We start from the raw sequence: 288358 nt of genomic DNA on the forward strand, positions 1-288358 counted from the left end.
GTGTATTTCATTTGTTCTAAACTTCACTCACTATTTTGATGTCAGGAATAATTTTAGATTGTTTCCCATGTGATATTATTGAGTTCATGTCAAGACTTTGCTGTTGTAAACATTACTCTTGATGCCCTAGAAATGTCATTTATTTTTATTTAAAAAAAAAAAAATTCTAATCCTGTTCTGAATTTATTTATTCTGAAAATGTATTTTTTCAAAAGCATTTAATATTGAAAAAGAACCTAAAAGTTTAAAAAAAAATAAAAAGATCTATTGAATTCAAATACTTAGGGGAAAAAAGTTTTCTGGGGCTTAAAATCAATATTGATTTTCCATTATATCTTTAACACTTTTGCTGGTATTGTCGTGAAGTTGGCATTAAATTTCATTCCAGGTGTTACTGAAAAGGGTCTTAAAAAAGTCTTTAAGTTTAACTTGGAGAACCTTGGAGGTACCCTACTGATGCTTCATTGACATATTGTGGGATGGTATAGCAATGAGAAATAATCCCAGTTATGACATACAGTGTTATGAAACCCTGAGGTTCGTACTGTTTATTAATTTAAATTGTCCTCTCCGTGACCTGTGCTTGTGTATGTGGGTGAAGGTAAAAGTTTTATGAATGGTGACACATTTCTTCCTCTTTGTCTCTCCCCAAGATACACCCCATCCCAGCAGGGAGTGGCTTTTAACTCAGGGGCCAAACAGAGGGTGATCCGCATGGTGGAAATGCAAAAAGATCCGATGGAGCCTCCTCGTTTTAAGTAAGTAAACATTTGTCCAAACATCAGCTTGAATCCATATGTAGAGGCTGGTTTGATTTAATGTAATAATGTTTCTAATTAACTCATTTCTATCAATTGTTTTGGACACAGTTGAGTGATGATTTTTTTTCCCCATTATATCTTAATGACTTTTTCCTGTGTGAAGAGTGTCCATTCGAAGTTTGTTAATCTGAATCGAGCATGAAGTAATAGCCAAAGAAAATCTAAGTGAGAATTAAATACTAGGAAGCAGAGGGATTTGAAAGACACATTTAAAAATTAAAACCCATTTGGAAGATTTTAGCAGCATGTGAATCATTACTTCTTCAAGCAGAGTTCTCTCTCAAGTAAAATTTCCTTGAAATTCTTGATCAATAATTCTAGTTTTAATTGCACAGTCCACCTTTGATATATTTAGATGTCTAAAGTTAGCCCCATTATATAATGATCTTACTTTTCTAATTCTTTTTTGACCAAAACGTTAAATGAAACTTGTCATAATTTGTAATGATACTATTAACAGGTTTTCTTGTGGAAACGTTTCAATGCCTGTATGTGTTTGTCTGTGTGATGAAAATGATGAAGAATTTTGATGGATGTGAATGGTGTGTTTCAGGATTAACAAGAAGATTCCTCGAGGACCTCCTTCTCCCCCTGCCCCTGTCATGCATTCCCCAAGCAGAAAGGTACAGTTTTCTAAAATGTTAGAAACAGTCTGCTTTTCAATACTTTCATGCTGTGTTTAAAAATCAAAATGACTTGCTTGCATTGACTGAAACAATACTATGTCTGACAGAGCTTCTCCCTTTTGTTGTAGATGACAGTCAAGGAGCAGCAGGAGTGGAAGATTCCTCCATGCATCTCCAACTGGAAAAACGCTAAGGTAATGTGACACCAGAATTAACTGGAACACTCTAAATGTCGGACACAATGCTGGCATGTGTGTGTGTGTTTTTTTTGTCAGGCTTTCTGTTTGGTTTTTGATTCATTGGGCAAATAGTTAATTTTTATGGACCCCAGATCTTGTCATGGAAATTCCAGTTTCATCACCCTGCTGCCTTTTTATTCTTCTCTGCTCATTTCTTTCTCTCGATGTACTCAATATCTTTCAGGGCTACACCATTCCTCTTGACAAACGTCTGGCTGCTGACGGCAGGGGGCTGCAAACAGTTCACATCAACGAAAACTTCGCCAAGCTGGCTGAGGCGCTCTACATTGCTGATAGAAAGGTACTCCACCATTGTCCACGATTGATTATGTAGTTCAGACCTGCCCCTTCACTATGCCCTTCCCTCCTAGTTATTGTTGCTGCTAGGGCCGCCACTAACAGTTATTTTCATTATTGATTAATCTCATTCTAAAATGTCTAAAATGATTTGTTTAGGTCATAAAATACCAAAACATTGTTAGAAAACTGTTGATCTGTGTTTTCCATAGCCCAACTTGAAGTTCAATCTTGTTTAAGATATTTAAGAGTAGGGATGCTTGGATAGCTCAGTTGGTCGAGCGTGCACCCCATGTACAGAGGCTGTGAGTCCCCTGCAGCGGCCATGGGTTCGACTCCCGCCCATGGACCTTCGCTGTGCGTCAGTCCCACATTTCCTGTCACATCTTCAGCTGTACTGTCATTAAAGGCATAAAATGCCCCCAAAAAAGATATTAAAGAGCAAAGAAACCAGAATATATTAAAGAAGCTAGAATCTTCTTAAAAGATTACTTGATTACCAATTAATCAATTATTAAAATAGTCAATTAATTTAGTAATCGATTAATAATTGATCAGTCGTTGCAGCTTTGCCATGTCTGTCAAGTTTTCTATTCTCACAGTGCTAATCTTTACAGTAAGTGCAATAATTGTTGATACGCTAGGTCTTCAGTTCCACAGAGACGTAAACAAACACAGTTTCTTGTTCCTAGCTGACAACTGTGGATTTTGTCTAAAATGACTCACGCTAGCAGATTTCATCAGTGTAGCTGGCTACAGCTTAAACTCTCTCTCCAGGGGACATTTCAGTGTTTCCATCTGACACATTTTAAAACAAAAACACTGTTAAAGGGTGTTAAATAACATTATGTAAAGTTATCTAATAATTGTGTAAATGATATGCTAATGCTGAAAAACTGAGCGTAAAGCATCATCACAGCAAACACCAGTCAGTGAAATCCGACACGTATGTGTATACGATAGATGACAGAAATACACTCATTAATTTTGGAAAAGGAAGTGCAGGGATTAGTTCAGTGGACCTTGAGGTGGTCACCTAGCCATACCAGCTGGATCACCATCGCCCCAGGAAGAGAGCAGGGCTAAGAGCTAAGCTAACCCAGCATAGACAGAAGAGAGCTTGATTCTGCACCAGCCCACATCCTCCTCCTCAAACTCCCCCACATAACTAATCCAAATTTAACCCCTGGTGGAAATAAGCCGTGAGTTTGACAAAGTCACTGGTGTCTAACACAAGTTTGACTGGAGGTAGTGTATACCCGAGGCGTGGCTAAGTGAGAGATCAACTAAAATATGTACCTTTTTTAACAATTTTTAAATGACATACTGACATGTTGATTGTTTTCATAGGCCAGAGAAGCGGTGGAGATGAGAGCTCAGGTAGAGAAGAAGATGGCCCAGAAGGAGAAGGAAAAGAAGGAGGAGAAACTGAGGGAATTGGCCCAAATGGCAAGAGACCGCAGGGCAGGGATCAAAAGTCACGGAGACAAAGGTGAGTCCTGGAGATAAGGATTATTTTGAATGTGTGTGTGCGTGCGTGCGTGTGTCTCTGCGTGAGTGGAGCAGACTCGGCGCTGTTGCCAGTTCCAAATGTGGAACATGAGTGGCATAAGTGATGACAACATTTTTCACCCTGCCAGTGTTGACAGGACCAGTAAGCTGTGAAATGATGTGTCTGCTCCTCTACTGATAATTTACATATATTTTGAGAAGAAAAGTCAGTGTTGCATGTCCTGTTTTTGGACATATTTTTTGAATGACCATTTAGATACATCACATCACATTTACTCAGAACGCAAAATCTGATTTCACATTTTTGTGATAAGTTCAAACGTCTGTCACTTGTGCTATTGTCTTGCAAGTTTACTGACCTCTGACAGTGGACTTCATGCAGCAACATTGTCTTAAATTACTCTCCTATTTTCTCTTCATTTTCTACTAAGAAAAAGCCTATATAAAAAAATATCTTTTATGTTAAATATTGAAGTAACAGTATTATTTCTATATGTATTTAATTTAAAGCTGCAGCTATTAATCAATTCTGAATTGTTTATTAAATTAATCATTACAATTTGTCCTCGGACCAACAGTCTGAAGCCCCTTAACTAATGGTTTTTAAATTATATAAAATATTTTTATATTGCCATAGTTTTTTTTTGTTTGTTTGTTTTTGTTTTTTTCTTGGACTGTGAATTTTTGTTGCTCTCCACTAGAGCTGCAACAACTTTTTTTTTTTTTTTTAAAAAAAGAACATTTCTGACAGTTTGTGGACCAAACAACTAAATGATTAGTTGAGACAATGATCGACAGATTAATCGCTATTGGAAATAACCATTAGTTGGAGACTCACTCTCAACTCTGTGTAAAATCTTGTCTTACCTAAAAGAAGAGCAAAAATAAGAGATGTAGCTGTATTACAGAAATCAACAAGGACTAAATAATTAAGAAGAAATTGTGGATACAAACAAAAATTAGAAAGTTTCATTAATGGCTTCCTGCATGAGGCCTGTTGTGTATCAGTCCCCTGTCTTAAAGTACATTTCTTCTGTTCATGTACCATCTATTTTTTCCTTATTATCTCTGATGTTACCCACCTTCGCTTCTTCTCACCTCTGTCTTCTCATTTCTTTCTCCATCTTTGTCCTGCTCTATCCTCATATTTCTTTTCGCTTCTGCACCATTTCACATCATCTATCCCCCACTCCTCTCCTCATCTGGGTTTTCTTTCTTTTTTTTTTTTTTAAATGTCCCTTTTCTTTCTTTGCAACCCCTTCCCCCTATTCCCCCATCCATCCATCTCCACCCATCCCACGCTGCAGGTGGCGAAGACGGCGAGGCCAGGGAGCGTGACGATATCCGCCACGAGAGAAGGAAAGAGAGACAGCACGACAGGAACATTTCCAGGGCTGCTCCTGATAAGAGGTGCTGGACACGCACTTTAAACACACTGCATGTGAACTCACCCACCCCTCCTCTCAGTATTTACACACATACACATACACATATACAGACACACATATACAGACACACACACACACACACACACACACACTGCTGAATCATTCATGGGGCCAGCAGTAATACTGAACAAACGCAGCAGGATCCAGCAGACTACTCAGGCAGTAGTCCTTGTCTGCAATGATCCACAGACTGTTTGTGCATGTGAGATGATCTGTTAAGTGTGTGTGTGTGTGTGTGCGCGCACTGTCAGGTTGTCAGTTTGATGGAATTGTGGGTCTCTGGAGAAGCGGAGGGATTGAAATTCAGAGGAGAGCTCATTACAATCACAATTCCAGCTGTCAGAAAGCAGAAACCTTGTTATCTTAAAATTACCTTCCACTTAACTTTGAGATGGCTGTTTGCTGAAGGACAGTCAAGACGTTAAAGTCACCAAGAACTTCATAAAATAAACTTTCATCATTTCCTTTTATTACAAACACATACTTCACCATAAATGAAGGCTTTAATGGCAAAATCCTAGTAGTTTTTTGGAAATATATGACTTTATGTTACACCCATAGGCACACATAAAAATCTCAATATCTTATTCTATATTGTGTAGTGTGACACCGTAAAACTACAGTCCCCTCAGGACTTCAGAGTTTTAATGTTGGAGTACTAAAAACAGTATGTTAACATAAATGTAATAATATAAACGGAACTACCTCTGAGCTCTGCTTTGTAGCAGATATCTTTTTCTGTCTTTTCATACATTTTTGTGTGTGTCATCCTTGCTAAATGTCCAACATTGCTCTCTGCCACAGGTCGAAGCTGCAGAGAGACCAGGACAGGGACATCAGCGAGCTCATCGCTCTGGGCGTGCCAAATCCTCGTTCCACCAGCGAAGCCCAGTACGACCAGAGACTCTTCAACCAGAGCAAGGTTAAAATTGATCTTCAAAAATATTAGCTGAATACCAGAGTTGTTATAGTTTTGTGTTATTCATTAGTTTTTTATTTTTGTTTCCTTTTTAAAATCTTTGTTTTCAATTCAGTTGAGTTTCCAGAGTGGGTCTCCTTGTTTCAGTTGAGTTTTTATTGTTCAAAAATCTTTTGCTTTAGTTAAGCTTTTATTAGTTTCAGTAATTGTGTTATTCATGTTTTTTAATTATGATATGATGGCCATTTGTCAAGATTTAGGAAGTTCAGAAAAAGTATTATAGGTAATATTCAATTCTATGTTATTTGTATGGCACCAAATCATAACAAAGTTATCTGAGGGCACTTTTAAAGGAGAGCATGTCTAGACTGTACTTTTAATAAACTCTACCTTTATAAATTGTCCCCACCAAGAGCGAGCACTGAGGCGACAGACACAACACTTCCTGAAGACAACAGTCATGTTGACATGTCATTCTAAACCAACATATGCTCTGATGTCTCCTCCTGCTCATTGTGTTGACAGATTTGACCAAACTGAAAAAGACTAAAACCAAAGACAAATGCTATATATTTTTATTAAGTTAGTTAAGTACCTTTTTTTTCCTAAAATGCAGGTTTTGTTTTTGTTTCAGTTTACAGTTTTTTCACACGTAGTCTTAGTGTTTAATTTATTTTAGTTAACTATAATAACCTTGTGGAATCCCCAGCTCTGCAATATGAGAAAACATTTCCAAAATAAAAGTTATAGTATGTTAAGGTAAGCGAGACCTTCAAACATCTGTTCCTGTCTCCTTTAAAAAAAGGTTAACTTTCACCTCCAGTGTTGGATGAAGTGGAACGGTCTCCAGTGGTTTTTCTCCCGGAAAGGGGACGATATTAAAAGCCTGAGTTGCGGCCTCAGAGCAAACTTTATATAGATGACTGGCGTTTCATAAAAGTAAACCAAGTAAATTGATACCCGAACACAGGAAAAATGCTGTATAATCCGCATGACAAGTTTGTTTTTCTGGGTACAAAAGGAAGCAAAAGCCAGACAAGAGATTTATTTGCAGGCAGAGAAGGCCCCTAAAAAAGATTTTGTGATTGGTTGATTGTGCACTTGTATATTTTTCTTAAAAAGGCTCTCTTTCTTTGTCTCTCCAGGGTATGGATAGTGGTTTTGCTGGCGGTGAGGACGAGACGTACAATGTGTACGACCAGCCGTTCCGTGGCGGCAGAGACATGGCTTCAAACATCTACCGACCCAGCAAGAACATCGACAAGGACGCCTACACGGATGATTTCGACACACTCATGCAAAACAACAGGTACTGTGGATTACTTTGCTTTTGTCAAATCTTGAATGACATATTTTACATTTACTATATTATTTGGGCTGTTTACAAATGTTTACATTGTTAGATCTCTGTTCACATTTTGACTTGATTCCAGTGAGGAGGATTTATTCATTAGTTACTGTTTTTCAGACAGCTACGAGAAAAATTGCACACATGGCACCAACACTAACGGCTAAAGTACAACTGAGCAGAGAAAAGACTTGAAAGCAAAATAGTTAAGACACGAACAACAGTAGGATGTGGTTCGTGTTTTTTGTTGTGGACAGCTGCCATATGGAGGCTTTCTTACTCAGGAATGTTTATTAAAAAGCTTGTGTTCACATCTTATTTCATTTCTGAGCAACCTCATGCATAATTGCATATTAACGGAGAAAATGTGATGTAAACTTTCCTAACTACTTTAGGATATAGGCTTATTGTTAAATAAAGTGTAATTAATCTCCAAAAAAGCACAATAAGGCCAGTAACTTAAAAGGAATTTATAATAATAATGCTATAACACACTTTTCCTTACATGATAAATTATCTGAATGATCTGAATTACTGACCAACTAAGCGGCTGATTATCTGGCATTTTGACACATCTGGAGGCAGCCTTGTCAGTGTGGCTGCTGTGGAATGATATTAGCTCTCCTTCATGTGAGTTGTGGGAAGATGGTTTCTCCCATTATAAATGACAGCAAATCAAATTTAAACAGTTACTGTCCAGCATTAAATATCTAGAATGTTAAAATGTATAGTATGAAGCTGTTAAATGACATCACTTCCAACAGACTGTGCCACGCTCTCCATTAAATACCAGTCATGTTCTGAAATCTGCAGCGTAACCCAATCTATTTTTATATTCCATTAATTAATAAAAATTCCATTTAAAACAATATGTTACTGGCAAAGTTAACCATGTATATTAGATTGTAATGTGCATGAAATAGTGAAGTTATACACGACTTTTCTTCATGTTGATGTCTGCATAGGCCATTTAAAAACCCATATTGGTCTACTACTAATCTGAATAGGATTTAGTGTACCTTGAAATGTATTTTGCATCCGCTTTAATGAATTGCATTAATCAAATTATTAGCTGAACTGGCTACGTTTCAATGGTGATTATCACAGGGCATCAGCCAAATTAAGCGCCTCTTCTTTCAGAGAAAAGATTTCATTTCAGAAATGGGAGCTGAAACATTATTTTCTGTTGAAATATGGCTAAATATTCCCTAAAATGATTTCACAACCCACACTGGATCCCACATTTTATCAGGCACTAACAGGGCTGCTGAAGTTTTAACCTTCTCTATTATAATTACAGAAAACAACAATAAAAGCCTGAAATCATTTTGAGGTCATTCTGCCTTTATTTTGAGGCACGAGGCAGGCGTGCACATGATGTCCCAGCAGGAGCCCTTGTCCTTGGGGCAGCAGCGCCACACTCCACTAGCCGAGCATAGCCTGTCCCATATGTTTAGTCACCAGCTTGTCATTGTCCTCTAGGAATGTTTGTCTGGCTGCAGGGTGTTACACTACTGTGCAAAAACACAGAAAAGGAAATCTTTGACTTCAGCAAATTCTCTGAGACATAAAAACATCAGTTTCAAGGATCCAGTCCTGTGTTTCTTCTCATCAAAAATGTGTTGAACATGAAGCAGTCTTGTAGCAGTTACCCTGTGGTTTTAATGCTTTTTCTTCTCCTGCTTTGAGGATACCTGAAGGACAAAAAAAACAAGCACAACAAAACATCTTTTCCTATCCACCAACAGGTTTGTTCCAGACAAAGAGTTCTCAGGTGCGGACCACGGGCAGAGGCGGGAGGGGCCCGTCCAGTTCGAGGAAGATCCCTTCGGCCTGGATAAGTTCTTGGAGGAGGCCAAGCAGCACGGCGGCTCCAAGAGGCCGTCCACCAGCAGCCGCTCAAAGGATGACTACCACGACAAGAAACGCAGGAAGGAGTGAGCGCGAGCGGGCGCAGAGTCCGTATAGGGCAGGTGCTAGCATGTTGGAGAACAGGGGGGTAGTCTGCATCCTCTCTTTGATAGACGGGTGTTTTAATATACTCAAGTCTGCCAGGAATTATTTTGGTTTTCTGTCAGCGTGAGAGAAGGTGAAAGATTATTCTCCTTTTATCACATTTCTTGGTTACTCATGTCTATTCAGAATATGTTGAGCATTCAGTGTTAATGCTAAATATGAAATGAGTGAACACTTGACATCTAACACGAGCGGAGCTAATGCATCTGAAAACCTCTCTGTACAGGGCATAATGTCCTAACAGATACCAATGGTAATATTTGGAGATATTTGGCCCTTTAAATGTGTAGATTTTAGTTATTTTATCTTTTTTTTTCTACATGTATACAAAGTAAACCCTGCAGGAACTGTTTATAATAACAATTTTCTCATTTGTCCACCCATTTCCCCCCTTTGAGTTTGTGTCAACTGTGCTTTATTTAAGCCCCTGGTGTATTTGTGAGCACAGTTCAGCTATGTACAGCAGTATAAACCTCAGTACAATGTAAAGCAAACCAGCTTTATAATTCTTGTACATTACTACCAATGGAATAAATTTCATATAGTGTGTAATTGTTATCCCACTGTGTTTCTTATTGAGCAAACAATTTTTTGTGGTATTTCCAAATTTGGAATTGAGACAAGTTTTTTTCTCAGCTATTTTCAGAGCTGCTTAATCTTAACTTTTACAACATAGTAGGAAGTCCATTACTTGTGTAATTGTTCTAGCTTGTTCATCGTAGATTTCCCTCGTTTTAATCACTTCCGAGTAATGCATCCCATTTACATAGATGATTAAATACCCAAAATGTATTTAGAGGAGCCATCTATTACAAAGTGTGTGTGTAGTGACATTTTTTTCACCAGAAATGGGCTCTGCGATTTATGCGATGATTAGAACAAAACTGGTCCCATTAATTACAATTAATTATGACTTATGCAGCCTGACAGTTTTATTTTCCCGGGCTTCGGGAAAATAATCAACGTGGCATTACACAGCCCAGCAGGCTTGCAAATCTGTGCACAGTGCCATCTTTCACTCATGCCTGAATAGGGCTCAGACAGTTGTTATATGCACATGATTTATGTTTTCCTCAATTGGTTCCTCAGTTAGTAGTTATGGCTTCTTGTATTAGTGCAGTGCTCTGGACTTACATGCTATGTTTTATAGCTGGTCTTTTACTGACATCAGAAAAATTATAGCCCTAGAACTGTGAAATAACACATTGAGGAGCTCAAAATTAAAGAATCCAAGCCAAATGAAACTGAATTGTATTGGGGTGTTTTAAAGGAACATTGGCTTGGCAATTTTCCTGAATGTGCTGATGTCAGTTATGTTCACTGTAATCTGAATCTCAAGGGGATTTTCAGTGGAGCCTGTACAAATGTGGCAGTCAACTCCTAAACATTTTATCTGAGCAGAGGTCATGAGCAACAACAATTGCTCTCTGTGAAAATTACCTTTATTTCCAATCACATCTATTGCTTGCTTTTAAAGCTATTATCCTTAAGACTTCAGTTCTGGTTGGTTTGTCCTCAGCTGTGGTTACTGGTGGTAGCAGCTAAGAGCGTCTTAATAATACTAGTCTTTGAATTCTATTCTTCTATCTGAAGTGGTCCTCTGTCAGAAGTACAAGAGAAGAAGATACAGTATTGCTGTAAATAATTTTGAGTGTATCAATTCTCTAAATCCATGGTTTTGTTCATACCTTTTTTTTATTTTGGAAGGGAAAATTATTGACTTCATTAAATCAACTGCAATTTGGAATAGAGATGTTCTGATATAATTTGTCCTCACAGATACCAATTCCAATACCTCTACTTTGCATATTGGCCAGTTATTTAACAGTTAACTCTGTTTGGATGTGACATGATTGCTATCATTTTGTATGGCCTGACTCTAGTTATACCCTTTGTAAAACATGAGCAAATACAGACAATGAATGCCATGAACTGGACTTAACTATCTCAGGAGAAAAGAAATGGCAAACAGGATGCAGTAGTAGTATTCCCATTTCAGGGTTAATAAATTATGTGATATGGGATCAGTACATAGACTCGCATACTTGCTAATACAGAAAACAGCATTATCAGAGGCATTTTCTGATACTGGTTCTGGAACAGTTTGAATTTGGAATATCAAGAAATCTATGAAGGTAGATTTACTTCAGATAAAACCGCTAACAGAATCGTTTGTATTGCAGTTCCAGTCTTGGTTTAATAATCTTTACACCCTTACTAAATATATTTGTACCACAGCAAATATGTTTTCTCTTCAAATGCCGGGCGTCTCCATTTGAAGGCCAGTCAAATCCATTAGGGGAATGGCGGACCCCGCCACTGACAATGCAGACTACAAATAAGTGTAAACACATTCAATGGCTGTAGCAGAATAAATGTCAGCCATAAATAATGTCAAAAATTGGGTTTAATGTGGGGAAAATGTTACGGATTATGACTTCAAATTCATTTTTCTCACTGTTTGAGACAAGAGCCGTCACAGCTCTCACCGCACGTCGGGTCAGAGGAGGACTACTGTGAAGCACTGCAGCCTCCCTCCGTCTGCCAGCCGAGGAACCAGGCTAAGATACATTAAACTCTCACTCAATTACACCAAAGTGGCTCTGATGTGATTTATCACTGACCTATACTCTGGTGGCAGGGAGCTGACATGCTCAGAAGTCATCCAATTCTTTACAAGTGTGGGGGAGCGGCTGTCCCCATCTCCCCTCTGCACCTGAGGAAACAGGCTGAACAACACAGCCGCAACTCTGCGACAGGAGAGGGGCTCTGATGGAATTTAAAAATGACCTTGATCATCTATTTTTCATTCCTACCCAGAGTTTTTTCCCACTGTCTGTCTGATTCTGCCTGAATGTATCTTAACATTGCTCTACAACCCCATTTCAAAAACGTTTGGATGCTGTGTAAAATATAAAACAATGTATTGAATTGCAAATCCTTTTTCACCTATATTCAATTGATTACTGTACAAAGCCAAGATTGTGAATATTAAAACTGATCAACTTCATTTAAGTTTGGGGCCAAGTAACTTGACTTTCACTGTAGTGCCCTACTTAGTACTATTTTCCTTTATTTTTTCCTTTAGTACCTTACTTAATACTTTTTACTAAAATACTGAGATAAATGTGAAAGTAGTAATGTTGGCAGAAAACACGAACAGAAGATATAGGTCACTCTCTGGGGGAGAATGCCCCCTGACCCCCTGCAGGGGTTTGGTTTACGAACTGAAAGGTACCTGCAGGTTTTGGAGCAACACATGCTGTCATCCAGACTTCACCCCTGCTTATTTCTGCAAGACGATGCCAAGACACATTCTGCATAACGTGGTTTTGTAGGAAAAGAGTTTGAACATTAAATATCTTGTCTATGCACTGTATTCAATTTAATATAGGTCAAAAATGATTTGCAAATACTTGCATTCTGTTTTTATTTTCCAGGGCTTTTTTAAATTGGGTTGTATTATCATCATGACTCTTTTACAACATAACTACTTTCATAAATTCTTGATATGTTTCTGCATGCTTTGTAGCAATAACGTGACCTGAACGTGATCAGGAGTGCGTTTCTTTCCTGTGTATGAATAAATATTGAATAAACGGATGGATGGAAAGTCAGTCTGCTACCAGTGTGAGGTGATTTAAGGACAGCGGGGGTTTATTGTGAAGGCCTGATGTGAGTGTCAGTGTGAAGAAATCAATCTGACGTGTACCAGCTTAGTGTGACTGACTCATGAGGAGAATAATCGCTGTTGTGTGTGGTTTTGGATGCACATTTCTAACCATGAATTATGTCCTTGCAACTGGCAAGATTTTAAAAATGAAAAAAATACATTAAAAAAAATAGAGAAGTTAACACAATTAATTAAGGGTTTACGATCAAGCTTGGTTTCTATCTTAAAATAAGTAACAAAGGAGACGTGCTCCCTTCAGCCTGCATTTGTGCTCGGACCATTGTCGGAGTGGTGAGGACAGCTGGATAATGGGCCTCCACTCAGAGCTTGTCCGCCTTTATGAATGTGCACAGAGGAAGATGAATGAGATTCTTATTCATGAAGGTAACAGGAAATTGGTTCCTTGGCATTGCTTTTGTGTGCTGTTTGATGTAAACGCTGAGCATATTGTGTTGGACCATAATGGAATCCTCAGGTTGCCGACAGAGACCATGATGGATCGCTCCTTATCTTTGCTCCGCAAGGAACCAAACCCAGAAATAATAAACAATATTGAGTTGTTGCGGCGCTTCTCTACACTCGTTGGAGTTGACGGAGGATAGCTTAGTTTGTTTCGTGATGTCTTTTGTGATATTTCTCTCTCCGTCATCCCCTCGGTGGCAGCAAAGCAATAAGTTTGGTGATAAATGTCCCTGCTGCTACTGTTGACCTATTGAAGTCGGTGGCCGGAGAGAGATCTTATCACACTACATGAGATTTGCTCCTCTTCTCTTCCAGTACTGAGGGCTGCCGCTGTAACAGAGACAGCCTTTTTTGTTTGGTTGAGGAGGCACACCCACATCCATGGAAAACAATGCTCCTGTTTCCTCTCTGCCAGTTCGTCTCTGTTCTTCATCCATATGTAGAGATGAGTCATTTTTACAAATAAGACTGAACCACAAGGAGGAAAAGGCTGAAATGTGAGGAATGTTGCACAGCTCGCCACACACCAAGTAGTGATGTCACAACAGGTGTTTTCCATAAGTTGTCAGAAGCAAAGTTTCATCTCTGGCATCACTAGTATGTGTGGCCAGAAATGTATTTTTCTTTTAAAAGGCCCAGTGTTAGGGATTTACAGGGATTTAAGGCAGTAAACGGTAGTAACTGAATAGAATATTTGTCTTATAAGCAGGTTTTCATTAGTGTATAATCACCTGAAAATAAGAAACGCTGTTACGTTTCTGCAGAGGGCACGGGACCTCCTCTACTGCCAAAAACTGCAGTTCCTCAAATGGCCTTTTGAGTCTGACTCCAAAAGTGAGTCCGTACCCATAGACCTCCACCTTAAAATGCCCTGCAGAAAGAAACATGTTTACAACCTGGTAGAAAAAAAAACTGTTTTGGTCTCTGTATAAGTGTACGGTGGGTGAATTTTTATATAACTCCGCTGTTTAAATTATATCAAGGCCTACAGTTATGCATAATTAAGGGCGTCCCTGCTGAAAAGTCCAGCTAGACCAAGCTTCAAACTTAAGCTAGTCAGAAACTGGTCTTGCAGGAATTGTATTTTTTTCTCTCTCTCTGTGATTTACACATTTTACTGCCTGGGCTTGCCACTCGAGGTGCAAATGTTCCACCAAGACAAGTTCCCCCTGACACTATTTTGCAGTGATACATGCCAGAACATTTTTTTCCCTATAGCTGAATGATCATGTGTGTGGCCAGACTCTTCTCCAGTGCTGAGCACCGCGGAGAGACATCCGTCTGAGTCTCACCACGACTTGTGAACCTATTTCCAGCCACAGTGATGGCATGATTCTCAACCACTATACCAAACTACAGATGTATAAAGTTAGCCTCTAGCTAGTTAAGAAAGAGGAGCATTTAGCAGCTAAGGAGTCAGACTTTTTACCTCAAGAGTTTGTAGAAACCAAAAGTGACAGTGAATACTGGACTCAAATAAATGCTGATGTTCCTCCATGTCAGCTGGATATAGACAACTGTTTGTTAACATGTTAGAAAATGACAATATGTCAGTATGTTTACAGCTTGTTTTCCTGCCCCTGAGATTAATTAATTAGATCTGCTGTAACGTGTAGTATATAAAACATTCATGTAGCTTTTAATTGCTAGAAGAAAAGAATATAGATTGAGCATTCATGCATTATTTATTTAAAATCATGGTTTACATTATGCTCCTAATTAGAACTATATAGTTTTATTATATTTATATATGCACTGTCATTCTAATTCATACTGTGAATTTATAGAATGAACACAGTGTATAAAGCCAGAGTCTGTAAATTAAATCTGTCAAACTAACATTCAGCACTAGCAGCACACTCCTGTCTTTCCCCTGTCACTCACTCTCTTTCTTATCATTAGTTCCTCATCTGTGCATATTTAGGCCACGATTCACTCATCATTATACGGGCAGTCTAGAGTCGGACAGAGTCTACTGCTCACTGGAAAATGGTCTACCTGTCAATCTGTCTGTCCTGTCTGCCTTTACCTGAATCCAGGAGAGCAGAATTCATCCTCTCCTCAGTGGCTCCCTCTGCGAATAATCTATTATGGTGGGAAGACTTAGACAGGCGTAACAATCTCTAATGGCTGTGTCAGTCAGAAAGCAGCCCACCACACACACACACAGAGCGGCGGCAGGGCCCGCCCAACCGTGGTAGGTGTGTACATCGACTGCTCAGGGATTTGCTTTGACAGGAAGTGATTGACGCCTTAGCCAATGTCTTCATCTGAGCAGAGCTGCGTTGGAGAGAGTGTGGTCTGAGTGGAAACATGTGGTGGTAGAGTGGGATATATTGCTCATATGTTGGTGCTGCAAGAAAGTATAATCTAGTGTCATACTATCTCTCCACCAGTGGCGGACTCTGGTTTTCTGAGGGGCAGGGGCGAAAAAAAGGGCAAAAGCTGTAGGCAGTGGAGCACCAGCAATAATAGTCCTAATGTAAATGGAGAAACAGTCCTAATCCCTGGATTAGATTAAAATTGTGTAACTGTGTGATCTAAAGTACAATTACTACATTTCTTCAATAACAATACACAGGGAACTATTAACTATTAAACCATTTTGAGGAACGTAGAGGCCCACTAATAATTTTCTAGCATTTAGGACAGCCTATATGGCACTGCATTTCATTTTCTCCACTGAAAGGGAGCTTAGAGGGTATGTTTTTATGTTTTGTCCACAAGGAAGGGAATCTTAGAGGGCGCTTTTTCATGTTTTGTCAACTGCAGGGGCACAACAGAGGGCACTTCTTATGTATTGGCCACTAGAAGGGCAGTCTGGAGGGCACATTTTCATGTTTTGTTCACTACAAGGGCACTAGACTGCACTTTTTCATGTTTTTGTTAACTGGAGGGGCAGCCTTGATGACACTTTTTCATGTTTTGTCGACTTGAGAGGCACCATAAAGAACACTTTTTCATGTTTTGTCCTCTGTAAGGACACCCTAGAAGGCACTGATTCATTTTTTTTTCCATTTGAAGGGCACCCAGAGGACACTATATCAAATTTGTCCATGGGAAGGGCATTTCAGAGGGCACTTTATCATGTTTTAGCCCCTGGAAGGACAGCCTAGAGGGCATTTCATCATGTTTTGTCCACTGGAAGGGCATCCTAGAAGGCACTTTATCATGATTTCATCTATCACTGGGGCAAAAAGAGGGCACTTGTGCAGCATTTTTCCAAAAACAGGGGCACCAGGATGAGCAGTCACCCCTTCTAACCCCCCTCAGAGTCCACCAGTGCTCCTCACACAACACTTGTTTTCCATGTCAGAAGCAGTGCAATGATTGACACTTTGTCCTTACATGATTATTGAAAACACTGATAGCAAGAATTATCAGAATGGATCATTGATTGGGCCGCACTTGCTCTATTTGCACATGTAACATAATTTCTGGCAATGAATGAACTCTTTTATACTCATTTATATGGTTACTTGTGCGCTATTGTGATTTCATCATTTGTTATCTACCACATTTAGACGCCAATGAAGTATGAAAAATGGCTGCTTGCCTAGACTTCCTCTCTGGCAGCACTGGGTCTTAATAGGCTGCCGGGGGAATGGGAGGAGAGATTGATCCTCCTGATGATTTCATTAGATGACATCAAAGCAGGGAAATTGCAACAGAGAGCAGGAATACATCTTCAGTGAATAGGAAATCATCTGTCACTTGAATGATACTGTAAGAACATCAGCAGTGACAAGTAACCTTGTCAGTGGAGACACAGTAATTATCATGTTTTTTCTCAATTGGGATATTTATGTTGGTACATCACATAAAGCCAGATAGCAACATTCACAGACAGTTAATATTTAGTTCATGATGCAATAGACAGGAAGGAACACAGTTAATTATAGATCCTCAGACCAAGTGAGGAATCGATATGTGGATAGTTTTTGCAGTTACAGTATGTCTGTGTAAATGCAAGTGCTGGTCATGTACAGACACTATGGTGCCCTGGGCAAAAATGTACTATTAGGCCCGCACAAAAGAAGTAAGTGGAATTTTAATTCTCCTCAATTTTTGTGTAAGTAAATGTAAACCATAATGAAGCTGCAGCTATTATGCTTATTATTATTACTGCTTTTTAAAGCACTAAGGACACATTTGTGGAGAAAGGGTGGGATTCAAGCTTGAAGTTGCTGGGCTTGAATCCTGCATGAACCCGCCCCAACTAGGGTTGTATCCTGACTTTTTTACTGGGGTTTGCCAAGTGGGGCATTGACTTATGCAGGGGTCACATGAAGTATGCAGGCGTGTATGCACGTACACATGTGCATACATATGTATGAACATTACATTCCTGTGTTTCTTTTTTTATTGAAACGATAAGTAGTCCTACCATAACACAAGACAGTGGTAGGTTGTCGCTCTTTCATGGCTCCAGTCGTGGTGAATGCAAATGACCAGACACACAAAACTCACAGCAACAGGTTGTCCTGTAACCTCAGTACCCTGAAAGCTGCACTTGAATTTGAATCATAACACAGAGAAAAAATATATCACAGTAGGGGAGTGTTCAAATCACAGATGGGACTAAGCAACAAGTAATAAGATCGCCTCCCCTGCAGGTTCAGTTCTTGTTTTGCATTGGGAACTCAAGTGACAGAAGGCCCTGCAAACTATTTTTAGTGCTCATGTTAATGAGCTTGGTTGAACTTGACTGTAACTGGCCAGCTAAGCAACACCTTGACTCTGTGCCATGTTGTGAGGAGGAATAATGGATGGGATGATTGCTCTGTTTCTGCTCAGAATATTATCAGACATGCAGTTAGCTCGCCAAGGCCAGCTCAAACACAGCACATCTCTCACGGACTGCCAAAGATTTATAATTATTACCTGCTAACGGAGCGTGCGAGTGAGCCAGTAAATATGCATGGATATATGAATTTACGGAGTTATTCATTTATATAAATTATTGAAAGTTTTGGCCAGTGGAATCACTTTCCACAAAAACTTTACAGCAGCCCGCACAGACATCGCTCCAGTCAAATCACGGTAGCAACAAACTGGCTGGTCGTTTGTGCTCTAAAGCCTATAGATCTCCTGGATAATTGATTAAATATGACTAGATATGGAATAATAAAAAATGCCACGTATAACTTTATCTCAACCTGTCTTCTTCCACATATTAAAGGGGCTTATTAGCCACATGATACATCTTTAAATCATCTCTGTTCAGCAAGGTGAGGTATCTTTGGTATCATTAGGCCTTTAGCAAGAGTCTGTGGAATAAGGGTGTTTGAACTCAGCAACACTTGTCTATCAGGCTAATTACATATTATGATTAAAGGACTGTAAGCTAGACAGTGTCCTATATTTGAATTATGTTTTTTCACACAAATACCACCATATAATGTATGTCCCTGGTGAAATGAAGGTATGAAAAAATAGATATCACCTAAACCTACACCAAGGTTATATATATTAATAATATAATATATATAATAATAATAATTCTTATCAAAAATATTTTTAATTTCATTTCCTCCTCAGTCAAATTACCCAGAGCCCTTGAAGTCGAGTGCCTGCAGTTGCCCTTTGCACTGCTGTTGATCCAGCTATGATCATGTGATATATAGCCGGTGTAAGACAAGGAAAATGATGTTCAGCTTATCTGAGTGATTATATCAATTCCTTGTCACCTCATCAGAACTCACAAAGCCTATGTGATTACTGGTGAAAAGTCTTGTACCTCCTGCTGCTCTTGTTTTCCTTCGTGCTCAGTGTTGAGTTATTATTTCATGTGGCTCTGCTGAGAACAGGAACATAATAATTGCCAGTAGGTTTTAAAAGATCACATCAAGAACATATAAATTGCTTTTGCATTTTAAATCAGTGTGATGTTCACAGTCTCATCAGAACAAATTCCAATCATTATTAAAGCTCCTTGCAGTGTCTGTATCAATGAGAGCAGATCTTCTTTCCTTTTAACCCTGCCTCTGATCCTATTAAAGCTGGATCCTTATCACCTTTATCAGGTTTGGAATGGATGGGAGCTTAACTGCCTTTGTGCACACTGGCAAGAGCTGGCCGCACTAATGTTTCATTACTTCACACTCAAGGTTACAACCTTGAGAGGAAACAAGAGGGGAAGCGCTTGGAAATTGATTAGAGAATCAAATCATCAGATGTTATCATCAGTGTCTTAATCATGGATGTCACATCCAGGAACATGGAGCTGCACACCAGTGCCACCAAACACTGAAGTATAACCACGACATCAGCATCACCTGTGACTGGAGGTCTATCAACGGACAGGACTCAACCTCTGTGTGGCCCCACAGTGCCATCTAGGAGGTGGAAAGAAGGAGTAGGTTTGTGGAACTGTAGAGCTGATATTACCTTTTCTCTGTAAAATTATTTGTTTTAACTTTAAAAATCTTAAGATTTTAAGTTGACTGAATTTCACAGACAAGGTGCAGTAATTGTATAATGATTCAAAATGAACTTTTCTTGTCAAATAAACTTGATATTAATTCAGTTGTACTTGAGAAAACATAAACTTATTAGGTTGAACCAATAACTCTTCTTATTACTGTAGAAAGAAAGTAGTGGGAACTACTTTCTTTATTTTTGATTTTGTGGTGAACTGTCCCTTAATGGTCTATAAAGGTCATTTTAAGTGTTTTAAAAGAGCGTGCCACAGAGATTTCCTATGATTTATCAGTCCAAATCTATCCTCAACCAAAGAGCACCTCAAACAAACTCAATTTGTGTAAAGGAATAGCCCCAACCCAAAACATTTTTCAAATTATTAATATTTAGCTATATTATATTATAAGAACATGTTATTATTTCTCATATGTTCTGCTGTGTTTGTGTATAAATAGTGGTGCAACAATTTTTTACAACAGTGAACTGATCTAAAATAAAACTGACAAATCAGAAGTTAGACTTGTAGCTGAGTTTGTGCTGAAAAAAAAAGGACGCCATGCATGTGGGATAAGGAAAGTTTTCAAAGCGCCAAACAGAGAAAGAAGTGAAAGCAAAAACTAACCAAAATCAACATGGACTCCAGAGGATAACTATCTACACTGGTAGTTCTCTGCCTTTACAGGACTCCATACAAGGGAAACACAGACCATACTGTAAGAAATTCATTATAAACGTGTAAGAAATTCTAGTGCCAGGTTAATAGAGGATTATGCACTTGTCAGGTGCTCTTAGAAGATTATGTTGTTTACATAGGCTGATGGTGCTGAGAGAAAAAGTCTAAATGTCCCAGGTTCCAGTTTAACATCAGGCCCACAGGCTCATCGGGGACATGCTGTGTTTGTTTTCTCTTAATTAGCAGTTAAAACAGTCCATTTTATTTACATAGCCCAATATCCAGGGTTGGGTCGTATCAGATCATCAGGATTATGTAAACAGATTACAAAAATTAAATCACTATAATCAGACCAGATTACATTTGAAAAGGAAATGTGTATGATAACAACATTTTTGATTATGTCATTAAAATATGGAAATTTCATGTGAAACTGAGAAACTTCATGCCGTATTAACTCTTGGAAAGCACACCTGACATACAGGATTTCTTAGACAAGTACTCCACTTTGTGACAAACAATGTGGAAGAATGCATTTTTATTGAAAATGTTTTGAGGGTGGCCTGGTATCCAGTTGGTGGAGTGTGTGCCCCATCTACTGAGGTTATGAGTCTTGTGCAGCAACCATTGGTTCAACTCCCTGTGGCCCTTTTGCTGCACCTGTCCTCACCTCAGCTGTCCTATGAAATAAAAGCATATATCTTTTTTTGTTTGTTTGTTTTTTGTAATACAACTAAAAAGTTCAAACTTGATGACATTCATGGAAAAGCTTATTGTGAGGTCGACTGGATGAATGTGACATCTTTTCACTATTTCACCACAAGAGGGCAGTGAAGCTTTTTCTCTTGGGCTCTTCTGCAGCAGCACTGAGGGAACAGGCACACAGACACCACGTTCAAAGAGTAGTCTCTTGCTGACGAGGAAAACCTGATGCAGATTAGGGTTACGGGAGCATCTTAACCTTCAGAAATCTTTTTTGTTTGTTCATTAATGCCTGAGTCTTCATGGATAGAAAATAAAGGTTTTGAATGCTTGCATTTTTCACTTTAATGTGTCGATTTGCAGACCAGATATTAGCAGTGAGGTGCTGATTGTAATGCATTTGTGAAGAGATAATTGTGTCTTGCTTTAAAGTATTAAGTATTATTAAATATTATAGTATTACATTTACATACATAAGCCTGAAGCAACACTATAGCCTTCATACTGTAAAGACAGTGATCACCTTTCATACCATTTGTATGATTTTTTTAGGGAAGGGGCTGTTACATGCTCCTGTGTCTGTTGGGTTGTTGCAGTGCCACAGACCATCCATCCTCCATCACCAGCTATTGTGTTCTGACTCTTTTTCTCGGTTTGTTATTGTTTTACTTTAAAGCCTTTGTTTTTGCATTGCATTGAAATAAAACTATAAACCCTGTTCTGCTGTTGTGTTGGAATATTTGAGTTGGTCAGGAGTTTAGGATGGATGGCAGAGGGTGTCATCCTCTCTGGAAAACTTTAAATAAAGCTTCAGAAATATGACAATCAACCCTTCCTAAGATGAGCAAGCTTGATACTCCTTTATAGTTTCCTGTACTTTGATATGCTATGTGCTGGGCCTGCCTGCGTATGAAAAAGAGAATCAAATTCTTTAAACGGTTAAGGATCTGATCTGTGTAGTTATTGGTTAGCTAATGTTAGCAAAACATTAACTAACTTCCTAGCTAATGGTTAATGTTGAATAGCTAGCTAGTTAGCTGGCATTTTGCTAATTTATTATTTAATCATAAAAATGCAATTATTTCATCAATTCAATTCGCTTCACATTGTTCAGAGTTCAGTACATTTAATAGTTAATGTTCACAAAATGCTAGTTAACTAGCTAGCTAATCTATATCTATAGTTATCTAACTAGTTAACTAGTATGTTGCTAGCGTTTTGTTAACATTAGCTTTCTTGCAACATAAATACATCACTTTTACAGGTCCCCCAAGGAATGTATATAAACTGTCTACAAAATGCGGTTTTCTTTTCATCATATACAAGCTGAGCACAACAGGTGCTAGGCTTAATCAGTTCTCCTAAAAATTGGGATTGGGAGTTCATACACGATGTCATGATGTTCATCATGATCATGATGATCTTAATTCTGTCAAAAAAAAGCTTTATTTTATTCCCATGATACTGTACTTCACCTCACAGTAAACAGTAACCAGTGTGCTTGTGGCTGGCTCCATGAGGATGGTGCTGCATGCACACTAAAATCATGACGGGGAAAGAAAAAGTAATTTTCTCTCAATGAAAAACTCTCCTTGAAGCTTATGACAAACTGCCGAAATGAGATGCAGGAGTCATACCACAGTAAACTAGATTTGATATGCAGTACTGCAGTGTATTATAGTGTGTTTAAATGATAGATTTCATAGTTTAATTTGTGCAGTCACTTCAAAGCATTAGCTGTTTTGAAACACTCAATGAAACGAAGATAATTGCGAAATTATACATTTCATTATTTTCTGTCCATTTGATAAATGTCAATTAAGATGGTAATCAGCATGATAAATAAGGAGAAAGAAAGAAGGGTTGTAAATAATCATCTACTTATAGTGATCAATTTGACCTGGACAGACATGATCACTATAATAGTTTTAACTATATCCCATTTGGAGGTTAGGTTTAAAGTACATTAACAGAAAGGTCTAGATATCATTGGATAATCCCTAATTCTACTCCCTCTTTAGCGGCCTGAGCAACATGACATAGTGGATACTCAGTTAGAGGGAGCTTCATTTAATGGTAAATAAACCTATCAATACCCAGATTGTGCTCAAGGCCTTCAGAGTGTTGCTGGGGCTGCAGTTCTGTTCCAGACCAGTCAGTAGGGTTACTACTAAACAATGTCTTAACTGCACACAAGAAACTTCATTGTGGCTTTATCACTCTTCCATTCCCTCTGTTTTTCCTGTGGGAGCCACCTTGGAGACAGCCTTGACCTGTGTTGTCCATCTCTCCAGGTGAGAGATAGCGTCACTGGAAAAGGGGGATTCAGCTGACGCCCGAGCAAAGGTTATTTTGGGTTATTTCCTCGGGCTGGGTTTTAGGACGTCCCACGCTGAGGGAGAGGGTGACGCCCTAGCAAAGAGTGAGGAGTAGAACAAGAGCGCTCACACTGTTCAACATTAACGCGACATAAATATTGGTAACATGTACAGTTCGTGAGGAATGTGAGGAACTGAACACATTTTATGACTGAATTCTAACTAAATAATTTAATCTTACCATGACACCATGTGTTCTGTGACACAATGTGTTTTAGTGTATCAGAAACATTTTTTGAAAATTACCACCCTCATACATATTCTATGTATATATATTTATAAGCTTAATGTGTATAGCACTTTTCACTACAACTAACAAAATCAAAATTCAACATAGACGTTTTAGAATTGCAGAAATCAGCCTTTATCTATTGTGTAAGTCTTTTCTTGTAGTTGCTAAATAAAACGCCTGGTGTCCCCTGAGAAGCTAACTAACAAGGACATGGTCTTCTGTTACCTTCCACCTTGATTGGAGTAGTGAATCGTTCTTAGTATAGACGATCTTTGTACTGGAGTAACGCCACTAGCCAATGAAACTACTGAGGGGCGTGGACTTCCGGCAGGCTCGTTCGGTCACAGTGCAGAGTGGGCGTTTAATCCGTTTTCTTTCCCAGCAGTTCATACATGACTTCACCATTAACGTTACACAAGTTTGGCAACTTTAAACCCTGAAATTCTCAGTCGAAGTCGGCCGACAAAGATGACGGAAAGCTCCGCGAACAAGCTGCTGAACGGAGACTCTTGTCACCGGACCTCAAACGGGAAGAAATCCAGTAAAAATGGCTTCGTGAAGAGCCACTGCTTATTTCAGCAGTCACAGAAGTATCGTCGCCCTAGGGAGAAGGTAAGGCCCAACCGTCAACTGCTTGACATACAAGCACGCTGCTGTCACTGTGTGTAGAAGAATATTTTCAATGAAGAAAACAATGTTAGCTAGCTAATGTTTTATCCATGTCATATTTTCCTGTTTTGCGACTAAATATTCTTGTTTCGGAGTCTGTTTCTCATTTGTGGGCACGCGGAAAGTGTGAGCTGCGGGCGGCAGCCTTACGTCACCTGACAAGTAAACTGTGTTAACATTAATGTCATTAACGCTAATGTGGCTTATTTAGTTTAGCTACGTACCGGCCTAAACGTTATGTCCTAGCGGTTTGTCTCAATGCGACATATTTCAAGCTAAGGCAGCTGTTGCTACCAGTGTTGCCTGATGATGGTCTGATGTTTTCCAGCCCAGTAATTACCCCAAATCCGCCCAAATTGATCTAAAAAATTCCCAAATATTGTAAATAACGAACGTGGAAATTAATTCATAATCAGTAACAAGAGTATTGGAGTTCGTCATATATACTTAAACAATAATTAAAGTCTTAACAAGTGCGCTTGAAAGCAGGTAGGAGGTGTTAATGCCCCTTTAAAACTATATACCATTGCTGCTTTTTGCTTTATAAATAAGGAAAAAATAAAGTGACTGTTTGAGTAATAAAAATAATCGATTTTCTCTAACGTTGTGATCAGCAACAAACCTTAAAAGTACAAATAGTGATATAATAGAGCATAGCATAGAGCCAGCATAGAGGCTTCTATTACAATGAAACTATGGATTTGCAAATACACTACATAATGAATAACAATTATAATAAACAACAATTCTGGCATATCAAAGTTGTGCTGAGAGACTGGATATGTTTAATTATACATGAAAACATTTTAAATATACATTAATATTTAATTAATGTATCATGACTAACCAGCCAAGCATATTTCAACCTACACAATGCAACCCAAAACAGCCCCAAACAGCCCAATCTTGCAACACTGGTTGCTACCAGGAATTTAGTTTCTACTACTCAATTTGTATTTGCTTATTGTAACGTTTATATAAACACAAATTTAACTTGTGACTTGTGCTATGTGCTATGAAAGATGCACTTATTTTTGCTTTTTCAACTACTTGTTTGGTGGTACATGCCACCTGATCAGGGAGGATTGTAGTGGTGACTCTTTTGGTAACCTTACACCCTGTTGTTTCTGTGTGTATGTGTGGTGAAGTTAGACCGGTCTCTGTTTACACAGACTCTAGTATGAGGAAGACCAGGGCCCTGTTTTGTTGCTACCTAGCAGAGAAGCTGTCTGTTTGTCTCCTGGGATAGGAGGACAGGCAGGCCTGCTTCCACATGACACTTTAGCGGGAGAGGAATGTCTCCAGGCTGTGATGGGTGTGGTCCCTCCTAGGGTGGAATGAAAAGCACAGAAAACACAGTTTGTGTGTAGTGGTGGAGGTGGGGCACACAAACACGCACACACACACAAGCCTTTGTTTTTTTCCCAGTTAGTTGGGTTCAACAAAGAAGAGAAACCTAAAAATGAATACTGAAAGAAATGCTATTCCTTTCGCAAATTTGAGAACATCAGATTCCAGTCTTGTGACAGCAAAAAGCTGCACGGCTGCTGATTTCAACACAGTGGATTTACACAATTAGATCCAGATGCCATGGCTGTCATATCAATTGTGTCTGTATGCATGCAATGTTTCTGTCCTCCCTGAAGTTAAGGCAGAGCTGCAGGCCATGTCACTGCTAACGATACTATCATATATGTGTTATATAGACATTATATAGATAATTGGTAACACTTGATTTTACCTTACTATTTCATATCCACGTGGCTGCTTTGAAAAAGGCCTATTCCCAGTTAAGATAGAGAATAGGCGTCAGGTTTGGAGCCACAAGACTAACAAATGTAAGGCATTTGCATTTTTATCACTGATTGGTAAAAAATGTTGACATCCTCAAGGTGATGTCCTCAAGTGTTTTGTTTTGTCCACAACCCATATATGTTCATGTTTAAGAAAGAAACCATAAAATATTCACATTTAAGAAGCTTGAATTAGATTAGAATTATGTTGTCTTTATTTTCTTAAATTACTTTAAAAGATTAATTGATTAAATAGTTTGCAATTAATTTGATGGTTGACAACTAATCCATAAATTGTTACAGCTCTAATTTGCTTGCCATTGTCTCTTTTGTCTGCCTTTGCGCAGGCAAGTAATCACAGCAACACGGGTGTACGGTTTGCTGTTTGCTGTCCTTACTTTTTGCATGTTAAAAACTGGTCGCCACTGATGTCAACTGAAGTCCAAGAATTTGTTGACAGTTTCTCAAAATGGTTGCCAATAGCAATCTGGCAACTGTTGCTGTCTAGCCCTGATATTAAATGGTATGGCAGCTACTCACAGGACAATTACAATGTTTAGACCATTTCACAGTAAGCCTGAGTCTCAGTCGTAGAGCATTCATAAATGTTTTCCTGAAAAATTGATCTTTCCTTATCGAGCTAGACTTAAAATGGTTAGAAGCAGGATTTTATGAGCAGGTAGGAATCAATGATCTCACTCACAGCTTTCAGCTGCGATGCTAGTGCCAGTAACAGCTCAGTTAAAAGGAGCCGTGGATTGAATAGGCAATTAGTGTGGAGAGGATGCACTTATTTACTTTGTTTTAGGCCTAATGAGAAACATAACACCATCTGCAAACTTATCTTAGTGTGTATACAATGTAATTTGATCATCATCTCTGGAGCTGCTGAGCAAGCTTGTGAAAGAGCAGAATCCTAGTTTGCAGTGTGGGCGCTCTTCTGGGGACACTTGCTCTCCAGCTATAAAGAAATGGCACAGGCCTACCTCTTTCCAGTCTGTGTTTGTCCACAGGTATTAAAGATTAAGCAAATATGTCAAACTGTATTTAGCTGCTGCAGTTGGTGTGTCTTTGAGCCGTGTGCAGGGATGTGAATGTGTTTTTGTGCTCACGGGGTAAGACAGTTGCCAAACCCCTGGTTTCTGGTCTGCTGGTCTTTCAATGGATTTTTTGATCTTTAGAGAAAGAGACCTGTTTGACTGGCTTTTATCACACATACACAGGGCACTGCTCTCCTGTTCCCTGGCTCAGAGGTATTTCTTGGAGAAGCATGACTAGTCACATGAGGTACAGTTGCTAAGCTGCGGGCCAGAGCCTGTAATGAGTGACCGCCCTCATTTGTTTAATGTCAGGTTTGTAGACAGACAGTCCACAGTCCGTGTTGAAACGATGCTAGTAGTTTTTATTTATTTATTATTTTATTATTTTTTCCCCCCAGTTTTTGTGGAGCTCTTTCAATGTGTGACCACATTTATATGGTGCAATAATCCAAAATCAATATTGCTGTTCATGAAACTCACTGAATTAGAACCCTGAGTTGAGCCATTTTACTGCTCACTGGTCCGTGGGGGCTAGGGCATGGATAGGTCTCCATGAATTAATATGCTTATTGTAGCTTTTATTAGGCTTCTAACCTCTTTCCAAGAAAAACACAATTTTAACAAATCAGCCCTGTTGTCGTTTAGTAAGTGCCCAGCTTATACTGGATTGGTCTGGTCTGCTTTCTATCACATTTTACTGGCCTGTCTAGTGCAGCCGATTTAATGAGTAAACAAACTTTAAGTAAAGATAAACGGTCACCTTTTAAAGGATAAACCACCAGCTGGATTGGGTCTTATTTCAGTATAAAGTGAAATAAGTTACTTAAAGTGATTACTCCTAAATCTGTGTCTCGATCTTTAGTTTATTAGAAAAAATGACTCTTATAAATGCTGTGAGAAAATTGTTTTAGTTTTAATTATAACTACAGTTTGACTTAAAAGGACATTTTTTACTTTATTTTCCCCTAGAACCAAAATGTCCCACACAACTCCAGCTTATACAAGAAGCCCTTTTTGGAATCATTTGAGGAAACTCCACTACTGGTGGCTGTGCTCACCTACATGGGCTATGGCATCCTCACCATCTTTGGCTACCTCCGGGACTTCCTTCGCCACTGGAACATTGAGAAGTGCCATGTGGCTCGGGAGAGAGAGGAGCAGAAGGTAAAGTAGTATTTACATTACACTCTTTAAGAAAGCAAAGCCTGGTTAAAAACCTATTACATTCAGTTCAACAGTAATCAGTTTCCCTCGTGCCGCAGAGCAAAGATGGCTCCTTGGAATTTTATGTACGGCCAAGACCTCACAATAAGAAATCATAGACGCTTTCCCATTTCTCCTGCAGGATTTTGTCCCCCTCTATCAGGACTTTGAGAACTTTTACACCAGGAATTTGTACATGAGGATCCGAGATAACTGGAATCGACCCATCTGCAGCGTCCCTGGTGCTAAGATGGACCTGGTGGAGAGAGTGTCCCATGACTACAATTGGACCTTTGAGTAAGTGTTTATGCTGTGTACACAGGGTTAATTTAGAACCAGGGTGTTGTCCATCAAGGTCATTACTCCCTCAGAGGTGTGTCTCTGTGCCTCTGATCCTTAGCTCAACAGGAAGTTCATTGATTGATTTGCACTTTATGTCACTGACCTTGTATTTCTGATAGTAAGAGTGACGTAAGCCATGAGTCAGGTGGTTATGTTGAAAACACTAGTTTCTGTCACATGGCAATGAACAGAAACACTAACACAAAGCAACCATAAACACAAAGTCCTCTCCCCACCAGATTATATTTTTACTACAGAGGTAATATAAATACAATGTGGTATCAATACAACTGAGACAGCCTGAAATTGAAATGAATGGCATATAACTGCCCCTTTTTAAGTCCTGCCCCTTTTTGTTTTGTTCTCAAATAATAGTTGAGCAGGCTTGGAACCTGGTGGAGCCATGGCCAACTTTTCCCTGTCCTGTTTCCTTCAGTTAACATTTTTCCTTAGGAGAGCAAAGTAATGAGCTGTCCTATTACTATTGGCTAATACTCATTGCCTTCATTGGTTTGGGTTGTTTAGGTATAGGCATGAGGGGTGAGATTATGTAGGGTTAGGGTAAGAATATCAGCGTAAGCCAGTCAGAAACCCTGGGGGAAAAAAAATCACGTCCTGTACTTACATATGTGCTAGGCTTGATTATGTTGAAAAGAAAACCACTTTTCGAAGATGGTTCATCAGATCTCGCTGGCGGTATATAAACATATGTATATGTATATATTGTTGTTGTTAAACTGATGTATGTATTGCTCGAGTTCTATGACATTTTAAGACACAATGAATTTGAATATAATGAATTTAGTCTTTTGTGAAACTGTTACAATGACTATCTCTGTAGACAAACTGCTCTGATAACGGTGAATGTTGGTTTATCTCATTGGTATGTACAGTATAATATGCATTGTGCCAGCTGGATTCCCCGATACAATAAACTATTGTACACTATCATTGTGCATGATAACTGGGACCCGTTAATGAATAACACTGAGCAGGAAATGGTTGCCAGGCAACCAGAGTAGACAGGCACACATGTTGAAGACAATTATTTCTAACAACCTAGAATAAGGTACCAATTCTCTGTCTCTGATGTTCTCTGTCCCTCTCAGGCACACAGGCAAGGTGGTGAAGGACGTCATCAACATGGGCTCATACAACTACCTTGGCTTTGCTGAGAACACCGGGGCTTGTGCCGATGCTGCTATTGAGTCCACAAAAAAGTATGGAGTTGGAGTGGGCAGCACTCGCTATGAGATGGGTAAGGGTAAAAAAAAAAGTTCTTTTGAATATAAAATCTGCAGGTTTTTAAAACATTTTAATGATTTGTCATCTAAAAGGGCTATTATTGTAAAAATTGAATTCATGATCAAATGGACTCTTATTAACTCTTATTGAGTCTTATTGACTCTTATTCAGTTGAAAACAAGGACCATGAAAAATTAGCTGAGTGATAGTCCTCTGGCCTTGTCCTGATTAGCAAAAAATGGGCCCTAAACAGCTGTTTTTTTATTGAATTGGTTCTCAAGAACCTGAGTACTTCTATATGTATGACTTAAATCATGTCAGCTACACATCTCTGGGAGAAAGGGGGAGAGGATTCCTGTTTCCTCAAAACAAGTCTTTTGGCGACAGTCGTCTGGAGCATTAGGGACTGTTGCATGGCTGTAGGAAAGCATGGAGTGGAATGTAAGCAGCCTAAGATGCCAAGGCCATCTTCCATTTTGATGGTTCTTTTACAGGCCTTTGACTAACAATTGAAAATGTTTGTGCCAAAATCCAGTAAGTGAAGGTTAAATCTTGTGCAACTTGTATTTCAAATAGTGAAGACAGTGGACAACTTTGAAGGGGATCAGTTGGTGTCTATTTTAACAAAGCAAGATTGTATTACAGACTGACTCTGAATCCATGCGGTTTCATATAATTCAATGCCCAGTTCACCTTTCCAAGATTGAAAGATTTTCACAGAAGAGGTTTTACTGTTGCAGTCTCATTTGGACCCAGGCAGCTGGAATGCATTGCATCCTTCATGAAACATTTGCAAAGCTGAGTTTATTCAAGTATTTTAAATCCAGCCTGCTTTTGCTGGTGCATTGCAACACATCTTGGTATGTGACTGCCACCTGTTGATCAGTGGAATAGTGTGAGAGCATTGGTAGGTCTGTGTATTGTGTCACCTGCCTGCATGCATGAGTGCTGGTGCGTCCTTGTGCACAAGATACACAAAACAGAGACCTGTTTATACAAAAATGGCTTTGTAGCAATACTAGAGGTCTGAAACTTCCAGACTACCCTCACCATTTGTTGAACAGGTAGAAGAAAATACTTGTGACTTAAATATTTCTCCCATGAGACAACTCTGCAGGTTACAGTTCATTGATTGGAAGTTGTTGTTAACCTGAGATTATTTCATTTCCAGGGAACCTGGACATTCATGAGGAGCTGGAACAGTTGGTTGCCAGGTTCCTGGGTGTTGAGTCATCTATGGCTTTTGGCATGGGCTTTGCAACCAACTCTATGAACATTCCTGCTCTCACTGGAAAGGTATGGAATTTCATTCACTTGCTTCCTTTTTTTGTTCTCCTTAGAACATCACACATCTTGATTTGACTACTATATTTTTGCCAGTGTTTTTATTGTTACACTGGCCCCTGTACCCAGACTGTAATTGTATGGGTGGGTTACACGAGTGCCATTAACACTTTTAATGCTAAGGGAAAGCACGGTTTCCTGTCTTACGTGAAAAAAGCTAGTTTTCAGATGTATGGCCAAGCTTGAAGAGTTCAGACTGTTCCACAACATGCTAGTTTCCGGCCAAAGCTTTCAAAACACTCTGCGTGCAGGGGGGGATTGATATTTGACCCAGCCACTGTTGTTCTAACCCGAACAAATCACACACCGGTCCTTACTTGCGTCCTTACTTGCTCTTTTCTTTTCTTGCCAATGTTGCTTGAACAGGAAGTAGAAATCTGAGCTGATAGGCGTGTGTACCTCGTGAGTCAGAACATGCTTCCTGACAGCCACATGAGTGAAAAACAGATACGCAGATGGACAAAGTGGGAGAGAGAAACTTACAGCAAGACAGTTAAGATTTGAGTCACAAGGGTTCATAAAATGTTAACTATTCTGTCACTTTTCTGCTAGCTCACATTGTTACATCATGGCATAATTGTATGTTGTGTAACAAGCTCATGTGATCATTGACGAGGGGAAATGGTGTGGCCTGTCTCATTGTTTGGAAGTGTTGACTTAGAGGTTAATAAGGTGGATAAGGTGTCAGCAATATTTATGGAATAATGAGCTACACATTCCCAGTCTAGAAACTTAAACTCTGAGTAAGAAAAATAAATTACCCAACAGGTAAAAATATTGAATTAGAATATGTGGTATCGCCCATCCCTGACATGTATGGGCATTATTGTGTTAGTAGAGTAGAGTATTGGGCCTAAAGGTTTATGTGATCAGCTTTATCTGAACAAGCCTGGATCATTTTTGTGTTCCAGACACTGAAGTTCAGTCTTTCTCATAGATGAAAGTCAGATTGCTCGACATTCTAAAACTGCAGCATGTGTGGTATTAAAATCACACAAGCACTAACGCTCCAAATAGAGCTGAATTGTGTCTGACTCTTCTGGCTAATTAGGGATGGCTCCTGTCCTGATGTGAAAACTGAAATCTCCAGCTATGAAACTTAAACTTGGCAGAATTCATTTAAAAGGATTTTTTTCCCTTTTGTTCTCTTCTTGTTTCAGGGTTGTCTTATTCTGAGTGACGAGCTGAATCATGCGTCGCTGGTGCTGGGTGCCCGCCTGTCGGGCTCCACCATTCGGGTCTTCAAACACAACAGTGGGTGACCTCCAATAATGAGCACCACACCTACGAACAGTTAGTTAGAACTGTGACTTAAGAGTACGCTCAAGAGATGCAGTCACACAGAACACATAGGATTAAAGTGTCTGAAATGGCTCTTTCAACACCATGAGACAGGATTTAGCTATAATCTGCTTTACTCAATAGGCGAAGAAATACATTTAACATGGGTGTGAGTTACAGCAGGTTGCTTCACTCAGTGCAAATTTGTCTTTCTCTTACTTGTAAAGTTTTAGATGTACACCAAACAGGCTGACTGCTAAGACCACACTCACAATGCTTCAAATGGTTGTGATCATAAAATATTGACACTCATCCATTAATTAAAGAAAGCTCTCGTATTGCTTTAGGGGAGTAAAATCTGTCATTTTCTCTGTGTTGTAGACATGCAAAGCCTGGAGAAGCTGCTGAGAGATGCTATTGTACACGGCCAGCCAAGAACCCACCGACCCTGGAAGAAAATTCTCATTGTGGTGGAGGGCATATACAGGTAGACACAATATTCTTTGTCATACATGTATAGGCTTGAAAATTACCTGAGTTAGATAATTAAGCTAACTTGGCTTATTAAGATTCTGTTTTACTGTTATTTCACTGCATTTTTATACTACTGCTGTATCACATCACACTTTGTTTACAGCCAATCACTTGACACCCACAGTTTCTTTGGTGAGGACACATTAATCTTGATTTAGCTTGACTGGTACCTTTCAGAAAAAGCATGAAAACACTTTGCAACTAATTTGTTCTTTTTTTCCGATCCTAAAATGATACTCAAAAAAGAAAAGCACTGAATGACTGACATCAAAGAACTGATTTTTTTTTTTTCACTGGTAAGGCGAATTAGAACTTGAAATTGAGCAATAGATTGCATTAGCTGTCAGTGGTTTAAAATTACTTAAATATATCAAAACACTTGCATATGTAATTCATACAATTGTTGTTTAACATTTATTAGACACCCTGCCTTGTGTTGGATTCTGTTCAAGTTAAATACATCCACACTGTTGACTGTTAACTTGGCATTTTATTTGAGACATTATGGTGTCTCACTGCAAATGTATTGATTTACTAAGAATGCCAAAGGCCTTGAAGGCTGTTTTTATGATGTGACCATGTCCCCATCTTCACTGTAGCAGCAAACTCATTTGCAGTAAAATGAAGAAGCATTTTTATAGGACAAGTGAATCAATATCTCTGTAGATTAGGGTTGAATGTAGGAACATTTCTCTGCTTAACTACATACTCAACATGCTGAACACGGACATATAGCGGTTTCACACTGTCTCATTCAAACAGTGTCTTAGTAGGGATGGGTGGATCAATTCTGCAGGATCGGTACTTTGATACTCACAAGCTATTCATTTACTCCCAGTTCTATTAAAAAATATTGGCAATAAAATTACATAAATCCAAAAGGTGTGGCTGCATGATTTTCAAACATTTTCAGTCCTTTTGTATGATGTTTGTACAAACATACAGCACTGACATATTTTAGCTTCGTAGTAAGATGAACTATTCGTGGAAAGAAAGTGCCACATAGCAGCAACAAGAGTAACTCCTTCAAACATTTAAAAACGCACCCCGAGTGTCATAAGAAGACTAAACAAGAAGGTCTCGTAAGGTCTTATCATAGTATTTCTGTAAAATACTAGACTATTTTTTACACTTACAAGCAAACATTTGAATTAATTGTATTCATATTTGCTTTTGTAAGTAATTTATCAATGGTTAGTATGTTTCATGTTATTTTCCTGTCTTTTTTTAATGAAATTGACCATTTATTTGAAAATTCAAACACCCATTTAAGAAATGATCAGTATCTATTGGCAAGATTGTAACAAAAAGAATCGGTATCATAATGAATTTAAAAAGTTTGGTGTCACCCATCCCAACGACTCAGCTGTTATGTCAACACTCCCTTATGTCATTTTGCTTAAATAGAATAGAAAATAATGGCAGCCCTGAAGTGTGCCCATTTTCCTCTAAGCATAGTGTATGCGCTGTTATTCGAAGTGGACTTACTATGAAGGTAATCAATCCTGTTGATCAATGTAGTTCTCAGAGAAACTGCCTGACATACTCAATGTCCTTTACTAATGCATGTTAATGGAGTTTCGTCTCCACTGGGATTTTCAAAGTAAACTGCTAAAATAGTCACTGCCTACATAGACATTAAGAAATACACAACTAAACAGGATAGGCAGCTGCTCACATGCTGCCTCAATAACACAGAAGCTAAGGGATTACTGTATTCTCCATAAAATAGCTTTTGCCTAAATCTTGAGTAATTAGGTTGAAGTGTGTCATTACTGTAGGTCACTTATGGGACAATTTATTGGTTTTTTTTTTTATTTTTTTTTATTTTTAACATCATGTTCTTGTCCTGCAGCATGGAGGGGTCAATTGTGCGTCTGCCCGAGGTCATTGCTCTGAAGAAGCGCTACAAGGCATATCTGTACCTGGACGAAGCCCACAGTATCGGGGCCCTGGGGCCTAACGGCAGAGGAGTGGTGGACTACTTTGGCCTGGATCCCAAAGATGTTGACATCATGATGGGAACATTCACCAAGAGTTTCGGTGCTGCTGGAGGATACATCGGAGGCAAAAAGGTGGGTGAACACTTGCACAGGTAAAACTAAAACCTTCGAGGTCAAACAATAAGGGATGCACAGTTAATCAGACAGATTACAGTCACTGAAACATTCAGTCATCCTCTTCACAGAGCTTAGCAATTTCCAGACCCAGTACATTTTATGTCATTCTTTTTTGGGATTGGTCAACAGTTTACCAGCAATGGGAAATTTAGCTTCCTGTTTTTCAGAAAGGGAACTGTTTCAGTGTATGCATTCATTTTCAGTAAGAGAAGAACTGCCAACAATGCTGCCGCAGTTGGCGATGGTAAAGAAACGTATACAAATACAGAGCCAGTGCAAACACACTGATGCAAAATGCAGCAATTAAAAACAGAAATGACTGACTGAAACACCTGTGCGCACAGTTTTTTACAGTGTGAAATACTGTACAGTTACACAGTTACATGTGATATATTACATTATATCCTACACAATACCTAATAAGTTAATGATAGTATTTTTTCAAAATTTTCTGTCTGTTTTCTTTTTTCACAGTTGTGTTTATTGAAAATGTCAAGGTATACATGGAAAATAGTTCAGTTTCTAAATTTCCCCCGACAGGTGAATATACACATCTCTATACTTTGAGAGATAAAGGGATTGTAATAGTGGTAATAAAAATATATTAAAAAAAAACTTAATAGTCTGCTTCAGTTAGTGACTTTATTCATCTGTGCTGCTACATTAAAACAAAATGTCCTGTATCGTCCTAATCCGTCTTCAGTGTTGGCACACTAATCAAATAAAATGTATTGCATTCACATTGTTGTTGGAAAATAAAAGTAATTTTAATTTGATTTCTCTGTCAGGAGCTTATCGACTATCTGAGGTGCCACTCTCACAGTGCCCTGTACGCCACCTCCATGTCCCCTCCTGTGGCCCAGCAGATCATCACCTCTATGAAGATCATCATGGGAGAGGATGGGACCAAACTGGGTAGGTGCCAGAAAATGACCCTTATCTCCTAAAAGTCCACCTCTGTTTTGGTAGCAGCATTTTATAATGAGGAGAGGGGAAAATGGCAGCTTTAATCACAATACAAGCCCAAAGATGGTAACTATTTGCAAAGGTATGCAGAGATGTTTGATGAAAGAAGCTTGATATTTGGCCAAATTGAAGCTAATGACACATGTTATGATGGACTGAAGAAACTCTTCTTGGTGAGCTTTTCTTGCAAATTACACATGTTATGATGGACTGAAGAAACTCTTCTTGGTGAGCTTTTCTTGCAAATTACACATGTTATGATGGACTGAAGAAACTCTTCTTGGTGAGCTTTTCTTGCAAATATTTTCCCTGAAACTTCCAGGATTTCCGAGTCAGTCTGATTTGAGACTACTGTCACAGAATTGGTTCAGTATTTGGAATGCCTTTCCATCAGTGGCCACAAGATGGCAGTATAAGTCTGTGGCTCAGACTTTATTCATTATTACAAACCTCAGGTCTGTAGCAGTCTGGCGGACACAAATTTGTTTCCTTTCAATTCACATGAGCCTTGCCACCTTTTGTACTTTGGCTCCTTTGTACTGACTGTGTTTGTTTACTGTGGAAAGTTTTCCCTCACAGCCAAGAGAAAGAGGTTTCTATCTGTGGCCAACTGGCAATTATTTACCAGTAAATAAAGGTGTGTTAGACAGTCTTATCAAACTGTATGCCATGTGTAAACCCATTCTAGATATAATGTAAATGCCACACAGGTCCTCGTCCTTCATACATTTCCATTTACATCATATAACTTGCAAATACAAAACTTGGTTCAAATGTCAGCATTAGTAAATTCCTGTGTAAGTGTCTTCTGATCTTATTTTTCCACATGAGTGACAGTCCTGCCTGAGTAAATCTGTATAACTTCTGAGAAACACTTTTGTAAGCTATAGAGTTGCTCTTAAAAGTTAGTTGCAGGCGATTATTTTCCCAATCTGATCATGGTAAAATAAAACCTGCAGTTTAATTGAGTGTCTTTAGCATGGTTTTGCATATTTGAAGGCCTCTATAGTCAACAGCCTTTACTCCTGTCTTTATCTTTGGGGATGTGCATTTTTAAAAACTGCTGGAAGGTCTTGAACCAGTGGTATGCTGACACTTCTACCCTCTGCCTTTATGGCTTTCAGATGTGTGTTTCTTTGTGTATGTGTGCTTCTTTGCCTTCACGCTGGGTACAAAGCAGCATGGTGCTCAGGGCCAGAGATCTGTGCAGATCAAACTCTGCTGGACTCATCTCCTACACACACAAACACATCACTAAGTCTTGTTTTTTTTGCAGGGCGGCACCCCTTTTTACTCTTTACGGGGCTTGATTGATGCTGCCCCCTTAAAATGCTGATAGAAGCTCAGGTTACCTTGCATTAGGCACACGAATAAACACCTGGAGCAACCTCTTATAGTACGACTGTTGAACATTGTCATCAACTCTTTCTCCAAACCATTGCTGAGAAGAGAAGGCCAGACCAGCTGACCATCCCACTTTTCCTTGTAGGAGAGTAACAATGACAGTCTGATTGGTTGCAGCCCTGTCACTGTTTGAAATTCAGGCCTTTCAAGATTCAGACAATGACACAAAGTCAAAATGACAGCTGAGCTGCCTGCTAACAGTTTGTTGAAGTGTTCAAGTTGCTCAGGACGGCTGCTCAAGGTTCCTGGAAAAGGCGTGCGTTAAAATGGACATTTGTTGTTTGAAGCTTGCATCAATCAAATATGTGGATGGGAAATAATAACACAAAGTTTACGCAAAGTTTTCTTCAATCTGAAAAGAATTTTAAAGGCCTCGAAAAGCAAAATGTCTGAATATCATATGCTACTGTTTGGGTTTTTTTCTCTGTTTTATCACTCTGTGCTGAGAATAACTTTGGATTCCTTGACTGTGGAAAACAAATGTCTGGATAAATATAATGTCAGACTTTGTTGTGTCTCAGGGTGCTTTGAAGCCGTGGTGTTTCTGCTCTGTTTTTCAGCACAGCCAGGCAGATGTGTGTTGCTGTTGGCGCTTGGTGCCATATGGTTATTTGTTTGGTTAAGATGCTATCTCTGGAGGCTCAGCCTGAGGATTCACTAAGGGAATACACAGTGTGCAACAGACTGACACGTGAGGATTGATGCCCGTTTAGTTTCAGCCCCTTGACCTCGACTGTAAAGAATCCTGGTTGCCTTCAAAGGCGAGTGGTGTATTGCTGTCTCCAAACAAGTGTAGGACATGATAAAAGACATGGTGTTTTGGCAGGAGTTTTACACTTATCCTATGGATTATTTTTAGGTTTTTTGCTTACATGGTTTTGTTACTGCAACACATTAATTTGGGCTTGCGCTTTCAGAATAAATTCTTGTTCTGTAATTTAAAAGCAGGCTAAATAGCATGCACTCTTGCAGTTATCCACCATGGATGATCTCTTCATTGTAAATTGTGTCTTTCCCTTGGAGATGACAATAGGCCTCTTCATTAAAGAATATCCAACTCGAGGTTGTGCTGTTGTACCGAATGTCAGCATGGCTGTGATTATCAGTTGCTTTTTTGCAAGCAAGCACCATTTAGTACTTAACAGCAGTATGTGACAATAGATTTTGATTTGTTTCTTTATTTAATCATTTATCTGGCTCAGCCAACACAAATAGTTCTGCAACTGTAGTGGTACTTACATTAATGCAGTGGAGTCTGGATGGATCATAAAACTGCCTCAAGACTGTATTCAGCTCACTTTTCTTAAAGCACTGAATGTTGATGTTTATATTTTTGAGACTCACCCTGGTGCGGACCAAACAAATGTACCAAGACTTATGCTTGAAAAGGCCTTCCGCTTCCAGCTGAACTTTGGTGCACTTTGTTTGTGGTCTGAAACAAACAAAGCAACCACAGACATTCAGAATAGCTGATGATTTTAGTATGATTTCAAAATACTAATAAATCCATCTGCTGATCATGAAATCTCTTCAGGAAGAGATTGTATAAACGATCTGTATAGGAAATGTATGTTTCATTCAGTCATTTTTGTCTCATGGTAACACACGTGGAGGTATTTTCTCTCATTAATCTGACAAAAGCTGTTAAAACGCATGTAATGAGAGTAACGCATGTACTTAAAAGTTCAAGTGCTGTTACACTGTCTGTCAGCACACATGGATTGCCTCTTGTCCAGTCAGTTTGCTAGGTCAGAAATAACTGTTGTATAAATTGATATTAAAAGGGGGAGACGCAGGTGTCGTGAGCCTAGTTAAGGTGCCATTCTATTTAATGTAGCAGAGCCTTTCCAGTGAGCCAACAAGTATAATAGTTGTGTTTGACCTGAATGGAATGGACTCTAATTCATATCACTAATAACACCTGTCTTTACACTACTATTTCATATGAAAATTTCTGTTGTGAAAAATGTCTGCTATACACTTTCATGAAGCTAAGAGGCTTATATGATAAATGAAAAGAGTGTTGTAGGGCCTGCACACCACCACAGGTGTTGTCAGTTATTGTGGCTATTTAGACCTCTGCACAGGTTTCCTGTAACTGTGTGTGGTCACCAACCTCATGTACTAATAGCAATAATAAAGGTGGAAGTTGTGCTCTCACAGGTGCAACAGGAGATTTCTCCACACAGAGCTGATGAGAAGAGGTCTAATCAGGCAAATTAAGTGAAAACACCTGTGTGGCTGCGCCATGGGTGAGAGGGGACTTTCAGTATTGATGCAAACTGGTCCAACTGGTCAGTACTCATTATCAAGGTGTTCTAATTGCAACTGAACACCAGTAGACCTTTTTCACAGCAGCCATTTTGACATGAAAAAGTAGTGTAAACACAGGTGTTACCACTGATACTAAATAAGGTCCTGTTACATTCAGGTCAGACAGAGTCAGGGTGCTGCTGTTGTGGATGTTGGCTCTCTGGAAAGGCCCTGCTACACTAAATGAAACAAGACTTTTATTAGTATCATTGGTAACATTTGTGTTTACTCTGCTATTTCATATAAATATGGTTGCCATGAAAAACATCTATTTGAAATATTGTGAAAGGTGTTGAACTCCAGTTATAGTAAAGTAAGGCAGGCATAACATCTAAAACATATTAAGTGAAATTTAAGTAGTAGTAATAATTAAACTGTCGTTTATCCAAGTGGGCCCATGTCATGAAATATCCCTTTGTTTATCTGTCCTTTCCAGGTGCTGATCGCCTCAGACAGCTATCAGAGAACACCACCTACTTCCGCAGGAAACTCCGCGAGATGGGCTTCATCATCTACGGCAACGATGACTCACCCGTCGTACCCATGATGCTCTACATGCCTGCCAAAATTGGGTGTGTGATTCTCCTCCATTTCATATTACGTGATATTTTCAATGCTTTGAACATCAAGGATAATTAGGATGGCTGATCAGAAGAATCTCACGAATGATTTCACATTTGGATAAAACATAAAGGCTCTAATTTAAATGACTTTTCTCACTGTTGTCCCTTCTCCAAATAGAATCTGACTTTGTGTGTGTGGAAAGATGTTTATGATTTCTCTTTCACACATTAAAGAGAACATCATCTAAGATGTGGTGCTGGAGAGATCAAATCATCAGTTAGATTTGCCAAATGTTGCCCTTGGTCAAATGTCGCTGTTGCTTTTCAGGGCATTTGGTCGGGAAATGTTAAGGAGAAACATCGGCACAGTGGTCGTCGGCTTCCCAGCAACACCCATCATTGAGTCAAGGGCACGTTTCTGCGTGTCGGCTGCTCATACCAGAGAGATGCTTGACACAGTAAGTCATCCAATAAATCCACTGTCTGAAACACAAAATTAAATGTATTAATAGATATGTATATTGGTTTATCGAGTAAAACAACACAAAACACTTTCCGGGGCAACTCCCCCTCAAGAAAAACACCGAAATATCAAAACAACAAAACACCTCGGCTTACTGTGACGATATGAATATAGTGCAGAGACTCTGGTGGTAGCCTGCATAATGCAGGCCATACAAATTTAACAAAAAATCCATTCTACTTAAACTGTCTTATAAGAATAGAAGAAATATTTAAAACAAAAAAAGACATAAAAAGACTTCCATGTTCAATTAAAATACAGCCCTAATTCCAAAAGTTGGGACACTGTAAAATTTAAATAGAAACAATGCAATGATTTGCATTTTCAACCTATATTCAGTCAGATACAGTACACAAACAAAAAAAATACAAAACGTTAATTGGTAACAGGTGATTGTATCATAATTGGGTATTAAAGGGGCATCCTTTTAAACCTCAGTTGTTCAATAGCAAGGACGGAGTAAGGATCGCGTAGTGAAAATCTGCTTTGGCAAATAGTCCAAAAGTTAAAGAACAATGTTTCTCATCACAAAACTTTAAGGAAATTAGGAATTTCATCTTCTAAAAGATTATCCATTTGTGAAGGCCCCATTAAAGCTCCAAGGTACATACAGGTTTTGGAGCAACATTTGCTGCCATCCAGATGTCGTCTTTTTCAGGGACATTCCTGCCTGTTTCAGCAAGACAGTGCCAAGACACATGTTACAAGAGTGTGGCTTTATAGCAAAAGAGTTTGGGTACTATGTGTGGTGCATTATGAAGCACAAAATATGACAATGGAGATGCTGGTCTGTGGAGCACCTGAAGTTGCATATCAAGCAAGAATGGGGGAAAAAAATTAATATATAATGTATATATTAAAATGTATTGTCTGTGCATGTTTTACATAAAGTCCCAACTTTTTTGCAACTGGGGTTGTACATTATCTTCAATACATACATGTCAAGTAATCAAGTGAGACATATTCAAGCATGACCATATGCCACTGTTTTAGTTACTCATTTTCCAGCAGACATATCCCTTAGATTTACAGCTTTATTTTTATTTTGAAGACTACAAGGAACTGGCTGATGATGGGTGACATAATCAGCAGTTCCTTTACATTTTCGTCCCATTTCTCTCTTCACTTTCTGATGGCAGAAGACGTCCTCAGATGTCTTGCCATAAAAATGGTGTAGGCAGTTTCCACTTGCAGTGGGAACAAAACAACTTGAAAATCAGCATGAAAATGACTTTAAAATGGTCATTGGCTTTTAGAAATGTGGGTATTTTTGTCAAAACGTCAGCACAATCATAAAAAAATGCCTCTGGGACTATTTGCATTTGCTCTACTGTCACCACTCATATGCAGCGGTAAGATGATCACCTCTGTCTGTACTGGAGGAGATGAGTAAAACAAGTTTCTTGGACACTGGACTCTATGTTTTTATTGTATACTGCCACTTCCAATATACAGCTGCTATTTAGTCTTTATTTATTGTCCAAGATGTAAAGAGAAAGACATCTGAGTCTTCACCACTGGGTCCAGTTCAAGGGATGTTGTTACAGGACTTACATCGCTGAAGACTTAATTTTATCCTCAACATGATATAAGAGTTGGTTTGGATTCACTGGTGATTATGGATTATAGCATGCTGTAGGCTTTTTTTCAGCTTGTGTGTGTGTGTGTGTCTGCAGACTTGTAGTGTGTGTGCCTGTTGAATAATAAAAGCTCCCAATATGTCCTTTATTATAAAGGAACTTGGAAGGCCAAAGCTGTCTCCAAGTATTACAGCACGGCTCAGACGGAGACTTTTATTTGAGCTGCTCTGTCTCTCCAAAGACACTTCATTCATCTTACTGAGGAGCATGTCAACACCGTTTGTAATAGTCCATTTAAAGGGCATCAGCCTGCCTTTGTAGAGCACTTCGAGGAGCCGCTTTTTCCGTCTTTGGAAAAGCCAGCCCCTCGCTATTTCTCAAAGCATGGAATCAGAAAAAAGGTCAGGAGGAAGGTAAATTGTTTCCAGGTGCCCGCAGTGTTGCAATGCTGATACAGTCTCTTGTGTAAAGAAGTGGAGGAGTTTTCTGTTCAGTTGTGGTTTACATAGGCAGCCTTCTGTCATGTTTAGTGCTTGAAAATCCAAGTGTGATTAAGCCTTATCATGTCATTTATCACCTACAACAGCGATCCTCTTTCAAGTCCTGCTACATGTGTAATCCTCAGGGTTTTTTATTATTGTCTGCCTTGTCTGTGGCTATTTTCACTTAATTCTGACAGATTTAAAGCAGAGATATGTAAAAGCCTGCGTTCAGAAATGAGAATTGCAGTCCAAAGAGTGAACTGGAGCCATAAACGGTATACTGAAAAGGTTGAATCCCTATTTATTTTATGATCTATGGCTGAAGCAAACTGTTTCCCCTGCCCCTCCTCCCCAGACTCAAAGTTGAAGCAGGTTGCAGGGACATTTAGCACAAGCACAAGACGAGTGCAAAAGTCCACCACTCTGAATATACACACTTGGAGTTGGACTTCAGTGACTGCCTGCCAGACTCCATTAACATATTGCTCAATTTAACTGTTATAAAATGTACTCTTTCTAAAAGATTATTAATGTTTTCTTATGACTCATGAACAAACCCTAACTAATTCGGCAAACATTCGGCATTAATTTGAATTCTAATAAATGTGAAATGTGTGAAATAAATAATAAAATGTGTAGAAATTTCAAAGGAGAACATGCTGGCTGTAGCGTTGTTGCAGTTTCCTTAATCTCTGGTGACATATCATGGTCATTTTATGATTTGGTACAGTAAGTTTCATATTTCTCCTTTAAACCATTTTGGATTCAGATTAATGACATTCTTGTTCTTTTGCCAGGCATTGGAGGCCATCAGTGAAGTGGGCGACCTGCTGCAGCTGAAGTACTCCAGACGTGAGGAGCCTCTTCCCTCGCTCGGGTGGATGGCCGAGGAGAGCCTGCTGCAGGACTGAGCCACATCATCCAACTCAACTATCCCTTCCCTCACTTTCCCTTTTCTCGCCTGATATGCCCTTTTCTGTCCTTCATTTTCCTCTGAGCCAGTCTGTCTGCCCCGTATCTCTTCACATCAGACTCCCACGGACTCACTCAAGAACCAAAGTCCAACACAGGTCCACCCTATTTTGAAACCTGCACACTAGCGTGGCTCATTAGCCTGTGTGCAGAGGACCAAAATCACCCTCATCTTTCTGTACCTCTGCGTTGTTATAAAGTGCGTTCAGAGCCTTTCAGTTAGTTCTAACTTGTTGTGACTACATCGTTCTAATGTCAAGTCTTATTCCTGTATGCACATTGAATGTGTGTCTCTTATTTGTGCAATAATAACAACAATGTGGAGTTTCTTTGTAATACAAACAACCTGGAGTGAAGTAGACAGATTTGTTTTTGCCATGAGTTCCTACTCATGTGCTTGCAGAAAAAGAAATCTGATCATAGCCACTGCTATGATGAACACAAGAGGAAAAAATTATATATGTAAATATTATTTATCCCGAAGTTGGTAATACTGCCTTAGGGTAGCATCCCAAACCTCAAAGAGATATACATTATTTCACAGGAGTAACATTAGCATGTTCACTCCATATGTATTTATCTTTTTTCTGATCATCTTTACTTGAACAGATTATAGAATATTGGGTTCTTCCCTAACCAAAGGATATATATGTATATGTATAGATATGTTTTCTACCTTATTCTCTTAAAATGCAAAGCAGATGTTCCAAAAGAAAACATTTAACAGGGAAAGAATCCCAGGGAGCAAGACTTAAAGGAATATTTTTTACTGCTTATTTTCTAGAAATATTTTTCAGCCTTATTTACTGTTTACACCTGCACTCAAAAACTTGAGCCCAGTGTCTTTAACATTTCTAACGAGCTACATGTGTGATTCTTTTTTTTTTGTTTTGTTTTTTTGTTTTTTGGCCAAGTCCTTCTCACTCAAGTGCTTTCATGTGAAACGGCGTCGACACCGATCTCCGAGCACGATGACACGCTGTAACTCAGATCTGTATGTATGACGATGTCGCCAATCCGATATACAGACAGCTTTATTTATTTAAAATGTCTTTGTCAAATTTCGCCTATCTTATTTTTGTTGTGAAAAATGTAACTGTTATCTGAAAGGCAGCTCCAAATGTGTCCCAGTGGAGGAGGTGTGTGTTTTTAACTGACTACTTATCACGTCTTAACTTCAGTGCTAGCACTACTGACAGGCATTGTAAATGCACAGATGACGTAGTCACTGAAATTTGCAACATTTGTTTGGTTATGCTTGTTTTTTTTTTCCTCATAATTTATCATCTGTGGTCATCTTCTGGAATGGCATTCCATATCAGTCTGCTTTCAGTGTCAAGTTTGTTTTGTTTTCCTGTTTTTGTCCGACTTTTTGTGTGAAGTCACCCCAAATATCCCGTTCGTGTGTGTGTGTTTATGTTGTTATCACTTAATTGATGTGAATCGGAGGCCGCGTCAGTGTAGCCAGCCAGAAAGCTGGCCATTGTCTGGCAATGTGACCATTCCTATACATGTTCATCAAAGTGATTATACTCAACTCAAGTTTAGGGATGCTTTTGTTGATGTTTTTTGGCATTATAACACAGCATGACAACCTTTTTGGGGTCTCTTTCAACTGTACATCCATTAGACATCAATCAGTAGCATTGTTGTCTTTGAGTGAGTCATTCCTATACTGTTTTTTGCAAAAAAAGAGGCTTGAATAGCAACTCCATGATGCGTTCGCTTTTAATAAATATACCATAAAAGGTGGAACACATGACTATGATCTGGAATTGCACTCTTCAGACATTAAAGATTTTCTTCTCATCAAAGTTTCCTCTCTAGCTGTCTGCTGCACTGTGCAGTACGTTAGGTCTCTACATTTCTGTCTATGGAGGCAAAAATGTAATTGCAAACAGGAACATGAGTGTTACTCTCAGCCAGGTTTCCCTCACTGAAACTGAGGAATTAAAGTCTGCAGAGATTATAAAAATGTTTGAGTTGCTTGGAGCTCTTTGATGTAATGTGACATGTTCCAGCCTTCCCACTACAAATACCTGCAGACTGACCTGCAGTTACCATTGGAAATGTGCTTATCGGTTGCTTTTGCCCTTGGAATTGTATTTGGGTTGAAGATAAACCACTTAGAGGAGTTTGTAAAGCCATGATGTTTGTCGACCATGTTGTTGGAAACAGTGCTGATTAAATCACGTTCTTTGTATCAAGTTCTGAAAAGGCTTTGTGTTTATTTACAGCAGGCGCACACACACAGACTGTAGTCACAACTTAAAAGCTCATGACAAACATGTTTGTAAGCCTTTTTGACTGATAAGTCACTGACATCCTGCCATTACACAGCATTCCACCCTGGCCAGTCATTCACTTCAGTCTTAAAATGGTATTTTTGTGAACCAGTATGGCAGTGGGATGAGATAATGACTTGTTTCCAGAGTTTAGAAAACACCAAAACAATCCTAAAGAAAATTACATGTGATTTAAGACTTTGTAGGAACAAAGGAAATAATTTCTCGAGGCTTTGGTGGAATATTTTAAAATTTGGTATTGACGTCCAGTGGTGGAATGTAACTCAGTACATTTACTGAAGAACTGAATTAAATTGAAGCTACTTGTGATTTGCTTTTTTCCCATTTGTCTGACAGCTTTAGTTAATAGTTCCTTTTCAGGTTACAATGTTTGATGCCTATTGAAACCCATGTATCTCCAAATCTTATGATTCTGAATTTGAATGTTGGTGATAAACTGAAGGATTAAATGTTCCTTCATGGGTTGAGAAAGTGTTCTTACTTCTTAAGATAAGGGATTAAAAAAAAACAACTCTTGGACTAGCTGGAAAGTGAGTTATCACAGAGCTGATAACAGCTGTTTAGCTGTAACCATGAAGATTCAATTACCCAACACCGGTCTATACAAAGCAGTTAAATAAAGTAGTTAAAATTAGAACAACCTTAAACATCTACAGCTGTAAAATGCAACATGCACATTCATGCAGCAGCAATATTAATCCACAAATGTCATATACAATAGCACAACACAGACAAGGGCACAGGTATAGATTTTTGGCAGGATGCGGGGGACATTATACCCTCAATAAAGGGGGGACATATTATTTGGCCCATCCTCAAAAAAAACAAACAAACAAAAAAACACGAAAATTGCAGAGGACTTTTATTTTGACAAACAACTAGAATTCAACTCATAGACACAACAGTGATTCCAGGAAAGTAGATGGTGGTGGTATGGGATGGTTGCCGTCTGTCATAAAATAGAAAGAGAAAGAAAACAGCTGAGCCGAAGGGGAAAAGGAGGACAAGGTCCAATATTAGGACATTTTTTCTCAAAAAGTCTCACAACCAAGTATGTTGTGACTTGTGCTGGTAGCTAATGAGCTACAAGGTAATGTTTTTGAGTTTACTTTTCAAAGTGTAATGTTGCCTGCCTGTAAATAAATTAAATCGTACTAAGCTAGGAGCTGAGGAGCTAATTTAGCATTAGCTGCACACCAGCTCTCAAAAGACAGTGTGGAACTGGGGTTGGGCTGATGGACGATACCATCATCCAACATGGTGGCTGACAGTCATCGACCACTGAGCCCTCTACCATTGTGACTTACAAGCCTGCTGTAGTTGAGGTTGTGTGTCCCCTCAGAGATGCCATAAAGCAGCAGTTTTGGTGAAGGATCATATTTTACATATGGGAGAAAAAAATTAACAGAAACTGGTCATTGTACTGTCTACATCTCTGTTGATTGTTTTCTTATTAAACCTACTCAGTTAAGCTAACCTAAAACACTTTGTTACATTGGTGGCAGCACTGTTATTTTCCTGTGGGCTGTTACTGTTTCCAAGAACAGTCCATCATGATGTCTCACCGTGGACATCGTCCCATGCCAATTACACAGAAATCACCCAACTCTCTGAGGGACGTTTGAATTGTTTAAATTTTGAATTTCATCCATTGGAATTAACACATAGTCCACACATCACTGCGATGGTCTTTCCTGCATAAATTTATGTAGAAAAGGCATCATTCTGTGCATAAAAATTCACCATAATGCAGAGTAGAAGTGTTTGACATTCAGAGTTTCCTAAGGGGGGACCCTCAGAGGGGGGACCCTCAGGCCCCTCGCTGAATGCCCCCCCAATGTTGAAACAAAACCTACATCCTTGGACAGGGAACATTTTACTGCACTGTTAGTACCCTTACTTTTAATATTTTACATACATTTTGCTGATAAATTAAAACTTTATTTTAATACTTGTACTTAAAGTTTTTCATGCAGGACTTGTGTATGAATATTTCTAAATGGCCTGAGTGCTTCTTCCACCTCTGTTAAGGTCTGGGTATTTGATTCAATTGACTTCTGTCCACTTCAGGTCCTGCTCGTGTAGGTTTTTGGAGGCTCTCTGTAAACCAAACCTTGTACCTTATCAAGGACCTCAGAGGCCCATCGCCCCCCCCCCCCCCGCCCCTCCACACAGCTGTGAGCAATAAGCTTCCCACCCCCAACTCCTTCAGCATCAACCCTCTGAATGCGTGCGTAAAAGGCAAGTTTACCGAAACCGGTTGGCTGGGCTCTGCCGTGCGCACACAAACACTCACACAGACAGACAGACACATCCACTGGAACGGGTCGGTGGATGAACTTCAGCTGGATAATGGATTAACGCATCAGACAGATAAACGCAAAAACGCGCAGAACAGCATGCTATGAACTCCAGATGTCAATGTATTGGAAGAAAACACCCACCCACCCACGACGGGATGACTCACAGTTTAAAGTAGTTGAATAAGCGAGCGCCGGTGCGGACGGGGAGATTGTTTCTGCGTGGGGTATTTGACTTCTTTCTGGTACTTAAAGCTCCTCCAAACCGTGGTTTTTATGGGGCAGAAGAGAAGCGTAGAGCTCGACCCGCTGCCACACGGACTGACAGAGATATGGATAACGCGCGGCGGGATACCTCTGGACACTGGTGCGCATCTTCTTCATAAAGTGCGACACTTCGACACAGACCAGGTCTAAAACTTCATCTGTCCCGAGTCAAAGTTGAAGACAAGCGGACGACGAGCTGGACATAGTCGCTTCTTCTGAACCAGCGGGCTATTTTAGGGAGAAAAGTTTGAGAAAAGTAACTTTTGCAAGCCTTCAAAGAGGAAGCTTTGAAGATGCGTCAAGAGGACGCGTGGAGATTTCAGATGCTGCTCGTGATTTGGTCCATACTTGTCTTTAGTTTGGGGACAGGGTTTCCTACCAGACACAAGAATGTCGGCCATAAGGTGAGTTTTACTCAGTTATTATCATGTTTTCTTTGAAGTCGTCAAGTTGAAGCAACAAGTTTCAAAAAGCTGCAAAGTCTTAAAATCACACCTGCTGCTGATGAAACGTTTGTCAAATTTCTCCCGACGTCATGACACTTACTGTTCTGTCTGCCTTATTACTAAATACTGTGCAACACTCTCAATTTTGTAATAACAGTGACAGTATTATACAAATATTCAGTGTTGTACAAAGTACCCAAAAGTCAAAACTGAGCAAAAATTAAAGATATCATGCTAAAATATTACTTTAGTAAAAAGTGGAAGTCAGTTCTGGTTATAAATGTCTACAGTATCAAATGTACAAGTTCAAGTAAATTATACATGTTCCTTACTGTTTATTCTATGGCCAAAATCAAATATCACAGTATTTTTGTCAAAATACAGCAATATTGATATTTATTGATATTGCAACCATATTGTAGGGATTCTATTGGTGCTTTCACAAAATATTCATATATTTTTTTGATAAATGATCAACAGTAGTGTGGAAATACTAAGTGGATAAAGACAAAAATTCAGATTTAGAAAATAACATCACATTACTGTAATGCATCATATGAAATCAGGAGAAGACAAAAATAAACTATGCATATGTACATTCAGAGTTTCATGGTTTCCACTGGACAAGAAGAGAAAGAAATGTTGTAATCTGAAATGTAACTAGTAACTAAAGCTGTCACATAAATCCTGATCTGAGTTGTGGTGGAGTTGAACTATAAAGTAGAAGCATGAAACAGAAATACTTAAGTTAAGTACAAGTAACACAATTTTGTACCTTAATACAGTACTTGAGTACGTTCCATCTCCGCAAATATGTCAGAAATAACTAAAAAATGTGTCTTTTATTGGAAAATTATTGGATTTTAATTATCTGGAAATTTTCCCACCCATTTTCTTCATTTATTTTTTTTTACAGGTTTTATCTGTGAAATTTGAATGTCACTGTTGAAGAAATGGCTTGTAAAGTTAAAAGTCTTTATTAACCATCACCTTCAGTTTTCATCAAATGATTCAATCAGTTAAATGAGCTGAAATCTTCTCATCAGTGCTTGCTGCTCTCTTTTGTTGCACTTCTCTCTCCATGTATAGTAAGGTTTGCCATCACTGGGCAATCACCCTGCTATAATAAATCCAAACTCCACACATCACACACACACACATGCTGTGCAGTGTTTGGTGTGTGTGTGTGTGTGTGTGTATGGGAATGTTTGTGTTACACACAGACATATTTGGATATCAAAGTCTGTTTGTGTGTGTTTGTGTCAGGGTTCAGTTTTTGCCTTTGAACTCTCCGTCTTGTGTGGCCTCCCATGGATGCCCTATTGGGACGCTCTCTCTCTCATCATCTGTCTGATTGATGTCAAAGAAAGAAGAGACAGAGAGGAAAAAGAGGGAGGGGAGAGGAGACGAGAAGGCAATGATTAGTGAGAAGAAGAAGAATAAAATCCAGAGGGGCTATTTGTACGCGGGCATGTGGAGGCACACGGCAGCTATTGGCTATTCACACCCGACCCTCTTATTTTAGCCTTAAAGAGCAGCAGATTCACCACCACCGTGGTGGATGAATGTGCAAGGTTTTCCTGCATGACAGTGGCATTTGAATCCTGCCCCAGAAGACTATGGTTTGACAGTAAAGTGAAATTACATGCCAATGGTATCTGTTATTTACAGCTTTTTAAAATTGTTTGGTTAGGTTGAGGCAGACACTCTTCTTGGTTAGTTTAAGGGAACAAAAATACTTGGTTAGGTTTAGACAAAAGAACTACTTGTTAGGTTTAGGCAACAAACCTTCTTGGTTAGGTTTACACAACAGAGCTACTTGCTGGGTTTAGGCAACAAAACTTCTTGGCTAGATGAAGGCAACAAAAGTATTTGGTTAGGTTATAAAAAAATGACTTGTTAGGTTTAGGTAACAACACTACTTCTTTAGATTATGAAACAAAACTCTGGTTATGTGTAGGGAAAAAAGTGCATGCATGTGTAAATAAACACATTGGCCATTTATATCCTAGGTACAAATAGCATTGTCGGCTATGGACGCTTGGGTGCTTGTCTGCGCTGTGCTCCAACATATAAAACGGGTGTAAATAGTTGCATTGGCTATTCAACCCCTGGTGCTAATAACCACAGAGGCTATTCCAAAGAAGGTGCAAATAGCATCTGGCAAAAAATTTCAGTGGGACTGCTCCTGTGATTGTTCCTTTCATTCACCAAAAGGAGTCTGCAGTTGGTGACGCTGCACCTCCGCCTGTGACCTGCTGGATGTGCGTCTGTAAGTGGTGGATGGAGAAGGGAGATTAGCAGAGGAAGAGAGAAGGAGGAGGGGAGGCTCAGTAAAGCGGGTGCCCAGTAACGAGATGCTTATGTAACCAGAATAAGGCGAGCCCTCGGCATCTCTCACACTGGAGCTCGGGTCAAGTGTCACTCATCTGATTGTTTACATTGGCTCTTTTTTTGTGTGTTAATGTGGAATTTCCTGTTTTTGGCTTTACCCCCATCTCTCAGCGACGAAGAGGAGGGGTTTGCGTTGAAGTGGCCTCTTTTCCAAATATTGGGACCTGTTTGCCCTGACTGTTTTGTATCCTCCATCTCCCGCCCCAACCTCCACAACCTCACCCCGATTCCACCAGGCATGCATTTGTTGTCCTGTTTCCATTTGCAAAAAGATGGCGATCAAAGAGCGTCCATAGTTTATTGTTCTTCTGTAATGGTTTGGAAACAGCCAAGTGCAGAGGCCTTTGATATCTGCGGGCACATAAATCAGGGCTGCCACACTGCCTGCCTTCCCAGCCTGCCCCCCAACCCCACCGGATCCCATCCCTGCCCCTCACCTCAGCCCCTGCTGCCCCCATCCAGTCTCCCGACCTCCTCTCCCTAACCTGAATGTGTGTCACCACCAGCAGCTGAAATGACAGCAGCCCAAATGGACTTTTCAGTCTAGTGAAAGGAGAATTTAAAGCTGGGGTAGGCAGTTTATTTTTGGCATCACTGGCCCAAAGATCCACAATAAGCTTTCAGCAAAATGTTATTCAAGTGGTGTGAGAGAAAACTAGACTTCTGCTCCTCCTCATGGCTCTGTTGTCAGGTTTTATAAAATCTAGCCAGTGGTCCATCCCGGTTGGTAGGATAGTTGATTAATGAGTCTCACTCCTAAAACAGTATTTCACAACTGTTGATAGTAGATTAATTATTTTGAGTCATTTTTCAAGAAAAAAAACCCAAATCCCTGATTTTAGCTTCTCAAATGTGAATATTTTATCGTATGACACTCAACTGAATATCGGTGGATTATGGACAAGGCAAGACATTTGGGGACGTCGCCTTGGCATTTGGGCAAACAGTGAAATGTTTTTCACCATTTTCTGAAATTTTTTTGCACCAAAAAACTAAGGCTGTGACAGTATGGATTTTTTCTTACTGCTGTGACAAAGCAACATCTTCCTGCAGGATGGTGTTTTACCACGACTGCCTTAATAAGTACACTTTATTGAACTTTATTGAAGCATACGGTCATAAGCATAGCATAGCTTCTTTAAGGGGTAGGACAGTACATAATGCATGTGTGGTGTATAAATGAGTGAAAGCGAGCAGCAGGCTGACAGTGAGGGTGATGAGAGATGTTAATCTGGCAGTGAATATACCTTACAGGTTACAGTGTGTCAGTTACACTGCAGCTTCCCAACACCGAGAAAAGTCTCTGAAATGCTGGAAAAGTGAAGGGGTTTATCCTCAAATTAAGCTGCCTGGGAAAGACTAAGATTAAGCTAATGCTAATGCTAACATTGTCCTTTTTACATCATCAGCTCTGGTGCATCATATCCCTTTCAGAAGTTCTGTAATCCAGTCTTGATCTGCTGCATCTTTTTTTGGACATGTGGTAAAATAAATAAATAAATAAATGGATTCTGTGATTATTTATCAGGCTTGCCATCTTTAAAACGGTTGTTGTTGTTGTTAGCATGTTGTTAGCTGCCTTGTATCGGGTCTGTCGACCAATCAGAGGCTGTGTTCCTTGTGTGGGACAGTGCAGATCCATAGATGTATCAGTTGATCCATGCACTGAATGGTAATGCATCATCAAAGGCACTGTGCAATTGAATAACACGAGGCTGACCCTTCAAAATAAAATTTGCAGCGATGACAGCAATGAGCTCAATTCCGCAATAGGCATCACATGATTGCGGAATTGCAGCAATGTGGTTGTTATCACAGCCCTACAAACAACTAATCGATTAATCGAGAAAATGATCGACAGATTAATCGATAATGACATAATTGTTAGTTGCAGCCCCAGACTCAACAGTCAACCGTCTTTGTGCTGTGAATCCAAAGTGTCTGCATTTTGACTACCTGGGAATCAAGGCTCAACAACCAACTATCTCTGTCCAGAATCAGTTACTGCACGTTTAATGTTTGTCTAAGAAGAGAGAAGTCTCCAGACCAGGCCCGAGGTCCCCCACTGCACCCAGAGAGTCTCCCTGTTAAACACGCCGCATGCCATCAACCATCAGGCCTTTGATCGGAAGAGCCCCACTAGAGAGAGGAGGAGAGCAGGATCAGAGAGAACGAGGGGGAGGAAGAAGAAAGGAGGAGGAGAGTGATATACAGGGTGAAAGAATACAGGATCCAGATGTGTAACAGGACGAGATGAGGAGGGTGTGAAAGTATGTGGCCTCTCTTGTGACTCTGGACCTTCTGTGTCTGTGTGAGTGTGTAGGTGTGAGGGCATGTGTGTGAATGTTGATGTGTATGAGTGAATGTTGTCACTGCTGGTCAGGTTCGACAGTGAGGCAGGCCGGGGTTAAGTAGCGCATCACGCTGAGGGATTTCTTTAATAAAATTTTATAGTTGACAACACATAACAAATAAAAATTAACCAGCCAACCAATAACTAATCTGTGCAGCACTTTCATGCAATTGTGAAAAATGTAGCCAAGTTTCCCACAATTCAAGCTGATGTCATGTCTTTTTTTTGTCTGACCAACAATCCAAGATCCAAAGAATCACCATTTTTAATTATAGAAATTTAGAAAAAGCAACAAATATTCACAAGTGCGAGCCTTAATCAAGGGTGTTTTTGTTATTTTGTTTGAAAATTGCTTCAACAACTAATCAATTACAGTAGTTAAGTTAATTTGACATTTTAGTTGAATATAGGGCCAAGTCAAAATGTTATCTCAAGGCACTTTTCATATAGAGCAGGTCTAGACTGTACTCTTTATAATACTACTTACAAAGACCTAATAGTTCCCACCAAGAGGAAGCACTAAGGCAACAGTTGCGTGGAAAAATGTCCTTAGAACTTAGAATCAATTAATCAACAACAAAGTTTTAGCGTGACATATATCTAGTACTGAAAACTCGATTTACATACAAAAATTAAGACTGGGCAGTTTTTGCCAGTATCCAATATTTTCCAATGGATTTTGGCTGATTCTCAATATATTTACATATTTTTTCCACCTAATTGCAGAGAATATGAAGTCTCTCCTGTAGTGGAATTAACATATTATTATGCCTACTTTTATCGTGATGTGTCACAACAGTTTTTTTCTTGCCGGTACCTGTTTCTCTTTGTTCTTCACAAAACTGATGTAATGATCGTCGTGACAGCACATAAGATAGGCAATTAAATTTGTAGTGTTGACAGAATACGATTTAGTTCCTCTTTGCACGACTGTTGCTGCGCAATCATTGCAAAAAGCAACTTTAGTATCTGTTTCAGAAAATGGTTCTGCTCGAGTTTTTCCTCACCACTGTCGCCTTGTTGCTTGCTCTTGTTGGGAACAGTTGTTTCTCTGTAAATAACGCTATAAAGAGACTTGGACCTGCTTTATATGAAAAGTGCCCTGAGATGACTTTCTTTCAGCAGTATAATTATAATTTGTCTTTTTTAATGGGATGGTGAGCCAAAAATCTGTGGTAAATATGTATAATATTTGCTTCAAGTATTTTGAGTGGATGAAATTGTAGAGAGAAAGGCTAAATATCCCAAAAAGGTTATCTACTTGTCACCACCAGTTTACAGATATCTGGGGAGGGGGCCAACTTCTCTTCATCCATCATTTATCATGCTTGACGGGCTTCTCCTCCAAACAGGCATAATGTGTTCACATGCTTGAATTTGACCGACCACATAACTTCTTTATGGGACAATCACAGGCAGTCAGTGAAAAGTACGCCCCGTTCTGGAGGCCATAACTATAAATCATCAACCGTTGGGTCATTAATTCAGACATTTCTTCTCCTCTTTAGCCCTCAAACTGCAACTGGTTTGCTCTGAGGAGACCACAAACTGGCTCGGGTCAAATCTCAAAGTCCCGTCCAGTCATATGTTTGAGCCAATTTAGCATATTCAGGATGATATAGACATGAGTGAAAGGCAGACGAGGGTTCATTAGAGGGTTTGGATTTTGGTTTTGACCAGTGTCAGCCATGAAATAGATATGAGTCCTATTAGACATGAAACAGACACACTAGCGAATCAAACCAACCAAAAATCCATTTACAGTCACCGTATTCCAGATTCAGAACATATATCTACATTTCCCCGCCATTATAATGTCACCATTAATCACCATTAATCTCAGAGATCAACATTTCCTCCTGTTCTTCTCAGTAACTGTAAAACCTGAGAGGTCAAATTAAGTGGTGGCTGTAGTGGCGGCAGCACAGCAGGTTCAGACACGCTCGCAGCAGCCCAGGGGTCCCACGCCTCCCAGGCCCTCTCATTAAAGCTAAAAGAGGATCTCTTTGGCACAGGCCCCTCTTTGTCCACGGCCTGGATGCCATGACTGTTGTGGGAAAAAAAAAAAAAGAATGAAATGAACGAAGGCTGGTTGGTCACTTGGCTGCTTGGTGGGATGCCTCAGGGGCTTTTTGGAATTGCTGACCAAGCTACGAAGTGGATGATGGTTTTAAGGTTTCTTCCTCGAAACAGAGCACTAATTGTTGTAATAGTCATGGATGAGCCGTTATATATGATATGTCCTTTTATGGTCATTTGCCCTGAAGTAGCCACTGGCTTTTGGGTGTATTCCAAATGTCTCAGTTGCTTTTGTCCTTTACGTTATGGACGGTGCTGTCTGCCCACAGTTGGCATTAATCTTTAAAAGGAATAGTCCTGATTGTTTGAAGTGTGGTTGTATGATATCAATAGTCAGTATATTAAGAGAAGCAGAGAAGTAGAGAGGAGAGCCAACATTGAAGCTAAGCAATGTGCACACTAAGAATATTTTTACCTGTCAGTCTTTTCTGACGAGAAACTGATGGCACATAAATATTGCTCTCTTCAAACCAACCAAACGCCATAGGCAAAATCAGTAATTTTACCTAAAAGAGTACAGAAGATGTTGGTCTAACGCTGCCTCAGTTGGTTCGTTAGTTTGTGTTATTGTGGGACTTTGGTAAATCTGAAATAACCTTTTAAAATACCAAAGTCACACAGTAAACCAAACTAACTAACCGATTGAGGCAGGAGTAGACCAGCAACTCCTGTGATCTGCAAGGTAAAATGACTGATTTCACATATGGAGTTTGGTTGGTTTGGAGAACATTTGGCTTGTATAACAGCAGTTTCCTATTAGAAAAGACTGTCTGACAGCAAAGTAAATCTGTGAAAATATTCTAAATGCAGCATACATGTAAACTGATGCTGATTTTCTAAGGTGGACCTTTTTTAAGTGGCCAAAATACCTTTTGATGCTGACTCTGGTTTCTGATACACTGATTATTGACAAGTAGCTCATACAGCCCCATTTCAAATAATCCAAATTATACCTTTAAATCATTCTGCTGGATTATTCTTTCAGGGCCAGTTGAACTATTTATGTTATATCTTAACTTGTACTTACAGGGTCATGGCCACCAGATACACAGTGGTGGGGTCCAATATGTCCCTGAAGCTTTGGAGCAGCAGAACCAAGTCCAGAGTCTCCTGCCTGAGCGTCACAGCCACCAGAGGAGGTGGTCCCACCCCCAGCACCGCTCGGTCGGTGTTCTTCCACAGCCGGAGCCTGAGGAGGAGACCAAACCGTTCATCCTGGATCTCAAGAACTTTCCAGATCTGGCCAACGCCGACATCAACTCGCAGAACCCCAACATACAGGTGAGTCGGGAGAGCATGTTGTCTTTGATCTTCTTAGACAGCCTTGAAGATACTGATAAGGGTATGCAAAAACAAAACAAAAACAAGCTCTTGTCACACTAAAATAAGTTTATTTTAGTTTTTCTGCTGTATTCCTACAGTAACCAATAGATGGTAAAGTATGGGTTAAACTGAAGCCATTCATGCAACGAGGACTGGGGCATTTTGTCTTTTATTGTGAAAATGATTTATTTCTTTAACATGTCACAAAATCAACCATCCCTCAGTCTAATCTTAGACACCCATCTGTGTCTTTCTGTGCTACTATTTAATGAAAGTGTAGTCGAAGAAAATGAGCTCTGTAATTATAAGTGTTAGCCATTAAGCCCTCATCATCTCCTTCTAAATTGACCTAAAAAGTTCAAAATGTTACTCTTTTTTAACTTATCTCATGGCAGTTATCCTCTCCAACTCTGGTCAGTGTAATCAGGATGTGGTTGGAAGGACATAATGATGCCGGGCCAGCCTATGTCTGCATCAAGCACAGAAAGACTGATGAAATTTCTGATGAGTTTTCATGTAGCGTACGGACCAGATGTACCGTACTCCGGCTAAAAGACTCTACAGTAAGGATATATTGAACTAAGACAAAATAAAGTATTTCCAATCATCATCTGGCTAATCTAACCTTGAAATTAACTTCACAAAAGTTAAAGTTAAAAAGATTACTCCGTAGTCTCCCTGTTGCCTGGTCTTCACATCAACTGGAGTGGGCCCTTGGAAGTACTGTAGCATCTAGGATGAGTCATATTGAGGTAATGAGAGGTAGTTATCCATAATAAATGCTCACATTCTCTCCCTGAGAGGATCGTTTGGTTGGCTGAATGTTCATGCTCACGTCTGGCTGGCTGACTTAGATCTAGGGAGCGGGCTCGCTTGCTGAAAAACTTCTCTGCACATCTGAGATAGCTGATTTCTTGATAATAGTGTGCACCTCAAGCTCAGATAAAGCTGCACGAAAGTATTGGAAGTACTTTACTTTTCTGATGACATGCTATGGAAAAGAAGAGTTAACACAGCAACAGTGGACAGTTCAGACATGTTGTGTGTCTTCTACTAAGTTTAGTTTGCCAATCTTGCCACAATTTTGAATATTTGCGAGTTGAGACTTTTAGGAGTGAGTTGTTCAGCTTCACAAATAATGAGGAAGTGTAATACCCCTTTTCCATAAACATGTGCTGGTGTGGCTTGACTCAGTTTGACTCTGCATTTCAGCTGAGCATGGCAAGACTTTGCATCTCCATTACAACAGGGCTGCCCACTTGAAGGTGTGTGTTGTAACTGAAGTCTAGCTCAGATCAAGCTGAGCAGCTGTGCAATAGTGGGAAGCAGCTAAATCAGGAAATGTTGGGTTTTCGTCAGCAGAAATTTAACACGATTCCTATACAGCTGAAAGCGCACATGAAAGAGAACGTACAAATAGTGACACAGAAGACAAACAAAACTTCAAATCACAGACTTTCAGTTAGAAACTACAAAAGTACTGAGAGCTTAACACACAGACAGTATTAGAAACTCGTCTCTCCTGCACAGACATGAGTTGAGTCTTGCAACACATGCTCGTATCTGTAACGATATTTCGTCCTTTCTGATCAGAGATTCTAACTTAACTGTTTACATGGTGGCTAAATAAAGTAATCCGCTAAGGTGTGCATTTACATGCCTATATCATTTACTTGGAATTACTTTTTTTTGACACGTAGAAAGTGGTTCAGCTTGCTGTGAAGTGTCTAATGTGCCCAAAACATGACGCCAATTGATAAAGCATGAGGTTCTTGTAAATTTGGCATATGCCTTATTGACAAAGCAATGAAATTTCGACTTTTATCAGTGGTTTACTAGCTAGAGGTGAAACTACTTCTGTGGTATTTATGCTGAACAAAGGTCTTACAGTGGTGTTCTTATGTTTGCTCTGTTGTGTCACCTAATATTTCCCCCCAGGTAGGTCAAATGTGCGCAATATATAAAATATTCATTCCAACCACAGAGAAACAATCCAATTAAGCCTTTACATGGTCATTAGACGCTAATATTTTCCTGACGAACAGATTATTAAAGCTCTAGTACACCTCTCTCAGCCCAACTGAAATTTCTTCTAATTGATCTGACCATTTTTATTGTGATGAAATATTAGGGTTCATGGAAATGCAACTAATGACACAGAACAGTGTGTTCATGGGTTACTTCAGGTTGACAGAGACCCCCTCTCTCTCTACGTAGGTAACCATCGAGGTAGTGGACGACCCCCAGATGGAGGTAGAGATGGACCTGGCCAAGGAAAAAGACTGGCTACCTTCCTCCTCCTCCTCCTCCTCCCCCTCCTCCACAGTAGATTGGCTCGGAGGCAAGAAGCTTTTCTGGCCCCTTTTCTGGAGTTACACCGACGCCGATTCCAGCGAGGACAGCAACAGCCGGTCAGGCGTGGAGGAAACTGGCGAGGAAGAGGAGGAGGAAGATTACTCCCTCGACTACGGCAGCGAGGAGCCCTTACCCAGCGGAGTGGGAGGAGACTGGGATACGCGTTGGAACGAAGGCTGGGATCCAATGCAGAGCTACTATGGTAAGGTTTGCCAAGTGGTACACTCGCTGTCTGGAAGTACAGCCACACACCTCCTTTAGACAGGACTTCAACAAACTGATTATGGCTTTTAAAAGATAACCAAAATGTATGTATTCTGCAGGTGCAAAATTGAAATTGAAAAACAATCCTTGAATTTATTATATAAAAAAAAAAAGAGATAAAGAGAATGTCAGTAAGGAGAGACAGAGAGTGACAGAGAACAATGGAGAGAGAACAATAGAGTGGCTCAGTACGGCTGCATGATAACTGTCTTCACAGTCAGAGAGAAGCAAACCATGCCAGCATGCGAGGCAGCATGAGCACTCGACCATCAGGACATTGTGGGTTATAGGCACTTTGAAGTCGACACTGGTCGTGCTGGTCGCAGAGGCCCGCCTTTTGAAGATGGGTCCGATGCGCTCGCTAATGGCAGCGTGAGGCCGGTACTGTTCCCTGGGACAAAACAGCCCTCTGCTTGTGGACAATTAGAGGGCAGATTGGGAACACAGAATGACAGGGGCCATTCGGCCGGCCCTTTCATCCTTCCCCGGGACCCCATGGGCCCCCCCAGACCCTGGCGGCCCTCACTGCCCTCCGCGGCCCGGCCTTTTGAGCCAGTTCAAGAATTTCGGGGGGCTTTCGGGGCTCTGCATAACTTTTACAGCTCTTTAATTCTGCCTTCCTCTGGTGGGAAAAAATGTTGTGTCTCAGCCTGCACAGACCACTTATTCAGTGGTAAAAATAGTAAATAATGAGAGAGACAGGGAAAGGTGTACATTGTGAATGAGAGGGAGAGAAGATGGAAAAGAAAGAAAGAAAGAAGGAGAAAAGTCTGATGGGCTGGGCGATGGGTAGGCCAATGTGTGTGAGTCCTACTGTTGATCAGAGTGCAGTTATGGGCTTACCACAGCCTAAAGCTTTCATTCTTCAGAGAAATTTCCCACAGATTCAAATCTGTGCATGATTGATCTGTTTGTTTTTCAAAGGTTTTTCAATGTTGTTGTTGCGCAAACCTCCTCTGTTGTAGTGTAATCTCAAAATGTAGCAACAGGTGTCTAAAAAAACCCCACTAGTTTTTACTCTTGACCTTTCTCCCCTCCGTTATGCCAATACATAGACTTTATCTGTTAAACCGTTGTGCATGTAGACGAGCCAGCAAAGGGCAACAATGCCTATTAAGTGGTCACATCTAAAGACTCGGTGAACATAAATCAAGGATGTCTGCCCCGGCTTCTTCTGTAATTAAGACTCTCCTGAGACCTCATTCCCGTATGGCCACATGGCGAGTTGGCAGCGCCCACAAAGTAAAATTGGGTGCTCGCTACACCCAAGCTGGTATTTCTGCACCCACCTCGCCTTTAATCAAGAATGACTTGTTTTCAGTGTTATTAACACCACAAGGAAACATGGTGCGGAGGCGGACAGCCACAGCTCAGCTTCCCTCTCTCTAATTTTACTGAAGCCTTCTGAAAAAGAATATGGGTTTGCATGGGAAAGGTTAGACCAGGAGAAAATTGTCATTTATATGGACTGAGACAGTCCAGAAACGTTGGAAATGTATTCTGGATTAGACTGCTGGAGTGCAGGATTTGCAGACTTGTGTTTGTAATCTCAATCAACCCTTTGAACCTGCTCCATATTAGCTTGTTAAAAATGTTCCTGAAAGCACGATGGAGAGCTCCTCTAACTGTAGATTTAATCCATCATTTCATTATGTATTCCCCTCATGGTCTCTCTGATAGCTTTTGCAATATGTATGTAACATTTTGCTTTAATCTTGATAGAATCTGATGAATTTTCATAATAGCACAGAGTAAGTTTTGATCCATGTGAAATGTGCTTAGGCTGAATTTGTGGCACTTTTCCTTTCCACAGAGAAGGACACTGATGAGTGGACACCCTGGTCTCCCTGTTCAGTCACATGTGGACACGGTGAGAGGAAGAGGACCAAGTCTTGCGGCTACTCCTGCACTCTGACAGAGGCCTCCAAGTGTGACCTGGAGCCTTGTCCTGGTGAGATGATATTTCCATTTTAAGCAGTAAAAATAATAATAAAAAACCAAGACCAGAGTATTGAGGTGTTCGTATTCTGCTTTCCTAGCTTGTTTTTGATCTACAGCTCATGTACACCACTCTCTTCTTTGTAGGTGATGTCAACACTGTGGTAGAGCCTTTCCCTTTCGAGATGGAGAATGGCACAGAGCCATTTGGAACAGGTGAGTTTTTCTCATGGAAAATTCTTTGCAACATTAGCTTAAAGGATCACAGTGTATTTTACCTCATTAACTGCTGGATGCAAGTATACTCATAATAATAATGCATTTTATTTGTATAGCACTTTAAAAGACACTCAGATACACTTTACATGGCAGGGGAAAACCCTTGACCAGTGGATTATGATAACATGCCAATGATATGCTGTCACAAAGGAATCTAGAACTGGCTTGCTTAATACTGTAACAACTTCTCAAACTAAAGGTCCAAACCCAAAATGGGTCAATTGACAGACCACAGCGCATATGTCATTTGTCATGGGTTCTGTGGAAACAGCAAATTTCTCTTTTTGGTCTTGAGCTGAAAAGGTTGTTGAACCCATACATGTTTGTAGAGATCAGGCACAGTGCAGACTCCACTTCCATGGACAACTGTAACACACAATTTCATGTCTTTCCAACAGATGTGGACAGCTGTGAGAAGTGGCTCAACTGTAAGAGTGAGTTCCTTCAGAGGTATCTTCACCAGGTCTTGTCTGAGCTGCCCAGCTGCCCCTGCTCCTACCCCTCTGAGGTGGCGTATACCGTGGTCAGTGTCTACGACGAGACTCATGGTCGGCAGTTCCGCTGGCGTGATGCAAGCGGCCCCAAGGAGCGCCTGGACATCTACAAGCCATCAGCGCGTAGCTGCATCCGCTCAGCACTTTCCGGCGACTCCTCCACTCTCGCAGCGCAGCACTGTTGTTATGGCGATCGCGGGCGGCTGATCACGCGGGGTAAAGGCGCGGGCACGCCTAACCTGATCAGCACTGAGTTCTCCCCTGAGCTGCACTTCAAAGTGGACGTGCTGCCATGGATCCTTTGCAAAGGAGACTGGAGTCGCTTCCATGCGGTACGGCCACCCAATAACGGACTGAGCTGCCCAGAAAACCCCCATGAAGACGTGTTCATGAATGAACTGGAAGAGGCCAGGGAGTACTGAGGGACCACAGCCAAAACTACCACTTCACTCAGAGTCAGATGGCCCAATCCTAATTTGAGAGGAGACTGCCTCCCTTAAAAGTCATGAAATATTACATCTAAACCATGCATCATGCATTAACCATGCGTTGACTCAGAGGAAATACACATTTGTGATTGGGAGGTTCGCGGGGCTTAGGAATGACGGTGAAGTGTGGCTGTCTCAAGTTAGGATTTGGCACAGAGTCCTGATATCAGGCTCGACTGAACTGAACTGAATTGCAAGAATGGAAAAAAATGCAGTGTTCTCCCATCGCTTGCCAACCTGTTCCACATCTGGCATGACATCAAGCTCTCTCTCTTCATATTAAGTTCACTCTCCTGGGTGCGTGTAAGCATGATGTCTACCTACTGGCTTTTTTGATGGTGTCCTGGAGCGCTTGTGATTGACAATAGCAACATATGGTAAACATCCTGATCACGCTTCTTGTAGGTTTTACACAAGGAAATGTATGAATGTGGGCTGGTTATACTGATGAAACAAACACATGCATGGGAAAAGTCCAACAGATGAATATCCCAACTATGCTGCTACAATATAAAATCCTTCAGGTTTTACAAAGGTATTAAGGGGAACAAGACAACAGGACACCAGTAGACCCAAAAGATGCCACATGCATTCACAGTAATGTACACTTCAGACAATCTTTTGGGACAATAAAATTAGATATTTTAGAAGAATTTGGGTTCATAAGCTAAAAAGATTTGAAACATTCTGCTGTCATTATCGAGTTCGCTAGTGAGAACTATGAGAACAGCCCTTAAGCAGTAACGGTACGGGAACAACACATTTGATTTCGAATGTTTTGTCACACAGATTGATTTCATGTGTTTCCTCACATTTTCACAGCCAGGAAGATATTATGATCTGGGTGCCAAAGAGTTAAAAATCAGACTGTTGGTGCCTGTGTAAATCCAGCCTCCTAAGTCTCTACGGTGCAAATGTAGGATAACATTAACTTCTACAGTGAGTAGATTGTGCTCATAGATGTGTCTCTACAATGTTCTCAGGGGGACTAACTGACCGTGACAAACAAATTTGTTCATTTACCTCGACAGCGGAGCACTATTGGAAGTCGTACAAAGTGTAATGGGGTAAAGATTAGCAGGAGGGTATTGGATGCGTAATCCAGATTGGAATTGATGAACAGATAATGCTTTCAGAAAGCAATTGGAACCCTTATAACTGAATAGTTGTTGATGCATCGTGTGTGGTAGAAAGATGTCATTGCTGTTTAAGCTGTTGGCTTAGGGTCTTTGGGTTTATGTACAGAACTTGATTGGATAGAAAGGACATTCCTACTCAAATAAACAACCCTGAGAGGTCATATACTCAACAAAAATATGAACCAAACACTTTTGTTTTTGCTCTCATATGTCATTAGCTGAAGTAAAAAAAATCTAGGACTTTTTTTGGACACACAAAAGGTTTATTTCTCTTAAAATCTCTCAAAATCTGGTAGTGTTTTCCTTTGCCAAAATAATCCATTCACTTGACAGGTGTGGCCGATCAAGATGCTGATTAAACAGCATGAATATTTCACAGATGTGTCTTGAACTGGTCACAATAAAAGCCCCATCCAAATTTTGCATTTTGTCTTGAAAAAAAGACATTAGACACTGAACTATGGCTTTTTCTCAAGATCAAACTGCACATTTCAGTGCAGCCTTTTATTGCGACCAGTCCAAGACACACCTGTGCAATGATCAAGCTGTTGAAGCAGTATCCTTAAATGGCAACACCTGTCAGATAGACGTATTACCTTGGCAAAGGAAAAGTGCTTGCTAACATGAGTTTTAAAAAATATGACAACAAAATCTGAGTTAAAAAAAACTTTTATGTGCATAGAAGAAGTCTTGGATTTTTTGCTGCAACTAATGGGAAATAGGAGCAAAACCAAACATTCACACCGTTGTTCAGTATAGTTGGAACCCTAATTCTGGATAATATAGAATACAATAGAAGCAAATATTAACATAAAATGTTTCAGTTATCAGTTTTCATTAGCTGTGGCACAAAGAATTAATGACTGATGTGTCTCACTCAAAAACATCTTGAATTAAGCTTAAATTTACTTAGAAAAACCTTTAAACTCCAGGAATTGCCCCTTCTATCCAGTCTAATTCTATGGATGTTTGCTCCAAACCTTTTTTTCAGGAATTCTGCTTCCAGATGTTTATTTGCAAACAGGCATTTACATTTTGGAATCACCGATTTTAAAGGAAGGCACTTTATTTAAGGTATATATATATATACAAAAAGATATATCAAAATGTACTCATGTTTGCCATTTGTTGATGATAGTGTTATTGTGAAGGGAATCTCGCCAGAAATGCTGCATTGTTCTATGAAAGTGCATATATCAAGTGTTCTGTTGAGGAAAGCATGATCTTTTTGTGATTTCTGAATCTAGTATTACATGTATGGTGTTGTACAGTATTTATTTGTCTGTTCTCTTTTTTAAGTTTGCCGAAGCTTTGAAATGTCTCTTTACTCAACATGGTGCACTAATCAGACTGAGAAATGAAGGCACCCATTATCAAAAGGGAAACCACTTGCCCTCATAACCTCATATCACTTCATACAGCAACATCAAGTGTCTGTGTTTTATTCTACTTTGTACTGCAGTGCTCTATGAATATGTTGTTGCAATTATGCTGAAGAAATATATATAAAGACCTTGCATTCATCATCTGACTTTTTAATTTGTCGTTTCTTTTTCCACATTGAAGGTACTGTGTAGTAGAGCCAAGTACAGCACAGTGCTGTAGAGAAAAATTCCTTTAACACAACTGGCTAGTTATACTCCTTATTGACTGACATACCAAACTTTTCCGTACCGTTTCACCTCCAACAAGACAGGTACAGTGCAGCAAGCATTCCTGTATAGCAAAATACATGTCAGTCATTTGGAGCAACAGGCTAAATCTTAAAGAGTCAGTTCACCGCTAAATAAAAGATATATATTTTCCCTCTTACCTCAAGTTCCATTTATCCAGCTATACTGTTTTGGCCTCAGTTTCAATATTTTTGAGATATTTTCCCTCTGCCAAACTACGCCTGCAACCCTCTTTACATCTCGATCACAAGCCTTCTTCATGAGTAGATGCCCACTTACCTCCGTGTGGTGATACAGATGGTATGGTGTCATTCAGTAGAAAGAAAAGTTTCTATGTGAAATCCTCACAGCAAGGTCTTTGGATTATCTTGAGTAACCAGATCATGATTCCTGGAAAGAGACGTTGCTGTTGAGTTTTTCAAAAGTATTTTTTGTGGGGCGCTTTAAGCAGAGAATATGAGAATAGTATCAATTTTCCTATTTCACTCTCATTAAGAATGCAAATAATGTTATTACTCAAAATGTTGAATTCCTTTGCCACTTTGACAAACTTTAAATACAAAATCAGGCAATCAAAGTCAGGTCAGGTGGTGAGTGTCATGTCCATGCAGCTGACCTGGTGGACGTTGTAATACTCAATCAAACCATGGCCCGATGACCCGTGGCCACAAAAAGTTATGGTGAAAACACACCAAATCCGGTGATGGTGGATCTTGATGTAACAGACCACCCCACACTCCAGTCAGTGGGCAGTGCAGTGTGCAGGCTGCGTCACATGTTGATTCCCTATTTACTCATTCTTCCCTCCAAGTTTACCATATAAACACTGAAGCTGATTGGACAGACTTACTATGATTTGGGTTGTGCTTGATTTTTGGCTCACATAAACATGCCAGCTGCATCACAAACTTTATCGTTTTTTAAGTTAAGGGTACAGTAAAGTATATTTCTGAAAACATTTTAGGCAACAAATGGGCAACAGCATCTCTTATGTCGTATATTTGATCAGCACTGCCTTGTTTGACAGTTTAATCAGACTTTTGTTAGTCTGTGTTGCTTTGGATGGACCTCATTTGCATAAAATAGGGGTCTAGTTGTGATTATGCAAATTTGGATATACCAAATGGTCTGTACCCATCATGCACTGTGCTCCTCTCCATAGAAAATGAATTGAATCCGTTGTCTTGACATTTGGCAATGAATTTGGTGTGTCTCCTCTATAACTCTGCGGCTGCCCGAGTTTCATCCCCATACTGTGGCCCTTCACCAACATGCTGACACGAGCACCCTAATGCCTTTGTGCCTTTTACTTCAGTATCTACAAAAGAAAACAGTACTCATCACTGGCTAGGTACTGATATGTTGGGGCTACACAAGTATGGATTTACTGATCCTGCTCAAACTGCTAATCTGATCTGTACAGAAGAACCAGATTTTTTTTTTTTTTTCAACAGATAAAAGCCGGACTTTGTCACCAAAAATGGCCCCAGAAATATAGGAGTGAATGGAGACAAGCATTTAAGTGGCTAGAATTGGACACAAAAAGGACACATTGCACAGAAGAGTGTGGCAACAGTTTCCTTTACTAGCTGAAAAGCCTACCTTGTATTTAATTGGAAACAATGCCTTCAGGAAACACAACATCTGGTGTGTCAGGTTACCAAAAATGTATTTTAGCTGCCAAATGTAGGGGCTTGGTGGCCTGTGGGCCAGTCCTTAAAAATGTTAGCGTCTATCCCTGCTAAATTGTTTAATGATCCGTAAATTCCATTTGTGGTTTTGAGTGTTAGTGTCTACCTTGATGAGAAGTAATGTGCAGCACGTGACTCTAATTATTCATTTAGACCCTTTCCACATCCAACAGATCCTGAACACAGCGATGACAGGAGTCAATTAGGTATTCCGCATGAGTTTGCTTGCTAGCACGTGTGAGCAGCTTGTCAGCAGGTGCAGTTTGAACCAGCAGCATCAAACATTTCCTCAGCTTAATCTGTTTTATCGTCTGTGTGTTCTCAATCTAACATCGGTTTTCTTTAAAAGCAGAGTTCACGACTAAAAGTCAAAAGTCGTACAAACATTTTCTGTCAGACTTCTAAACAAACAACCACAGCCTTTTTAAACTGTGCATGCTTCAGGATTTACAAATGTGTTGTGGGCATCCACAAGAGTGACACATCATTCACAAATAGGATTTTTAGTTGTGGTTTGGGGCCCAAAGTTACAAGTCAAAGCATGAGCAAGAGGGACGGCAGCGTTGGCTAGAAATTCTTGTAAATTCAGGTCCCAGAAAAGACGAGCTGGATATCAAAATCATGCAGAAGGTTCCACTCAACCACTCAGACAAAATAGCCCTGCAAATACACAAATTTAACCTCTTAAGCCGCTGCATGCCTTAACTAACAGCCACCATCGCTGTCATCTATCTCCACTGTGGTTTCTAGGTTGATCTATTCCTCCCATCATGTTGTCTGAGGCTATACTCTTTCCAGAGGATTAAATAACATTGAGATTAAAAGTTCAAAGGTCAGGGTAATGCAAAGCCATAGGCTTAGGCAATCCAAATACTCCTCTTAGATACTTTAATTCCTGCAGGTCATGATGTCTATCCTCCACTTGCTGCTCTCATTGACCCAAGAGAAAATAGAGGGGAAAAAAGCCTGGTTGTGCATTTACAATAGAACATTAGGTCAAAAGTGGGACACAATTAGCAGAGGATGTACTGATGTTCATGTGTATAACCAAGGAGATGCTTAGAATCCATCAATCTGTCCGCATGGTGAGTGTATGCTGTGGAACGGACGATAAGGAGCTTGGTAGGTCTACTATGGTCCTTCAGTGATTCCTAAGTTGACTACAGATGAGTGGTGCATGGAGGGGAGCCAGACACATGTTGACCACATTGCTGCCGCAGAATAACAGATAAATAACCGCAGATGTGTAGATGGAGGAGAAAGCAGTGAGAGGGAAAACAGAAGAGAGCGGAGAAGAGAACATAAAAGAGAGGGGAGGTTTCAAAACTCTGTGGCTAAAAGATGTTATCTAAAATATTGAATGGAGCAAGAGTTCCAGGGCGGATGTGTTTAAAAAAAACGGGTGAATACACTTCACAGCTTATGAAGGGCATGTGTGTCATGTCACTGAGGGAGTACGATGTGGTTATTACAGAAGTTCAAGCTGGCCAAAATCAGTATTTCAGATGCAAAATGTGAAAAGAATGCGTCACCATCTAAAATTCTGAATGTACGTTTTGCCATGCACCTACATTTCAGCCAATGAATGTGTGTGATGTGATTCATTCCTTTAGTTATAGCGCTGGTGGCCCAGGCCTGGTGCCAGCGCTTGGTGGTTGCAGAACTGTTTACTTTTGTAGGCTGGCAGGAACATGAGATTTCCTCTGGGTGTACTGCGGCTGGTCGACCTGCAAACAGCATGGCCCTTCAAGTCTCTTTGCCGCTCCCGTTACAGGCCCCCCTCCTCCCCCTTCTGTAGATCACTTGTGCTGAGGGTAACCCCACGCAAACAAACATACACTCACACAGAAACTGACAAGGGTTCATTGAAGTCATGAACAGCAGCCGCCATACTGCATTAATGCTAGCGAACATACTTGAGCTGCTCTACCTACATGACTTATAAGAATACCAGTGGATCTTAGGATCTTATGGATTATCTGGAGTTTGACTTTATCCCATTCCTTGACCAGCTTGACAGAGGAAAGCCTTGTTCTGAGATGATCAACAGGACTAATCTCAAAATGGAGCCTCCATTCATAAGAGGCAGAAATGCAAGGGTTATAGAGCATGAATAACACAAAAATGTGTTTTTGCAATCCTTTTTATTCAGGTCTGGTGTAGGTTGAACTTGTGAAGAAAAAGCAAGAGTACAAGCGTACAGCAGAGGTTGTCAAAGTTTTGATGACTGAATGTCAATTTAGGGAGCCAGCATGTGATTGAGACCACATATGAAAACCCATGAACTTGTTGTAGGATTGGTGATTGGTCTCGTCATGGTGTTAAAATTCTTTGAGCACCAAATTCAAATGTTTGCAGGTAAGACAGATCACTTTATTTGTCCTCCAAGGTCCAGTGAAGTAAGAGTTGATCTGTTTTTCCTGTAACCTAATTTTCTCGTTAACTATACAGCATTGTTTCTGTGGTGGCGTTACCATCTCACTTTAACATTCATCACTGACAGTGCTAGCATTGATGCTACACACACAAAGTTCTAACTATCATGCAAGCAGTAGCTTTCTACAAGTTGACATTCCTAACCTGACAGACGTTTGTTAAGGCTCATTTATGCTGATATATTTGCTCAGAGTCAAATGTTTCCCAAAGATGAAGAGCCAGAAGTTTGTGAGAACAAACATGGTGATGCTGGAGGAGGTTATAATAATGTACCTTATGAGAAAGAGGCAAAAGTGGAGGCAGTGTAGCATTGTAGATGGTGCCAGTCTGGTGGCAATTAAACACCTTGCAGTGGACATGTGGATGGACAATTCTATTCCTAAGTAACTGACAACAAATTACATTTCCAATATTTTCTGATTTTGAAAATGTCTTTCTTATGTCCTGTGGTCGTGTCTCGCTTAAGAAAACGTGCAGCAACATGGACAAAATTAACGCGGAGTAAAGACAGATGAGCCTTTCAGCAGGGGAGGGACTAGCACTATTTAGGCACAGTGGTGCTTTTAGTGTGTCAGCATGCTAAGAGCTGCTCATTAGAAAACGCAAAGCACAACTGACACTGAAGGGAATGTTTTTAGTTTTCTATGTCATAAACCAAAATACTAGTGTGGGAGCCAGTCATTTGCACTGGCAGATACCTCTGGCCCCTGTACTGTTCAGACAAATTTCCACCTGTCCTGGAGCCCGTCAGGGCCAATCACAACTGTTGACCTAATTTCTATACGATGAAGACAGTACAGAGGACCGCGACCTTATTGGCTGTTGTGTCATTGCTCTAATTGATTGTAGGTCCATCCAATTGCGTTTGGAGGCATTTTGGTCTGCACCCATTAACGTCCCTTGGAAATCAAAAATGAACCAACTTATTTGGATTTGCCAGTTTTTCTGAAGATGCCAGGGTACCAAAGCACTGGACAAATTGAAATTTTTACCTGATAATGCCCTTCATTCTAAATGGAACATGAATGTCTGTAACAAATTTCAATCAATTCACTCAAAACCACAAATGACAACATCACAGTGGTATGGGAGATTAGGTTATGAGATCACCAGAGTTGGTCAGATTCATCCTCTGGGGACCATGAATGTCTGTGGACTGGCTAAAAATGTATAAAGACTATGACTGTGTACATTATTGTCTTACACTCAGGGACTGTTACTGTACATGTAGAAGAATAATGACATTACTTTGTCTAGGATCAAAATGTTCCTCCCTCTTTAAAATGTTTCATGCTCTTCAATCTTGCAGACAGAGTACAGGCAAATTGTTTTATCAAGCAAGAACAATATTCAGCTCGATAATCCCAACACTGGACATCAATATCCTCAGAGAAGTCTGAATAACTGACATTCTTGGGATGAACCAGACTCTACAAACTTTTGTTTGTTTACTCGTGTCCAGTGGGAGTCTTAATTTTCTCCCTCTCTCTTTCTCAGTTGATAATATAATCAAAAGAGCAGCCAACACAATACCTTTGGACATGAGAGGGGCCTGCAGATCCAGTAGTACTGAGGCGGCAGCCAGCCAGCCATAACAACATCAAACAGCCCCTAGCCTCCAGCGTTTACACAGAGCCAAGACCCTTGACCAAAAATATGATTGCTCGTTCTTTTTAAGATAAGAATGCAGACAAGCTTGAAGGCTATTGCGAACAATATGTACAGGTATGAAGTGGCCGTAGTGGTAGAAGTAGATGGATCGAAACAAACCAGTAGGAGGAAAATGGTACTTTAGGTGAGATGAGAATTCTTGGATGCCTTAGATCAAAATATTCAGACATAAGATCAGAGATATTGTCTTCCAGGAATGATAAGAACAAAAATGGTCAGCATTCTCATTTCAATGTGCAATACACAGGAACAATTTGACACTGAAAATCTGTCTCATTTGAGTGGATCAGCGGGTCATGTTCTCAAAAGAAAAAACAGAGATGGGAAAGCACTTAACGTTTTAGGAAACTACCAAAGAGCACCCCCTGCTGGTCACCAGGAGTAAGTACACAAGCCTTAATGTGGACTTCACCTCCAACTATTTTGCCTGAGCTGCCTGAAATGTCAGCAGTGCTCTCAAAAATAAAAGCTTTATTCATAATCTTATTCAGAATAACATTACATCATATTAGACAAATTTCATTCATTCATTAATTTTCTGTAACCGCTTATTCCATAAGGGTCACGGGCTGCTGGAGCCTATCCCAGCTGACATTGGGCGAGAGGCGGGGTTCACCCTGGACAAGTCACCAGTTCATCGCAGGGCTGACACATAGACAGACAACCACTCACACTCACATTTATTAGACAAATTTGACAGAAGGTATTTACTTACATTTGCAAAAAGTTTTTCAGAAAGTTGCATTTAAAGTTAAGCACTTAAAAAGCTCATCTTAGCCTTCTACACATCTGTGATAGGACTGCAACAAGAGGTGTGGACTCAAATCTAATGGCTTAGACTCAAATCAGAATTATTAACTATTAATTACATGACTTCAATCAAAACAGACCTGCAACTCCACTTAGACTTCAACACCCATGACTTCACTTTGACTTGAAAATACTTGATACCTTCCTACACGCCCAAAGATGAAAAAGTATGTTATTTAAAAAACATGACATTAATTTATTAATTTCCCTTCATTTCCTGGATCAGCCAACTTTAAAGCTGCTTATTCTCAGCAAATTGACACTTAATTTCCCAAATCCACTTTGTTTGAACCACTTCAAGAGTATCCAATCAAATTGCAGGAATGAACAGGGTAGAAGTAACTAATAACAAATACTCAAGTTACTGTAATTGTGGATACTTCTACTTTTATGAGTAGATTTTCAAGTCTGTACTTTTACTTGTAGTTAAGTATTTATTACATCACATCATCTACTTAGTTACTTTCAAAATCATAATTGAGCCCTGAGTACAAATTGAATTATTATTCAAACCTTTCATCTGCATTGTTGCAGTCAAGGTGATCTGATTGCAAACAGGCCAATGAAAACCAGGACGTATGGACAAAAAACTAATGACTATTTAATCTGTAGTCCAGAAATGGCACCTCATCGCAACTCATTCAACACTGTTTTGTCTGGTGGAATCATTTGATAAATGGGGAAACTAAAACTTAAAATTAGATAAAAATGACAAAAGAATGTCCTCTACTGATAATGTATTAAACATCAGCAGTTAAAAAGTAAGGTAATGCTTCAATTTCCAGGTGGTAGGTGGTAATTACCAAGTAATATATTTGAAATTTCTTAGAAATGAACTACAAATTACCCCTAAATTACATGGTTAACTATGTGATAATTAGCATGTATCGTTTTCATGTAGTGGCTGGCAGTTACTAAGTGACATATTTGAAATTTCTCTGAATTTACCCACAAATTACCTGGAAATTTCATGGTAAGTATGTGATAATTTGTAAGTGTCATTTTTTGGAAAGTAAGTAGTAATTACTATTTCATATATTTGAACTTTCTTTGAAATTAACCGCAAATGTAATGTTAATTACCACCTATTTACCATGAAATGGTGGGACCAAAGTAACTAATACTCTGAGTAGTTTTTAAGACAAGTAGTTTGTACTTTACTCAAGTATTTTTCTAATACCAGTACTTGCACTTGAGTACAGATTTTCAGTAATGTTTCCACCAGTGTGAAAGAACCATAAAGAATTAATGTTACGTTACTGTGTTCCAGTTGGAAAAATGATACTAAAGTTAATTCTGTTCACAAAAGTAGAATTGAAGCATGCAAAATTTGTGCATCAAAAATTACAGACTGAGATGCACGTTATGACTTGTTAAGAACTTGAAACTCAAAGTTTAGGACTTTGACTTGACTTGGTATTTGCCTGTCTTTACCTGGGACTTGTTTTGAGACATGAGACTTACTTGTGACTTGCAGAACAATGACCTGGTTCCACTTCTGGCTGCCGCTGTTTTCATTATTGATAAATCGCCGATCACATTCACATTTAATTGATTAATCAGTCAATCATTACATAAAATATTAAAGGTATAATAAAGGCTAAATCATGCCCACTTTACATATGAAAATTGATATGTAAGTTTCAAACACAGTAGGCCAATCATCACTGCCCACATACTTCCATGTCTAAAATACATCTATATAAATAAATATATAAATAAATACACCTGAAACATAGCTAACTGTTGAGTCTCATTCTCTGGATATCAACGATCAGCACTTTGGGTTGGTAAAAAGTCCCAAGCACAGAAAAATAATGAGGAAACAAGAAGGTACAGGCAGAGAGCGGGATCTTTTCAAATGCAGGCAAATGCAAACACTTTGAGTTATTATTCTTTGGGAAAATCCTGTATAGTTTAAAATCTCCTGATCAACGGTTCAAAACCCAAATAGAGTTCATTTACAGTCATGGAAAACAAAGAAAACTATTTCAGAAGATGGAATCAGTGCATTTTTGCATAAAATTGATCAACTATGAAAATGGATCCAGATCAAGTTTCTGTCCATCGAATAATTGATTAATCAGCTAAATGTTTTCTCTTAAATTTGTCATCAGTTGATCTGTAGAATTAAATACGGATGAAATCACAATATACATCACTATGAACAAAAACATTTTGGTTTGTCATACAGAATCTAATTTTACTTTCAGTTCCTGTTTCGCTGCCTGGTTAAGTGGCCTGAAAAATACACTACGTGCATTTTAACACAGAATCAGTGGAGTGTAATTTGCATTCCCTCTCCTTTTCATGTTGCTAATTCCACCCCCCGTACACTGCAACACTATTAACAGCTTGGTTTACCATGTAAAAATAATCCTATAGTGTGTGTATATCACCACCCATGGGTTGAGATGGAGCTCAGATTAGCACGCTGTTCATCGCTTCCAGCTTCGTTTCAGCCTAAAGAATGTTAAGTAGATGAATGTATGAGTTGGAGAAGAGGATATGTTGAGCTTTTTTGGATTTATCGGTTAAAATAACAGCAGTGTTTGATCACTGAGAAGAATTGCACTGCTATAATTAGTCATTTCACCATATTTCCTCCGACAATTAGGATGCTATACAGGGCAATGCATGAGGGATAAAGGGGTAATTTATTGGATGCATTCAATTTATGGCTGTTCTTGATGAACATTAGATAAAAGAAACAACACTGCTGTCTCTAAATGAGATTCTGGACCTTTTGCGCTTACTTTATCACATCCGTTTAGCCCCTTTTAGCACCGCAGAATGTGTTTTATGATGAGACAATGCATTTACACAAGCAAACATAAGTGCTCATTTGATTCACAATGTCCATCTGCATCACTTAACCTATCACTTCTGTATGCATCTCTTTATTAAACCTATGTGAAACTGTGTTGACTCAAACAATTACCCTGTTATCCCACTGCTCTTGGAGATGAGTGCAATTGTATAAACCAAAGAAGAGTTTCTGAAGTGAAATCAGGCAGGAGCTGGTGTGTGAAGCGCATCTACCTACGTAGTTGTACGCTCCGATTAGTAATATTGGTCGTATTTTCAGTCATGGAGGAATTCCCCTGTCGACTGATTGGTGAGGGATGAACTCTTTTTAAAGTTTTAAAGTCGTGGAAAGTCTCTAACTCACCTCTGCGTCATGTTTATCAAGAACTTAAGCTGACGAGGTGCAGTGGGTGCATGCCACAGGCCCATTTCTGCTTCATTAAGAAAAAATAATAGCTCTGTTTTCAGGGATCTGGCAGAGACCTGTAAAGTTAGAGCTTAACTTGATTTTGTGTGTTTCATTATAATGCTTGTATGCTGGTGTGTATTTTTGTAGGACACACCTGACATGGTGTACCCTTCAATATAATCTTAAGAATTACAAGGATTAATAATATTAGGGCTTTTATTATTAATTAATCTTTTGATCATTTTCTCAGTTAATTTAATTTAATGTCAGAAAATGGTGAAAAATGTGGATCACTGTTCCCCAAAGCCCAACGTCATGCCCTCAAGTGTCTTGTTTTGTCCACAACCTAAAGAGTTTACTGTCACAGAGGATTAAAGAGACCAGACAGTATTCACATCTGAGAAGCTGATAACTGAGAATTTGGACATCTTTTTCCTTCAAAAATAGACTCAAAACAATTGATTTTCAAAATAGTTGGTGATTACACAGTTGACAACTAATTGATTAATGGCTGCAGCTCCAAATAATATGATAGAAATCCTAACTAAACTCAAGGACTAAAGAGCCAAAAAAGTCAAAATAAAGGATAAGAACTAAGTTGAAGTTGACCTTCCTTGGGTTGTCTGTATGACATGGATCACAGGTCAGTGGACATGGCTGGTTGTTCATATGAACACTTCCATAGGAATATAAAAATGAAGTTTGCTACAACATATGTAATATTCACCCTTTATAAGTGGCCAGGCAGAGATGACATGTCTGCAACTTAAGGTCTGATTAAGTCTGCATTTCCTACAAAAAAACCCCATCTATTTACCTGGATATAGGTTAATAGTCTGTATTATATTTTCTAGTATAAACTTAAGTATTATGTTCATTTAATTTGCAAGGGATGTGACTGTACTAATATTTAGGGGCATCAATTTGACACCCAGAGAAAAACTCTATTCTGCATGCATGTTTTTACAAAATGTCGTGACATTTCAGCTGTAAAAACAAGCAGATTGTAGCTGTGTCTCTATTGAAAACTAAAAACATTCACACTACAGGCCCCAGCGAGGATCGAACTCGCGACCCCTGGTTTACAAGACCAGTGCTCTAACCACTGAGCTATGGAGCCTGTTGTACAGGTGTCTTGCGTCAAATACACTTTTGAAGTGGCTTACGTGTCTCAGCTATTGCGGAAATGTTGACGCAATTACTGTACTGCAGCAGTTGACTGAACGTCACTTCACGGTGTACGGGCTAACCTGAGCAACAGCGTTAAGGTCTATGGGACCTGACTTGCCGAAATGGCAGTTTTTAGTATGATTTTGAGCTGGACTGCTCAGGCACTTATAGTGCTGCTCCTTCTGCTTTTTATTGCGTTTCTTTGCTACTGCCTGTATGTTAAACACGTTCACATGAAATATGACCACATACCTGGGCCACCGAGAGACAGGTAGGTCAACTAAACCTAACTTAACTTGGTCATTGTTAAGCTAGCTGATGCTAACGCTAACGCCACTTAGCTAACGTCAGAGAAAACCAACGTTATTGTTAACTTGTTATTAGCGCTAACTGTTAAGTAACCTGACACTTTCATTCACTTCAACAGTTTTCTCCTGGGACACTCGCCAAGGTTTTTGAGGATAATGAAAAATGGCGAAGTTATACACGACAAATTTCTAGAATGGTAAGCGCAAGAGACATGTCGTTGTTAAGTGGCAGAAAAGTCGAGGCAGTATAGCTAAACGTTTAACGATTACTGGAAAAATGTCAACTCAGGACAAACGCTACAACCAGGTCCAACAAGTAACATATACACCCCCTATTGACTGCTATAAGCAATAACTGCCGAGGTAAAAAAGAAAAAAAGAAAAAAAAAGTATAGTACGTATAATAGCAATGTAAATGAGGAACACAAACGTTATTACAAATATATTTATAAAAACTGCTTCAAAATAAGTTCAACTTCAATGTACTAAAAACAACTATACTAGCTAATTCTGCAATGCTGATATCTTCAGTTTATTTACAAGTGTACTTTTTTGTAAGTGTATTGCAAATTGTACATTTGTATGCTTTCAAAAATATACTAAACTGCATATATTTAAAGTGGTACGTTAATTTACCTTTCAAAGTGTAATCATTTTCAAGTCCTTTATAAACATTATTAATATGGTTTATTAGAGTGTACTCTAATTTCATTTCATAACAAATGTATGCTTACAAAAGTGTGCTTCAATACAAGTTTATTTATGGCTTTAATTTCATCAATCAAGCATGTATGTTAGCACATACAAAGCCATGTATGTAGATATGTATGTATGTATACTTGAAGTTGTTCCACTTCAGCACATAAAAGCTAAGTAAAACTAAATATACTTTTCACATTTTTTTACCATTTTAATCACAACTAAAATATATTCTATACTATTTAAGCACAAGAGTAGTTTTTCCTAATAGTAAACTTCAAGTTAGCTAATAATTAACACACGTGAAGTATGCTAATGATTATGTTGACTGCAAGTACACTTACATAAGCAAAAATTTTAGCACATGTATTTTTCACTAGGGTAGCTAAGTCTGTGATACATAGGTTAGTTTACTAGTTTCAATATGTGTGTATTGTTCCTCTTTAGTGCGGCTTTTATGTGCTTAAGTTGTAATTTATTCTGTGACTATTCATCTTTACATCAGTGATCACCACTGCACCTTCACTTTGGCTGCAGATTTGCATGTGGAACTGTGGATGTATTATTTGTAATTTAAATTTCTAATTAAGATGCCATTCACAGGTCTGAGATTCATGGGCATGTCTACAGGATAAATGTTCTGCATTTTGTTATGGTGTGTGTGACCTGTCCAGAGGCAACCAAGGTAAACACCACACCCTACAATTGTATTTGTGTAACGAACAGTTGCATAAGTGTTGCACAATAAACAGTGTAAAAGGGCACAGACAGTCATACAAAAAGAATATGGCCTTACACTGTCAGCTCTGGTCCTTTTTGGTTAAATGTGTAAGCTTATGTCCTGATAATATTTCCATTAAAAAATGTTGTCTTTCAATCTTGCGATGACTCTGTTTCAGGAAATCCTGATGTCCCCAAAGTACCCCAAAGACAAATTCGTATACAAGAGGCTCTTCAACCTGTTTGGTCAAAGGTAGTTTATCAGACTGTCAGATTACCTACATTCCCCAATGACACAGACACTATATCATTGTCAATCACTGTTGACGAACAATTTAGCAATGATAAGCTGAGGAAATGTAATCAGTGATACTGTCAATATGTTGAATTTCTGAACTAACATTACCAAGTAAGATAGACTCATACACTGTAATGTCAACTCTAGTATTCTAGGCACACTTGTTAGTATCACTAGTCAACTATGCCAGGTAGTGATGAATGATACTGCAAAATTTGTTAATATGGGGCTCCATATTAAATTTTTATACTTTTTATTATTGAAACCAGCTTCCAATCTTTAATGTAGGTGAGAGCAGTTTGTCATTATTTATGAGGTGAATGCATCATCAATAGGCTAAATGAAGGAACTGAATATAAGAATACTATGTCTTTCACAGTTACACTACAAGGTTATTATATTTGGCCATTTTCATATTTCAGGTTGGAGGTATAGTTTTTTTTTCAATTCCATTAAAATAATTGATTTAGACAAGAAGTTTCAGTGGGCTAAATATATGATTTGAACATAATTGACCTGCCTAAAGTAATAAACAGCTATTGATGATCAGTTGCAGTTTTTTAACATTAACCAATGCTGAAGATCCAATTTGACTAAAATATTAATTTTAATACTATATACCTGGATATTCCTTGCCTGAGCCTCTCTGAAAAGACTCTGTGTTGGGGGTTTGGATGCTGAGGCTTTTCCCTCATCCTTCTCTCTTCATTGCTGTTGCAGCTCAAAGTTTCTTGTGGTGTTTTTTATGCGTTTGAACTCATTTGTAGCAAACAGCATTCCCCTTACACAGGTTTTCATTCACAGCTGTTCAGTGGCTCCAGACGAAGCCCCTGTTTCATTCAGCTACTACTATGTGTCTGATTAATGTGGTCAGGGTGTGTGCTGCGGTGCACAGAACAAACAACAGCAGTGGAGGAGCAAAGAGCACATGCATTAATGCTAGAGATATACTTGCTTATAACTACACACTCGCACATGCGCCCCTATGCATCCCTACCCATCATGGCTGTGCCCACTAGGAGTGATGATTATGTGTGTCCTTGGAAATTAACGCTATGTGAACACAAACGTGGTTAAAAAACAAGTGTGTCCCCAACCTAAGATGCATTCACAGTGAACATTGTTTGCCCACACAGTTCTGCTCTTTGAGGAAATCTAAACAGTGGCATGTTGAAAAGAGAAACTGAAATGGATCCCTTTTTTGGTATTGATCCTATTAATGCCAAAATCATTCTTCAAAAAGAGCTGTAGTATTGGTAGTGTGGATATTTGGGGATTGATCCACCCACTCCTTGTCCCAGGAACTGTTTTGTTATGTCAAATCATTTCTAAACTCATTTTGCTATTTTGAAACCATCCATGTCTCTCCTCCAGGTTCTTAGGTAATGGCCTGGTAACAGCACAGGACCATGAACTGTGGTATAAACAGCGCCGGATCATGGACCCTGCCTTCAGCAGCTTGTGAGTTATTTAATCATCACAAAGAGACATAATGGAGTATCTGCTCAACCTTTATTTTGACTCTGTCCAGACTGTGGGTATCTTTTGCTCTGTTTTTTTGGATGACATTGTCCAGTTAACTGAATTTCTGTGGAGCTTTGCAGGTATGTCCTGGCAATGCTAGTCCACTGTCCAAAACTACCATTACTTTCAGGTATTTGAGAGGGCTTATGGGCACCTTCAATGAGAGAGCAGAGAAACTGATGGATAAACTTTCGGATTTCGCTGATAACAAAACAGAGGCCAAGATGCTCAAACTAGTCAACTGTGTCACCATGGATGTTATTGCCAAGGTAGTGTGCCATGGTCTGTTTTACAGCTTCCTCTGCAGTAGCCTTCAGCAAACAAGTTTTTTTGAATATAACAAAAGCACCACAACAGTTCATCTATCAAGGTGTAACTGTCTTAGTGTGTATGTTTATTTTCTCAGGTTGCTTTTGGTGTGGATTTAGACCTGCTGAAGAATAGTTCACCTTTTCCTAAAGCCATTGAGACATGCCTGAAAGGGATGGTGTACTATCTCAGAGACTCCTTCTTTGAGGTAAGCTTTCGCTTGTCCGTCTGTATGGAATTTGTATGGCCAAAATGTTGCAAAGTGTGTGAGACCCTAAAATCTTGCATTTGCAGTTCAATCCAAGGAACAGACCATTCATCAATGAAGTGAAGAAAGCCTGCCACTTGCTGCGCACGACTGGAGCTCGGTGGATTCATGAAAGAAAGACTGCTATGCAAAATGGCGATGATGTCCCCAAGGACATCCTCACGCAGATCATCAAAACTGCTGGCAAAGGTTATCATCCCTAAAGTTCAGATTCGATTAGATTAGATAAGAAAAATATTTTAACATCCTTGTGTTGTAATTCTCTGCTTGCACAATGTACTGAGCTATTTTTGTTTCGTAAGATGCACACCTGTTTACTTCCCATCAGCTGTCCAGTAGTGTTACCATTGCCTCTAACTTCAGTGATTTTTCATCCTAGGGCTGAGTATTTCACTTTTCACAGTTGGCTTGGTATATATTGTGAATAGTATTTAGTTAATTTATGTATATAGTCTTTCTGAGCATTTTGATAATCATCTCAGCGTCTTAACCGTTAACAATGTGACCTAGTATGTGGCAACTGATGTTGCACCAACGTAACAGTAATTTTATCATCATTGACAGAAACAAAATACAAGTCACCAAAATGTTTTGGCTCGTCTTTCCACAGCTCAGCAACAATCACCAACTCTGGTTTTACTGAGTGTTGGTTGAAATAGATGCTTAATTAACTGCATTAGATATGAAAATATCACCAGAAGTGGAGGGTGTGGCTGCAGCAGTCTCGCTCAATACTCAAAAATTGTTGCACATGTTAGATACAAAAATGTGGGAAAATAGGGCGCAGGTAACGTTACTGTACAGTTGGCAGGAAGTAAACAGACATACAGCTTTTAATAAGGATATACGTCATGTTACGTGGTGCACATAGAGAACAAGGTCATGGCAGTTACAAACAATAGTTTCGAGGTTCTAGATAAGAACCAATTATTCATTTTAAACTGTGCAAAATACCGTAACAAATTATATAAAAATACATATAAAATACAAGCATCATCATCTCAACTTGTGTATCATTAACATTTCCATATTAAAAGATTTGCAGAGCAGAAGTGCAAGGTTCACAATCAGATACAGTAGAAAGAGAATTTCATAATAACATATAAACTGTACAAACATGTAGAAACTCAGTCCAACACAGATGTTCATGTTTATTTTCTTACAAAATGATATGGAAAGATGATTATAATATTAGGTCACTTGTTCAGTTCTATTTTCTTTGTATTTCAGAGGAAAACATGACTGAAGAAGATGAAGAGTTCATGTTGGACAATTTTGTGACATTCTTCATTGCGGGTGAGTCTGTGTTATCCGTGTTTGAATGTGTGAATTGTAAAGCCCCTTTATATAATCCGAACTATGCCTTTAATATGTGTTGTGGGTTGCTGATCCACATTTGCTTTATTTGAAAGTAATATTATGATTCCTTTCGCCTCCTGTAACATTTCAGGACAGGAAACAACAGCTAATCAGCTGGCTTTTTGCATCATGGAACTTGGTAGACATCCTGATGTACTGGAGAAGTGAGTCTTAATAATGCGGTACAAAGCAGTTTCATAATGAGCTGTTGAGCGATGGTGTCTTCAGCTGCGTTTTTATTTCTCAGAGTGAAGAAAGAGGTGGATGATGTCATTGGGATGAAACAGGACATCAGTTATGACGACCTGGGACAGCTGGTTTATCTTTCACAGGTACATGTCATAAAGTTAGTAAAATAATGCTTCTACTCTTTGTAGGAGTGAAGCATGTTTTGAATCCATGTCGCAACTTCCTCAAATATTCACTCCATCATTCATTCATTCATTGGAAAAATTGATCATTTTAATTTTTAACCTCTGCCCAGGTGCTGAAAGAGACTCTGAGGATTTACCCAACAGCTCCCGGCACATCTCGTGATGTACTGGAGGACATCGTCATTGACGGTATCCACATACCTGGAGGAATCACATGTTTTGTGAGTCTTTCACTTTTGGGTGTATTCCTACCTCTAAAAAAGGAAGTTTCTGCCAGAACCAAAAAAATGCTGCATAGTGTGCTTTATATACATAAAGGGAATGGCACCTGTAACTCAAAAAAACATAACAAAGCAGGACATTTTTTAATACTGGCAAAGCATAAACAATTTCCTGCTATCAAAATGATAAATAAATTATTCTGAAATTCAGTTTAGCTCGTACGTGTGTGGGAGATTGGAGAAATTCTTCAAGGACCCTCTGACATTTGATCCAGACAGATTTCACCCAGATGCTCCCAAGTAAGTAGCTTACAGTTTTCACATGCTAATATGTTTTATTTTTTTAGTCTTACTGCATTGGAAAAGTGATGAGTATCCCAGATACAAGAAGAAAAATGCTGTGTATTAAGTGAGGGTGTCTCTTATCTGTTTCACAAGGCCTTATTACTGCTACTACCCCTTTGCCCTCGGTCCACGCTCATGCCTGGGACAGAACTTTGCTCAGGTGGGTGGTGACAGGCATAAAAAATCAACACAAACACACACAAAACTTAAAAATGCATGGAGGTAACTCAACGGGTGCTTACAGATGGAGGCTAAAGTGGTGATGGCCAAGCTGCTCCAGAGGTTTGACTTCACCCTTTTGCCGGGACAAACCTTTGACATCCAGGACACTGGAACGCTCAGGCCGAAGAGTGGAGTGGTGTGCTCTGTCAGACACAGGGACCACAAGAAATAAACGCTCACACAGGACCAGAACATAAGAGGAAATCATGTGGCCTCAGCCAAAAGCCTCTTATGCTGCAGAGTTGTTTAATTACCACTTATATGAATTTTTCTAAACCTTGTTTTAATGATATATACAGAGTATATAAAAATTAAGTGCTAATGCTTTTTATTTCCTAACGGTAATGAGGATATGGGAAAAGTAGTATCATTAGCACTTTAATCTTCTTGGAACCAACCACTTTTTTTGCCTTTAACTGTAATATAAAAATTCTGAATTTAATGGATAATTAATTACGACAGTCTGATTTTATTTTATTTCATGCTCAGTTTGTTGTGCAGTGATTTTTTTATGTACTCACCTGGCTGCGTTTTTTCTCCATTACTGTGTCCACAGGGGCACTGTGAGCTGGCAAAGAAATTTAAAAAGCACGGTTCTCTGAGAATTAACTCTCATTTATTTGGACAAGTGTTCTTTAACTCAAGTAGTCATTGTCATTCTTGCCTTACGTGTAATTTTAAACTGACATTATATGTATTTACTCAGAGTTTGCCTATATTTTCACATTTGGTATTTAGTTTTTTGCAAAAGTGTCCTTAAATGTAATTAAACTGTGGCATTAAAAAGTCTTAAATAGCATTGGACTCATTGATACATGTAGACAACCTGGTGGAGACTCACATTGTTGTCAGAGGCTGATGTCATTATAATGGGAGTTAAACAACAATCAGCAATTATAAAACACTGTTTTTCGCTTGAAAATAAACATTATCTTTAAGTAACAGTAAAATAAAACTAATAGCATATACTACTCAAAACACTTAATCATATGTATGTTTATTAATATAATAGCAAAATACTTAATAATACTAATTCTCAACCATAACGTAGTGCTCTGTCATGTTTTTTAATGATTCATTTGTTTTTGTTGCAGTCTGTGGTCCTTTTTAAAGCCTTTGGAAGCCTGATTGTATCAGAAATGTTTGTTTGAATGATATATACAGTTACAATGATGATTTTAACAATATTGAGGATATAGAACAATCAGGAAGGTCACATCATCATCAGCACTTAAATTTGAACTAACCCTTTTGTACCTTCAACAGTAATATAAAAATGCTGAATTTTTGCACAAATGAAAATAAACCGCATAAGAAAACTATCAGCCATTGCAGACATTATTTTACTGTTGCACTTAACTCATAATTAATAACAAAAATCTGATTTTATTTCATGCTCAGTTTGCTGTGCAGTGTTTTTTATGTCCTTACCCAGCTGAGATTTTGTGCATTACTGGCTGTGTACCACAGGGGGGTGCTCTGACCTTGCAAAGAAATGTCAAGCACCTGTTAAACTACCATTCTCTGTGAATACACTCTCAGGAGTTGACAATCATCTAAGCTTCATTTCGGGAGTTTGTTTTCATATCTATATGTATATATATTTACATTAGTAAAACAGTTGTTAAGTGTTGAATCCCATTGCACTGGGCCAATTAGTTATATCAGGGGTCCCCAGACTTTTCTATGCCACACCCACCCCCTTTTCTAAGGTGCCTTTAAAATCCCAACCATTTCTGAGTATGTTTCATTACTTTTAATTAATGCAATAATAATGAAATTCTACTTTATTTCATAAGATTGCTTGTTTAGCATTTCCATATATGTTACTTCGATATGCTGACCCTCCCAAAAGCATTTGTGCCTTAAAATAAACAAGCAAACTACTAATAAAAGTCAAATAGTAAAAGTTTAAGAATATTAAAAACATATACCACTCAAATGCTCAATTATACGTATGTGTATTAGTGTAATAAAATATTTATTTAAAAAATAGGGCCATAATCTAATGCCCTGTCGCTGATTTTGAAATGATTCATGTTTTTGTCAAATTCACATTTAAAGGGGCTTTACTGAAAATTAGATGTTTACACTGTCAAAGCGAGTTTGAAATTAAAACAAAAGAAATTTCCTCTTTGTGATTTTGCTAGCAATGTATAAGTCTGTACAGATAAGTAACTTAAATGAAAATAGAAATGTAATCTGTAAAAATGTAGACTTAAAAACACGTCTGTTTTGTCAGTCTTATCCCCTGAACGCGTCTCACTGTTCCTTTAAGAGGGCCGAGCCTGAGCCTCGCGAGGCTCCAGCGCACTTTTCATCTACCTGCTGCCCACTCCTCCTCTCCCACGTCTTGATTGGCCGTCTTGGCCGAAATCCTCTTGAATGATTTCAAACCGGAGTGTTTGGACAAGAAGGAGCAAGAGGAGGAGGGAGGAGGAGGGGGGAGTCCGCTGCTAATTCCGAGCAGGCTGGCTGAAGCTGAGAAGGGCTTGAATCCTCCGTCCGTCCACCGACACAGCACCTCAGTAAAGAGGCTTATCCGCGCCGAGGAGCGTTATTGACGGTAAAATAACGCGTTCAGGAGAGCACCGCCGGTAAAAAAGTGCGCTGTTTAGATGTGTCGTGACTACACGTATTTTCACTGTAGGATCTAGCTACATCATTATTTGTAATTTGCTGGGTTTTCTGTTCACCATCGTTTGAATGGAGCGATGTCCAGCGGAGACGGCGCACATTGCAATGGGACACGGGTCGTTGTTCTGACGGGACCAGGACCTGATCGAAAATCATTGGTGATCGATTTTAAAATCATGTGTTGTTGACGGAATGTGAGTACCAGTAGTTGTTTTTGCGAGATTCACAAAGGATTTTTTTTTTTACCTTTAACAGATTAGTGAGGGCATTCAGTTCATGCACGGGTTGCCATAGCATCATATTAATATTTTCCTTTTCATTATCGGCCTGTTGAAGAGAGTAGGGCTTAGCGGTACTTCCACACTCTGAACAATGTTTTTTAACACGATCCCGCAGCTGAGGCTCGGTTAGATGAGTTTTGAGAGTTAATTTCAAGTTAATTTCAAAGATCAGAGACTCACAGACGAGACAGTCATGGCTAAAAATCCGTCCGAGGGAGCGAAGGATGAGCTGAGCCAGCTGACGGACGAGGAGCTGCTGCGGTGCTCCAAAGAGGAGCTGGTCCGGAGGTTAAGGAGGGTTGACAGCGAGAAAATGAACTTGATGATCGAGCATGGCAACATGATGAAAGACATCAACCGGAGGCTGCAGGTGCACCTGCACGAAATCCGGAGCCTGAAGGAGATCAACCAGAAGCTGCAGGACGACAACCATGAGCTCCGGGAGCTCTGCTGCTTCTTGGACGACGACCGGCAGAAGGGCAAGAAGCTGTCCCGGGAGTGGCAGCGCTTCGGCCGCTACACCGCCAGCGCCATGTGGAAGGAGGTGGGCACCTACATGATGAAGCTGAAGGAGCTGGAGGCCAACCAGGACACCGTGTTGAGGGAGAACTCTGAGCTGAAGGAGATCATCCTCATGCTGGACGAGGAGAGGAACGGAGCAGGGTCCAGGAGCTCCATAGACAGTCAGTCCAGTCTGACCAACCTGAACGGTGGCACCGGCACCGTCAGGGATGTCGGGGACGGGAGTAGCACGTCCAGCACGGGTAGCGCCGGCAGCCCAGATCATCACAATCACAACCACAACCACATACACAAGCCCAGTTCAGAGAACAGTAAGATGGGCCCCACCATGAGGAGGTCCATGGATGACCTGTCAGCACCACACCATCACAGGAGCATCCCCAATGGACTTAATGGTGAGTACACACCACCTGTGGAAACACACCTGGCTGTCATAAACTGCAGGCAGACTGAACACAGGCCCCACAAGATGCACATCATTACCCCATTAACACCTGATATAAAAATGTGATCTGTATGTGGATACATTATCCAGACTGCTGTACAGATTGTGTTTACTCCTAAGATCTGAACGCAATGCAAGCCATACTACCTCCAGATGTGGTTTAGGAGATCTGATTGCACAGCATTTACACCTTTCATTAACACGTATTATTCCTTATCTGAATAACGTATCCCAACACAGATCACCAGGGGTAAATGGGGTAAAAGAGTCGAACCAATCAGGCCAGAGATAAGTTCCAAAATAAAAGCTGTTCTCCTCCATTAAACACTGGTGAATCGGACCTTTTGATCTTATTTTTAGGTCCAAAGTTACTCTCATGTGCCTTGGTGGGTGTAGAGCTGCAACAATCAATCAATTATTTGTGAACTATTAAATTAATTGCCAATGATTTTGATAATCGAATAATCAGTGTGAGTTAAGTTCTAAGACAACAAGTCAAAATTCTCCAGCTTCTTGGGGGCCTTTCACATCAATGACTTGGGCCCAGATCTCAGTACACTTGATCCCAAAGTCCAGTTGGTTTGATTAGTGTGAACACTTTGTACTATACTTGGGCACGGTTCAGTGACCCGTTCCCATGTCCACTTGAAAAGGTCGTCTCCAGTATGGTTCATGTGTATTTGGGTATGATACAAAGCAACAGTACTTAATGTGAAAACACCCTTGAATTGTTAATATTTTTGGATTTCTTTAGTCCTTTAAAGAAACCTTTAGCCCTCTTTAAGAATTAATAACAAAGTTCTCAGATTCCAGCTTTTTCATCAGGGACTTGGGCCCTGATCCGAGTGCACTTGACTGCAAAGACCAGTTGGTATTATTAGAGTGAACGCTGTGTACCATACTTGGGCGCTGTTAATTAATCAGTGCCCAGGTCTACTTGAAAAGGTTGTTTCGAGTATGGTTTATGCATACTTGTGTACAGTACAAAGCAACCGTACCTGATGTGAAAACAGCCTAAAGTGTGACATTTTCAGGCTTCTTTAGTCCAATGAGAGTAAACTAAATATCTTTGGTTTGTGGAGATTTGAGGATTTTGGATTTGGGAGACACTGATCAAAAATTTTCATAACTCTCTGACACTTTATGGACCAAAACAGGTAATCAATTAATAAAGAAAGTAATCAACACGTTAATCAACAATGAAAATAATTGTTAGTTGCAGCCTGAGATGGATGACCAAAAGTTACCCCAGACTTAAAAAGACCACCAGACAAGGGACACAAGTTGTTGCCCCTTTGTGGCCTCTTGAAATGATAGTTGTTTTCATTTTTATGTGGCTGAGCTCTCAAAAGATATGTATGCCACTGGCCTATTATTCCTGTTCTTGGTTCAGTTGCTCATAGATAATACAGTCAGGAAGTGCTGCGTGGTTAATAAGTGCGTGTGAATGCACTGACAACATATGCTGATCAAAATTGCTGTGAAGGATTATCATGGGGGGTCTTGGCTTAACCTCACTGTAAAGTCTTGATTGGGGTGATTATAACACACACACATATGCACACCCAGCATCTTTAAGTGGCCTTTTCAGTCCCTCACTGCCCCATCATGTGAATCTGCACTGATTTAGGTCAGTGCACTTGTGGTCCTCAAGGAAGAGGACTTATCTAAATAGCTTTTAGAGGGGCCTCAAGCAAATTGATTTTTTTATTTTTTCTTAGGGTCGTTCACTGATTATCATTGTCGTCTTTTGGGTTGTGGATGAGCACTCACGTCTGCTTAAGGCCCGTTTGGAAATGCATGGCATGGGACCAGAAATCAATGTCCCTGTTTTAAGACCTAAATACACGGCTGAAAGCTTCGAGCTGGGATGAAAATGCCCTGATGGAACAGGAGGACACTAAGCCTCGTTTAGCTAGCACATGGGCTGATAACTCACCATGATCTGTTTGGCAAGGGGAATAAATTCTGTTTCATGGGTGGAAAAAAAAAAATCCCTCATCCAGTTGAAACCTTATATTTTTTAAATATTACCCTGATTCACAAGGACAGGATATCAGCAGCATACAGGCACTCAAAACAAGCAGCTTCAAATCAGATCACACGTTATCCATTGGACATTCCTGGAACTGTGCACTGTAAAACCCGTGAAGACAACAAATGCTAAAGGATGGAAACATGCATGAGGGAGAGCAGAGGTAGCCCTTAATCCGGAAACACACATACACTCACATGCCAACAACACACACATTTTTGGGCGGTGTTTGGCTGTCATTACGTAACATCAATATTGTGTCTGCAGTGGCCCAGCACCTCTCTAAGCCGCTGTTTCGCTAGATGTGTGTGACATTGTGTGCCCCTGAGGCTGTGGCTCAGTGTGTTCATCATTGTCAGTGATGCACGGATACACACACAAACACACGACACAGCTAGCATGGGAAAGACCTGCTTCACTTGAGAGAAGGTTTATTATTTCATTGTTAAAACCAATGCATTGGTAATGAGGTTGATGCTATCTCATCCTGAACAAAGCTAAGCATCACAAATCTTTCTGGCTTTTCCATAATTGCAAACAACTCCATGTGGAAAGAAACAGAGCTATTATTGACACGGTGTTGTGAAATAACCCAAGATCGCAATCGATTAAAACAACAACAAAGCAATACTACATCGATCCTAATCTACTTTTACACAAGTTGGATGACAGCAGTCGGGAAAAACAAGCGTTTCACCACTCCTCGTGATGAATGCATCTCAGAAAACTTGCTTGGGTGAGAAATATAATAGCCCGCAGGTCGACACTACCTTCTACAGGCGAAAATTCTTCACCAGCACAGATTTACTCAATTGGCTGCTCTGAAATCCGAGTGGAGTGACCATGTTGTGAGGTCAGATGTGGCCGCCGTGTGAGGTCTGCAGAGTGACTTTATTTAATGCTGTCCAAATGCCAGTGGCTCCCCTGGGCATTTAGGAGACAAGCTCGAGGATTGCCGCTCAAGTGCTAAATGAACAGCATCTGTCCGGTTGCCAGACACACACACACACACACACAGATGGGAAGAAAAAGAAGAGGAGGAGGATGAATGCACTTGGTGTCCTAAGAGTTAGAGGCTTGTATTTCATATTGTTTCCGTCAAATTTTTACATTTTTGCATACTTCTACCAAACGCAAGCCTCAAAGTCCTTCTCTTTTAGAGGCAAAAAAAAGGCACTGGGAGAGGAGTGTATGAAAGGGGGGCCCAGCAAAGGGCCCTCAATAGGTCTTGATGGTGTTGGGGGAGTGGCTGAACGGCAGTAAGGGGTTGGCTGGGAAACCTGGGGGTGGAGTGGTGGGGGACCGTAGGAGGGCATATTGAGCTTAAAGGAGGTTGGGTTTTGGAGACATCCTGCTGTCTGCTTAATTGAATTTCTTGTGCGTTGACACGGCTGACAATCCCCCCTCCCCTTACTCCTCTCCCTTTGGGGATACAGGCTGTGTGTGTGTGTGCGTGTTTACTCGGACACGGTGTGTGTGAGCAATCAGTGAGGAGAGCGTTGTCCTCTGTTCCAAAGAAATAAAAAAAAAGAAAGAACAGCAGGGGCTGCACCAAGTACCACTGTGTTTCATAACCTATTATAGTGACTTCTATTTCCAGACTTCTCAACGTCTGCATTCGCTTTTGGTGGTCTGCAACCCAATTCTAGTCAAACACCGCCTGAAATATGATGCTGTCACTGAGAGCTTGCATTAGGCTCGCTGATAGTGCTGCACAGACTCAGTATAGCTGTGTGAGATTAAGACAAATTGGCCAAGCAAGACAGCAAAGTGCTGCTTCGACACTGTCCAGATGAACTGATAAAGATCCTCATCTCTGTAATAATGTTTGTTGACCTTTAACAGACCCTCACACATTCCTCTGGCCTTTTAGCTGCTAAATGGCCCTAAAGGAACAATGTTTCTAACTCAGCAGATAAAGTGACTCTAAACAGAGAGCATAGTCTGTCTGACATGGACAGAGAAAGAGAATATTGTCCAATCCAGGCTGATGTCAGCATATTTTTTCTACTTTTACAACAGTTGAAGGGACAGCGTAGCAGCTCATGCTGTGCAGAGTGCTGCATATTTCTTTAAAGGCATCAGAAAGTTGTCCATGTCTATGATGTCACCACTGTTTTTAATGACTTGCAGTCTTAACCCATGAAAGCTGATTTATTTGTATATAAGAAACAGATGCCATTTGGTTCTAGTCACTTGTCACTTGTCACAATGTAAGTTGTCATACCCTTGGTGATGTGAGTAAGGTCATTGCATGGACTGACATATGTACACTGATGCATTGAAATAAAACATGCAGGAAATAAAACATTGATTTAGTAGATGGGCTTAAGTCCAGCTGTGCAGGAACAACAGAGGCTAGGTCTACTACATTTATGCAGCCACAGCGGCTTTATCCTTCACTTGCACACAAACCAGTATGTGTGTGTTTGTTTTTCCACGTGTGCGCCAGGGCCCAGAGAGATGTTAAATAAGGCTTGACTTCTGTTGACTGGTGGAGACGGCACGCTCAAACAGTGGGCCTTCATTACTGAAAGATTTACAGTGGCCTCTCCTTCTCTACCTTTTCTCATACCTAAAGGCTTGCTCACTCCTGCATATAAAATGGCCTCATTTTGTGATGAAATAATTTCAGTTCCAATGGATTAACTTGCAGGAGTCATGTAAATCTGTGTGGATTTTTTTTTGCATTGGGCTCAACTTTGGTCAAGCCATCTTGACAGTGCTAACTTTTGAGGGAGCAGAAAGCTCATAAATAGAAGAAGCCATTGTAGCTTATTAGCAGTGTTGCAAGATTTGGTCACCTCGGCTCAAAAATGTTTTTCTTGTGGTTATGCCACCTAAAATGTCTATACTGACTTTATACAAATTCGTCACTAGATGGGTGTTTTCCCATGCCTCTACCAAAAAGGAAGATGTCTGTGCGCTTCCCTAAAATCAGAGTCAAATGTACCTAAATCAGGTGAGATTTTGTAATAATCCTCCAGCAAAAGGCGGACTTGTCAGTGCAGAGAGCGAGGCTTAGCATTGGTTGTGCCAGTTACCGACAGCTACAAGCTAACAAACAACAGCATAAACAAATAAAGAATGCTAATTACATTTACCATTATATTACCACTGTATTAAGTCACAGATTTTGGTGCAGACTCATCTGAGTCTGTGGAGGGGAACTTTAACCCTCCTCTGCTGGACTATAAACTGACCTACAGGGTGTGGTTAATTGTTTGCAGACAGGTATAAATCTATGAATTTATTATCCACTATTAACATCTGCAGTTAACAGTTGCTAACTGACAGTTAGCAAGCTCAAGCTGTGAAGTTTGAAATTTGTCTCCTTATTCTCTAAAAGAACAAAACACCAAGCTTGAGTAAACCACACTGTACAGAGGAAATGAAAGGGTTAGCTGTTATTGGTTAGCCCCCCACTCACAGTAGTTCACCAGCTAGCCCTTTGTAGTCACTACATCACCAAGCTTCTAGATACAAATAATTTGTAAAGATGCACAGATTCATTTTAGTGTGGCAGTTGTGACCAGGCCTTAATACACTGCAGCACTCATTACCATGAATCTGTCAGTCCAATCAGCGTCACATGACTCTTAGGAACCAGTCAGATTGGTTAGTGAGTCATTGGAAATCTAGACTCTGTTTCAACACAAACCATCCACTTGAATTTGATTTATATGTTGTTGGATATCAAAGCAGACTGGAATCATACATTTGTGCTCTTGTGTACAATGTGCTGTTCCTAAGAAGCTGTGCCTTCCTATGTTTAGTCACTCTGTTGAGTCACCCTGTAAACCTACCCACTTAGGTTCAAATTAGACCTAATTAACTTGCTGAGAAGTCATAAAATTGTGTGTTTAAACTGGGGTCTTTGGCACCTGGTCTTTCTTTGTGTTTGTGTGTCTGTGTGTGTCTTAATATATGAGGTGCCACAGTGATTCTGAACGCTTCCCCCTTTCTGATCTGGAGGCTTTTCTCTCTCTGCCTCACGCTCTCTTTTCAGTTTCCCTTTCTTTTACCCTTGGGGAGTGACATGACCTAAAAGCTCACAATGAAACTGTAGAACCAGTCCTCCCAGTTAGCCACCAGTGCGTGTGTGTTTCATCACACTAACACAATTCAGACATTGTCTTGATATTCATGTGTGACTGGAGCATTTGCTAATATTCTCTCTGAGTTGAACTATCAATAATAAAAGTCAGATCACACATTTAAGTCCCTTCTTGAGAGTGCAGACTTGAATAAAAGATCTATTGGGGTTAGCTTTTTATGTGACACAATCAAAGTCCCTGTTTATCTTTTTTTAAATCACAGCAAAATCTCAAAGAGTCAGCCAGGCTTTTAATATCTGTGTTTTTCTCAAGTAAACATCAATCAGTAACACCCAGCTAGTCAAAGTGTGTCTCGCCGATTCTCTGTAGGAGCTCCTTTCTTGTTTCAGAGGAAACAGGAGGATCAACGACACAATGGTGTTTTCCTTTCTGCTGTGGTTTCAAGTCATTGTGTGGCTTGTTTTGCGAGGCTGAAAAAGGGCATCTAAACAGGAATAGGATGTTTCCGTCGCTGGTATCCTGTTTGTCCACACTCATGTTCATGCCTGCGCTCCAAGAAACTGACTCGGTTTCTTGTCGCCTCACCCCAATGTTGCATTAAAAGGCAACACCTCTGAATTGCATCATCACAACTATAAAAACAGGACTTGGCAACTAAACTGAAATGACAGCGTTCAAGATAATTAGGATCTTATCGAGTCATGTTAAAACAAGCAGTGATACCCACAAAGCCGCAAAAAACTGTAAACACAACACTTATATATAATCACTTAGTAAATTATATCATGTCAAAGGTTTTAGCAAACACTTTAGCTTTATTTTTACTTAAGCACACAAAGAAAAATATTAGAATTCTGTTGGAGTTGTGTTTCTGGCAAATGTCTAAGTCTAATAGTTGCTTTCTTTTAAACTCCGTTTTGGGTCTCCACCAACCCATAAATGAAAATATCTGTCTCTTTAGCGGCTAAAGTTTTGAAGTTCCACAAAGAAATATAATTTGCTTCAGTGTTTTTCAGTTTTGTAGTTTGCAAATTACACCCAAAGTCAAACTGGACACTTTAAATTGTCGTCCATTCACTTCAGGTTTTGTTGAAATTTGAGTTTTTAAAGCTACTACAAGAAGCTTTCATATTTTGTTGATTTTGGAGGCCGCTGTGGACAAAAGCAGTAGTGTTTCCTCCAACATAACCACAAACTATGGTGTTAATAATAAAATTATCTAAATTAAAATCTTCTTTTGCCTTTTAACAGGCTAACATACTACTCACGTAACTCTACCTGGGACAATGTAAGCACAGACTTGTTTCATCTGACCTGGAGGCAGCCATCAAGAATTACCATTTATAAATAGCCGGTCTTCTCACTGATGGACTTGTTTGCTTACATAGGGCATATAGAGTCATCAGTATGAAACTGAAACTGTTTCATAACCAGTTGAAAACTCCTTGTAGTAGCTTTAAAAATTAGTTTTTTGAAATCCGTCCTCTACAGTGACTGAGTTCTTTGAGAGTTTCCCTGCAGCACAGCATGGGCTCTCCTCACACTCTCTGGCATGCGTTTCCCAGCACCCCGTCTTCCTGGGTGAGGCCTGCCTGGTCGTCTGATAACAGAGATAATGAAATAGCAACACACACACACACACACACACACACACACACACACACACACACACACACACACACACATGCATAGCTCCATACAGGAGAAACGGAGAGAAAAAGCCACAGGGTGAACTCTCAGCTGTGTACTGTCAATGAAAAGCCTGCCTGTCAGGACGTCCCACATTCCTGGATAAACAAAAGAGGAAGTAGGTCTCGCTCCTCTTAGTGACACAGCAGGAATGAGACTGCATGGAAAGAGGAACAGGAAGATGGAAAACGAAAGAGAGCGTGTGTCTCTGGGTCGCTTTTTTTGAACTTTTACCTCCCCCTCATCTTCCCATACCTGTCAGACCCCGCTTCTCCAGCCCTTCCCTCTCCCTCCATTGGCATCCATCTTTCTCTTGATTCCTGTGAACCTGCTGTCTGATCTGCTGTCCGTTCACTCCCGTCAACACAGCACTCAGCCGACAGAATGAGGTTATACAGCCAGCATGAGCCTCGCACACACACACACAGAAATGGACTCACTGGAAGATTTGATGCCAGCGCCTTTCACAAAAAATAAGTTTTTCAGCAAGTTCTGCATGCTTCGTTGTTTGTGTGGTCATCTCTGACATTTGTCAGGGACATAAATGTGTCAACAGTGTGTCATCTTACATTATTAAGAAAATTTCAGCCACTTTTCCCAGTCTCCCTTCCTCTGCGTCTCCCTCTATGTCTGCACTGATCTAAATGTATGTCCTTCTTTTCTGATCGTTTAGCAGTGGGCTGCTGGAGGGGCTGGGTTGCTCAGTCGCCTAGGCAACAGCAATGATCAGTGGGGCGAGTGGATGGCGCCCACGCCTAGCCTCAGAGTCACTGAAGCGGAGGGAAGTAAGGGATAGGGGGATGGGGATAGGTTTGGGCATGGTCGGCCTCCATGCTGGTTGACCCGTGCAGAATGATGCCAGCCAGAGTGAGGTCAGCTCTGTTTGCGTGCGTGTGTATGGTTCTCATTGTTCTGAAGTAACTTACTCATAAGAGACAAACAGGGTGTGGTCTAACATATTCAATCATTTTTAATTATAATACCTTGTAACATAATATTATAATATGGTATTAGTAGCCGGTTTTATTATCAGATGTGGAAGACGCACTTGAGCCTGGGTTATTTTAAGAATCAGGTGATTGTAGCTGATCTGATTGGTTTGGCTTTTCCAATATGCATTAACCAACTAACTGATAGGTGGTAAGCTCTCAAAGTTGGTTCTGGGGACCAACAGGGGTCCTTGAGTGGTTGTAGTGGGTGCCCAGCAATAGGATTAATATATTTTAACTTTTATGATGTTTAAACAACAATTGAAGAAATTGTGTTGGTAGTTTTGATTGGTTATTATTTAAAGTGACCCTAGTTTGACTGTTGATTTGAAAAACTTTAGTCCTCTCAAAGTGGGGGTCCGTGGTCTAATGTCCATGTATTGTGGGGTCCTTGACATGAAAAAGTTTGCTCCTGTACTTAAGATACAAAACTTTTTATATGATTTTCCTTATGACTCTTACACACTTATGTGACAAAGAGACCACTTATTTAACAAAACTCTTTTCTTATCTAAACCTTAATTCATAGATTTTTTTTAGTCACTTGCGGGCAGTGTAACAAGTTCTGAACACAACACTGAGATATTCTCACTTAAATAAATCATGCTGAAATGTCAAATAGTGGCTTTACACGGAACACAACATTAGCATTCATTCAGAGCTGTATATCAGGCAATCTGGTGAACTCCAGTCCAACAGTCACTCTCCTTTTAGCTCTGTTTTGGTGTCCTCTAACTCCTAAAAGAAAATATGTGGCTCTGTAGCAGCTCGATGTTCCACTGTGCTCATCAGGCAGGCAACATACACTGAGTTATCAGAGCTTCTTCGCTGAAAACACTGGTGCTGCTGGAAAGAGGTTGATGAGTGCATTGAAAACAGTAATGTTGCAGGGCGTAAAGCCAAAATGCTAAGTGATATTGTGTTTCCTAACTCTACTTCATCCAGCGTAGAATGACAGAGCAGACAGATTTGTAATGTTATAGTATGTTAAACTACAGGACAGAGACTGCTGGATCCCACGTGAAAATATGCACATCTGTGGAGAGTGTACATGTACACTATGCACCTGCAAGGATTCATATGATGTAAAACAAATAACACACTCCAGTTACCATTTAACTGAATGTACTCTTTATTCTTTTGCAGTACAAATCTGTTTACTCATCTTTCATAATGTTGAGAAGTAACAAATTTAAGCTGCATATATTTCCTGATGAAATAGTACATTGGCTAATTTTAAATAAACTCTAAAGAACGCCCTTTCCAGCCCAGCTTGTAGAGGGCATTCCTCTTCTACACTATAGAAGATTTATCGAAGGTACTGTCCCTCACTTGTCCTCTGTCCCAGTTATCAACCTGTCTTTAACTGACTAAAGCAGATTTTAATAAGTGGTACTGCACACCTGACAAGACTCATATTGATCTGTGTTATATGTCAAATCTAAACAACTGATTAAGATTCAAACGAGAGACATGGGCGGGGAGTCTGGAAGAGTAACAGGGCTCAGGTGGCACAATGACAAAAACCCATCTGGGGTTGCACCACAAACTCACCATCAGCAATTTGATTCTGTCTATGCAACACACCCAGTGACCTTCGACAGGGGAACAGTCCCAGGTTGCCAAAAGTCAGCAACTCCTAGACAGAACACCTCTTCATCAGCTCGATTCGAGGCCTGGGAGGAACAAGGCGTTCATCTGGATTTTCTGCCTGTCAGCTCTTTGCTTTTGGTTGCTGTGACATTGGAGACTGGAGTCAGCAGATGTCTTCACCTTGCTTGCATTTAGATAGTGCTGTCACCTCCCTGCAACATGTAGTCTAACAGTTATAGATTGTTTTTCCTCTCGTGCTCAAAATGTGGGCACGGGGCCACTTTTGCTGGGTCCCACATGGAGTGGCTCATTAGTTTTCAAATTGAGAGGCATAATTCCTGACTTGGAATTTGTGCAAATGTTTTAGCTGACTGGAAAATCGATTGCACTGTTGCAATAATGAAATATTTTAATGCTTGATTGGTTGCTTGGATGATAACTTCATAGTCATAGTTGAGACATAACTGGAGTGCCTGCAAAAAATGTGAAACTGGCAGCCAGCCTTCTAGATAGAAGAGATAATGTGGAGTTTTGACAGTCGGCTGAAGCATCTGGAATGAATTGTACAGTCAGGATGTTTTTTGGGATGGTTTCAGGTAACCTTGCGCTGCTAGTCTGGAGGCTAATTTCCTCTTGCAGGCCAATTTTAAGTGCCAAGACTGGACTGTGTAACTTGGGAAAACATATATCTGTTTTGGTTTGGGATGGGCCTTCAGACAGACATTTCTCTAGACTTGTTCTTTGAGTCTGGATTTGGTTGACAAGTGATCAGTCAAAGGTGATTATGTGACTGTTTGTGTGTGATGGATGCAGAAATTGGATCTTTTCTTTATTTTTCAAACACGTAAAGAATAAACTGATTTGGCAGCATATGAGTGGTATTGTGAAGGTTGGAGAGTTCTAGAGGTTGCGGTGTAACCACCCTCCTTTCCAATAATGCCCCACAGTCCACTCTGGCCATCTGTCAGTGTAACCTATTGTTATCCACTGAATGTTACAAAGATGGTGGGAAAAGGATCTTCCTGTCTGCCTGTCTGAATTTTTCAGAAGACTTGGTGGGGAGCTTACATGGAAGTATGTCTTTACATAGAAAAATAAAAAGCAGATACACAGTTTATGAAAGAAAAGGCGAAATAACATTTGTTCCAAGTGTCTGGACAGTTTCTTCAAAAAATGGGATGATGTTTTACTTTTACCAGATAATATTTTCCTTTGCTATTAGCCACTTTAGTGGTATGACCCTGTGAATGGCAATGTTGGTCAGTCTGTCAGTTTGTTCAGACTGAAATATCTGCAGGGCAACTATTAAAAAGCTTTGGATGGGTTGGCATGGAATTTTGTCCAGACATTGATGGTTCCTAGAATCATCTTGATGACTGTGGTAATTCCCTGGCTTTCTCTTTCCCTCTAGCACTACCAGCAGGTCATAGTTTTCATTTATCCTGTAAAATACCCCAACATCTACCAGATGGATTGACAAAAAATTGGTACATAAATTATTAATTATTCCCTGTAGGCTTGGATGATTGAATGATTATATCCACTGTCTGTGATTGGCTGAGTCTATCATCGGTTGTTGGTTTGTTGGAGATCTTTTTGCAGGATCTTTTTTTTTTTTTTCATTTTCTTTTTCAAAATTGTATGGTTTGTCTCAAAAGAACAGGGACAGACTAATTTAGTGGCACAAAAGAGGAAAGCAGCCTGTAGAGCCAGAATGTTTTCACATCTACCAGTGGTGAATTAAGGATTTATTTTGACCAAACTAGAGTTGGTGATTGTTCGTAAAGCAGAAAAGTAACTAAGACAGATCTGGTAGCTTTTATGTTGTTTTTCTGTAAAGTTTTAATGAAGCGTGTTTTACTATGACTTAACAAGGCAATTAAATACGCAAATACACTGACAATTACCAGTTGTGGGCTGAAGGTTGCTGGTTGGAAAATTGAAACATATCGTCCAACCCTAGTTCCCACATGATGAATCATACTGGCTTTGGTAATCCCCTCCCTTTTCATCTAGTGCGACCAAGAGGTTGTGGTTTTACTGGATGGATTGCCATGAAATTTATTAGAGCTGCAAAAATGATCGGAATCAAGATAGACAATGACACTAACATTCGAGCAGCCACGCCAGCCTCATAACTAAATCTCAGTGTAGTGTAACACCCAGTCCCTAGGTGTTTCCTATTGGGTCCAAAGCCTTTCACCTTGTGCTTTATGAGGTAAAATATATAAAGGGGAGATTTGACAGATGAAACGTAGGTGAGTCACATGGATAAGGTCATAGGCCAGCTTTGAAATCTCATGGCTGTGAATACATCATCAGTATTCCCCCAGCACTTTAAATATTTATTCAAAAATGATTCATCTGGTTTTCCTGCGTCGCAGTCGTGCTGCTCATGACAAATACTCAGCGACAATCTGATTGCTGTTGAAATTCCATCAGAAACGTATTAAGACCACCCCACTTAACTGGGCTTGGCCTCGGATTATAAGGGCTGATCAAAGTCATTATTTATCTGAAGTCAGCCAAGTGTAGGGCATTCGATCCCACCGATGTGACTGTCACAATCATAAAGCGCTTAGGTGAAAGCTGATAATCATCAAGGCAGTTTGTCTGGCTAAATCAATGACTGGCAGCCTTGATGGATGACAGTGAGAGGAACAAGTGCAAATGCATTTTATCCTTTCATCTATTCGCATTTATTTGACAATCATGGTACTGGGGGGTATTTGTGCTGGTATTAATATTCGTGGAATATCCATCAGGGATGTCCACACGATTATCTGAAACTCTGGAGATGTTCACGAGGCTCCCTCCGATCCTCTTTGACTCCATCAGAGCTAGCTTGGGGTTCAGCAGATGTACAGATAATGTGCGATCACAGAGGCTGCTTGGCTCTGGTTGGCCACAGTAACTGATCTTAAAAGGGGATGTGGTGGAGACTGATAGATGGAGAATGGAATAAAAGTGGGGATAGAGGGACTTTGGTTTAAGAGCGTTTTGATGGCGTGTAGAGGATAGAGATGACACTGTATTGTTTTTGTCAGGACAGCCATTATGGCTTCGTATAGAGTTGGATGGAGCCAGTTATTCTTCTTCAGAGGGGCATCACGCAGCATATTTCAAACTCATCTCACTCACATGCTGAGAGGAGATGACGCTTCTGACAGTCAATTATAGCTGGCCTGTTTCTCCTCTTCAATACTGTGGCCTCTTTAGTTCAGATCTCACACTGCTTCACTCCTCTGCTGCTGTTTTGGGAGCATTCAGCATCAGCAAATTCTGAGTCAGGCGCTTGCAAGGCAACAAAGCTTGGTTAACACTTTAAGTGTTCCAAAGCACTATAAACACATAATAACTGGAGAATGGCTGCTTTTAAACATAATTACAACATTGTTAACAGGGGTTGAGTGTCAATCACAACTGATTTATACTTTTGTTAAGCCTTGCTGGACATACAATGATTATAATTTGGGCTGGACAAATGATTATTATTGAATTACTAACATTATGGTTGTCTTACTGACTTGTATCACATTAGTTGAACCTATTGATCTGGCCAGACATCGACAGCCTTTAAGTGCTGTAAGAATCAGACCTTAACACATGTAAGAAAATATAACACAGTGAAAATATTACAAATGGATTTGGATAAGCAGTGCTTAAAGCAGAATTTCTGATCCATTCTGGGCCCCTCAAGGGGGTCAGTCAGAATGTAATCACAGGATCGCAGTCATGGGCTGATTAATCGGGGTAGTTAACTGGCATTTTATGATAATTGCCATCAGTCGCCTGTACTCACAAGGCTGTTAAACTAATCTTTCTCAAGTTTTTATACCAACATGACAGCTCTCTTGTTGGGATCATGAGAATTGTAACCACCATCACTGGTGGTAATGGAAAGTGCATTTTAATAATACCAGAGTTTTGTATGAAATGACACGTGTATCCATCACTGGAGGCAGCAAACAAATCTCGAGTGGCTGCTCTGTCTACTCGTGTATCCATTTACAGTTAAGCCAAACCAACTGTGGACTGAGGAAATTGCTTGCGTCACACTGTTTTGATAAAGAGGACAGTTAACAATATCGTCCAACACCAGTTTCTGTCTCTCACATGACATGAAATGCACCTGCTTTTGAGGTACATGTATCGTTTTCTAGAAAATCCCCTTCTGTATGGGTATGCAATTTGAGTCTGGGAATGTCCGGGAAAGGTGGACCCTGCCAGTAGCAATAAAAACTACTATATAAAGTGTCAGTTACAGAATACAAATAGATCAAATCACTATTATCAAAACAGTTGAATAAGTTGTGCATTATAACTTTAAAATGGCATCACAGGCCAGGAAAGGTTGCACTGAGTTTAGCATTATATAATACGCCTCTGATACTTACAATTGATGGAAACGCCGCTGCAGCTGTGACATTTTCAATGATGTCTGGGTGAGGTTAGAACTCAATGAACCCACCCACGCGTCGCCTCACATACAAACATATCTACATGGGAAAAAAAAATCTTTCTCAGAAACCTCACTCACTTCTTTGATGACTTCACTTTGACCTGTGGCTGTCTCCGTACTTACCCGTCACTACTCTTCATGGAATATAATATATTGATTGAGTAACAAAGCCGGCCGAGAGGGATTTCGGAAGATGTTTTACAGTGCTTTATCTCCTATATATCCTCTGTGTCTTGCTAGCTCTCCTCTCAGTCAACAAAAGATGTAAGGGGATTAAACCATTGATGTTGTAGCTCTCTGAAACATGGCAGAGGGTTTGGAGGGGAGGGTTTCTCCGTTAAAAGGATTTGGAGAGCGGGATCCAGAGCTGTATCTCTGCCCACCAGTCTTTTAAATACATGGCACGTAGCCCTGCGTATGATATGCACTGTATGAACCGAGGCGCTCTCTTAAACCCTTTAGAAGACATAACGGTGTTAAGTGGCATGCACACTTGATGAAAGTGCCCTTATTAGGGTGCAACAGGGTGTCCTGACAGTAAGTTGAAGGATAAAGGCTGGAGGGGAGGCTGAAAGTAGTCTCCTACAGTGTGCAGGTGAGGAGAACCTCTAAAAGAAAGATGCAAGGTTGAAGATCCAGGAGCAGCAGAGGACACTGCAGAGCTTCTCCTTTTGCTTGTTGCTAGGATACTATGCCCCTTTATTCAGTATTATGGGGTGTTCTTTATCGCACTTTCTCTGCACAGCAGCTACTGTACGTCTCTCACCCTGATTTTGACAAATTTCTTTTGTCAAGTTTTCATTCTTCTAAACAAGTTGAATCTTGTTGGAGAGGAATGCGTCTAGATCCAGGGATTTTCTTGCAGCTGGTGGCTTTAAATCTGTGCTCCCTCAAGGAGAAACGTGGACTGTATATACCTGTAGGGCCTTTTTGTAGCCAGCACATGTACGACTAACAAAAACAGCAGGGATTCAGTGAAAAAGCATGAAGAAGCAGCCTGTCGTCATGTGCTACTGGTTAGTTAAATCTCCAGACCCGTGCAACATATGGTGCAGTATTTATGTAACATGGAACAAGATGAAAGGTACATGTGAGCGGTTTTCATGCAGATTTTAATAATTGACTGTTGGATGAGGGAATGGTATCATAAAAGCCCGCCAAAGTCGAATGAAAGCAGAAGCATGGAACAGATTCCTATTGTGTTGTTGCTGTCTTCGCCACAGTCATGGTGGCGCGGTTCACCAATTGGGTGGAAAGGCTGACGGCGGAGGTTTTTCGAGGAGCCCACATCAGTGGCCGTCAGCTGAGGAGAAGGGGAATCTGAGAAATGAGGAGAGTTGAGAAACATGTGGAAGAGGGAGAGGTGGGATTATGAGAGATGGATGATGGTCAGGGTTATGGAGGGTGAGGGGGGGGAGAGGAAAGAACATGAAAGGGGAAGCAATGGTGAAAAAAGCAGGGATGAGGCTAAAAGAGGAGGAGGAGGAGCAGGTGAGAGGGAAGGGAAAAAAAAGAGTCAAAGTGAGGGCAGAAATAAAGAAGCGTGTAAAAGGAAGATGTCACTCATAGGAGGCACAGCTGGAAATCGGCCATCCCTGAAACCTCAGCTGCTGCTGCTGAGAGGTTATAAACACTGAAACCAGAAATATTACCGCACCTGCAGAGCACTGAAAAATGCACACTACTGAGTGCCAAACGCTGACTTTTCACACTTTTATTTTCAGAGAAGTAAATATTTCAACAGAGAAATCTGTTTTATCTCCACTCACGCAGCTGCTATCACTGTGCTTTACATTTTGACTTTCTTTTACTCTCTCAGTAAAAAAAGGCTCTCAAAGTACTGTTTTTTTTTTCTCGAGCCTTTTGGCTACACAAATAATTTATATAAGAATTTCTAAGAGTTTTTACTGAAACAACTGAATCCCGATACTTTGATCTATCAAATACTGAAAACCTAAAGAATTACAAGTTTTCATGGAATTAAACGTAGAATTATTATTATTATTATTGTTCAGGGTAATAGTGGATTTCCTGCTAGCCATTGCGAGCTAGTTGCTGTAAATTATTGTATATTTAAACAACCACCATAGCTGATGAAAATCTATCCGACATGACTCAAGCAGAAATCATGATCATGCACAAGGTAATATTAAAGTTTAATTCATGTTACTTTTAGGCACATTTGACTGATCTCTCTCCTCTCTCTCGCTCTCTCTCTGACATATCCCATGTTTTCCCATAAGTTATAGCAATGGCTAGCAGCTGACGCACTGTTGCCTTAACTAAATTCCATTTTTTATTTGAACATTGTTGGAACCACTTGGGATAATGTAAGCATACATCTAAACAAAATATATGACATATGTCTAGCTTTTTAAGACATTTTAATGCAGAAGGGTTAGATATTGATGCCAGTAGTGATAATTTGTGGCTGCTTTGTACATCACAGGAGAAATTCCTGCGCATATGCAAACAGTGTACACTCCCTCTCCACATTCCAGTCTCTATCATAATTCAACAAACACACGACTATGCAAATCACTGTTGTAGCCGTGCTTTTATAGATGTGTTTCATAACCGATGCAACTTGGAGTGTTTCCACCTGCACAAATGCTTTACTATCCTCAGATATCTCAGTGGTGGTCTGAAGTTGACTTATTTATAGTTTCACCATGAGTTATGGTCTTCAGTTTGAAACACTGAATGTGAAATTGTGATTATTGCAAGGCTGCAGATGTTAATAGCTCTTGGGTGGGAACTTGAAATATCTGGGGAATGTCAATAAGAAGAGCGTGCTGACAGGAACTTGGAGGAAAGGTAAAGTGAGTGCGGTGTATTGTTATTATGTTGTAATAAAAATAGTTGGTTATGTAAGTCAGGCGTCGGTGTCTGTGAACATGCCCTGTTGATGAACTGCCTCATGGGAAATCCACATGTGGAAAGAAAAATGTAAAAGAAAGGTCGAATTAGAGTTCATATTCCACAAGTCGAAGAGGGATAAATAGGACAGTGTTTCAGCGCTCTGTAACAGCAGTGAACAATTTATGTTATACTTCATGTAAATTAAGCCAATAATTAAGCCTGTGAAGGCAGATAAATATGCTGACATCGGCTTTCTGCCTGCAGTGTTTTAAATTTTAATAAGCCACTATTGTGTAATTAAAAAGCCAGGCTTGCATCTTCCTTTTTTAGGCACTGTGCTGACACTACAGAGATGCAATAATAAAATCAATAATCCATCCATTCTTCTCTATACCAGCTTTTATACTGCACAGAATAGCTGGAACCTTTCCCAGCACACACTGAGCGAGAGGCAGTCGAACCTGGACAGGTTCACCAGCCGTCACAATGGTGACACGCAGAGCGACAGACAAAACATTCACACATACAGGCAATTTATAGTCAGTAGTTAGCCGTGTCTGTCGAGTGTGAGAGGAAATCTGAGCACACGGAGGAAATCCACAAAAGCAGGGAGGACGGGAAAACTCTGAATGGAGAGACCTCCAGTTGAAAATGTGAATTTTAAAGGACCAATGTGTAATATAACCAGAATTCTGATTTTAAAATTTTAAAAATGAACTACCAGTATGGGGGGAAATAACTGTTATTACTTCATGTCACAGACGACTATGTATTGTGTTGCAGAGATATCTACTGAAGTTGGCTTGTCCTCGCCAGCCTTTATCTAATACATAAACAACATAAATTCGCAATATGTCAAGAAAGGATATATATTGGGTATTAACCTCTTGTCTTTAATAAACCATACACTTTCTGAATGCAAGTTTCTTACTGAACTAGGACAAGCTTTTTTTAAAAACACACTAAAGATTTATCAGAAACAAACCTTGAGTCTAAGTCCTGGTCAGAGCTGCTGTAAATCACCTTGGTACAGTACTTGCTGTCATCTTAGAGACTGTGTTCGATCCTTCAGCTATTCACTGAGAGGCTGCTGAGCCTTGTTCCATTGCAGACATAAATACTCCACCAGTGATCCAAGCCATGGGGCTAACTAAGCTAACAGCAGCTAGTGGGCTAGTTACAGCCAAAGATGGAGCAAAGAGTAGCAGCAGTTAGCAGTTACTCTGACTTACCTTTAACAGTGTGATCATATTTTACTTCTTGTTCCTTTCAGTAAATTTTTTGAGAAAGATGAGCAAGAGACTGATGTTGAGGACAAAGAGCTAGCATATGCTCCTGTTTGCTAATCTGGAGCTTTTACAGTAAGATGATTAGAGGTTTGATAAAGGCATAAAATGGCTAAAGGCTGGCAGTTTGCACTGATTAAACCTCTTTCAAACCTGTTACAAATTCAGAGTCACTTTTATTAAACTATATAATGTCATGTTTGAAATCTCCGGAAACGGCATATCGTCTTCCTCAGTTCTCCTCTCCTCCCTACTGTTGACCTCCCTCTGTTCCGCCATGGGTCTGTTAGTAAGGATGGAGTCGGAGGGACCACCTGGACACACCACTGGCTCGGTCTTATCTGTGTCACTCACGGCTAATATGAGCTGACAGAGCAGCTCCCACAGGACAGCTGGCTCCGCAGCAGACAATGGAGGCCAAGCAGCGTCTGACCCACACTGTACTGTCCAAGGCAAAGTTAAGTCTGGCTTGTGCTGTTGACTCATCTCTGGTGCCTTTTGACTGTGGCTGGAAAGGTCCCCGAGATAATGGAGGTGTGCCGGCTGACTTTTAGGAGACAAACAGCCTCACAGCAATGAAGGATTGGATGTTTACTTGGCAAAAAGGAGCAGTCAAAAATAGTACAGTTTTGAGTCATCCATGCTGTTGACGCATTTAGTTTGTAATATCACACAGCATTAGTCTATGGCCCTGTGAAGGCCTCATACAGTGTCTTGCATAATAGACCTTTTTCACAGCAGCCATTTTGACATGAAATAGTAGGGTAAAAACAGGTGTTACTAATGATACTAATTAAGGTTCCATTTCTTCAGGTCAAACAGAGTCAGGCTGCTGCTGTTGTGCATGTTGGCTCACTGGAAAGGCTCGACTACACTAAACTGAATGGGACTTTCATTAGTATCATTGGTAACTTGTGTTTACACGACTATGTTATCAACATGGCTGCAGTGAAGAAGTTCTGTATCCAGATGGTGTGTAGATATAGCTAACACAATAAAAATGTATCTATATGTATACTGTCTGAGAATAAATTTTGCTGCTAAATGATGGTGTCATGTTTTGCAGGTAATAAGTTAATATTTATAAAATTTGGTATATCTAAGCAGTGCATTAGTTTAAAGGAATTGTTCAACATTTTGAGAATTTCACTTATTAGCTTTCTTGCCAAGAGTTAGATGAGAAGATTGATACCACTCTCACTGGAGCTGCTTAGCTTAGCTTAGCTTAGCTTAGCTAAAAGACTGAAAACAGCAGGAAACAGCTAGCTTGGCTCTCTCTGAAGGTATCTGCATTTCTTAAGCTCACTAATATTTCGTTCCATTTGCCTCAGAGGTCGGAAGTTGGAGCTGGGAATGATGTTGCGCTGGAGTTGACCACATTCCAGCATAACAAGTTGGAAAATGTGGTATTTTTCGTATTCAAACATGCCATACCAACATGTCCACAGATAAAAGTTGGCCAGTACTTTGAAAGAAATCCTGATGAACAGCCTTCACTGCTGTCGATGTGTGGTGCAGCCATCTTGGATTTTGAGATTGGGCACTGGTGAGGTTTCTCAGACTTTCTGAGTCGGATATCCCACTTCATGGGCCGTTCCTGTTGAAATATCCAACTGCAAACTCAATAATTCTACTTCCCAGTTCAAATGGAACACACCATTAACACATCGCATCCTCTTTTCTTACCATACCTTTGGTTGGTTTCTCTTTCTCCTCTTTTTGCTAAGCTAACCTGTGCTAAGCTAAGGAGCTACTGGCTGTAGCGTCATAGCAAGCAGGCAACTCTAATCCAACTCTCAGGAAGAAAGTGAGTAAGTGTATTTCCCAGAACGTTAAACTCCTGCTTTAAGGTTCATATTCAGCATATTACCTAACAGCTCACCAAGCTAACTGGGTTTTGTTTACTGGAAGAGGCTAAATGTTATTTCAGTCAACATGAAGTCTGTAACCAACTGGTTAATTTTGATCCTCTTGGAGTTGCCCTTTCAGAACCAGTTTTGAAGGAATCATCAAATCAAATGTTCCTGTTTTTCCAACTGTTTACCCAGTAGCCAGAGTATTTTATTTAACCATCTCCCACAGTTTAGTGGCTTTGGAATCCAGTGGCAGCACATCGGCTTCAGCCACAGCTCTAATTTTCCAGTCACAAACAGTTTTATTTTATAGTTTGGGAACACATTTTGCTGTTTTGCATTTCATTTATGGGACCCAGACTCCAAAAAATCTTCAAAGACCGCGACTGTTAGATTGATGAGGCCGGCGCATGATTCCGCCCTGTCAGAGGATGTATCAAACCAAACTGCCTCTGTAACCACCCCGCTGTGTAAATGATAGCCATGCATCATAAAGTGAGAATGCGTGAGTTGACGACCTGACCATGGGGTGTCGGGGGGGTCTTATATAATAAAATTACTGGTTGATGAGTTTCCATTAGGCTTTATGAGGTATTTATATGTGTGTGTACGTGTGATGGAGTCCTGCTGTACTGTAGTCTTCATCAGATTGATTCAGGGCAGGTTAACCATCTGGCTATAAACCAATAGTCTCCTAATGGAATTTGTTCCTGTGATTCTCTTCTCCCCTGTGTGTGCGTGTGTGTGTGTGTGTGTGTGTGTGTGTGTGTGTGTGTGTGTGTGTGTGTGTTGCCCCCTGTACAAGCTACACTAATAAACCTAATGGCTGTAAAGTCAGAGGTGGGGTTTAGGCCTATTAAAAGGATGCAGCGCTTCAGTGCTGCAGTGGCAGTTATGGAATGGAGACCCTTATGATATACCACCGTGCAGTGTATAATGACATTTAAAACCCTCCCTATACATGCACTGGGCTACAGGATATACTGTATGTAATTCCATAATCCACTCCATCATCCGATCAAATGTAATGCCCTAAATTTTAAACCTATTTGACACAGGCAACTGCAGCAGTTGGGCATGTTGTTATTGCCTCATGGGTGAAAAAAGGTTTGATGTTTGTTACCATGATGCTTGTTCATTAGCTGCAATTAAATGTTTACTGGTGTGATTAATCCTTATCACATGCTTGGAGCTGTGTTAGGTTGGGTTGCTGCTTGTTGTATTGATTGTGTACTTTATAGAGCTCTCACACACATTCTTAGTGTTCAAGACTTGAAAATACTAGGCTGTTCTATACTTACGCCACTAAACATTACATGCTCTGTTAGATATCAATGATGCCTCTTCTTCTGCCTTAGACTTTGCTAAAAATCAAAATCAACATGTTTAAGACAAGTGTGTCACTTCATAAGGTCAGATACCTTACTTTTTTTAGTAGTTTGGTATCTAATAATCTATCTCTTATTATTTCAATTAACTGTATTAATGCAGTGGTTCCCAACCTGGAGGCTGGGACACTTTTCCTCTGATGTTTGTGTTACTTCCTGTGACTTGATCAAACGTTAGCTCTAAAAACAATCTGATGTGGTCACAGCAGACTATGACAGGAATTCACAAAGTTGCTTGGTTTTAGAGGTCAAAATGATAGGAAGCCATTAGAGTAATGTTAAGCATAGTCTAAAAAAACACAATTATTGACATGATTGGAAAGCAGCCAAAGGTGTCCTCCAGATTATTTCAAGAATAAGCGCTGAAAGATTTATGTTTTTTTTTTTTTTATTAGTTTAATAATTGAGGTCCCATTCAAATGTAGTGCTAATTTTAAGCAGCAACAGGAAGTCTGGATTAATGTGCATTTCCATCCACTACTGTTATGTGAATATTACATGTTAAGATAGTACAGTGAGGTAAATAGTTGGTGGGACTAATTCTCCGCTCATGACATGAGCACCAGTGAAACCTCAAATGATGGAAATCATGTAGAAAACCAGATGGAAATATTGCATTTGTATTTATTTCATGCATTAATTTGGAGAACATTACTCTCTTCAATGACAAGTGACGTTAAAGTCACATGCTTTGTGTATGTCATACTTTATTCCCCAAGTCTATTTAATTGACATCTCCTAAGTCCTGCCCATTTTTTCTTCAGTGCTCCAATAACAATTGAGCAAGCTTTGCAACTTGCTCAACTTTCTCCTTTCCTGTAAAACTGCAATATAGTAACATCTTAAATTAGCCATTGTTAGTACAACACCAGCTAACTAACTAGTTAACAGTTGATATATATATGTATACACGTCTCTTTTACAGGTCCCCCAGCAAAATCTTTATCCATCCTCAAGATTTTCTTTTCTTTTCAAAACAGACAAGCTTTGCACATAGCTAAGTGCAAGAAGCAGGAAAGAGGGAAATTGACTGAGGTACCAAGGTCACTCAGCTGTGAACTTAGGAAGGGTCAGTTGAACTTATTGATAAACCAGCCTTTCTGGTGAAAACCTTTGACTTGGAAATGTGCATAAAAACAGGTGGATTAACAAGCACTTAATGATAGGAGACAAGCCAAAGCTGCAAATTATCACATTGAAGAAACTGGTTGTACAAACATTTGGCGTGTTTAGTTCCAAGCTACTTAAAACAATTAAGTGGAATTGTTGTCAGTTATTCTTGTGTCAATTAATGTCAGCCCTCAGCCCAGGTATTAGAGTAAAGGCGGCATGTACACAGAGCTGTGATGAGCCAAACAGACCATTTGGGAAAGTGCTCCAGGTCATTTTAAACTGGAAACAATTAGACAAGATCAGACACCTTGGGAATGCTTGGCAGCTCTGATTAAACGTGATACGCGTTGGTGTCGTTGGTGCGGCCCGTCTCTCAGATCGGCAGACCTGATGTTTGCTTGTCAGGGCTCGTAAAGGTTTTCCTCTGAAAAGGTTGCTGGCATTTACGCTCACTTGACTCTTCCTCTCTGTGATGTTTTACACCTTTGACTCCGTCTTTCACACTCACTAACATGCGTAGATGCACATGTGCTTTCTTTCTTTCTCCGTCTGAAGTTGCTTGCCATCGGCAGTGGAAAGGCAGTGTGTGTGTGTGTGTGCAGACGCTCAGAAGATTAAAATGTTATTTTGCTGCTGCTGCTGCTTCTTGCAAGAAGATTTTATGTTGGGGGAGGGGTTAAAAATAGCCTGTTTCCGTGGATGTGTGTGTGTGTTAGCATCATGTCCCAGTCCCTGTTTGGATATGTTTCAGATGGCTCTGCCCTACAGTAGGATGAAGATGTCTGCGACTCAAAGCCAGGTACATTGGCCAGTAGGAAGTGATTTAGAGTTGAAAAATCACTCAGAAAATCACTCAAGGGATAAATTCAGCAACATGGATAATGAGTCCTGGCTAGCCTTGTTTTCTGTTGTAGTGGAGACCTGGATGAAGCTGCGCAGTCTAGCCCTGAGCCAATGCTAACCATTCATAATGGGATGTAATAGAATTCCCTTGGTCATTATGCCTGCTCCTGTCCTGTCTGCACAGTATCTCTTGTACTCCTACTGTATGTACGTCTTGCTCTCATTCTCCTGTTTCCTTTCTAATGGCCTCTTTCCTGACGACTGCCGAGTATAAGCGCCGTCGCCTTCGCTTAGTTTCACCATGTCTCAAAACACTGTTGTCAGGCCGAGTCAAAGGCTATAGAACTCCAGTCCAACATCAATCCAATTTTAGCTGTGGCTGGGATGAGATATCTGTCTATCCGGACAGCTCTTACATAAGAACTCTTTTTTTTTTTTTGTGGCCATTACTGTGCTAATAGCTCCTCGGAGATCCCTTTTATCCATCAGTGCTCGATTAACAGTCGGTAAAGCTCTGGATGACACCAGTAAACTGCTGGGGTTTTATTTTTCTCATTTGTTTCATTTGTGAGCTTTGACTCCAGCATTTGCACTTTTAGCTTAAGTTACCACAAAGGATTCTTCTTCTTATTATTATTTTTTTAACAGCTTATTTTTTGAGATTTGTTGTCACAGGTGATGTTTGTTTAGACTGATCTAATCAACTGAAACAGAGTTAGATTTTGTCAGCAACTACAGTCTTAGAAAAAAAAAAGAGTTAAATAGAACCATAAAGGGTTCTTCAGCTTGTTCCTGTTGGAGAATCTTTTTTGTTCCTTTCAGAGGGTTCTACCTGGAACCCAGCGTAAAGGGGGATACCTAGAACCATCTGTCAAAGATTTCACCTAAAACCCTCTATGAAAGGTTTGGTCAGAGAACTCTTCTTTGGTGTAATGGTTCCAATTCCAATTGTAAGGGTTCTACCAAGAAACCTTTTATATTCCAATGGTTTTACCCAGAACCCACCAAGTAGTTCTGCTGAGAACCCTTTTGGATTCCAAGTATTTTATCTAGAACCCATCCAAGGGGTCTATTGAGAGTTCTTCAAGAATCTCAACAATTCTTGAAGAACTTTCTCTTCAAAAAAAGAGTTATTTGGATGAAAAGGGTTCTCCATGGATACCCGTGTCTTACACAGAAGCGTTGATGAACTCTCTTTTAAAGAATGGGGTTCTTCAGAAGCAAATGATTCTGGGTAGAACCTCAGTCCCAGTAAGAACCCTTTTGGAACCCTTATTTCTAAGAGTGTAACTGAGCCACAAGTGGAATCTTGCCTGCTTCCTCTGTTCTCTTTGATTTGCATTAGAATGAAATCAGAGGCGGTTATTATTCATGTAAACAGTAATGAAACCACTAGATGATGTCACTGGAAAGACGAGGTTATTTTCACTGGATTGGAAGAAGCGGTGGTCCGCAGATTGCATCAGAGCCCACATGGCAGATGGGATTTTCAGAGGCCGATAATAAAGGGGTTTCAGGGTTGTACTTATTGAAAGAACAGTCTCTGTATTTACCATCTAACTGCTAGCTGTTAGACTCTGCTTACATAAGCACAACCTTTGCCAGCTCAGCAGTCAGTCAGACGGGCTGTTGAAGGAACGGGGAGGCATGCAGATTTATGTAAATGAGGTTGCCATGGGGTTTGCGGTGGTGAAACCGTGGTAACGGGGAGAGGAATGAGGTTAAAGAGGGCCATGGGCTCCGGGAGGATGTTCTCTACCCACAATGCCCTCTGGTGTTTGTTTACACTCTGCGGTGGGTTGTGGGTTGTGCGAGGTAAAGCCAGCCATCTCCTTAAGCATCTTCTGCAAAGTCTTTCATGGGCACTGCGGGGCACCATGTTGACGACATTCAGACGTTTATAGGCAACATATCTGTGTATCTGTTAAGTTAAATTGCTGTTTTAGTTGATGTTTTCCAAATATTTATGTTTAAATGGGCATGATTCAAGTAAATATTCATAATTCCTGCTAGCAAAAGACGTGTAATCCTTATAAACAAACCATCCCATTTAACTAGCTGTGTGATACTGAAAAGTCTTTAAACAAAAGGGGTTGTGCAGTTGTATGCACTGCCATTTAAAACAAATAAGGGGGAAGCACTGTAGCACAGTAATTCCACAGTGATTTGCCACCATGTTCTCCTACACAAGGAAAGGAAAATCCAACTGGTTGGCTGATCCAGAGGAATGTTGCGTGTCCCATCCCCAAATCAGTCAAGAGTTATGACCCTTGACATTCAGTGTCAAGGGCCATGAATGTCACTGGGTGTGACGCTGCGAGAAGGTTTTTACGTCTTCTTTGAATAAGGTAATACTGAGCAGAAGAGCAGCAAATATGCTCTGGACATACACTCAACAAAAATATAAACGCAACACTTTTGTTTTTGCTGCTGTTGTTCATGGTTGAAGTAAAAGATCTAATTCTAGATTTCTAATTCAGGTGTAGCATATAAAAATGATTATTAAACAGCAGAGATGTTCTGATACAACTTTTCCCTCCTGATATTGATTTCAATGCCTTAACTTTGCATATCGGCCGTCTCCGAGTACCAATCTGATACCAGTGTGTCAAAAGAAATGATTAGATGTGATGTGGTTTCTATCATTCATTCATTCATTCATTTTCTGTAACCACTTATTCCATAAGGGTCGCGGGCTACTGGAGCCTATCCCAGCTGACATTGGGCGAGAGGCGGGGTACAACCTGGACAAGACGCCAGTTCATCGCAGGGTTTCTATCATTGTTAAATGCATATGCAATGTTGCTGGAAAGTCACACTGTCACATTTCAAATTAGCCTACATGGTACTGGATTGGTACATAGACTCGCCAATAAAAATATCACCATTTTAAGCAGAAGCATTTTTTGAAACTTGTATTGAAACATCCCTTTTAAACAACATGGTTATCACACAGATGTGCCTTGGACTGGTCACAATACAGGGCCACTCTAAAATGTGCAGTATGATCTTGAAAAATTTCATTTATAATGCAATAAACTAGGAAATATGCAAACTGAACACAGGGCCACAAATTCCATGCCACTCTAAAATGTGCAATTTTATTCTGGAAAAAAAAAAAAGATATTTATTAAGGGCTGAACTATTACACACCTTACTCTGCCTGATTGGGTAGTATTTGATGCCTTCATTGGTTTGGTGGTTAGGTTTTATCTTGGAAAAAAAACATTTATTAGGGGCTGAACTATGGCTATTTCACATAGATTTACTGATACCAGATTTTTTCACCAGGGAGGCAAAGTCATGACCCACCTGACATTCTCATCCTAATCCCGATCCCAATCACTCTTCATGCCTGAATCTAGCCAGCCAACACAGGCAGCAAGTACTAGCCCATCAGAGGCAGAGTAGAGCAGGTCATGACATTTCCCTTCTGGGTAAAAATTGGAATCTGTGGCCCTGTGCTCAGTTCACATATTTCATTGTTCAGTACGTTAGAAATATCAGGATCAAACCGCACATTTTAGAGTGGCCCTGTATTGTGACCAGTCCAAGATAGACCTGTGTGATAATCACGTTGTGTAATCAGTCAGTAAATCAGTCTTTACATGCCGCACCTGCCAGTCATGTCAACTCAAATTTTATGTATACACCCCAAAATCACAAACAGTTTGCCCCAGAGAGGTTTTCAGTCTGTACAGTGTGTACAGGCTGTGTGTCCTTTAGACTCTTCAACAAGTGAGGTGGACAGATAACCTTGGCAAAGTTCACACTAACAGGGGTTTTAACAAATTTGTGAACAAAATTTAAGAGAAATACACCTTCAGTGTACGCAGAAGTCTTAATTATTTTTTTTTTGCTTCAACTCATGAAAAACGGGACCAAAAACAGAAGTGTTTTTTTTTTCAGTTTTGGTGATGACTTTATTCATGTGCTTAACACGGAGTTGACAGATGTCGAAGAAAGGTCACATGCGCCATATCGTAACATGTATGTCAGGCTTCCCGTAGACAAACAATAGCTTATAGCCAATCCATCTCCAAATGTCACTAATCTGTATTTTGTTTCACAGTGAACTGCCACCACACACATGCATTGACAGTAATTAAGGGTGTGGGCCAAATATAAGCCCACAGCTTTGATTTCAGGGGATTAAACCTAACTGGCTGCCAGATTGCCATTCTTCTAGCCTAATCAAAAGATTAAGGACATAGGGCAGTGGCCTGATCATCTACAAAACAAATGAGCCGTGGCACTGCTGTTTAATTGTTTCGTTACAGCCAAGAAATGCTATTTTTTAAACTTTTGTCAAGATTTTAAGCAACTTGTCTTTTGTCCATTAGGAGCTATTGTAGCAACTTGTCTTTCCTTTGAAACACTCCAAATATTCATCAGCCCCTACTGTACAAATAATGTCCACATAATGAGTGAGCTTGTTTTTTTTTAGATCACGCATGTCCTGAGACGTACGTAATCACAGACACACACCAACATCACACGTACATAAACACATTTCCAGCCAGCCGCACACAGCTGCAGGCGCGTGAAGGCGTCCGCTGACCCTGCGAGGGTGGTGACGACGAGCTGAGGAGACAGGGGAGGGGACGCATCACTTTGCCGGACAGGATGTGCAATAGCAGCGAGACACACGTCTGTGTTACTGTCTGCTGGAAAATACCTATAAATAAACCGTCTGTCCCTCTCTCTTTAACTCCCATGAAGGATATTTACAGGCTGATCAATAGCGAGACATGAGAGACTCATACTGCTCTTCAGTTTCCACTCAATAGACATTAGCAACCTTTGATACATTAAAGAGCCCCAGCTGACCTCGACGCAACTTTAAATGACTGAAGTGGGTGTAATTACACACAGAACATGCTGTGGTTAGGGTGTGTAATTAGATTAAGTCAATACTGATTATTCATCAACTTCACTCTGTTTCATCCAGACAGACAGATTGATTTATGTCCCGAAATATGAGAGGAAATGAACCTCAGCCTGCTTGATGCAGTAATGTGTTTACACTGAACTCTTCTGGACACATGGAGAATGTTTTGGCAGAATACAATAAAATTGCCTATGTTGGACACCCCATCCAAGTCCTTTTCCTGTCTTGTTGGAAAGCTGGACTGTCATTTGTAGTCAGGGCGCTCCAGTCAGGATTTTTGGGGCTGATCGCTGATTGCTGGAAGCAGTATGAGCCAATATTGACCACCAGTAATGGAGTTTATTTGAAGCTTTCTGTTTATTGTGTATTTTTGGTGAACTTTACTTGAAAAAAAAAAAAATCAGAAGAGTCAGAACTGTCCTGTGTTTTTGTCGTTATAGTGATGAACCAGTTAAATTTAGTTAGTCGGAGCTATGAAATATTACATCATCAATGTTTGCACAACACATGTGAGCCTTTCTTACCATCAGGTGTGCATAAACTACAGGTTATATGAACTTCATTTAAGATTATCTTATCAATGTCAGTTAAGAGAAGCAAGTAATTATCCTTTATCTGTATTGGCTAAAAAGAATCCATATCCTGCAGGACTGGCTGTATAAGAATATAGTGATAAAAGTAAGATTTCTTAATAGGATTTTCAAAATCTGATTTTAGCATCTAATTCTTATTAATTTTGTAGTGAGACAACAAGAAAGTAATAACAGAGTCTATGTTAACTTCAACAAGGAAAATGAAGTTCCTGTCCGTCTTAACCAAGGTGCCAAGCTTTTTTTAACTGCTATTGGAGCACAGAACAAAAAGGGGCGGGACTTAGGAAAGGTCCATTTCAGACCCTGCTGCTTTGTCATGTGTTTGGCTCTCCTGATTGGCTTTCATAATGAACACTGGCTGACAACTATTGGTGGCTGATCCATCGGAGCACCCCTAAGAACCTTTTGAGGAACTGTTTTGACAGAGGAAAAAATTCATTTTACTTCAACACAATAGTTCCAGGTGGCAAAAAAGTCCATGCTTTAAGCATAGTACTTACTGACTGATTAGACTGAGAGGCTTTGTCAGGCTACAACTACCTAACAATAATTTTCATTTCAGCTATCAGCTTTTTCTTAATGGATATTATTAATAAAATTGTTCCTTCTTCAGATTATTTCCCTCACTGATGCAACTTGGAACTAGATAAACCTAGAAATGCCTGCTCTGCTAAAAATCTCTGTTTTCCAAGAGTTCCCAAAATTTATATACTCAGATTGCTTTTCTTGTCTGACTAACACACACTAAAACCAACATACTCAATTTATTATTGTAAAGAAAAAAACATATTTTCCCAATTAAGAGGCAAAGCTGAAACAGCTAACTTTTTTCCATTTTTAATGGAAAAATGACTTGGACAATAGATATGATTATCAAAATTGTAGCTAATTAATTTTCTGTCAGTCAACTTTCTGTCAGTCGAATGTGTTGGTTAACTGACTAATTATTTCAGCTCGAATTAAGATTAAGTGCCTGAAAGTTTTTTTTCCTTAAGGTTCTAATTTAGAAGTTGTTTTTGAGCTAGACAGAAAAACATTTTAGCCAGAGGCAAGGCGAGGCAGAAAACACTGGTCACAACTGAAGTGTTTTTCTTTAACAATGAACACACAGCTTGTATATTCAGTATCTGTATGTGGTCAAGGTCCAAGGTCCCCTCACAGCCAGCCAATCAGCAGTCTTGTTCCTGCAGGAACTAACAGGGCTTCACAAGACTATAATACTGGTATGATACACTAAAGTGTACTAAAGTCACTCAAAACTCCTCAAGGCTAAAATTTCTTCTCACAGCGCTGTATTTGATGCAGAAGATTTCTCATATGGTCTGTTACTTCTGTTACATCAGTGGGAAGATGCATTCAGTGCTGAGTTAAATCCTGTCTGAGCTGTCCCTGGTTGTTAGTGAGCCCTGATTGGCCGTGCTGTTGACAAGCGGCAAATGATTAAAAAGCTGAAATTTCACCTGGTCAATGTTTAAGAGTTGTTGATACACACAAGCCGTCCTTTAGAAGTGTAATCCATTTGGCACTTTAACTTTCACACTAGTCGCTCAGCATGGGCCATTTCTCCTCAAGCATAAAGTAATACTGTGCTGTTTTCACACACAGACACACACACACACACTCTTAGAAACATTCACATGAAAAAACATGTCTTACTACACACACACACACACACACACACACAGCAGAGAGTGCGTGGGGAGGTGAGGCGCTCTCTCTCCCTCAGAGCGGGTGCCATGTCTTGTCAGATGGGGTTAGCTCCCTGCCGGCTGATGAGCCAGTCGAGCCTTTGAAGCCCTTCCAGGGGCCCATGGTTTATGTGCTTGGGTTGCCAGGTTCTGCCATCCCCCTCATTAATGCAGCATGGGTGCCCACTTAACTTGTTCATCTCTGTTCCTCTGGTCGGCTTGCCCTGGCGATGACCGAGCGCTGGGCAGCCAAGCAGAGGAGGGAGGCACACAAACACGCACTTTGGCATGCTGGCCAAACACATGCGTACACACGTACAGTTCATACAGACGCATTAGAAGAGTTGTGGGTACAGATAAATGTGTGTTAGATCCATGCAAACATACCACAAACCTGCCTACATGTACATATCTGTACACATTCCTCAGCTCTTCTTAGGAGTGTGTTGGAATGTGCACCCTGGTTTGAAAGCAGAAAATAAGGAAGATGGAGCTGAAACAATTAATCAATCAGTCGAAACCGCTAAACAGCAACTGACCAGTCATAAGTCCCTCCCCCTAACAGTTGCACAAACTTGATACCTCGGTCAGCTTTCTCCTTTTCCTGTAAAAGTGAGATACGAGGTCACATCATAAATCTACTACAAGGAATTTTCATATTGTGTTGATTTTAGAGACACCTGTGGATAAAAGCAGCAGTGTTTTGACAGCCGTAACCACAAACTACGTCAAAAATGAAATTCTTAAAAGAAAAATCTCCTTCTGCTTCTTTTTTGACTTACTAATGTATCTTTGCTTAGTTAAATGTAAATGTAGGCTCTTCCAGTCAACATGCCAAACATTGCTTCATTTGATTTCGTCTTCTCACTGATGGTCTTTGCTTATGCAGTTCATATGGAGGCATCAGTATTAAATTAAGACTGTTTAATAACCAGGTAAAAACTCCTGTAAGTTGGCTAATGTTAGCAAAACGCTAGCAAATGGTTGATGTAGATTAGCTAGCTAGTTAGCTAGCTTTTTGCTAACATTAAATAAGGTGTGAATATATGTCATTTTTACAGGTCCCCCACCAATGTCTTTTAACCGACTTCAAAATTTGGTTGTCTTTTCAACATAGACGAGGCTAACACATAACATATCTAAGTACAGGAAACAGGAAAAGAGAAAGCTGACTGAGGTACCAAGACAGAGTGGAAAGGGGCAGGGCTTAGGAACATGGCAAGTCTGTCTAGCTTTTGATTTCCCCATATACATGGAGGTGGTGAGCATGGAGCTGTTGTAAAAGAGATTGGCTACTGTATATCCAAAAATGATATAAAGGTGATGTCTCCTTTCATTGTCTTTCCAATGCCAAAAATGCAGGGAGTGGTTTAAACAGCTTGTTTTACTGCTCTGATGTGAGTGTTAGCATGCCGGGCTAACTAGCATACTACCTATAGTAGTAACCTGGTGTTACCTCGAAAGCAAAGAAGCACATCTTCAGCTAACTACAGTTGCAGGCAGAGTTACAAAAAGCTCCTTTCAGGGCTGACATATCAACTGTGTGGGAGCTGCTCCTGAATGCTACTGTATGAAGGCAAATGTTAGCAGCTCTGTCTTGCCTTTTATTGGCTTTTGGGGAAGTTTATACTCCAACAACCAAGCCAAACTCTTCACCCGAGACATTACATTTCCCAAACCATTGGTTAGTCCTACTTGTCTTCTCTTGTAAAAGTGAGACATGCTGTTTTACACGGTTCTCTTTTTAAAATGAGTCAGCTGGAAGCATTAGAAACTCAGCTGGAGGTGGCATTTTCAACCAGCTCACAAAGTTAGCGTTAATTAGCTTAGCTAGCTACAGCTGATAAAATCTGTTAATGGCTATAAGTTCAGCCAACAAAATGGCATTGGCAAGAACTGAGAGGCCTGCCTTGGTTTACTTTTTGCTTTGAAATCAAAGAGCTATTGTTTTAGAAGTGACTGTGAGTTTCGGGTGGTAAATCTGCCACATTGTAAACTGAATGTGCAGTGCTAGCTTGACGGGCGTAGCAACAGAAGAAGGTGCAGGGGCTTACAGTGAGTGGTCATTTGAGAGAAAATTGATAAAGGTTAAAACAATTAATAATTTAAAGGGACCTCCATATACATAGGCATACATATTTTGCCCTTGGCCTGTAGTGCTAATTAACCATCTATACTGTTTTGGTGCGAGTAGCTGAGTTTCGGACATATTGGCTGTAGAGATGTGTGTCTTCTCACCAGTATAATCAGACTAAATGGCACTCAGCTTGTGGTGCTCAAAGCACCAAAAAAATACATGTGAACATTTCAAAACCAGCATCTCTTTCCAAAAAATCATGACCCAGTTACTCAAGATAATCCACACTTTCTGCAGTACAATCTGCCAGAACTACTTTAGAATCTAATGCAACTACTTTCATTCGAAATGTATTGCCAAACATTCAGTGTTCACTGTAAAGTGAATATCTTTGGGTTTTGTATAGTTGCTCAGATAAACAGAGCAACTTGAAGCAACACCTGAGGCTCTGAGTGGCTGTGATTTTCACTATTTTACAACACTTTATAGACAATCATAAAATAATCAGGGTTACGTTAATCAATAATGAAAATAACCGTCACTTTCAAGCCTCATGTAACAGCAATCAAACTCTTTCTTTGCCTCCAACCCTGCTCGCCTGACTGGCACCAAAGTCTGACTGGAGGGAGTGGTGCCTCCCTCCTTTGTTTCTTTTTCCCTCTTTTCCCTCGCTTTTTTGTCCTACTTTTTTTTCAGATTTTAAGGAGGGCCTCAGTCAAATTCTTAGATTGTTCTTCAGGTTTTCAAAGTTGCTGCTTAATAGAGATGTTTTTGTATGATAAATTGGACTTTCTGTAGCCGGTGAGGTCGGATTTCACGGAATTCCCTGCACTTTGACTTGGGTGTTGGTGCAGAGAAAGGAGACTGTTTAGACTGTTTCTGCTCTTTCTTCAACATCTTGAGGCAATTGACCCAACCTCCAGCCTTGAGCGCACATACACACATACAGTAGAATCACAAATGGGTTTAAAAATCCCCTCTCTCGCACAAACCCTCTCGTTTGCTATCCCTCCCTGCCTCCTACACACACACACACACACACACACACACACACACACACACACACACACACACACACACACACACACAGTCGCCTTAGATATACCCATGCAACCCACATGCATTCCCTATCTTACAAGTGCTGCACATAAGCGCTCATTCATACTCTGCACACATACATACACACATTGCTGGGAGAATATCCATGTCTCTGTGCTAAAACACTGCGATACAGCTGTGAATAGGAGATGAAAGCCAGAGCCAAGCCAGGAATAATAAAAGCAGAGTGATTTCGATTCACTGCAGGCGTCTATAGGCCCTGGGATCTGACTTGAAAACATAAGGGAAGCCTGCTCCTTTTTAAGCACACAGTTCTACCACAGCTACTTTGATGTAGCAAAGACCTTGGAGTCAACAGCGTGGAGGCTGCTTTTGCTCTAATTGTAACATTTCCGTCAGCATCAGCTAAATGCCTAGTGTAAATTTGTGCACGTGTGGTCTAATTTTAGACACCCTAATTTGTGCAGCAGCACCTCTTTTACCAGCATGCCTGGCTCCATGCTTCCCGCCTGTACTTCCCTAAAAGAGTGGCCTGCCTTGACCTCCAATAAACTCACCACCCACTGTCCTTGTAGTGGGAGCTGACAGATATATAGAGAGGGCGTGACAGAGAGAAAGAACAAATGTAGAGGCGGAAAGGCACACTAGGAATGTAAGGAAGAGACTATTGAAGATCTGCACAAACATAAAAAAAAATGTTAAATATATTATCCAAAATCAAGCACTTATAAGATATGTCAGGCAAGCAGTTCACAGTTTGTTTTGGTCTTTTAGCAGAGTATGCTTCTATTCATATTAGGGCTGAATGATTTTGAAAAAGTATTGAAATGCAGTTGTTTTGAATGATATTACAATTATGATATAATCTGTATTATTTTGCAGTATCTGTACTATGGTTGTGTGATATGTTAAAATTTTCCAGCCGGCCATCATCTGCACAGCAACTGACAATTGCTCATATATTGCTGATTTGAAAATTGCACCAGTCTGTATCGTGATTTAGATAAAACTTCAATTAACTGTTCAGCCCTCATTCATGTAATAGAAAACAATGGCTGCCTGGCAGCCAAAAATGCATCAAAAAAACTAGAACTGTTCAGCATTCATTTGAAAGTGGTCAGTCAAAAGGTTATGAATGTAGTTAAGGAGCTTACACTCGAAAAGACACCAGGTCTTTAAGAAGCCTATGATGCGGATTTGACTAAACTAAACAAACTCAAAGACCACTTAGAAGCTTTTCAGGTCTTTCAAATACATCACAGTCTTCCCTGACTGGATTTCCCATTTATCACAACTGACCCCCTAATGAACACAGTGGCTCTGGAGAAAGTTTGTGGATGCAGAGTTTGGATTTTGACAAACTGCTATTTCCAAGGTCAAGAATGACCTTTCATGCTCACGATTTGGGATGCGAACCATGAACTGATGAAAACTGAGAACCGTTTCCAATTTGTCATTTTCATGGGAATTGTATGTCTCAGAGCCAGAGCTTATCAGTTTCTTCTATCAATGCCGGCTGGTTGTTCTGATAGTTGCACATTGCAAAACAATGGCGACAAATGCATGTCTGTGGTTCTAGAAACTTGCAACAAGATGAAGTCATCTTGCATTCAGATTTCGAGATAATAAAACAGTTGCACTAACCCTGAAAACCTGTGTAGGCCTACTTTTTTCTACCCACACAGAAAATTTATCAGAAATCAATAAGGCAATCGATAATGAATCCAACCAACAAGCAGAATCGATAAAGGCATTGGTATCAAAATCTTATCAATGCCCATCCCTGTTTATGATGCTAATCTTAAAAATTACTGTCCTTGCTTTTTTCCTGTAATGCATCAATAACACAACACATTCCTGCACAGTTTTACTTCTGCTGGTGTTTTATATTTGCATTTTGAAGGAGGAGAATTGTGCTTCATTCCAAGGAGCCATAAAACTGTCTCACAAACGAAGTGACGCTGAGTAACAGGACAGATGGAGTTGGGATGCTTGGAGCACAGTGGGACACAAAGAAGAACCAGTTAAGGTCATGACCTTTAGAGGATTTGACCAACTTCTGGAGAGCTTAGCTTTCATTCTGTAAAAGTAATGAGAAAACAACCTTCCCATAAAGTTTTCCAATGGGCCAGCCTCTAAAATAGCTGTGCGCTTTCTAGAAGCCGAAACTAGACAATGGACGGGCTGGTTAAAGCAGAGGGATGTAATAACAACAGTAAGAGAGAAATGGGGAGTGGAGCAGAGTTAAGGAGGGAGTGGCCGCTGCTGGAAGTGGGTCACAGCGACACTGATGTGATGCAAAGTGACGTGCAGAGAGGGGGACGGACTCGCGCCACTGTCTGCGTCACCTTTTTGTCCTGCACAGACACAAACACACACTCTCATGCTAAAGAGGTCTCACATGCACTTGATTCATTGGGTAAACAATACTTGTGCAGAGGTACAAAAAAAGGACAAGGTCTCCCCCCGTCTCTGTGTTGTCTAGCTGAACACTTCTACTTCCCTACTACTCTGCAGAGCCTTGTACTCACTTTATCAGCCCTTAAGATCACATTCAGGTTATGCATAAGTAATAATGGCCTCTCCCAGGGTGCTTGTTGTGTATGAAAGAGTGGATGCAGAGCTGAGTCTTGCAGGGTAATTATTTTGGCTTGACTACATGATCCCCGTATGATCTGTAGTTTTTTTTCCTCCAGCTTCACAGAGGAGCGGTGAGGAGATGGTGTGTGTAAAGCCAGAGGCATGGAGGGGATAAAAGGATGAAGGAGTGGCAGGAGATCCGGGGAGCCACTTTAATTGCCTGACCCCATCTCCCACCAGGATGACTCTCCGGAGCCCGGTGTTAAAGAGAGGGTGACGGCTGGATTCTCCCTGCAGATCCCTGCGGCTCTGTGTGTGTGTACAGTGTGAGAGAGTGTGTGTGTGTATGTATGGGAGGTGTCAAGGCATTCTGTGCATGTTGTAGGAGTTTCTGTGAATGTTCCCACGGCAGATTTGCACATATTTAAGCAGGACCACTTAATTATGTTGTGTGATGGTGAAGTGATGTGCTCTCAGATTTAACATAAACCTTTCCTGCAGTCAGACAGCAGTACCTCCAGAACAGCTAATATAAGAAAAAAGTGTTTGAAGTTTCCAAGCTGAGTGGGTAAACTGATAGATTGATAGGATATCAAAACTCTATCAACAAAAAAATGCGTTCTTTCAGCTTTCCACTACACTAGAGCTCAACAGTGGCCACTATTTCAACAATTCTGGCTCCAGTTCTGGTACTGAATTTCCTGCTCATTCACTCCACTGACATTTCAGAAAATCATTCAGAAAATCATTCAAAGCACAAAAAAGATTGGAAAATGGTTTTAAAAAAGTCAAAGGTACAAGTATATGTAATTATTTTCAAGAGTAAAAGAACTACTTATGTCATAAACCATTTTGAATGATACCGTTCCTTCTTAAATTTATCTTTTGTCATTATTATAGATTTTCTGTTGTTAAGAACAGTGTAATATATGCTAGTGTGTGTTGTGTATAGTCACTGCAGGATAACAGAATTATCAGCACACTAGGCAGGTGTTAGCTGCCTAGCTAGCCATCCTGCTAGCATGACTACCTGTTCTCTGCCTTTGATGCTTACGACATCATGGCTAATAATCTAAATCCAGACTATCTATTCAGAATATATATGGGATTTTTACATCCCATTTTTTAGCAGGACTAGTTTAGCTGTTTTTATTCTCTGTGGCTGGATTTAACTTTTGCTTTACTTGTGTGGGATAACAAAATTATCAGGATGTTAGTTCATCAAGATGTATTAAACAGTGAGGGGGCTTTAGTCAAGGCTAGCTCTGGCTATTTCTAGCTAGCTTTAACAGGATTTGGCTCTCTTGCTTGAGCTAGCTGTGTAGCTTTAGTTTGGTTTGTTTTTTAGCTGTGTTTTGTTTAAATTGCACATTTAATGCAGTTTAAAACGTAAAAAAAAAATTAAGTCAAGTTACGCTTTGGTCTTAAGTACTGTAAAAATGCAGTTTAGACCTGCAACTAGTGGTTATTTTCATTATTTGCATTTTGGTTTTGTAGGGCAGTAGAGCACATCAAAGGCTTAGGGATAGGAAGCATGGTATATGAATGACATTGGGATTCACTTTAGGCAAACTCTGAATTTCTCTATTCAAATAGCGTACGCCTGAGCTATACATCAATATTTATCTTTGATTGCTTATCTTGATTTTTCGTTAATTAGTTCTAAGGAGATAAAAAATAAGCCTGACAGACTCCGATGACTTTTGAGTTTATTGGATTACTGCTGGCGAGATCTCAATCTCTGTAAGTAATCTAAATATATAAACACCACTGAGGGGGGCAAAAAAAAACCCTGATGAACATTCATTTTTCCATCCTCCCCCTCTTTCTGAGGCTCCTCTCTTTGTTGTGTGAATGCGCTGGTGATGACTGAAGGCTGAGGAACCTTCGTCCTAATCGGCTTGAGATCTGGCCGCAGGTCAGGCCAGCAGATGAAGCCAGATTAGTGGGTCACAAGGCAGGAAGAGAGGATTAGCAGCTCTGACCACTGAAGCCTCCTCCTCTAGCTGTCCAAACGGTGTCTAACCGGCCAACTGACAGTACTGTCTGCACTGGCCCTCCTAAAAAGTCAAGTGGCTGGACATAGATAGGCCTGCAGGCCCTGCTGGGACTGCTGACACTCAGCCCCGTTTAGTCTCTGGTCTTTGGAGAAAGATCAGTTTTGTAAATGTGAAAAGGACTGGACTTTTTTGCCAACATGAACTGGTGAATTGTTGTACCTTAATCTAAAAGAGACATCTTGAGTCATATGGTTTCACAGGAGTACATGACATTCTCTTCAATATGGAGCATGGAAAAGTGATTTCTCCTCAAAACTTTCATGTGTGCACTACACTTGTGTTTATATGCAGCTGGTCAAGTGTGTTAATGGAGCATTTGGGCTGATGCTGAAGTGAGAGGACAGACTGCAGTGAGAGAGCTCACAGTGTGTCTCAATTTCACAGACAGTCTTCTGTTCAGCTGTGGAAACCCACTTATTTGTCCTCTACAGCAGTGGTTCTCCAGTAGGTGTCTGTGGCACTCTGCCAGGGGGTCCGTGAAAGGTTTTCAGATTCATTCACATATTTATTTCATTCAACAAATATTTTAAATCTAAAATAGTTCATTGACCAGCAATTCCCAAATTTAAGAATGCCACTGCCCAATTTGAAATCTCAAAGCTTTAATCACAGCTCTGATCACACGAGACTGATCCCAACATACTGTAACAACCGTTAAACTGGGTCAGAAAGATGAAGAACAACAAATATTTTTGATCTCATTACTTTGTTTTATTAGTTCTGGTAACTTTTTTAAATTAATCATGAATATTTAATGGTAATTTCAGACTGACAAAATTGAAAGTTAAAAATATTTTGTTAATTTATTTTTAAGGACCTCTAAAGACCCACCTGCAGTACCTTTGGGCCCACATTTAGGGAATCGCTGTCATAGATTATGTTCTAATCTAACATCTATAACAGATTCTCTTGTCTTTCTCTTTCATAAAATTAAGTAGAAGTGTAAAAAAATGGTTTATGTCAAAATGAGAACCACTGGCCTATAATATACATCAAACTTTGTTTTAGAGCCTGACCATCTGATACATCAGCCTGACAGAGGCCTATCAACAATATATTTTTAGTATTTTGTATGTGCCCAGATGAAAACTTTTTTTTTTCTTTTTAGAGAACATATAATGCAAAAAAAATTGTTTGGGATGATTGTGATTTAACAAAATGGGGAACATTTCTGAGGACAAAAGGATTCTCGCTGGCAGATGTAAATACAAGAAGCTGCTTCTTGTTTTGCAACCTGCACCTAACATGCTAAATGAAATATATAGTATTCTTAAATAAAGTTATGTGTTTAAGAAAACAGCATTCTGAGTGCCTTTCCAGCTATATCAGGTTTTACTTTGTATTTAACTGTTTTGGACTGCTTTTAAAACTGCTTTTAGAACACCAGCTGAGCGTATTTACAGCCCAATACATCATTCTCAAGCAGAAATCCAGCTGCATATGTTAACCTAGTTTCTCTGATCTTTTATCCTGTTGGAGGAAAATGAGTCTTTTTTCACGTGATGTTTAAGAAATCAGAGTCTTGCAGAAAACTAACCATAACCTGCCATGTTAAATGTATATAAACACACTGTATGTTCACCTATTTGTGACAGGAGTGTAGCGCTGGAGTGTAGTGGCAGTGCAGCCACTGAGTGTGTGTGCTTTTAATGGTGGATCTCTACAGAACAGCGCCCCCTGGTTGCAAAGTGCTGTTCAACCAGGTTACATGAACAACACAGGCTGGTGAGACTTGTTAGGCTCAGTTAAGTATTAAACAAACTGAGGTCAGAGTTACCTCACTGATGCAACAAGCTGTGATTTTATGTGTGTGTGTGTGTGTGTGTGTGTGCAGTACCCTACAGCAGTGACTTCTCATCTGCATCTCAACTCAACCCAGCATTTTCATCAGCAACCTCCCCATCGTCCTTGTTATATCTCCCATCAGCCTCTCCTCTCTGTCTCTCTGTACTAACACTTAGAAAACAAAATAAAGTAAAGCTGTGCGCGCGGTGTTCTGCTCCCGACTCGTTGCCGGAGCGTTCTTCCTGCGTGTACCTCGGCTTTGATCTCACTGTAAATTAAACATGCCTTTTTAGATAACAGGCTCAGTGCCACCTACTGAGTCAAACTGCACCTCCACTCTTCACACGGCTCCCGTCCCTAGTTTGAACTCGGCACAGTTGATTCACATTGACGCGTAACGCTGCTTTATCAGGATCAACAACAGCTGAGGGATCCTCTGCAGAGCAATTAGGCCTCAGATATACGACTGTTTGTCAGGTGTATACAGTGTAGAGACAGTTTTGGGGCAAATATCATCAAATATCTGTCTCTGAATGAACGAGTGGTGCGGAAGAATGTGGGCCAAAGTGGGAAATGGCCCCAGTCAAGTTATGAGGTCAAAAGTTAGGTCAAGCACTGCTAATCTGGGTGGGAATGCTCAGTGCTTGACCCCTGACATCAGGCTATAACTATTTTTTTTAGCACATGAGAGCTTTGTACAAGGCACGATATATGACAGATGGATTTGCACAGTAACACTCATAGTAGTTAATAGTTTTCCTAAAAGCCAATAGACAGAAAATTAATGATTAAAAAATTGTAAGGATAAATACTTATTATTTTCTATTATTTAGCTTCTCAAAATGTGAGAAAAATGTAAGTTTTTAGTCTTGTTCACTATTTTTTTTTTACTTAGATAAGTAAATAGTTGTAAAGTGACAGATAAATCAATAATGGAACAGTTAACTGCAATCTTTTTTAAAAGCACAGTTTACTCCCAAATCAAAATTACATATTTTTCCCCTGTCCTGTGAGTTGCAAAATTTTGGAGATATTGGCTGGAGATTATGACTGAGGTGTCACCAGAAACTATATTTGAAAAGTTCAGAACCAGTATCTTTCCAAAGGTCATGCTTTGCTTTGCTTACCACAAGCTGAGTGTCATTTTGTCCCTTTTTATTGGAGTGAAGGCAGACATCTCTGCGTCTGATAAAAACTCTGTAACTCACACCAAAAAGACTACCATTAGACTACAAATGTAAACATGTTGTCCAGTATGGTAATTCATAACAAGCAGTCTGCACAACAAACAGGAATATCAGACCTCTTTGTATTGTTTTTGGGGTGCAAAAGTATCATTTATAGTCCAAGTCAAAGACTTAAACTGTGATGTGAAACCCTTCATTTGTAGACTGAGTTTTTGGTCTCTCAAACTGCACAGCAACCTTCTGATCTCTATGTGGTCCTTTTGCTCCAGTGGCCATGTCTGCCTGTTTTCCGTTTGAGGTCTTTGAAATGCTAATCGCTTCTCCTTCCCTTCTTTTCTTCTCCGTCTCTCCTCCAGATTCCTCCTCCAACTACATCAGGCAGCTGGAGACTAAAGTGCGGATCCTGGAGGACGATAACAATAAGCTTCTCTCACAGGTGAGGTATACGGACAAACTCTGTACATATTGTACGTGAAAATCTTGTAATGCAGCCCAGTCCAGCGCTATTTGAAGTCACCCCCTCGCACAAAACATGTGATCGGCAGCTGTGATGAGATAAAGTGGTTGCCTGATGCCTCCGTGAAGCCACCCCCTCACAACAGCCTGCCTGTTAGTTGGAGAATATGTTTATCCATGTTTAATTCATGGGGAGTCAGTAAGCTTCAGTAGCAAGCAGTGATGTTAGCCCCCGAGGCGAGCTGTGGGAGTGGAGAGATGAGAGGAGGGAAGAGTGAGGGGAACGAGGCATTAAGTGACGGTGACAGAGCAAAGCATTTCTCCCCAAGTTGACCTTGCTCTGACTTCTCCCAAATTTGGAGGATGGTGGGCTGAGGGAGTGTGAGAAGGAAGGGAGGGTGGATTTCTGGTGTGGTTCACCGAAAGGTCACATGTCAGTCTGCAGAGGTGTATTTTACATACGCATGACCACAGACAGTGGACTGGTGGCGAAATTTATTACCGAAACCTATTAAAAACTTATAGCTCATTAATTATTAGTAAATATTCATACATTGCAGTGTTTTATATGTCATTTGTTCTGTTTTCTGATGTGTTTCAGTTCATTTGAATGCGAGTCAGGCTGCAGACAGACAGAGTTGGAATTTCACAGTTTAAATGGCTTTTTGATTCGAAGCCTTTATTCTTTTTTTTAAAGTGATTTCTCTCCTTGCCCCAATTATCTCCCAGAGGATTCATATGTAGGCAGAGAGTGTAGGCTGGAATCACTGATACGAAACCTAAATGATCCTCATAATTAGCCCTTAACTGCTACAATTAGGTGCTACACATTGTCTCACAGCAGTCAAGACTTATAATATGACCCTGTTTCTGAAAGTCCAATAATAGCCCCTGTTCACATTTGAAGAGATGTTTTTTTCCTTTAGATTTGAAGTGATAAAACTTAGTAGCAGTCATAGAATAACACTTTTTAATTGAATACTGCAAAATATAAGACAGTTGTGTTGCCATTAATGAGAAAATTCCTTCATAAAAGTTTAAAATCTTTTGTTTTTACTGCATCTTCATTTTATGTGGGGCCCATGAAGAATACATTTGCTACCGTTGCTGTTCATAATGGCTCCCAGTGGGCAGGATTCAAATAATGAACCAGTACACTGTTATGTTTTTCTCTCCCTAGGCTTATAGCCGATATAGTTTATCACAGATACAGACGAAAAAGGTAACTTTCTGAAATATCACTGTTTGTTACCTTCTCTGCTGGTTGAGCCTCCTTTGCCTTTTTCACTCTTTTGTCTGTTTGGTGGTGGGACTTTTTCACAACTTTGAGCTTGTTGCTTTCTCAAATGCGGAAGGTGGACACAATAAAAGCAACACCTGTACAATGCAATGCACCAAGTGCCAGTAAAGTTGAGTTGTTGAGTTTGAGATAATGTTGAGTTTATGTTGATGCTGAATCAACTCTATGGTAATGTTCATAGGAATATTATATGTAATATTTCTGCATTAAAATGTGTAAAAAAGGATAGACATTTATTTATTTTGTTGAGTCCTGTACTTACACTATGCCAAATGTTTCGAACAATGGACAAACCCAGGCAAATACATAATTTATTCAAGATAACCGTGTGTTTCCTGCTAACGGCTAGTTGCTAGAACTTCCAGGAAAACACAGGATGCATTGAATAAGTCAGAAAGTGAGAAAGGAAGTAGGCAAACACGACTAAATGTAATGTGAATAAAACTTAACATGTGGCCTCATCCTCAAGCATAATGTCTGCCTTGGTCATGTCAAATAGATTATCATCTGCATGGTGATTTTTTTAACAGTGAAGACAACAACTCCCATGATCCCACGGCACTTCAAATGCCATTAAAAAACAATGTTTTTTGTTATTGTTTTATTGTGAAAGACCCTTAATGGCAGAACTGGCATGCATTTAAATGAAAGGATTGAGGCCACATTCATGTCTGTATGCTAAATAGGTAGCTACAGCCAGCAGCCGGTTAGCTTAGCACAAAAGCTGAAAACAGTGGGAAACAGTAAGCCTGGCTCTGTCCCAAGGTAAAAGAGTCCTTACCAGCACTTCTGCATTTCATAAATTAAGACTTAATATCTTGTTTGTTTAATTCATATGAAAACGGAAATGTGCAAGCAACACAATTTGGTATAGCCTCTGCTGGTCGCCTGGCAACAGGGCTCCAGGAAGTCACTGAACCCGACCAAGAAATATCTTGCACATAACCCCCCTAAAAAAACCAAAATTTCTTGTTTTTGCACTTTTCGCATTATATGCTGGTAGGTCTATTTTGTTATTTTTGGACAGAGCCGTTTCAAGTCTTTATGCTAAGCTAAGCAGCTGCTAGCCATAGCATCATATTAATTGTACAGGCATGAGAGTGGCATTAATCTACTCATCTAACTTCCATCAAGTGAATGAGCGTATTTCTCAAAATGCATAAGACCATATTCAGGTACTTGTATTACTTGTAGCCCCAGTACTATAGTCTGTCAAAATACAGTCTGACGCATCAAAGTGCAGACTCAAACATTACCATAGAGCTGTCAGTGTTACAAGCCTAAAGGAGTTAGATTGCATTACCTTGTAAAGATGTTGCTTCTGTGTCCAGACTCTGTTATGCACTGCTAGCATGCTATGCTAATGACTGAGCACAGGTGGCCCTGCTTGTATGTGGCCTATCTTGGCAGGAAAGCCTTTCTCTGTCCTTGGAGCTGTTCTGCTCGGCACAGTCCGTGTTTGGTACGAGGTACCCTAGGTGAATGAACACTACATTGTGCTTTGGTGCATAAATGACACACGCTTGTCCTGGCTTGTCGGGACGTCTGGTGGGCTGAATAATTGAAGCTGCAGGGGGAACACAGGTAGATCCAGGTATCTATAATGCATGGCCGACAACTGGTGTGTGAGTGCAACCAAAGAATGAAGTAATGTCTGTCTGGAGTTCAGAAATACTATGAATAAACTTTGCTCTCTAAATTGTACAATGGGTCATGAAAACACGAGCGTACTCCAGTAAATAATGGAAAAAAATGAGCTTGTTTGCTTTTTAATTTGTCCCTTATGCAATAACCTAGCAGGTGGAATTGTTACAGTGGATTAGTTGCCTCAATGGACACATTGCCTAACTTCCTGTGTTATGAAACTGGCCCAGTGGAGTTTGTGTCGAGCCTGAAGGAAACAATAGCCTCTTATCGCTGGAATGCTGACCCTCGAAACCAGCTTGGCTGAAGGATTTCACTGTACTAAAGGGAGAAGGGTGAGAGTTAACAGCATGGTCCCACGGTGAATATTAGCACGGGCCTACGCAGCACAGGTGTGAACACAATGAGAAAAACAGGTGTGTGCTCATGTGCACACCCATTGTCACACACAGACATGCCCAGTCACAGGCGTGTACACGATTTACTCCAACTTTTCTCCCACGTCTTTCAACTGTTATCTCGATTAACTCGGTGAAGTGTGAGCCACTCTGAGGCTATCCCGCCACTTTATCATGAACATGTAAAGTGCTCAGTGTGACTCTGAGAATTTAATGATTTATATGACACATTCAGATGACACTCCATCCGTTAACTGCAGGCTAATTGAGCTCATTTTGTGAGAGTAGACTGCAGTGGGGTCCAGTGGGCTTGAATGATGTAGGGGGTTAATGAAGTTACAGTACGACTGATTTATTGACTGAGAAATCAGAACAGGCTAAAAGAAGATGGATTGGGACATGGTTTAGTTACTGTCGCTACGCTACTCAAGCTTTCTATTCTTGCACGTCACATAATAGACCTTTTTCACAGCAGTGATTTTGATATGAAATGGTAGGGGAAACAAAGTGAGTAGTAATTACGGTTCCATTCCATTTAGGTCAAACAGAGACAGGGTGCTGCTCTGCTACACTAAATGGAATAGAACCTTAATTAGTGTCATTAGTAACGCCTCTGTTTACCTACTATTTCATATAACTATGGCTGCTGTGAAAAAAGTGCTGCAGGAATGAGTTAGTTTTTTATACCACTGGTTTAGGGTTGGGCGATGGGACAAATATATCGGCGGTTGGTTGTTTTTGGAGATTTTTTGTTGCTGTTCATTTTTGTCCTTCTATTTTGCAAATTTAAATGTCTGAAAAAAAATAGTCTGCTGTTAACACAAGCCAAAGAGATTTTCATGATGTCTTAAAAAAGGCGGTTGCAAACAAGTGGCTAAATGAGACCACAGAGGTTGTCCGGGCCGTTAATGTCATCACGCCAAACACTAGTCACTTAGTGGTGGTGATGTGGAAATCATGCGGTCCTGATGTAGTTGTTTTATAGTCTTAACATTAGCTTTTTACTTCCGGCAATTGCTTTTACGTTTCAGAGATCTAAACGTGGTATTCATTTGTGAAGGTTATCCTGCTAAGCAAAACATGTAAGTATCTTATCTTACTTTTTGTCGAGGGGATTTGAGACAGAGGCAGACAAAAGCAGGTCTCTCATTTCTGTTGATGGCTATCAGGTCTACTGTAGCCAGCTTGCTAATTAAGATAACATTTTCTACATGAGTTAGTTGAAAACATCATCTCTAGCTGACTTTTTAATGTTTTTACCTGACTTTTAAAAAACATGAACATTGTAAAAGGGTTTTAAACAGGTTTCTGTTGGCTACAGACATCATACTCTGCTAATGCTGCAGTCCCAGGCAAAAACGTAGTCTTAACCCCACTAGTCTGTGATTCATATAAAGGACACACACTGATAAATAAAAAAAAGCTGTTGTTGCATTGCACTGTAGCACTTCTGTTCTGTATGCCGTTGAATTACGCCTCTCGAGGAGCACGCTGCTATCTTCCCTACCCGTTTGTCAAGGTGGCATCAACCCCTGCCCCTCATAACTCAAACAGGAAATGATGCGTGACGTCCACAGCTTCTCCCTGTCAGCGCCAAGAACACTGTGATGGATGGATAGACGGAGGGACCTGAGTTTTAGCCAAGAAGACTTCGGAGGGTCAACTGTCCCTGGCTGTCTCGCAAACAAATAGCTCTGTTGGTCTCGGTGGTGAAGGTCAGCTCAGGAAGGAAATAAAAAGTTGGAGTCAGACAGTGTGTTGATTTGCAGAGCTCGACTTTTCCACGATGGAACCCTTGTCAGAAAACAATTTCTGATCATATATTCAGTTGACAGATGTGTTCATCTCATGGATTGTGTGGTTGTGTCAGTCCTCCAGATGTGACATTTAGGGCACAGCTTGCTGACAGACACAAAGCCTGCAGAAATGACACAGAGATGTAAGCAAAGGTACAGAATCGAGGGCATGAATATGGAAACCCCGCGGATACAAAGTGCCATGGGAAGGATTGTGAAAGGTTAGAGGAACACTAGCAGGATACTAAGCTGTGAGAGGAGAGATGAGGAGAGGAGGGGGATATCAAAGGACAGAGAAGACAAGGGGAATGCATGATTGTAGCTTTGTGTGTGTGTGTGTGTGTGTGTGGCTGTGCACCTGTGTGTGTGTGACATAGAGAGGGAGATAATAGAGAGGCAGACAACACAGCAGCATGTCCACAGACGCACACCCACTGCTCATTGGGCTATTTATTGCCCGAGCGCTCGCAGGCATCACGTGTGTTCACACGCCGAGCCTCGCGCGGAGGGAACACTAGTGCGTGACATGAGAAATGTCATAAGGAACAGTGGTGCTGCCGTGTTCCTGCCTGCAGAGAGGAGCCAGGCTGGTTACCGCCCCCAGGAACCAGTGGTCTTTGGTTGCTAATGAGGACAAATCTTAGGAACTCTGTCCCTGCATAATGGCCCCCCCATGATGACACAATGTGATACAGCCATGCGCACTGAAGACTCAACAAATAAAAAACCAGCTTTGCAAATGAAGAGCTCGAAGAAATGGCGTCTCAGTGATGATGAGAGTGCAGGTGCAAGTGTAGGAGGACAGAACCACCCATGTACCGTCAGTGATGGCCTGATCAATGTATGAACATATTTGTTATCTGATGATAGCTGGTTATTAAAGATATATCAATATTAATGAGATTCTTGTAGGATATTGATTTGTATTGGTTAAATTCAAGTCTTGATGATTCTTGGGAAATTGAATTTCTTGTATATTTATTAAGTGATAAGCACTGCATGGTTCAAGGTTAGTGTTTTCGTTTACTTGTCCGGTCAGGACAGTGGGCTTGAAGTCAACTTTTACTTGTCCCTGTTCATATTGTGTCATTTATTATCAGTTATTAAATAACAACAAAGTTAACTGCTATGTTTAATCTAGGACTGAAATGGTAATTTTTCATTATGGACATTTTGTAAAGTTCAGGGTGATGTCTTTAAATGTCTCTCTCTGTCAGTCTAAAACCCAAAGATATTCTGTTCAATATGATATAAAGAGAAAAGTAGGAAATCTCCATATTTGAGAGACTAAATTACTGTAACCATTACGCTGCTTAATTATCAAAATAGTTTAATAGTTTAATTCTGAGTGACTTGCTAGATTTTCTAACCCGACATGGCGTTTTATTGACCCTGGGAAAGTGGGCAGTCCCTATAGTTGAGCCCTGAACTGTTGTTTTCTTGAATGTAAAATTGTCTAAAGTGCACATTTTAAGCTAAATAGAAACATTTCTCAGTTACGAACACCTATGTATTTTTAAGCCTACATCGGCAAAAAAGTTGAGGAAGAATAATTAAAGACCGCACTTTTCAATGGTGTCATTATTATGGATATTTTAAATAATAAATGTAATCCTATACAGTTACGCATGGACAGTCAGTTACAGAGGCTTGAACTAATTACAACCCATCCACTTTAATCATCACTTTGAGCACAGACGGCAGAAATGGAAAGAAACTGACTCAGGGCAGCTAATTTAGTCATCATCTACATTACTTCTTAACCTTAAACAACCTTTCTGTGCACGTGGGAATAACTTGTTTTCCACAAAATAGATTTTTACACATCATGCAACCCTAAATGAACCACTGAGCGTCACTGCCTACACATTCAGCTAGCTTTAGGACATATTAGGTTAGTTTACAGCTGCACATTCTTCAGTAGTTGTGATATAGGCTTGAGAATGCTTGTGTGTGATGAAGGTGTATGAACAAACGCCAATAGATTGATGGGGTCACATTAAAAATGGAAAAATGAACATTTTTAAAAGAAGTAAAAGCAGACTAGTTTAAAAATCATCATCTCATTTTGGGTTCTGGATTAATAATTTGGATTAATTTGCACGTAGTAAAGGAATGCCCAACATATTTTTGTTTGACATGGCACTGAAGCCTTATATCTCTGTTTTTTTTGTGTGTGTTTGTTTTGTGGTCATTTGTGCTCAGCAGTGTAACCCAGGTGACCTTCGTGCCCTGAGGAAGGGAATGACCCTCTACCACTCAGAGTCCCAGCTGTCCTCACTGCCCCAGCGCCAGGACGCCATGCACATGGTCAGTACCCAGGAGGCTAACACACAGACACACAGAACCACACAGGAAGGGTACACACTAGGGATTAATATTTTAACCAAAAAAAAAGAGACATTTTCTATCTCAGGAACAGAAGCACATTATGTCTGGATCCCGGGAACTTTAAGGTAAAACCTCAGCTACTGTTAAAACACGTTGGCCAAATTTCAGGCAACACTATTTGTAGGAAGGAGAAATGTGTTCCCCTGAATATTTCAGTGTGTTATCTGGTGGTATTAATAATTACAGAGGCAGACGAACACCATTTCAACATTAATCAACATTATAATGAACATACAAACTGCAAATGCCGTGTTCAGCTTGACCTTCCCTACAGCTGCGAGGACGAAATGTCAAGTTTATTGCCTGTAATCTGTCACTGTCTGACTGAACAGCATTATTTTTTTTTTATCTCCAAGACTGTTCCGCCTAGTCCTGCCCTACTGAGCAGTGATTGGCTGTAACTACTGTGCTCTGATTGGCTGTGTGGACTGGCAGTTGGGGAAAGTTTTCCAAGGATGTTGTTGTGGATGAATGGATCAAACACAGGATTCTCACACACAGGAAATTGGGCTTTCTGGTCCTGTGTGAAGCTAAATGTCACTGTTAACTTTTCTTTGGACTTATTATTTAAAAAAAACCAGTTTATAGTTGGTTAGGTTTAAGCAAGAAAACTATTTGGGTAGTTTTAGGATACGATTATGGTTATGTCAATCATATGGACGTGTTGTTGAGAACTAGCCAATCACAGCTCAGTCCTAGTAGCCAGTCACAGCCAGTAGGGCTGGACTAGATGGAACAGTCGTGAGGAAAAAAATAAAGTGGTGGAGCAGCCTTGTGGTGGTGATATTTTACCATTCTTCATATTCTAAACAATTGAAATTTGTTAAAACAAATCATCTGGTGTTTTCAAAGTCATGATATGAAGATGAGACAGATTCTATATTCTGTTGGCGTTCAGAGGCAGCTGCTGCGAAGGCTGGCACATGTGCTGTAGTGCTAAACACAGTTGACCTACTAAAGTCAGTGATCGCTCAAAGTTAAAAAGCAAAGCTTTGAAAAAACTCACTTGGTTTGAGATTTCAGATGGATTCTTTGGAAGATTTCGTCTTTCTTCTGTGAGGGTTTCATTTTGCCACAGCCAGCTGTTGAGGGTTAATCCATATGCCATGGATTTGCAGCCATCTCTGCCAGTATTTCACCCAGAGGTGTTTTGTATAAAGTATGAATCCAGTGTTCATGCAGGCTTTGGACTTTCACTCTGAATGTTGTCAGCTCATTGAACCTCAGTCCAACGCATTTGACTCATTTACAGAGTGCAGCGCACACTTTCCATCTTTGTTGTTCAGTCTTTTGTATTTGTATTTTTATTTCCACACAAAGCTGCCAATAGAAGTCATGTTGTGTTATCCTCATTCAGATGGTAGAGCCACACATTGCATTAATGCTCACAAGTATTTTAATTCATAGCACTTTGTGCTTATTATTCAGTTAATTAAAGCACTTGGTGTGCTCCATCAGCGCACAAACACAGCTGTTGAATGTGTTTTCAGTAAACCAGGGAAAAATAGACAGAAAGATATGTCCGCACACTGTTAAGCTCCAAATGGACAACTTTTATTTTCTGTTACAAGGCAGCATTTCTATCAACAAGAGAAAAACCGTCTTTTCTAACAGAGGAGAAAAGTAAACTGGGCCCACATATTTTCTAACTTTGTTCTCATATGTTCTGAACACTTTAAAAATTTCTTTCCTGTTTTATTTTCCAGGGAAAGGGACATTGTTTTGAAGTGCATTTGGCATATGGTGATATGATTCGTATCACTATACAGGGGTTCTGATTCAGTACATTGCGGTATATTTTAATACTGTACAAAAGGTGATATATTGCTATATCATTTATTACATTTTAGGAAAACTGTCATAATGTGAAGAACAGACCACCATATGCATAAATCTGAGTTAAAATTTTACATTCTTATGCAATTGAGATAAATAACAACATTGTTAAATAAACTAATGCCATGAATCATTGCATGTAGCACGACTGTTAGCATGAGTGTTTCTGAGAATTGATATAGTAGTTTAAAACATAACATCACAGTATTTAGAATATCAATATTTTCTTACACACCTAATTCCTGGGAACTGACTCACACTGACACACAGAGATGGATACCCACTCATATATAACCACTTAAATGGTCATAGTCAAAGATCAACACTGCTTATACAAATGTGGTTACATAGAGAGCCAGGGTTTAATTACAGACACACACACACACACACACACACACACACACACACACACACACACACACACACAATTGTAGGGGAGACTGTGCCGGTGCCTCCACAGTCAAGTCAGCTTTAATTCACTTTACTTCTGACTCTCCAATTACACCTCCACAGGCAGCCTCACTCTCTCTTACATATGAGCGGAAGTGAAACACACACACACACACAGAAGAAAGAGTGAGAGGGAGTAAAAGGAGGGAGTTAGGGTATGAGGGGGATGAGACAGACGGGAGAAAGAAAGGAGGAAGACTAAGACGGAGAAACAAGGTTTGAATATTAAGAGGAGTCAGCCTCCCCGTCTCTTCCTCCAGATCCTCTCCCTTCAGCTCCCTTCCTCCTCCCCGTAGCCTGTTTGAACTGAATCCCACTATGAAAGTAATAATCCTCCACAATCCAGCGCCACCCCTGACCCTGCCAGTGTCTGGGGAGGACAAGAGGCTGGGTAATTGTTTTCTGACTGCTTAATGAAGGTCAGAGCGGGGCTATGCCACTAACCAGAGGACTAAACCTTCCTCATGTAAAAAAAAAAAATCAATATTGTGTTTTAGTCACAGGCACAGTGTGAGGCACAGGCCGATGGCGTTCAGAGCCAGCTCGCACCTTTTAAGCGTGTGGGTCAAACCCGCCTCCTCGTGGAGGTTGGTGGTGCCATTCAATAATGTCCATGAACCTTGACCCCGAGGAGAGGTCTGTCCCTGCAGGAGGAAGGATAAACTGCAAATTATCTTGATGGTTGTCCCCCCGCATTTCATTTCACAGCACGGGTTCACGAGAAACAAGGTCATGATGTTGATCTGAGGTGTGAATTTTGGCTCCTTGCCGGCATGACATTTCACATCATTCTGACTCAGACTGGCAAGTGTGAAGTGGATTTGTGTGACATCATTTAGTTCCATTCAGTCAGGAGCTGAGTTCAAGTTTAGCCTTGTGACCTAATCTGAATGTTCACAAAGTGGAGTTTTATGACCTTTTTTAAAGTTATTATATGTAATATTTCTGCATTAAACTGTCTAAAAAAGCTAGACATATATTTTACATTATCCTAAATGTTTTCAACAATGTTCAAACACAGAGGAATCCAAAATTTATTTCCGGATTTATTCAAGGCAACTCTGCAGTTCTGCATGCCGTTGCTTGCTAACTTCTGGGAAAACACAAGATACTTTAGATATGTCAAAGAGTGAAGTCGTGACGTGATGTGTCCATGAACATGATTCCTGCCTGATTCCTGAGTCATGTCAGATGGATTTTCATCATCTGTGGTTGCTTAAAATTAAAGAAAGCAAGACCCATAATCCCACGCTGCTTCACAGCATCATCAAACAATATCTTTTGTTATTGTTTTAATGTGAGAGACTCCTCGCGACAGAATTTCCATATGGTGCGTTTAAGGAAAGAAGCCTGACCAGGGACAGAGGTCACAAAGATAGCTGAACTATTGTTAGCTTGCTAACATATGTCCTGCTCAGACTGAGCGGTAATGTGGACTATGTTCAAGACATCTCACAGGACACTGGATTGCCATTCTGCTTTGAGGTATAAACTAGGAATATTTAAAATTACTTTGTACAAAAATGATGCTAAATACCTCAGTATTTGAAGCAAAATGCTAATAATGTCAAGTTAGGCTAAATGACCAAAAAAGGCTAGTTTGGTGGCATAATAGAATTTGTCTCTCACTCTAAATTGCTTGAATGTTTCTAACGCTGAAACATGTGTGTCTTTATGTCAAGGATGACATGTTTATGTGACTTGCATCACAACATGCTACCCTCAGTTGTTTGGATTATGCTAACTAGATTTTGTTTTTAGCATGCCACTAAGAACTTAGCATAAAGAAGCTGACATATTCACCATGTACATTAAGGTCAAGCAAGCTTATGATATAATACTGGAAAATCAGTTGCATGCAGCACAGAATAGCTTATTCTTTTGATTCATGACTTCTTCCTTTGATGGCTTTGTTGTCGTGACAACTCCGCAGAGATGTTCTCATGTTGAGCTGTATGGTGATCGATTGCCCGCCCTCTAACGTGGCCCGAGTTCATCCACGTGTGAGCGAAAGCCCTCGTTGGAAGATGGAGGGGGAGAGAAAGAGTGAAAGATGAGAGATGTGGGGACATGGACTATAGGAACCTGCGTTAACTGGACTCCTGGTTGTGTGTACCCATCCTTATCTATCAGCTCATCCTTTATGTTTTAGTCCTTTGTCTCGTTCAGGCCCAGTTTCAGGTCAGTGAGTGTGCGTGAGATTGTCAAATAGAAAACGAGGTAGAAAGAAGAAAAGAAAAGATGGATAAAGAAAGGAAGCGGGCCAGCCTGCGCGGTTTTCACAAACACTCAACAGTCGGCTCTGATTCTGTACGCTCAGGCTACAAACCATTGATTCTGACAGCGTTTGCTTTCCCCTCTCATCTTGCGAGGGCTAAATCAGGCCTGTTTATGCAGGCGAGTCATCTCCAAACGTACATCCATATGAACAGTAAACATTGCCCGGAGCTGGCTGTGTTTTTGCGCTGTCCAAATCCGTTTCTTTACTGCGTGGCTCCAAATCAAAATAAACAGAAAAACCTGGCCCCGGTGCTCGCAGGAAGTGTTTACACATTTCAAACAATAGCTTTAACCCAGAGAAGAGAGCATCAAAAGGAGGCAACAGTGATTTTCATGCTTTTTCTTGTAGTTGACTTCAAAGTCGGCTGCGGAGGAGCTGCACAGAAAATTGCTGCTGTGACCTTAAACAAGAAGAAACACACTTTACTCTGAGGAAATGTGTTTCTATTTAACAAGAGGATTGTTGTATATCATTTACTTAAAAATGTGGACTCAACCTTGGTGATGCATTTAATAATGAGAGGGTTTCACACAGTAAACATCTACCACCCAGCCCTATTTTTAAGGACCTTTCCAGTGTTTTTTCATGTTTCATCCTACAAAATAAAAGTCCTGCTGAGCTTTTAGAGTAACACCCAACCTTCCTGTCAGCCACTTATTTTAACCCCAATAGTATTTACAATCTATTTTACACACTGAAATGTACAGGTAGCACCAGTGGCTGAAAATGTATTCAGATCTTTTATGTATGTAAATTAGCAATAATGAAATGTAAAAAGTCCTGTATTCCAACATTTTCATGTGGATGTCAAGGTAGGGTTTATGCTAAACGTGGCATTAGAATCTGTTGTTCTTCCTGCATCCAGTGATGTCAGTGAGCTCTATCCCCCTCCTCCGGTTAGCCAGGGTACGTGTTAGATGAATATTTTTGTCGCCTATTTCTATTTTCTAGCCAATGAAGTAATAGCTATAGGTGAAGGTGGTGTTTTTTTTGACAGTCCACATGAAAAGAGCCAAATTTTACTTTTAAGTGAAAGTGCACACATTGAACAGCAAACTGCACTTAAATGATCAAAAATGAAAAGTACTCATTGTGCAGCAGAATACCCACTGTCAGTCTTAAAGTGTTATAAAATTGTCTTATTACTGATTAATTATTTTATATATGGTTCGGTAGTTAAATATATAACAATCTGTCACACTTGATAAACTGATCACGTTTAAAAATTAACAATAACCAAGTTGTAAGGATGGAGTGTTGTGAAAACTTGCAGGTGCATTCAGAGGACACTCCGAGACTTTTGAGCGTGCTCCTGTCAAACAGCAACCTTTTTAATACAAAAAAAACAACAACAAAAAAAAGCACATATTAACCTTTTCATTTTGTTCAGGATTTTCTGATATTAAAGCTCATGAATGAAATCTCTTATGACAGGCGACCCTCATCTCCATGCTATCAGGGCATGTTTGCTTTTTTAATACAATAACCATGAGTGGATAACATCAACTTTTACATAGAAAAAAGGCAAGACCTCTGTGCAAGTTTCTTTTTCACCCACACAGGAAGTAAATGTCATGAAATCATCCCTGTGCATTCAGCTGCAAACAGTTGTTATTCTTGCAGTTTTCAGTGGTTTTCAGGTGAGCAGTCAGTCCATAATCTGCAGGTACATTGAAAAATCTATTTTTCATGTGGCTGATTTAACATGAATAGACTGTTGGGCAGTTTCCTTCTTGGCTGCAGTGGGATTATTATTTTATCTCTTTGTTATTAGGCTGTGTGGGCTCGTTCTGGCACCTAAATGGGGCCAGCGGGTGCGGAGGGAGCTGACAAACCCATCGCTAGTTGGCGGAGAATTGAACCCGGGCTAACAGAGCCACGGAGCTGTGTCTAATGCAGGGCCCTGATGCCAGGTTACAGTGAATGGTGCCATTGTGTGTCCCAGAGATCTCGGTGTCCCTCTAACAGAGAGCCACTGTCTGGAACTAACCGGGGGGTAGGATGAGTCAGGCAAAGCCCTGGTCCTCTTCCTGGCTGGCTGCTCCCATCACAGCAGGTTAAATCACAGTGTGCAGGTAGCAGACCTGGCCCAGAGTTGAATACGTGCTGAATGCAAAGAAGGGGAAGAAAAACACAAGAGGAGGAGAGGTGATCTGAGTCGGGATGAAAGGGATGGCATTTTCACTGCTGCAGTACAAGAAATCTCTCCTGTTAAATCAGAACCAAACGCCCTCTGATAAATAATGAGAGATGGGTTTATTTTTGAGTGAAGTATCTCAGACGGAGCTCCGTGAGGTGGTGCTCACTTGACTCCTGGGTTAAACTTTGTGTGACAGCAGACGTGACGAGGTGGGAGTTTGACAGGCTGCAGAGAATTTTCATCAGGAGGATCTTTCCCTTTATCACAGGTCACCCCTTCTCTCACATCTTTGCTCTTCGACTGCAGAAAAAAAATTGCACAAAACCTTCAACTGTTTTCTTCCTCTTCCTCTCCCAGGGTACTGGCCGTCTCCCAACCAGTGAGTCCTCTCCTGCCACAGGCTACCTGTCCTGCGTCCAGAAGCCTGAGGCCGTGGTGCACGCCATGAAGGTACTACGCTATATAGACTTGTTAACTAGATTACAGGAGAATTGTAGTGTTAAAAACAGTTGTTTTTTCTGATCCTCAACACACTAGTTGAAATTAGGGCTGCTAAATTAATTGAAATATCACTGACATCTCAATATGGCCAAGTGCAACATCCAAATCACAGAAATTATGAAACGGCACAATGATGAAGTAGTGCAGTGTTGTATAGATGCCCTGGCCGACAAATGTTGTTCTCCAGATGTAAGAAAACATGTTTGTTTGGTACAGACCCCAACAAATGTCACATCATCATGATTTTAATAGTGTGATGAGCCCAATAGTTCAGTTTTAAGTATTTCAGTAAGCTGACTTACAGTAGGAGGACTGCTTGTCTTATCTGGGAAACATGCATCAACACCAGACCTGTAGACCAAGTCTGAGAGTTCAGGTTCAGACTTCTGAAACTGCATCCAGATTTTAAAAGATATTATTGTCAAAAGTTTTATATGTTGTTGGAAAGTTCTGAATGAGCTTTTTCTGTTAAAAAATCATTTGTTCATTTTAACTTTTCATTTTCAACATATAATATGTAACATTTCTGCATTAAAATGTCTAAAAACAACTAGACCTGTGTTTTATATTTTGTTGAGTTGTATATGTGCATTATCTTAAATGTTTCCAACCATTAACCATATTCAAACCCAGAGAAATCTGTTATTTTATACAGTGGATTTAATTTAGTCGCCTGTTGCTATAACTTCTACAGTAGTTCAAGAAGGAGGTTGTAGAACGTGGCTCTATATATAATGTTTATCAAAAACCGTGTCAGATAGATTTTCCATCAGCAAAGGCTGTTGTTTAAGAATGAAGACAACACATTACCTCATTGTTTTGATGTGACAGAGACCCCTAACGGCAGAAATTTCCACATAAAACGTGATATGCCCATCTTTAGTGCAACAAATGTAACTGGTCACCTCAGAGCATTCAAACACACACTCATCACTTTGTCTGCCATCAGGTGCTGGAGGTCCATGAGAACTTGGACAAGCAGGCCCCTGAGGACTACGAGGACGATCTCAGTGAGAAAGAGAAGGCCATTGTGCGAGAGATGTGCAACGTAAGTGCGAGACTTGACCCCGATCCTTCACAATTTGACACTTGGTCAACTTTGTGCTCTCCTGTTTCCTGTACTTAAATCATACATGTATTATAACAAATTAGATAGGGCATTTTCGCCTAGCTTTGATGTCAGTTTTTCCCAGTGGCCACTTGTGTTGTTGCAGCAAAAATATTTCCCTACATCCCAAAAGAGACTTCTGTCAAACTGTTGACGGGACACCTCGGACTGCATACAAGGACTCTTTCTGTTATGAATTTTTGATACATTGGGTTTTGAAATTTGTCAAACCTAACTAGAACCGAGAAAGGTGATTTAAAAATGTGTGACATCATCACAATGTAACGTCTATGGGCTGAGCGACAACTCTTTACATGCTTACGATCTAGTTCATAAAGATCCATTAAGAGTTTGATATGCTATGTCCTAGGCTCGTCCATGTTGAAAAGAGAACCACATTGTGAAGACGCTGGAGGACCTGCGAAATCAACACATTTATAGTAACATCATAAGTTAGCCAATGTAAAATGCTAGCTAACGATTGATGTTGGCTAGCTAGTTAGCTAGTGTTTTACTCACATATCAGATGTAACTAGCTAGCTAATGTTTGATGGAGGCTAAATATATCTCTTTTATAGGTCCCTCTGCAACATATTTTCGCCATCTTCAAAACATGGTTTTCTTTTCAACACAGACGCTAGCACAAAGTATTTCTAAATACAGGAAAGGAGGAAGCTGACTGAGGTGCCAAAAGTGATGGGTATTCCTGAACATGATGACTTTTTATTCCAGGTCCCTATATGTTGTAATGAGTATGGGAAGACCGGTTTGTGTGGCATAAATGCATTAGAACTTACTACCTAAGATGATGTAAGAAAAGCATTAAGTGTGATCAGTAAAGCATGTCTGTCTTTTATCTGTACTACATGCTTATCATTGCTGTAAACAAAGCAGCCTCATTCCCATAATGCCCCTGTTTGTTCAGTCTGATGGTCAGTTTTTTCGTTCTCTTCCACTGAGTGCAAATCAGGTCACTTTTTGAGCTGCTTTCACTAATGAGGAAGCCTCATTTAGACTCATTTGGTCTGGAATGACACTTGCAGCAGTGTCCCGGGCACAGCGCTCCCTCTTGCTTTCTTTCTCTCTTTCTCTCTATCCTCCCCCTCCACCCCCCACCCCGCTCCACAGCCAACTCCATACTGGAAGCCCTAAGTAGAGGCTCGTAGTTGAGCTGTCAGAGCAATTAAACTGGAGCGGCAGGGAAAAGAGCACTCCCTCCGCCCCTCCATTCTTCCTCTCCTCCGTCCGTCCTCCTCCCCCCTCATCTCCCTCCATCTTTCTGTGTCGGTGCTGAAAGGCCCGGTGCAGGATAAAAGGTCCGCTGATTAGAGCGAGAGCGAGAGCCAGGCTATCTAGGCTCTGCAGAGGTATGTGACAGGCCAGGAATCTGGGGAACACTACAATAGTACTTCTGTAATATCACTGGGGTCCCCCGGGGGCCCCCTCTCACTCACAGAGAGATCTCAGCAGCCTCGCAGTGACAGAGGACACAGATTCAGAGATGGCTCCACCATAACGTGCGTGTGTGTGTGGAGTCTTTGCGGCTCAAAGTCAAACTGAGCATTTGAAGTTTTCACTCTTGAAGAAGAAAGTCTTTTTTTTTTTTTCCTTTCAGTCTCTGCGTCTGCCTGTCTCTTTCTGTATGTGTCTCCTCTTCCTCTTCCCCTCTCAACTTCTCCGTCTCTCTGCTCCTGTTTGCAGGTGGTGTGGAGAAAGCTGGGTGATGCAGCAGGATCAAAGCTGTCCATCAGACAGCACCTCTCTGGGAACCAGTTCAAAGGGCCGCTGTAGCATGGCAACCAGAGAGAAAGACAGAGAGAGATCAGGATTTACAGTACCTACACTCACCTGAAAACACCTCTTACTACCTGCGCCTACACTACCCATCATGCCGTGCTCCATACTGCCTACAGCACCCAGCATTCCTTCAGCTGACACTCTCTTAAGACTGGCTCAGATAGCTACTGAATGGACCTGTTAGTCTGTCATTCACATGTACAAACATGTTTTTATCTCAGAGCTTATGAAGCGTTGACAACTGGCAGCTAGTTTCACTGATTCGCCACTTTTCTTCGTTGATTTGGAGGCTTCCAGCTACACAACGATCTCTCTCTGTAAAAGCTATAAACACACACCATTTTTAGTCCTTTATAGCATAGCTGTGCTACACTAAGCCAGTGGTTCTCAACCTGAGGGTCAGGACCCCCTAGATACTTTGTGGGGGTTGCCAGATGGCTGTGGAGAGAAAGAATAAAATATTGTGGCAGGCAGGAAAGAATGAGAGCCAAGAAACAGCTCTCAGTGACAGCAGCTCCTTAAAGACATTCAATATAAGCACTCAAAATATATAATAATGTGTAAAATATAACATCACTAATAGTTAAAACTATAAACCAGCACAAAAATACCAGTAATTAACATAAAGCACCATGTTGGAGCGACATACGATGCCATCCAGGTGATGTCTTTTTCAGGGATGCCCCTGCTTATTTCAGCAAGACAATGCTACGCCACTTTTTGCATGTCTTACAACAGTGTAAGAGTTTGAATTTCGTAACACAGAATAGCAAACTGAAACTACTCAGTGAAGCAGGGGGCATGATGGGAAATGAGATCCGTATTTCAGACAGCGGGGATGGTTTTTACATTGCATTGCCTGTACTTGTGATATAATTTGCCTTAGAATAGATTTTAAAAAGTTTATTTGCGAGCATTAGAGCAATGGTCCTCGTGTCAGGGTGAGGGTGGCGAACGCCAACCTGATTGTTCTGGGGGGGGGGGGGGGGGTCCCGACTTGAAAAGGTTGTGAACCGCTGCGTTACAAGCTAGCGATACGACATGGTTTCAAGCACAGACCTGATGAGGCCACAGGAGCATGAATCTCTCTGTGAAGGCAGCATTGTGGCGGTATCGTCAGATAAGTTTTTGATAGTACCTCCCATAGAGACCCTAGCTCCTGTCACATGTATCGCCCCCTAGTGGTCAACGAGTATAACTAGCATTAGCGTTCTAAAGTGTTAACTAATGTGAAACCCACTGTGACCTAGCGCCTTTTGCTCATAAGACAAGTCTATGGATAATAAAGTCTAGAGATCACTGTTAACTTGTGTATATTATGTATAAAACCATAGCACTACTTCATTGTTATTGTTGATTTTACTTTTATCTATTTTGTATTCTAGCGTGGCCATGTGACCAATTATTTAGTTTGAAAAAGCACACACAACCGGACCTTAAACAGGGTTTGCTTTTGGTAAAAAAAAAATGTAATCTTTTTTTCTTGTTTTTTTTATTCTTTTCCAGATTAACTGCTATTATTCCTTCTCTCTGTAACCTCTGAAAATGTATCAAGGCCATTCTGAATCAAACCATCTCCATGGGCTAATGGATAGATAATTTTCTTACTTTGTGAAATTAACTAAAAATTGTATGCTGTGTGCATGCTTGACAATCATTTTCTCAGGTTGGGAGGGCTACAGCTTTACCTTTGCCCATCTGTGACGGTGTGTGTGTGTGTTGGCGACGTGCATGTGTGTGTGGATGGAGGAGCGAATGGTTCTCTTGCAGCTGTAGCATCTGCCTGTGAATCCTCTTTTTCTCTATTGAACCCTGGTTACAACTCGGTTGAAGACTGCTGAAGGCATTTGCTGAATCCATACGAAAAGTCTCATCCCACGAATAAAACTTTGAAGGCCAAATACTAAACCCTGAGTTCAGTTTGGATTGCTCCTGATTCCTTGTTTATCATTTTATATCTGAGTAGATGAAGCTTTTCTTGAGCTCAGTCCTTTTCTGTTGCCATGGATTCAGCAGGTGTGTTTATGCAGCGCATGTTTCTTAAAGTTGAATCTTTTTTTTTTCTTAGAACATGAGAGATAAGTCTTCCCTTATAGATGTCTCCTGAAAACACTAACACTTATAAAAACAAGTATTTCTTGATGTCAGAGTGAACAAACGCTGTTTGTCAAAGTATTTATTGCCAGGTGTCAGATAGAGATGGGAGAGCTATCAGTAACTGGACAGTCATATTTAAAATTTATCAGATTTTACTCAAACTGTAAAGTTATTTGATAGATAAAGTTTAGTGACTGACAGCTCAGGCTCTCCCATCTCTAGTGTTATTTGTTCCAAATTAGAACATTTCCGAGGCTGCCTGCCATGCACCTCTGATCTCCTAAATAATGGGTCAAAAATAAATCAAAGTATGGTTTTTTAAAAGTGTCCTTTTTTCTAGGAACTGATTTGAAGCCATGATACAATTTTGAATACTTTATATATGGCATTTGATTTGAAAATGTGCCACATTTTTTCTGCATGGTGTTTTGATTTGGAACCCAACTGTCTTTTTTTAAACATTTAGTGTTTCTTTTTTTCTGCCTATATGCTAAAAACCACAGTACAGAATCCTAGAATCTACAGAGTAAATGTCAATTGCTGTAGTAACTAGCATGGCTGTAACTTCTTTTCATGATTTCACTGATGAGATAAATCTTTGGCAGGTGAAAAGAAAACATGAAATAGGCCACTTTTAGAAAAATTTGGGAGAAAATAAACAAAGTTGGTTAATGATACTGTGATGTGCTGTGTTTATTTGATGGGAGCAAATATTTCTGCAGGCATGTTGTCCTCTTCAGTGGAACAGTAAGACTGCCCTCTGGTGGTGTAACTCTGGTAAAGTAGAAGTTTTGTACATGAATGATTCCCAGCCACAGGGATTTTGAGTGGAAGGCTCAAATAATAAACTTAGCTCAACTGAAAAATTATTAACTGATTTGATTTAAAAAAACAACAACATATTATTCATTGTTTTGAGGAATATAAACACTCAAATAGGCTTACAAACTGGTGTAATCTTTAGTATGCACAATAACCTAAGGTAACCTGGCCATCAATCATAGACAGTTGTAGCACATTAACACCAACTGCAAGTGTGTGCATTGAAAAAGTTTGAGAAAATGAAATTGTTTTTAAAAAGTCAAGAATAAATGGTTATATACAAAAAAAAGAGTTGAAAATTAGTTTTAGGTAATGGATAAGCAGCTGAAACAAATAGCTAAAAGTAAATCTAGTGTATCAGCTGTTGAAATAGCTGAACAATGTAACGGATAAACAGCTAAAAGGGATGTGTGCGTATATCTGAAATACTGAACTAAATGTAATGGATAAACAGTTGACATGGTTAGCAAAGGTAATGATAAACAGCCATAGGCTAATTAGATAAACATAATGGATAAACGGCTAAAAGCAATAGGTAAACAGTTGAAATAAAAGTTGCACCTAAACAGTTAGCTTAAAGTTCTTGATAAACCGAGTTTAAATAGTTAGCTTAAAGTGATGAATGAACACTTAAAAGTGATGGATAACTAGCTAAAGTAGTAGATGAGCAGCTGAAATAGTTAGCTAAAAGTATAGGAATAATAGCTGAAATAATTAGCTATAGGTAATGGCTGAACAGTTAATTGTTATTGATAAACAGTTTAAATATTAAGCTTAAAGTCATGGATAAACAGTTGAAAGTAACAGAAACAGTTGAAATAATGTGCTAGAAGAAATAGCTAAAAGTGTTGACTAAACAGTTGAAATAGTTTACCATCACTATCAGTAATGGACAAATGCTACAAGTAATAGATACACAGTTTACATAGTTTTCTAAAAGTAATAAATACATGGTTATATGTTGGTGACATGCAGAAAATATTGTAACTATACCTTCTATATAATGAATTCATAGGACGAGTGGTTCAGATGAAATGGTACTTGACAAAAACATCAGACAAAAATGTTGAGAACCACTTCTGTACATAATGAATCCAGCTACAACTAAGCACTTACATAGCTAGACTTATACAGATTGAAAATACACTACTCAGTTCAAAGTAGGAAAAGCAGGTCTTTATTTTCCTAAGTGCCACTCAGACACAAAACCAAAGCTGCGTGCAGGATACAGAAAAGAGAAGCCTGACTAAGGCACATATGGATAGAGACTCTCAAATAAAAGCCTAAATGTAAAGATCAGATATGTACAAATATACCCTCAGACTGTCCAGTGTTAGACATGGTTGGTGTGACAAATGTAATACTGTTTGAAGAGCAGACTCACTAAAAATAATGGGGCAGGAAATGAGATCTAAGAGTCTAATGGCAAGAGAAACATCTCACAACATGACCTCAGTGTTTTCACAGATTAGAAAGCAACTTGACAAAACGTACTGTATATTCACATCTTTCAGTGTGAGTGTCCTTTTTATATCTGACTACTGTATGTTCAATCATCTCAAGTTTTATTATGCTCTGTTTTTCTCAGCAAAGTATTGGGAATGTGGAGAAAAGGAAAAACAGAAAGAGAAAAGGACAATGGTATGAGAGGAAATTCAGGAAAACAATCACTCAGGGTGCTAGAATAAAGAAGGAAATATACGACTCGACCTTTAAATCTACTTAAAAGGTTAAAGTAAAAGTGGTGCATTTCATCCATTCATTCATTAGTGAATGAGTATGTGTGACCAAACAAAAAACAAAACAAAAAATTCATGGTGCTGACACCGCTTCCTAACACTGAGTGAGCAAACTTGAGGAAAGGAAGGTAAAAAACTCTCCAGATAAACTATGAGCGACACAGCGGTGGTACAGTTGTGATTTGTCCCTCTGCAGATGAGTAATTTAAGTGTCTATAGTATTTATTCATAACTAACTAATGTGACTTTCTGCCAGCCTAGGGTGCTGCAGGAATGACTCCTAAAACTTGGAAATGAGTTAGCATGTTAGCACTTCCAGGTCCCTCGTCTCGTTTATAGCCTAACGTTAGCTTTCTACTTCTGGTGATTGCATTACACTTCAAAAATAATAAATGTGGTGTTCATTTGTGAAGATACTCTTGCTGAACAAAACGTATCAGGATCATAAACTCTTGTTTGCTACAGAGCTTATTTTCTGCACTAATCCAACGGAAAAATCCCACTGGCTTATTGTGAAGGGAACCAGAATACTAACAAACCTTGTCCTTTTTAAGGATATCCCTATAAAAAGGGTTCTATAGATCATATAACATGTTCTCTCTGTTGACTGCTGAGTGGAGGGGGAATAAGAAACGGCAAGGACTTCAGCGTAGATTTTGACCAAAGAAAATGGGTTGGAAGTGAAGGAGGTGTGTGAAACTGCAAAAATAGAACCAGGGACAACCAAGCAACATGCTGCTTCGCCTGTTTGTTGACACAGAGCAGGTTAGGACATCTGAAAATCTGAAAAAAAATCTGTTTGCTCATTCCTTTCACTTGAAGTTAGGAAGCGGTGTAACATTTCCTGGTGTATTTCCAGAACTATAACAATGAGTGGACAGTGGTTGTTCTAAGATCCTGGAACTAGACACATTAAGTAGCATCCTCGACATTTTTAAGACATTGATTTCAAAATATTTCAGGATTCTCGCTTCAGTCCTTCAGTGCCAGTTCAGGTTTTTCTAACAACACTGTCCAAATCTCACTTTTCCTTTCAGGTCTATTTGTTGTAAAGTCTCTGTCTCTGAAGCAGCTTCCCCTCAGTTTGTACCAGTATAACCAGTTCCTGGTTGTTCTCCATCTCCAGCTGTGGCTCTGCACAGATTCAGTTCATCGACTGTCGTCACGCTCTCATCTCATCCACCCGCCACGGTTCAGGGGCATTCCAGGAGGAGGGGGCAGGGGCACTTGTGACTGTCCTGGGGGCACAGGGGGTGGAGGAGGGTACCCAGCAGGCGGGAGCCCTATAACTGGAGGGGGTACATGACCCGGCGGCATGCGTGGAGGGGGTGGTGGAGGGTAGCTGTTAAAGCCCGGTGGCGGATACGCCGGTGGCAAGCTGGGTGGTGGGTAGGTGGAGGGAGGAGGGGGAGGACCTGGAGGTGGTGCCGCAGGTGGCGGATAGACATGGGGGTGATACGGCGGGATTGGGGGTGCATAGCTGGGCGGCATGGGGGCGTAGGAGGGACCTTCTGTCTTCATCATCGACTGCAGGCTCTGGAAACCTTCGCCGGACATGTAGGAGCTGGAGGTGGACATGATGTAGTTGGAGGGAGGGGGTGGAGGCGGGCGATGGGGTAAGGGAGGGGGCTGATGTGGAGGTGGAGCATGAGGGGGAGGAGGAGCGGCTTCACTTCCCGGTTCTGCTTCCGTGGGCGGGGCTGGAGCTGGGGCTTTGCGGTCTAGTACAGAGAGAAAACAGCTTGTTAAAAGGACAGTTCACCCAAAATCACAAATGCATATTTTTCCCTCGTCAATTCTGCTCAATCTTCATAGCTGCCTGTTAGTTCCACCGATCATAGCAGTCCTCTGCGCAAACCTCACACATGTATGTCTCTATGAACTGACATAATGTCTGGCATAAGGTTTGTCATCGTTAGTGACATTTATCAATAATCTGGGCACTTTAATATTTTATGTTGTGCTTTCTCTTTTGATTGAATTTGACCTCCAATAATAAAGTGCAAAATACAACAACAGGGACCTCAGACTGTTGAGCACCTGAAGTTGTAGCAAGAATGAGAAAGAATTTTACTTTCAAGACTTCAACAATTAGTGTCCTCAGTTCCCCAACTCTTACTGAGTGCTGTTAAAAGAGAAGGTGAGGTAACCCAGTGGTGAACATGCTCATGTCCAATTTTTTTTGGGAATGTGTTGCAGGCATCAAATTCAGAATGAGTGCATATTTACAAAAAACAATACAATTAATCAGTTTGAACATAAAATATCTAGCATAGGTCAAAAAGTTTTCGAAATCATTGCATTCAGTTTTTATTTACATTTTACACAACATCCCAACTTTTCTAAAATTAAGGTGATAGATGGATTAGCAGCATGAAAAGCCAAATGAAAAGAAATGTTTTTGACTTTGGGGCAAAATGTTCCTTTAAAAATGTCATCTTTCCTGTAAAAACCACGAGGCTACTCATCCCCCTCGCCCACGATCTCAAATAACCTCTCCATTCCCAGACAGTGAGCGCACAGCCAGACCACGACAGCCAGGCTTCAGCCACATAGGAGGTCTCATTATCAGGCTCAAGCACTAATCAGATTGGTCTGGGAGAGGTTAGGAGTATGCGTGTGTTGGAAAACATAACGTCCAGACGAGTTGCTGGTTATGTAAGCAGCAGACTGAGAGGACTAAAGACTTTGGGGTTGCTTTCTAAGCTCGACTGCCAGGCAGGGGGTCCTGGCTGCTCATTATTGGACTATTTGGTGGCACACGCAAATAGACAGCGGGGTGTTGAGAGGACGCCAGCACGTACCTGTGCTCTAATCTAACTCTAAATCATCGACTTCCTCACAAATTAGACTGGTAGACAACAAAACAGTCTCTCCTTACCTGGGGGAGGCTGCAGTGAAGGCATGGGGCTCTCCAGTCTGGGAATCTTTGATCCAACTTGCTCTGTAAATAAAAACAGACCAGTCAGTAAGATGCAAAAGCTATTTAAAACCAGCGAACACATTAAGGAACTTTGCTGTGGGCTTGAACATTCATAAAGTCTTAAAACCTGCCAGGAAAATACTAATCCCAGCCACTTAGAACCTATGGTATCTATCTGTGATTTTGCCAAGACCTCATCTTAATTGAGAGGTCATGCCAATTAGCAAACTTTTCTTGGAGGTATTTCAGTAGATGAACAGATGTTAACAAAATCTCAACTGCTTTAAAGAGCCTAATCAGAAGAATTTCGCCTGCTTAGCTTGCACAAGCTTAAACAGTCTTACCTGGAGCCTTTGGTTCATCTTTAGGGGATGTCTGGGAAAAAAAAGAGAAATGTATTCAAATAGTCTTTACTTTGAAGAAGCTTGAGTGTTGATGTATGAATCAAATAGCCAAGCTGTAGGATCTGTTCTAGACGTCTAAAAAGGGATGGTTTGGATTATTTGAAGTGAGGTTATATGAGGTATTTATCGAAAGTAAGTAGGCTTGAGTGAATCTATAATTCATACCTTCCTTACATTTCACTGGGGTATATGGTATTAGGATGGGATTTGTGTAAAACTTGTGTAAAACAGCTCAACTCGACCTCTACTCCTCTGCAGACAGAACTCCCTGAACACAGGCCGCGCCCATCGTCATAGCGACACTATTCCCCACAGTTGGGAAACAACACATGCTTTGAGTAGCTGCAGCCTTTATTCACTGCCAAACTCAAAGAGGAGAACCAGCACGGAAACTAAGCAGTGTACTGCTGTGAACAGAGTCGGCAACAAAAGGCACTTTAGCCACTTCAAAGGCTCACTTAAACAAAAGAAATCAGTATCAGTTGAAGTGTACACTGTATTCAGAATATTTTCACTACTCTTCCATCAGACAACATTTTCCAACGAGAAACAGCTGTTCTATAAGCCAAATATTGCTCTCTCTCAAGCTCAATCAGACTCTATTCGCAAAGTCAGTCATTTTACCTCGCAGGACACAGGAGTTGTTGGTCTACCAGTGCCTCCATCTGTTTGTTTGTGCTGTTGTGTGACTTCAGTGTTTTAAAAGGTTAGCTCAGATTCACCAAATTCACACAAGGGCACAAAGAAACTAACAGACTGAGGCGGCAATAGCCAGCAACCCCAGTGTTCAATGAGGAAAAATTATTAATTAATTAATTAATTGATTAATTAAAATGGTTTGGAAAGGGTGATATTTGACTTATACAACAGCGGTTTGCTGTGGGAAATAGCTGTCTGACGGCAAGGTAAAGCACTGAAAATATTCTAAACACACTTAAACTGATATAGATTCATTTCCAGGTGGGCCTTTTTAGGTGGGTAAAATACCTTTCGTTGTTCACCCTGTCCACAGCAGTACATTGCTTAGCTTCCTATACTGAGACTCCTGGCTTCCCCAGACTGGGGGCTGTGTTGACCACCGTGTATTGTTGATAAACTAACTATTTATAAGTACCTCATACAGCTCCACTTTAAGTAGTGCAAACTATCCTTTGAAGTAAATAACTGCCAAACTTTAAATCAGAAAAAAAAACTTTTCCATTGGCCATGGTTTTAGGTCAAACACAACACAATTTTGGCACACACTCACATGTGAGCGTTTGAGCTGGCGTGAGGGGCTGCCTCCCTGAGGGGAAGTCTTCTTTGGTGGTGGGGGAGGAGGGTTGGTGACTGGTGGTTGTCCCTGTGGGGCTGGAGGAGCCGGGGCCGGAGGTGCGGGTGCCCGCTCCTTCTCCTGCATCTGCTGAGGGATGGGCTTGTTTCCCTGGGAGTACAGGTCCAGGATCTGGTGGCAAATGTCTGCAAGACAAGGGTGTGTTTTTGGTTGAGAAAAGTGTGATAGGAGATGAAAGAAAAATCATACAGAAGCATCTTGGTTTCATGAAGAATACCTTCAAGCAGCTCAACTGGGACATCCTGGACAAATTGCTCCCACCAGCGGCGTGATGACTGCTTGGCGGTCCATTCCTGGATGTCAAACTTACAGAGGCGGCCAGCCAGGTACATGACGGCTACAGCAATGATCTCTGGTTCCCACTGCAGGGACAGCATGGTGCACAGGCTGCCGGAAACACAGGAAACATTTTTCTCTCAATTTTGTCAACTATGAAGAAAATGCTTTTCAAATGAAGCTCTGGAACCTTAAAATCCAATGACTATTTTCTATTTCCATCCATATTCCATATGGTTCTTTTTTACTTTGTGGCATTTGTATTTTGACCCTTTGAGCTCAATGCTCTGCAAAGAGCTGCATATTATATTCTGACAGATATTTGATCTTGATTAGTGGTAATGATTATTTCTGCATCACAATTATCATTTTCACTGAAAACAAACCATTAAAATCATGATGTTGCGACATTTGTTGGGGTCTGTACCAAGTAAGGCGGGAAAACACGATTTGAAGGCCAGGACATCTCTGCAGAGCTACAATTCATTATAATGTGGCTTTATCACACATCTGTCCTTTATCAAAAAAAAATGCAGCATCTGCTGTTTGGATATTGCACTTCGCACATATTGCAAATATTAATAATATAAATAATTTTTCGATTAGTTGTGCAGCCCTGACTGCAACAACCAAATGCAGAAATGTGTTCCAAATACAGGAAACACAACCAAGCAGCACAAACAGCAAAGGAAACTGTTTCTACCAAAAATAAAAGCACAGCCAGGACGTATTTGTTGTCCAGTCAAATAAAAAACAAACATTTTAGCTAATTTTCCAACACCACAGTATGGACTGCAGACTTCAATAACTGTTCAAATCATGACAACAACAAGCGTATCAGAGCTGGCTTCATCACTTTTTAGGGTCCTCTGGGGACAATTTATGTCGCAATCTGTCACTTGCAATGTTTCACCAATTTGATTGTGTTTTCTCATATGAGCACATGTTGTCAAACTGGTGAAGAAGTTTTCTTAATTTGCTTTGTTTTGTCAATATGCACGTGCTTTCTTAAGTCAGAGTGCACTGAGCTATCAGGACCCTCATACATCTGCCTTTATTTGCTAGAGATACAGACACAGACAGGAAATGTGTAGGGGGGGTAGTGAGACAAAAGATGACGACATACAACAAAGGGCCCTGGCTGGATTTGATTTGGGGATGCTGCGGTTATGTGGTAAGCATCTTAAACCACTGGACTACTTTTTAAAAACAGACGCCTCCAGACTCCAGACTGTGAAGCCTGTCAGCCAGCAGGCTAAGTGAGTTAAGTGCATCCTACACATGGCAGATTACACTATAAAAAAAAGTAATCTGCAATACGAAGAGTTTAAGAGTTCAGCTGCTCACCTGTCATTTACAAAGGTCCACGCCATCTGTAGCACTTTGCACACTTTATTCTTCTCACCTGAGAACAGAAGAAAAAGATCCATAAACTTTCCAGATTCCTAGAACCATAAAGTATCAGACTCCAGTGTCATACTTTTTCAATCTCACCTTTGAGTTGCTTGACATAGCGCAGCAGGAACATGTAAGGGTGCTCCACCTGCAGATCAAATTTGATTGTCTGGAGCAAAATTCTCTCCAACACCATCACCTCTTCCTGTTGAAAGAAACAGAAATATCCCTGTTAGTGGGAACACAGCCTCTTACACACTGACATACTGGGGGCATAAAAGCAGAGCCTTCAATACTTTAAAAGGTGCAACACTGCATCTTGCATCGTATATGTGTTGAGATAGTACCAGATAAAATGACTGTCTTTCTAGTAGGTGAGATCTTATTTAGCAATGTTATTTCTACTTAGTTCTCCACTTTATTTTACTTAGTACTTTTATCTGTATATCTTGCTTTTCTACTCAGTTCTTTTCTCCAAACATGCACACACACCAGGGCTCACCAGTTTACAAAAAATATATATAAATAAAAAAAAACAACTCGCATTTTGGATTTTGCATTGACTAAATAGTTATTACACCTTATACCTATCCATCACAGAAAGACAGAAATGATGGCTGCTTCCTGACTTTATGTTCACATGACAAAAAATATGCAGTTGCCTAGGAACAGGGACTGGGTCAACTAATCCACCGACTCATCTTACGCCACTCTCCACTATCTAAGAAATTCAAAATATGTACTGTATTATTATCATTCCTTTATCTATGAGCACACAGGGTCAGCAGTGAGAAGCTGTTTTTGTGTGATCACTTTAAACAGGCTATTGCAGTGCAGTATGAAATCATGCTCAACCATGGCGTCATGCGTAATGACATCATCACAGAATCACCACATCACAGAACCTCATATGCACCCCAGTCGTGCAGCACAGTAGAATGTCTAACATTCTCCACGAGAGGATGAAGACTGGAAACAACTAAAGCCAATAACACTGAGAAAGTGCAGGCGGAGGTTACGCACTGTAGCAGTCCAGCAAAGAGCAGAGTAGGAAAAATGCAGCTTTCCTTGCACCAACAGAAAGGAGAGAGCGGAGCGCACAAACCAATAACCTGATATCACAAAACACTGTGTGAATCACAAAAAGACGGAGACATCCTACAGATAAAAGCTCATGAAAGAGCGGGAGAAGACCAAGAAGCCGCCATCTTTCTTCCGTGCAAAACTGGGGAAGATTAAGTTATTTTACAGACAAGGCAAAGTAGCACTCTGCACAAAGGTGTAACAAACAAACAAACACTCAGTCTACTTTCCAAGTTACAGTAACACATTACCTAGTAAAGCCTTCCCAACACTGTAATTTACACAGTTTACCAGCAAAGACTTTTAAAATCAAATCAAATTTAAGTTCAACATTGGTTAAAAATGACAGAAGTCCACTGGCAGTAACTCTTGTCAGCGTTTTCTTTGAAGATGCTGCCTTGTTATTCTCTATGCAGGAAAAACCCTGTTCAACCAAACAAGACCTGGTGATTGTAAGAAGAATGGACAGTCTACAAAGACCATTTTGGTGACTTCTGCATGCTTTTCTGTCGAGTTTGAATGAAGTGTGTTTCACGAAGAGTAAATGAGCCAGTTAAGCTCATCTTAGTTCAGTAAAAGAGAGAAACCTGAATTCAGCAGGTGTGCAGTTGTATTTCTCTGTTTAAATAGGACAATAGGTATGAGAATATTTAATTACTTGACACAATGAATTAATTTTGTTTACTGGATGGAACATGCGCAGTGTACATAATTTAGTGAATTCAGCACTTGCACACATCTGCCAGCTGAAGGACAGGAAGAAGTGGGAAGGGGATGAATCACCAATCACCGATGGATGTACTGATGATAGCCAGTTGGAAAATTTTAACATAGCACCCAACCCTAACAGGAATCTACTTAAGTCACAACATGAACTAAGTAATCCTGTGCAATCACTACATGAAAAGTCCCATGTAACCAGTCAGTCAAGAGGTAAAATCCTACTACATAAGATTCCGGCTGTTGATGGAACAGTTTTGAGGGTGAGTAGATAATAACTGAATTTTCATTTTTGGGTGAACTATCCCTTTAAAACAATTAGGCTGCAGCCAGTTTTCCTTCATGTTTTGTTAGTTCTTTCAAAAGCTACATGATATTATGTCAGTGCTCTGTAAAGCTGGTTTAAAGCATTTTAGGTTAAGGCTCTATTCTCAAGACAATAGAGAAAGAATTAAAGAAACTGCACCTTTGGATCATCTCCAAACTGGGCAAACTGCACGTCATTCAGTAAGCTGCGAGCTGTTTTGATGATGTCTTTGCACTTCTTTGGGGTTTCCTCCACTTTCCCCGCCAGGAAAAGACAGCAAGCACCTGTCACCTGTTGAGAGACAGATCACACCATTAATCCCACAAAAATTAGGTCACTTCCAGGAATAGGGAAAAATAAAAAAAATCATAAACTGAACTTACATATCTGGGGAACTGCTTGAAGGAGTGAAACATGTAGAAGCGATGGAAATATATGATGCCAGTTGCCAGTGTGTCATAATGTCTGATGAACAGTCAAGGCAATCATGGAAACCAATTACAGTTGTTTGCAAATCAACTGCTGTGTAAAATTCATTCCACCAAAAGATGTTTAACTTTGACTGTGCTGCTATGATGATTATATATAATAACTCACTGCGGCTTCCTGCTTATAAGCAAAAAAATATTAATTTGACACTTGTAAGAATATGTAAATTAAAAAAAAAACAAAAAACAGCTTAACAGGATACAGTGTTTCATCCAGATAAATTCATCATGCTGTTATGTCTTTTGTTTTTGTGTTGTATTGCCTTTGTAATCAGGGACAACCTAAAAATTAAAATGTCACTGATTTATGGTCTCATGCTTTTTCCTGTAATCAAACAAACAAGGATACAGGCCAAGTCTAGTCCCCACATCGAAAATGAAGCGGGCTCCCTCTCTCCGATACCGGGCCTCTGTGCCAGGGTCCAGGCCCTCCGACTGAGAAGGGGTATGGGCTAAATCCTTCTTGTCCCAGTACCAGCATGGCTTGATGTGGTCCAGAATCCCTTGGCCAGACATGGACAAGCTCTCCTTGGGTTCCTTCATTGGCTGAGGAGAAGCGACGGTGGATGGACCCGCTGCACTGGACTACAAAGTTTCAAAGCACAAACATCGACTGCAGTTATAAACACCACTTACTGGCACTTGGAGTGCAGTGTGTCCTGAATACTAGCAGTGCTGGTGTATTGAGCAAATTGTCTTCAACCATTTCTACATGGTCCAAATATCTGAATCGTGGAGGAGAGATGGGTCACATTTAGCCAAACTAATATCTAACTGGCTTCTGTAAAGCAGTGACACTAATCTAATCTAATCTAATACTAATCTTACGCCCGGAAGTTATAGAGATTACGAAGCTCCCTGTTTACAACAGAGTGGTGCCAGGTGATTATTTTCTAATTCACAATGAAGATAAATGGATTCACACTGGGATTTTTATATTTGTTTATACCAGCTAGTAAATGTTCAACAATGTCCCTTTGCTATTGCTTGGGATGTTGCATATTAGCATACACACAAAAAATAGTTTAAATTGTGCACATTTAATCAAAATATTATCAAAATTGCAGTATGGCCAAGTGTAATATCCAAATGGCAGAAGCTGTAACATACTGATCAAGGACAAATGTGTGACAAAAAGCACTAGAATGAAATACTGCAGTGCTACAGAGATGCTATTGCCTACAAATCTTGCTCTCCAGATGGTTCAGACCCCAACAAATATCACAGATTTTGATAGTTGTTCCCCTATCATGCAGGCCTTGTTTATGAATCATTGCATCTTTTCAGTGATTGCATGGTAGAAGAGGTTCCAGCTATGGTCACTGTTGTATAAGTATACATGAATTGTACATGTAACCAAAGCATTTACAACTAAAATGCAGCTGCAGCTCCTAAACGCAGTAAAACATCTGAATAATCTATCATATGGGCAAAATGTAAATCCTTGTACCAAGTTAATTTAATCTGAAAATAAATATTTCAAACAAAACTCGGTTATGGGCCTTTTACTGTTAATTCAATTTATCCAATAAATACCATTTATGTGTGTTTATTAGCTGGGCCTCCTGTCATTTTGCAAAAGTAGGCCCAGGCTAAAACAAGTTGAGTATCTCTGCTGTACAGTTTACTAACTCCCTGCTGACAGACTGAAAATACTTCAAATTAAATTCAGTTAGTGAAGAACATCGATATGCTTCTGAGGGGAAACAACTGTAACTTGGGTTTGACATGGCATCTCCCATCCCATTCATTCATAAATTACGGCTATCGCTAAACATGCATACTAACATTAGCTACTTAGAAGCTACCTTGGCATGTGACATAATTAACACGTTGTCAAAAACAACGAAGAAGACGTATTTTTTCCAAAGTAACATAACGAAACTATTTACCCGCTAGCTTTCAGTAATGTTAGCCAAGCTAACGATAATGAGAACTTTAAGTTGGCGTCGTGGAGCTAAAGCTACCACCAATGCGTGAACATTAGTCGATTAAATACAGGTCAAGAGGTACGAGGGTGGGCTAAGTTCAATGCACTGACAGTCTAAAGTGAATTGAACGTTGCTAAATGCTATTAAAGTTGAGAACTAGCTAGTTTACCAGTTGATACTCTTCGTTAGCAGCCGCGGCTAGCAAACTTGCTCCACTCGAGGTCTGAATACCGCTGAGGCTGTGAGTCCAAACTAGTTATATTCACCTCCATTATCACCCGGGGGTTTGAAATTAAATTCCACTCTTACCTTTAACATGTAGCCGCCGGAGTAAATCACCCTAAACAGACAGCTGTGTGGATATTCCGCGGTTACTCACAGTAAGTTAGCTAACAAGTGATCAACAACAGACCCCATTGTAACAAGGGCACCGCCATTATGGATGGAGTACGCCAGAGAGACGTGCTGACATCATTACGCAGGACATCTCACACACGTGTGTGGTTGTTAGATTTCTCTTTTATCTTTCCTCTGCTAAATTATTTTTTCTTCAATGCTTTAGTTATTTTACTTACAACTAGAAATGGCCTACTGTGATACCTGTGTTTTTTCCACGTCCTTTCATTGTAAATGAACTTTATTTAGCACAGAGAAAATGTAGAAGGCAAACACAGGAAACAAATAAACAGAAATGATGGGCAAAATTCAATCGATGCTGCAGCAAAGCCAAATACAATCAGCCTACAATAAAGGAATAATTTTATGTTATTTACTTAAGAATTCATGTCCATTGTATCTATGGTGAAAATGTTATTCCTAATATTTTCCAATAGAGGGAGACAAAGAATTATTTTTGGTCTCAGGCAACCAGGACTTCATTTTTAATAGTCCATGGTTTGACCAGATAGCTCACTACAGTACTACGATGTCCATAAAAAACAACAACTTCTGAAAAACGTTCATGTCAGCAGAAAGGAAACATACACAAACATTTTAACATATTCTATGAGTAGTTTTAGTTAATAATTTTAATGCTCACTTCACTGGGTTTTGTCATATATATACCTGTTTATAAAAGACTGTGGGTTTGTTTGCTCAGGCTGTAAGGTTGTATTGTACCCACATGGTTTGAGCAGGAAGGTCTACAAATTCATTGAAATTTTCCCCTGAATATATAGAAAACGATAATTATTACTACAGTCATATGCATTGGTGCAACATTATGTGGAAGGATGTAAAAATGCGAGTAAGTGGGAGTGGGATTAGAGAGTGATATGTTACACAAGCAGCAACACTGAGAAAAAAAAAATAATACAAAAATGCATATCCATTATAGAGAGGTCTATTTCTTTAAAGGCCGATGTTATTAGTATCCAGGTCTCAGAAGCCAACAATGTTATTTTCACCTGCATGGCAAAAGCAAAAGAAAAAGTCTTACTCTTAAACCTAACCAAGTAGTTTTGTTGAATGAAACAAACTGCAACTTAAAATATTTATTAAAAATACGTTGAAATGTCAACAAGGTCTAAAAATTAAAACTGAACACTGACTTATAGTTTCACATAAGAGCCAAACCCTGGTTTCCTGGAGAGAGGCTTGTGTTTAACCCATTCATGCACCACATCCTCCCCTCTACAGAGACTTTGTCACTAAACATGGAGGCCAGACAAATTGCTGCCGTGTGACTATTCTGATGTAGCTATTAGACACACCAGATATAATTAAAGAAGCCATGTGAAGCCTGTTTGAATAAAAATAAAAAATAAGAATTTGACTAACAGGTAAACATAAAAGGAATGCCACAAAACTTCACCCTGTTTCAGAAGTTACAGATGACATATTACAACTGTGAACTTTGATTTGCTTAAAAAGGAATAAATCAGTATCTTTATCCAAACATCAAGTCAGAATCATTGTTGTCCTTTATAAACAGATAAGCTATTTTTTTGCAGAGCAGTGTAGAAATGCGGTGAAATAATCTTACAAAATATGGATTTTAATGGACAGTTCATCCCAAAATTAAAATACATATTTCCCCCCTGGACTGTAGTGCTATTTATCCGTCTATATTTCATTGGTTTGAGTTGCAGAGTTTTGGAGATCTCGGCCTTAGAGATGCCTGCCTTCTTTCCGATATCCATAATTCCTGTGTTGCTCTTACCCTGTGAGGCAGCTGGATTCAAGAGATTGCAAGATCATGCAAGAATACATCTTGCCAGGCTTCTAGTTGTCCGTTTATGTCTGCACCAAAAGTGGTGCAGACAATCAGCATCCTGGGAGGGACTACTGCCACCCACAGGTTTGGTTTTAAGTGTGATGACAGCGAGAAGCGTTCATGGATACAACTCATATGGAAAAAAAAAAAAACAGTGTCTCCTGAAGAAGTTAGCATAGTTATATCAGACCTGGAGAGTATTTCCTCACTGAAAGAAGAGCAAAGAACATCACTGAAGGCTTTTCTTGATGGAAAAGTTTGATCTGATTGGTTGAAGTTAGGCCACGTTAGATGTGGGAGATGTGATGGTTCATACAATCACTTGCAAAGTTTTTTTAAGTGCCTGCCCTTTTCCAAACAGTTTCTACGGACGACTTTTCAGATGGTTCTGTGTCTGGCGTTTCAGGTTACTGTTACTCTAAAAAAATACTTTTGAAAAACTCTTTCCAGAAATCATCACCCAATTGCTCAAGACAATCTGTAGACATTATTGTGGGTGGTTTCATGTAGGAACTATTTTATTTATAGTAGAAAATAAAGTAGCAGTAGTTTGAGCAATGATTAAGCATGATTTTTTGGAAAGAGACACTGGTTTAGAATTTTTGAAATATATATATTTTTTGGTGCTTGGAGCAACACAAGACTTGTTCCATTTAGTATTATTATATTTGAGAGAAGGCAGACATATATCTGGCTGATATCTCCAAATTAGGCAACTCACATCAAAACAGTATAGATGAATTAAAAAGCACTACAGGCCAGAAAAAACTGACTCTGGGGTGAACTGTCCCTTTAATTATTTTTATTTATGGTAAATAAGAACAACACTATTGTTTTTTCACTCTTCACTCACTTCACTCTTTCAATCTTGATATGAACCGTGGCAGTCATCATCACCTTTGTCTGCTTTAACTGTTCCAGGCTAAGAGCAGACTACAAGTAACATCTTGTGGCCTCTCCGTCTCCCCCGCCACCATCACTTCTGAGAAAAGCCGGCATTGAATCATTTACTTCGTCCAAATTAAAATTTGGAATCTGCATGCATTATATATTCACCCGTGCTCGGACAAATCCTCTTAACTGTGGGAGAAATTGTCAGGATGTGTCCTGTAGAAAAGGAAGAGCCTTGTCTGGTTGTATTGCCAGTAGCAAGGGAGCATCTCAATCTGTCACTCAAGTCCACACACACACACACACACACACACACACACACACACACACGAACCACAGTAAATCAGCTTATGAATAATATATACTTGTACTTTCTTTATTAATATTAAACATTGCATAATGAAGCACCGACTATAAGCAAATCCCAGAGCAATATTCATATTACCATGAGCTGTCCTGGAGTGGACCTTTCATTGTTTATGTCAGTCCTGTTGTGGTTAAACGCATCAAAATGTCTATGTTGACCGCTTTTTACACTTACCCTTGAGTGCACAAAATGCTTTTTTTGTTCTTAAAAAACTGTATTATGTTTTTTGGCCTCATATATGTAGATCTATTTTAAGATATTAATGCTATTTTACTATTCTTCAGAGAGTAAACAGATGGGAAGACACATGAAAAATGGAAGATAAAAGGATGTGACGAAGGTTGTGACCCAGAATCTGAGCCAGTTAAGCTGCATGTTCTTTTGTCCAGTGATGTGAAAGAGGCTCTCTGTTTAAACACTATCCTCAAGCTCATTTTTATGATTTAACATAAATTATAAGTGCCATGAATCTGCTTAAATCCTGGGTCATTTTGAGCTATAATGTCAACATAACATCTCTCGTTACTTGGACGAAATTTTCATCTCAGCACCTCCTCCTCTATCTCTTCTGTACACTCTTAGAAATAAGGGCTCCAAAAGGGTTCTTCCAGAAGGGCGGAGGTTCTACCCTGAACGATTTGCTTCTGAAAAAAACTTTTTTGAAGAAAGGGTTTGTCAAGGATTTTTGAAATCATGAGTGTAACAGTTTTCTCAGTTTAAACAATGGTAATTGAAACATAGATTGTTAAAATGCAGGATGACACAATATACAGTCAATAACAGAACCCTGTGACGACAACTGGGTTACAGGTGGAACCCCAATAAAATATATTTTTACTAGGTTCCAAACAGTTCTAGACTTAACAATTTGATGGATTCTCCATGAAACACTTGAAATATAAAATGGTTCTCGGTAGAAACCCCTGGGTTGGTTCTAGATGAAACTTTTGCAATAAAAAATGGTTCTGAGTAGAAGATCCTGGGTGGGTTCTCCATGAATCCCATGGAATATAAAAGGGTCTTTGGTAGAACCACTTGTGTGGGTTCTCCATGAAACCCATGGATTATAAAAGGGTTCTTAGTGGAACCCCCTGAGTGGGTTCTTGTCAGCACCCTTAGAAGTTGGGAAGGTTCTGGATAGAACCACTACAGACGGTTCTGGGTGGTATAATTTACACCATAGAAGGGTTCTCTGTAGAACCACTTATATGGGGGCTTGGGTGGAACCTTTCACAGATAGTTCTAGGTATAACCCTTTCTGTCGGGTTCTTGATAGAACCCTCTGAAAAGGTTCCAAGTGGAACTTTTTTGGGATTGTTGTGACCTAACATGGCCGATTTCACAGCTTTTCCAAAAATGCTTCAATGTTTTTAAGGTTAGTCAAATGAAATTGTAGGAAAAAGTGAAATTTCAACAAAATAGAAGTATTTTTTTTTTTCCACTTTTTGTGTAATTTGTTAGAAATGCAAGACAACTTGTTCCATGGAGAATAAAACCACACTGACTCACTGAAATGAAATATATCCTGGGGGGTATTCCACAAATAAACAATATTTTTTTGGAGCTCAACTCAGTCACAACAGCAAGAGCGAAAATGACAAAATCTAAAAGTGCACAGAGGATTCATAAATGTCAATAGTAATGACACTGTGCTCTTTTCAATGTCCATGACAAAATTAAAAAAATAAAAATACAAAAAATAAATAAAATACTGAGTCAATTCAGTGTGATGTACATGTATGACGTTTGCGCAGGGTACTTCTATGATTGGTGGAACTTGCGGGAAGCAATGATGATTGATAAAATTTCTGAAAAAGTTGCAGTGATTGGGCAAATTTGTTGTGCAGAATTCACAGGGATTGGTTGAATCTGCATTAATTGTTGGATTTGCAACTTTGCATCTTCTTGGGGAGACTGATAAAAGGTTCTACAAGGAATCAAAAAGGGGTTCACCTACGGTGACAAGCTGAAGATGGATATGGTTCTGGTTATCACTTTTATTTCTAAGAGTGTAGGTATTGCCCTGCGGTGTGTTCGGGTACCTCCATGCCAGCGATGGCACTTACCATGCGAGATGCATGTCTCCTCAGAGGCAACACTTTGGACTTAAAACCTTTCCTGTGTCCACAAGCAGGGTATTTGTGGTATATTGGCCCTGTGCAACCCAGCTTAAACTGCCTTTGCCCGGAGCCTGCAGATACAAGCTATAATGGAGACATTGATGTATTATTGAGAAACCCATGGGTAAGGATCAAGGAGCTGTTCGCAAAGCCAGCAGGGATAGCATGGAAGAGTGTGTGTGTGAACTCAGGATAATGTTTTCCTTCAGCATCCAGTATGTCCACGACTGCTGTTGCTCTCTTGGCCCGATGCAAAAAAAAGAAAAAAGAAAAAAACATTTCATGTAATATCACATCCCGAATTTATGCGCTCCAGTCAAAGCAATATGCTCGACAACATGCTCGGCCTATCTGTGAAAGATAGCTGTTGTGCTGTAGTGTTTCCATGTGGAGTCTGCTGAGGTTATGTCTACTTGAGCCAGAGCTGAGATGACATTTCATTTATATAAATAATTACTGTCCTGAAAGTCCCCTAGGCCTGCCCTGAAGCAATCAAACTTCTAATGCTCTTAAAATTGCCCACCATGTTTTATTAATGGCAGACTATAAAATGCATTGCTATAGCTGCACACTTCTCTGCTGATCCGCGAGGAAATAGTGTCAACTTTAAACGGCCGTGTTAGACTCTATATTTTTACTCAACAATGTATTTCAACTTTGAATTGTGTGGTAAGGTGGGAAAAAAAGACAAACTTGAGTGTGTTCTTAGCTGAGCTGTATTAGCCTGTACAAAGCACTCACAGTGATTTAAATGAATACAGTGAATTATGTGCGGAATGATTGCCCATTAGTGCCATTAATTGCCTCTGAGTGAACCTGATCTGCTCTTCAAGGACTCTCTCAGATTGTGAATTGTATAAATGGCAAATTAAGGAGGCTTCATTCTAAAAATAAGAATAAAGTAAAGCTGTGTTAAGGTATCAGCCCCCTCTAAACAGGTTTACAATGTCTCCTGACTGTGCCAACAGAGGGTACTGTTGCCTCACAACATGTTTAAATTATCCCCACAACAAAGATGCAGCCTGCTGGTCTCTCCCCCCCTCTCATTCATTGTGAGGACATACAGTAGGTGTGCTTTACATTTACAGTGTCAGGCACCATTATTTGGTCATTTACAAAGCCTGGAATGCCACAATAACATAAAAGTATCAATTATCTAAATTAAAGGTGATCCTTGAACCCTGATTGTCTGACATGATTTAATCAGATCTAGGTGTGGGTGGTCCCTAAATTCCAGACATTTTAAAACAGTTTCCTTGTGGTACGAGTGCGAAATTTAAGCTGGCATTATTTGAAAGGAAAACAATCAGTGAACTGATGAAAACATACAGGAAAAGGCGGTGTGGAAAAAGAGAAAACATGAGAGGGGAGACTGGGGACGGTGATAACACTTTTTTGTTTGAGCGTCAGTATAATGCTAGATCTCTCAAACTTTGATACACAATACCCATAAAATTCATTTGGATGTCTACCACACAGTCACAGATTATGTGAATTAATGTCAAATGCAAAGATACACAGAGGTCTGTTGTTACATCCTACCCCACGACTGGGGACAGATGTAACAATGAGAGGTAATTTGCTCCAATTTATGACAGAACTTTGTTGAGGAATAAAGAATAAACAGTTTTGAATAAAGTGAACAATTTAAAGTGACAAAAAAAAAAAAAAACAATAATTAAAAAATACTTCAGTCACCGTCACAGTTGTGGCAAATGTAGACGGCTTCCTCTGGCTTTGTGGGCGCAGACACTTGACCCACACTTGTCTTTGCTTTGAGTTTGCAAAGTGTTGCATGCACATAATGTAGATATTCTCATCAATTTAATGAACTGTTACATCTATCCCCACCTCAAGCAACCATTACACAACAAAACTGTTTTAGCATGTGGGCTTGAAGGTAGCATGAATGCAAAATATCAAATAAAACTAAAGGAACTGCTACTTTATGTTATGTAAGTCAAATCACTCTATGTTTAATAAAGTGGTTCCCTAACGGTGTGCCATGCTGCGAGGCAAGTCCAGATGAAATTTTGTGACCATACACTATTATTGCAATATAAAACTATACAAAAAGTTATAAATAAACTACAGTTAATTGTATCAGCTCTTTGTACACACTCATTTCCCATATGGAGTCAAATTTTATTCCCTGAAAAACATTCCTTTAAAAACCTTCAAAGTTTACCCCAGTTTTCAGTGTTTGTGCAGTTGCCATCTGGTTGGAATTATTTAGAGTTATTGATTGACGCCTTATTTTTTTCCTCACACCAGCATTACCTCTGATTGGCTAGAACTCATTGCCTCCAATGGTTGGTTTGGTTGTAGAGGCTATTTTGAATGGATATAAATACAGATGTGCTTTGAGACTTTGGTTCAACTAACCCATTGTTACAACACTCCCTGGTCTCCCCTATTAATTATTGAAAATAAAGATGACCTTTTGCACCCATACTGAGACATATATGGTTTGTTAAATCGTTTATTGAATCCCGACTAAGTGTGGACGGTCCTGAAATTTCAACCATTTTAAAACAGTTTCCTTAGGGTATGACGGCAAGCTGGCATTATTTGAAGAGAAAAAGAGTTGTAACAGTCAGTAAACAGTTAGGAAATAGGAAGTGTAAAAGAAAAAGTAAAAAAAAAAAAGATAAGAATCATCAGGATCTTTTGGAAAGAATGACCATTCGAGCCCATAAATGTGAAGTTAAGAAAATAAGTTTTGGTTGGTGTGACCGTGCCTTTGAAATAAGAAACGACTGGTGAGTGATAATTACTTTTGTGTGGAGCGCAGCAGCGCTCAGCTCCGGGGAGTCGCCGCTAGTTGCCTCCAGTGTCCGTGTGCCGTCCACCGCCTTCACATGCTGTTGTGTTTGACGCGCAAACGTCACGGACGCACTTGAACTTGAATCCCATCCCACTCCACGGAGGCAACCCCAACCCCAACCCCCCCCCCCCCCCCCCCCCACACACACACACACACACACACAAACACAGGCTGCATATAGCCTGCACACACTCACACACACAAACACCGGGTCTTCCCAAAACAGACAGAGCCTCTTTCTTTCTTTCATCGTGTGAGTCAACCAGAAGTAGCCTCGACACAGGAGGAAACTGGGAAACATTGGACCTCTGCTTGTTGGACGAGGAGGAGGAGGAGGAGGAGGTGTCTTGTCTGCCCGCCTGCTCCCTCTCTCTCCCTCCCTCTCTCCCTCTCTCTCTCTCTCTCTCTCTCTCTCTCTCTCTGGCTGCTGCCATCAGAGCCAAGAGTTGCCGTTCCGCGCGTCGATGCCAAAACGCGCAGGAGGAGTCAGTGCCAAAGGGTCATTTTAGCGCACCACTACTGAAATGGAAGGACTGTAGGGAATCCTAGAATAAACAGCAGCCTGTTTGACCCCAGATGATATACTCATACCATTAAAATTAAGACAAAAGGAGAAAGGGAATCAGAGCCAGTGCCCATCCATCCCCGGTGGAGTGCTCCGTGCTTCATCCGTCGCTTCAGAGGTGGGCACTCCAGGATTTTTATCTGCAAAAAGGTCAAAACATAACCTGCCTGCGCACATAGCAGCTCGCCAGCCAACTGCTTCCTAAAAACCACACTTTGGCTTCCTCAAACCAGGTGTTGCTTCCTCCGAAAAGACGCTGCTGCAGGACATTTGTGGACAAACTGCTCTTCCATCCCTTGTTGCGCTCCTGTCCTGTCCGGCTCCTCCTCACCTTGCTGCGAGCGCGCATCAAAGTTGCAGCCGAAGAAGACTGTCTGTGAATAGTAAAGGAGGGATTAGGAGGAGGAGAGGAGAGGGGGGAAAAGTTGCTCACCTGCGACCCAGAGAGGACCGACACCACGGTCCAAGCCGACTCCAAGTGCCGTTCACCGGGCGATGCCAGAGTAAATGCCGGGGCAATGTCCCGCCGCAAGCAGGTGAACCCGCAGCACTTATCGTTGACGCACAGGGAGACAATACAAGGTGAGTCTAACTCTCACTTCATATCCGATTAAGTTTAAATGATTTGTAGTTTATCTTTATTTTTAACTCTTATTTTCAAATTTGAAGCATTTGCGTTGTTGAAAATTCGCCGAACAAGGAAGCCAATTACCGACAATAACTGATTTGTGAAAATACATTTACAATGTGCTAACAGTTGTGAACACAAAACAAAACACTGTTTTAAAAAAAAGATACTAATTAGCCCGAACTGGAGCAAATTTAAGGATTAATAATTGTTGTTTTACAGCTTTCAGAATTATCAACGCAATTCAATGATATTTCCGCCTTTTGCAGCTTCATAATGACTTTACTATGATCTTATGACAACTACACTGGGACTGTCTGGCAAAGTGTGTGTGAGTGTGTGTGTGTGTGTCTGCATGTGCACACACGTGCGTAACGCGTGTATGAGCGTGTAATCCAACATTTCATCACAACAATTTTGCATTTTTTTCCAGCTTCTTGCAGCGTGTGGCAACGTGTGTATTTATGTGTACCGTGTTAAATATTTCACCTGTTTTAAATACGCTTTATTTATTTTGGGATGTTGCACTGTGGCTAACGTGTATCTGAATTTAAACGTATTTTTAATTCATAGAGGCAACTCTTTTTTTCTTTCTTTCTCACTTTTTCTATAACACACACATACACACTCAAAATATTTTTTTTCTTGCTACATAAAGGCCTGTTTGCACTTGAAAGTAACAAAAAATAAAATTGTGCCCACTGTGAATTCAGAAAAGAAAAAAGAAAACGCCACACACACATGGCAGCAACATTGTGAACTTTATTAACACGATATTTTAAAACGAACTTGTTTTTTTAGAGCTGCAACCAAAATTTGTGATTAATTCGCGCAGATTAAATCTGAGGCAGGATTTTGTTTTATTATTTTGTGTGTGTGGGCATATGATTAAAAAGTCGCCTAATCCAATTTCAAATCAATTATATCAATCTAACCTTCATCTCCCAGCGCTCTGCTGTGCCTAAATCCAATTTCATAGAGGCCTAATCTGGGTAATTCATTGCAGAAGTTCATGATGTAATCTTTGGCCAATCTGTTTTGTGTTGAAAAGGGGTTAGGACGCATTCCGTCCCACCCGACACATTTAGCATTTAGACTAATCATTTATCCCATTCACTTCTGACTTTCCCCCGACAGAGTGTTCGAGCTGAAATAATTACCGTAATTTCAATCTAGAATCTAAATGTTTTTCTATAAGACCACTGTTTTTATTTTCTAATTGAGAAAATGTGCTGCGTCCTGCAGATTTTTGATTATTGATCCAGCTTGAATATCGATCTGACAGTTTATTCACTCTGCTGTCACTGTCTGTAAGTCAAATTAAAGTGCAGTTGTTCCCCCTTGCAAGACATTTTCGTCTGTGCAAAAAAGAAAGAAAAAAAAAAGAAATTCAGTTTCACCTCAGGCTGCAAGCATGTGTGTGTTTAACATTTACCTGCTTGAATTATGACAAATAATCGCAACGTTTTGCATATATGTTTTTTCAAAATGCCTTCAGGGAAGTGCTGGCACAAATTTGGGCTAACTGTTAAATATTTGCCTCCTCTCCTTCCAGCCATACATGGGTCACTTTTTTTTTTGTTTGACATCTTTTAGTTACACAAGCACCTGCTGTACACTCAGCAAATTCTTCACACTGAACCCTGCATAATTAGACTGATAATTAGTTGTCACAGATTGGCTTTAAATTTCTTAATTTCCTAGTCCTGAGCTGAAGCTGCGTTCAAGTGTCTCCAGGGTGCCTGATGCTTTTAAAGGCTGCTTTCAGAGATGCTTTTAATCACCGCTGACCTGTCTGCACATACTCACAAATGTCAACTTTAAGTTGAGATATTTGCTGACAAATGTTTGATGTTCGGCTCCATCCTGCAGAGGTCAACGCGTCTATTAGAGCAAGTACAGTAGGATGCCAGAAAGCTGGGCCACCTGGGCCTCAATCTGGTCCTACCTGTTCTTTCACATGATATACACACTCACTGTCTCCTGTTTGATGAACTGTGGCCTCGAGCAGTGACAGTGACCTGAGATGGTCAAGTGCAAGATTAAGGAGGAACTAGAGCTGCAGGAATTTTGTTTGTTTCTTTAAGAAATCATCAGTAAGGTCAAATGCACCAAAACTGAGGCTAAAATGATTAAAATTTGATTATTCTCCCTCTGCAAGAACAATGTCTGTCTGTTTGCGAGCATATTTGCATAAAGTGCTTAAGCTATGTTTACCATACATACAGGATACATCTTAATAACGATACCACACATCTGTGATGGATGGATGGGGAGGCTTTTAATGTACCTATCATTCAGTGTCCAGAGGGTGCGTGCACGTCGCTCTGGGCTGTTTCATTAAGCTGGGTGGGTCTGGGGAGAGGACCAGGATCACACCTCAGGCTGGAGGATCTGAGCTGAGGAGCGCTGTGGGGAAACCAAACTGTAATTTGATTGAGTCAACATATCATGAGAAACTTTGCATAGGGAACATTTCACAACTTTTAAATGATTGTTTATTGTTTTTAAAGGTGGAATCAGCAGGAATTGTCCGAGATGTTCCTGAAAGCACCAGAGAGACAGTTTATTGTCGAATTTAATTTTCAGGACGTCAAATACAGATGTTTTTGGGGTTGGAAAAGTGTCCTGGACACAGCAAAATAAGGTAATAGAGGGAGAGGGAAGGCTCATAAGTGATGAATGAAAGAGATTCTGTTTATATGAGTCTCTTCTTAGGAAAATGTTGCATTATACCTTTGATATTTTTTAATATGATCTTGTTGATAAGTTGGTTTGATCTCAACTCAGTTGTGCAACATTTCAGCTGTCAAGAGCAGTAAGAAGGTATCATACTTACACAAGTGACAATATGAAGTTTCTGTAAGGTGCAAACATACATCAAGCACATGTCAGATCATCAGGGGTTATTCGGTGTAACTGAATGCAGCCTGGTGCCCTGCAGCCATGGGCTCACAGGTCACACTGTACCTGAGAGTGCACAGAACCTGAATATCAGCATATTTCTGGACAGGCGTTTAGTGTAAGACTATGCACTGAAACTCTACTTGAGGAGGGACGTACAAGTTCACAATGCAGACACACACATTCAGCACGTACTGTAAAAACAGCACAAACTATATACGTTCACACACATGTAACACGCTGTTCTGTTAAACTTGACCTTCAGTTTACAGTTTAGTCTTTGTTTTATTAAGGCAAACAACCGCTCCAGGCTTTCTCAGGTTCTTTCAGTCAGTGATTCAGCTTGGAGTCACATCCACGACAAAGAAATGTATCACAGGAATGTCCTCTTGAGTTACTCACACATTAATGTGGTGTATCACAGGCCCTCCTTGCTCAGAGTTTGGGATTTTTAGCAATCTAATATCAATAGTCTTCCTGATCCAGCCATGGAAACGCCTCATGATAAGTGTTTACTCTCAGAATTGGCATGCTACTTGTGAAACAGTTAATGTTTTCGTCTTCATTTGCACCATATGGCTGTCAAAAACGCTGGGGGAGAAACCCACCGTACGCACTGCAACACCACAGTAAATATTCACACACACACATTGTGGTAACCGGATGATAATCTCACAGGAGATGACTGGTGAGCGATTTATGATTTACTGCGAGGCGTCGCAGTTTGTTCTCAGATTTTCTTTCTACATTTCAATATCATCGAACACATTTAATCAATTTTGCAACGCCGTAAAGCTTCTTTATTATTCTTATTATATCTCTTAAAATTGTTTGGCAAATGTGATTTATATCTCTGAATGTCATGCCTCGTGGCTTGCAAGTCATTTATAGCAATTTAGTGACAAGTCACAGTCAGCTGCGGAGCCGTATTTTGCTCACTTTCAGGCTGATAATCTAAGATTTATGATAAGGAATGAGACTGCTACAGATTAAATGGTGATAAGATAATGAAACGCACAGGCCTGGCCCTTACACAACACACACTGTTGCAGCTCTGCTTGGCAATCGCAACCGAGAAAAAGGGATAGGCTAAGCGGGGCCGCTTGTTGTTTGAATTTTTGATTGCAACCATCTGCAACGTTGCTGGTGTCATTTATTTTCAATGACAGCGTGAATCTTACCCGACTTTCCCTGTGGGGTTTACACACACACGTGTGTGTGTGTGTGTGTGTGTGTGTGTGTGTGTGAATGGAAGGGGAAAACAAAGAAGAAGAGGAGGGAGACAGGTCTGAACCCATACAGTATGGTCGACTGTCATAAGAGTGCCCCTGGCCTTCTCCTCTGCCTTTTACCAGCAGAACAGAACAGAACAGACTGTGCAGCTGGTATTAAAATGTTGTGTAAGGTCAGGACTCTCAACGGAAAATACTTTCTGTTTAACGCCGCTCAGAAGGAATCTCATCAAATTCACATCATTAAATAAAAACAAATGTTTCGAATCCATCAAAAATTGCATTTTCTCAGTTTCTTGCAGGATTTTCATGGCAGAACAGAATTTGTCAAACGCTGCTGTAAATCTTTCTTTGCCTTCACCTTCAAGAAAAGAGTCATCAGATTTATACGAGCATATAAAGACAAAGATTATAATTAGAGATTAGTGTGATTTATAGTGTCAGAGGACCTCATATATGCGCTTTGGCATGCTTCACCCATCTTGCTTGTTTTACCTGACAACAAGGATGTCAAATTCAGTGTATCATACACCAAATTTGACAGCAAAATTACAATACAACTTACAGTCTTGCGTGCTCTGCTAATTATACAGTGTTGCTGCTCCTGTTTCAATGTATTTCGTGTGTATTCTATGTGTCTTTGTAGCTATCATTATTGTTTTAATGTATTTGTACGTGTCTTTGTCGCTGTCATTACAAAATCAGTTTAATTTGTCAAAACGGTTTGTAAATGCACCAGAAACTTAACAGGATGTCAGATACTAACATTTTGGGTTGGTGAAGCATCCCACACTAAAATAATAAGAACAATAAGGAAATACAGGCAGAGGGCAAATAATAAGTAATGAGTGAAAGGGATTATTTATACATGAGTCTATACATAGTTTTTTTGGGAAAATGTTGCATATTATATCTTTAATGTGCACCGCCCCTGCGTCTTTAAACCGTACAAATAAGTGCAACTTTAAACGAATTTTAATATTTGCAATTAAAAAGCTGCAAATGAAACAATCCCTCACTTCTGACAACACTGTTTCTTCATCATTAAATCCTTTTTTGGCCCGACATTTGAATCTATTTTTCCACCTTTTTTTTTTTTTTACACAAATGGAAATATTGGTGAAAGAGGTCCATTGTCTTCAGCTGTGTCTCCCATCTGGTACATATTGTGCAGTGGCAGTGTGTGCAGCGGCAGCAGGCAGCAGGCAGCAGCAGTGGAGTGACTGACTGACTCTCTCCTCGTCAAGCTGATAGGGGGTGCTCTAAGGCTGCCTGACTTAACTCACACTTGATAAGGCAGAGTAGCAGGACTGTCATTTGGTGAATGTAGCTCCGTGTGTGTGTGTGTGTGTGTGTGTGTGTGTGTTTGTGTGTGTCAGGGAAGAGACCAAGAGTGAGAAATGAAGTATGTGTGGTATCATGTTAGACAGCTGGGTTTCATTGCTATCATCACGCCTTCTCAACGATGGCATGTTTGACAGTACGTCTGCTCTGCTCCCTTACCTATCAAGCATGTTCCTCTCACATAGGAGTTTATACAGAGGAATTAGACACTGTCTGTCACCACGATAGCCTACATTACACTGTTATTCTTTCCATTTCAGCGTGTTTGTGTCCACACTTGATTTTCTTACCTGTGAGCATTCCATGCTCAGTCCCTTCTTGCACCTGTGTTTTTCTCACACACTCACAGGTGAGCCTCGGGATAGATGAGAGAGCGGGTTTGAGAGAGAGGGGTGCGGTTTTTAGAAGATGTCCGACTGATATTTGAGTGTCGCACTGTAGTGTCAGTGCCAACGCCTGCTGCTAATTTACCGCCTTCTGCCCCCAGGCCGTGTTACTCAACCATAGGTTAACAAACAGGCCCTGCTTTACCTATCAGCGAGTGTTTTTCTCGTTGAAAATATGTTTAAAAAAATTAATATGTGAAAAGACGTTCAGAATTTGTTCAAAAGCGAAAGTTTTTTCACCTACTGACTAATTTGACTCGATGATTGAATGTTCACGTTTTGACCATATTTCACTGGAGGATTATTTTCATTATCAGTTGTTCTGCTGATAATTGTCATGATTCATTTTAATCAGAATTTGGTTAAATACACTTGATATTAACTCAGTTTTACTCGAGAAAACACCCTTTCTGTGTGAAAACAAGCAACAAGTGTTTTCATCATGTATGTTTTCAAAAGAAAGGTCTCAGGAGAGTTTCAACTGTAAGGCAATGCATGCTGGGAAGTCTGCTTATATCATGTTTTCTTAGAAATTATTTTAATGATTTGATTGAACTCTGCACAGTACATTCATTCAACTCATCATTTTTTTTTTAAGTCAAAAGACTTAAAGTTAGAAGAACTCATATTTATAAGTTCTAAGTTTTAAGCTTAATTAACTTTAAGCTTAATTAACAACAAATAAAAGGTGTATATTTATGTTAAATTAATGGGAAAAAATCAGTTAACTGCATTTTTTACAGTGTGTGTTGAGAATATTTTCACCACTTTACTTTGATGTTAGATGGGAAACCACCGTTACATCAGCCAGATGCCGCTCACTGCAAACCAACCAGACTCCAAAATGATTCTTATTTTCAGGTGATTTAACACTAATGAAAACATACTTATGAATATTATTCTCAATTTCTGCTATTTTCTGCCTGTAAATCTTGCACACTGGACCTTTAATTTTCACTGCTTAAAGATGTATTTGTTGACTGGATATGGATCTGATAATAATAGTCGTAGTGGCTCCTGAATTAATCAGTAATTGATCATGAAGTCTATGAAATGCCAGAAAATTGTGAAAAATGCTCATCATAATTTCCCAGAGCCCAAAGAGACATTCAGAGACGTCCTCATATTGCTTCTTTCGTCCAACCAACAGTCCAAAACCCAAACACATTTATCATCATAAACGACAAAGACAAGCAGCAAATCCTTACATTTCAGAAGCTGGTACCAGGATGTGTTTGATATTTTTGCTTGAAAACAGACTGAAACAATTAATCTATAATCAAATTAGTAAAACTTTTCATCCTCTGCAATGTGAAACAGTAGATTTAAGAATGAACTGGACCCATCTTGTTGTTAACACACCCCACTGAGCATTTTTCTATTGAAAAGATATTTTAAAAAGTAACTGTAGTTCAGAATAGGTATTTGAAGACACCGATTAACATTTAGACCATATTTTACCTGGATTTGCAACAGTGACATTTTTCTGTCTCTACAATGAGCAAATAACAGATTAAAAATAATCTGGATCTTTACTACATCCAAATTGATCAGTTGAAAGACAGAAAAAAAATCCCCATGCAGGACTCAAACACTAGCTGCCTGGATAAAAGGCCTGTGTGAAGGGGACAGTTCTCCCCTAAATAAAAAAAACAACATTTTTTTCTCTTACATGTAGTGCTATGTATCCACCTAGATTGTTTTGGTGTGAGCTGCAGAGTTTTGGAGATACTGGAGAGACGTCTGCCTTCTCTCAAATGTAATGGAACTTGATGGCTTGGTTGTGACGCTCAAAGCAACAAAAAAATAAATTTGGAAAAAACCCTCAGCAATGTCTCTTTGCAGAAATCAGGATCTATTTTCTCAAGATAATCCACAGACCTTGTTGTGAGCAGTTCGATATAGGAACTACTTTCTTTCTGGAGTAGAATCCACTGGAACTACTTTCTGTCTAATCAAAGAAAGTAGCTCCTTCTATCTCGTTCTATTATATTCAAGAGACAGACAGAGGCAGACATCTGCAAAACACTGCAACTTAGACTTCACAATGGATAAGTAGCACTTCAAGCCAGAATAAAACTGCATATTTTTGATTTTGGGGTTTAAATGCATTGAAATTACATCTTTGTGTGGACCAGATTTCTCCAACTTTGATGACTTTGGGAGAAATACCATTACACTAATCAACATTGTCTCTCTTTCTCCCTACAGCTTGAACAAATTATCAAAATGATTAAAGGCATAATATGCAACATTTTCCTAAAAAAAATGTATAGACTCATATAAACATAATCCCTTTCCATGTCTGTATCTGCAGAGATCCTGCCTTCTGCTTGTAATTCCTTATTTTCTCATTATTTTGGTGTGGACACTTTACCAACCCAAAATGTCGTTTTTTTGGCGTCCTGGGATGTTCTGGTGCATTTTTGACAGTTTCAAACAAATCCTTCTGTTTCTACCTGTAAACAAATGTGTTGTGACACATGAACCGCATTTTAGCTAGTTGAAAAAAAGGCGAAAAGAAATCTTAGAATTTCAGGCCGAATATCAACCAGTTTCAAAGTTGAAATCCCGGTTGGTGCTCGCTGGGATTTGTCTTGCAGGAGGCGTGTCGTCCCGCTGACTTGATGCGACACACGAAGATCTAGATCTTTTGCCACCTGTCTCATTTTCGACGTCAGAAACGAGAGCACGCCATATTGTTAGCAGAGCTTTCCTTTGCGGTCCTACTTATTATATGCGTTGCACATATGCACGCATGCATGCATGCGCACGGTTACACGGCGTTGTGTGAACGCTCTGGAACGCTGCTTCATGTGAATTATGGTCACAAGCTGTGAACTGTAGGTAAATATGTGTTTGTGTTCCTTCTTTGCCGCCAAAGATTATGAGATGGAAATTATTTGGCAGGCGTCCAGGAACCCATCTCCATTTAGAGAAAAGATATTTGGCATCGGATCATCACTCCAGGGCGAAGTGAGTGGACTGGAACGCGCGTGTGTGTGCGTGTGTGTGTGGGTGGAGGGTGGTTGGGTGGCTGAGTAGAGGGGGGGTGATTCACAGTTGCAAAGAAATATTTGAAATAATAAAAAATTGGGTACAAATGTGTCACTCTGAGCCGAGTTTAATGGTTATGACTGGGAATTTAGAGGAGCAACGCCTCCCTGACAGTTTGAGATGGGTGATAAGAGAGTTTAGGATCTCTGCTCTGATAACTGCACACACACACCAGCACACACCCTCTTTGTCTAATCTTTGCAATTATTAGGGTGTCATGTTTGGAGAAAAAGAGAGAAGAAAGGCAAATGGGAGGGGGTGGGTGCTGGAAGAGACAGGCAGGTGCTGCTATGCTCCTCTCCCAGGCATTAACACCTCTCCCTGGGTACCCGCTCAAGCAGACGCCCCGAGAGTCTCTGGAGCTTCAGGTTCTCTTCCGCAAGACACATCTTCATACTGGTACATCAGGGTAGTGTTTAAAAAAAAAGGAGGTTGTCCATGAGGGATTTATGTTAAGCTGAGGGACTCAGTCTCTGCCATAGGGGACGAGGAGGGGAAGAATGTGTAATGGTTATTAATGACCGTGTCGGATCTGTGAAGAATGAGATTTACTCTCTTAACAGGACCCCGGGTTTGGCTTTATAGATTTTCTGTCTGTGGAGAATACAGTGTTCGAACTCACCTGCTCCAAACACACTTAGACATATTTTTTTTTTCCCTCTCTTTCTCATTTTTCTCTTCCATGTCTTATTCTGTGATACACACAAACACAAACACGCACATACACACGCATTTCTGGTGGATGTGGCCTCCGCTACGCTACACTTTGTTCTGCACAAGCCGGGGCTCCCATGTGGTGAAGGCAGCCGTCTAGCTATGACAGCTCAGTGCAGCGAAGGCCCTCACCGGAAACCCAGCCTGCACTGTGAGATGAATAGCTTCCTGGCCACACACACACACACACACACACAAATAGAAGACACACACATATACATACAGTGTATGTGCTGGGTCCCACCCACGCAGATCTCTCACGGATAAGCTGCGCAGGTGTTTGTCTAGGCGAAGTAGCATTACAGGGGTGTTGTTTTATGCCATGAAAGTGACACAACTGTGAACGTAATGATCATCTCGTGTGGGAGGGGGAGATGGCTTTTTTCAGGTAATGTTATAAGGAATAACTCGACCTCACTTTGTGTTACTCTTACTTTTACTCTTCCTGTGTCTTTCTTTAAAGGTGCTGTATACAACATTTACTGCCTCTAGAGGTCGGAGAAGGGTAACGTTTAGCTGTGAGACGATACATGTCTTAACGAGGCGGCTGCCATTTTGGCTCTGGTTTCCAATGGAGACTCGTGAAACTCAGATCAAACTGTGAATCTACGTAGACAGTGGTGATCAACACTGTGTTACTACATTGCTCATTTCTAACTTAAAATATTTTCAGAAACATATTTTCATGTACTGTTCAACTGTTATATGAGAAATATTGTAACCGGGGTGTCACCATTTTGGCTCTGGTTTTCAACAGACTCCCGAAACTCAGATTAAACTGTGAAACTAAGCAGTGCTGGTTAAATATGGATCAGTGTTATATTACTACATTGCTTATTTCTTGCTTAAAATGTTATCAGAAACATATTTTAGTTTCTTGTTTAGTTGTAATACAGGATATATTGTAACCAGGTTGCTGCCATTTTGGCTCTGGTTTCCAGCGAAGACTCTCGAAACTCAGGTGAAACTGTCAAACTAGGCAGTGCTGATCAAATATTCTTCAAGATTATGTTACTTTATCTTCTATTTCTCGCTTGAAATGTTTTGAGAAACATATTTTGGTGTACTGTTTAGCTGTAATATGAGAAAGATTATGACAAGCTGGCTGCCATTTTGGCTCTGGTTTTCAACAGAGACTCCCGAAACTCAGATCAAACTGTCAAAGTAGGCAATGTTGATCAAAGATGGTTCAAGATTATGTTACCATATTGCTTATTTCTCGCCTAAAATGTCTTCAAAAACATATTTTAGTGTACTGTTTCGGTATAATATGAAAAAATTACTCATCAGGCCACCATGTTGAAAATGGACACGTGGAAGACAGAGAGGGATAGGCATGCATGAACAAGCATGGGCCACTGTCCCAGATAAAAAGAGAAGCTTGGATAACAACACATATACAGTGTGACTTCATTCTCTGCTCAGGATGCCATAACTCCACTATCTTTACATCGCAAATAGCTGTTTCCTGACACCTGTCGAGATGAACATTGCATACTGCACCTTTAACTCTTTCAAACAAAAAGAAATACAACTGATTTACATTTGTCACCCTCCTCTTCCCTTCTCTGCAGCAGAGGCCAATCATGACTCAGGGGCGGGTTCTCCGTCTCCGGAACCGTCCACTCCCAGCCCTCGGAGGTCGGGATCCGGGGAGCATGATCTGCTGACCTGCGGCCAGTGCCAGACCAACTTCCCTCTAGGTGATATCCTGGTTTTCATCGAGCACAAGCGCCGTCTGTGCCGGGGTCCCGGAAGCAGACCGGGGTCTTTCTCCAAGCCTGGGGAGACTGGCGGGGTCACGGGCATTACCATCTCTCCCAGGGCCAGGTCACTGGAGCTGGGGAGAGGTTCCATTCCGGTGGAGGTGGGCGTCCAGGTGACCCCCGGTGGAGAGGAGGACGTGGCGAGGAGGCTGACGCCGGCCAAGGGGATCTGCCCCAAACAGGAGAGAGGAGGTATGGAGACTGGAACACACTATATACATTTAAAGGAGGTTTTAAGGAGGGAGCTGGGAGTTCTCTTGTCAGAATAGGTGTACTTAAAAGGATAGTTTGGATTATTTGAAGTGGAGCTGCATGAAGTGCTTATCGGTAGTCAGTATATTACCTACAGTAGATGACGGTCGTCATGTGCCCAGTTTTTGAGAAGCAGAGAGGAGTACAAGCACAGAAGCTAAGAAATGAATTGCTGAGCAAAAAAAGGTCACCTAAAAAACTCAGCATCAGTTTAAGTATATGCTATAGCCTTTTCTGGCCAGGAACCATCGTAAATATCAGCCAAATAGCTCTCTCCCAAACCTAACCAAACTCCATTGGCAAAATCAGTAATTTAACTGTGCAGACAAAAGGTGTTGCTGGTTTACCGCTGCCTTGATCTGTTTCTTTTTGTGTTATTGTGTGACTATGATGTTTTTAAAGGATAGTTCAGATTCCCATAAGTCACACAGTAACACAAACAAACTAACAGCTCAAGGCAGCAGTAAACCAGTAACTCCTGTGTTGTGTAGGGCAAAATTGCTCATTTTGCCTATGGAATTTGGTTGGTTTAAAAGAGCCATATTTGGCTTGTATAACTGTGGTTTCCTGTCAGAAAATGCTGTCTGACAGTAAAGTAAGGTGGTGAAAATATTCTAAATATAACATATACTTAAACCGATATTGATTTTTTTTTACATGGACCTTTTTTAACTGGCTAAAATGCCTTTTGTTGCTGACCCTGTCCACAGCGGTACACTGCTTTGCTTCCATGCTGCAACTCCTCTCTGCTTCTGACGTTCGATAAGTACCTCATACAACCCTACATCAAATAATCCCAACTATGCCTTTAAATGTCTTAAATACACACATAGGTGCAAAACACATACGCACATGCACACATCCCTCACCTGTCCAAGACAGATAGCTCTCTTTAAAGAATCCCAGCTGCTTGTTATTTTGACAGTGGCCTTCAGGAGGGATTAATGTAGTCTGGGATGATTTCATTAGAGTGAGTGAGAGCTGCACTGTATGTCTATTCTGCTCAGTAAAAGTAAAACATCACACACAAAAATCACACACACACCAAACAAACACACACTGGCAGGCCTGAAGGACTTCTTCAGCTGAAACCAATTGTGAAAGGCGAGGAAGAAGGTGATAGAGGAGCCGCCCCTAGTGTGTGTATGTGTGTGTGTTTGTGTTTTTTTTTTTTTTTTGGCTTGTGTGAGTGCACGTCACGTGTCTGAGCGTTTGTGAAGAAATCCTGCAGCATATAAAAAAAAGAGGTTAAGGAAGCTGATTAAAATTCATCTGTGTGCGTGGTGAGGAGAAGGGGATTAATAAAGCAGCAAGGCCGTTCATCTGGCTATGGGTGAGGGGTGTGTGAGGGGGGTGGGAGGCCTGTAGACTGCCAGCGCTGCAGGGAAACCAGTTCAAAGTTATCAGAGGAGACAGTCACCATCACACCCAAGAGCTGGGAAGGCTATCCAGGATTACACCGACTCCAGTAGACTAAGAGAGACTTGGTTAGAGGAGGGAGACGGCTGTATTGTGGAAGTTAGCAGCCAAGAATTGCATGCAAAAAGATTACACAGTTCACACAGAAACTGGTCACCACAGTGTCTTAAACCAGTATGTTATGGAAAGGCTGGGTTGCACTAAACAAAGATTAATTTAATCAGAGTTTAGAAGAGTCATATTGTTAACTCAATTGGAATGAGTCTTCCTCTTAACTTCGAGGAACTTATTTTTCTCAATCTATCTCAAAAAGGCCATTTTTGAAAGTTTTGAAAACTACGATTTAATCAGGTTTAAAAATTTATACTTGTTGGTGCTACTATTTTGATAGTTAATCAGTTGAAGTACTTTCCTCAGAAAAAGAAGGTCAAAATTCTCTGATCACAGCCTCTTGAACGTGAATATTTTCTGGTTTCTCTGGTCCTCTATGACGTTTAAATTAACATCTTTGGTTTGTGGACAAAACAAGACATTTGAGTGCATCATCGTGGGAAACATTTGAGAAACATTTTCTGACATCTTATGGACAAAAAAAAAAAAGATTAATCGAGAAGATAATCCAAAGATTAATTGACACTGAAAATAATTATTAGTTGGAACCCTACACAACTGTCAACACACATTCAAATATTCAAATACTGAGTGGTTATACTGGTTTATAATATATTTACACAAGCAAATGTGGACGAGGAGATTAAAAGATGGAAATGCAGATTTAGTGTAGATGTCCTGCCAGCAAGCTGCAGTTGTTCCTGTTCACTGCAGGTGCAGATTTTATTTGTATTATTACATTTGAGCTGTAAAAATCCATAGTTCATACAAAAATGGTGTATTATGAGAGTGTTTAGATTTAGATCTGTACACATATGCATTAAGCTTTTACTGCTGGATTCTTCAAGATTAAGCTGGTCTGGGAAATACTGCAAAATGCAATAAGTTTCTTGGCCACGGATTGCAGATTTGCACATTTTGTTGATTTCAGAATCAAAGCTGGAGGGGGAGACATCTTTTGTCATCACTGCAGAGATCGTGTGCACACATGCACAGTTCCTGTGTGTGGCCAGCAGCTGTGTGTGGTCACCATCTTTTGCAAGTGGGAAAAATTTATTGAATCACAAACAACATGTGACAGCACAGTTTTAGATGTCACAGCTAATAAAAAATAAACAATGCAACTATGTAGAAATTCTTGCTTAAAAATAAAAATAGGTGAAAGAAAAAATGTATCTGATTTAATTAGAAAAAGTTGTGACAGCCCACTTTTTTCAAATTATTTTGGCTATTTGTCAGTTTTTTTCTGTTATGCTTTAGAAATTTAATGAGCATTAACCCCCACCTAGAAGCCCCTGCGAAAAAAAAAAACAAAAAAAACATGAACTCACGTTGGAGATGATGCAATGAAAAAGATTTTTACATGGCATCTTGTCTGTGAGGTGGTCAGAGGGAAAACATTTAGGCAGTTCAGTGAATCAGGCTGTTAGAGCAGCAGTCAGTTAGTCACTCACACAGACAGAAAGAGAGACAGACAGACAGTCTTATCACTAAGAGAACAGGACATGAAAGCACTCGAAGCCCCAAATGAAAGAGAGGAGGAGAGCTTTGTTCAACACATTAGATTGCCACTCAAGGCAGTCTCAAGTTTCAACCAAATTAGATTACATTATTAGGTCTAATTAAGTCCAATGTGTTCGCAGCACACACGCTCAGACACACACACACACACACACACACACACACACACACACACACACACACACACACACACACACACACACACAGGGGAATATCATCGCATTTGCTTCCACGTAGTATTGAGGAATGTGCAGTTGAATTACTTGCAGCACAGGTGTTGAAAAAAGAAAATGAGAAAATGTACCAAACTTAAAGGACCAATATGTAAAACCCTTGCCTTCAAAATTGAGTACTGCAGTTTAAATAGCAAGTTGGAGCAACAGATTTTATATTAGATAATTTAATATATAATCTACGGTTGAAGCGAGTTGTTTCCCCCACAGCTCCTCTTTCCAAGACTCGAAGCTCAGGCAAGTTGCCTGCAGGGACACTGAACTTACACAAGCTCAACACGAATGCAACATTATACTGTGACAATGACAAGTGACAACAAGTCCTACACTGGAAGCTGATCAACTATCAACTGTCTGTTATCCTAAAAGCAGAAGTCCACTTCTCTGAAAATACTCACACTGGAGTAGTAGGTCAGTGACTGCCTGCCAGACTCCATTAAGATACTACTCATTTTAAACCATTATAAAGACCTGCTGCTTCTAAAAGATTATTAATGATTTCCTACGACTCGTAAACAGACACTAACTCTTTCAGCATTAATTTTAACTCTAATAAGCATGAAATGAGCAGACTTAAACAGATGTTCCAGACTTATATGGAAGATTCGAAGGAGAACGTACTGACAATACCTGCAAGATGATCAGCTTTTTATAACTGTCAGTTGTCTGTCGATGTAAAGTTCAGCTTGTTATCCTGAAAACAGAAGCCCACTGCTCTGAAAATACACACTCTGGAGTTCGAATTCAGTGACTGCCAGCTTTACTGCCTGCCAGACCCCATAAATACTATACTCAATTTAATCGTCATAAATATCTTCTCCATCTAAAAGATTATTAATGATTTCTTCTGACTCATAAACAGACGCTAACTCATACGGCGAACATTCGGCATTAATTGTAATTTTAATAAACGTGAAACAGGCAAACTTAAACAATCATTACGGACCGGAGTGGAAATGTCATGCTGGCTGTAGCATTGTTGTCAGAGAAAACAGTATTTCTACTTAGTATGTTTCCTTAACCTCTGATGGCAGTTTTATGATTTACAGCAAATATATTACATATTTCTCCTTTAAAACAAACCTGCACACACACGAGTACAGAAACGTACGTACCCATAATGTTTTCTTGCGTGCATGAAATACCTGTGTGCATAACTCTTAACCCTCTCCTCTCCTGGATTGTTGTTTTTTTTTTCACCTGGTTGTGTTTTATAACATCCTGTCTGGCCTCTTTGTCTGTCAGCTTGCCTGCTTAAACTGCAAACATGCTGCAAGGCTAGCAGATTCAACCCCAAAAGGTGCAAACACACTCACATAAACACACACATCCACATGCTCTCGTACACACACACACACACACACACATGCGGCGTAGATGAAAAATGGCCCTTCTGTGCCCTATTTTATTTTCCTTGAGTTTCTCTTGCTGATGCATGCATGCTCCGTGTGTGTGTGTGTGTGTGTGTGTGTGTGTGGGGGGTGGGGGGGGTGGGGGGGGTCTGTCAGGGTATGTTAATATGTGTGTGCGAATTTGTGTATGTGTACATGTGTGTGCAGTGTCTGTGAAGAATGATGCGTGTCACCAGGCAAGCGAGAGGTTGTCGCTAGGGGAGCGTTACCATGCTAAGACGACCCTGGCCCTGCTTTGAACCCCTCCCAGGACGGCTGCCGGGCCCCCTCGGAGCACTTAAACACATCTAGTACATAAGGGCAAAGTCGGATCATGACAACATCTCTCTCTCTCTCTCTGTCTGTCTGTCTGTCTCTTTCCTTCTCACTCACTCACAAACAAAGTGTATAGAGATCACACAGTAAATATTTCATGAGACTGTGTGAACGACAGCGACATCCTCAAACATCTCTCTCTGTTTCTCTCGCCGTCCACCTCTGAGCTCCCTGCTGCTGTCACTTTTGTGAGCATATCAAGATATTAAGATGAGACCACATTAGAGCTGTAATGATTAGTTGGTTATTGATTAGTCTATTGAAAGAAAATTAGTTGTCTAAAGGGTCAGATGTAGAAAAATACATATGTATATGTACAGATATCTTCAAGCTCCCACATGAAGATGAGGAAAGAGTAAAACATTGGATGGAAAGATCAGAAGGTGGCAATAATAAAATAAAGAGACAGTATTATTTTCAAAGCTTTCCCAATATATTTGTTTTTTCAAGCCCATCATTTTGTGGAACGTGGCCAGAAATGAATCTAAATCAGTGTGTTAAATATGACAGCCTGGTAGATAAGATGTTACCTGCTTCAGGGACGGCAAGTGGACCTGTGTGAAATAGAAACTGAAGAAAGCGACAGCTCTTTCTGCATCTGCTTGCTCTAAGACTTTGGAATTTTAGCTCTTGTAAATTTCCAACCAGCTACAACTTATATTTTTTTTAATTAGATGATCCAAAGCTTCTTAAATTTAAGGATTTGCGGCTTTTCTTTGTCATTTGTGATAGTAAAAGTCTTTGTTTGTTGGACAAAAGAAGCAAGACATCACTTTGGCCTGTAGGAAATTGTAATGAACATTTTTGTACATCTTTTTTTTTTTTTTACATTTTATGGCTTATACGATTAATCGATCATGAAAATAATTATTAGTTGAAGCTCTAGAACAGTGGTTTTCAACTTTATCAAGTCACGACCCTCCAGAATAATCAGGTTGGTGATCACGACCTCGTTAAAATCTATTCTGAGGTAAATTATATCACAAGTACAGCCGATGTCAAAACAATTAAAAAATGTGGCTATCATTTCCCATCATGCCTTGACTGAGTGGTTTGTCATTTCATGTTACAGAATAGTATTTTTGTAGTTTAGGTTGGTAATTGTTTTTTTTTTTTGCTTGTTAAAAGTTTTAACTCTTTGTGAGGTGGCTGTTAATTTCATGTTGCATTTTGTATATTTTTGAGTGTCTGAACCTTACATTTGAACATTTGAATGTCTTTAAGGGGCTGACATCGCTGAGAGATGCTTCTGGGCTCTCATTCCGTGCTGTTGGCCACAATGTGTCATTTGTGTTTTTTTTGGTTTTTTCTCCGCAGCCATCTGGCGATCCCCAGACATTAACTTGCGACCCCCTTGGGGGGTCCTGACCCCTTGGTTGAGAAACACTTCCCCAGACCATATAAGATTTTGCACCAGTTCATCGTTTCTCTTTCTTTTTCTCCCCTTTTTTTTGGGGTGAGAAGCTGCGTGCAAGATCAATGAGATACCGATACTGCTGCTCTTAACTGAACCTAAATGGACTTAATTTAAATGAGACATCCGCCACTTTAGAACGGTCACACCTGCACATGCAACATTTTTGTGGGTGTGAAAGTGTGTGAAAGTTTGCAGGAACCAATCTGTTTTTTTGTTTTTTTTGCCTGAAATGACTAATTGTGGTTTCTGGATGAAAATCTGAGGTGGAACCTGCAAAGCGTACTAAAAGTGACAATGACCTTTGTGCCTGAAGAGGTCAAATATGCACTGTTCAACACTTGTTTCACCACTGTTCCTAAATAACTGTGACATTCCAGTTCTCCACACTTCACCACCGGTGTGGATTTGAAGGTGTCTTCTCTTCTTCCCTCTCTCCATTTCTCCCCCAATCTTTTTTTTTTTTTCTTTTTGCCCCACCACCCAATGCTCCTTTAATCACCTGGCTTGCTCTCATTTCCATATTAAATAGGCTTTAATCATGAAAAGCAATCAGGCTTTTGCATATTCATACCTTCCCCTGTACGCCGGCTTCCCTGTCTCGCTCCAGTGCCAAGCAGCCAGTAATCAGTAGGCAGGCGGCGTAATGCCATAGCCCCGGCCCATCGCATGAAAACACACACACTGTGTGAGTTAGAAATAACTTCACATGCTACTTACGCATTATCTCTACTCCGAGAGGGAGGGAAGGAGAGATAGAGGGAGAGGGAGAAGGGTAAGAGATAAAAAAAGAAAGATGGCGAGACTGATCCCTGATTTGAGCTGCGAATATTTGTACAGAGGCTCAAGGAAAAGTCGATTTGCATAATGACTTTGTAGTTTTGCATTAATCACATTTGCATATGAAAATGCGTTAATTACTCCTGATGATTTTTTTTAAAACTTGCTTCATTTGATGTCCAAGCTCTGGGGTTGTGATTAGGGGTTACATGGTGGCAGTTGTGTAGGTGGTGTGTGTGCGCACTCATGTGTGTGTTCATGCTTTTGCATTTCTGCTGCAGCCTGTGTGTGTTTATGTGCTCTTACATGAGTGTTTTGAATGCTTGCCAGGGAATTTATCTTGTGTCTGCTGTCGGGCATGTGTGTCTCTTTTCATTTTCTCATTTGTGTGTGTGTGTGTGTGTGTGTGTGTGTGTGCGTGTCTCCCAGTTTCTGTGAGTGGCAAATATTTCCTTATTCCACTGTGGGAAAAAAGAGTACACCCCTTCCTCCATTTAAATACACAACATTTTTTGAATAACATGAACACACACGTGTCATGATACAGTATCTCACTCTCATGTGTTACCTTTTTGCACTTTCACGCTGCAAGAAAGGAAAAGAAAAACAGAAAGTGAGAGGAAGATGAAATGATGTGAGAGGTATTTAAGATAAGAATATGTTTCATAATGTCAACATTATACAGATTATTGGACTTTATAGACCAGGCCTACCCAATTAACTTTTTAGAAGGGCCAGATTACAAAAAAGGAAAGTGCCAAGGGACCAGATGTTTACATTTCCCATGTCTGACCTGTAAAGTTAGGAATTTAAATATGTAAAGTATTTTTCCTCCACTCTATTAGTTTTCACAATTGGAAAAAACCATTATGTACAAAGGTACAGGAAAAAACAATGCACCTTTGTAATGCTTTGTAATAAAGTAGCTTGTTGTTTTAATAAACACAAAGTGTCTCTGTGCTTAACAACAGACATAACCACTGAACTGGCTCATTAGCCCACTAATAAAATGATGATCTTCTAATAAACAACATAAACACCCATAAACTTAGAATGCTAGCAGGTTATTTAAATAAAAACATGATGACATGATTTTTAAAAATATTTAAAAATGATCAAAGGGCCAGATTGAGGTTGTTAAAAGACAGTATTTGGCCCACGTGCCGCCAGTTGAATAACCTTGTTACAGACAATACCACTGTAATTTAACAGATGATGCTCCTTTTAGACATTTGTATTTTAATGCTTATTCTTACAGATATGCACACAAGCCAGGCTGAATTTTGTTTTTGGAACATTTCTATGCCGTTTTGAAAAGATTATACAAAATCCAACATACATCCAGTAATCCCAGAGCAATTATTCCCTTTTTATGCATTTTAGGGGTGTTATGATATACCAGTCATGGCAATAATGGTGATTTTTAAAGAATGAAATACTGATATAATGTTAATAATACACATATGATAATACTGTTTAATAATACAGCAAATCTTCAACATGCTGTATGCTCTCATGTATCTGTTGTTTATCAGTTCATCTGGAGACCTATTCACTGCAAGTGAAGTGATAAGTGTAATCGCACTTTTGGTTCGCTTTTGTATGTTATTGTTAGAGACTACACTCATATTTTGCATGTAATTCATTTGCAAAAAAAGAGACAAAACACACAGTAAACAAAGTTAAAGATTAATTTGAATGATAGCATTGTTTTTCTCAAAATGTCCCATAGATAAAGCAATAATATTGTTATGGTGAATTGTTTTGGTCATGGTAATCGTATAGTGAAAATCTGATTTTGTGACAGCTGTAATGCATTTTCTTTTTGTGTGTTTGTATGCATATAATTGCATGTGATTTTGCAGCATGTGCTGCATGTGACACGCTCTGCATAAGCAAACATACAACACAGTCATCCCTGCACGGCCCCTCATAGCCTCTGGTTGAATCTAAAAGGGGATAACTCCATTAAAATAACTTTATTTGTCACTGTTATTTCTACACTTCAATTGAGTGGAATCAACTAATCATTTCTCATTAACTTAGCATACATGTATATACAAGTTTTATTTAGTCGAGTTAATTACTTGTAAAATTTGTAGCATTTATTTCCAGAATATATAGATGAGTTCTTCAAACTTTAAACTTTAAAGTTTTTTTGACTTGAAAATGCTTGAATGAATGTACTGTACAGAGCTCAATCAACTCATTAAATTAAGTTTTGGCATATTAGCAGACTTCCAGGCATGCATCATTTGAAAATTAAAACTCTGACCCTTTATTTTTTCATTTGAAGAAAATTTGGTCCAAATTTGGCTTGCTTTTACAATAAGTAAAGTGTGACTAAGAGTTATTGATTTAACCTAACATCTTGAGCTTACTGAACATGGTATTTCAAGTACAACTGTGTCATTATCAGGTTTAATTGACCACAGACACGAGTTTCTTTTGAATCATTTCAGCAAAAGAAAGATTTTGCCTTAGCTTAAATTAAAATGAAAATAATTTAATAATTTCCATTTGCAGTCATTAAGTCACCATTTGCATGTGCACCTTTGTGTTCACGTAGACATCTGTGTGTGTGTGTGTGTGTGTGTGTGTGTGTGTGTGTGTGTGTGTGTGTGTGTACAATTACAGTATACGTGTTCCTGCCTGTGTATGGGCCCCGAGAGTTGTTGGCTCATAACACTGCGCCTCAGACAGGACCACCCCAGGGGCCGTCTGACTCTGCTTGTGTGTGTCTGTCTGCTACATCCAGCAGGGTCAACTAGGTCTATAAGAGAGCTGCTAAAATGGCACAGCTGCACGTGCACTCTGCCACCTGACACACACACACACGCACACACACACACACACACACACACACACACACACACACATGCACACACACCAACAGATAGAAATGAACATTCAAACATTTATGCAGAAAAACTGCAAGATAAGAACCACACACATGAAACATGTGTGCATGCAGGAATGCATACAATGACTCCCATCTCACATTAAGGCCTGCATCTCCCACCAAACACTCATGCACACACCGACACACGCACTCACACACACACACGCACAGCTTAAAGGCTCCCACATGAAGGCATCAAACGCTCCACAGCCAGCTTTATGGCACTCATATGGCAGCAGATTTGATATTTTCCTACCACAGCGGGGGAATAAAACTCGCCACTAATTTGGACTGCGAGCGCCACCGCTAACTTTCAGCATGTGCCGACTGACTGTGTCTTCCAGATGTGTGGACTCTTTGCTCCTTAACAGCCTTACTTAAGAGGCATTAGAAACCTCACACCCCGTCCCTGCTACGCATGGAGAGTGATGATGGCGCTTTGGTATTCAACACAAACACGCTGCTGCTTTGTGTGGAGCTCTGAGTGAAGTGCTGATGTGAACTTCATGGTCTCGCTGCTACGGGCCATAAGTTGTCTTGTGTCAGTGGGAATCTGCGAATGTGTTTATGTTCTTTGCATAAATAGCTATAATCAAGGTAATTTGACAGCTGCACTGTAGTTATTCAAGCTGACTTTTGATAACAGGTGTGCTTTCATCACTGCTGAGTAATGTTGTAAAATTTATAAAGAACCTACTATAATTACAGTATAAGTACACATGTGTATGTACACTTTCAAATACACACACATGTGAGACCCTAAAGGGGAAACTCTAAAAAAACATTTGTTTTTTAAAAAAGTTCAATAAAAAAGTTAAGCTGACTGAATTTGATAGGACAGGTTAAGGTAATTTGTAATGATTAAAAGCAAATAAACTTTTCCAGTCAAATAAAGTTGATTTTAATTCACTTGTAATTGAGAAAACATGTACAATATGCTTGAGATGTTTAAGTCCAATTAACAACTGTTCCACCAGATTGATGAACATTACAAATAAATTTGATTTCTTTTTACATTTTCTCCATTTGAAGCTTCAAACTATAAAAAGAAGAGCCTCAGGGGAGTTATAACTCTCAAACAATGCATACTGGGAAGTTTGCTCATAAGCTGATCATGTTTCTTAAGAAACATAATTTAATGAGTTGATTTAACTCTGAACAATACATTCATTCAACTTATAATTTTAAGTCAAAAGGCTTGAAGTAAGAAGGACTAATAAGTTCTGAAATAAATGTTGGAGATTTTATGTTTAATCAATCTGAATGAATAAATCAATGAATAAAATTAGCATATTTACATTATTGTTATATTTACACTAATCATCATTTTAATAAAGAAACATATGTGCACTAGTACAACTGATATATTTTCACTTATAAGAACAGGACTTTAATATTTGATTTAATGATTGAAGCCTGAGTCTTATGATGGCTCCTTTGGTGGGTATAATTCTAGCAGTGGTTGGTGCAACTGTAACAGTGGAAAAAAAAAAAAAGGTTGCATTAACCAGCCTTTTTCTATATTTGCATAAGACAAGGCAACTATTCCAGTGTTAACTCAATTTTAATTATTTGAACTGAGTTCAAGTAAAAATTATTTGGATTTAGTAAAAGCAATTTTATGTTTAAATTTCAGAAAATATGTTCATTTTCAAAAAAGCGTGTCATCTCAAACAAACAAGCTGCACTGGGCCATTTGACTGACCTGATCTTGCAGCCATGATAAAATCTCATATGCTATCTAGCAACTCTTAATTTTAACCAAAAACTAACTTCCATACCTCAAAATCATTATTTTGTTGGAAAGTTCTGTCGAGTTAAAATGATCTGGCTCCTGATCCACAGACAGAAAGAAAATCCTTCTGAGCATGTGCAGAATAAGTGTCATCGCTCTAGCTCGTTTCTCCTGTTACAGTTGTCCCCGGTCTCCCCTATACCTTTCTCCCGCTTTGGAAACACTCCATAGAGAAATCTTGAAATCCTCATGATGGACATGCAGATAAAATGTGTGTGTGTGTGTGTTCAGCTATTGTGCGGTCTGCCAGACATTAGTGCATAACATATAATATGTGCCTTTCAGGAGTAAATGGGCAGATTTTCTGACCGGGGCGTTCACTTGCGCTTTTCTATTGAAAAGTAGCGTAGTTTTTTGCTTTCCGGAGGAAAAGGGCTACCATTAGTATTTGCTGAAAAGGAAAAGAGATGGCGCTTGTTAGCCAGTCAGACAGGGGTAATCCTACTTGCTACACTGTTGTTGTTCCTTTCCTCTTATCTTATTAGCGTTCCACTCTGATTGGGCGGGATTGTGGGAGAAGAAAATGAGGAGACAGCGTTTATGGCCGTATTTTCCTTTTACAGGCTGCTTCAACCACAAGAGATATTGAAAGCCTTTCATGGTACACTTACGATTCCCCTTATTTCATCCACTTATTTGTCTCGAGCAATTACTCTGAGAGAGAACACTGGACGCAGACAAACACATGATGAACGTAAGCTGTCTTTATGTTGGTTTGTCACTTAAACATAAATCTGTGGTGTGTCAGGACCAATATCTAGTGCACACAGCATACTGCATATTGATACAACACTGATAAACAATATAGTATTCTCATCCACAGTAGCTATTACCTGTAAGCAGTAAATGTGTAATAAATTAGAAAAAGGCCTAAAGAAACGTTGAATTTATTTCCAATGTCATGTTGAAGGGTCTCATTTGATGGTTTGCCTTGTCTGGTGGAGGCATCTGTAAAATAAACATGAACGTAGAATTAGTAAGAAATCAGAAAAAAACAATGAGAAAAATTTTAAAGATATTCTTTCAGTACTGTGAGTAATATATGCAAAGGTAGAGGCAGAAATATCAGACAAATGTATTAAAACTTGGGTAAATGAAACCAAAAGTATTTGTGCAGTTAGATTTTGGGTGAACAGACATCTTAAAACCGTTCTTCTGGCTTTATTCTCTATAAATGCAAATATGTTTTTTTTTTAATTACTTGTATTGCTTTCACTTCAGCTCATAAAAGCTGGACCGCCATCTATGAAAAAAAAAGGGAGAAACATCTGCTCTGCTCTGTTTCTTGGATGAAAGAGGGCTTGCACTGTCATGTCCATAGATGGCATTGCAGACAGGGGAGTTAACTGCTCAAGGTTAAGGGGCTACACTCTCCCTGTATACTGGCGTAATTCATACTTTTCCAGAAAGCCCTCTTCTCTGTGTCTGTCTTCCCCTGAGCAGAACAGAGCAAGCCAAAATGAAATAAAGCCTAAGATGTTATCAGGGTGATTGGTGCCAGCGGAGCTTGTCTGGGCCTGTGGTCTGGCGGGGCAGCGCTGGCCTGTACCAGCGTTTGTATGTGTGTGAGCGAGTGTGGGTGTGAGTGTGTTTGTGTGTGTGTGTGTGTGTGTGTGTGTGTGTGTGTGTGTGTGTCCTAAAGGCACTGGATAGATGAAAGCTTTCTTTAACCATAAGCTATGCAGGAGCCGTGCCAGAAGCAGGAAATGTATCAGCGTGATAACAGCCAGAAAGGCAGAGAGAAAACGAAAAAGAGAAAGAAAGAAATGACAGAGAGACAGAGGGAGAGGCCACACGGAGCCCACAGGGGGAGGCCTGAGGCCAATGTCGGCCCCATCACACACACACACACACACACACACACACACACACACACACACACACTGTCACTTCATAAATATGTGTTGGGTGTGTATGTTGAGAGGTGCATCTCTGTACATGTCTGCATTTATGTGTGTGTATGGGCGTGTGGAGTATTAGAGATCGGATGTTTGAGACAGTTTGACACACCTGAGTATGTACAGGACCCATAACACAGAGGGAACAGAATTCACCCGGAGACATGACCGTTGCAACACAAATAATGTTGTGCCGCTGGCCTTCACTGGATCAGGACAGGACCTTATAGATGAGAGAGAGATGAAAAACACAAAGAGGATCTCATGTTGCCTTGTTGCACGTAAAAGCTGAAACTGATTATCTTGTATACGATGTGATCATTTTAGATTTTAGAAGAGAAAGTAAATGACAGTAAACAAATCTTCATCTACATCTTGTTTAAAAATGGTCATAAATAGTTTGAGGATCTCACATTTTGCATTGCATTAAAGTGGAACTTGAGCCTTAGCCTACTGTTGAAATGAAAGTTTTATTTAAACTAAAGCTTATTCACCTTCTGACCAAAAGCTAGATGAGAACATTGAGACATCCTAATGTGTGTACACTAATTATGAATCTACAGCCAGCAGTTGGCTATCTTAGCTTAGCACAAAGACTGGAAACTCATTTACTTACTTATTTGTACTGTACAAGTCAGCAAGAGGCCATGTATGCACTTCAGTTCTTGTATGGATTAAAAAAAGTGATATAAACTGTTAATTGACCTTTCCTTTTTGTTCTTTGCTCCAGTAAGTGTGGAGCCTTTCTCCCAAAAAAAACCAAACATTTTTTGAAGATGCTTAAAATATGTTTTGGGGACCTTTAAAAGCAAGCAATACACTAGCTAATTAGCTAACAGCAGCTAGCTAGCTAGCTTGTTGGATAGTGTTTTGCTAACATTAGCTAACTTCAATGTAGTATAGCGTATATGTCACTTTTACAAGTCCCCTAGCAACATCTTTTGCCCACCTTCAAAATTTGGTTTAATTTTCAACACAAGCAGACAGCATATCTAAGTAGCTATTGGAAACTTAGGAAGGGTGAATTAGCGAGCTTTAGCGTCACAGCCAGGTAGATTTTGTTACCTTTGGACAGAGCCAGGCTTGCTGTTTCCTTGTTTCCAGTCTTTGTGCTAAACTACACTAAGTTAACCAGCTCCTGGCTGTAGCCTCATATTTAACAAATATGGGAGTGGTATTGATCTTCTCATCAAACTTACTCACATGAAAGCGATGTATTCACATTCTTCCCAAAATGTTGAATCACTGGTTCAAGAGTCACAAGAATATCACATACCCACGTCCTGCTTTTCAACATGGGCTCCGAAACCTCTTTTTCAAGATGGTGCAGAGCACTTAAACAAAGAGAGCTAAACATCTCTGGTCCATTTTTATTTTTAACACTCTTCCCTTTTGTTACCTCCTTTTAGTAAGCTAACACTAATTAGATAGCTTGCAAATTGGCCTCAAATGATGCAACACTTCTGTGCTCTCTCCTATGATGCTCACAGCCTTTTGCTTTGTGTTCGAGCTTGAGGAAAAAGCACTGTATCCATTCTCTCACAGTCTTAAGTGGCCTGAAGTAATTGTGGAGTAATAGTGAATTAGATCATGAACGTTCAGGCTCTGTTTCCCAATCGCTGGAATGGACTGTACGCCATGTCTGAAGCATGTGAGGGGCAAATTTTATAGTGGGCTGATTGGGTTGGAAAGGCCTGTGTGCTTCATTCAGGGCCATGGTGGTATTTTCCTGTGGGCTGCTAGTTAAGTGGGACTGGCTGCTTGGCTCCAGTGGGCAAAAGCCAGCTGGGGACCATTATTACTGCAGAAAGAATATAGCACCCTGTCACAGGATGGTAGCCCGACATACTGAGTATGTATGTATGTATTCAAACACATGCATACATCACATACAGGGGCACAAAAGTACAATGTTTTCCCAGTTTTCTCTTGCTTCTGTTTTCTTATTCTCTGCCTCTTTGACAGTCACACACACACACACAGAGGTGAGGCGAACGTTTTTACAGAAGATGTAACATGTGACATATCACTGGAGAAGGTGCAGCCTTGCAGGAATTTGCACCTGCTTATCACAGGCTGAGATGAGCACTGTATCTCTATGTACAACTCTATGCTCTTGTTTAATTTAATTTAGATTCAAGAAAAAAAACCCTGTGAAATAATAACACAATATATTATATGCACTGTTTGTATAAAATGATTGATCCAATGAAAAATTTAATAAACCCACAAAACAGAATTCGCGTGTCACTCACATGTCAAAGTCAATTTCCTATTCACTGCCAGTGAATAGGAAATTGACTTTCTGGACAAAGTGAGAGTCCCCGAGGGGTATGACTGGAGCTCATTTGGATGTAAAACCTCGAACAAACATTGTGTGAGTCCACAAAGTCAGTCTCCCTTTCATTGTCAAAGCAGCTTGAGCTTTTTTGTCTTTTGATGCCATCACCTATCCAAACATTTTGGGTGTTTTCTTTCTTGTCTCTCCCGTCAGCAGGGATGTTTTTCACTGAAATATTTCGCTTTGTATTTATTCTATTTACAAATGGTGGTTTTATCCTTTAATTCAGTATGCTTGCCTTGCACCCCTAAACACTTAGGACATTAAGGAATTTAGTGGAATCAACTAATCTTTTCTCATTCATTTAATATAAATTTACTATTATTATTATTATTATTATTATTATTATTATTATTATTATTATTCAAGTTAATCAAACTTAACATTTCTAGTATTTTCTGTCAGAACTTATAAACACAAGTTCTTCTACCTTGAAATCTTTTCACTTGAAATGATGAGTTTAATGAATTTATTGTAGAGAGTTCAATCAACTCATTAAATTAAGTTGGTAAAGAAACATAATCAGCAGACAGCATGCGTTGTTTGAGAGTTAAAACTCTCCTGGGACCCTTCTTTTTCATAATAAAAAAAATGTGTGATTAAATTAGCTATGTGTCTGTAATATACTTAATGATAAGACATGGTTGCTTGTTTGTACATTAATAAAAACACTGCAAGCGTGTTTTATTAAGTACAACTTAACTAGTGTCATGTGTATTTGACTAGAAAAGTTAATTTGTTTGTTACTGTTTAAAAAAAAATCATCAACTCCTCTTTTCAAATTCAGTGAACTTTTAAGGCAGCGTATTTCAAGTAATTTGTGAATCATTAAGGAAAATGTAAAAATTGTTACAACTGCCCTCAGTCTCCCTAAATGTTGCTGAGCAGGTTCAGTATAAATGTGAACATGCATATTTTTTTTTATAAAATAAAGTTTATTTGACTAGAAAAATTGTTTCAAAATTGTTTCAACTTATGATTCCAAATTTAGTCCACTTAAAAATTTAAGGCAGCTTGGACCCTAATTTTTACAGTTTAGTTCTACCTAGAGATGACGCTTTTGGAGCCTTTTTTTTTCATTGTATGGTATTGTCTGAGTTCTCTGCTCTTGTGTCATGGTAACATACGTAGGCAATGGAATGAGAGATTAAAGTGGTTGTAATTCTAAATGAAAACGCAGGTGATAAAGAAAAAAGTGCAGTTCTTCCCATGTTTCCCATACTGTCTGTGATTCTCTTTTTCCTTACCCTTGCTGTCTTTTCCTTCCCTTTTTATTTTCCTTTTCTCTCACCACCCTCCCTCTCCTCCTTTCATTTCACCCCCATCTTGCTCCTCTATCTTCTCGCAACCACGAGCACGATTGAGTGTCATCCATTTGTCAGCGTCACATGATAGACAGCAGACCCCACAAGTGTGTGTGCACATACACCCCCAAAACACACACAAATACAGGCGCTGGGACCAGTTAGGAGCTGATGGCGATGAGTCAGGCTTAGAGAAATGCCACAGAGAGCTTAGCTAATGCACTTTATGGAGCTCCCTTTTTCTTTTCATTCTCTCTCCCTTTTTTTTTTTAGGTCTATAGCGCTCCCTCTTTCCCCCCCTTTCTTTGTCCTAGAAGCTGAGCCAAAAGTCATAGCTCTTTACTGACAGAGAGGTCTTTCCAGTTATTTTTCACAGCGCGTCCCCTGTGCCCTAGCTGGGATAGCTTGCCTCATGGCGGTAACGTGCTCCCTCAGTTGGGTCGTGCTACATGAGAGCCTCCTGCACTCATGCATTGTTGTACAGCTGCTCTCACTCAATGTGTGTGTGTGCGTGCCTGTGATCAAGTTGTTGGAGATACCTGATCCCTTTTATTGTTCATTTGACCCGCATCCCAGGAGGCATGAGGGTCAGGGTGGAGTACCCAGATACCTTGTACAGGTGCTTAGTGTGTACGTGAAAGAAAAGAAAGACAGGGAGAGAGAATATGCACTGGAACCAGATTTGTTCTACCAGCTTAAAAGAAATACTTCAATTGGTAACACACAAATCAATCACATTTTTTCAACAAGTTTCCAACAAGTTAGATAAACACAACTGCTTTAAGTGAGATGTACTTAAACTTAATAATCTGATCAAATCAACTCAAGTTAACTTTCAATTTTCCAACTCAAATATTTCCTTAGCAACCTAACTATGGTTTTACACATCTTAAGCTAGCTAATGCTGTTTTGCTGACAGATAACTTAAGATGTGACCCCATATCCTGCTTTTTAGAGTTAAAGAAGAAAGTTGGCCAAGGTTCCAAGTTTGCTCAACTGTTAGTGGAGCACAGAACAAAAGGGGTGGGACTTAGGAAGGGTTAATTGCTAACATTTGCATGACTTACTAGCAGCTGTTTTTTCAGTGAGTTTACAAAAACTTAAATGAAACAAATTCAGGTCAACCACAAATCTATACATAATACATTATTTGATCACAAAATATAATTTTGTCTCACATTATGGTGGATCAACTGCAGGGGAAAAAATTTGGAAGAAAAAACTAACTTTAAAGCTTTTCTGAAATAAGCTTAGCAGGTTAAAGGAACAAGGTGTAATTTCATGCTGTTATAATCCACAAAAGTAGACGAGAGAAAGCTGAATGAGACTCATTCAAAACATCAATAACCTCAACTACTAATGAAAAACACTTTTTACAGTGTAATGTTAATAGTTTTCCAGCAAACACATTAAGGAGCACTGTGTCTTTAAATCCTCTCTTGGGCTGTCAGGCATTTCAGCTGGTCATATTGGCTGCAGACACACACACACACACGCACACACACACTCACACAGATGTATATGGTTAGCAGGCCGAACCTGGTTCGAGTTAGCATGGAGCCAGTCACACTGTGTGAGAGCCTTACCCCCTGCCTGCTACTGCCACCCTCCACAGTCTCTCTCTTTCTTTCTGTCTCTCCATCCGTCCCTTTCTTTCACTAAACATGTGTGACAGTCAGCCCCTGCTCGCCGGGGCCGTAGTTTGCTGTCCGAGCTCCCAACGCCCAGCAAAACACCCCCGCAGACATGCGAGCTTGATCTGCGTGGCCTCCTGATTAGCCCCCTGCAAGACAAACAAGCCATCAGAGCAGAGGGGACTGGAGCGCCGATGAAGGAGGAGGAGGAGGAGGAGAAGGAGGGACGGATGGGAGATGTGAAGAGGAGGAGAGGAGCAGCAGAGGTGTAAGGGGTGGGGGGCAAGCGGGTGAGGTGAGGACCCCTGGGGACCCCTAGATCACAGCCATGCTAATGAGGAGCTGCTTTGCCAGCAGCAGAGGTGTCAGCTAACCCCTGACAGGTGCACACACGCATACTCCCAGGGCTTGTGCCTGCGCGTGCATGTGTGTGTGTGTGTTGTGAGGGAGCGTGTGGGAGGGGCTGCAGGGGCAGGTTTGTGTCCCAGTGGTCTAGCCTGCGGGCGGCTTTGTTCAGTATGCAAATCTGTCGCCGTGGCGTTCTGTCGTCCTTGATGGAATGCTGGAGCAGTACAGCGAACCTGAACCCCAGGAATGCTGCAGTGCACACACACGTACACTGTAGTTACACACACATCATCTGCTTGTTAACAACCTGCACTGTCTCATGTTTCTGCAGTAAAGCAACATTATTCCACACACTCCAAAACTTTGCTCCCTGGATGTAATGCGTTTCACCCTGTCTACTGTGGAGCTGTCCATGCCAAATGAATGCAGCACAGCGGAGAAGTTGGCGGGCTAGCGTTCAAATGCTACTTATTTTCAATTATGATTTTTTTCCCTGAGCTTTGTGAGAGTTAATTTGGCATCAGTGAGCATTCATTACCATCCACTCACTGTTCACTGTCAGCTGAGGAGCTCCAGTTTGCCCATCTTGTCCAAGGCTGAGCCTGTGGATTTTTGTTATTCTTCTGTGGTCTTATTATAAGTCCCTCTGGATTAGAGCATCTGATAAAAAGCCCCCAAAATATAAGTGTAATGTAAATGGAGGGAGCTCCGAAAGTTTAAATCAAACTCAGGCTGGAGCGATGGCATATGTGAATTCCTAAATTAAACACAAATCCACATGTCTGCACCATACGCCTGGTGTCTACTTCAACCGCGCCAAGCTCACACCAACTTTCCTTCGCTGGCCATATGCAAACAGTCAATACCATGGCTCCCCTTCATTCACTGGCATTTTGTTTGTACTTTTTAAGGCAAAATAATGGCTATAAAAGGCAATCTGGAAGGAATAAAATCTGATGTAAAGCTCAGATCTCAGTCCCTGAAGACTGGGTTAATTGGCCCGGTGGTTTAGTAAAAAAACCAACCCAGGAGAGAAGGAGAGCATTATTACTGGCCCACCTCAGCTCCACGCATGTGCCAATGTTTTAATAACTTCCTCCAGGCCTCCTGGCCCTTAGCCCTTGTTTTGTTGCACAGGACAAAGAGCTGCCCTCCTAAGCTGGTCTCAGATGTGTATTGTGTTTGTCTTTTTCATGGGAAAACCTGCCTGGGTGGACACCAGGGACCATATTACAAAAACTTCCCATCTTAAGTCTTAAATTAAGATAGGAACAGTTTGAGATTAGATTTTCCCAATTTGGTGTCACAGAAGCAAATCCTAACTTTAGGAATCCTATTTTACTTCATCCTAACATAGCTCAGGTTAGGAAGTCCTATGTACGCGATCCGACAACACTTATCAACTTTTATGTCTGTTACCTAGTAAGCGACTTTTCTCATCTTGCCACGCTAACCTACTTTGTACTTTGCTTTTTAAATGTACTAAAACATACATCTCAGAAACAACAATGAGCACTTAACTTAATGACAGATTAGCTAGAGGTGTTCTTTTGTAAACTGACAACAATGCCAACTTGGGAGATAAAAGAAAGAGAGTAAATTAAGCTAGCAGGCACAGCCTCCACATTGAAAAAAAGAGCAATCACATCGCAGGCATATGGATTAAACAAGTGAGCTAAACTTACATCAGCTACTGTTAGTGAACAGAACTGTTGGCTACCATTAGCTTCATGACAGATGACTGCCTGCGTTAGTAACATCTGTAGAGAAATCCAAAGATATTTGTTTGACAACGCTAACTTGGGAGATAAAAGAAATAGAGTGGGCTAAGCTAGGAGATGCAGTCGTCGGCATGTCTGGAATCCATTGTTTAAGAGCAATAAAAGAGCAACTACCACTATTAGCTAACACTGCCGCTAGCTACTGTTAGCAAACACTACTGTTAGTTACTGCTAACAAACACTACTGTTAGCTATGTTAGCTAGTTAGCAAGTAAGCATACAGATGAAAAAAGTGAAAATTGGGACAGCTTAACAGTTATCCTATTGTTCCGAGAGTCTATTTAAAATTTTGGGAATTTAGGATGGTTGTATAGCACATATTTCCTATCTTAAGTTAGGATAGGTACATTGATTTAGAAATTGTTTATCTGTAGTAATTTTTACCCCCCCTAAATCTAACTCTAATTATCATGGCTAAGTGAGAGTTAAGATAGGATCTGCAAGCTCTCTGGGCAGAAATATAACTGAAAGGTCATTTGCAAGCAATTCTACTGTAATAAAATGACAAAAACGAGCAAAATCCAGCTCATAATGCAACACCACATTACGGAATCCTGCTGTGACTCCATTTCACTTAACCTTTCATCTCAGTCACATTCACTGAACAATGTGTGTGTATCAGTATGTGTGTGTGTGTCTGTGTGCATATGGTGTGCCAGAGTAAATTGGGCGATTAGGTCCGGCATCAGTGACTGCGTGGAGAGGAGATTGTAACTATTCTAACTGGTAGTTGACCTTGGCGGTCAGCAGTGGAAGGGTCCCCGCTTGCGTGTCAGGCAGACGACTGTAATTACTACAAACTGAAGCATGACACGTCCCACCGTGATTCTCTAATGAAGGCTTTTATTGGCTGGAGCACTAAGCAGCGACAACATTCACACTCTCCCAGCGTGTGTGCAAGTGTGTGTGTGTGTGTGTGTGTGTGAGAGAGTGGAGTGAGGATGACTGTGACTTAATGTGTGTGTATATATTCTTGTGCATCATATATGTGTGTGCATGATATTGTCAAAGAGAAACGTGTTGATAGTATTTATTTGTCACATGCATGCTCTGAGCAATGAAATTATTATCACATGGCAAGCAGCAACTATTCTGTATATGGGTATGAGAAAAACAACCGATTTTTAAGATCACAAAAGGACAAAAATAACAAGAATATATACACACAGAACACTGTAAAAAATCATGCAGGACTTAAGTTAAATCAAATACTTTTTGCTTATTAACTTAACATAAATATACAAGTTCCCTTTGTTAATTAAACTTAAAATTTCTAGTATTTATCTTTAGAACTCTTCAGAACTTATGCACATGGGCTCATCTAAATTTAAGTCTTTTGACTTGAAATGATGAATTGAATGAATTTGCTGGAGAGAGCTCAGTCAGTTCTTGTCAGTTGTAAATTCAGTAAACTTAAAATTTTAAGGCAGTGTGGACACTAGCAGCAAGAAAACAAGCATAACAGGTCTGCAATAAATATGCAATAAATATATATATGAAACTATTTGTTTTAACTTTAAAACCCTCATGTGCAGGTTGCCTTCAAAAGACAAGCTGAGGTAGTCTATCTATCTATCTATCTATCTATCTATCTATCTATCTATCTATCTATCTATCTATCTATGATTTTGTTTTGATATTTGTCATTCCAGTCTCTTTTCTTCTCTTCTCTCTGTTGTCCTCCCCTCCCCCTGCTTGCTTGCTTGCTTGTTTGGGAAGTTGATGAAATTTGTCTTTGGCCGTCATTAGGCAGCAGCCATCAGCTGCCAGTCTATTAGCTGCCACGCTTCCTTTAACAGCATATGGCACAGCTGTGTAAGATATGACAAGATGCAAATGTGTTGCTGTAGTGGTGGTGGTGGTGGAGGGATGGAAGGTTGTGGGGGTGGTGGTGGTATATGATTGGGTAGCTTGTACTGGGGCCATGTGCGCAGACCAAAATACAGATAAAAGAAAAGAGAAAACACTATTTGATTAATCGAGAGAGATCATCAATCCCGCTCCCAATCTCACATCTTCATTTCATATTGATCCTTGTGTGTTGATGAGATTACACAGCTCCCAAGTCTATAGACCCCTCTTTGTCCCTGGGGGCATGTAAATACCCTCTATGTGTGTGTCGCCAATAGTGTGTGTGTGTGCGTGTGTGTGTGTGTGTGTGCCGAAGCACGTCTGGCCCTTAAAGTCCCTCCACCTCTCTTCTTACCCCCTCTCCTCCTCCTCTTCCCTTCCCTCTTGCGCTCTCTTCTCCCCGTCCAAGCTGTTAAGCTGTCCAGCTCTCTGCTGCCAAGCGGCCGTGTGAAGCCTCGCCAAACTAAACACGGGCAGGCAGCCCGCCACTCGCCCCACACATACACACACACACACACACACACACACACACACACACACTCACACATACACAGACATACAAGCACAAAAATACATACATGTCCACACACACGCACACACACGCACATACGCTCGTAGCTTCACACACGTTGGTAGCAGGAGTCAGGTCATGTCCCACCCCACACAAACAGTGAGAGTGACGGCTACACCAGAGCCCCACTAATAGCAGAGAAAAACAGACAGAATCAGTAAATGAGCCCCTCATTAACTTTTTCTGACCCCGTCTCCCCTGGGGAAAGCCAAACCAATCACACCGCCAAATCAGCTTCCTGTACTAGACACGGATCCAACATCAGCTTTCGCTCATCTGTTCTGCACGGAACAAGTGTGTGTGTGTTAGTGTACTGAGGTGTGCTGTGAGGAGACAGAAAATGAAAATGTACAGAAAATACTGCTGCGCATGTATCTATCAGAGATGGAAAGTACCAAAGTAGAAATACTATGTTAATTAAAGGTATAATAGGCAATATTTTCCTGAAAAAACTATGTTTATTCTTATAATATAATCACTCTCAATCACCACTTGTAATGCACTACAAGTTTGTGGTGGCGGTAGTATCTGCAGAGACCCTGCCCTCTGCCTGTATTTCCTTACTTTTCTCATTATTTTGCAGCATTCAGGATGCTTTAACAACCCAAAATATCAGTATTTCACATTCTGGTATCTCTCTGGTGCGTTAACAGCTTCCTCACTTTTTCGTCACAACTTTTCCGAGGGCTGGGGGCTTTCTCAAGACACAATAAGATGTAAATGATAAATGACAAAAACAATGCAAAAGATGTAACAAAAACAACGTACAAAAAACACGAGTAGATGCAGCAAGACAAAAACAACATACAAGACATAACAAGACAAAAAGGAGGCAAAAGATGTAACAAGACAGAGACGATGTAAAAAGACCAAAACACTGTAAAAGGTGTAACAAGGTGAAACAGACAGAGATGGAGACTTGCAGAGAAATGGTTAAGTTAGCTTTGCACAGCTGTTACTTGTTCTCTTTAACTTAAATAAAGATGTTGAATCTTGAGTCTTTTTTTACATATGTCTGTACTTCAACTTGAATGAAAAATCCACCTCTGGTATCTGCGTTTGCATGTGTGTTTTACATTCCATGACAATGGGTGGCTTCTTTGAGCCAGTCGGCCATCTTAAGGGCTCCCTTCTTGATCACATAAGACTTTTGGCCAAAAGTAACTTCTCTCTCAGTCTTTGTTTTCTCCCCCCGGGCTCCACGCTATGGGACCACCGTACCAACTTGACTCGCGGTAGCCGCTGATGATAAAGTAGATGCAGATGCCTTGCAAGCAAACACAAGACTGTGGAAATGCCTCTTCGATGCTAGCCTGTGTTGAATTAGATGAATCCCAACTCCCTTTTTATGACTCACCAGCAGGCTGACAGGGCCATGCCACAGTGACTGATAGATTCATTTGGCATTATTAAGTCATGCCATTTAAAGGGACAATTTGTCACACTGTTTTGTGCGTGTGTGTATGTGCATGCAGCCACTACAAATCACTTTACTGTACTTGTTATTACACCAGTGACGTAGAGCTTTATTTAATGTGGATGCTGCGTTAAGACCGGAGGGGTCTTTAATGTTTACCAACATCTCCATCACTTTGCCTTGTCGTCTCTTCTTTTGTGTCTCTCTTTCTTTCTCTCTAATGCCACATCTCACCCCCCTCCCTCCCTCCCTCCCTTCCTCCCTCCCTTCCCCTCTGCCATATTTCCTTTTCTCCCCATTGGTGTTTTTTTTTTTTTTTTCCATCGCTGCCTCCCCTGTCTCCATATGGAAATGACAGAGTAGACGAGATGGATCTGTATATTAAAGCCTAGCTGACATTAGAATTAACATAATGTGTCGTGGCCTTAGGGCAGTACCTGCCATCTGCATTAGCCTGTAGACACACACACACTCAAAAATTCATACACACACAGACAAAGGCCATGGAAGACCCTCACACAAACAGAAAGTTGTATGAACCATATCTAGTACCATAAATGTCTCTCCAAACACATTCACACAAGTTTTTAAAGGTATAGTTTAGATTATTTGATGTAGGGTTGTGCGAGGTACTTATCAATAGTCAGTATATTACCTACAGTAGATGCTGGTTGGTGCACCCCCAGTTTGAAGAAGCAGGGAGGGGTGTCAGCACAGAAGCTAAGCAGCTGCTGTGGACAGGCTTAACAACAAAAGGTATTTTAGCCACTTAAAAAAGGTCCACCTTAAAAATAAGTATCAGCGTACACTATATTTAGAATGCTTTCACAGCTTTACTTTGCTGTCAGGCTGTCCGTAATTTTAATTTGCAGCACACAGGAGATGCTGGTCTTCGTTGCATCGGTCTGTTAGTTTGTTTGTGTTGTTGTGTGACTTTGGTGAATCCAAACTATCCTTTTTAAAACAGTGGAGTCACAAAACAACCTTTTTAAAGTGGCTAAAATAGTTTTTTCTGTTGACACAGTAAATTGCTTAGCTCCCACACTGATACTCCCCTCTGCTTCTCCAAACTGGGGGCTTGCTGACCAGCATCTACGGTAGATAATACACTTACTATTGATAAGTACCTCATACAACACCACTTGAAATAATCTGAACTATTCCTCTGATAAACTTGAAGTAACTGTAAAGGTTTATGTTTGTTTAAATAATTTAATAAAAATAGTCTTTTCGTTTTACAGCACTAACAGTGATTCTCTTTCTCTTGGCCCACAGATAAAGATGAGCCATCCAGCTACATCTGCACTACCTGTAAGCAGACCTTCACCAGCGCCTGGTTCCTGCTTCAGCATGCCCAGCACACTCACGGCATCCGCATCTACCTGGACAACCACCCAGCCAACTGTTCCCTCACTCCCCGCATGGCTCTGCCTCCACCCCCGTGCGCTGATGCCCTGCCCCGCTCCCCTCTGCCCACTTTCCTCGGTGACACCAACAACCCATTCCACCTCCTCCGCATGGCTGCGCCCCTGCTCAGGGAACACCCACCTGCCCCGGGGTATTTGGAGACCCGGCTGCCTGCGACTCCACCCTTCGTCAGCCCTCCACCGCCCCCTAGACCGCCTCTAGAGCGGCTTGGCCCAGAGGAGATGGGGCTGCTGTCCCAGCACCCCAGTGCCTTTGAGAGGGTGATGCGGATGAACCCCATGGAGCCTCCGTCCATGGACTTCTCTCGACGTCTGAGGGAACTGGCGGGCAACACGACCAATAACGGCGGTCCCACGCCTCCTCTCTCACCCAACCGCGTGCCGCCCATGCACCGTCTGCTGAGTCCAACACTTTTCCAGCCTGGCGCCAAGCCTCCAGCCTTCCTCACCTACGCCCCACAGCCACCCACCACTCAGGGGGGGCACGGCACTTCTAGCCCTACTGACAGCCAGGGACAAAACCAGACGCCGGGGAAAGCTAAATCCTGTGAGTTCTGCGGCAAGATCTTCAAATTCCAGAGCAACCTGATTGTCCACAGACGCAGTCACACGGGAGAGCGGCCGTACAAGTGTCACCTGTGTGATCATGCTTGTTCGCAGGCTAGCAAGCTCAAGAGGCACATGAAGACACATATGCACAACAAGTCTGGATCCATGAGCGGTTCCCCGGAGCAGGGAAACAGAGGAGAGGGCGGAGAGGGAGAAGACAAGAGTAGAGAGGGCGAGTCAAGAGTCATGGAGATGGACAATGAGGAGGAGGAGGATGAAGAGGAGGAAGAAGAAGAGGAGGAAGAGGAAGAGGAGGAGGAACTGAGGAATGGAAGTCGGCCAGATTCCAACTTGAGTGAGGATTCTCAGGAGTTCAACCAGAACAGAGAGAATGGCCCCAGAGAGTCTCCAGAGGAGAAGCCCCTGAGCGGGGACAGAGTAAGTGACAGTGGTGGGGTGGGCATCATGCACCCATACAACCACCTGGACAATCATCTTAGACTTAACCCTAACAAGAGGAGCCTGGAGAGACAACCGAACGGGGAAGGTGGAGAGAGGAATGAAGCAGAGAGAGAAAGAGACATAGAGGAACAACAGAAAGAGCAGGACAGAGAAAGGGATGAACAGGATGAACACAGGCCTATTATGAACGGCAGGATCAGTGTATCTGAGGCGGTCTCCTTCCCTGGGCTGTTCCAGCGTCGGCCCACCCCGATCACCAGCCCGAGCCACTCCAATAACAAGAGGATCAAGATCGAGAAGGAACAGCTGGAGCTTCCCCCAACCATTCCTCTTATCTCCCCGGAGAACGTCTACTCCCAGCTCCTGGCTGGCTACGCCGCTTCACGTCACTTCATCAGAGAGCCCTTTCTGGGATTCACAGATTCCCGTCAGTCGCCGTTCGCCACCTCCTCTGAGCACTCCTCCTCAGAGACGGGAAGCCTCCGCTTCTCCACCCCGCCCGGGGAGCTGATGGAAGGGGGGAGCGCCTCAGGCCGCAGTGGCAGCAGCACTCCTCACCTCCTGCGGGGGCCCGGACCCGGCAGGCCGCCGAGCTCTAAGGAGAGGAGGAACGACACCTGCGAGTACTGTGGCAAGGTGTTCAAGAACTGCAGCAACCTGACGGTGCACCGGCGCAGCCACACAGGGGAACGGCCCTACAAGTGCGACCTGTGCAGCTACGCCTGCGCCCAGAGCTCCAAGCTGACTCGCCACATGAAGACCCACGGGCAGTTTGGGAAGGAGGTGTACCGCTGCGACATCTGCCACATGCCCTTCAGCGTCTACAGCACGCTGGAGAAACACATGAAGAAGTGGCACGGCGAACATTTGATGGCCAGCGAGGTCAAACTGGAGCAGGCGGACAGAGGTTAAAGCCAGCAACTATTAGTGTACACACAAACACTCACACACACATACACATACACACACATATGCACACACAAAATCCCTATAACCACTCCTTCAGCTGTGGGGCTTGGCTGGATAATCTCTCTCTTAAAAAAAATTTGAGACTGATTGATGTTCATCTTTTTTTCTTGTCACAGAAACTGCCACCTGAGAATATAAACAAAGGGAAACTTTAATGAGAACTTGTCTGGAATGCCCAACTTGGTGTTTCTTGGCAAACTGTCTGAGGATTTTATCAGTTAGGAATCCATGGAGCCTTTCTACTGTGCAATAATTTCTGTATTTATTGGATTTTTGTAATGATATTTGGCATGTGCAGGTACATCTTTGTGGGATTTCATATGGAGTTAGTTTTGAAATGTGCTAAAACATTTTTTTTTCTAAAATGCGATAACTGGAAAGAAGTCACCCTTATAATACAAAATTTCCTTTTCTTTTTGTTCCTTTAAGGAAGCTTATTATCATGTGAGAGTAAAAATTGTGTGAAGCAGTTAGCTTTTAAAAGTAAAAAATAATTGTTTTCTATATTGAACTGCAGCAGCGGACTACAATCCATTCCCTCACACAGGCCTAAAGAAGCACTGAATGTCAGCCTGACAATAAAAACATCATGCTGGATTTGAAAAATCCAACATTATCTTAGAGACCCAATGAGTTGCTTTTAATTTATTCAGGGAATTTGTCCTTTTTAAATATTGGCATGTGAATAATTTCCAAATGCAGTTACTGAATTGCTGTCCTCGCCTCAGTCAGGACGTAAATAAAGGTTGCACTTAATGGAGATACCCTTAAACTGATGCTCAGTACATTCCCAATGTAGGATTAAACCACCATATTTAATATGTTGAATGAATAAGTTAAGACTACTTGTGATTAATGTGAGAAGGAGAACAGTCCTGTTTATTGTTTGTAAATATATTCTTTTTTATATGTTAAAGTAGCCCCGATTGTACGTGAAAGATGGCCTAAAACTAAACAATCAAAAGACCAGCTGCTTGCCTCATCCATAGTATATGCTAAATGTAACTACCATTCATTATTGCTTTATCAGACCCACTTGATTATCCATTAACCCCATGTGGACTCACTCAAAGACGATTTTTTAAAGGAGAAATCTGTAATATATTTACTGTAATGAATCATAAAATGACCATGAATTGTCATCGGAGTTTAAGAAAACATGCTAATGCTACAGCCACGGTGTCCTCCTTTGAAATTTCTATTCTGGCCTTTTTGTTATTATTTGCCCATTTTACATTAATTACAGTTCAAATTAATGCAGAATATTTGTCAAATGAGTGTTAAAGTGTCTATTTATAAGTCGTCAAAAAATCATTCATAATTGTTCCGAAAGACCAACGCTTAAATTGAGAATATGTTAATGGAATTGGGCGGAGAATAAGGCATGCATTCACTGAACTCCATCTCCAGAGTGTGTATTTTCACAGTGGGCTTTTGTGTTTGGGGATACATTGACAGACAACTGACAGTTATAAACTCATCAACTTACAGTGTAGGACCCATCATCACTTGTTGTTTTTAAATGACAATGTCCTGCAGTGTTCCTGCCTGCCTGAGCTTCCTCAAGTCTTGGGAGGAGGGGGCGTGGGCAACCTACTCACTCCACCCATAGATTGTATATTAAAGAGGATTTCAACCTCTTTAATATGCGCTCTATGGCTCCAGCTCTCTATTTAAGACTTGTTTTTGGACGTGCAGTTTGTTACATATTGCTCCTTTAAACTACTAGCTACTTCAACAGTTGTAACACCTTCTGAATCATCTTCTATCTCCCTCTTGTGTCTGGCATGGCGTCTCTTCTCTGACCCGGGTTGACTCGTTGTGTCCCCGCAAAACGGTTCCAAATGAAATTCATATCAACGTGTGTGTGTTAGCGTGTGTGTTCTCCTCTCCGCAGTGTGTGCTCTAAGCCTCTCTCCGACGGCGTCTTTTCACAGTTCACTAGCTCAGATTCATGCATTAGAGCGGCTTTTAAAAGGGAAGCCTGTTCATTCGCCTCACAAAGTGATATGGGTTTAACTCCCAGTAACAGATTTTGAGACAGTGTGCATGTTCGTGACTTTTGGGGATTACATTTTTTTATTTTCTGCATCGTTCATCCTGAAATGAATCTTGGTAGGGGGAAAAAAATATGAGTTATGATAATTTTGAGCACAGCTGCAATGGGAGGATGGCCGGGCGACCTTGAGTAGGGGCTATTCTCATTGGAGAAATGAAAGATTGGAACTGAGAAATGAAGAAATGTGAGAAAGAAATGGAGGGAGAGGGAGAGCAGGACCTTGACCAGGGAGAAGAGTCATTCAAATGAAATTGGAAGCATATGAAAAGTGTGTTTTCTTGCTACCCAAATGCACATCTACAGCACTGGCCACATCTTATAATGGACCATCAGAGTGAGACAGAACAGCGTGAGAGGGAGGGAGACAGCAAAGCCACATGAAAGGCGACTGAGAGAACATCTTTCATTTTGCAATTCTCAATCTTCAAAATCTTCACTTGAAAGTACGACCTTTTATTTTTTTGGCCCATTGTCAGGTTTTATCTGCGCCATTTTGTTTCAAAAAGGGATTATGCTGTATCTCAAATGTAATTTTGTTTTTGTTTTTTTTTTAGAGAGGAAATGATGTTCAGCTCTCCATAAGCTATTCGGTTCAATATTTTTTAACGATATAACACGAAAAGTGAGATCTTGCTTACACATGTTGATGCATGAGTGCAAAAATCCAGATCCTGTTGTAAACGCACAGTGTATTCATTCCAAGAAAACTCAGAAATAGCTCAGAGTTAGGCCAAAATGAACCATATACAACTGTGAAATAATAGATCACATTCAAACGCTGAACCATGGAACCCTGACAGAGATCTAAATCACACATGGACATTCAGTCTTTCAATATGTTTACAGTGTTGAAGTATGCCATTAATGAAATACTCCGTGTAAGTGTTTAAAAATGATAATAAAGTATTGTTTTCTCCAATGTTCTTTCAAATGTTTTTGAATGCCATAGCAGTTTTTTGTATGATTATCCTGGTGGAGGGATTTTATCTTCATGAATATGTTTCTGTATGATTACTTGTTCACTGTATGGGAAAGACTTTTTTTGAAATGTAATATTGCAGAATCATGCCAGATTATTATTTTTTTCTAACAAGAATGGTGCCATTATTGACTTTTTGGTCTCTTCAATCTTTTTTTAATTTAATTTTTTTTTTAATGAATTTCCTGTTGTTGGTTTGGTGAAGCTATCCTTCGTGGATATAAAACAAAACGATTAAAAAAAAAAAAAAGATCCTAAAGGAAGAACCTTCGGCAGGGGAATACAGCGCTTTGTGCGGGAACGCTTTTCCAAATCAACTTTATGAGACATTCATGAACATTTCGTTTTTTTTCCTCATGGTTGGTTGAAGGTCTTGTGATGGCACTTACAACTGTAATTTTAAATACATTTTCATATTTCACTTTTCACAACTTTCACTTACACTCTTTGTACAAAAATAGTTTCCTTGGTCTTTTTTCGGGGGGGGGGGGAGTGCATCATTGTGAAAAAAGTGATTTCAGAACAGTACACATCTGCTGTTTTGAACATATATGTATTTTTGTAATGTGTTGAAAAATCAATACAAGAAAGCCAACACTTCAATAAATGTTGCAATTGCTCTATGATTGAAGCAACTTTTCATTCTGATTATTTCATCTCCCTTTCCCTTTACCATCATGATTAAAGGCATACGATGCAGGGTTTTCAAAAAAAACAAAAAACAAAACCAGAATGTAATGGCTCATGTAATCTTTCCTCTGCTCTCTGTCTGTGAGAGCTGTTGGGAGAGATACACACACACACACACACACACACACATATATATATATGATACACGCAGGCAGAGCAGACTCAAGACTGATTCAGCTGTATTCACACAAAACGCATATTAGACCAGTTACATATACATAATAGTTTTAGTGTTCAGCTAAAACTAGAATGTCCTAATACACGACTCTAATGTGGCTACTGTACACCATAATTAAAGACCATTCCTTGTAAATTACCGCATCTTTTGAGACAGGAAGAAATATTATCAATTTCTCTATGGGGCTGAGCAAAAATAGGTACTTTAGCCAGCATGCATTAGAAACTTAGAGGACATAGCTACATCTTGACATCCCACACAAGTGAGTCATGCATTTACACGCTACCAACAATGCTACAATTCAAAGCGTCAGAAACAGCTGGCAATAATTAAAGTGTGACTCCTAATCTGATGCTGGCTTTAGGGTGTGGAACCTGCTGCCAACTGTCAGCCAACAGCGGTTGACCCAGCTCGCCAAGATTTAGAAAAACTTACACAAATTAGACAGAAACTAATATATTTCCCCTATTATTTGTATTGTATATTGTGGAATTTAGAATGTAAAAGCTTTATTTATAATAGCAGAGATAATGAAAACAACTTCAACAAGCCATAAACTGTATCCAGTTTATGAAGCAGGATAACGAACAAGAATTTGACCACTGATAATGGGCACTGTTTGAATGAATGAATGAACTATTTAATGTAATGATAAAACACAGATGACACTGCACTACAGTCATTACATATAGTACATTAAAAATCACACAGGATCAAAACTGAAGAAAGCCTTGAGGCTAATTCCAATCATGGTCGTCTAATAACACATCACTAAATAAAAGAAAACAGCAACAAGACAGCAAGTGAAGATAGTAAAATAGACATAATAAAAAGTAAGCAGAACTACATCAACATACTCTTGTTTCTTGGCCATTTAAGGGCATTCTGAGGTCATTGGCCATTTTCAAAGCAGTTCACACACACACACACACACACACACACACACACACACACACACACACACACACACACACACACACATACACTTCATAACTTCTAAATGGACCAATGATTTCAAGCAAATAATGAAAACTATAATATAAATTATTATTTTTTTCCTATTAAGCATTTTAATATGTGCAGGATCAAGATGCATATGTAGGTGACCTTTTAATATAACCCTTGTCAATTTATTTTCAGCCCTTAACAATTATTAATTTTTTACACAGTTAAATGTTAAAACAAGGCCTCACCTCCTACATGTCTGAGAATCTCTGTAATGGAGACGAGTGGACAGGCCTGATGAAATAGAAAACAAGGTTTTACTCTGCATCTTTGCTTCAGTTTAAAAGAATTATAACACAGCACATGTTGACTTAAAACCACTGCATTCACTGATGCTGTCTTTTGCCAAGTTGTGGTGGAGATGCAGTTGGTGCACCTTCAAGGCATCAAGCGTGGTGTTGCTCAACAACTTCATATTTTATTTGATATTTTTAAGGAGCAAATTAATGAAGTTTTAATCAGCACTACAAAGGCACATTTTCTAACACTCCTGAGTATTTTTCAGTCATTAGAGGAAATGCAAACTGCAGTGGATGTTTGATGGCTCGAGTGTGATGTCTAAAGGTCTCTGCGTTGATGTTTTTATGGTTGAAACTCATGAAATACCTATCATGTTGTCAGTCAGGAATCCAGCTCGCTTGCAGCTATTTGGCCAAACGTTCTCAGGGCAAGACAAGACACAGACAGATGGTAGGTACTGCATCTGGATTATTTCACATCGTGCTACTACTGTATACCAGTACATAGAATTTGAGAGATTACCACGGACACAACCTAATTCTCAGAAGACAATGCAAATGACAATGTGACTCATAGGTTTTATCTCATAAGGTGTTGATAGTCTCAGGCTTCATAAATGAGTCCTGGCATGAGTGCAGGGACTCATCATCAGGTATTTCTTGATATCGGGCCAACAGCAGTCAAGCCTGTCCTCGCTTGAGCCTCCAGGCCATTGGATAGCATAACAGAGATAGTGCATGTACAGTGTGTGTGTGTGTGTGTGTGTGTGCAAGCACAAAAAGAAAGCTCAAGGAGAGAGAAGAGACACAATAGAGTGGAGATAGAGAAGTGAAGAAAGGAAAAAAGGCTTGGTTTGTGTGTGAGAAAGTCAAATCAGGAGGAATTCCTGATTCTTGCCAGCTCTCGCCACACACGCCGACCCGTGAAGCGGGATTACGCACGATTCGATGTAAAAATATCATTAATATGTCAAAATATCCTGAAAATAATCAAACAAGCAGCTACAAATTGCTCGCATAGATGATGTTTGGAGGTTCTGGTGTCTGCAGGAGGGATCTTATTGTGACATTCCCAGCTAACTGTGTGTCTGTGTGCGTATTTGTGCCTGCAGGCTGACATCTGGGTGCCATGTTGATGATTCTGGTCTTCTGGTCAGCAGAAATGTGCATGTTGAGAAGATGTCACATTCCCACAGCTCTTATCCTTGCAATGCCATAGCTATTGACATAACAATTGGAATAGCATGACTTTCTGCAAACGGTTAGTGGCTGCACATGTTTTTAATGATTCAAAAAAAAAAAAAAAAAACGATTAAAGGGATAGTTCTGAATATTTGATGTGAGGTTGTATGAGGTAGTCAGGGTGTTACCTGCAGTAGATGACTGTCAGCACACCCCCAGGAGAAGCAGACATGACTACCAGCACAGCAGCTAAGCTATGTAAAGCTAAAATAAGTGTATTTTATATTAGTTTAATTGCACACTATATTTAGAATAGTTTTACTGCTTTACTTTGCCATCAGAAAGCCTTTTCTGAAATGAAATGGCCATTATTTGAGCCAAATATCACTCTTTCCAGACCAAGCAAACTCCACAGGAGTTGCAGGTCTGCCACTTCCTCGATTGGTTGGTTTTTTTGGGTTATTGTGTGACTTCAGTGAAGCTGAACTAACCTTTTAAAACACAGAAGTCTCGCAATAATGCAAACAAAGCAACTTTAGGTTTCTGCAAGGTAAAATGAATGATTTCAAGTATGGGTTTGTTTGGTTTGCTGAGAGCAATGTTTGACTTATATGACAGCTGTTTCCCATCAGAAAAGGCTGTCTGACAGTAACATAACAGTGGTGGAAATATTCTAAATACATCACACACTTACACTGATATTTTTTGAAGTGGCAAAAATACGTTTTGTCGCTGACCCTCTGCAGTTCATTGCTTAACTTCTCGTGCTGACTGTCGTCTACTGTAGCTAATTCACTGACTATCAATAATACCTCATACAGCCCTACGTCAAATAATGCCAACTACCTCTCTAAAGCTCATAATGTCAGATGAGCTTCTCTGCTCAGATTATTTATCACTTTTCATTTATCTATTTAAATCACATAAAGGATGCAATTTGCATGTCATGGTACATATTTTTCTTATCAAATTGACATGCAAGAGAACAAAGTTGTTTATTTGTTCTGCACAATTGCAAATCATATCATAACCTCAAGCGTCTTATTATGCGACCTATTTTGGCAGAACGTTATGCCCATACTGAACTGTCTATTTTTTTAAAGGGCTACTCTCCATATAATCAGAAGCCACACAAATGTGTGCTCACAGAGCCATTCCGGCCACTTCTCTGCCACCAGCCCATCTTGTGCAGTTCACATGTGACATGAGGTTAAAAAGCTCTCTTTTAAGCTTGTTTAGGAGCAGGCCCCCCTCCTGTGTGCCCAGCTCCATGGGAGAAAAGTGGCCTCGAGCGCCAGCGGTGAGGAGGTGCCGTATCCTCTTCACCAGAAAGCACTGGGCAGAGGCCCTATAGTCACAGACAGTGAGTCGCGGAGCGGGAGATGGGAAATCATGGTTTGGAGTAAAACCACGTCCTCGGGGAACAGGGTGTCAGCAGGGATTGCGGCTCACGTCCTGGGCCACACAGAACCACAAGGCCGCCGCACAGACCCTACTTTCCACTGGATCACAGGGCTCAGGCCCCACTGGCCTCTCTGTAGATATCCAGTTACTAATCTACCGGTCCTGACCAGTCCCCAGTCAAATGACGTTGCCCGCCCAGTGAGCAGACTGGGCTTCACCCTGCAACACAGAGACCAGAGTAAATCCAGCCCAGCTGGCTGCTCTTGGGAAAAGGGGGTAAAAAAGGAGGGAGGAATGGATGGAGGGAGAGCAGGGAGAGCAATTTAGGAGGGTGGTCAGGAGACAGAGAGCAGTGTGGTCGAGCGTGGTCACTCAACAGCTGCGGCTTGGGAAGATTCTCTCTTCTGGGAGAGTCTGACCCAGAGGAACAAAGGCTTGGTGGTCATGTCGAGCGTGTAACTAAAGGACAGGAAATGCAGACTTTTTCAGAGGGAGGAAAAACACTGAAGCCACTCAGTGGGAGGTTTTGGTCGTTTACGGCATAACCGTGTCATCAAGCATCAAAACGGCACTCATCTCAAAACAGAAATGACAACTTATGGTTGCTATAATTGCCTCCCCCTATATTCAGACAGTTCCTTAACTATAGGAAAACTAGAGTCCATTGTTTGACAATTAGACTTTATAGTTTCCTTCATTTTTTAAGACTCTTCTGCACCGCAAAGACTAGTAAGGAACAGAAAACGGAGATGACGGTGAAGACACCTGGCGTGATCCACTTTAAAGCGACAGTCTGGATCATTTAATTTTGGTGTTGTATGAGGAACGTATTGATAGTCAGTGTATCACTTACAGTAGATGCTGGCCAACACACTACCGTTGGAAGAAAGAGAGGGCCACCAGCATGGATGCTTAGAGGTTGGGTTGTCAAGCTGCCGTTCAATATGAATATTGAATAATTAGTTGTTTTTTTTCAGTTCAGTGTGCCACACTGAAGTCCAATATCAGCCTACATGAGTATGTTTTACCAGTAAGACTTTGTGTGTGACAGTGTGTGTCCTCCTATAGTGCGTTTATAAAATCCCAGCGCACCGCAGAGCTCTCTTCTGCTGGGTTGCTGACAGCACTGCAGCCGCTGTCCGACATGAATTAAGGGTTTATTTTGACCAAACCAGAGTTGGTGATTATTGGAACAGTGGAATGACGAGCCAAGACGATTTTGGTGAGCTTTATGTTTTTTTTCGGTGAGGTTTGAAATAACTTGTCAATGTTAAAATTATAGTTTTCCCCAAGAGTCTGGTTAGTTTGGCGAGAGCAATAAAACAGCTGTTTCTGGTTAAACAAAACTCATTTCACTCTTTAATAAAAGATTTTTTACTGTATAGCGATAGTTTCCATGATGCTGTCAATCTGAACCTGCTGGTCGCAAAAACAAGCGCTAGCAAACAGGGAAGCATAATCTGTGCTGCACGCTCTGTGGCACGCTGGGGTGAAGTAGCTGACAATACATCACCTGCACTCCATTTCTATCACTCTCCTCTGCTTCCAACAAAGTAAGCAATAAACAATGTACTGCTGTTCGGAAAAGGCTGTGTGACAGGAAGGTAAAGCTGTGAAAAATATCCTAAATATTACGGTCACTTAAAGTCACACAGCAGTTCATTTCTTAGCTTCCGTGCTGGGACTCCTCTCTGCTTCTCCAAACTGGAGGAGTGCCAACTGGCATCTACTGTAGGTAATACACTGACTATTGATAAGTACCTCATACAACTACACATTAAGTACTACAAACTATCTCTTTAACAGTGATCTCTCTTCAACAGAACCAGTTTTTATCACTAAAACAACACAGTGGGTCGTGACTGCACAAGCCCTCCTAAACACTGGCCGTCACCTCGCCATGGAGACACAGTCGAGCAAAAACATTTATTTATCTTTGCGCTGCGGCCACACCCTCACCGTCTGCATATTTAAGTCTGCTCCTTCTCTTTTCCTTCAATCTCTTCATCACTCGCTCTGACTGTCGTAACCTCGTTTGTATCTATTTTCATTTCTCTTTGTTCTCTGTTTCCTCTCCCTCCTGCTAGATTGATTCCTTTCCAGATAAACTTTCTTTCCTCGTGGATCCCTCCTCCTCCCCTCCCTTTTTCTTTCCCAGACAAACTCCTTTCTCCCTCTCCTTCCCTCTGTCCCACTGTCAGTCTAATTCCATTGGTGTCAGACCTCCCAGGTGGGCCCAGACGCAGGTAGATAGCTACCGCGGTGGGGAAGCTTCTCTCCTGTCGGCTTCCTGACGCCTGACCTGCCCCCCCTCCTCCACCACCGCCACCACACACACACACACACACACTCCCACACATGCACACCTTGCCTCAGGGGGGTCAGTGTCATTGTTGGCATTGGGCACATGCTTGTCGTAGTGCAATATTAAATCTTCTCATTTGATTTGGACTGTAATTATGTCGTAAAAACAAACTGGCTGTGAAGCCGTGGCCCGCCAGTGTGATCTACTTTCATCAAGTGCAGACTGGCTTAATTATAGAGTGCGCCATACACCCATCTTTCACTGGGCAGCTTTTCCTGCTGCTTCTTTAAGCCATCACATTCTTTTATTGTGCGTTAATCACAAGGCAATTGGGCCGTTTGCAATGGCTGGGGGTAGATTTTTAACACTGGTCTGTACACATCCTGGGAAAAAAAGTCAAGAGGTAAGCAGTTGTACACGGTAATGGAATCTGATGCCTCCTCTATTTCTGCGGTGTACTTAATGATATGGTTTTCATACCACAAAGGTATTCAAATGTGAGGAATCTCTGCAGACAATAAAGGATTTTCTGTTCTTTGTGCGCTTCAAATTGAGTGTGTGAGGTTAGACAGATAAATGAGCAAATTTGACAATAAATGACCAAATCTCATCAAAAGAAATCACACTGATGTGAACGACTGTAAATAAAACTTAGATCTTTCCCCCATGGGATTTTATTTCTGTTTCATTATCTTAAGAGGGAGCCGTAAAACACTTGAAGGAATAACGCTCAAGTATGAAGATCTATGAATTTTACGAGCAAATTATTTCCTCATATAGCCACGGCTTTTTATCTGGCTTTTACAGCCAGACATCTGAAATGCATGTTTGTTTAGGCCGATATTTGCCACATGGCTAAGTCAAACCAGATTCCACCTTCACATCAAGTCGCACAGGAGGACGCCAGATGCCAAATGGCAACATATGGCAATATGTATATTAATTTTTTGCTGTGCTTCATGCAATATGTTTCAGATCACTGCTTTGAAACACTCAAATGATTGAATGATTTGTATTACATGTAATATCTCTAACTGATCTTTAGTTTCTAGCCCAACCATTGTACCCAAAAGTATAGGTCAGCTTCACACAAACTGCAAAATAAACAAACTCGACAGATTTGTGTCCTCAATATGTTCTGAATGAGAGAAAAAAGTCTAAAGGAATTGTACAAAGCATTTTGAAAATTGCTTAAATCTTATCTTACCAAAATGCCTTTTTCAGCCCCAGTATTTATTGAGGAGAACTGGGTGGGACAGAAAATCTGAAAATGTTTGTTACTCATAAAAGTCTCCTTTTTAACATCAGATATTAGTCCTAAGAGATCCATGTGGTGGTAATTTAAAGGTGTTTCTTATCATTTTTTGCTTTCTAAAAATCAAGAATAGAAGGAGATTTATTTATTTATTTATTTATTTAAACAACGAGGTTGTGTAATGAGATTTTGACACAGTTCCCTCTCTTTGATTGATTTCAATTAATTAAATCAACATTACCATGTCAGTATATCTGTATACAAGACAAAAGAAATTGGCACTCATCCATATAGATATTTTTGAAAATAAGCTATTTTGATTAAAATTGATTGGCTTGGAAAATTGAAATTTCACAGGCCATGTATTGATATTCCTTTGATAACTTGAGATCAGCAATGTCAGGAGATGATCCTGACTCATTTTCAGTATGAATAACATGATGACATAAGACAACTTTGCAAAATAGGAATTGAAGTTGACATTTTTAAAGCTGAAGACCTGACGATGACCCAGATGACTTCAGAGACTTAAAAAGGCAAAAGAATTTTGAGTCTACTCCAAGCCATTTTCAAAGTAAATGCGAAAACAGAAACTTGATTGTCATAGCGCCACCTTGAGGTGAATGGGTGTAATTTTTTGCCTGAGATATGGGTAAAATTTGCAACCTCCCTGCGAATTTTGGTGAGTTTTGTCCTCATGTTTTTTGCTGCACAAACACTTTTAGTGGAGAAAAATAATAGTCAGAAGAGGAAGTGGAAGAATAATGACAACAAAAACAATAAGGATCCGCAGTGAGCAACACTCCTTAGACACCTATTGACAAAATCTAGGGTCTTGAAGCAGCCATTTGACCATAATGAAAGCCAAGGTACAATTATAATCTTGATGTCAATGCTCAGTGGCAGCCAATAAGAGAACACAGTAAGGGTTAATGTCAGAGACGAGTGTGTGAGGGAGGGATAAAGGATGGAGCTGTCTGGGGACTGACCCCTTTATGTCTTAATAGTTGAGCTGAAAAAGAGGGGAGACTATGAAAGCTGAAGGGTCACAGAGGGAGAACTCCCTCGTTTTTGTCTCTCTCCACCGGCCTTTTATGATGGGTTCATCTCTGTTGTGACAGGTGTGTGAAGTGGGCACCTTACTGGAGGTAATTGCCATTTCTCTCCTGTGGGTCATTGTTTGTCCCTATGCCTGAAAAGACCATTAGAAAGAGAGGATTTTTAGGCTGTTACAGCTAGTGGCAGGGTAAGAGACGAGGACTCTAATTCTCTTGTTCTCTCAGGCATAAATTGAATTAAAAATCACAATTATAAAATATTCAAAATATTCTGAAAACTGGAGCGGATCCATTAACAGTGTGGCGTGCTGTACATAAACACAGACAGTAAACACACCCTGCTGATGCTGCTGTTCTTTAGCTGGAACAGACTGCTGTGGCTTCACTGCAGAAACCATTATGGTGCCACTGAGGAGAGTCATAAAGGTGATTAACAGCTGCTTCTAATTAAAGATCAATGGAGAGTCTTTCTGAGGTGATTTGTTATATGAATTAGGATGCCCACTGTCCATTAATGACATCAGGCAATGTCACTGTAACAGACTGGCTATTGATTCACCCTTGTTTGAGACACAGCTCCATCTAAACTATAGATCATGACGACACAAGATGTTGGCATTTGTTTATGAATGTGCCTTTATTTAGTGTACACTGTAAAAAAAAAAAAGTTTTAACTTAGAAATGCCAGAGTCTGAGCGAGAGTCCTGCACGGGTTTGCAAACTCGTCCCTGCCTACAACCCCCAAAGCTTAGAACCAGAGTCAGTCGGTTAACCGCAATTATCTGCAAGTCAAATCCAGATCCACCCAGAACTGTGAATATAAGCCCTGTGACTGACCTGCACCCGTGATTAAACACATGTCACTCGTCTTCTTAACTGGTGCAGCACCATGTGTTCCTGCAGCTGTCCATGTGTCCATGTGTTTCCATAGTGACGGCGAGCCCTGCTTGTGGCTATCAAAAATACTTTTTATAACTTTTTACAAGCAGCAACGCCACTGATTATGTTACTCTCACAGTCATTGAACGCACCAAAATCCTCCCAAATTTCCGACCTGGCCTTCGATGATGTATCTTCCGCAATTTGGTGTCCTCCACTGTCTGTTTTTTGCCTTAATATGATCCATTTTAGCTAGCAGTTAGCCTACATCAGTGTCAGATCAAACAGTGACGTCACCACCATGGCTGTGTCATAGGCTTTCACAATAAAATCTTGGCAGTATGATCGGCTTGACATCACAGTATTAGTGGATATAAGTGTTAAAAGTACTGCACAGTCATTTTAATTCCTGATTTCTCCTGAGGACAAAAAATACGTTATTAAATTGTATGTTATATTATCATTCTCACCTGCTGCCCTCCCACAATTAATTCACTTTTACCCTGTGCTCGCAGCCGTGAATTTATGGAAATATATATTTTATACTTTATACAGTGTTGTTGTAGGTCACGTGGTAGATACCCATGTTTACCTGACCCGGTGCAGGACTCTAGTCCAGGCTGCCATAAAATTGTAATCTGACTGAATTTGAAAAGTTGAGGTAATTTTGACAAACATTACAGACAAATTAGATTTCCTTTTACATTTAATTTTGAAAGTTAGTTCTTCATGTCACACAAAGAACTTACAGTTGCAGCAGCTCCTGTTGGAGCTACTTCACTCCAGCAGTGACACAAAGATGATATGTGACATTGCTCTCAATGATTTTTTTTACATTTTTAGCGTAAATGAACATGCTGCATTGAACATTTCCATCATATATGTTTTCTTCAAATTGTACAAAAGACAGTTCTGAGGAGAGTTTTAACCCAAGCAATGCATGGTGGGAAGTCTGTTAATATGTGGATCATGTTTCTTTAGAAACTTAATTTATTGAATTGATTATACTCTGTACAGCACATTCAGTCAACTCAAAATTTTGAGTGAAATGACTTCGAGTTAGAAGAACTAAAGTTTAGAAGTTCTGAAGTGTTCTGAAAATAAATGCCAGAAATGATGTTTAATTAACTTGAACAAATAAAACTTATATATTTGCACTGAGTTAATAAGAAAAGATGAGATGATTCTACTAAATTCCCGTTTGAGTTTTTACAGTGTGGGTAAAAAAAAAATAACAGACACTCTTTAACAGCAGACCCCCCCAGATGTGTTTGAAAATGTATGGCTTTTATTTAATGTATAAATTGCATCAGAAGATGGATAAGTGGTATACGTCTTTATGTTGGAGCTGAGGTGGTGGGATTTGAAAAGCTGAAGTGCAATGCTCCCACATCCTGATTCAGTAATCAGACATCATTACAGATCAGCAATGCATCACAGGGGGTAAGAGGGCCGTGAAAGAACCAAGTTGTAGAGTTGATTTCATATGACCATTATTCTAAATACCTTCTGCAAGTAATTTTATGCACTTTAAGAGGCTTCTGAGCTTGACTACCTGTATAGACCTCTCACAGTGGAGATATTGATTTGTCGTAGCAGGAAAAGCACAGGTATAATAAATTATATGCTTTGTGTCATCGAGCCAGAATGTACAATGCCCCAGCCCTGAAGCTCCTGAATGGAGTGTAGCCATTAGAAAATATATACTCGTGTTTGATAAGTCGGTGTATCCGTTACTTTCAAATGCATATTAGGCAAATCATGGCAGATATACTTTTTATGCTTGAGAAGTGTGTAACATCTGTAAACCCAAGGTCAGTCCTTGAAAGCGCGCATTTACAATCCAGTGTGCACCAACAAATGTGGAGGATGGCATGGCCCCTCTGATTTCTGCACATTATACACATTCAATGCACAAGTCGAGTGAATTACTTTTGCTGCTTCCTGTCTCGAGAGCAGGGCTTCCTTTTTCAACTTTTTCAGCTCAAGAGGGACCCAAACTTGTAAAAATACATCATGAATCTGCATTTATAATCTATTGATAAAGGAGACAACAAACCACTTGACGGATTTTTCTACTGTGAAAACACTGTCTCTTGAAAGTCTCACATTTGCACAGGGAAAAAACTTTTGACTTGCTGCTGCTGAGAATGCTTCATTTGGAGAAGTCTGTCCAATTTGTTCACTTTTAAGTTCTCATTACTGAGAAACTCCCCACATAATACACTGAGGTATCTCATCAGCTTCTTGAATGGCTTTGGTAAGGCCAACATTTATCTCCATGTATTTTCATTTCAAAATCATGTGCACAGTTGAGAGAGAGAGAGAATCACAGAAGTCATTGAACATTCCTCAGCCAGAGAGCGTGAACATGTTCTCGCCCAGGTTTGTGAGAAAGAGGGGGGGTGCAGCCCAACACACAGCATCTGAGCTGAACAGACCATGTAAAAAGAAAGTTACTGCATGTTAACTCCAGTTCTATGCTCTATATTGTGCATATAACTAAGGGAAATCACATAGCTTTATTACTCTGCCAATAGCCAAGCTCTGAGAACATCACTTTATACTTAGTCTGGATGGCCACATTTCTGTTGTCTTTCAAAAACATAAAACACAAGAGGACATGTGAGGAATGGAATAAACTGCATCTGCTCTAATGCAAGCATACTAGCTTCAGTTGGGTCTTCAGCCAAACTTGTGTAGGCTGGTGCTGAATTAAAGTGGGCTGACAATGACACATCACTCTTAGGTCCAAGTCAGGTTAGCTTAGTTCACATCCTGGCTGTCTTCCTGGGGTGATCAGTCCAGCTAGGTGAGTTTCAAAGTTGTCTGCATTAATGTAGTCCCTGCACTCGATTCCTATGTTAATGAATATATTTGTCATTTCCCCAACTGACCACAGTTTACTGGGACACAGCTAGCTTTAGCATTATGTACACGGCTGTTATTTTAGACAGTTTCACAAGGTTCTTGTTTAAAAACGGTGAGCACAGTTTAAATCCTTCCCAGCCAAGGACCCTCTTACAAGAAATAATCCCATAAATCCAGAATAATTTGATGTCCCCCATTTTATATGTAGTTAAGTGAAGCAAAACCCAAGTGAAATTAAGTGGATGGACCATGTCACAGAATACCCATCTACATTTAATGGTGACAAGTGCTTGACTGGCAGGAAGACAAGTTCTAGATGGGAATGCAACCAACTATTTGAGTTAAATATTTGACTGAAGCCTTTTGTAGTCAAAGTAATTAGAATTTAAGTTTCAGACCCCATTTGACACCTACTCTAGAGGATTATTGCAATATATTTTGGCTATTGCCTTTAGTAACTCTAAACTGGACTACCTTGTAATTGTAAACAAAATCAGAGGAATTATAGGAGTTTAAAGTTATTTTATTGTCTTAAAACATCTGCAGGGACTCAGTGCCCAACCTGAAAGACAGGAAAAAGCAAATTTAAAAAGTAAATCTCAAACTTTTACAATATTCAGATTGCTGCATTCATCAGTACAGTACCTTGCTCAGGCCTTGTTTCACCAATAATGTCGTTCAAACACCCTGCTCACAGCTAGTGCTACCAGTTCTGCTTTACAGGTTGGCTGGGTTGCTGGACGCTCTGAGGGACTTGGCTGAGCTGCTGGACGATCTGAGAGACTTGGCTGGGCTGCTGGACGATCTGAGGGTCTTCAAAGTCAGCAGGGAAAGTCTCGACCTGCTGAATGCTTGGTCTGGCAGGATAGTAGTCTCTTTTGTAGTGAGAGTCTTGCCAGTGGTCCGTCCCCTGCTCATAGCTGCTGTTGTAGTGAGTGACTGTGCCTGGAGGATACTGGCCCGTCAAGAGCATGTAGTTATAAGGAAAACCATACTCAGGCAGCAAAATTCTGCTAGGGCCCGATGGCTGAGTTTCACTGGTAAAGTCTTGTCCACTCAAACCGTCAACACCAGTAGGCGGTGGCAGGAAGCCTTGCTCTTCAGTCTCAGATTCATAGCTGCCATGCTCAAAGAGGTTTTCATACTGGGACAGTTCACCTGCCTGGAACACAGGGCCAGGTGGACTCAAGTTGCCAGGCCCAAGTGGTTCAGGGGAACCGAACTGGTCTTGTTTCCTCATCAGGAAAAGGACTGGGTGTTGCAACTGCCCAGGCTACATCTAGGAGCAGAAGTTACAGATATTAAGCATTTTAAAATACAATTTAAAGTTAAGATTACAAGAGTAGAGTTCATTGTGTTAGTAAAGAGAGACTACCAGTTGAGAAACAAATCTGGTTTATATTCAAGTTACATTAGCATCAGTTACCTTAACTAGAGCCTGCAGAAGGGCTGCTAGCATATCCTGTACTCATAGCTACAGGTGCAGCAAAAGCACTAGGGCTTTAAGAAGCTGCTGGTTCCCTCTGAACGCTGGGTTGGGGGAAACTAGGTTGGTTTTGTGGAGGTAGACTTGAGACCACTCTATCTGGAGCACCAGACCCAGAACCTGCAGGGGCAAATCCACCAGAAGAAGGTGCATTCCAGGTAGCGCTAGCAAGAGCAGGCTTTGTACTAAATTATCTGTACTTTGTGTTTGTTATTGTGTGTTTCTTGTTCATCTGGTGTGATTTGTTTCTCTTTTTAGTGTAGAAAAATCATTTAACGTGCCTAAGCAAGATCAAAACACAATATTTTGTCATACAGCTTTCTTTTTTATGAGAAATCACCGTTAAGCCAAATATCACTTTCTCCAATCCAGAAAAACTACATGGGTAAAATCTATAACTTTACTGCGCAGAACAGCAGGAGTTGTTGCTTTATAGCTGTCACGAGCTGTTACTCTGAGTGACTCCTGTGTTTTAAAAGGATAATTTGGATTCACTGAAGTCACACAATATCAAAGTCAAACTAATAGATTGAGGCAGTGGTAGACCACTGTGAGGTAAAATTACTTATTTCACCTATGGAGCTTGTTTGGTTTGGAGAGAGTGGTATGTGGCTTATGTAGCAGCAGTTTCCCATTAGAAAAGGCTGTCTGATGGCAAAGTAAAATGATGAAAATTAGCATACACTTACACTGACATTGACTTTTTAGGTAGACTAAATTAAGTTTTGTTGCTGACCATCCACAGCATCGCTTAGCTTCTTTGCTCTTGCTCCTCTCTGCTTCTTCAAACTGGGGGTATTGTGAGCAGTATCTTCTGTACACTAGCTATACATGAGTAACTCATACAAACCCATGTTTAATAATCTGAATTATCCCTTTAAAACACAAGGAAAGATATACAGCCTATCATGTGGCTCCCTGACAGGAGAAAACAGAACTAGGAAAAGTACCAACATCACGCAATCGTCTACAGCAGTTTTTCGTTACACTATCATATTAAGACGAAAACTTTGACCCAACTCATGACCTGAAGAACACATCTGATTAAACTGCACGGCTATATGAGAAATCTAAATGCGTTTGATAGTGGCACATCCCTTCATTAAGATCTTACCCCTCTATACCCAGCTTGAGACTGTGCCAAATGTGCCGTGGTTCTGCATTGTGACAATTTCCGGCACTTCAGATGTGTATTTCCTGGCTTTCTAATCAGAATGCTATTTTGTATCTCAAAAGGGGCTCCATTCAGCCCAACATTAACAGCCCTCGTCTGTGATAATGTGGATGCTTCGGGCCATAGGCCACCAGCTGCATCCACTTGTCAGTCTTTGGTACAGATGCCCTGTCTGTCTGCTGTGGCGAATGAAACTCATGGACTAAATTGGCACTTATTGTGCAGAATGATTTTATGTACGCATTTTAATGTGCCTCATCCAATTCCTTAACATGGTTTAATTATATCTGCTGACAGTCATCTCAAATTTTAAAATGATTTAAATGGAAAGCTCCTGTCCCTCTTGTAATTTATGTCTTTGAGTGGCCAGTGGAGACCAAATGGAAAGGCTATAGATCTTTGTATCAAACCCCGAATACTCGCAGGCAATTTATCCAAATCTGCTGGATTTTTCTGTGCATCATATTAGTTTCTCATACAAATCAAATGAAGAGAACTCAATTATGATGGATCAATAATTCAGCATTCTCAATTATGCTTTAATTGTAAGAAGCAATATCATCCAATCTTATTGTGCGGATAGGTGTTGTTGCTCTGCAGAGCTTTGGCTGATTGTTTGTATGAGATTAGAGCTGTGTATCACCGCAAAAAATCAGGCAATGTCACAGAGCCTCAGATAGCCGGCAAGTGACACGTGCACAGACACACTCCCAGATACACACACACTCACACACTCTTAATGACACAAACACATAACATAAAGCCAAATGCTGCCACTAAAATTTGCATGGTGCTCAGTAATGCATTAGTGAACATCACTTGGCAATCTGTTCATACGGGCTTAATTGGATTTTAATACCGCCTCTGATCTTGTTTTCTAATTAACGGCGGTGGCTGGCAACCAAGCAGAACCATGCACCCAGCAACACCTTTGATCCCGGCCATATGGAGTTCCTCCAAGCACGCTGGGGATGTAAAAATCCCTCACCTAGACGTGGGCGAACAACAGGCCCCCGAATCAAAATGGATGGGGTGAGGAGAATGAAGGAGGGTGGAGAATGGAGGAGTGTGGGAAGGGGGGGGGGGGGGGGGGGGGGGGCAGCACAAGGTGGCGGTGGAGGGGGTGGGCAGTGGCATGTGTCATCTGCACATCCCGGCGGCATTGTTATTGATTAATTTCTCTCACGATCAGTTGTGATCACAGATACATAAAACATGAGAGGGGGGACAGAATGCCTGTACACCTTATCATCCTTGCTGCCATTTGACACCCCTTCCTTGCTACCTGGAAATGTCAATAGCTCTTCTAATCTGTTTACTTCTCCCCTTGTGGCCACTGCTTTATGCTTTTGATGAAGGGCTGCCAAAAATGTGTCCTTTTCTACCCTTGCTTTTCCTGTTTTGGCAGACAGAGTGCGGGTATTAAACTTTACATCTGCACAGTCACCCCCGGCTCTCTTGACGTTATTTAGTTATTTAAAAGGAAAACACTTTTAGATCCAGTGTCCAAAATTCAGATTGATCAATAGATATTAAGACAGCTTTGGGGCTTAATTCCTGTGTACTCAGCCAGTTTTTGGAGGCTGAATGTTTAGATGATCAGCATATTGACCAAAGCCACCCTGCAGCCTCAGCACCAAAGGTAACATATCAGAAGTGGAAGCCTCTAATTAATTGATCTTCACGATGCAATCAATGCTCGAGAAATGCTTTTGGAAATTATATATACATATATATATATAATATATATATATATAAAATGTAATGTTTTCAAATGCCATATCAAATTAAATATCCTCTATGCTTTAACTGTCCTCCTAGTGTCGACACACCTCTAGGTCATGTGCATGAATAAGTCAGACCTTAGACATATATATGTAGATGTTGCATTGGCCTTTGGATCATTTGTCAACATTGCTGCAATACTGGCCATACATGTAAAAGGGGGAGCTGTAGTTTGTCTAAATAAATAGCATGGTAATGGTGATTTCCCAAACTAATTTCCTGTCAAGAGTTAGATGCAGAGACTGATACTTCTTTAACATCTTAACAATAAAGCTGCTGTGTGTCCAGTTAGCTTAGCTTAGCATAAAGACTGGAAACTGCTGGGAGGGAGAAACTGCCAGCCTGGCTCTATCCAAACATAGCAAAATCTACCTACCTGTACCTCTAAAGCTTGCTGTTAAATGCATATGTATACTCTGCTACTATACAATGACAAAATTAAGTAGTTTTATGACATTGTGAAATAGTGTGAGATCACAGGACTTGTTTTAATTGTTAAACAGACACCATAGGTGATTAAATCTATCTCATTTGTATTCACATTGTGTTTTGTCATGTTTGCGACTTCAACTCATCCTGTGTTTTCCTGGATGTTATAGCAACTAGCGTTTAGCAGGAGACGTACTGTTACCTTCAATAAATTACAAATTCATCTGCAGTTGAACATTGTTTGAAACATTTGGGATAATGTAAGCAAAAAAGTCAACAATATACATATAACATAGGTCCTGTTTTTATATATTGTAATGTGGAAATGTTATATTATTATAGCTTTAATGTCTGTATGAAAAATCTGATATATGATATAACTTAGCACAAAGATTGGAAACAGTGAGCAACTGTTAGCCTGGCTCTGTCCGAATGCATAGCAACTGTACCTCTAAAGCTCACTCTCAAAACATTGTATCTTGTTTCTTTTATCAGTGCAAAAACCAAAGTGTAAAAACAACAGGATGCGGTTTCATCAGGGGTTATATGCTCATCTACTTTTTGGCCGCCGCAAGCAGTGGCATCCGTGAGTCTTTGTCGGTTGCATTTTAACCTCGTGGTCACAACAGGATTTCATCGTAAACAAATGAGATATGACATAGTAACTGAGCTTCAGAAGTGCTGGTGTGGATTTTGTTATCTTTGGACAGAGCCAGGCTAGTTTCCCCTTGTTTCCAGTCTTTATGCTATGCTAAGCTAAGCTAAGCTAACCAGTTGCTAACTGTACATTCATATTTATCATTGAGACTTAGCAAGAAGGCGAAAAAGTGCATTTTTAATATTTTTAGACTCAGTCTGTTTATCTTTGGTTGCTTTGTTTCCATGTGTCACCTTTTGCACACTGCTTAACAAAGTTAGAGTATGCCCTCAAGGCTATGGAAATTCCTGAGCATCTATAAGGTGTATGGTAAAACACTGTGCACTATATGTAATTGGTCAGGTCAAGTCGATGCAGCTGGATTTGTTGTGTAGTCTGGAAGACATTTAACAAGCCATCCTAGAGGCTTTAACAGTCCTACTAGGTCACCAGTATTTAACCTCTATGGGTGGCTGCAACCTTGAATTTGAGTGAGAGTAATGATGGCACACAAGACAATATGGTGATCATCCATGCATGATGAATTTTTTTAGTTGAGCAAGCTGCCATTTTACTGCTGTCTGTCAGAAAGCAGCTCATTAACTATGCATATCAATTAAAAAACCTGAGCAAATGTGACAAATTTTATATCTACAGCAGTTTGATTGACAAGCAGAAGGATGGTGTTATTAAAGGGTGTCAAATTTCCCCAGCGCTGACGGATACAGTGTTTCGGGTAAGTTTACATTAACACGCCCAGTATGAAACAATATGATTAGGTGAGGAAATGTGATTCTTATAGTAATGTATCCTTAAGTGTTGATCATAGCAGCAGCAGCTCTGATTAGAGAGTGTTTAAGTCCACACAGACACTCTCATGCTGCTGTTTGGCAAATCACTCTGTCTTTAATTCTTACTTTTGCAGAGAGGCACTCTGACATCAGATGGCCTTCTACAACAATGGCAAAGAAGAGGGAAGGCCTGAAAGTCTCCGCCAGTGATTGCACCTGAATAATGATGCCTTTTTACATGCTGGTTGTTTGTCCTTCACAGGGCAATTATTTGAACAATGTGTATATATTCTTTTGAGGAGGATTGTGACATATTGTGCCCTGGCTAATGACTAGAAATGCATTAAGACTAAAGTGGGGTTTCTAATGGAGATGGCTGACAAGGCCTGAAGGCCTTCTCTTTCTTTTATATGGAACTCTTTTCTTTTTATGAAAAGAGAAATCCTTGCCCTCGTTAAATTATCAAATTGTCCTTCGACCTCAGCATGTCACAAAGTTTCTCATCTTTCTATCAAAGACACTTTCAGGCACATTGAACGCTATGTTTACTTAAGTGGCATATTTGATTTCAGCGTCATTTCTTTTAAAACTTAATGGATGACCAAAATGGAAAGTGGCCTTAGCTTGAAACGCCTGAAACAATAACATGTTAATGACTAACTCAATTCCTGCCATGTTGTACGCTTGCCAGGTCGACATACTTAAACTCAGTAGGAAAGCTATTATAAGCATGCACAACACACCCTCTGAAAATATATCATTTTTAGACAATGCTTACAGTCTCTAGATGATCACATTTTAAATAATATACACATTATTATTTGCTTAAACCGCTGACTGTATATCAAGGTGGATGGCGTGTCTCCACTTACTCCAGCTGTACAAAAATGAAGGAAATATCACAGATACAGGCGCTGACATCTTGCATTGGTGACATCATTTGGACAGGCCATTCACACCAAAAAACGTGCGTCTTGGTCAAAAGTGCAAATAACTTTTTATGACTGATATGTCAGTTTATTGTTAAGCGGCGCTACCTAGTGTATGACAGGAGAAGTACAAGATGCGAGAAATTGTGCAATGATGTAACTTCCGTCATTTAACTTATGTAACATGGTTATTTTAACCCAAACCACAGACATTTCCTAAATGTAACTCAGAAGCTTTCTCACCTTAATCTAACCAAACTGCGACAGTTTTACAACGTAAACGATGTCTGTAATGTCACGTGAGTTATGATGTCTGTCAGTTTTGCACCATAAACAAGAGTAATTGACAGTTTACCTGTTTTGTTATTTGGGTACAAGTTTTGTATTTGGAGCCAGAGTCTATGCAGTGTCAGGGTTGAAGTCCTGGTATCAAAGTCCCGCCCCTACACTAACCAACACAACTAACAGCAAGGCTCAGCTGCCAAACCAAACTGATCAGAAAAACGAACATTTGAACAAACATTTGTGCGATAAGAACTGCCTAAAATGACAGAAACTATCTTTGGGAAAAATTTCTTCGATGTGTATTTTGATTTTTTATTTTGCCCATGTTCAATCTGATAACATGAAAGTGCCAGAGTAATCGAGATGTTTTGGTTTCACTTTTGAGGAGATGTCATGTTGTCCATCTTATATACAGTCGATCACAATATAGCTCAAACTGGTAAGCAAACCAGTGGATGATGATCTTCTTCTCAGCTGCCACAATGCTAATTGCAAGACATAATTTCATGTTTTCTTAGACACATTTATGCAGCACATCCAAATTCTTACCACTTATTTTAATACTTCCAAGTAAGCAAGTCTAGTCAATTATAGACTAAAAGTAATAAACATTTTAAAATCTTCATCTGATATTTAAAAAAGTTATCTAAAAAGGTCATTACATGATTGTTTGAAAAAGCACAGGCAGCTCATGCTATCTTACAGTGTTTTACAGTGTTTGTCCGTTCACACGTCAGCTGCCCCGTGGCACAAAAGCTGCTCCACCAGTTTGTCTGACAGAGTCACACAGGCCTGTTATTCAAACTGTTAGCACAGACAAAAGGTTATAATATATAACAACTCTTGCTATGACACTTTTAGTGGCAGATATTTTAATTGCAAAATATTGTTTGATTTAGTTGCATAGAAGAAGGAAAATTGCTTATCCACTTAACCAAAATCACACCATTTAATAAAACACAGATTATAGAACAAGTTACTTAGCCACTAATGTATATTTTATTAATACATTAAATATGTATATTTTGAAGAAGCAGACTGAACTTATATAGCACTTTTCTATCTTAGAGGTCCAGTGTGGAAGGTTTATGAGAATCAATTGTCAGAATATGGCAAAAATGTAATAAATAAGTATATATAGATGGAGCATAGTCACCTGAAAATAAGAATCATGTGTTCTTGTTACCTTAGAGTTTATATCTACATGGGGGGGGGGGGATCCTCTTCCACAATCAGCCATGTTGCACCACCGTGTTTCTACAGTCGGCTAGAACGGACGAACCAAACTAGAGACAGCCTTTCGCATTTTACATATTGTGGCCAACATAGGTTCTCGCACACTTGGAAGGGCACTGTAAGACAAAGTAATTGCAAACTGTTCAATGCTATGAAATCCTACACACTGGTCCTTTAAAGGCTCATTTATGCCCCCTTTACATATGAAAATAGATACATAACAGCCACTGCCCACATACTTCTAGGTGTCCTTTATGTTGTCATGGACATGTTAAGCAATACATCCACTAAAGGGAACCTAAAGCCGAAGAAGAAGAAGAATCCAAAGTTTTGGACAACAACAGAAACGTCAATGCTGAAGGAGGTTGTACCTCCTGAGAGAGAAAGGCAAAAGTGTATCCTGTTGGTGTATCTTGTACTATTGACTACACTACAACACTGCCACCCCACAACTACTGATGGTAGTGCTCTGTTTTGTTCGCATCTGTTAGCTTTCAAACAATGTGCACAAAAATGAGCATTAGAACAGAATGCTCTGTCTGTATCTACACCTAATATTAAGCATAAATGTACCTTAAAAGACAAAGCAAACATTCACACACTGATTGTGATGCTGCTCACATGCAAAGCGGCACTGGCTTGTTTCAGCTTCGGCCCAAGGACACTTTGACATCTGGACTTAAGGAGGCAGAGATCAAACTGCCAACCCAGAGATTGTTGGATAATACACTCTTCCTCCTGGGCTACCACCCCACTAAGCACTGATGAGCTAATCTGTATTAAAAATAACACATGGGTTGTCTCAGTTATGTGATGGCTGCAAATTATATATCCTTAAGACAGAGTCCTACAACATTGAATTCAAGTTTGGAAATGGATTGACTAAGAGGTTTGGATACAACAGACATGTCATCTGAAGGGGATCAAGGTTTTAGCCATAAAGTGCCAGGGCTACACTTAATAACAAATGGAATAAAGGTTGCGCCTTTAAGCTGACTTGGTCTCTCAACAGTAGAGCTCAGTTTGTAAATCAAGATGATAATTTGACCATAACATGATAATTGTGGGATAGTGAGATGAAACGAGAGAAGATTTAAATTGATCCTAGGCTTAATGACAAACAGAAAGACGCAGTAAAAGAAAGATGAAAACACCCACATGGGATCATTTGGCTGAAGGTAAAGTGTACAGTATGTCTGTGTACCGTATGCACACATACAACAAATATGTGTTTGGCCGGGAGTGTAAGTCATATAAGGCCTAATTATGGGTTCCACAGAATAGACAAAAAAAATACTCCTCACACACACACACACACACATATGCATCATACACATTGCAACGTCCACAGTGGTGTACACGCCCATTGTACTTAGCCCAGGGTGATTCTGGCACAGACACAGAAACCAAAAGACAAGTCATATCAGCAATACAAACTGTCCTCAGGTCAAAAGTGATGAACATCAGTGGAATACCACAGCGAGTTACACTCCGAGAAGCAGTTAGGTGAAAACGTTGGAATGAGCCACCTTGCTCAATCAGTGTTATGAAACAGACCGAATAAACATGCATTTGACTATAAGTTTGATTTATAGTAGGTGCCTTTTATTAGCTGTGTAAGTCAGGCTAGAATAGACTGTATCTCTGTAAGAGAGTTTAGCAATCCAGAGCTCTGTTCCACAATTAAAAACTAATTTCTGATTAGCAAATCAAAGTTGTGTAAATTCGCAATACTTGCAACTAGCCATTATAATGTATGTACATGTATGAATCCATGTGTGCATGCATTCACTCACACACAAACACAACTATGTATCTTTATGGGGACAGTGCAAGGTGTGGGATTAATTGACACCAATGGAAAAAGGAACTTTCTGCCAAGTCTGCTGACACCTGCCGCAAGGCTATACAATCAACAGTTCATAGGTTATGAAAGGGGCTAAAGTATGGGGGTGTGGTGAACTGCACCAGGAGGTGGAATAAGTCACTAATGAAAAACAAACTGCCAAGTGCAATGATGCCTCCTACAAGAGTCTGCGACAAACAGTTCACAAGTTTGGCTATGTTAGAAGTTATAGGCCACTCCCACTGCCCCGCCTGCTTTTAGACAGTTATTGTGAACTATTAATCAGCTGTTCTTTGGATCATGACAAACCTTTCCACAAAATCAGTAAATCCATTTAGAAGTCAGGAGTCTTTTTGCGGAAGGCCACCTCCATTGCCACGTCCCCTTTCCCCCAGTAGGCATCAACACAAACAAATGCCTTAACACACAAACACATACTTTACCTCCATGCCAAAATAAAGCTTCCCTTGGGCGAAAACTGCGGTTGCCAAAGGGTGGGGAGTTCTTGTGAATCGATTGTCTAGTTGGCCAGTGTTGTCAGATGTACCACAATTATCATGTTTGTAGCATGAATTCCATAAACCTGTGACAAAACGTTGTTTGAGAGCAACCAATCACATCAGCACTGCACTGATCAAGCAGCTGATAGTATCTCAAGTAGTACGATAATGTTATAATACAAAAATTTCAAAGCAGCAGTATGATTTTGCTACATTTTGGCTCAGCAGAGAAGCTTTAATTTCTCATTTCGTTTTCTCGAGTTGAATCGTTCTTAATTTTACGCTAGTTTTAAGGGTTGGTGCAACATAAAGATTAAACAATTATTTAATCAGAGACTCACACAGTCAAGAGGAAAATATATATATTTGACAATAGATCTCAGTCACTGATTGCATAGAAATGATAATTATGAACAACTTATGAACACTCAAAACTATAAAAGCAGCAGTCTTGTAGGAGCATCACATGTAAATGCTAGAGTGTGAAGGACAAGAATACAGGTAGTCTCCATACCAGAGGAAGGAATTTCAAAAGAACATGGTCAAGTCAGAACCCCTTTGTCACATGGCAATTCACTCCTTTTCTGCCTGCCGTCAAAGGAGGAGATTAAGTTGTCAAAATGTGGGTCTTGGTCCAGACTGGTCTTTTGAGTGGATATTCACTAGTCTGATCTCCGCCACTGCTAATAGACAGAGCTCAAAGGGGAGCAGAGAGAACAGAGGAGGGAGAGGGGTAAGAAGGCTTTAGGATCACTTTACCTGGATTCGGCAGTGTGGCGCTGGTGGATTAGTGCCCCGGGCCTCATGGCACGCTAGTCTGCAAACACCCCCATAACACTGTTCCACAGGTACAAACACACATGCACACACACGCTCATTTACAGCACGGTGGCCAGTCAACATACAAATACACGAATTAGAGGGTCATTATGATTAAGGACATGCACTGTAAATCATTTTAAGCTGCTTCAACGTTCCCCTGCTGCCTTAGAAATGTGAGTAAATTTAACAGGGGTTGAATAATTGGTTCAGAGTCGTCTTATGAGTTTTTAAAATGTTAAACAAATTCAGTCAAATGAACTTGAGATAACATTCAAGTTCAATATTAAGATATTAAGTTGAATCAGCTAACTGCATGAGGGCAGAGACTGAATTCAATAAAATGTTTTAAAGAGACACAGCAAGTTTCCATACCGTATGTTTTCTTTACAAAACAGAGGGGGTTGTAGAGAGAAACTATGCATGTGGGGAATTCTGCAATAAGCTGATCATGTTTTCTTCAGAAACTTAATTTAATAAGTTAAGTAAACTCACAGAAATACATTAAATTAACTGAAAAGGCTTCAAGTCAGAGCAACTCATATTTGTAAGTTCTTAAGTGATTAAACTAATTAATTCAGTTAAATGAACTGACAAGTTCAATAAGCTTAAAATATTTAATTAATAATTAAGTTGCATTAACTAAGTGAATGGGGTGAGGACTGAATTTGATACCAACCTTAATCATGGCTAGCATCTTTTTTATTATTATGAAAAGAAACAATCATTATTCATCTTGATATTTATTAAAAAAACAAACAGCAAATTTCCAAACAATGCACGCTGGGAAGTCTGCAACTTGCTCATGATCATGTTTCTTTAGAAACACAATTGAGTTAAGTGAACCTGAGAAAGCACTCAAGTTCAACAAGTCTAAGATATTAAGTAGAAACAATTAACTGTATGGAGATGGGCACTGAATTTTAATGTTTTGGGGTGTTTATGCTTTTAATTAATAGGACAGCTAAAGATATAACAGGAAATGGGTAAACGGGCTGGAGTCAAGCACACTAATTTAATACTAAACTTAATCATGGTTAACACTGTGTCCACTGAAAAGGCTTCAAGTCAGATAAACATTCTGAAGTGGTTTGAAAATAAAACCTAGAAATTTTAAATTCATTTAACATTTATATTCTAAAACATATATACTTGTGTTAAGTTAAAAATGATGAGTTGATTTCACTTAAGTCCTGTATGATGTTTTACAGTGTGTGGTTTAGTCTTACATCCAAACACCCTGATAGTTTTAAATATATTCTCAGGCCAACACATACGTGTAAATTACACACAACCAAATGCCCAGCGATCTCTATAGTTTCACAACATCTCAGGTCTATGCAGCCGCAGCACCAGATAAAACAAGCACTCTTAATTCCACTGGCTTTTAAAACTTCTGCACTGATTTCTGGCTCCTGCACAGTTGGGATGCCTCACACAAACTTTCTTCGACATCCTCGAAGCTTTTAGAAGTCTGTTCCTGGTCTGATACCACTCAGTAAGGTCAGTCACTCATCCAGAACTGCAAAACCATAACCCATAAAGGAGAAAATACAGGTTGTTCTTGGCAGGGAGGAGAGAAACCCACCGAAGCTTCATCCCTCTCTGCCGCCTCTGCCTGCTCTCCCCCCAGTCACTACCTGATGACTTCTCCATCCGTTTTAATTGGTAATTATTTTGCGGGGTTTAATGCCTTTATTCAGACTGTCAGTGTGGAGTCAGGAGAGGAGGATTAGGTGCCCCAGGGGGACGAGACACTGGCACGGCCAGGACAGCTCATTTTTACACGGGCAGGGGAGGAGGACAGCTCATCTTTGATCCGGTTGGGGCTTCGCAGGCCAGAGGGGTGACAGCTGCACTTTCTTTAGCCCACATTTGAATTTGAATTCTATCTTAGGATGCAGCGCGCCGCGGACTTGGCAGGGCAGTGGGGTAATCTGCTCGGCACAAACGCCCGGGCCTTTTCTTCCTGTGTGCCCTCGCAGAGATTGGAGTAATTAAAGTTAAATGGAATGCATTAAAAACTCACTTGTGCCGAGGCTGTGGCGGCCGTGCCAACAGTGAATGGGCTGGGGCTGTCCTTTTACGCTACTCTAATCCTGCGGAATATATGTGTGCCCCGTGACTTTGATGCTACGCTACCAAAGCATCGGAAACGGCTACCAGTGGAGCTACAACTGACTGCTGGCTTTCACCTCAGAAGAACATCTTGGAGAGCAAATTCAGCTGGATTCTGACATTGGCAGGGAGGTTGGATGGAATCAGCTCGGGAAGGCTATTAGCACTTTCCAGACTCACATGTCACTCTCAAATTGCTGCGCTTTGATGTACGCTCTATTTAAATACCACACACTGCCTTTCCCCCTGACCTGTGGTAATATTTAGAGTGAATCCTGACTAGCTGTCCACAACACATAAAGAACTTGTACTGTCAATTGTTCTGCAAAAGATTGGCCTATACATGAAGAACTACTTTCCATGCCAACAAATGTTGGCGCTAAACCAAGGCAACTTTACAGAAAAGATGGGCGCTCCCAGTTCGTCAGCCATCTTGACGTGGACAGTAATTGCAGCAAAAGACAAACGTTCACCTATATAGCCATAGGCTGGGAACCAGACCTGCTCTTCAAAGTGGATGTCAACAGACTTGAGGCATCAGACACTCAGGTAATTGTTGCCGTCTTTCATTTTAGAGGAATGTGGACAGAGACAAAAGGGGGCAGGCTACAAAACTATCATCATAATCTCTCCCTGGCTTTGTGTGTGATCCTCGAGCCCTTCTAATGAGAGGAGATAGGACGGGGAGAAACACAGGGATGTGGGAGGAGTGAAAGGCAGGGAGTTTCACAAAAAAAAGTGTTCTGAGAAGTGGAAAAAACAGGACAGAGCAAGTGAGAAAGGACGATACTAACATGCAAATTAGGATGGACTGATGTTACCTTACAGGGTTACCATCTTACCTAACAAACACAAATCAATAAATCAATCAGTCAGTTCTACTCTATAGACAAACAACTTACCTAGAAAATGTGAAAAGAATGACTTGATCCAGCAAACAGTCATCACACACATTTTCCAGTTTCACAGTAAATGCCTGGAGCCAAAAGCAAGCACAAATATGTCTGATAGTGCCACATGTTGCACCACATATTTCCCTTCAGGCCCATAAGGGACCAGTTCTATGAACTGGGTGGCTACGTACACTATGACCCGATTATGACCCTATTTAACAGTTTACATTATATGATTACTTTTTCATACCAGACAATATTTTGTTCAAAACACACCAAACAAGACAGCCCAAATGTCTTAGCAAGTCAGATTTGGTCTGTGTTGCATTCTTGGAAAGTCTAAATGACATTGACTTCTGCAGTTTTAAAGTTTTGTTTCCGTGTTTGAAAATCCATTTCCTTACCACACGTTCTCATTATGCCTCGCCTGGTGACATTTCCTGCTCTTTCACTATTCTTCTTCGTGTTTCCTGTTACAAAACCTGATAGCCTAAGCAAATGGTCAAAATACCATTACTGCGCATATGATTAATTTGGATCTGAGCATCTTTCCAGCCCAGTATTCCTAGGAATTACATTACTATTGAATGATTCAGCACCTCCCGATTTACCGTAACTGACATCTTTTAACTTAACTTAAGTGTATTTGTTGCCTGAGTGGAACCTTAAAAAAACAAATTAAAATTTTGGGAAACACTCTTCCATCACCAAATGTTGTTTGGCCAAATGGATCAACTCCTGATATTGAAATCAGCCATTTGTGGCACTCAAAGCAATCCACTGATTTACAGAGGCTTCTTTCACAATGTAAGCTTATGGGAAACTGGCTTTATGGTTTGCTGTGCATCCCATGATGTTGGAACATGGTTTGGCCACTACGTCAGATTGGCTTTAAAGGCTTGCGTACATCCTGGGGGATTGGGGTCTTCTTCAGTGGAAGCTGACACGTTGCACTACTATGTTTCTATAGTAGCCCAAAACGGACAAATTAAACAGTAGGTTTAGGTAAGGCCTATCATGTTTTTCACAGCCACTGCAGGTTCTCCAGCACACTTGGAAGGGGATAATGCTAGAGGCTGCTAAATCCTTTAACTCTCAATGAGAACACAATTAAGTATTTTTCTTCAAATATTGAGGTTTACTTTCTACCATAGTTTATTTGCCATGACTACTATCTTCCCATAATCTTAATCCTGTTGTAGTTGCTGTGCAGAGATATTGTGGAAGAATGTTGAAACCTCTGACGCTGACCATATCCTGGGGTTTTGTGGAATTGTCTTATCTAACACGCATGTTTCATTAGGTCTCCCTATAGTTTGGTCCACAATGGAAAATTCTCTAAGATTCCAAAACATATTCTCACATTCTTTCAAATATTAAAGACTATGAAGCAAGAAATTCTGCAGTATAAATATTTTACATGATGAGTATGTCTTCTTTTTTGTTGTCTGGAATATTTTGTATCAAACACCTAAATTGGATTTTGAAGACAGCTGATGTGACAGAGTCTTCAGGCAGATTAGATGAAAGACCCGCAAAGAATGGGGAGACGGACGGGATGAACCCACAAACAGACAGAAGTACACTGGCAGACAGGCAACAGTAGATTCATGGAAAAACCACACAGACAACTGTCCCTGCCATGCACTGTCCTTTGGTACCGAGGCATCCGGACATTTCATCTGCAGGTCACAATTCAAGTATATCTGCAATGCATACATCCTCTCTTTAATGCGAAAAATCAGGGGAAAGTGCTGTGATTACAATCACACTACTATTGTCTGTAATAAACAGGCAAGCTGGTGCTTCTGTAGAGGGGGGATTCAAGTGCTTGTTCACTTAAAAGTGAAAAGAATCCCTGAATAACTAATTAAAAAGCATCTGAATACCAGTGTAAGACCTTGGTTTATACTTTTGCGGATTTGATTAGTGGTGATTTGTCTATTCGCTGACAGACGCTTGATGTTGGCGAGATAAGGGAAAAAAAGCCAAAGCTTTTGGCTGGGAAGCCCTATTATTCATGGGCAGCAGTTTGAGTGTGTATTTCCATTAGATGTGTGAAGGCCTCTAAGGTCTAAGAATGCACTTTAATAGATACCTGTCAAATGTAATTAACTATGTTTTTCCTATATCATACGCTTTCCCATCGCCTGCAGCCAGAGGCTCCACGGTGTGTTTGTGTGTGTGTATACAAGTACACATGCGCATGTATGTGTGTCTGTGTGTGAGAGAGACAAGAGTCTGTCTCAGCGCCTTTTGCCACCCAGCGATTGGAGACAGTTTTAATTGCAGCATGACAACCACAAGAAAGGACCAGAAGCCCCATAAAAGCCAAAGCAAGCTGGCAGCCGTCCCACAGTGGAAAGCTAGCCATGCCATAATTACAGGTAAAAAGACCTCTAGCACTGTAGCTCAGCACCACGTTTATTTGACACCAATCATGCAACTATGCAGGTATCCCAACAATAACGTGCTCTGTCCTGACAGGACTGAGGTGTCTCTGGGAAGGACTTGGACATTGGCGGTAATCAAGGAATGTCTGGTGGTGTGGAGACTGAACCCTTGTCAGAACATGAAAGCGAGCAGTGAGACCTTGATTTTTAAAGAGCTCGGATGAATTCACCAGCGCAAGTTACATTGTTCCCAGTCAGAGAGGAGCCCCGCACGGCATCAATAATTCATTTTACAAGACTCACTCGTGCCTCCAGTGAGCAGGTCGATTTAAACGTTTTGATATCCACATCCAAGGGTGTAACGGGGCTACATTAAAGACACATTAGCAAAGTTAGTGACACCTCCCCTGCAAGAAGGAATATATTCTTCTCTCACCTAAAGCGGAGATGAGCACCTGTGCTCCTTCTAGCAGCGGGTTTGAGATGCGCCGACTTCTCTTCTTTGTAGTTGTAGAATATTTGGTTCTGTATGAGCAGAGGAATGTTTAATGACTCTATGCTTGATAGCACACACATTCAGCCTGGCCTATGGGAGGAGCAGGGTTGTCTCTCAAAATGACAATGGGGGCAGAAAAATGGCTCCTGGGTGATGAAAACTGCTTGTGTTTAAAGAAATGTGTGTGAACTGGGGACCCTCAATAAGATTTTAAATCTGCAGTTTTAATCAATCACAGTGGTACCTGCCACTGGTGGAATGTAACTAAGTGCTACGTGAAAGAAACTGCATGTGAAATTTTTCTGTGTATTGCTAATGTGTGAACTGTAACATAACTTAAAAAAAAATAAACTTTCTCAGTTGCCTGTAACAGCAAGTTGACTGATGTGTGACTTTTGTCATTTGACACATGTAATGTCATGTTACTTTTTTTCCCCCCAAGACTGTTCCACCACAGTCTGCCCTACTGAGCTCTGATTGGCTACTACTACTGAGCTCTGATTGGCTGCGACAACTGTGAACTTAGGAAAAGTTTAGTGAAGTGGTTGTAGTAGATAAATGAATCAAAAACAGGATTTTCACCAAGGAGATTGTTCTTTGTGTCCCATGTGAAGCTGAATTTCATTTTTAACTTTTTTGGCTATAGGTTCAGGCAAGAAAACTATGTGGTCAGATTAAGGCAAGAACAGTACTTAGTTACAGTATATTTAAGCATGAAAACTACTTGGGTAGGTTTAAAAACAAAAGCTGATGAAGAGCTGTGGCCTGAAACATGACATGTAGCGATACTATTAAATATGATTAAGAGGAGCAGTTTCTGGTGTTTCTGGTGCTTATTGCCTTTGTATGTGCATGTTGTTTTTTGAGTCTTTATCCTAAACCTAACCAAGGTTTTTTGTGCCTAAACTTACCCAAACTGTGACCATTTCACACCACTAACCACATGTTAAAATCACTTTTCTGGCTGCGTCAGATACATCCACTAAATGTTACCTTGTGCTTCAGTATCAAACGCAGAGGGACGGTGACAAATCATTAATATGTGACAAAGTGGGATGAGAACAGGTTGTCACTACATCTCAGAGGCAAATATCATTTTTACTCTCAAGAAAACAGTATCTCCAACACCGGTGATTTTTAAATAAATGTTTCCGATAAACTGAAGGAGTAAGTGCACTTTTCAGACAGGCAGGTTTACTGTAATGCTGCTTCAGAGGAGGACAGACTTTATTTTTTGTGTGTGCTACATTAAACTGAGAACGAGGTTGATTTTTTATTTTGCTGTCCTGTCTATGAGGACATAAGAGATGTACTTTTTAGTAAAATGTCCTCAGTTTATGTTGATTTCTTTTCACTAGATGATTACGAAAACTTGGGTTGTGCTTCAGGAGAGGAGCCTTTTTTGTAGCAGATTTTATTTTCCAAGTTTGGGAGAGAAGGCAGAATATTTTGTTTCAGACCAAGCTGGAAAATTGTTAACTTGTAATTCTGTAATTAAATGAATTTTTTTGACCACTGCAACTGCACTTTTGGTGTCTAGTAAAAACATGAGGTTTGGGAACTTTGTGTGCATGACAGTAAAATAAAAGAAAATTAATCATATCAATCACAAGCTAAAGCTAACACTATATAAAATAACTAAAATTAGCTAAACCTTAAACATAGCAGTAAAATGCAGCATCTATATAAATGCATGAGGAATATTGATCTAAAAACATAATAAATGTCTCACAGTGGCCAATTTTCTATTTTTTCTAGAACTTTTGATACATGTGATACTAGAGCATTTTGCTGATAACAGCCACATACTTTTACTTAAGTAAGCTTTTAGATGCAGCCCTTTCACTTGAGTATATTTTCACAGTCTGGTATTAGTACTTTTATGCTTATGTACTTATACTTAGTGCACTCAAGTAAAGGATCTGAATGGTTCTTCCAATAATCACACCAATACATTGGCAGTGTAAATCAGAAACATTTTAGTGACAGCATCGGTCTCTATTTGGAAATCCAGACCCTCGCACATAAATCTCACCTCTGTAAGTACTTTACGAGAGCACAATGTGTGTTTTATGTGTTCTTTATGAGTGTGGAAAGGCCACATCTTGAATGACACTCGCTGCCAGAGCCATGGGGGGAAAAAAAAATACAAAAACGTTTTACAGGCTCATTTTCTATAACATATGCTCACTTTCCGCTAAGTAGGAGTCTGTGTAAAAATGCAGGGCAACATGTTTCCTCTCACCTCTTTTTTTCAGTTATTCCTTCGCTGACAGTGTTATTTACTTGTATACATGTCGTGGTGATTTACTAGTTAGGTAATGACTGTCAAGGCAATTGGCTGCTAAAGTGGTGAACCGGGGCTCAAGTGAAGGGCAGTGTTTATCACGGTATTGACTTTCTGACGAGGGTGCCACAGACTCTTTTGTCACTAAGGCTGGGCCACTCGAAGAGCTGGCAGAGGTCACATGACCTGCAAGCTCGTACTATCCCTGTTTTATTGAGTGCTGCAGGGATGACGTATTTTTGTAGACCAACCTGGAAGTTAGCATCGCTCTGGTTCCCTTAAAAAAAAAGCCAATGGGATTTTTCCATTGCAGTTTGGATTAGTGCAAAAAGTAAGCTGTGTCAAACAAAAGTTTACGATACTGACACATTTTGTTCGGCTAGAAAATATTCACAAATTACTTTAATGACACCTCTTTTATGACATTCCTGTGTCACTTTATTCTTTACTGTGGTTCTTTGTTTTCTATTTTTTTTTTTTCACAATTTTTCATTTTGTTGAAGCATTTAGATGAGAGCCAACAAAATGATGACCCATGCACAGTACTGCAACAAAGACAGAAGACAACAGTTTTTTTTTGACAAAGAGTTTCATATTTGCTTCCTTGCATAAAGTTAAATAAGTAGATTGATATCACTCTCATGTCCGTTTGCTAACTATGGAGCTGTCTATGGCTATAGCTATGGAGCAATTAGCTTAGCTTAGCATCATGACTAGAAGCAGCTAAAACAGCTACTCTCTTTAAATCTCAAGAATATGACAACAATCACCTGAAGTTTTCACTGGTTGCTTGAAACCACATGGTGAAAACATGCCAGGAAGTCACCAGAAGTCACTGTCACAACATAAATAGTTACAAAACCTCATTCATCGTCCATAACCACTTATCCTTGAAGGGTCGTGGGGAGGCTGGAGCCTATCCCAGTTGACAGTGGGCGAGAGGTGGGGAACACCTCGGATAACCAACCAGCCAACCACTCACACTCATGGACAATTTACAATGACCAGTTAAGCTATTTAGTGCATGTCTTTGGACTGTGGGAGAAAGCTGAAGTACCCAGAGAGAACCCACTCAAACACGAGGAGAACCCTGTCTCTGTCCCCCAGCCAGCAGGGGGATTTGAACTCAGGACCTTGCTGCATGGCAGCAGTGCTAACCACTGCGCCACCATGCTGCCTGTTAAAAAAAAAAATTACCTGTAAAAGCAGGACTTTTAAAGTTTTGTTTGTGTGTGCATTAAAGAAATAAGATCTGAAAAATTTACAGGTGTTGGTAGCTATATATTTTTTTTTTAGCTTAATATGAATAGAGCCAGACAAGCCTGATTTATTGCTAAGTTAATCACTTTCTCACTGTATTTAGGAATATGAGTCTATTATCAGTCTTCTCCTTTAATTCTTGCCAAGAGAGCAAATAAGCGTAGCTCTTAAAATAATTCTTTCTGTTAGAGGGCCAGTGTGTAGGATGTAGTGCCATCTAGTGGTGAGCTTGCAAATTGCAAAAACATTTCACTTTATCCTTCCTAGTATTTAGGATGACCTACGGTGGCCAGGAAACTAGTGAAAGGCTGTATCACGAGGCAGTTTTTCTTAATTTGTCCGCTCTGAGATACTGTAGAAGCATTGGCTTTGCCAGATGACGACCTCCAAGAGGAGAAGCCACATCCTCTGTCAGCTCATTCTCAGGTAACAAAAACACAACAACTCTTATTTTCAAGTGTTTATACACTGATAAAACATACTTATGAATATTATATTCTATTTCTGCCACATTCTGACAACAAATCCCCATAAATCTTCCATGCTACCATAATTTCTGATCTACCTAGTCATACTACAGGTGACATAGCAAGGTGAGTAGCAAGTTTTTGAGAGAAACAGACCAAATATTTCAGGCCATAACTTAGTAGCAACACCAAACCTGGGCCATCCAATCAGGTGAATAGGTTGATACTGCATAAATAACATTTTTTACTGTAAATACTATTGTATTTGTGTCAGTGTCATTTGTTTTTTATGAAAACTTCACCAAGATTGTGGTTTATATTTCCAGAGATGTATTAAGATCATTATGTTGAACTCCAAATTAAGAAGTTATGAGAAACATATTTGACAGCAGGAGAGAATGGGAGAAAATTTAGGTGTAAAATTTGATTACCAAAAGCCAAATCTGAAATTGATTCACTTCAGAGTCCACCGTAAGATTTATTAGACGCCACATTTGTCAATATGAAGTTAATTTCAAATAAAAGTTTTGATCTGTGTTCCCAGGGGACTCTTGGCACTTAAAAACATATGGTGTCCATCTGTCTGTCATTTTCCAATGATGTAAATGATCCTCTGTCAAATTTAATAGTAAAATATATTCTTCTGCGACTCACTCTACTGTTACTTCATGATGATTCAGTGCAGTTAAATCAGTGCCTCAGAAGTTGTTGGCGAGCTTGAGAGAAGTGAAGATATGAATTGGATGGATGGATACCAGTGTGTAAGCTTCATGGTGGAAGGGAGTTACAATGCGTGCAGGATGTTGTGGTTATGGAGCTTTTTATTGCCAGAATTCACAAAATGAAGGCTTCTAGAGAATACAAACAGAGGGAAAACTGCACCAGTGGTCATGAGGCTGCTTACCAGATGAACTTTACTGATGGTATTTAAACCAGGGACACAACAGACTTAACTTGTTCTACCTATTACTTATTTTCATATGTACTGTTATACATGATGTTATCTTTTGTCATTTAAAAGCAGCAGCAGTAGGTGGGTGGGTTCGACACACTCTGGTGGTGTCTCACAGGAGAGAAACTGTTAAGATAAAAGAGTGAGCTGAGTTTGATCTGTAGGGAAAAGGACTGACTGGCCAGCAGCACTTTTGTCTGTGTCACTTAGCGCTGATGAACTCTCCCCTGAGCTTCAAAAGAGAGGCGGAGGAAATCAGGAGGAGACCACACACAACCATGAGAGGGAGGGGAGGGTGGTCTCTGATCTGTCGAAAGAGAAGATGAACAAGGGGGATTTCATACCTGGAGTGATATCATGTCTCGGTCAAGGCATCATGAAGTAAGACATGACTGTACTGCCAGTACTAAAGAAATATAGCTGTCAAGGTTATGGTTAAGACACAGATACCCATAAAGCAATCAGAGAAAAAAATGAAGTGCATTGCATATATAGTTTTTAAGGCATAGTTTGAAGTTTTGGGAAATATTTTTTACATTGACAGGCATAGCGCTACACATTGAAGCAACACAACCCCACTTTATATGCTATTTTTAGTATGAGAGCTGATAAAAATAAATGAAATGGTCAAGGTTGTCCTATTTATATTTAATTGTTGAGAATGGTATGAAGCAGACTCACAGTCGCAGCAGTGCGAATGCGAGAAAGAAGTGCTGAGGTCATGTAAAACCTTGCTCTGATTGTGAAATCTAATGCGATTGTGATTTATTAGTGAAGTGTATGAACTACTATTATAATGAACTGCGCCTAGTTGCTGTCTCTCCCTCTTTATCTCCTTTCACTTCTCGTACATTAGCGTTGACTGTGCACTTGTTTGTTAAAAACTATTAGATACAAGTTATGCTGTCAATTTAAATTGTACAAAAAGATGAACTATAATGCACTGTGTAGTTTGATGTCATTAAACAGACTAGTGGTTCCCAAACTTTTTCTTGCATGCCCCCTTCTGAAGCCAACATAAGTTCACACACGCCCACCCTAAAATAACTATCAATTATCAACAATAATTGTGAAAGCAACTAATAGAAATTATTCAAGTTGAACTTTAGTGAAATAAAGGTCAGCATGATAGCATATTTTCCCGACATAAATTATATTCATTCAGTTTTGTTTCACTCTGTATTTCTCCCCAGGTCAGTGGCTCTACACTCGTCTAGGAGGGCCCGCACCCCAGTTTGGGAACCACTGATATGGACTGGCCTTCACCATCACCCCCAAATGTGACTTCCCTGGCCAGATGTTTGGCTGACTGCTGCATAATATTCTAAAAATGATGAAATTATTCATTTAGTTAATCTAACAGTAGGAACAGTGAATGACTTGAAACAGGACAGAACTTAAACATGTGCACGCACACCCGGCTGCATCATCAGCACGGTCTGGTACTTAAACAAATAGTTCACCTCTCATTGTCTAAAGGTAGATGAGAAGATTGTTACTGTACGACTCTAATATGAAGCTAACCAATAGCACATTAGATTGTAGCACAAAGAGTACTAGGAGAAGCTTACCTGCCTGCCACTGTCCAAAGGTAAAATCTGTTCATTATCACCTCTAAACCTCACTAACTAGTATGTCTATATCTCTTTATTTCAGCTATCTAACACTGAAGCCTAAAAAGCACTATTTCTTAGGCAACCAAGGAACACATCAGGAAGAAGCTCCATCTGTACTAATCCAGCCAACCCTGTAGAACTACAGTATTGTTTTTACACTTTGGTTTTTATACGGATGAAACAAACAAGCTCTAACATGTTAATTAATGCGCTTTAGAGGTGAGGTAGGCAGATTTTGTTTCCTTTGGACAGAGATGGGCTACCCTATACTGTACCCTTTGTTTCCAGTCTTTATTCTAATCTGAGATAACATCTCTGGCTGCATCTTAATATTAAACAGACTGACACAAGAACTCTCAGCATAAAAGCAAATTAGCATATTTTCACAAATGTGGAAGTATTCCTTTAAGTTAAAAGAGTAGCAGTACACAATGTACCAAACGCACAATGACACGCTGTTTCAATGAGCCTCACAGGTACAGTATGCAGGTGTGTACATTAATAGACACACAGAGGCACACCCACACACATGTAGACTACATGAACTCAGACACACGACATGTGCTGCTCTGAGTTACTTAAACGCTCCTACTTTGCTTGTTCTACAAGATATCCAACCATGCATGTCTTTCTCCCTCTCTGTTGCAGCACACACGCACGCACACACACTTTTCTCTCCCATGGCTGTAAATTTGCATATCTAGAAAGTATTTCCTGGTAAGTAGAGCAATGGCAGTTCTCAGGAGAGACACAGACACAGATAGAAATTTGTATTAAAAAGAAGAAACATCTAAGCAGAAAAAGAACAAAACCACGGTACACCATTACTTTAATGATCCATCATGTTCAAAGGAAACTTATTCACAATCCTCCTGCAATAAACAGGGGAATGAAACACTGGAGTAAAGTGCTTTTCATTTGGTGCTTGCATGCAGCAGATGTTTGCTCTTCAGCCCCCCTTTTCTCTAGTTGTTCACCACATTTTCTCAAACAGGTCAGATAACCACTGCACATTACACTGTTAAAGATCTGTTCAAGTGATGATGTTGAGGATTCACAGTACACAGCAGCAGGTTAAAGGGCAGATTCCCCCTGTATCTCCTCTCCGACAGAGGAATGTGGGTGTGTCTTTCCCTCGCACAGGCCAATACATCGCAGGTTCAGAGTTCAGAGGTTATGAGTCCCAGGAGGTGTCAACCTCATTACCCGAGAGAGCATCAACCCGACCCAGAGGGCTTTCTCGCTATTTACGTAACCCCTGACCTCTCTCTGCTGGGGAGGCTCCTTCTCTCTGTGGTTTACTCCCTTCTTCCAGGGGTTTCAGGGTTCAAGTTCACTGTCAGCCCAGCCCAGACATGTTGAGGCCATCCAGCACTCCGACTGAGGCCCAACACAGTGTGAATCTGCCTTTTCTCTCCGTATACGTTGTGCAATCATATGTGGCTGAGTGATGACAGGTATTTTAAGTATTGTTACCTAAATTATATTTATTTTGCTAAACATTTTTATTTAGTTTGGTATCTTGCTAAATTTGATCACATGTGAGCCATCAGGTGCGTCACTTTTTTGGGAATACTTTTTTTTTCAATGTCCCTGTAATAAGCATTAGTTAGCAAATAATATGACTTTTATAAGATGCTTATTGACATTAATATGAGTTAATAAGGGACATATTTTTCCCCTGGCCTGTAGTGCTGTTCATTCATGTAGTTAGCTTTATAAATGCAACCAGTTTAGTCTAAAAATAAATAAACCTTTTCAATAAAAACAAATTGAGATTGGTCCAGTATTGAGGGAGAGTGCTGTGGGTGGCAGAAGAGAAACTAAGCTGCAAAATGATCCCTGCAGGGCAGCTGCTCACCTTCAAACTAAGTCCACTGAAAGTGCTTGTTTTTGCTGCTGACAGGCTCAGATTGTAATTAAGTGACTGGCAACATTATAGGAAGGATCAATATATAGAGACAGACCTTTTTTTAAAGAATAAGAATCATTTTATCAGCTGTTTTGTTGCTCTTGCCAAACTAACCAGACTCCCATTACAGAAGGTTAATTTTAATATCGTCCCCCTTATTCAAACTCAACAGAAACAAAATACAACTCACAAAAATGTATTGGTTTGTCTTTCCGCTGTTCAATCACAAACTCTGGTTTGGTTGAAATGACCCCTTAATTCACGCAGAAATATCAAGAACGGAGCAAGAGGGAGGTCAGACATCAGAGAAGCAGTGGGAAGAAATGGTGCGTACAGCCAGAATATTATGTGAATAAATGGTTTATTTCGATCAACCACAGTTGGTGATTGTTGGAGCAATGGAAAGTTGAGCCATCACATGTCTGGGTGAGTTTTATTTAGTTTCTGTCGAGTTTGAATGAAGATGATGATGTTGCTATAATTACCGTTTTGTAACAGGAGTCTGGTGAGTTTGGTGAGAGCAATAAAACTTCTAAGTCTGCAGCTATCCTTTCTGTAATTGGAATTTTTTTTTTAAAAAAAAGCAAGAATATTAAGAAAGGCATGAATATCTACAATTCCAAAAGCTGAAAAAACTCAAGATCAGCTATGGATAAGGTGGTGAATCAACAAAATATAAAATGTGGAAGCGGTTATACATCCTATATCCTTAAGTTCAGAGACTACACATATGACACATGTTTATAAGGGCAGTTAAACTGGATTTGCTTTGACTGACACACTGAACAGAGACTCCCAGTCCAGGATGCTTCTTCTCCACTCCACCCCTCTTCCTCTTTAACGCCTGATTGTTTAAGTGATAAGTGACGGTGATGGATGAGCCAGGCTTTGTGTAATTATTGTCCTGGTTATCATTGTCACTGCTGATAGCATACATCACCGTGTCCCAGACCATTTTGCATGTGATAAATAACAGTAGCCAGAAAAAATACATTCAAATCATTTGTGAACAGACCTCTGGAATGTAAACACACAGGCAGGCTAATGGAGGGTCCTGGTCGCTACGAGCACTCAGGGTGTGAAATCATGACTATCGTGTGTTTTTACTCCATATCTGTTGTAACGATGCCAAATGAGTGGAGCAATGGACTACACACACACACACACACACACACACACACACACACACACACACACACACACACACACACACTCACAAACTACTTATCTGCACTCTTAAAAATAAAGGCGCTAACTAGAATCATATAGGGTTCTTCAGTTTGTCACCATAGGAGAACCCTTTTTGGTTCCTGGTAGAACTATTTTATAAAGGTTACACCTGAAACCCTTTATTTGTGTTCTGTCGAGAACCCATCATAAAGTTATACATAGTACTATCTATGAAAGGTTCTATTCAGAACATCTTACAAGTGATTTTACAGACAACCCTTCTAAAATGCAATGGTTCCACCAGGAGAGCTGGAGTTCTTTCCACCTTCTAAGAGTGCTAACAAGAACCCACCCAGGGCGTTCTATTGAGAAACTCTTTTATATGTGAAGGATTTCATCTAGAACCTACCTGTCATCTACAGCCCATCTACAGGGTTCTACCAAGAATCCTTTTCTATTCCAAAATCACGAAAACCCTTTTCTATATGCCAAGATTTGTCTAGAGCCCAACCAGTGGGTTCTACCAAGAAACCTATTATACTGTATGCTAAGATTAATCTACAACTCACCCAGGCATTCTAATAAGAACCATTTTATTTTCCAAGGGTTTCATATATAACCAACCCTGGGGGAACAGACCCAAGGGGTTCTACCACAAACCCTTTTATATGCCAAAGGATTCATCTAGGGCTCGCCCATGGGGTTCCACAGAGAATCCTTTAAGATGCCAAGATTCATCTAGGACCCACCCAGAGTGTTCTATTGAAAACCCTTTTATATTCCAAAAAGAGGTTTTACCTATAACCTTCTTGTCTTCTGATGGTTCTGTGAAGAACCATATTGTATCCTACAGATGTGGCAAAAAATTATTGAATCCCTTATACTCCAATGATGTATAAGTCCTTTCTTCAAAAAAAGGGTTCTTCAGAAGCAAATGGTTCTGGGTAGAACCCCAGCCCTTCAGGAAGAACCCTTTTGAAGCCCTTATTTCTAAGAGTGAACCAGCTCGAATGCCCGAGTGTACTTGGCCTTTTTCCTCACTCGCTGCATGTCCCAGCTTATCCAAACAAAGCTTCTTTTAAAGAGGAGTCATTCAATCATTTTTTTACACTTTGTCAAAGGTGATTAACTGATTCTAATGCTTTATCATGCATCTATGATACTTGACAGCCCTTAGGTGATGTAATCTTTGAGGATGATTTATGGATTATGGCAATTAGTGCTCAGATAAAGGCTATTATTAGAGTTCATTTGCCTTTTACAGATGACTGTGTGCATTGTAATGCCTTTTCGAGGAACATTTACACAGTACCTGTGTGGAGATAGAATCTAATGCAAGATAAGGAATGGCTTGAGGAAGTCGGCGTTTAATCTGCTGGCTATTCAGACACTGTGATGTTTCCAACGCATCAACGCGGTGAGATATCATCTGCCATTTGCTACATTTGCCTGTATTGAGTGCTATTTGTAATAATAATAATAGAACTCCCTGTTATCTTTGATCCATTACAATAAAATGAGCCTTGAAATCATCTATTTTCATTCCCTTTTTTGCTGTGCTGCCTCTGCTTTTGTCTCATTCTCTCTCAGACTGGAGCGAACGTGACCTCTGACCCCGAGCTCTGTGGCTGACTGAGCATTATGAGATGCTAATTGGCCATATAACAATATATCAAACTGTGATATACTGTCATGTAAAATGTGGGAAACACATTGTAGACTAATTAGCGTTGCCAATTCTTACTCTGGTGATCGCAGCTCATATTTGGCAGGTCATTTTTTTAAGCAAGTGCTCTAACAAAATCATCTCATCCATGTCCTTCATCAGTATTGTCTGGTCAAGTTTATGTTGTGATTCTCCAACAATTAAAAGTAAAACTTTGCCTGTTCAATTGCAAAGGACATTATTGTTTAATGTGACATTTTTGCATATATTTAAAGGTTATATGTGATATGATTAATATGCATTAATAGCTTTATATTGATATTGTGTAAACAGATTGTGACTTAAACTCAAAAGTAAAAAATGCCATAGCAAAATTCAGAACATTTGATTTGATATTGAGCATTGGTTGTCAGCGATATTAGAAGCAAAAGTTGGATTACTCTTTTTACCTTTAATTGTATTAAAGAACTGACATTAAATATTGGAAAGCAATACACCCTCCTACACTACTACACTAGAAAATGTTATTATCTGAATATGAAAGAGACAATATTCATTGAAAAGGACAAATTAAGTCAATTTGGTCATATGGGAGAAGTATGACAAGTAAAACAAATAAAAGTCTTTGTACATTTTTTTTGTTTGTTTGTTTTTGTTGTTAGAATGCTGAACAGGTGGACAATAATGCCACATAAGACATAACTATTGAGTGGTATAGAGTTTGGTTAAATGATGGGGGTACATGATAAATAGGAATGATATTCATGTTGTTAGTATGTCTTGATTTGTCTTCTTTCGCTTTTGTTGTTAAGATTTAGGGTCTTAGTTTCACTGATGTGTGTATGTATTGCACACATGCATGTACTGAAAGAATGAAATAAAACATTTTAAAAACTGATTGGACTAATCTGTTTTTAAAGCTTTATAAATGAGCTTATAGATGGAGTCTGGCACCCGTTACAACACAAACCTAACTTCACTACCTCATCTATCAACATTACATCAGTCAGTTCACTTAACAGCCGCTGGTGTCATTAATATCAAGGATTTTCTGAAAATTCCACACAGTACCTTTAACATAAAAATGCTCATTTTCAGTAAAAAATGTTCCAGTACAGAGAATAATGTTGTAACATTGTGTTAATTGTTGTGTATTGTATCAGTGGTCTTCTTGTCAAAGTTGCGGCCTTGAACAAATATGTATTTAGTACATGCATCATTACATTACATTATAAAACATTTATCAGTCAACAAAATGTTAGCTTAGTTTTCCTTAGTTTTTTTTTTTAAGAGTTTTTTGGGGGGGCTTTTGCCTCTATTTTTGAAAGGGACAGCTGAAGATAGGACAGGAAAGGGGGCAGCAAACGCAGCAAATAGGTCACAAGCAGGAACCGAACCAGTGACCGCTGCAGAGGACCAACAGCCCCAGCACATGGGGCAAATGCTCCACTAACTGAGCCACAGGAGCACACCAGCTTTCCTTAGTTTTTTCAGGGTCACAAAGCTCACTAAAGGTTCATCTAAGGAAACATGAAGGTACAGCCTATTGTTTGTTTGACGATAGCAAACATTGTATTGTATTTACTTACGCCAAAAGATCAGCAGTTTTACAGTCCTCCCTTTAATTCCTTTTCTGTGCAGCTCAAGAAGGAATCCGTCCTCTCTTTGCCAGTTTGAAATGTCACCTGATCCCATCAATTACAATCTGCTCTGCAGACAAACTCTCCCTCGCACCTTAATGGACATTTTAGGAGATCAGATGTCTGACAATCAACTGAAAGGTTAAAAGACTGAAGAGAAGTCACCCCGGGTCATTTAAGAGAATAGTGACTCGACCGCAGAAAGTGACACCTAACACCTGTAAGGGTTTTCTGCTTGTTCCTGTAGTGCAAAGTCATGTAAGTGCAGTGTAGAACAAGTGATTACACAGTGAACAGTTTTAAGCAATGACTGATTGTTTGATTAATTCATTAAACATTATTAGGTGTAGTGCGCTGTCATGTGAGAAACATGTATCTCCAAAATGGCAACTTTTTCAGCCCTGTTTTCAGCTTTGCGATAATTATTTGCTTTAGAATAAGAAGGAGGTTTTTCTTAAAACACATAGAAACACACCATCCATGATCTGAATAATTACATGATTTTCTTTCAACAGAGGATTATTAGATTATAACAGAAGATATTTTTCTAACAGGACACTTGCAATTAACAACAGTCTTTAAATGTCAATATCAATTTTAGTGTATGCTATAATTAGAATATGTTTTTACTGCTTTACTTTGTCATCAGACAGCCTTTTCTGAGAGGAATCCACTGTTACACAAGCCAAATAGCACTCTCTCCAAATCAACCAAACTGTAGATAAAATCAGTCATTTTGCCTCGATCTGTACGTTTGTTTGTGTATTGGTGTTTTAAATTGTTTGGATTCAGTGAACTGTGAAATAACACAAATAAACTAACAGATTGAGGCAGAGACAGACCAGCAACTCCTTTGTTCTGAAAATTAAATTACTGATTTTACCAATGGAATTTGGTTGGCTCAGAGAGAGTGATATTTGGCTTACAAAGTTCTGTCTGATGGCAAAGTAAAACAGTGAAAATATTCTAAATATAGCATAAACATTTGGTGGACCTTTTTTAAGTGCTTAAAATGCCTTTTGTTGCTGACCCTGTCCACAGTGGTACATTTCTTAGCTTCAGTGCTGGTACTCCTGTCTGCTTCTCCTAACTGCTGACATGCCAAACTCCATTGACTGTAGCTAACACACTGCATGGATAAGCAACTTATACAACCCCACATCAAATATTGTGAACCATCCTGTTAAAATGTTAATGCATAAAGTAAATAACCTGGTTGATAACAGACAAAAAGGAACTTTGCCAAAAATGACACTGCAATATTGATCCTATGTTGTCAACTGAGGGTGTAAAATGTGAAAGATTTTTTATTTGCTGTTCAGCATTGAATGCAAAATAAGTCAATATATTCATATGTTTAAGTTGAGTAAACTGACAAGCTGACAAGCACTTGTGGCTTGAGGTGTAACGCTGTGTAAGCTGATACGGTGAGAACGCATGGTCGTGTTCTTATGGTAAGATTTTATATAAAGCTCAGGTTCCAGTGTAGGAATCACATATTTTTGTTCCCTGTCAGCAGAGGAGACAGGGAGCAGTTTTAAGGCCCTAAAGGCAGATCAATCAACGCTGGTGTGTGGAAGTTGAACTGTTGGAAAGGTCAGACAGGTCAGGGAGCACCGAGAGTTCACTGCTGGCTGCCAGAAGCCGTCTTTCCGTCATCTTGAACAATAGGTCATTGTCACGGGGAGTTAGAGACGCTTGTCCCCGATTTTAATTGGCAGTCTTGGGCCAAAAATCAAAGCGAGTTATTTGGATGATTTGGAGATTAAATATATTGTATAATGTGGTTTATTTGGAGTGAAAATCAGGTGTGTACAGCTGCACACAGCACAATGGATGACCTGAAATGACAGCAGGTTGGATACATGAGCCACTAAGTACCCCATAAAGCACCTTCACGCCTCTCCTTCTCCCTCTTTCCGTCTCTCTTCTGTCTCACTTTCTGCCCCCCCTCTCCATCTGTCTCTTTCTATAGCCCTGTCTTACTCTCACCCCCACCTTCTTCTCTTTATTTTCTTCATAGACAGATGATACGCTGTCCTCCTTCCAACACCCTCGCAGTAGCATATTTCTCTCCCTGGAGCAAGTAACTCTGTCTTCTCCCTGTGTCCACACTCCTGTCGCACCCCCTCCACCCACCCCGACAACACAACCCAGGACAAGCATGGCCTGCAGCCTCGATGGCCCTCCGTGGAACAAAAACACACGCTGCCTCTCAAAAGCCTCCTTTATCCGCGGCGAACAAAAAGACGGCTTCACCTCCGCACTGTTCCCACCATTAGGCCCTGGCCTCCTCGTCCCCTCCTCGCTCCCTCCTGCTCACACCCCCACTGGGCCCTTTCAGCATGGGGCAGTGGGGGTGTGAGGTACGCCCTTTATGATCACATGTGTCCATGCTGGTTTACTCTGTCAGACTTGCCCCCCTCACAAAAGACGTGCAAAGAGATTGACCAGCAGCTTTTGACGCGGCCACCCCCATTCAGCTATGAATGAGCATGGGTGGAAAAACACACCTGCACCTTTATGTGTGAGGCTTCACAGTTAATGCTGGAGGGGTTTGTCTGTCCTGAGTGACTTGGAAGTTTGGAATTAAGCCTGAAATCGACTCTGAATCAGGCTGAAATGGTACAGTCTGCTTGGATACGTGCAAAGGTGGAAAGTAAGTGAGTGCAAATGCTCCATTACTTGGGGTGTCACAATTTCAATATTAAATTGAAAATAAATCGAAATGTGGTTTCAATTTCAAGAATAGAATCTAAAGGCAGCATCAGTGATTCAGTGATTCATCAGCATCTAACACGTTTCCCATGAAAAAATCAACACTGGAAAGATGACGCATTACATCACACTTGACACCATATAGATTATATCTTTTTTGAACTTTTTTGAGTTTTTGAGATTTGTTGTCCTTTTACAAGTCAAAACTCAAAACTCTTTACCGGTATGTGTTCTTGACTTGACAAGACTTTTGTCACGTGATGTTCGTGTTGGCAGTTGCTCTAGTGACATCACATGACTTTCACCCAGGAAGCCGGGGTTTGTGTCCCAAGTGAAGCCAAAATGTCATTAAAAGTTGTACATGTACGTTATGTGACTTTGGCATTGTGACCTTCATCTTGGGACTCGCCTCAGTGAAACGTGACTTTCATCATGGGATTTTTTTGTTGTAAGTTGCGACAGTGACATCATGTGATGTACGTAACGTGGTTACTGTAACCACAAACATGGTCCTATCGTTAAACCTACCAAAGCAGTTACTGTTCCTGTATGTAACTAAGACATACAACTGCTAAAGGGTACCTTGTGCCTCTCTATAAGACACAGAGGGATCCATCAGTGCATATCACACACAGCAGACATAACAAGACAAAACCATCATAAAAGACGTAAAGAGACAAAAAAGACAAGAGAGGGACATTCAACTGTGGAGAAAAGCTGAGGTTCACTTACAGCTTGATTCCAGTGGGCAAGGCTGTGTCGTGCTAAGTGAGCATTATAGTTTCCGTGTCTGCGTGACCAGAGCACAAAGGTCTGCCAGGGTCCATGTGATTTAAATTTCATCATCAGAGGGGGTACATGTAGATGTGTATACTCCTCCCCGCCACATTTGTTGTGACCACACTGATTCGTCCGTGGACCTTTCCCTGTGGCCACTATATAGACGCCAGTCTACTGTGCATGTGTGGAATGTGTTCTCTGAGCAAACTCCAAAAAAAAGTATAAGCAAAAAGCATCCATGGTGTCCACAGCTGTCCATGTACACATCCGTTTGAGACTATGGCTGCCAGAGCTGGACACATATATTCTACGCAGCGCTTGTGATTCCATCCCAGATGTGGTCTGCTCATCGAGTCTACACATAGAGTTTATTTTTGACAGAATCCGCTTTAAGCTGCCCAGATCAGATTGAGCAGGGAGGAGGTCAGACACAGGAATGGCAGTCAGTTTTCAAAATAAAATATCCTGTGCAGTCTAACAATCATAAAACCAGACATAAATAAACTGTTTAACTAGGTAGCGTACTTACCTATGGTAGAAATCTGAGCTAGTCAACATGATCATGCACGCAAAAAGTCCTGCTGGTGGGACATGAAGCCATGTGGAGGATGGATCAATACCGTGTGGTATCAAGGTGTTAGCTTTGCACATAAACAGCTGGTAAAAATGTCCTTAAGAGGACTGCAGTTCACTCTTTTTTTACTCTAACATTTCAGAGCCTTGTGAACTTTTTCCTTGAGTAAAGAAGTTGAATCAGCACGTATACTTCTACTGTAGTCTTCTTTTCTATACTTCTGCTTAGGTAAAGAATGTGTATACATTTGCCCCCTTTGGACACGTGTTCGACAGAGCTGAACTTGACCAGGTAAGCTGGGTCAGACTTGTGAAAAAAAAAAAAAAAAAATCACCCCTTACGTGTCACAATATTTTGATATCATGAGCAAATTATATGTTCTCTTGTTCAACATGCGGGAGCACCACTCAATCAGCGAGATCTAACGACGCGGTGGCAAATTTGCATTGCGTGAATACAAAGTGGGTCATTTGGAAGCGTTGTTGGCATGTAGACCCTGTCATAAAACCAAATGCGTTTACATATTCAGTAAATGCCCCTGTTCAATGTAATGTTCACCCTTATATTCACTCCTCCTTTCAAAAAAAAAAAAAAAAAAAAAAACACCAAACGAGATGCCTGGGCCATTTGACTCTGACTGGGTCCATGAAGAAATCATTATCCCCATGACCCGAAGCTATTAATTCCATCTCTCACTCCTCCCTCTGTCTCTCATTTCTCTCATTCTCTAGACAAATTCATTTACATGAAAGACCACTCACACTGGCACGGGCCTGCAGGTAAATGACAATCTAACCAACGATTTCATGCAATATTACCATCTCTGAGCTACGCGCACAGTCCACAGGCTGTGGTAAGTGTATCATTAATAAATCTGCCCCTTTCCCATGACTGAAGGGATCAACATGTTTTAATTATCCTGCCGTGATTTGAACCCGATCAGCGTAGCGTTCAGTTACACAAACATTCCACCAGCGAACGAGATAAACACTCTGCCGCCGCTCTCTGCATACAGAGAGTGGCGTGGGGACAAGGTAAGACACGGTCAGACTCTTTTCCTCTGTTTGTCTTTCTGTCTGTCTGCCGTACGGTTTGTTTAGCGGAGCAGAAAGACAGACAGTTTATCCCGACAAGTCTGGACCTGGTTGTGTCTGATCAGGCGCAGCAGTGCAGACATCAAAAGACAAAGGGGGAAAAAAAATCCGTATATCTTAATGCGGTTCTAATATTTAAACCAAATAAGAGCAAGGTTGAACAATTCAGTTTTGTTGAATTAACACTCGTTCACTACCGGATGGCCGGGATCCTTCTCTGGTCTGTCCCTGGATAAATGTGCAAAAGATGATTTAAAAGATAAAAAAGAAATATATGTTCAGTAGGAGACATATTTTCCTTTTCTCCTTTTCTTATTGGATACTTTCACTAATTAAAGGGGCAGTTCACCCCAAAATCAAAAATACACATTTGCTGATTGGCCTGTAGTGCTATCTATCGGTGTAGATTGTTTTGGTGTGAGTTGCTGAGTTTTGGAGATATCAGCTGTAGAGATGTCTGCCTTCTCTGCAGTATAATGGGATTAATTGGCACTCATCTTGTGGCGTTCAAAGCAATAAAAAAAATTAATTCAAAAAACTCAGCAACAATGTCTTTCTCCAGAAATAATGACCTGGTTAGTCAAGATAATCCACAGACATTGTTGTGAGTAGTTTCATGTTGGAACTACTTTCTTTCTACACTGTAAACCGTCATTTTAATGTCAAGTTAATGTAAATACATATGTTATTTAAAATTTCTAGTTTTTATTTTCAGACCATTTCAGAATATAAAAACATGAATTGTTCTGACTTGAGTGGAATTAAATTACTGCTGAAACTTTATTCAATTCTTTAATTTAGGTTTATAAAAGAGACTTAATCAGCATATTAGCAGACTTCTCAGCATGCAATTGTTTGAGAGTTAAACCTTTTTTCATACTACATGTTGAATTTCTACAATTCACACCAAAATAGTGTAGATGATAAACAGCACTACAAGGCAGAGAAAAAAAATATGTATTTTCATTTGGGAATGAACTGTCCCTTAAAAATCCTTCAAAGGACCAGTGTGTATGATTTAGTGGCATCTAGTATTGAGCTTGAAGGATGCAAATGTCTTGCCTCACCCTCCCTGTCCAAGCATGTAGGAGAATCTATGTTGACTGTGAAACTTGTGCAAATGTTTAAGTCCCTATAGCCAGTTTAGAAACACAGTGTTGCAACATGGCGGAGTCCGTGGAAGAAGACCCATATCCTCTGTACATATAAACAACTCATTCTAAGGTACAGAAAACATTTTCAGGTGATTATACAAGAATGAAAACACACTTATGAATATTAGATACCATTTCTGCCATATTCTGCCAATAAATCCCCGATGTTACACACTGAACCTTTAAACAAAACGACCTGAGAAGTAAAACTCACTTTTTGTTGTCTCAGGTCTCATGTCCACATGTCAAGGCGATTACCTGTAATGAGAGCTCACAAGCCCACAAGGATGGAAACCACTGATACAGAACCAGAATTCTTAGTTAAACTATTGTAATCTTAATTGATGAGATGCTTAAATTAACTTGTGACAGTCTCATAAATCAAGCAACCATATTTTTTTTTAAACAAGTTCTCAAAATTGTTGTTTTGTTTGTAGCCGTCTCCACCTTCATGAGCAGTTCACAGTAGGGGAGCAGCATAAATTCTTGGACTGGGACCTCAGCATTTCACAGAAACAGGCTCAGGCAGTAAGTCAGTCAGCCACAGCCTGCGTGCGTGTGTGTGTGTGTGTGTGTGTGTGTGTGTGTGTGTGTGTCTTCCCATCTCCTCATCAGGAAAAACTGCAGCCTTTTTGCTGCTTTGGTGTCTTAAGTCCCGTAGGGCAATGGGCAGCTTATGTAGTTCACACAAACACACACACACACACTTAAACACTGGAAACACACACATACACTCACGCAAGAAGGAACCTGTTATCAAAAGCTCGTCCCACTGGCTGGCTGCCAAAAGAAACGTGCTGAGGCGAACACTAATCCACTTTAAATTACAACGGTACTGAAAGCCTGTGACCACAGCCAAATATTGATATGGGGTCATTAGTCAATTATGGCGGGGACTCTCGCCGAGTGATCGGAGGGGAGGAGCCAGGGCAGAGGTGGCCGAGCAGGAGGTGTCAGAAGTGGTCTGAGAGGAGGAGGTCACCACGGAGGGGATTATAGTATTAGCAGGCGGAGGGTGAAACTCCACGCCAAAGTTAGTGGAGATAAAGCTGTAACGCAAGTAGTCATGTGACCACATTCTCCCACTTTTTTTCTCTTTTTCTCCCCCTTAAAACCCAGTCACCTCCTCTCTTTCTCTTGTGGGAAAGTGTGTGTGCGTGTGTGTGTGTTTGTCTGAATGAGACATTTGAATGTATTTTCAATGCTTCTGCTTGGCGGCCCAAAAAGCATCACCACCCCCCCTAGTGGCACGTAAGGTTGTAGTCTTTTATCACTGTGCTCTTTTCCAAAAATGTATTACAACTCATTAAAATAAAATATATCTAAGAAAATGAAATTCTGCCTGTCTTCAGAACACTTCCACTCCAATTATATCCAATTACAATTATGTATTATTAAATTTTCTGTGATTAAAATATGTCTTTTTTCATTTTTACCTGCTTTTATTTGTTAAATTGATATGTAAGGCACTCCGTTTTCTGTCTTCAATTGTAATTAGTATGAGGATGGATAGAAAATCTAGAAGAATCTAATCATTCAATTAGGACCATAGTGTTTCAGGCTAAGTGAAACTACATCAATGCCTTGACACAGATGATACCATTCATTTCCTCTGGGTTAGTAATTTGATAAGGCATCAAATTGGAGAGATTGCATTGCAAAGGGCATCATCACAGCCAAGCCAATTTAGACACTGCATGGGGTGAATGCTGCACATAGGAGATTAAAGGATGAATACTTAAAAAGATGTTTATTTTCAGCCTTAAATCATTACATTTTAAACAGATGTTTCAATCTGCATTATGTGTTTTTATATCTCGTTGTATGTTGAAGCAAGCAAAGGACAGACAAGTTCGCATGTGCACAATTTGTCCTTCACAAACACGGTTAAATATCAAGAGCTTTTTATCGTCCAATAGCTTTTCACAACATGCTTACACATAAACAATAAGACGTTTGCAGTTCTGAGTGGCGCAAATAAGAAAAAGAGGCAGAAAAAAGCCCAGTAACAGACCACCAGTAAAGTAGAGACCACCTATAAATGCTTTCCATCGGTGGGTTCACAGAAGCACTTCAGCTGTAATACTTTAATTGCTCAGGGACTCAAAGTCTAATAAGGTTTCTAAATCGAGCTGCTTTATTTGTTTTCCTTTGACTCGCGGCTAGAGCAAAAATGCAGCCACTCTAATTGCAGTGCCGTCATTAAGAGCTGTGGGTATTAAAAGTTTCTTCCTCCAAAAACGAGCATGTTGCAATGTTTTTTTTTCCCTCTCTCCAGAACTGAATTATGGGACGCTTTCCGTCAAGGCCAGGTTCACACAGGAAGTAATTGAGTTTAATAGAAGAAATAAAATATACTCTTAGCCCTGAACAAATGTTGAAATACAGAAGGAGAGAGTTCATTTACTGTTTTTACTAGTTGTGTGTGATGTTTCATTACAATTATCAGGTCGCTGTTAAAGCAACCTCAGCACCGTGCTCCTTAATGGAGGGTGAGTGTTTGCTTGTGACAAAAGAATTCTTTCATGCTGTCGTTCATTTCATTCATTTATGGTTAATAGGCTGGTTTTGTTAAATTGTTATTTAAAAGCAGTCAGATTTCCTCAACTTAAAACAAGGCACCTTTCTCCAAAACCAAAGAAAGAAGCTTCCATGGCCGGCCCCAGGATTTTGGTGGCCCTAAACACGATTTTGTTAGTGGCCCCAGAATACAACTGAAAGAATACACACACCTTACTTGTTAGCTATGCTACTAATGCAATGTTTTCTTGCAACATTAAAGTAATGTTTTGATTTTAAATGAATTAAACTGAAAATAGCCACAATTATTTTCACATGGCAACCCAGGTAGCAGTGAATGCATTATTAATTTTAGCTGAAATGTTTTTCATAAGACAAGCTTGATTTCTTTCTGTTTGCTTGCTAGGTAACTTGCGTTACCAAGGCTACGCAAGTGAGTAAGTCAACAAGTCCAAAGTGTGAGACGCAGGTCTGAAATGTCATTGTTTTAGAGCCGAGGCAACTTTGGAGGGAATAAAGGCCAAATGCCAGGGAAGAAATTATTTATTATCAGATCATCAAATCATTAAATCAAATCATCATCATTAAAACAATGTTTTTAAATTGATGAAAAAATTAATTTAACTTAAGGGTTAGGGATGATTTTATTTCTATACACTATATGTACTATTTTTAGATACATTCTCAAAATAATGAGGAAGTATCTCAACATATGTAATTAGTATTAGTAATAATATTATTATGATATTCATTATTTTGAGAAAGTTTATCATTACTTAGATATTCTAACTTGTTTTTTTTTTTTTGTTTTTTTTAAATCATCAAAAACACGTTTTTAAGTCCACAGAAATAAAGAACTTAACTTAAGGGTTAAGAATTCCTTTTATGTTTCTATACTATACATACTAATTTAAAATACTTTTGCCAAAAAAAATAAGAAAAAAGTTAGTATCTCAAAATAATGACAACTTTTCTTAAAACAATGAGCCATATGATGATATGTAATTTCTCAGTTTCTCAGAGAAACCTCAAGATGCTAATGCATTATTTTCAGATATGCACTCATTATTTTGAGAGAATAACTCATTATTTTGAGATATTAATCAATATTTTGAAAATGTTTCTCATTAAAATGAACTTTTTTTAAATCACTTTGGCAGAAATGGGCTTCCATATAGAGAGACAGCATATGAATGGCAACACAGTGAAAACACATAGAGGAGGTGGGCATATATAACACTGCCTGTTAACAGAGACTCCAGTCTGCAGTGTAAATCAATTGTACAGTAACATTAGGCTTCATGATCAAAGAAAGTTTATATCATATCACATTTCTGCCCATATTCACACACTCCTTTTCTTGCATTTGCTCGCATGAGCACTTCCTCACTCTGTTGCTGTCTCCATAATACTTATATAGCCCATTTTTCTAGCAGCGCATATCAGGTTTGAAATCTAACCTGTTATGTGTGCAGCATTTCACAGAGGCAGATAGTCTCACTGACCATGTGGTCGTGACCCTGAACAACTGCATAGAGTATTTATGCCAGCGGCCAACGCTGCAATCCAGTTTTAAAAAACGGCACTGATGAGGGCAGCAATAATCCGGGGGCTCGTCCAGCACCACACACATTGTGACTGACCCCAACTCCATTCTGGAGGGAGAGTGTTTGCTATTATTTGAAATTTAGTGCCTTTAACTTATTTTACAGATAATGATTATCTCCTTCTTTGCCTAGTTTTGAAGGAGGTAGTTTTCAGTTTACATTTTGAGATTATTTTGTTAATCACTTAATTTACATCATCATTATTATTATTAAAAAGAAGAAAATGTTTGTTTTTCTTGATTCTATTTCTCTTTTTTTTTCCCGTTTATTATTACTCCTCTTATCCCCGGCCTTAACAAAACATAACAGTCTCTAACCTATTAACTGTCTCCAGTGATACAGAAAATAGACGTACCTGCCTGTGTACACAAACGATCCTGGGGACAGCTCTGTAAAAATATGTATTCTCAGATCTGTATTTTTATTCAGATTTTAATCAAACTCATCTCCTTCTTCTTTGAGCTGCTTACTTTTAATTGAGTTTGTATTACAGTAATTATCAAGTGAGAAGGAAATGAAGTATCTGTCAGCTCGACGTGTCACAGGTACACTCTCACATTGACATGGGAAGGGTGGAGGGGGGTCTTGTACTTCCCCTGATGAGGCACACAATGGCAATCACAACTCAATTAACACTTTCTATATATACAACTGTGCATGCATGCAGACACATGGGTGTGCACACACACAAACACACACGCAAACAGCGGGGGAGAGGAGTGAAAAGGCTGTTTTTCCAAACCCTTTCTATTGATCCTGTGACTTTGACAGCTACACCTGTTGTAGGACCTGTGAAATTAGACAAGAAGAAAACGCTCTTAAGACTCGAGTTGTTCGATGCCAATTAGTTAACTGTTTTGTCATCTCCTACTACTTCTGCACACCAAAGTTTAGGTGCAGAAAAAGGAAACAAAAGTTGAATTTTTTTAGTTGAGAGTGGAGGTGTCAATTTCTCTACATTTGAAAAATTCCTTTATTTGAGGTAGAATCAAATTAAATAAAAGTGAAAAAATGTATGAATAATTAACAATGAATGAGAAACACCATATATGAGATCAGATTTGATGCTTGGCTCAAACATTTTCTGCATTACTGTATTGATGTACCACACAAACTGTATATATAAATCTGCTCAGGCTGGCTGCTATTTCTAAATTTTCCATATAGTTTCACAGTTGGCCGGCACGCCTTCATGCTACACCTGATCTACTTTTACAGGGGCCAGTCAGAGAAATCCACCTGAAGTTATTTCTAACACTTTGTCCTTCCACTCCCCACATGCCTTTCTTCTTCTTTTTTTTTTCTCTCTGTCTCTTCTGTTCCCTCTTCTCCCTACCTCTCTTTTCTCTTTCTCTGTCTAAACTTGCTTTCCTTGATGAGTCCTAGCAGGGAATCACAGGCTCGGAAAAAAGGTAGGGGCTTGACAGAGATTGATGTCTGAGCGCTCCCCCTGATTCGCTGATTAAACCCATCAATCAATATGCAGAGGAGGTGTCCAATGCAAATGGATCCAATCAGGCGGAACGGAGTGGTATTGTCTGTGTGTTGTGGCGAGTGGTAAAGTTAGAGGTGGAGGACAGCCAGGCACTTCTGTCTCTCTAGGACAGGAGGGGGCAAAAATTGGATGCGGGCTCAAAAAAAAAAGGAGAAACGGGGCGACAGTTTGAGATTGTAAAGATCGAGGTATGATGATTGCCGTTAATTGTATTCCAGCAGAGAAACAATGACGCCGACGTTCACTCACAAAGAATTACACTGCCTCTCTCCTGTTCTCTGATATCACAAACACATGCGTACTCCCGCTCCTCTTGTGTAAACAGGAGAAAAATGGGCTCATCCGACTACAGCTGCTAATTTCACAGCGCACACAAGCACACTGACTCACTCACGACGCGCACGAGGGTTCACGCACATGCATAGATCATCTGGGCGGCGTTCTCCTTGCCGCCGTCCCCATCAGCTCACACACACTATCATATTTTCCATGTCTCCATCTTCATCCAATCTTACTGTAATGGTACAGCGGGGACTGCGGCTGGATCTCCCCTCTGGGCCCAGCTGCTCCCTGAAGTATCTGCCTGGCTCTCACTTCAACCCTCATTTGAATACAAGTAGCATCCTTGGTCATTATAGTGTGGGAGTGTGTGTCCTGCTCGCTTGTCATTGAGATTGGTGTGTGTGTGTGTGTGCGTGTGCGTGAGTCAAGATGGTTGTGAAAGTGACACAGCCGGGATGGATACCATTGTACCCAGGGGTCACGTTGGCCTCTGAGAGCCGCTCGGCATGCGGTTGTTTCGACTTGTCGGGGGAAAAAAAACATAGCTGCCGTCGCAATCACCCCAACCAGCTCTTATTTCTGTCCAGTTCAAGTTCATTATTCATGATTGTTCCATCAGTGTTCTATCTCTATCATTCGGCAGGCTCACCCTCCTCATTCAAACCCCACAGAAAGAGAAGGCTGGTCATTTGTTTCAGTAAATGACAGAGATGCCTCTCACTCTGCTTATAGACTTATTCCTCCCCTTTTTTGGGTGAGGGGTGGGGGTGAGGCGGTGGCGCATGTGAGGGAATGATACCATGACACGCTCTTCCCTCCTCCTTCATCTCCTCCTTCTTTCTCTCTCCCTCGTCCACCACTCTATCCATCCACCCCCCCCCCCCCCCACCCCCCCAGCTCCAGTAGGAGACAACGAGCCCCCAAAATGGCTGCCTTGGTGCCAGGGGGACCACAGGCTGCTCTCCCATCTCCCATAATCACCGGGGCGATGCTCGGATGCCTCCCCCATTTGCATAATGCCATCCTGACACTTTCACTTCCGCCATCCATCACCGGCGGCGTGAGTCCCGCGGCCTGCTCCGTCGCTCCGTCTCCCCCTGATTGCGTCCTGTGTTTATCTGCCCAAGCACAAAAGATTGATTCCCCGCTGTCTCTCGGCCTTATGTTCAGCAGATAGGGATTTTCGCCGAATGATGAAGCACCCAGTCAGCTAATGATAAACAGAAAACACATATTCAAAAGGACGGTCTCCCCCCCTCTCTCCAGCTTTAGTGTGGCTGCCGCTCGCCTCGCCTTCTCCTCTGCCATGTGTGGGGAAGGGAGGGATGTCAGGTTAAGGAAGTGAACACACTCTGCAGGGAGTTCAATTTGAAACGCAATTGTTTTCCTGTCAGTCCTTTTACATTTTTTCTGTTGATTTGCTCCAGGGGTAAGGGAAAATGAAGGACCGGGAGGAAAGGGAGATAGCAATTAAAATAAAACTGTCGTCTTGATGGCTGCTCTTGTTCTTCTACACACCACAGTGCAGGCGGATCTGACAGACCGTGCTTTAAGAACATATCCTGGCTGAAAGATAAAAGCATACATGAGTGCAGCCCAGTAGCTTTTAAGAGGATGGAATTGGTACAAGAGGGTTCCTATACTGCTACTGAAAAAGGTACAAACCAAACCCAGTGAGTGCATTATTCATTTAATTACTAAGCAGCTAACATGATGCTGCATTTAACCTCCGAGAGACACTGTAACATCCGTGTTGTAATGTCGTGTGATGTTCAGAAAGGGTTCTTTAAAAATCGGGTGGTAAGACGCTCTGTAGTAACCAAGCAGAGCAATAAAAAACATTTCTAACACAACATAACATCATGCAGATAAAATAGCAGACTAAAATGTAGCAAATCATGCAATACAAATCACAAGAGCAAACATAAAAAGGCAAACAAATAAAACCAACATTTCTGCTGTGTGACATCCCCCCCACTCTTTAATGTTGCCAGTCCCTGCAACATTAGATTGGTCTATTTTTGTCTGCAGTACACTAGTGTTAGAGTTCAAGCTCTACACACACACACACACACACACACACACACACACACAAAAACAAACACAAAAAGAAATGTTTTGGGTACCTGGTCCCTCCATTGTCCTCAAAGCATTAACTAAGTGCCTAGCTTCTACTGCTGGCACTACCAACACAATAGCAACTTCTCTGGCTTCAGCTAACTATCCTCCTGGGTTAGCACAGCGGTTCATAAAACCCGACACTGCCAACAACGCCAGTTTTGATGTACTGGGGAAAAGATTCTTTAAAAATTGCGTGGCAAACAACTCTGTCATGCAGATGAAATAGCAGCACTAACATTTATAAAATCATGCAATACAAATCACAAGAGCGAACAAAAAAAAATGCACAATACACTGCTGTGTGCCATGTCCCTACTCTTTAATGTTGCCAGTCCCTGTAACATCAGATCAGTCTATGTCCTTAATATACTGGTGATTAGAGTTCAAGCTCCTCACACACACAAAACAAATAGAAAAATAAAGTTTTGGGGTACCCGGTCCCTCCATTGTCCTCTAAACACTGACCTTGTGCTACAGCTGACACTACTAACACAACTTCACTGGCTGTTGCTAACTATTCTCCCTGGTTAGCATGGTGGTTCACAAAACCCGATCCTGCTGACTACGCCACTTTTGATACGATGGGGACAAGTAGGAGAAACTTGTGAAAGTGTTCTTTAAGAATTGGGTGATGAGAAACTCTGTAGAGCTCACAACATAAACAGCCTAAAGTCATGCGGATAAAATAGAAATACTAAAATATTTAAAATCATGCGACACAAATCACAAGAGCAGTGACAGCAGAGGCACGTTACATTTTTCCATACATTAAATCAACAAATAAGATGTTTTGACGTTACGCTTCACTTGTATGAAGTGACATTACTTTGAATGTACTTCTTGTGCATAGTTTACAGCACGGTAACACTATGCAGGCAATGCTACAGTACTGTACGCTGCAGCAGAATGCCAATGCATTTTCAGCAAGTGCACCAAGTCTGCAAAGTTTCACTCCACGATAACAAAATACTATTAGCTGCTGTCACGTACAGGAGAAGAGAGATTATTTTATTTATTGAAATGAGATTGAAATGATAAATCTCTCTCCCCATGATAAAACACTGGGACTCATAAGCCAAGTGTGGGGGATAGGGATTAGAAAAAGATGGAGGCGAGAGAGAGTGAGAGAGGGAGAGAGAAGGAGAGAGAGGGAGGAGTGAGAGGGGAAGAAATTCATAATGCATAATAAAACAAAAGGTGTCGTGGGAAACATCACTGATATTAAAATCAGAGGCAGACAGATCTATATGAAAAATGCAGATTTGAAAATGTAAATAACCATGGCCCTAGGGGGGAGGGGGAGTGATTCAAAGATAGGATGACAACATGAAGAGAAAGGCATTTATATGGGGGCTTTGATGTTTCTCACATCCAAATTTATGCTACTGACGACCAAAATAATGCCACTGAAGGGGATTTTACACAGTGCACTGCTGGCCCTGTTTCATACCATGATGATATAAAACACATTATGCTTCACATTATCTCAGTGTGAGAATGCCTGGTAATGAGATGATTCACATTCAAGAGGGATACTTAAGATTGCATTTCAACATTCCCAAACAACAACATGTTATCTTCACATTAAAGCCCTTTTCCGAAACAAAGGCGTTTGATCTGTGCTCGAGAATGTGGTTCCCTACAATGGGAAAATCCACACAGTGCGCCCAACCTTAGCCTTTGAGGATGACCCTCTCACTTTAATCCAAATGCGTCCCAGATTGCTTTGATTTTCCGCCTGGAGTCAGAGCTGTCCGTCAAAATCGGGCAGAGAACGGACCCGTGTGTTTGGATGAAATGTCCCTTTAATAAAGCTGACTGTCCTCGTCACTCAGGGGGCAAGAGATGATCCTTCAGCGACATGCTCCTGTTTCTGCCACAGTGACAGTTGAGTGAAATATGAAGGTGCTAGTGTTGAGCTTATCACTTGTGGACATATAATTTTGTTTAGCATCCTGTTCTCCACAAATTTAGATCTTCTTTGCTTCTTCTTCCTCCTATGACATTGTTGCATTTGACAGAAGGTTTGTGGGAGTGTGAGAAAACTATACTAGGACAGCGTTTATGTGTAGGAATGCCAACCAAACCCCCCACCCAGATTGTGAGGGAAAAGAGTAGGAGTCGCCGGCTATTTCCCCATGTAAATCCACTGCACAAGTTTAGCCTTGTTGTTGCGGTGCTTTACAATACTCGGCTCCCGAACGTTGCCATTAGGGAGCTCTCTCACAGCCATTATTTTGAATATATCATTATTCTGGCAGCACTATCACATCCAGCTCATCACCATTTTTCTCTTTTTTCTTTGTTTTGAATAGATAAAAGCTTCATGAGAAGAGAGCATCAAGTCACTTGAAACACGGACGCCTCAATAGCCAGATTCATCGGCTCTTGAGGTTTTGCATATGTTGTCAAATGCAATCGACGACTTTTACTTGGTTCATAATATAAGATCTCTCTTATCGTATCTCTCTCTCTTAACAATACACTGTAATTTTCCAACAAATATAAGGGTATAAGTTATTCCTTTATATTTTTGGTATACAGTGCTGTAGTAACAGTAGAATCAGGATTAATTATGGCTCTTTATCTTTTATCCTCTATCAGTTTTACAGCTAAGAATGCTACAAAGAAGTCCAACAGGGCAAAAAGCACGTATAGGCAGATGATTTTACAGATTTCTAATAGTTAAAAAAAATTACTGTATTTGGAAGGCTTGATTTTGTGATAATCCATGGTTTAAAGATCCGCTTCCAGACATGTCTCAAGACATATATGAAAATAGTCCACTTGGAAGAAAAATGTATGTCTGATATATTTGTGGCAGAAAAAGGGTGTAATTTTCACATTAAAATCCTTAAAGGGGCATCTTCTACCTCATTAAAAATTCCAGAATCTATAATTATGCAAATTTGCTCATTTTTAAAGTTTTTCCAGCTGGACACAAGATGTTTCCTACTTCACTGTGAAATCCATTCCTGGTGTTATTTACTGTAAGCATCAATATATATAATGCAATAATATAAACAAAACTCACATCTGGTCTTCTATCTGAATACAGACAGACACGGATACAGATAATGATGTCTCTATGCACCTTTAGAAGGAGATTTTTGGCTGATCTGTAAAGCATCTATAAATGGTTCATTAACTAATAATAAAGACAATAGTTAGACCTTATAAAGCCTTTATAAACAGTGTCTTGTTAAACAACGGTACCATTGGGAAGAAAAAAATAAAAGCGAACAGTGACATTGGGTGCGCCCACTTTCAGTTTTACCTCCAGAAAAAGTGGCTTGGATAATCTGGATAAAATGCTTGTTTACAACCTGTCTGATCCTCTGACCACTTGTGATTTTTTCCATGTCTGACTTTATTTTAGCCATGTCGTCATGTTCCCTGATGTCAACAGTTTTCTTTGTGAGTACAAGTTATCATAGAAACAATAGCCAACGCTACAAAAAATAAGACCTGTGTCATAATAAGCGGGAATTATCCCTTAAAGTGCAGTCCAACTAAGAAGGACGGGAAGTACTAAAGTGATTAACAGTTGAGCCATCTGCCAAGCCAGCTAACGTGGACGTCTTAGCACTTCCACGTGTGGCTCCGCTGAGGTCAGTCTTCCTGAGCCCTTTAAAAGCACATCGGGCCTTCACCCCCGCCTGCTGCACAGCTGCTTTTAGTCAGGGCCTGAGGTCCCTCCATCCCCTCCCTCCCCTTCCCCAGCCCCTTCCATCCCTCCTGCCCCTCAGCTTTCTGTTCTCTTGCCAGGACTGTAATCAAGCCTTCAGCTTGTGGCCAGGGCCTTACCCCCCTCCCAGCCGAGAAAGCCACCAACAGACTAAACTATGAGAGAAATGAAGGGCAGAGACAGAAGGAGGCGAGCGGGGTGTGAGAGATAGTCATTAAAACTGTGCCCTGTATGCTGGGAGAACACAAGCGTAATGTTTTAAATACAGGGATTGCTGCAGTTTGTTTGGGAAAACATTATTGTCGAAAAGTTCTGGCACTGTTAAAAGATGGCAGTGCAGGAAGAGTACACGAGTGAGCACTAATCAAAAACATGTGCACCTCGAATTCCACTCGTAGCATCATCTGATTAGGGCCTTTGCCAGGACGTTTCTTGGTGGCAAAGGGGGTGAGAGTTGCGATTATGAGTGTTGTGTACACAGCCAACATCTTTTAGAGGAATTAGGCGTTCTCCCTCCGGGGCCCACCTTTTAGAGCCGTTCTCAGAAGCCGACTGCACCTGCTTTTGTCTGCATTCTACCTCTTCCAGTGTCATCTTCCATGACCTGAGGGGGTGGTGTACCCGCCATGGCCATGTCCAAACAACCCCCATCCCCTCCATCGTATTCCTCAACGCAACGCCCTCTCAGATGACATGATTGCAACAGCAGCCCATTATTCTGGACAGCCTTTTGGTTTGCTCAAGGATGTGATGTTGTCAGTGCTGCCTTTCAAGGCCTGGTCCGTGTACGATCTGTCAAGGCCACTGAAAAACAATGCAGAGGATCATTACGCAGATATGCAGGGCTATAATCCACTTTTTGAGCACCACAGGGATAATATGATGATGACGATACAGTTGATGTGGGCTCTGAATTTGATTAAAGAAAAGTTCATTTGCCATAAAAAAGATTTGTGGAAAAGTAAACGCTGGTATGGGCAAAAATATTTGAAATAAAGTTCAGTCCCTACTTCACAAAGATCCCTCTTCAATATTTTTAGCATCTAAATATTTGTTTGCCTTCTTAAACCGAATTTAAATAAAATAGGTTCACTTTATTTTCTAAAGACATTTGTAAAGGAAAATCCATGGCAGGAAATCCGCCCAAATCCTTGGAAAATCCAATAATATTTGCATAGAGCTTAAAACATGCAAAGTCCCTGCGTACGAATTAAGCTGGAAAGGAAAGCCCTGCTGGTTATGCATTAAAATGGATTGGAAGCAGGGTTTGACTCCTACAGGTAAAAGCCCCGGAGTGACGACTGATTCTGCACTTTGAGGAGACAAAACCCAGAGATGTCCCCTTCACTGCTGTCCAAGTCCTCGCTGCGCTGCGGGATAATCTGTTTGGCAGCGCCGCTTGTCGCTTGGTGACCCTCTCCAGCTTTCACACCTACCTCTTGAATAGGGAAGATGAGCACAAAGAAGTCTCCCACTATACATAGCGGAAGGCCATTGACGTATCGCGCAGATGTAACGGATAGATTCCATTGTGACAGGAGCGAGATGACAGACAAACTTGCGCACAATGGCCCATGAGAACGTTAAGTTGAAGAGAGGAGAACGTGGCAGGGCTTTTCTTTAGCTGAAGTTCTTCCAAGGCCAGTGCTGATTACAGGACACGGTCTGACACAGTATGCCTGTGTGCTGTCAACTCAGGAAAAACAAACATGGAATTTATAGCACATTAAGAATTCAACAGGCAATCTATTCAAGCAATTAATGGCGTATGAAAATAAGCTCTGTTGGCGTTGAAAGCACTCCAACATGAATGTAGGCCACGACTGTTGTGTGCTTTTGTTTTCCGCTGATTCGCCCTTGAGGATCACAGTTCCAGAGCTCACACACTTCACAAAGCTTCCCTGCAAGTTGCTGTGCCCCCCTTTCATATTCTTGTGCTAAAATGTACAGCATAGCTACAATTAGAGTTCCACCTCTGTTTGCCCACAAAGCTCAGCCAAGGTGATTCTGATTATACTAAACAATGTTTGACATTGACAAGACATTCAGGACACGCTGTCTTTTGTCATCTGAGAATTGAAAAATTACGCCAGTTTGAGTGAGCTGTCATCTGACGGCGGAGACGGGTTTGTATTGGAAATGTACGTACAGCATCTGTCCAGACATTCTTGCACAAAAACAAACAAAGTAAAATGCTGGACATTCAGTTCCTCTTTATTTCCCTGTTAGCTTTAGTGTGTTTATCATTCTTATTTAATTACTGGTTTGGCAGAAACGCTGATCCTGTAGCTGACTGATGGGTCCTAACCACAAAAATACACACGCACACACTCGGAGACACACATACAAGCTTTAGGCGATCAGGGATGCAGGTACTGTAAAAGTGACCTCCAGCCTCACTGTGTTTACTTTGCACTGTTCTATTGTCACTCACAACACATTCCTGCCATATTTGTAAGGTCGGACTTAAGTGCCCCTGTGGAGCTGTTTGAAACGTCCTTTTGCAACCTCTACAAAGGAATTTTTGAAATTTGAAAACACTTTTTACTAAGGGTATATGGAATTCATGCTTGACCTCTTGCATGAAAAGCATGAATTTATTGATGTAATAGTTCATAAACTATCTGGAATGTACAAGAATTAGCAGTTTTTCATGCATGACTTAAAGCTATAATATGTAACGGTTCCGCATTAAAGTGCCTAAACACACGAGACATATGTTACATATTTTGTTAAGTTGTGTATTGTCCCAAATGTGTCCAACAAACTTCAAACACAGAGAAATACATAATTTATTGCTAGCTAGCTGCTATAAGTTCAAGGAAAACATGGGATATTTTGGATACATCAGAGAGTGAGGAAGGAAGTCAGCACCCATGACTAAACATAATGTGAATAAAACTTAAATATTTTACTGATTTTCATCAGTCATGCTGTGAAGAAAAAATGCCACAACGTCATCAAACTGCATCTGTTGTTAAGGTTTAAACGCAAAATAATATATGCAAAAAAAAAGTAAGTTCTGCCGCTAACGGTCTCTCTCATAATAAAACAATAACAAAAGACGTAGTCTGATGATATTGTTAAGTAGTGTGGGATCATGGGAGTTGTTTTGTTCATTCTTAAACAACCACCATATCTGATGAATATCTATCTGATGTGACTCAGGAAGAAATCATGTTCACAGACCACATTAAATTTTATTCATGTGTCGCCACATTCATTGACTTCCTTTGTCTCTCGGACATATCTGGCATATTTTATGTTTTCCCAGAATTGATGGCAACCAGTGGCTAGTAGTAAACACACCTATACCTTGAAAAAGTTATGTATTTCTTTTTTTTTATTAGAAAACTGTGTTAACACTTCGTGATATTGGTAGATGAATTATCCTGGATTCATACATGACATGCATGAAAAAAGTCATTCATGTAGTACTTCATTAACTATCAGGAATCTACAAGAATTAACAGTATTTCATGCATGACGTAATGCAAGAACAATACATTTATTAATGCAACAGCTAAATTATTTCAGTCATTATGATTATTACCAACATTTATGTTCACTTCATAAGTCTGCAGGGCAAAAAGAGACAGGGCCAAAACCTGACCAGTCACAGTGGCGCTCAAGGATTCTGTTGAATTAACTAAAAAAGGTTAGTGTCTGGGCTGCCTTAAAATTTTAAGTTGACTGAATGTGAAAAGAAAAAGTGAGGTCATTTTATAATGACTTACATTAAACTTTTCCAGTGAAATTTACTTGAGAAAGTATGTTAAGACTAATACATTAAGTTGAACATTCATTATTAGAAAAATGAATAACCATGACTTATCGTAAAGTGTATTAGAGACACGCAGGTTTTTCATCATATATGTTTTCTTCAAACAGTAAAAAAGCAGGGTCTCAGGAAAGTTTCAATGCTCACACAATGCATGCTGGGAACTTTTAATATGCTGATAATTTTTCTTTAGAAACTAAATTTAATGAGTTGATTGAGGTCTGTGCAAAACATTAAGTCAGTTTATCTTTTTCAAATTAAAATACCTCAAGTTAGAAGAACTCTTGTTTATAAGTTCTGAAGTGTTCTGAAAACAAATACTAGAAATTTTAAAGTTTAATTAACTAAGTATATAAAACTTTAACATGAAGTTATTGAGAAAGATGAGTTTATTTCACAAAATCCCTGCATGAGTTTTTACAGTGAAGTTTTGTAATAACTATAAACTAAGCCCTTCTTCATGACATTCACATTCTTTATGTCATATATATATACATATATATATATATATATATATATATATGTATACATATATATACATATACATATATATATATATATTATCATGTTTGTGACCCTTCAAAAGTCAGTCCTTCTGTGAATGTAGTTATTAGATATTTGAAAGAAATGTAAATGCAAATTTGGACTCCATTTCAATGATCAATTATTTAGTTAGGCAAAGGAAATTTGCATATTATCATGTATGCATAAGCAACAAATGGTTAATATTTGTGTTTTCCCCAATTATATCACCAATATCATATAATATCAATATAATATAATCAATTATATTATTTGAGGGGCCACAAACATGATGAAGTCATGAAGAGGTAATGCTTAGGCTTGTCTTTAACTCATGATGACTGAAGTACATTAGTTGTTGCATTAATTAACAAATTGTTCTTGTATTAAGTCATGCATGAGATACTGTTAATTCTTGTACATTCCTGATTGTTTGTGAAGTACTTCATGATTAAATTTGTGCTTTTCATGCATGAATTCATGATAATTCATTTACCCTTACCATAAAGTGTTACTGAAAACAGTTTGCACAAAATATAGCAATTTCAGGGGCTCATGGTTATTTTTAGAGTGGGTACATTGTTGTCTGGTGAAACCTCGCTTTTGAAATTCTTCCAAAACCCACTGGATAAACTGAAACATGCATGTTGGTCAAACTTAAAAAAAAAAGTTCCTTTTTCTTTAATTCCCAAAAGGCTGACATTTCAAGGAGTTCTGAGGATTTCTTAACCTAATGAACTGATGAAGCTACCTGGGCTGTTCCATTAATACAAATACCTCTGTTCTCTGGTGTTTTTCAGCCCCAGTAAAGCTATGTCCAGTAAACTGTGCAAAGCTGTACAGTAAACTGAGATCTGACATTGCGCCCTGACCTATGAGAGGGATTATGGTGAGGCTCTGACAGCTCAGGAGTTCCACAACAACCACTTAGGACAGGAATCTGGCCTAATGTCCCGAGAGAATGTGTGTATGTGTGTGCGTGTTTTGGAGGCTTTTTGCCTTAGGTGTTTCTCATGAGTGTCAGAGTAAAACAAAACAGCTCTGAGTGACATGGATTTTGGAGGAGCTGTTATGAGTGCAGATCCCGAAACACAGCACACTGAGCGATTTCCAGGACGAGGTCAATGTCGTACACACAGCTTGAAGGCTACCTCCTTCTATACACTGTTAAAAAATCACACAGGGATTTAGTATAATCAACTAATTGTTTTTCATTAATTTAATACAAGTTTCATTTATTAAAGTTAATTAAAGTTACAAGGACTTTTTCACTGGTTTTGAAACAACTTCCATTTTTTTTAATTGTTTGAAGAAAACATGATTATAACTTGCTGTGACTCTGATAAAAGTAAAAAATGTGTTTTTTTGCTTTGACAATAATGAAAACACTGCAAACCATAAAGAAGATTAGCAGTGGATTTAGGACTAATGCTAATGTTTATGAAGGTGAGTTAAGTTTATTTAACTAGAAAAGTTTTTTTTAACTACAAATTACCTGAACTTGTGTTTTCACTCAATCAACTTAATTTTTTTTTTTACATCAAAGCATATTTTTACAGTGTATGTCCCATATTCAAAGACTGGAGACAATAAATGTATGGCTTAAATCACCTCATTGTATGAGTGGCCCATTAAAGGCAGCCTGTCTCACATTCATGATGCCAATTCTGGAAATTTACACATGTTAATAGCAAAGATCTGCATGTGAATGACATAAAGTGATCGTTTCAGCACCTCACACATGCACAACATTAGTTTCACATGTTGTAACCTCATAAAATGATTCTCAAGGAGAGGCTGCTACAGATTAACACAGTATACATTATAGACCACTGATGCCTCCCTGACATGTGACCAAAATTAATCAGATTTAGATTCAAGTGATCAAACTGTAATTAATCATGTGAAGAGGGAAATGATCCTTGACGCGGCTCCAGCTGCGAGATGCCTCTGTTTGGTCCCGCGTGCCCCTCTTACAGGGGGTCCACCGGGGCTACATTAAGAGGCTTTGTGCCAATGTCACCTAAATTACAGTCACTTAACACAACAGATGTACTGAATGTCGAGCAAATGATGTGCTCGGGTTGGGGTGGCACATTCGCATGCATGGAATAAATTTTACTCAATGTATCAAACGTGTTTTTGTTGCATCCTCTCCCCCTCACTGTGCATTTGCATCTCACTATACGCATAGCATGCTCCACTAACCCGCACTGTCTTGTATCTCAATCTCCAAACAACTCCATCCATGCCTCTTTTATTTGCCGGCCTTTACGGCTTCTGCATAGGTAAATTAAGCGTATTTATTTCAGTGCATCAGTTTGAGGAGATTTTCTCTGCTCTTATAGACTCAGCAGTGGATATGCCAGACAAGCTTAGTTCAGAAGATTATTTTTCTCTTTGTGTGTCAGACTCCTCAGCAGAGGCACAGGCAGATACAGGTATTCAGATGGGAGCCAACGCGGACCGGGGCCATTGTGCTCTCCTGCACGCAGGAACAGAGCGTTCTGGCATTGCAGGTATAGAGGGGGGGACAATAACCCGGGGTTGCAGGCACAAATTACATTCCTCAAGTTTATCAATAGCAAGTTGGGATTTAAGCCAACGAGCTCACCCTACCAACACGTCCTCCCCCTTCTCCATAAGTCTGGCTTTCAATGCACAAGTTAATTCTGCACACACTGAGGGGAATGATCTGCTCACAATTATGCCTCCTTTGGATGGATATTTTATGAAACCAACACTGCTACTGCCACTATACTCTGGCAACAATCCCTACACATCAGTAAAGATCTCATTCCAGTGTATAAATACTAAAAGCGATACATTGATGCTATAGCCCCTCTTTTTATGGTAGAGAGAGGGAGATTATAGGCAGTTTAAAAGATGACACCCTTCAACAGTCTGTAATTGTACTTTGCTGCGAGAAAGAATAAAGTAAGAGGAGATATATTCTGAAAAATCATAAGCCATTATGCTCCAGAAAGGGTTTGTGGGGCGGGGCGTATATCCACATAAAGCACTGCTGAGAACCTCCAGCAAATTACCCCGCAGGCCCGCGAGGAGGGGGAAATATCACTAATTGCCCTCCATTCTGTCAGGTCAATTGACTCTAATTGGAAAAATAATAAAAAGCATACTACCCCGGGAGCGGCAAGCTCTGAAAACGAAAGGGTCCTTTTTGGAAAAGAGAGCGAAGGAGGGGGAAAAAAGCTCAAATTCCTCAGTGCAAATATGGCATCTGAAATCTATCTTTGCCACTGCCATTTCTCCCTCAAAAACAATTACAGCGTGCCTTCCTCCTGCCACTTGGCGGCTATAATTACAGGAAAAAGGGCATGGGTTACATACCAAGCGAGTATAATAAAATGACATGTGATTAGGCATTAATGTGCATAATCTGGCTCTTTTTACACCTTTATGTGTGATCTTTGATAGCATTGAGAGTGTCTGTGTGTGTTGCTGTGATGGAGGGGGTTCTTCTGGTCAGCTGCGGCTGAATTGTCTCCCTGGAGGGCTTGGTAATTTGGAGTCAAATGAGTGTAGTGGGGAGGCCAGGCCACCTACAACAGTCAGAATATACAGTACAGGAGAACAAGGAGGTATTGAATATGAGCTATGCCCCAGGTGTTGGCAGACAAGAGGGAATAGAGCTAATCTACTATCTACATTACTAAATTATTGGAGATGAATGGCTCTGCTAATATAATCTCCCACCCTGGGGGGATGATCCTAAGATTAAGGGTCTGACTCAGTATTCATTGCAGTATTCAGCTCTTTGAATTGCTTGAAAGTTGTAATTTTGTTTAAGCCCCGTGCTTACCACAAACCAGACGAAAGTTCCCCAACTTGCCCATCCTCACTTGGCAAAAATATAAACAGTCCGTTCATAAAGTGTTTTTTTTTTTTCTTCTCTTCCAAAATGGAATAATGATAAGATCGATCACAGTGGTCAAATACATATCAGCTTGTGTCAAATGCTGAGGAATTTTCCATGATGCAACTGGCAGCTTTCCTGTATTTGTCCAAAAGTATTACCGGAAATCATTTTTCTAGATAAATGACTTGTATCACTGAGGAGTTCCATGTGTGCTGCATTTGATTTTAATGGGTGAGTAAAGGCTCATTTATGCCCCCTTTGCATAGGAAAATAGAAACGTCCGCTTCAAGTGATATAATTGTCACAGCTTGCATGCTTCCATGCATCCATTGCATTGGCATGGATGTTAAGCAACACTTTCACTAGAAGGCGCCACTCAGTCAAAAGTACCCCAAAGAAGAGGAAGAAAAGCCAAAATTTTTCTGACCACAACAAACGTGGCGGCAATGCTGAAAGAGGTTGTAATAATGTTCCTCTTCAGAGAGAGGCAAAAGCAGAGGCAGTATTGTAGAGGCTAGTGGTCTGTTTGGACATTAAATACATCGCAACATGTGGATGGAGAATCCTTTTCACTAACTAATTGACAACGAACGTAATTACCAATACTTTAGTATCTGTAAAACTTCTTTGTCGTGTCCTGTGGTCGTGTCTTGCTAGAACTACTGACTACACTGCTACACTGCCCCTTGATGACTACCAGTGGTATTGCTCTGCTTTGTCTGTATTCTGTATATTTGTCTGTATGAAAATGTGCACAAATATGGACAAAATTAATGCGGAATATGAACAGAAGGCTTTGCCCATATCATGGATGTATTATAGTAAACTGCATAGAGTGTTGAAGATGGGGCTTCTCTTCATTTCCATGAGAGCTGCTCAATTGCACATAAAGCCAACTTCCATGTTGGTGTTTTCACATATGCTTCTGCATTGTGTGGCCCACAGAGCAAGTGTAATAGAGAGTCCCTTAAGCCAAGCAGCTAACTGCCGGTTTAGTCCTCTGCTTACTTGAATGGGATAAAATGATTTAATCACACAGCTCTCCTTGACTTTTCAAATGTTACTGGACTAAATTAATGGAATTCTGATAGAAGAACGAAGCATTTCACCGGGGTCGTGATGCAAAAAACGCCAAAAAAATATCCACCATCATGTGACGTTTTAATTTTACAACTTGGCCAATGTCAAACTGGCTTCCTGGGGACTTGGTCCATGTCTGAATCCTTTTCTAATATTTCAAATAAATGAGAAGGTCATCAGAAGTCAAATTTCTGTTTTCTTGCTAATGTAGGTGAGGAGCTGAACTGGACTGAAATGGAAGTATATTGTCTGTAATCTGTAGTTAAGAGTCACCATCAAATCCATCAAAACTCTCAGAGAAACAATGTTTTCATTTGGATTCAGTGCGATCGCAGGTCTCGGAATCCTTGTGATTAATTCACTGGCATGTAAGGCTTTTGGATGACAAAGACATTCTCCTGTGAGACCCACTGGCACATCCCCCGCCAGCGACGTCTTGCCCCTAGAGACAAACTTCGGATAAAACAATGACAGGAGCCCAGCAGCACACAAACCGGTGCCAAACAGCACACCCACCTGCTTATGATCAATGAAACCTCACCGTATACTATCTCGGCATACCATGCCAGCCACTGATGAAAGGCCTCATCGTTAGTGACCGTCTTTGATCGGCTCATCGCCTGTTTTGAAATGTAAATTGACGGGAAAAGGAAAGGGCTCCGTGAAGGAGTGGCATGCAGAGGAGAAAAGGGGACCCCACCCTCTGGGGAGATTAACGCCACCCCAGTCAGACATGTGTCAAGTGGGGCTTGATGAATCCTGGGAAAATGAAAAAAAGGTATGAAAAAAAAGGAGACAGAGGAAAGAAAGCCCTTTCTCTTCCCTTCTTGCCTCCTTTTGCACATCCCTGCCTCTCAGATCATCATCTCCCGCCCTTATTCTGTCAACGCCCTTCTTGATGGTTACTGTCAGAGGTGCGCATCTCTTTTGTAGTGTGGTGTTTTGCTGCTGCCACAGTGGAGATGCTTCCTTCC

The 288358-nt window shown here is 40.2% G+C and overlaps 7 protein-coding genes, 1 non-coding gene and 1 pseudogene across 13 annotated transcripts in view; 6 read left to right on the forward strand and 3 right to left on the reverse strand.

The window, feature by feature from the left end:
• The window catches only part of snw1 (SNW domain containing 1), a 13199-nt gene extending 3902 nt beyond the window's left edge, over nt 1-9297 (forward strand). The window contains exons 6-14 of the mRNA XM_084737437.1: nt 654-758; nt 1375-1444; nt 1576-1641; nt 1871-1987; nt 3334-3475; nt 4803-4905; nt 5748-5865; nt 7008-7171; nt 8959-9297. Of these exons, the coding sequence (XP_084593563.1) occupies nt 654-758; nt 1375-1444; nt 1576-1641; nt 1871-1987; nt 3334-3475; nt 4803-4905; nt 5748-5865; nt 7008-7171; nt 8959-9151 (1078 nt within the window). The 3' untranslated portion in view covers nt 9152-9297. The remainder of the gene's footprint in view (nt 1-653; nt 759-1374; nt 1445-1575; nt 1642-1870; nt 1988-3333; nt 3476-4802; nt 4906-5747; nt 5866-7007; nt 7172-8958) is intronic.
• Nucleotides 9298-24131: 14834 nt separating this feature from the next.
• sptlc2b (serine palmitoyltransferase, long chain base subunit 2b) lies at nt 24132-46350 on the forward strand. Its single transcript, XM_084737287.1, has 12 exons — nt 24132-24381; nt 28241-28435; nt 28617-28771; nt 29926-30074; nt 31233-31357; nt 32566-32659; nt 33068-33173; nt 35076-35295; nt 36129-36255; nt 40460-40595; nt 40915-41044; nt 43969-46350. The coding sequence occupies exons 1-12, from the start codon at nt 24238-24240 to the stop codon at nt 44080-44082; spliced, it is 1695 nt and encodes a 564-aa protein (XP_084593413.1). The 5' UTR covers nt 24132-24237; the 3' UTR covers nt 44083-46350.
• A 2295-nt stretch (nt 46351-48645) lies between these two features.
• ism2b (isthmin 2b) lies at nt 48646-66094 on the forward strand. Its single transcript, XM_084737885.1, has 6 exons — nt 48646-49420; nt 57318-57569; nt 59829-60168; nt 62044-62181; nt 62316-62384; nt 62846-66094. The coding sequence occupies exons 1-6, from the start codon at nt 49310-49312 to the stop codon at nt 63361-63363; spliced, it is 1428 nt and encodes a 475-aa protein (XP_084594011.1). The 5' UTR covers nt 48646-49309; the 3' UTR covers nt 63364-66094.
• Nucleotides 66095-77113: 11019 nt separating this feature from the next.
• Nucleotides 77114-77186, reverse strand: trnat-ugu (transfer RNA threonine (anticodon UGU)). The gene has a single exon. It is a non-coding gene; the product is annotated as a tRNA-Thr (tRNA).
• A 93-nt stretch (nt 77187-77279) lies between these two features.
• On the forward strand, nt 77280-84715 carry LOC146314110 (cholesterol 24-hydroxylase-like). 2 transcript variants are annotated; one of them, XM_084738148.1, is made up of 15 exons: nt 77280-77507; nt 77664-77741; nt 78847-78928; nt 79143-79216; nt 80636-80722; nt 80916-81054; nt 81192-81302; nt 81389-81551; nt 82593-82658; nt 82813-82885; nt 82969-83053; nt 83206-83316; nt 83528-83616; nt 83755-83821; nt 83906-84715. In XM_084738148.1, the coding sequence occupies exons 1-15, from the start codon at nt 77359-77361 to the stop codon at nt 84053-84055; spliced, it is 1524 nt and encodes a 507-aa protein (XP_084594274.1). In that variant the 5' UTR covers nt 77280-77358; the 3' UTR covers nt 84056-84715. The 2 variants fall into 2 exon arrangements, with proteins under 2 accessions (XP_084594274.1, XP_084594276.1); XM_084738150.1 differs by lacking the exons at nt 77280-77507; nt 77664-77741 and adding an exon at nt 77781-77907.
• Nucleotides 84716-86455: 1740 nt separating this feature from the next.
• ccdc85cb (coiled-coil domain containing 85C, b) lies at nt 86456-148933 on the forward strand. Of its 4 annotated transcripts, none has more exons than XM_084738151.1 (7): nt 86456-87718; nt 130216-130295; nt 131496-131537; nt 137659-137763; nt 144909-145001; nt 146002-146100; nt 147862-148933. In XM_084738151.1, exons 1-7 carry the CDS (start codon nt 86995-86997, stop codon nt 147949-147951), a joined length of 1233 nt encoding a protein of 410 aa, XP_084594277.1. In that variant the 5' UTR covers nt 86456-86994; the 3' UTR covers nt 147952-148933. The 4 variants fall into 4 exon arrangements, with proteins under 4 accessions (XP_084594277.1, XP_084594278.1, XP_084594279.1 ...); XM_084738152.1 differs by having other exon boundaries at nt 137662-137763; XM_084738153.1 differs by lacking the exon at nt 131496-131537.
• Nucleotides 148934-153565: 4632 nt separating this feature from the next.
• On the reverse strand, nt 153566-163927 carry ccnk (cyclin K). The gene is made up of 11 exons (XM_084738066.1): nt 163785-163927; nt 161894-162129; nt 161440-161521; nt 161216-161347; nt 159046-159151; nt 158899-158956; nt 157493-157662; nt 157192-157400; nt 155883-155913; nt 155497-155559; nt 153566-154336 (listed from the first exon to the last, which is right to left on the reverse strand). The coding sequence occupies exons 1-11, from the start codon at nt 163791-163793 to the stop codon at nt 153786-153788; spliced, it is 1647 nt and encodes a 548-aa protein (XP_084594192.1). The 5' UTR covers nt 163794-163927; the 3' UTR covers nt 153566-153785.
• Nucleotides 163928-172167: 8240 nt separating this feature from the next.
• Nucleotides 172168-214640, forward strand: bcl11bb (BCL11 transcription factor B b). 2 transcript variants are annotated; one of them, XM_084737802.1, is made up of 4 exons: nt 172169-172578; nt 172694-173042; nt 184300-184683; nt 211066-214640. In XM_084737802.1, the coding sequence occupies exons 2-4, from the start codon at nt 172979-172981 to the stop codon at nt 213138-213140; spliced, it is 2523 nt and encodes an 840-aa protein (XP_084593928.1). In that variant the 5' UTR covers nt 172169-172578; nt 172694-172978; the 3' UTR covers nt 213141-214640. The 2 variants fall into 2 exon arrangements, with proteins under 2 accessions (XP_084593929.1, XP_084593928.1); XM_084737803.1 differs by having other exon boundaries at nt 172168-173042; nt 184303-184683.
• Nucleotides 214641-229824: 15184 nt separating this feature from the next.
• LOC146314114 (uncharacterized) lies at nt 229825-256567 on the reverse strand (annotated as a pseudogene).
• Nucleotides 256568-288358: the final 31791 nt, after the last annotated feature.

This window comes from Lutjanus erythropterus, chromosome 15 (assembly GCF_056507025.1).
Source record: "Lutjanus erythropterus isolate fLutEry1 chromosome 15, fLutEry1.hap2, whole genome shotgun sequence".
NCBI lineage: Eukaryota > Metazoa > Chordata > Actinopteri > Lutjaniformes > Lutjanidae > Lutjanus > Lutjanus erythropterus.

What these genes read in the sequence shown, in the direction of transcription:
- sptlc2b (XM_084737287.1), top strand. Translation starts at nt 24,238, where the DNA reads ATGACGGAAAGCTCCGCGAACAAGCTGCTGAACGGAGACTCTTGTCAC. An exon ending in GATACATCGGAGGCAAAAAG is followed by an intron (nt 35,296 to 36,128) that starts GTGGGTGAACAC and finishes TTTCTCTGTCAG; the next exon opens with GAGCTTATCGACTATCTGAG. An exon ending in TACATGCCTGCCAAAATTGG is followed by an intron (nt 40,596 to 40,914) that starts GTGTGTGATTCT and finishes GTTGCTTTTCAG; the next exon opens with GGCATTTGGTCGGGAAATGT.
- ism2b (XM_084737885.1), top strand. Translation starts at nt 49,310, where the DNA reads ATGCGTCAAGAGGACGCGTGGAGATTTCAGATGCTGCTCGTGATTTGG. An exon ending in CGCAGAACCCCAACATACAG is followed by an intron (nt 57,570 to 59,828) that starts GTGAGTCGGGAG and finishes CTCTCTACGTAG; the next exon opens with GTAACCATCGAGGTAGTGGA. An exon ending in CACAGAGCCATTTGGAACAG is followed by an intron (nt 62,385 to 62,845) that starts GTGAGTTTTTCT and finishes TCTTTCCAACAG; the next exon opens with ATGTGGACAGCTGTGAGAAG.
- LOC146314110 (XM_084738148.1), top strand. Translation starts at nt 77,359, where the DNA reads ATGGCAGTTTTTAGTATGATTTTGAGCTGGACTGCTCAGGCACTTATA. An exon ending in TTCAACCTGTTTGGTCAAAG is followed by an intron (nt 79,217 to 80,635) that starts GTAGTTTATCAG and finishes TCTCTCCTCCAG; the next exon opens with GTTCTTAGGTAATGGCCTGG. An exon ending in CTGGAGGAATCACATGTTTT is followed by an intron (nt 83,317 to 83,527) that starts GTGAGTCTTTCA and finishes TCTGAAATTCAG; the next exon opens with TTTAGCTCGTACGTGTGTGG.
- ccdc85cb (XM_084738151.1), top strand. Translation starts at nt 86,995, where the DNA reads ATGGCTAAAAATCCGTCCGAGGGAGCGAAGGATGAGCTGAGCCAGCTG. An exon ending in ACAATAAGCTTCTCTCACAG is followed by an intron (nt 130,296 to 131,495) that starts GTGAGGTATACG and finishes TTCTCTCCCTAG; the next exon opens with GCTTATAGCCGATATAGTTT. An exon ending in CCGTGGTGCACGCCATGAAG is followed by an intron (nt 145,002 to 146,001) that starts GTACTACGCTAT and finishes GTCTGCCATCAG; the next exon opens with GTGCTGGAGGTCCATGAGAA.
- ccnk (XM_084738066.1), bottom strand. An exon ending in GTGGGGACTAGACTTGGCCT is followed by an intron (nt 161,522 to 161,893) that starts GTATCCTTGTTT and finishes ACTGTTCATCAG; the next exon opens with ACATTATGACACACTGGCAA. An exon ending in GCCAGCTCAAACGCTCACAT is followed by an intron (nt 155,914 to 157,191) that starts GTGAGTGTGTGC and finishes TTTTTTTCCCAG; the next exon opens with ACATCCCCTAAAGATGAACC.
- bcl11bb (XM_084737802.1), top strand. Translation starts at nt 172,979, where the DNA reads ATGTCCCGCCGCAAGCAGGTGAACCCGCAGCACTTATCGTTGACGCAC. An exon ending in GCACAGGGAGACAATACAAG is followed by an intron (nt 173,043 to 184,299) that starts GTGAGTCTAACT and finishes CCTTCTCTGCAG; the next exon opens with CAGAGGCCAATCATGACTCA. An exon ending in CCCCAAACAGGAGAGAGGAG is followed by an intron (nt 184,684 to 211,065) that starts GTATGGAGACTG and finishes CTTGGCCCACAG; the next exon opens with ATAAAGATGAGCCATCCAGC.